At 42.1% G+C, this 240934-nt stretch overlaps 2 protein-coding genes and 1 long non-coding RNA gene across 6 annotated transcripts; 2 read left to right on the top strand and 1 right to left on the bottom strand.

Annotated features, from left to right (window-relative positions):
- Positions 1-72580: 72580 nt before the first annotated feature.
- LOC139684904 (uncharacterized) lies at positions 72581-75732 on the bottom strand. The gene is made up of 3 exons (XR_011699994.1): positions 75493-75732; positions 74203-74288; positions 72581-72648 (listed from the first exon to the last, which is right to left on the bottom strand). It is a non-coding gene; the product is annotated as an uncharacterized lncRNA (long non-coding RNA).
- Positions 75381-172232, top strand: PLCXD3 (phosphatidylinositol specific phospholipase C X domain containing 3). Its single transcript, XM_071581304.1, has 3 exons — positions 75381-75505; positions 126358-127066; positions 164949-172232. Exons 1-3 carry the CDS (start codon positions 75403-75405, stop codon positions 165103-165105), a joined length of 969 nt encoding a protein of 322 aa, XP_071437405.1. The 5' UTR covers positions 75381-75402; the 3' UTR covers positions 165106-172232.
- A 30262-nt stretch (positions 172233-202494) lies between these two features.
- Positions 202495-228606, top strand: C6 (complement C6). 4 transcript variants are annotated; one of them, XM_071581055.1, is made up of 19 exons: positions 202498-202550; positions 202819-202872; positions 204110-204267; positions 205076-205232; positions 207849-207993; positions 208624-208765; positions 209652-209790; positions 211753-211953; positions 212975-213215; positions 213897-214019; positions 214973-215139; positions 216421-216646; positions 217857-218028; positions 219216-219327; positions 219735-219867; positions 220839-221030; positions 221555-221645; positions 225671-225912; positions 227767-228606. In XM_071581055.1, exons 3-19 carry the CDS (start codon positions 204110-204112, stop codon positions 227946-227948), a joined length of 2823 nt encoding a protein of 940 aa, XP_071437156.1. In that variant the 5' UTR covers positions 202498-202550; positions 202819-202872; the 3' UTR covers positions 227949-228606. The 4 variants fall into 4 exon arrangements, with proteins under 4 accessions (XP_071437158.1, XP_071437156.1, XP_071437157.1 ...); XM_071581056.1 differs by having other exon boundaries at positions 202519-202550; positions 202766-202872; XM_071581054.1 differs by having other exon boundaries at positions 202520-202550; positions 202781-202872.
- Positions 228607-240934: the final 12328 nt, after the last annotated feature.

Genomic DNA, 240934 nt, shown 5'->3' with positions numbered 1-240934 from the left:
AGCACATTCATAAATATGAAGAAAAATGTATAGGGTTATAAAAAACCCCTGATGATTCACTCTGAAATGAAACTCTCTAGTAATTTATATATGTGGTTAAAATCCAACAGTCACTGCTTTGAACAGGGCTACATGGTAAGTGCCAAAACCACTGAGAAAATACACCAGCACTGAAATCCACTCATACAAATGTGGAAGCTTAAGTTTTCCTCTGACAAGGTGAGAAAGTTGGTTACAGGTATATCTGAGCATTTTTGTGGTATCTTGTCTAACTTCTGTTGCCTGTTGTGCTGGCTTTAGCTGGAACAGAGTTAATTTTCTTCATAGTAGCTAGTGTGGGGCTGTACTTTGCATTTGTGCTGAACAATGTTGATAAGACAGTGTTGTGTCCCTTATTGCTGAGCAAAGCTGGCACAGCCAAGGCCTTTTCTGCTCCTCACCCCACCCCACCCCACCCGCGAGGAGGCTGGAGGGACACAAGGAATCGGAAGGGAACACAGCCAGAATATTTCTTTGATGCACAGCAGTACTCTGAGCCCCTCTTCTGCCCATATCCTCTGCTGCTGTACCCCAGAGGTCAGCTCTGAATATACTTACACTACAGGATATGTGGCAGCTTTTAATGGAAGAACTTCAGGAAACACCAGGATGGGGAAGAAATTAATTTTCTGAATGTATTTATGTAATATCAGATTTTGAGGCTCTAGCAAAGGTAGAAGTAGCTATTGTGCTTGTGTTATGAAAACTTACTGGGTCTGGTTCACATGTTTATGTACATATTTGGAAGAAGTGAAAGCATGGAAGAAGTCCTTATCTTCAAGGCAAATGGGTTCTCCATCTGCCTCCTATAATACTTATGGTTTTTGTTGTATTTTATTGCTGTAATGGTTTGCAAAAGCAAGCAGAACATTATTTATTTGGAAGAGCAGTGGAGTCTAAAACTAGAATTTCTATTTCCATGTTCTTAAAGCTGTCCTGTGAGCACACAGTCCAGGTAAATTTGTGTAAAGCTGTGATAGATGATTAGACTGCAGCTGCTGCAATGCTTTTGGGCATCACCCTTGCTGCTATTGCACAGGGTGAGAAATGTTGGCTTTGGTGCAGTGCAAATCATTGTGTTATTCTCAAACCTGTACCTTTGTGAGATTCACAAGCTGTTGTCCATCCACCTGACTGCTGAAGGTTCTAAGTATGTAGGCTTCTGCTATTTTCAGCATAGATGTGGCACAGCCCCAGCTCCTTTGAAAAGTCGTGATGATGATGCATTCTCTGTGTTAACTCAGTGGGGAGCATATTTGTGAAGGTTTATTTCCCTGTCCAGGAAGATCTGAAGCACATCTTGTGTGTTCCAGGAAAATACCTAACACTGCTGGGTGAATTGGGTGAGGGAGCTGCTTGAGGGGAAACTGTCTTACTTTGTGGAAAGGACAGCACAGGCTTTCAAAAATGTGTAAGCAACTCACTTCCCTTCTCTTCTGGCTCCCCCCACATGTAGTCACCTACCTGCAGTGTCAAGTGTTCCAGGGCAAACACATAACAAAAAAGTGAACTGGCAGGTCAAGCAATGTGGTGCTCTGACACCTTATCACAGTACAGAGCGGGATTTTACCTTTTAAGTTTAGATTGCTTAAATTAATTGAATTCTCTTGTAGGTGCCTGTGTCAATTACTTTGTTTGGATAAGTTCCTAAATATTCCCTTTGACTGTATTGCTGAAAAGTACATAATACATAGGTAGAAAAAGGAACTGAAATCTGTAAATGCAGGGATGACTTATTTCAAGAAGAGCAGAGACTGCTTCCAGGAGCAGAATTAGTTTGCATAAACTGAACAAAAGCAATGTGAAAAGCAAACTTACGTGTTATGCCAAAAAAAGAAAGGCAAGCCACAAAAGTAGCACATTCATGCCACCTAAATTATACATTAATTCTAGGACAAATTCAATCTCATCTGTCTAGGCAGTGAGTGAATAAAGACTATATTGGATCTTATGCCCATATCTTGCAAAATCGTGCTTCCCCCACCCCTTTGGAAAATCTGGCTGTGTGAGCAATTAACACTTTCACTCAGATTTGTCCAAAAGTAAGGCAAGCTGTGCAAAGCTATCACAAGCAAATCTGCCTTGTCCAATACATGCCACTAAAAATACAAACCTTAAAGCTATAATCAGACACTCTCAATTGCCTGTTATTTCCATCTAGTTCCTTCTTGCATTTGTTCCAATAAGACTCATCACCTGTGCTTTCCACTTTCTGACACACTACTAATCCTAAAAGAGTAGCTACCTCTGCCCAAGGAAGACTGCTCAAATCACACCAGTTTTCCTGCTTGCCTGGGCACATGCTTGTGTGAAGGAGTGCAAGTAGAAATATGCGTCTGTTCCTCTGAGCCAGTGGGGGAAGTGGGATCAGAGGAGCAGAGCGGACAGCATGGGCAGGGGTGGTGCAGGGAAATGGCATTACAGAGCTACTGCTGAGCGTCAGCACCTCTGGTTTGCTGGCAAGTTTCCAATGTACTGCTGCTCATGCACCTCCTGACCAAAAAAAAAAAAATAGATGCATGGTATGTTCTCTCTATTTTTCATTTGATTTCATCTTGAAGGTCACGTGGAGGCACTGTCTGCGAAATTAAAATATTGAACTCCTGTGAAGTGGATGCATCTGAGCAAACAGTTCAGGATTTGTCTACTCAAGCCCTGGGTTATCCTGGCTGCAGTGCATGCTGGGACAAGAAAGAAGACATCAGGCTTGGACATGTTTCTTCTCAGGTTCTGGGTGGTCGCTGTATGGTCTGTGCTTAAACAGTATTGGGGGGCAGGGCTGTACCACCACATTTGTCTGGCTTGGCTGAGAGTGGCTCAGGAGTTGTTTGGAGCAGGAGGCAGGGCTGAGATCTGGTACTGAAATGGCACAGAACCACTTCTCTGTCCTGCATGACAGAACTGCTGCTAAGGCTCTCAGTTCCATCAGGGGATTCTTTTCAGGGTCTGGCTAATACTTCTTCAGGATTACAGGCTGATATTGCTGATTTGCTGCTGTATTTATTAACACTGACATTTTCAGACTCCTTCAGGCAACCTTCAGCCTGGAAAAGGAAAAAGAAAAAAAAAGCCTACTGCATAAATCCGCTAGCTATAAAACTGTAGGATGGTGAAATTAGTCTGCAACAGCATATCCATGTTCTCATTAAGAGCAATTCAGCATTTTTAGGACATGTTAACTGCTGCAATGAGAAGAGCTGCAGATTAATATAAAATAAACCACAACCTTGCAAAAGTCAGTTTATAATTTCCAAAGTACTTTCCCTGAGTTGTGTAGGAAAGTCATCACTGGTACACCAGTAGGGTAGTAGTTACAAAGAAAGTCTCAGACCACTTTGGCTGTGGAGTTGCAAAATTTAACCAATCTGAAAAAAAATCTGCATACTGTGATGACAAAAACCTTGAGGTAACCTCTATTGTAACAGAGAAACTGGGAAAGGGGAATGATCACCAATATCTTCACTTCAAAAGTTGAGAGGTCGCAGCTGGAAGCAACAGAGGGACCAGGGAGCAGCAACATTGTGTCATGACACTGCTGGTCCTAGGGCAGCAAATCCATCCACAGGGGTCAGGGCTCCTGGCTGTTGATTTGGATAGGACCCTCTTTGGGTCATCTCTACAAGCACATGCATTGTTTAAGCTTCTCTTCAAGTTTAATCAGATTTAAGTGTGTGCCAGGGGACCTCCAAGGACACCTTGAGGAGCTTGAGTTTAGAAGCAAAAGCCAGAGGAAGGCAGACAGGCATCCTGATCTGAGAGGGCTTTTTGGCTCCAGCAGAGCATGGCCAGCCAGAACCTGAGAGCTACTGGGGGATCTGTAGCCTGCACACACTGCACACACTACCAGGGGTGGTGGGATGAGAAAGCTGGGAAGTGCTGTGGAATGCTGATGTTCGTCTGACAGTCTCTCCCTGCTGCTAATCCCCATCTCTCAGTCTGATTGATGCTGTGCAGAGCTGTGTGACAAAGGGAGGTGCTTCAGCCCATTTTGCAGAATTTTTGCATCTTTTCCCAGAGATGCTGAGTGCTGAACCCTGGCTTGGATGGGCACATTTCAAGGCTATCATATAACAGAGCAGCTCTTCTGATGTGACAAATTTTGGCAGTACCTGACAGTTTTACCCCAAAGGGAGATCAGTTCTTAGTACCAGACAATATGCACCGCATGATGCTCTAGCTGGGGCAGGAGCACAGATAAAGCACGTGCGGAGGTTGCCCAGAGCAAATTTAGCTAGTTAAGCATTAACTACTAAACATGTATTAATTCAGTGAGATTGTGGCTTAAGGATCCCAGGATTACTGCTCCCAGGTGCGGGTTTTTATCATCAAGTACACAATAAAGGAATTAAGCACGAGGCTTTCAAATATTGTGAAGGTTTGCACTGAAGTCAAGAAATAATCTAATAATAACATAATCTGAAATAATTAATAATAACCACATAATCTCAAACCGTGTGCTGGTTTAAAGGTGAACCAGCAGGGGAAATGAACTCACCACGAGAGATTATAAGTCAGACCTAAAATTTAATAATAATATTACAATAACAACACTGACACACAAGGGAAATTGCTTTCAACTCACAAAACCCCAGCAGTATAACCCAGTGTCCTGGGGCACAAACCCAAGGGGGTTTGTTTGCCCTTGTGCTGAGACCCCTGTGGTTCCCCCAAGTCCAGAGCAAAAGGAAAAGAAAAACCTGTTGGTGCAGGCGAGGGCTGTGGTCTGGGCGAGAGCGGTGATCTCCTCCTGTCAAGGTCCTGCTGCTGCTCTGGATCCGACGAGAGGTTCCCGAGGTCTTCTTACCCACCACTTATGTACCCTCAGGGAGCACTCAGTCCCTCCCCCTGGGCGGGGACTCACACAATGGGTGATTAACTCTGGGAGCCAGGGGGTGTTGAGCTGTTGATGGCCCATTAGCAGCTCTGCCCCCCTCAGACTGGGTGTGAAGATGCTAATGGCTCCCTGGGCAGCTGCTGCTAATGGCCCATTGACCTTGGGGAATGAATAGAGGGGGTAGAATACACAGGTTTGATCACCACCACACAGGGTTAGCTGGTCCCTCCTGCTGAACTAGGACAAACCTGTATTCAATTTGAGAGGGTCTGTAAAAATCTAGTAAAGAAAGTGCAGGTAGAAAAGGGCTTTCCCATTACTTTCTTGCCACCTATCACTCCAGACTTCTCCTTGTACTTTGCAGTTTAAGAAAATTTTGGCAAATCAAACCCAGCAGCAGCAATTCATCTTTATATTTACTGGGGGCCAGAGAAGAGGTTACCTATATTACAACAGGAGGAGGTCACTGTCCTGTGCTCAAGTTCTATGCAATCACCCAGAAGAGTGATGGTGGGGCTGCAAAGACAGCTGGAAATGATGCACTCAGCACATTCTCATCCACAGAGGGGTAATATCCAAAAGTGCTGAAATGACATAAGAAAAGGTCAATTCTTAGCTGGTTTCTGCCATAAACCCCCAGGACCTCAGAGGAGGAAAGCTGTTATGTTCTCATAGGTAAATTAATATGGTGGTCTAAAATGGGCATTAATTTCTCCTCAGGGCATATTTACTGGGCCAATATCTGCCCCAGGGTTTTGTCACTGCCCTGGCCGTGAGGTTCTTGCTGACAGGGAGCCAGACAACCCCCACCAGCACCTTCTGCCAGTTTTGTTGCTGTTACTAATTTTTAAGGCATTACAAAACAATGGAGGTCTTCAAGCATGATGTGGAGCTGGGGCTGAGATATTATTCAAAGAAGAGTACTCTTACTGCTATTTGAGCGGTTCACAGTAAGATTACAGAGCTGTTTTCTAATCCCAGTAAACAAAAAAATCCCTGCAACTGAGAACCTCCAGAAATCACAGGCAGGGTTGGGTCTCCCATGTCACTCCTCTACAGTTTTCCTTTCCTCTCCATCACATACCAACACAATATTTCTCACCCTTTGCCCTGTGCGGGGAAAAGAATTATCTTTTTTTTTTAAAAAAAAGAAACATTTATATTTTTTTGCATACCTTTTCTTCTCCAGATGCTAACAGGGTCCTCAAGATGTGTGTATCTGTATGAGTACTAAGATAAAGGGTGAGAAGATGGCAGGCAGATATGTTACAGTGATATTAAAGTGGCACGGGGCTAGAAATGATGCAGTTCAAGGATAACCTAAAATCTCTTTGGCCAAGTCACTCTGTTGTTGCCAGTTCTGGAAAAGGGATATTGCATCGTATTATAAGCCACAGTGCCTGAAAATCCGGTGGCCACTTAAAATGAGGGAAAATTGAGACAGCAAGTTGGTGATAGTTCAACTTTCAGAGACTCAGAGTTTTTCAGATAACTGAAGAGCATAAAGTTTGCAAATTTCTATTTTGGACAGTGTTAAAACTGACAGAGCACATGAAGTGCTGACAGGGCAAGATCTGATCTCAGCAGTGGAGAAATGTATTACTTCCCATGGATTATTTTTCAACAGGTGAAAATGAGTATTTCTGGCTAGAAGATGGGGAATGTATGTGATGCCAGGATTGGAGGTACTGGTGTGAGCCTCAGGCCACTGCTATCATGGGGCAGAGACCTGCTGGGGGTCAGGACTTGGGGGAGGATGCTCTTGTATGCTTAGTCAGACTCTGGAATAACACCCAGAGGATCCTGGTACAATAAAAATGAAAAAAAAAAAAAGTAAGACTATCCAGAAGAACCATCTTAGTTTTAAATCTAGAAGTTTTGGGGAGGAGCAGTTCCTGTACTCCCAAGCACAGGAGAACAGTTCATTCCTTGCCCATGTCCAGGGCTGGAAAAAGTCCTGTGAAACTTGTTTTAAACAGAAACTTTTGGCCAATAGTAGTACTTTTCCTCTTACCAGAACTGACAGCATCATTAAAAGTTAATCCTTAACCTTCATTTCAGCTCTTAGTGAGTGTAAAGTAGGTTTGACCATCTGTATATTCTGCCTATTAAATGCTATTTTCATAATTAATTATACAGTAACTTCTCCGGGGACACCCCCTTGTCGTGGGGGAGAAGCTTGCATGCCCTCATGAGGTTGAGAGCTATGCTGGAGGTCGTTTGTGCCGCCGGTAGGGTCTCCCATGCCAGACAGGTCTCAGCTGAAGGGTCAGACAAAGTGTGTCTATGGGCAGGATGGGCTCGCTAGCCGTCTGGCAACCATCCTAGGAGAAGGACAACTCCAACCCCAAACCCGGGCAGATGGAGCTCGCTTAGCCCTGTAAGGCCATCCATCTAAGAGAAGGATACCCAAACCAAACCTACGTCCTGAGGTATTCACTGTCACCGTCCAAGCTCGCTAGGCCATGGCAGATGAACCTTAGGAGTAAAGGGTGGGGCCAGTTCTGCGCACGCTGTGCCTCACCTAAAAAATCCATTGCGCAGGCTCGAAGAGTTCACCCACATTGCAAAGCCCTGTAGCGCCAGGCGAGGGTTGAAAACGGCAAGTGATAGGAAGCAGCTGGAAGCCGCAGACCCAACCCTGCATGCAGGTGGTTCAGGATATTGGTTATTTGAGACTTGACCCCAGAGATGACAGTCTCTTGCGGCAGCATCCTGAACGACCAAGCAGCCTTTTCTAGGGACAGCATTGCTTGCTCCACATGGAGAGGGGCCTAGCAATGGTGGCCTAAACAAAGCTCATCTCCACACCTGGTTGGATAACTACAGCAAATCAGCATCTTATATGTGGTCAAACAAAAACAAAGAGATTACAAAGGCATACACCTGCCTGCATAGGAGTGCTCAAACTAGCACTCGCATGTTGGAATATCAGAACCATGCTTGATACTGGGGAGAGTGGACATCCTGAGCATCGTTCTGCTCTAACTGCCCACAAACTGTCACGGCTCAACATTGACATTGCTGCTCTCAGTGTTCATCTTCATGAGGAAGGCAGCCTTAAAGAACATGGTGCTGGCTACACACTCTACTGGTCAGGCAAACCCAAAACCGAAAGACACCTTTCAGGATTTGGCTTCATGATTAAAAACTCCATTGCCTCCAAACTTGAAAATCTGCCAACAGGTCATTCCAATCGCATTATGTCCTTACGTCTCCCACTACACAACAAGCAACATGTTGTTCTTTTTAGTGTATATGCCCCAAGTCTCCAAGCTGACTCAGTGGAAAAAGACAAATTCTACACCGACCTGCGCCGCCTCACCCAAAATGTTCCTGCAGATGATAAGATCATAATCCTTGGTGACTTCAACGCCAGAGTAGGTAAGAATTCTGAAGCCTGGAAAGGAGTCCTGGGCAAGCACGGCGTTGGAAACTGCAACGACAACGGACGCCTCCTGCTAGAGTTTTGTGCAGAACGGCAACTCACCATCACCAACACTATCTTTCAACAGAAAGACAGCCTAAAGACAACCTGGATGCATCCTCAATCCAAACAGTGGCGCCTCATTGATTATGTCTTAGTGCAACAGAGAAATGTTTGTGATGTCCGTCCTACTCGAGTGATACCAAGTGCAGAATGTCAAACAGACCATCGGCTTGTCCACTGCAAACTTAACCTCCACTTCAAGCCCAAACCTAAGAAAGGCGGCATTCTAAGGAGGAGGCTCCAAGTTAACAATCTTCAAAGAGCCGCAGTGAGAGACAGTTTCCAGGTAAAACTTCAAACTAGACTTAAAGATAAACCCATAGATCCCTCTCCTGAAGCACTTTGGCAACATATTAAAAATTGCATCCTGCAGTCCTCTGAAGAGTCCTTAGGGTTCTCCTCCAAGAAAAACAAAGACTGGTTTGATGAAAACAATCAAGAGATCCAGGAATTGTTGAAGAAGAGAACTGTTCATTTGTTCAGCCATCTTGCCATATAAGAAAAGTCATCTTTTGTCTTGCATGCAGTAAGCTCCAACAGAAACTTTGAGTTATCCAGAACAAATGGTGGCTCAACCTAGCAGAAAAGACCCAACTATGCAGAGATTTGGGTGACCAAAGAGGATTCTATGAGGCCCTGAAAGCAGTGTACAGACCCACACACCAGGTTCAAAGCCCTCTACTCATCGCAGATGGTCAAATGCTTCTCACAGATAAAACCTCCATCCTGAACAAATGGTCTGAGCACTTTCAGACTCTCTTCAGTGCCAACCAGGTAGTCCAAGGCTCAGCAATTCAGCACATTACACAACAACCAGTGAAACATGAATTGGATGCAGCCCCTACTATGGGAGAGATACTCAAGGCCATACAAGAGGTGAAAACTGGCAAGGCAGCTGGGGTTGATGGAATTCCACCTGAAATCCGGAAGCATGGAGGTCAAGCACTCCATGCCAAATTCCACGACCTTGTTGTGCATTGCTGGCAACAAGGGGAACTACCACCAGATCTCCGTGATGCAGTCATCATCACCCTGTACAAGAAGAAAAGAGAATAATCAGACTGCTCAAATTACCGAGGTATTACTTTGCTCTCCATTGCTGGTAAAATCCTTGCAAGAATACTTCTGAACAGATTAGTACCCACTATTGCAGAAGAACTTCTACCTGAAAGCCAGTGTGGTTTCAGAGCCAATAGGAGCACCACAGACATGGTGTTTGTTCTCAGACAACTGCAAGAGATGTGTAGGAACAGAACAAAAGTCTCTATGTAACCTTCATTGACCTCACCAAAGCTTTCGACACTGTGAGCAGATAAGGCCTGTGGCAGATCTTGGAACATTTAGGATGTCTCCCCAAGTTCCTCAAAATGATCATCCTGCTACATGAGGATCAGCATGGACAAGTCAGATATGGCCATGCACCCTCTGAGCCCTTTCCAATAACCAATGGTGTGAAACAAGGTTGTGTTCTTGCACCAACTCTATTCACAATCTTCTTCAGCATGATGCTCCCAAGAGCCACAGCAGACCTCGATGAAGAAAACGGCATCTACATCCAACATTGTACCAATGGAAGCCTATTCAACCTAAGGCAACTGAAGGCCCACACCAAGACCCTGAATCACCTTGTCCGTGAGCTGCTTTTTGCTGATGATGCCGCCCTCGTTGCTCACACAGAAGCAGCTCTGCAGCGCTTCACATCCTGCTTTGCACAGGCTGCTGAGCTTTTTGGGCTGGAAGACAGCTTGGAGAAGGCAGAAGTTCTCTACCAACCTGCACTTCCATCATCCTCACATCACCATAGGCAATTCAGAGCTTAAGTCAGTCCAGCAGTTCACTTATCTGGGAAGAATTTCCTCAGACGGTAAGATTGACAAAGAGATAGACAACAGGCTAGCAAAGGCTTACAGAGCCTTCAGAAAACTCCATAAAAGAGTCTGGTCCAATAAACACCTGAAGAAAAATACAAAGATCAGTGTCTACAGAGCCATTGTGTCTACTCTTTTATATGGGTCTGAATCCTGGGTCATCTACCGCCACCACCTGCGGCTTCTCAAACGCTTCCATCAGCGCTGCCTCCGTTCAATCCTAAACATCCACTGGTCTGATTACGTGACCAATGTGTCCGTTCTTGAACAGGCAGGGGTCACCAGTATTGAGGCCATGCTTATGAGAGTGCAGCTGTGCTGGGCAGAGCACGTCTCCAGGATGGAGGATCACCGCCTCCCGAAGATTGTGCTCTATGGTGAACTCGCCACCGGCTGCCGCAAGAGAGGAGCCCCGAAGAAGAGATACAAGGACTCCCTGAAACAACACCTCAGCCTTGGTCATATTGACTGCCACCAATGGTCCACTCTGGCCTCCAATCAGGATTCATGGAGACACACCATTCATGACGTTGCTGTTTCCTTTGAGAATGCACGGAGAGTCAGTCTTGAGGAGAGAAGACAACGCAGAAAGAACCGTTCCTTGCCAATATCACCTAGGGAGACGTTCCGTTGTGCCTTTTGTGACCGGACCTGCCTATCCCGTATCGGCCTTTTTAGCCGCAGCACGCTTGCAGCAAGTGTGGATAGTGCCCTTCTCAAATCTTCGTGAAGCCTAGCCACGACATGACATACAGTAACTCTCCCAGGGTAGTATAACAGTGTATTCCAATGCAACCATTCTTTTCATGAGGGTAAACCTGCTCCAAGACAGCAGCCACAAGGGATGGTGCAGCCACAAGTGATGGTGCAGCCTTCACCCATTTCCCTGCAGTATGCTCATTTCTCTGATGTTTATGGCAAGAGACTTATAGGATGCTGTTGTTCAAGGCAATTTCCCAGGTTGCTCACAATGGGAGTCCTCAAGTAACCCTGGAAAAAGAGGAGGATATTACATGACTATTTCTTGTGATTTATCATGCTGCATTAGAGTATTGCGGGGTCAGGGGGAAGTGCTGCATGAAACACGGGGACAGGCACACGTTTCTGAATTATCAGCAGGGCAGGTTTCCTGCATTGCCACAAAATAACACCAGAGGAAAGCGCTCTAGTCTGGCAAATGAGAGTGCTCTGAGCAGGAAATGTAAAAAAAAAAATCATGATTTTTTTCCCATAACAAAGCTGAAAGCCTTCGGCCCTGCGCAAGCTGTGCTGCCTGTTTTTGGGTAACAAACTACCTCAGCATGCCTGGAGCCCTTCCACCCTTGCATCTCATGCCACTCCAGCAGACACTACAGCAACAAAGAAATATTCCCCTTCAGGGAAACTGCAACCATGGCAAAAGCCTGAGAACAACAACTGAAGGCAAATAAGTGGGATTTCAGGCAATTTTTTTCCTTTTAGCAAGGGTCACTGGAATGGTTGAGCACCCTCCCACCAGCTTTCAGAGCAGCTGGTCCAGGACCCTCCTCCATCACCCTCTGCAGGGTTTCACCCCAGTTTACTTCTGTCGTTATGCTGCGAAGGTGCTGGTTTCATTTTTTTCTCTTGGCAGCCTTTCATGAAATTATATTATTTATAGTCCTGTGTCCATTCACATCATCATTACTCTCTAACAATAAACTTAATAATGCCTTTGCAAGCCTTTGTTATTTGCTAAATGCTGTGGGGTGCTGTGTTTTGGAGCTATCATGCACTTTACAGAGCCTATGATTTGTCTCTCGGGTATGTTATCTTGCTATTAGCTGTAAATAGGGATCTAGATAATGTTTTACATCTGTACCATTAAAAAGCAACAAATTAGACTCTTCCCTAGCTGCTTCTGCTAGCTCACTAATCTTTGTTAACTTCAGGAAAAATTTAATTAAAAAAATAATTTTTCATAAAGATACAGGCAAAACTCTGCAATTGACATGTTTGAAATTATAACAATTGAGATTTATAACCACATCTGGTTGAAATTCAGTATTTTGTTTCCTGTGAAAGCCCCCAAATGTTGCTGCTTTTTTTTTTTAATAGCACAATGAAAATGAAGTCCAAATCATCAAAGTTTCCTCTACTAAATGAGATAAATATTAACTTCAAATCCACCATTTAGAACATTTTGTTTTATGAAACAGAAAATAAAATACTTCAGAATAAAAAGCCACTTAAAATAATAATACAAAAATTATTCTTAGTGCAACAGAATCATTTACTCTCAGTGTATTTGCAAAATAAAGTAAGAAGTTTCTGGGTATTCTCTGGAAAGTTCTCACAGGCTGACCAGAAAGCAGTTTTCAAGTTGCAGACACTTGAGCAAAACATGCTGAAGTTCTCCCTCCGCAGTGCTGGGGAGGTTTTGATCAACTTTTACAAGGCAATGTTTTTTAAATTTTTCTCTCCACATTGACAAAGCTTTGGCCTTTTGGCTTTTTTAAAGTAATGATTCAGTAGCTGAGGAGCAGCTTAGTTTTGGACAGAGGGTCTTTCCAGACAGCCTGTGCTGGACAATGTGCCAAGGTGGTGGGACAGACAAACTGCTTGGGGTTCACTGCTGACCTCCCACCCTTCTGAGACACTGATGCTTTTTCTGGCCTTTCTGCATAGGGTGCATCTCGCTCAGTATAACATTTTCAGAAGTAATGTGCTCAGAGGTTTGAGGTCCTGGCTCAGCACTCTGAAATCAGGTTTAAACTCCATGGGTAGCTTTTGGACACCCAAAGGAGTCAACATCATCTCATTGCCAGAACTCCAGGAAACACTCCACAGGCAGTTTTTTTCCTTTTTCTTACACACTTGATTTTCCCTCTAAGTTTTTCCGTCCTGCAAGCACTGTCATTAGCACCTGACACTAATGGAAAAGGACTTGAGAATCCACTGTGAACCCAACTGGATGAGATCAGTAGAGTCCACTAGATACTCTGTTTGTTCACCAAATTAATATTTGTCCACCTCTTAACATATTAATCAGTGTCATGAGCCAGCCTCTCTGCTTATGGAAACAGACTGATTTATTTTGTTGGAAACAGCGACCAGCATGGACAGTGGACCTGTCCATGGCTGAGCAGACACCAGTCCTGCGAATACCTCATTTTTGGGTGGTGTCTGGAGTAAGGGGAAATCTTTTAATCACAGAACCAGTGAAATAACATGAGCATGATTGCCAGGTGAAGAAGCTTAGTGCACTTTCAGAAGATCAAGCTAGCACAACTTAAGACTTGAGGAAACCTGAAATTTGAGAGTGATGTACCCACTGATGGGCACCGCAGGGTACAAAGCTTTGCAAAACACTGTTCTCCTGGTTTCTCATGTGAAGGTGGATGGGTTTTAGTACAGCTTTTCAGCATCTCACACTGTCTTACAGTAATAGTTTCACCTGTTCCTCCTTTTGGATCCACAGCTGGGTACTGATCCTGCCCGCAGGGTACAAACTCTCAAGCACCCGGTGAAGGTAACTGGCTGCTTCTCACTGAATGCTTGCTGAGGAAGACCCACCCCCACTTCAGGGCTTTAACGCACTTGCCTGCTGCCTCTCACTGTCGTTTGCTCCAACACAAGTTTCTCTTTATTTACTTCAGCTGTGCACTATGCAAGATCAAGACCAAGTGATGTATTTTCAGTCCCTCTTCTCTAAATCCTGCCTCTTAATTTCCCTGTGGGGTATTGGGTTATTTCTGCTACTTTTGGTTCATAAAAGACTGCAGTCAGAAGAGTTACCTGTGATTTCACTCCCTTCACATACTCAGAAATGATTCTATGAGAAGCAAGCTAAAGATGTGGTGTTGCTTATCTGCAGAGTTAAGAAAAAGAATTGATATAACTTCACAGAAATATGAGCTTATATAGATTCAGAAGGTGAGTTACCGCACAGTAAGAGACTGTAGTGGCACTGGGTTTGCCAGTATGGAAGACAAAACCATGATTTTTGGATCCTAGGAGAATCCAGGCCCAGCTTTGGATGTCAGACTGTAGTTGCTGAATGTGTAAGAACTGGAGAGGCTGCACAGATGCTCCATTTATTTTAATATGTCCAAATAACCTTCTTCAAAGGGATGCCATAGAACATCTCAGGGAAAGAGGAGTCAGAAGAAGTACATCAATAACCCAAGGATCAGTTACTGCCTTGCCCATATTCAAAAACATGGACATAAATACTTTCTGTATCTTTTGTTTCTTTGTGTGTCCCATTCCCCATCCCCTCTCCTCCACCTTTGTAAAAATACTGAAGTAAAATATCCCTGGAAGATCAGGGAAGCAAATAAAACCACTGAGAAGGTGAACGCATCACCTAGACACTGAAGTGTGCTGAGGTGTAGTGATGGTGCTCTGCCTGCCCCAGCCCCAGTGGCCTTTGAAGAGGGAGGCAAACTACCCTAAATGTCACTTCTCCCCACCAGACTCTGGAACCCAGTCCCTGTTTGTCAAGCTGGAACAGCAGAAGTTGACCCAGGGAAACTGAAGCTTCTAGGTCTTGCAGGGATTCCTTGCAGAAGGCACTTGTCCTCCACGTCAGGGAGAAGGAATACTCTTCTTTAAACTTAGACGTAAACCTCAACAACTTTATTCTCCAAGTCCTAAGTTGCTCACTTATGCACATCCATGGGGTGTGGAAAGGCTGTGCTTGTGAGCAGTGAAACATTGAGGAGGCCCTGTTGACCCCTGGTGTGCACCCAGAGGGGCCCACAGGTGCACCCAGGCATTTGGTGTTATTAGTGGAACAGATGAAGACTAGAAGGGATTCCAAGCAGACCAACTGTATTAGATAATCTAACGATAGTGATGACATGGACTGGGTGCATCGGGGCTGCTGTTCTTGGAATAGCCCCAGGAAGAGGTGTAGGAAGACACCTGGGTCAGTCCCTGCTGTGCTTCTGCAAGCATGCCTGTCCCTACATGTGAAAAAGCCAAGGAAAGGAGAAAAAAAGACTAACCTAAACTTGTGGACCAAGAGTCTTGCCTTTACTTGGCATTAATCCCCTGTCAGGGTCACTCCCAGGCTCTTTACTGACATCCAGCTGCAACCTTTCCAGACTGCTCTGTCAGAGCAGCTGCTCTCAAGGGCTGGACTGACTAGTGGGGATGTGGCACAGAGGCAGTCACCTGCCAGTAACAGTGTCAGGTGCCTTTCCAGTATTTGGGGGAATGTTGCTCCAGCAAACTGTGAAATGTCTGCTAGTGTTTCCCCATGGGGCTGCTCTGAGTGGCACCAGGGATGGTAAGGTGCTGCAGGGAAGCCAATAGGTTTTAGTCCACTGCAGGCACAGATTTGTTGGGGGTGACAGGGAGGCTGCAGCCACCAAGCACACTACCAGTAAGGCAGTGGAATGGGACAGCACTTGAGTGTTCCTGCTTGCCCCCAGGGTGGAAAGGCACTGTGCATTGGGGGATAGCTGGTCCTCCCTGGCTGGTATGATGTAGAATGTTTGCAGGTGTGTCATTGTAACCTAATTCACAGAGGCATTAATATTTAAAAGGGTAAGCCTGAGCAAAAGACAAGATGTGGTGTGTATAGTCTGCTTGTGCTAATAAACCTATGAGTAGCGTCTCAGCTGGTCATGGTGATGTCTCAGGCACTTCAGGACCTGTGCAGGCAAAGGAAGCCTTTTCTGCTTTCTCTGGTGCCTGGCAAGGGAGTCAACTGCTGCTGGAAGTATTTTCATGCAAGAGGAATTATGGATTGCACACAGCCGAGACTTTGAAGTTCTTGCTATCTTTTCATCCTTGTCTCTTACAGGTGGACTCCACAAAGTGAAAGGTCTTTTCCAAGCTAAATGGCTCTCTGATTCTTGCCTTAATTTAAAGGGCAATATATTTGATTGGACACATCTCACTGACTTTTATAGCTGTGCTAAGCATGAACTGAGAGAGAGAAGCTACTTTTTAAGTTGCCGCATGTTGGAAAAGCTGAGATTGAAATACTTGTAACAGTGATACCATACCTATCAGCTCATTTCTGATGCCTTGGGGAACCCAGAGAGAGCGTGCAGTTTCCATCCCTGGCAAGGTTCAAAACTTAGCTGGGTGCTACTCTGAGAAACCTGCTCTGAGAGACTTGATTGAGCAGTGAGTATAGGCAAGATGCCCTCTGGGGATGCTTTTCCATCTCACCCAGCCTGTAATATTACAAATTATGAGTGTGGAGAAGACTTTGCATTCTTACCAGTTCTTAACCTCCTTCATATTGCCTTTGAATGAAAATGGAATGGTCTGTGAATCAGGTTTCCTTTCCCTCTAGCTGTGGTGGGCCTCCAGCCAGCAGCAACTCTCCCTTTCCATGTTTGCCAAGGGCACTAAAAGGCTTTGAACCCTATGGCTTGAGCAGCAAACTGAAAAAAAGACAGAAAACCTCAAAGTGAGACAGAATAGAAGTAAAAGTTTAAAAGAAAAAAACAGCCAAATAAAATCCCGACCAAAATCCCTTTGGTCCCTACTGCACCATGAAGTCTGGTGGCTTCCCTCATTCCATAGTGGCTTTACTGCTTTTCCGCAATTTCCAGTGCTCCTGAGTGAGCAACAGGCATACTCCCAAACGTGTTCTGCTCACACCCCCGGTGGGTTTTGGTCTACTTAACAAGCACATTTCTACTATGGAATGGGACAGGACCATCTGCAGATAACCTCAGGTTCTTGGAAGTGGGCAAAAAGGGAGCTGTATTTCTGTCTGGTGGGGTGTGTGCCTTTGCATATCGAGTGCACAGAAACTATTTCCATAAATCACTCTCTGTCTCTGACCCAGAGCTCACAGGCATATTCATGGACAGGTGATGTGGGAGGGTGCTCACGGCAGCAGAAGACCTACAGAGACAGGGGAAAGGGGCAAAAGAGACTTGCCTTCTAGAGCAGCACTAGCTGCAAAACCCAGATTACTCTAAGGGCTTATCTGATTTACAAAGAAAACAGAAATCTTAAGAAAGTGGATACATGAAAGCCTAAAATGTTAACAGTAAGGAAGATTGAGTTCTACTTCTGAAGGAAGAAATTTAACAGTTTGTCTCTGTCTTGATTTAATATTTTAAATCACTGACTTTGAAAAGAAATTCATGTATTTTAGTTTTGCCACAGTATGTGGCACTGCTGGAAAAATCCATTGCTGAAGGAAAGGATGACATTAATGTGTAGTGAGAAAAGGTTTGGTTGATTTTTTTCTAGACTGTTTTAACATGTCTAAATTACAGTGTTTTCTGGTTATATCTGTCATTTCTTAGACAATGACCATCAAATGATATTTTCAATCATTGATTTTTTTGCCTAAGCTGGATGCTCATGGAAACCCTGTTTTTCACAGGAATTGTCTTTGAATAATGTGGAGTTGTAGCAGCCTGGTTTTTATAAGTTATATATCAAAAATTTTCTTGGCACCATCACATGAGGGTGTTCCTCTGTTCTAACATCTCTCAGGTGAATCCCTGTGTGGCTGAAGAAAAGGCAGGTAATCTTTTCCCTACATTATGATATTTCCTCAGGGTTTCAGGAGCTGTATAAAATTTCAACCTCTTCTAACTGCAAGATCCTGGCTGGCCCTTCTTACTGCTATTGGTTCTTGTTCAGAGGAGGGAAAGAGAGGAAAATCAGCCTCAGCCACACAGTAAATAGCACACGTGAAACTTGCACATGTTCATGTTCTTGCATACTCAGGCTGCTCCTCCTGTGTCAGGGTGCTGGGAGGATGCACATGACCACGTTGATGACTCAGAGGGCTTTGTGATGTTCAGTGGTTGAAGCTAACTGTACTAATGAAACCCAAGTCCATGTTTAAAAACCCTGAAATGCAAATTATCACTGAGTCAACACTAAAAATGAGGCAAAAGGAAGCAAGGAGTTATTCCCTTTTAGAAAACAATTTCTTTTCTTCATTTATTAGCTTGTCTGTGACTTGCCATTTGAATTTTTTAATGCATTAATTTTGCTGTGTATATTGTTGGAGACTTCAGAAAATGTCAGTGAAATTAGATTATGAGTTGAATGGAACATAAGGGATAATTTAATTTAACATCATATCATCTTCACACTGAAGTCCCGTGTCCAGGGTATATCCTGTTACTATTTATTGCTTATAACTATTTATTGCTTATACTGACAATGTGCCTTGGAGCTCAAATCACCACTGTGTGAAGGATTTAAGGAAAAGGGTCCTCTCTGCCTCTCTCTCCCCATCTCTTCCTCCTAGGATCTGTGTTTTTCTTTGCTGATGCATGAATTATGAGCAAGATGGATATCGTATCAGCTAGAGCCAGGATTAAATTCAGAGAGGAGCTGCAGGGATGTATCCCAAAAAGTATAGGCTGGAGAAGAGAAGGCTTTGGGGAGACCTTAGAGCACCTTCCAGTATCTGTGGGGGGTAGTCTATAAGAAAGCTGGAGAGGAACTTTCTACAAGGGTGTATAGTGACAGGAGACAGGGAAATTGCTTTAAACTGAAAGGGGTAAATTTGCATTAGATATTAGGAAGAAATTCTTCACTAGGGTAGTGATGCACTGAAACAGGTTGCCCAGAGAATCTGTGAATGCCTTGTGTCTGAAGTGTTCAAACCACAGATGGGGCTCTGGGTAACCTGATCTAGTGGAAGGTTCCCTGCTCATGGCATGGGGATTGGAACTAGATGATGTTTGAGGTCCCTTCCAGACCAAAATACTCTGTGAGTCTATATGTGACCTATGCCTTGTCCTGGAGTGTTCTCCTGAGCAGCTGTAGCACAAATCGCCCCAGGAACAGTGGTGCACAACAGCTCAGGCAGTGTGCTGCTGTGAGCCACCTCAACTCATCTGCATAGCACCCCTCAGCCATGTGCTGACATTTGCATCTTCATCTGTCACTCTGTAAATTAAAATACAGGCATTTGTTTTGCTGCAACACTTGTCTTCCATTAATGTCTTGACATTTATGTACCACCAAGAGATGTTACATTATGTCAGGATTTTATTCTTGTGGCATTATCTACCCTAATTAAGGCTGTCGCTACATGGCTGAAGCAGGTAGAAAAGTAATGAAGTTGTTTGAATTTCTGACTCATTTTGAAGTTGCAACAAAGGAAGCAATTGGTGCCAAGGGGATGGGTGCCACATCCCTGCAGTCTGCCTTGAACACTGCTCACTGCTGTGCTGTACAGGAAGCTTTCCACCATGTGTCAGAGCAGACCTCTGTCCTCAGCTCTGGCTGACACCAAGGCTGTGCCCAGCAGCTTCAGCACTGGAGGAGCCAGTATTGCTTAGCACATCTGCATCTCTTTTATAGATAAGCTACTATAAATTAAAAGAACCATTCTTTCTGGAAAGTTAGAAAAGACCAGGCTTAAATCAACCTGAGCAGTGGAAAATGCACTTATCATGCAGATGAGTGCCAGTGGTGTCCATGAGTATATAAGACTTATTTTTCAGTCTCTATCTCACTTTTCTTGTGTGCAACCTGTGCAGGCATTGGGGCAGCTCTGTGGAGATGCCCTGGGCTCTTGCATGATTCAAATGTCTCAGCACCTCCTGCAGACAATACAAGCATCATCTGGGGCCATTTGTTCACCTCCAGCTTCTGCCAGGTGCTGTAGGCTGTGTCCTCTCTTCTAACCTCTCTGAGAGGTACTGGTGCTGGGCCAAATACCCATAAGGCTACTTGAAGGACTTAAACTGTGTGGTTTGCCACTGAAGAGCTGTAGTATCCCATTAGCATGCTTTTGCTCACGGATGAAAATGTAACATTTTAGGAAAAATGAACTGTAGATGAGGAAGTGAAATAATCTCCTACAGCTTTTACAAGCTTTATCAGACTGTGGGACAAGGACATTTTTCTTCCTCTATGCAAATGGAAGCAGTTTCTCTAGCATTTATAGAAGCAACTTTGTCCTGGCTTGTGCTGGGATAGTTAGTCTTCTTAGCAGCTGGCACAGTGCTGTGTTTTGGATGCAATATGAGAATTATGCTGGTGACAGTGGCTGTTTTGTTGTCTTTAGTTAGTGCTCACCCAAAGTAAAGGACTTTTCAGTGTCCCATGCCCTGCTACTGAGCAGGAGCACAAGAGACCTGTGAGGGAGCACAAGCATGAGAGCCCAATATATAAACTGGGGAGTTATCTGGAAGGAGGCCAACTGGGCTTTGGGAATGGGTTTGGTATCAATCAGTGGGTGGAGAGCAGTTTGCTGTGCACTACTTGTTTTTTTCTTGGATTTAATAATAAGAACAACAAGACAGTAATAATAGCAATAACAATCATTATTATAATAATTAATACTAAAATAATAATAATAATTATTATTATTAATTTTTCTTAACTTTCTCAATTATTAAACTAACCTACAAGTTTTACTTCTGATTCTCCTTCCCATTCCACCAGGTTGGGGCTGGGGTGTGGGGAGGTTAGTGAGTGGCTGTGTGGTGCTAAGGGTGGGCTTAAGGCACGACAATCTTTTATACAGATGCATGTCTCTAACTACAGTTCCTGAACACATAGAGATGCTGTAAGACTTATCGTGATTTAAGCACAGTGGACAGAGAAGGTAGAGGGTTCAATAGCCGATTAATCCTTCTTCCTGGAGTAGGTCTGTGTTAATGAATTGCCCCTCACCTCTGCAGAGCTCTAATTCAGACAAGGAGACAAGTGCCTCAAGGGTGCCCTCCCAGGTTCTCTCTTCCCAGGCATTGGTGAGCAGTGCCATGTCCCTGACACTTCTTGGAGAAGACTACCATTAAAACTGGAGACTTCTTTTTCTACTGTTCTTCATTCAAAATTAAGTGTTTAGCATATTGAGTACTTCTGATTTAATGACAGGGCCCTTCCTCTATGTGGGGCCATATTTCCTAGTTCATTTTTAGCTGCTCTGTAAGAACATAAGTGTCTTAAAATCACAACTTGGATAAAGAAAATAAATTGGGTATTTTTTTTCCAAAAGGTTGAAAAGAGACTTTATTGGACATGGAGCCAAGAGAGTCTGACAGTCTATGTCAGTGGAAAACAAATTCACTACTAACCTGTGAAGCAGCACTCCTCAGCACAGTCTGTCTTCTGCCTCCCACTGCAGGTAATGCACTTGTTACCTGTGATGTGGCTGGAGGGATCTCCTGAGACCCACATTGGCAAAGGCCAGAGGATGCACAAAAATCTGTTCCAGCTGGAGATTGGCTGGATACTGCACAGGTTTCATACTGTGGAGCATAAAGTGAGTTATCCTTATCTTTAGTAGGAGACTTGTCATTGCTGTGTCTCATGGGGAAATGTGTATTTGGGAAATTAATGATTGTCTCCAGCTAAACCCTTTAAGGCAGGTACCTTCCCATTTTAATTTTTACTACTGAAGTCCCCTGACTTTGTAGTCTCTCTATTTTCCCTCGTTAGCAGAGCTGGTAATTGTATTTTGAAATAATTACAGCATTTCCTCTGATGAGCTTAGCTCATTTAGCTGGGTCGAACAAAGGTTAGAGGAGATGTAATATCTTATAATATGTTGGGTGGTAAATGCTGAGGGGAGGAAAGAGCTCTTTGAGATGAAGGATAATATTAGCCCAGAATCAAATGTCTATGTATTGGATATGGATAAATTTATACTTTAAAATAGAAGACAATTTCTGGGTATCTGAAGAGGCAAGTTGTGGAGAACTTGTTTGATCAGCATAATGGCCCCACATGAGGGGCAGAACAGATAAAGGGAGGAATTTTGGAGAAAAGGGATGAAAAGGAGGTGCTTTGAGACCTTGGGTGCAACAAGTTAAATTTGAAGGGGTTTTGAAGAGATATTTGATTCCTCTGCTAACACTGCTTGTACTGTCATTACTTGTGTTTCAGCTCTCTGGGGTGCTGGGAAGTACATGACTCCTTGACTTGACCTAAGACAGTGATTGGTGAACCATGGCAGTGGTAACATGCAGACCCCCAGCTTGGCATTCCTGTATGTATGGAGTACCACTGCCCATTGCCCTGCAAATAGCTCTGAGAAGCAAGAGATGCTGCTTTGTAGGGGTTTTAGTTCAGGATGAATTTTCACAATTGCCTGTCTGCATCTATCGGCTGTGCACTTTTTTCCAGCCTTCATACATTGAATCCAAAAGTTCTATTTAAGTGAAGATTTTTTGCTCAGAATGAACTTTCTCTTCAAAAATGGTAATTCATATAAACTGGGCCTGTGATACCTTCAAATATAATATCCACTGAGAGGGAATTGCTTGCAAGAAGCTGCTTCACTGTGCAGTGTCTGTCTGACCATTAGTAGTGTGTTGTCTGTGTCTGAGACATAATTGTGGAGTTGAGACTTCTCCCACAGTAAGTCATAGGACCTGCTGGGTGCAGGAAGTGTTGCACCAACTGTTGAAGCTCTGTTCTCGGGGATGGAAAACACCACAAGTATTAGGTACCTTCTGTTATATTCAAGTGTACACAAATGCCACCAAATAAACAAATCTGGCAGTTTTGACCCCAAAAAATCTGTTAATTTCGACAGTATGGTGTGCACACTGAAACAATATCAAGGTTTTGGAGAATTAGGGGGTTTCCATGAGAATGGGAGTGATGTGACATTTTCTGAGAGTGTAGCTTTTTCCAAAAAAGTAGGTTCTTTCTTTCTGTATCCTTCTGCACTCACTGTTTGAATGTCGCCAAATCTGGCTTAGGGTGCAGCACCTACAACATCTAGGACTATGAAGGATGGTAAATCAGGCAGCATGTCCATTTTCCTACTACTCATGCTGCTGTTGCATATGCTTTGCCTGCTCTGCTCTGGAAGGCAGATACAGGATAGCTGCGAAGTCCCATGTGGCATCACCAGCAACCCTGCTTTTCTTTTTGCATTTTTCCCTCTGTGGTAGGACAATGAAAAAAATCTTGACTATGAGGAAAAATATTGTGAAAGCATTGATTCAGTATCTGCACCTCTGGTCAGTCAATAGCTCTTCAGCTTCTCACTGCAGAGCTCTTTCTTTCCCCCTCTGCTGAAGCAGGGTACAGAAGGAGTATTGAACTCTAGTGACCAGTTTTGGTTAATAGAGGACAAAAGACCAAACTAGTATGTCTGTCTGGGAGATTTGCTTTGGAATGCCAGCAGGGTCAGACAGAAAGTGAGAGCAATGGCCCAGCAAAGAGACAAGTCTGATGGAGACAGTCTCTGAGCAGTTCCAAAGCCTAGCCCCTTGTGTTTGTGTATGTGCAGGAAGGTTGATGTGGTCTGTCAGTGGCAGCAGTTGCCCTTTTTTTAGAACAGCATTTCCTACAGAAATTGTCTCTTTCAGTAGGGAAAATATTCTTGTTTGGAAAACGCAGCTTGGAAAGAATTACATTTATTTTATATTATATTTTTTATTTAAGCACTTTATATGGGCAAGCTAAGAAAATAATTATGGATATCTAAATAAAGAAATCAATTTGTTTATAACCATGGCTAATAAGTAGCTGTGATCATAGATATGCATAGGAGCATCTCTAATGGTAGCCACATTAATATGGCATATCATTTAGGGACTCTTTGCAAAGAAAGTCCACATAAAAATTGTGACCAAGGATTATTAAAACCCACCCATTTCACAATCTGCCACCTCCCTAAATGAGAACTGTGTGGGGCTGTAATGTCAGCATCCTCTGTGGAGGTGCTCTTGTGTCTTGAAACAGTAGAACTTGCTGTGCTAGGTGAGGTTTTCTGGACAGCTTTGTCATTGTCCATAAGCAAAATTATAGCAGTCTGAATTGTTAGGAATATTTTTGTCAATCTTTCCAGAATACAGAAATTCTGCATATTCACTCTCTGTTAGAGAAATAATTGTCCTGTCATGTGAGGATTACCTTTCATTATATAAGAGTGAATGTATGTATGCTTGTAATCCTTAAAATGTAATTCCCTCTTTCTTCTACAGAACATTCAGCAGTCATGCTGATGGTGAAGGAAGCACTAGCAGTGTCATCACTCAAAGACTCTGGAGTCACTAGTGTAAAATGGAGGCTTCTCTACACTGTCCAGGCAGTGCATGCACCCTGTGTGACTTGTTTACTCCTCAAAATCACCCACTATTCATGGTTGCTTAGTCTCTCATGCACAAGTCATGCACAAAGGCATTTGCTCTCTGCCATGTATGCTTATAAGCCCTAGAAACAGAGGCTGAGCAACAGCTTTCTAACTTGTTATAAAGACTTGGGTTTTGCTGGTCCCATTGAACACCCCGACTCTTTGTGAACATCGATGTAGCAAAATCCACACACTGCCCAGGCTGGGCAAAAGAGGCTGAGGAGTTGGTGCTGTAAGATGCCTGCAGGCTCTTCCAATGATGCAGCTGAAAGAATATTTCAAAAAGTGCTTGAGTCTACAAAGTTTGACTGCTATATACAAGAAACAGTGAGCTTGTAATTCATTCTCATACAATATTAATGGCATTAAACAATCTTTTCCCAGATGTTCTGAACAGAGATTGTTATTTCCTTCATCCCATTTAGAATTACAGCAGAGAATAAACTTTAGAAGGCACTAGATAAAGCAATTCACAGTGTTCCCCTGCAGAGGCTCTAATGCATAGTATTAACATCTCCTTTCTGTGTATGCATATCTAATCAGGATTGTACAGATTTTATACAGGCTTTTACAGAAGTCCCATCAGTGTAGTATAGTATCTGAAGGGTTTCCATGCTACTTCAGTCAGGCATGGGTCATTTTGTAATGACACTTTTCTTCACAGAGAAAAATGTAGGGGTAGAAGAGCAATTTATATTGTTCAGATTTGAACGGTTTTGAGTTTCGGGTTCTATTAAATTTACCTGGCCACGGCTCTGGTGGCATTAGTAAAAAAAACTGTGAAACCAAGGCTGAGACACATGTCAGGATGGAAATGAAGCTCTTGCAGAGACAGTAAAGATGAAAGCACTGTTCATTGATGCCACCTGGCATCAGCACCATGAAAAAAAAAGCAAAATTCAGGCTGAACTTTGCCTGCCTGCAGATAAGCCAGTAAGGATAGTCTCCCACTATTCTTGTCTGTCACTTCATGTTTTCCCATTCACATATTTTCAAAGCCCACTTCAGCATGTCGTCTTGCCCGCTGTTCAGGCCAAGGGTCTGCTCCAGAGACTCTGGTGGCTGCAAACTGTCCTCTGACTTCCAGCCTGACAGTATTATCGACAGTTTGTATCTTTTGCTGTAGTGCCAAACAGGTACCTCTTACCCTCTTTCTCTTAGTCAGTTTATCCATACTGTATTTCAAGAGAAAAATCCCACTGCTCCTTGCAAATGGTTTTCATGGCTAACAGCTGCAGGATATTTCATGCCCTCACAGGGACCAGCCCCCCATTTGTTGTGTGCCTGCTCTAGTCCACATTAATTCATACTGCAGAAAAATTGCTTTCATTGTAAGACATTACATTTAAAAATCAGATTATGTTAGCCATAGATTTTTATATTTTGTAACAATATTGTTTAATATTAGTCACCAAATGACGTAAGGCCACAGCCTGATAGATATGAGCTCTGACCACATTTCTTTGTATGGTCACACTCAGCCCCTCTCCATCCTCAGGACTATTTCATTATCCCTTGCAAAGTGGTGTTTCAGTAGAGACCATAGCTGGTGGTTCGGGCACTGAGGCAGGTACTGAGTGCTCACACCCCTCTAGGTGATCTTTCCTTGTGAAAATCTCTCCAAGGGGCAGGCCCTTGGAGTCCACAGTGTCTTTCCAGGTGACAGCAGAGACACAGAGTGTTGACGAATGAATATGGCAGATGAGATGGGTTTAAACTGGTGACTGGAGTGGTAAATGGGAAGTTTCAGGGCTCTAGTGATGCCTTGAGCCATTCCCCTTGCTCATGGGCACCAGTCCAGTCATGGTGGCCTGGGAATCTTCACACACCTCTTCTGCAAAATGGCAGAACACAGTTTACTCACGCTGTGACTCTGTGACATGGGTGGGGAACTCTCTGGTTGAAAGGCATGGATTTTTGTTGCACTGTCACCATCAGCAGGGGGAATATGACTGAAATAGGATGAGCAAGTGATATGATGTTACCTGCAATACTTTTGTAGAAACCATGGAAACAGCCTTCCTCAAAATTAATAGCAGCTTTGCTGTCTGGGAGATCATCCTGCATCTGCTTAAGCTGTTACTGGTGGCTAATCCCTTTCCTCTGCTAGGGCTGCCTGAGCAGGTGAAGCCAAGCACCTGAGTACTTGTTTGAGAGTTTGGTCATTCCATCACTGTGGCTTCACAGGAACAAACAATTTTGTCATTGAAGTCTCTGTGTTTGCATATGAGTGTATGTGTAATTTCCATTCAGATAATTTTAAGTTATTCATATATAAAAGCTCTTGCAGTTTGCTGTTTGTCCCGCATTGTTCTCATACATGGACAGATCACTCTTCAATGCTGTGTCAGAAGCAGCTACTTAGGGCCTGGTGAAGGTTGCATTTCTCATTATATTTTATCAGTCTGCCTGACACTAATTACAAACTGAAACTGTTTACTCCAACCACAGTGGTTCAGCAGTGTTTCTAGGTACTTTGCATGGTAATGTGAAATGCAGAGAAGAGAGTTGCTGCCTGAGTGGGCTTGTTTTCCCCATGCACAGGGCTGCCAGCATTAGGGATGCATGGAGGAACCCACACTTCACTTACTCTGCCAACTTGTGTGTATTAATGCTATTTAATATTCGCTGTTGGGAGGGTGTTTTTGAGGACTTCTAGGGATCAGTTTAGTCTCAGAGCTGTTTTATTTGATGAGGTCTGGCTTTTTTTTTTGATGGGGTTGATAATTAACCTCTTCTCAGCAGCTCTTTCAAGAGCTTCTCTTGTTGTACCCTGGGGCCGTTTTGTACCTTGTGGGAGAGCATATGATGCTGTGTGGTGCTGCTGGGGTCTGTGTGAGGGGAGCTGGGCAGTGCTGTGATGGCTCCTGTGTTTGTTACCCAGCTTGCACAGCAGGACCCAGCATGCAGGGAAGCCACTGTGTAAGAGGGTATGAGGCTTCCTCCCTACTTTGCTTCAACTTCCCAGGCAGCTGATCTGTTTTGCTGGCCTGAGAGTGAATAAGAGTCGTGATATGATATTTTTTTCCAGAGATTTCTGAACTGAACTATCACCATTAAATTGGAAAATAATTTAAGAAAGAAAAAAAATCCAAGCATTCCAGGCCTATATTTCTTGAAGATATTTTATCAACATGAATCCCTGAAAACTGTTTTTTAAAATAAAAGCCATTGTCCTAGTTGCTGCAAACAGAGCCAATGTTTTATGGTGGAAGTTCTATTAGCTGCATTTGCATAGAGCCTGATGTTCTTTATTGAGTCAGAGAGAGAAAGAATTTGAACAATACATTAGAGCAAAAGCAAAATCTTATAATTTTGTTGCTTGATATGGTAATCCATCTGTAATTCAATATCAGTCATATATCACATGGTAATAAAATCACCGTGAGACAAGATACAAATCTGATTGTTATTTTTTTAAACGAAATGGAGGTCTTCTCAGACTTTTTAAAGGGGCTCTTCTTGCTGAGAGTACAGACTTTGCTTTTACTTTATCCAATTTCACATTACTGGAAAAATAAATTTCATGCTACATTTCATTTTCAGATGTAGGGTATAAAATCATGGGATGCAAAAGAAAGTTTTATACTGTTCTTATCCTTTGTCTTATAATAAAACAAACAAACAAAAAGCATGGAGAGAAACAGACAGTTTCCTAATGAAAAAAGCCCTACCACAGAGGATTGAAATCAGCACCCTGTGCACCTTCCTATATAATGTGTTGTGGGTTTATTTATTTAAGGGGCAGTGATTTGCCCACTGGAAGGTCAGTAGTTTATGTCCCCTGCCTACCTCAGTTCCTGCCTTTGGTTCTCACTGAATGCACAGTCACTGCTATGGTCTGCTGATTAACAGTAAGAGTGGAAGAAGTCTCCAGTTATTTAGTCTGACCCATACGCCACATCCTATAAACCTTCACCCTGGCCCATTGATCTCTGTATGATTTATCCCCCAGAAAAATATCCAGTCTTGATTTAGAGAGACCAAGTGACAACTGAGCGTCAGTGTCTCTTGGTGTTTTGTTCCAGCTGTCAGCATGCTCACCTATCAGACTTTGTGTCCTCATATTTCTAAGATGGAGATGTCTGCCATCCATTTGTTTTAGTCTGTGACAGAGATGGCTTGTCTTTACCAATGGCTATATTTCAGCAGTTGAAAAAATGAGTCCTTATTCACCATCTGAGCTCTATGGTTCTGAGAAGCCCTATACCTTTTTATCCACCCAAATATATAATAATTTTTAAATTATGCAATTCATATATTAGGCTAAGACTACCTAGCTCTGATCAGAACTTTGCTCCTTATTTTTGATTGAGCATTAAACCTCCTAAGTAGATCTATCACCTAATGAAGGACATTCAGATACCTGATCTTTTATTTGAAAGTCTTGAGACAGCACATTGCAGCAAAAGCATCATCTGAGCATTTTTGAAAAAGACAGAAGAAAATTCACTATCAGAGAGATTAGCATGTTGATAGACTGATGAAATACTACAAAGTCTGACTATGTCAGAGCACATCCAGTTGCAGTTTTTAATGGCCAATATTTCTTCATTGTTTTGTGATATGTATATTAGAAGTAGGTAGAAAAAGCCATTAGAGATCAGCATCCTTGCACAAAATTCATTCTGACTTAAAGAAAACACAGCTGAAAACTCTTGATGTCTTTCTGTGTTGCCAATGCATCAGGTACATAAATAATCTCTCTTGCAGGCACAACTGTATCGGGCAAATCCTAACTATTCTAACAGCTGTGTTTGGCACACAGATGATTAGTCCTGCATGTCAGTCATGCTTTCTGGGGTTCTTTTCTTGTTTCTAAGTCAAAATTAGAATGTTTTTTGCCTAGAGATAACAAAACCCCAAAAAAGGCCTCACTGGAACTTATATCTGCCCTCTCCAACAGAAATGCAGAAGATTGTTTGAAGTCTGCTGAATCTCTGTCTGTCCACAGCAAGGAGACCTTGTGGGAGACCAAGAGTACATACACCTCTGTGGAAAGCTGTTCCTGACCCACCATCTGCCAACCTGTAATATCAAGGATAGTGTTCATAACTTTGACATCAAAGAGTGTTAAAGACCTTACATGAGGACTTGTGAATGTCCAAGCAGAGAGGTAAAACTCTGTGGATCCTGGTTAGGCTATGTAGATCCACATAATAGTGAGTCACCCAGGCTCTGTTTCTCCCACTTTGTTCCCTCCTTCCCATTGTGCATCCTCAGAAAATTTGTGAAACAAGGCTTTTTTTATACCATACTGCTGTAGAAAATACAAATGGATTTCCTTACTTTCCTTTTTGCAGGAACTTTAGATCTTGGAAAATCTAAAGTGAAAAGCAGAGAGCAATTGCTGGAGATTTACCCAGACAAGACACACATGAGCATTAATACTTTTGTATCACTATTAGGAAACACTTTAAGATCCAACTTCACCTTTTAGTCTGACCTGTATCTTGAGCACCTCAAAGCAGGCTAACAAAGTAGAGTACAATATATAGTGTTCACATTTCATGTTTTGCTCAGAAGGTTTTCAGGTAGTCCAGAAAGTTGTTTTGGTGTTTTGTTTTGTTTGTTTGTTTTATTTAATTTTGCTTTTGGTATTTTTTGGGGGGTTTTTGTCTTTTTTTTTCTCCTTCCCAAGAAAGAAAAACCTTTTCTGATCCATATTCCTGTCACATTCAGTATAGACTCTAACAACCCCTTTTTCCTCTGACTTAATAGCAACACTATGGGAAGCCTATGATTGTACATCATGCAGTTAAAATGCCTCAAAACCAAGGATGGCTAATGCGAGCATTTCACATGTGTGCGTTGGTAACTATGTTTCATCCTCCTCAGTTTTGGAACACAGTTCAAAATCCTCCTCATTATTGACAAAGTCACTGCCAAAATAATAATAAGCCCTGTGCTTTAAGGATTTCTTTATCATTCTGAAAGTTCCAAGCTTCAGTGAAGATAGCACTTCCAGGACAGGCTCGTGGTTCCTGGAGATGCACAGCGCATCTTCAGTTGAGTATCTCTGCAGACAAAAGGGGAGAGTGGGCTGAACACGAGCCTGACTCTGAATTGTATAGGACATTCTTCTTTAAGACCAGGGCTTGGTCTTAAAGACCATAGCAGATGAGTTAGAATTACATGATCTCTAAGGTCTCTTCCAACCCAAATTATTTTATGATTCTAATGCATGCTAAACCACCCCCCAAAAAAAAAATATCAAAACCCATGAAAAACAAGACACCTAAATATATCTGTATTTACACCTGCGGTAGGGCAAGGAAATGAGCTAGGCAAGCATGAAGCAGACCTTATGATTAAGGTGTTGTCCCCAGGCCTTATGTTTAGGCTCCTCTTGTCCATTTTTCAAGTATTTCTGGACCTTTCTATGTCATTTGTAAAATTATGCCTTGAAATACTGATTTGCCTTTTATCCAGATGAAATTAAATTATGTCAATGGATGATTGTTAGGAACCAAGATGACAGGATGATGAGAAAAATACTATTTGCTGTTGAAGCTATGGTCCCACTCAGATAAAAATCAAACTCAATGCATGAATATAAGATTGTTTTCTAAAATTACCAATGGTGGATAAATAAAGAATTCAAGGTATGTTTAATTAAAGGTCTTGGAGCACTTCAGGTGAAAGTCACCATAAAATTGTTCATTCTCATATTTTTAGACGTGATTAGAGCGTAGCAGCTTTCCACTTTTCTTCCACTCCAGCTGCCTTTCTCTGGAAGACATGTTCCATGCTTTGATACTGTTTCTTGCTTAAATGATAACACGGTTGTTTCTACAAAACACCTGAAGTCCAGACCACATGTTGCACTTGTGCTTGTCCGAAAAGTTACCACCATGGTGAGACAGTGCACTTAGAAATGTTACCAGGCCATGCCTTGGTGAAACCTCTAGTAGGAACGGATGCTGAAAGCAGAAGAAACCACACACTACAGCTGCTTGTCACAAAACAAAAGCCAATAGATCTAGTTTGATGCATAGTAGAACTAGCAATACATCTGAAGTCTGGGGATAAGTTTAGCTCCTTTATTATGTTTGGCTCCTTTATTTTGTCTTGGTAAACTATGCTTGTAAGAAATTACATTGTCCAGCCAAGATTTAACAAAGCAGTTCTATTGCACTTTATGTTGTGGGAAATTATGTTGATGGAAGAACATATTCAGCAGGAAAGAGGCTGTGGTCTTTCCTAATGGTTGTCTCCCTCAGGAAAGAGGCTGTTGCCTGCAAGGACTTGCTATTCCACAGCTCTCCAGGAACTTTGGGATCATGGTTCTCATGGCTGTTAATTAACAGGAGACACTCCTCTCTATGAATGTGAGCCTGCTGGCAGCAGGAAAAAAATCAACTCATTCCTTTCTTTCCCTTCCTTTCTTCAAACTGTGTGTAATTTTGGGAATGATTGTCATTACTATTTTGAAATCACTAAGCACCCAAGCTTTCAGATTTCATGTATATCACTGCTATTATTAAAAAACAAACAAATAAAACCCCTACCACCACTACCATCACCACCAGCACTCCCCTAAAAAGCAAACAAAAAAACACCAACCAAAAAACCCCACTAAGCTGTGGCAATACGAGATCTTTGGTTCTGGTGGTAAGTACAGTGGTGTGAAATTAAATCGGTCACATTATTGCTGAAAAATCTGTTGTGATTACCAAGCAACTACAATATTCGGGGACTATTCCCAATTAATATGACATGCACAACATTCATTTGCTTTGCTGTACACACAGCTATTTCTACAGTAGCCAGTAAAATTAAACTGTCCATACACCTTCAGACTGTGTTCTTGTATTCAGTTTAATATCCCAATAAGAATAATGTAATTTCCTGAGGATGAATAACTACCGGGTTGCTAGGTCAAGGTGTGCACAGACACAATCACACCCTTCTGGTCATTAATCCCTGGGATCAGCATGTTCTGATCATTACTGTGTAATTAGTTAATAAAGCCTCTTTCAAAGTGGAAGAGAACTGCTTTCTCTGAGCACAATGTGCACTGCATCCATCACGGGTTTATTCATTCCAGATGCATCTGATTCCAATTTAAGAAAATGTATTCTGGGAACTTAACATCTCTATTGTAATGTTTCTGTTGTTTCCAAAACTAGGAAAATAAAAGATGGTGACAATTATTAATCATTTCAATCTGAAGCAAATTTTAAAGAAGCAACTTACCTTGGGCCCAGTGTTTTGGCTCGACTATTAAAAAACAGAGATGAAGGAGGAAACTGATATTTCAGAGTGAGTGATTTACATGTTGGACTTGGACAAGATGATATACATTCTGAAAAACAAGTATTTTCACTTTCTGGCATCCAGAAATGGAGTTATATTTGATTTACTATCTACTATTAAATTTCTATTCCTACTATTGAAAGTACTTTTGAAATAACCACTTGGAAGAGTAGCTAGACTTCAAAAACCATTATCTTGAGTTGCTTTAATTTAATGCATATGTTGCATGGCCTTTAAGTGTAGTTGCCAGGACAAAAGTTTATGAACTCAAGCAACCTAACATTACTGCTTTCCATGTCAGATCTTAGAGTAAACTAATTGAACAGAAAATTCACAGAAACAAATACAAAGAGGCCCCTGTCACATGAAACGAAGTGGCAGAAATGCAAAGATGTCTTGTCCTACCTGTATTAATACAAAGTTATTAGCTATGAGTGTCCTCAGAAAAATCAAAGCTTTATGAACCCAGCACTGCCTGCCTGACACTGGGCAGCACATAGGCTGGTAGAGTCCTCAACACTCTGCTGTGAGGATCACACTTAATACCAAGAAAGGAACTTTCTCTATAGTAGCTCCCGAAATAATTTTTATTAATAAAAGTATGTGACAGTTATTGTGAGGTTCGTGTTGCTGGTGATAATGTTTAGCTGCAGGATTGTATTTAATTGATGATAAAAAAAACCAAAAGAAACCAGCACAAAACACATTCTACAGACAAGCACACTAAATTTAAGTTTCAGTAGTTATCACCCATGACAGACAGAGCAACAAAATGACCTGCACCCCACCTTCTCTGTAACACAAAGCAAAAGGAAAAAATATAGTTGTTTCCCATTAACACACAAGTTAAAAAAGAACTATATACCTTAAAGGAACAGAACGACTAACCTAAAGTAAGATATATACCTTATAAATTATGAGGTGTAAGGTAAGTTATAATTATTAATATTAAAGTAGCAAAACACAGTTAGTAAATAAGGTGCCTTTTGAGTAAAGATATAGCCCAGTGAAATTAGCATCAAAGTAGCTGTGAGGTAAAAGTGAAGGCATATTATAAGGGTAAGGTACTATATAAGGTATAACATAACAGGCATAGTAGGCAATATAAGATAGAATGTATAAAGTAATAGGTGTTGTAAGAGAGTAAAGTATAAGATACAAAATATAGAGAGCACATGGTTTCTCACCACTACATTGTCTGAAGAGGTGGAAGGAGACAAGGCAGCTGCTCTCAGCTATACCCGCAGAGATGATGGCATTTCTCCCCAATTTTTTCTCATGACCAATCACTTTTATAATTTTTTCTTTCTTTAGGTGGTTTGAGTGGTTTTAGTCAATAACTGGTTTTGGGGTGATAGACAGCATAGGCCTGAAGGACTCCCTGTGTTCCTAGATGTCACAAAGGAGGGCCATGTCATCTCCACAACATTCCATCCTTTGTTAATCTTATCAGTCTGACTTTATCACTTTTGGAAAGCCACTGGGATGTCTTTGTCCTCTGACAATGGTTCTGGGAGCACCCCTCCAGGAGGCTGAGGCATTACCCTCAGCTCATCAAGAGTTTATCAGGACTATCATCCCACAGCCCCATTGTGATCAGGTTAAATTATTGTACCATCTTAAATGAATATTCACAGTAGGGTGGGGGTTTGTTGCTGTTGTTGTTGATTAGTTTTAATTCTGTTTGGGTTTTGTTGGGTTTTTTTTCTCCCCAGCAGTATTTGGCCCAGCTTAACTCATCAAATTCCCAAATTTGAAAACAAATCCTACTCACTCCTCTGTGAAAATCTGACGAATTTAGGTCCTGCTCCAGAGGATGTAGTGAGAATCAAATCCAGCCAAAATTGTCACAATCTGCAATTACTAGTAGCCTGACCTTTTTCATTACTAGAAGGGTCTTTTTCAAGATACTAAGACCAATCATTGCAAGCATGCCAAAATGGGAATGCCGACCTCCTTAATGATCATCATCATCATGGCTAGGCTTCACGAATGAAGATTTGGGAAGGGCACTACCCACTGCTTGCTGCAAGCGTGCTGGTGGCTAAAAAGGCCAATGGGGGATAGGCAAGCCCGGGCACAAAAGGCACAGCGGGAAGTCTTCTTTGGTGATATTGGCGAGGAACAGTTTTTTCTGCATTGTCTTTTCTCCTCGAGACTGACTCTCCGTGCATTCTCAAAGGAAGCAGCAGCTTTGTGAATGGTGTGTCTCCATGAATCCCGATTGGAGGCCAGAGTGGTCCATTGATGGCAGTCAATATGGCCAAGGCTGAGGTGTTGTTTCAGAGAGTCCTTGTATTTCTTCTTCGGGGCTCCTATCTTGCGGCAGCGAGTTCACCATAGAGTGCAATCTCAGGCGGTGATCCACCATCCTGGAGATGTGCCCTGCCCAGCGCAGCTGCGTTCTCATAAGCATGGCCTCGATACTGGTGACCCCTGCCTGTTCAAGGAAATGCACATTAGTCACGTAATCAGACCAGTGGATGTTTAGGATTGAATGGAGGCAGCACTGATGGAAGCATTGGAGAAGCTGCAGGTAGTGGCGGTAGATGACTCATGATTCAGACCCATATAAAAGAGTAGAGACAATACAATGGCTCTGTAGACACTAATCTTTGTACTTTTCTTCAGGTATTTATTGGACCAGACTCTTTTATGGAGTTTTCTGAAGGCTCTGTATGCCTTTGCTAGCCTGTTGTCTATCTCTTTGTCAATCTTACCATCTGAGAAAATGATGTTTCCCTGATAGGTGATCTGCTGGATCTGAGGATGATGAAAGACTTCCTGAGGTGCAGGTTGGTAGAGAACTTCTGTCTTCAAGCTGACTTGCAGCTGAAAAAGCTCAGCAGCCTCTACAAAGCAGGACGATAAGCAATGCAGAGCTGCTTCTGTGTGAGCAATGAGGGTGGCATCATCAGCAAAAAGCAGCTCACGGACAAGGTGATTCAGGGTCTTGGTGTAGGCCTTCAGTTGCCTTAGGTTGAATAGGCTTCCATCGGTACGATGTTGGATGTAGATGCCGTTTTCTTCATCGAGGTCTGCTGTGGCTCTTGGGAGCATCATGCTGAAGAAGATTGTGAATAGAGTTGGTGCAAGAACACAACCTCGTTTCACACCATTGGTTATTGGAAAGGGCTCAGAGAGTGCATGGCCATATCTGACTTGTCCATGCTAATCCTCATGAAGCAAGATGATCATTTTGAGGAACATGGGGGGATATCCTAAATGTTCCAAGATCTGCCACAGGCCTTTTCTGCTCACAGTGTCAAAAGCTTTGGTGAGGTCAACGAAGGTTACATAGAGACCTTTGTTCTGTTCCCTACACTTCTTTTGCAGTTGTCTGAGAACAAATACCATGTCTGTGGTGCTCCTATTGGCTCTGAAACCACACTGGCTTTCATGTAGAAGATCTTCTGCAATAGTGAGTACTAATTTGTTCAGAAGTATTCTTGCAAGGATTTTACCAGCAATGGAGAGCAAGGTAATACCTCGGTAATTTTCTTCTTGTACAGGGTGATGATGACTGCATCACGGAGATCTGGTGGTAGTTCCCCTTGTTGCCAGCAACGCACAAGGTTGTGAAATTGAGTATGGAGTGCTTGACCTCCATGCTTCCAGATTTCAGGTGGAATTCCATCAACCCCAGCTGCCTTGCCAGTTTTCACTTGCTGTAAGGCCTTAAGTGTCTCTCCCATAGTAGGGGCTATATCCAATTTATGTTTCACTGGTTGTTGTGTAATGTGCTGAATTGCTGAGCCTTGGACTACCTGGTTGGCACTGAAGAGAGTCTGAAAATGTTCAGATCATTGGTTCAGGATGGAGGTTTTATCTGTGAGAAGCAGTTGACCATCTGCTATGAGTAGCGGGCTTTGAACCTGGTGTGTGGGTCCGTACACTGCTTTCAGGGCCTTATAGAATCCTCTTTGGTCACCCAAATCTCTGCATAGTTGGGTCTTTTCTGCTAGGTTGAGCCACCATTTGTTCTGGATATCTCAAAGTTTCTGTTGAAGCTTACTGCATGCAAGACGAAAGGCGACTTTTCTTATATGGCAAGATGGCTGAACAAATGAACAGTTCTCTTCTTCTTCAACAATTCCTGGATCTCTTGATTGTTTTCATCAAACTAGTCTTTGTTTTTCTTGGAGGAGAACCCTAAGGACTCTTCAGAGGACTGCAGGATGCAATTTTTAATATGTTGCCAAAGTGCTTCAGGAGAGGGATCTATGGGTTTATCTTTAAGTCTAGTTTGAAGGTTTAGCTGGAAACTGTCTCTCATTGTGGCTGTTTGAAGATTGTTAACTTGGAGCCTCCTCCTTAGAATGCTGCCTTTCTTAGGTTTGGGCTTAAAGGGGACGTTAAGTTTGCAGTGGACAAGCCGATGGTCTGTTTGACATTCTGCACTTGGTATCACTCGAGTAGGACGGACATCACAAACATTCCTCTGTTGCACTAAGACATAATCAATGAGGCGCCACTGTTTGGATTGAGGATGCATCCAGGTTGTCTTCAGGCTGTCTTTCTGTTGAAAGATAGTGTTGGTGATGGTGAGTTGCTGTTCTGCACAAAACTCTAGCAGGAGGCGTCCGTTGTCGTTGCAATTTCCAGCACCATGCTTGCCCAGGACTCCTTTCCAGGCTTCAGAGCTCTTATCTACTCTGGCATTGAAGTCACCATGGATTATGATCTTATCATCTGCAGGAACCTTTCGGGAGAGGTGGCACAGGTCGGTGTAGAATTTGTCTTTTTCCACAGGGCCAGCTTGGAGACATGGGGCATATATGCTAAAAAGAACATGTTGCTTGTTGTGTAGTGGGAGGCATAAGGACATAATGTGATTGGAATGACCTGTTTAGAGGCAATGGAGATTTTAATGCTGAAGCCAACTCCTGAAAGGTGTCTTTTGGATTTGGGTTTGCCTGACCAGTAGAGTGTGTAGCTGGCACCATATTCTTTAAGACTGCCTTCTTCATGAAGACGAACTTCACAGAGAGGAGAAGTGTTGATGTTGAGTTGTGACAGTTCGTGGGCAATTAGAGCAGAACAATGTTCAGGACGTCCACTAGCCGCAGTATCAAGCATGGTTCTGATGTTCCAACATGCGAGTCCTAATTTGAACACACCTTTGGAGGCAAGTGCATTCCTTTGAATTCTCTTTGTTTTTATTTCACTGCATCGGAAGATGCCGGTTGGCCACGCTTATCCAACCGGATGTGGAGGTGAGTTTTGTTTAGGCCACCTTTTCTAGGCCCCTCTCCGTGTGGAGCAAGCAGTACTGCCCTTAGAAAAGGCTGCTTGGTCATTCAGGATGTTGCCGAACCAGACTGTCATCTCTGAGGTCAGTCTCAAATGATCAATATTCTGAACTGCCTGCATGCAGGGTTGGGTCTGCAGCTTCCAGCGCTTCCTATCACCTGCAATTTCGACCCTTGCCTGTCTCTACAGGGCTTTGCAGTGTGGATGAACCCTTCAAGCCTGTGCAATGGTTTTTGTAGGTGAGGCACAGTGTGCGTAGAACTGGCCCCACCCTTCACTGCTAAAGTTCATCTGCCAGGGCTGAGTGAGTTTGGACGGTGACAGCGAATACCTCAGGACGTAGGTTTGGTTTGGGTATCCTTCTCTTAGATGGATGGCCTTACAGGGCTAAGTGAGCTCCATCTGCCCGGGTTTGGAGTTGGAGTTGTCCTTCTCCTGGGATGGTTGCGAGATGGCTAGCGAGCCCATCCTGCCCGTGGACACACTGACCCTTCAGCTGAGACCTGTCTGGCATGGGAGACCCTACCGGAGGCACAAACCACCACCAGCATAGCACACAACCTCATGAGAGCATGCAAGCTTCTCCCCCGCGACAAGGGGGTGTCCGTGGAGAAGTGCTGTTGCAGGTTCATACAAACAATGAACAAAATGTCTCTTTCCTAATAGCCTCAGATCAACGGTTGTCTATTTTACATTACAATACTCTGCTTGGAAATTAGTGAGAGCACCTTTGTTTCTTTTATGAAAAAACAAAACCTGAAAAAGAGGTTGATGAAGTGAGCCCGGCAGAGGGCCAGCAGGATGCTCAGTAGCTGGAGCACTTGTCCTGCAAGGGGAGCCTGACAGGAAGGACTGCTTCTGCCTGGAGAAGGGAAGGCACCTCAGAGCAGTCTTCAGTCCATGAGCAGGTCACTGAGAAGACGAAGCCACGCTTTGCACAATACAAGGGAGCAGGATGATAGAGTGTGAGTCTAAGCTGAAACAACAGAAGCCTACATTATATATAAAGGGAAACTTTGTATTTGCCCTGTCTAATCAAGTCCAGCATGGAGCAAATTGCCAAGAGAGGTAGTGGAGCCTGAGTTCTTGCAACTTTTCAGGATAGGGCTGGAGAAAGCCCAGAGCCACATGACCTGACCATCTTCCTTATGCTTTTTTGAGCAGGTGGTTCCACTGGGTATCTGCAGCCATCCCCTCCAGGCATTACCAAAGCCTTTTGGAAAGGAGTCCAGGGACATCTCTGTGCCATGACTATTTGGTTGAATTGTGGTATGTTGAATTTGATAATCCATGCAGTCTTTTCCAGTCCTACCCATGCAAGACTTTTTTCTATTTATTCATTCTGTTTTTTAAGCCAAGTTTATATTTTGAAACCCTTGCTAGCCCATTTTCCACTCAATGTCTGACTCATGCTGTGACACATTCATGTCATACTTTTTTGTATCTCAAAAATTCCCATGTTAAGAAACAGTTCTCTCTCACAAGCTAAAGTAATTCAAGATGTTTTACCAAGCACTGCAAACAGTAATTCTTTTTACATATGTGTGTGTGTATATATATATACACACATGCACACACACAACTTCCTCTAACTATTCAACATGCTGTCCCTTCTTTATGTGCATCAGTGTAGTCAGTCTTTAAAGGTCAGTGGGATCCCTAGATGCAACAGAACTCACACTGCATGGGCAAGGTTGGTACACTCTGTATTTTTTATGTCAAATGAATGTTTCTTCTATGATTGAATTTTCAAAACTTGGGGATTACCTCAGCAACCATTCTGCTGTGCATGTCTGCTCTCTGCTGATTTCTCAAATGCACTGGACTTTGTTTACAGTCTTCTGCTGCTACTATGCAAAATTTTTGTGTAATTCATGTTCAGTTTGGTTTATGTTTTAGTTCAGTGCTTAGTTAATGAGCAAGCCACTGAGTACTGGAGTGTAATGGGGTGGGTTCTAAGAGATGCCAGAAAGCGAAATAAATGCACTGTTGAGAGGTTAACAAACAGTATCTTTATCACCAGAGGCTGCTAAGTGACAGGAGTTTTAAGAGGATAAAGGACTAGGGAGAGAAAAGGAAAACCAAAAGTAGTAAGTCCAAACGTGTAAGCACCCCCACTCACCAAGGGGAATTGCTCATGCTAAGTTGTTTTACTGACCCAAACATCTAAATTCTCCAGAGAAAGAGGCAGAGATCGAAGTCCCTAGGCACTGGCTGGCTCACTGCATTAACAGATATCCTTGTTATTTGAAATACAAAGTTTTCTCGTGTGGCAAGCAAGCAACCAGAGCACAAGCCATCTGCCCCTAAAATACAGCCTGCTAGTGATGTCTGACTGGGCAGGTGTGGCCAGTACCTCCCAGTCCAAGGTCTCCAGCTCCACCTTCTTGTTATATAATGGTCTTCACTCTGCACATGTGGGCAGGTACTGGAATTTCCCCTGAGCATGCGCATAATCACCCAGGGGTCTCCAATAAAATGGGTCTGGGGGCAGCCTTCCTCTCCTTCCTCTTCACTTTCTCCTCCAAATGACCTCTAAATGCAACTAGCGAATCAGAGGAGACTAATTATCTTTAGTTTACAGGGAGCTCTGTCTTCAAGGGCAAAGTTTCTCTATTATCAATGCTTGTTACCAGTAGCCAGGTAGGAAAAGCATAAACCTTGATCAGATGGCCTGCCAAAAAATCTCAACACTTCAATCCATGGAGCTCTAGAAACTATAGCTGCTGATGGTTTTTCAGATTTCAGGCAATATTTTTCCCTACTATCTTATAACAGACATTCCAATACATTAGCCTGCTCATGCACTTTGAAGGATTTTTAGAGCGCTCGTCTTTCAATTGTGACTCTAAAAAACAGCCAAGCACATTTTTCTACTACCGTTCAAGACTTCAGGACAGTTACCTTTACCTTCTGTAACTCAACAATCAAATCCACTGTCTGGCAAAACTTGTTTTCCAAATTCAATGGATAAACTTTTTCTGCAGCTACAACTGAAGAGCATCAGCTCTGGAAAAAGGAGTGCAAGGAGCACAGAGAATATGGAAAGCTTGGGGTAAGGCCACAAAGACTTTAACCTTTGAGATTAACTGTACTTCTTCTTGTCTGCAGAGAAAAAAATCCTTCACTAAACATTTGGACAAAATAAAGAGCAACAGTGGCAGATGTGTTGCCATGGTAGATGCAAGATGGCTCATTTTCTGTCGGCTGAATCTTCTACAATTGATTATTTGATTTTTCCAGTATTTTGCCTGAGATTGCTATCAAATTAAGCCACCATCTGTCATTCTGTTTACTCCTGCTGAAGTGTGGATAATGTTGCAGCTTTTTCAGGCATCAGATATTTTCTCTGGCCTCTCCTACAATTTATTTTATATGTAAAATGAACTGTCCAGAACGTTCTTCTGAAAGTTTGCTACATGACTTGGGACAAAGTTACCTGGCCCTGTTGTCTCAAGTGTTTATTCAATATAAACCTGGCGTGCTTCTTTGGTTACTGCTGGCCTGGGAATCATTTAATTGTTGTCAGAAAATACTTCAAGTACTTCATCTTGCCTTTTTCTAGATACAAAGCAGTCAATCATTATATTAATGACTGTTACTAATGAGGTAGAAAGAGGTGTTCACTAAACAGGTGCCAGTCTTGATTTCTTTATTTTTTTTCTGAAAATACTTAAATGGAAGTTGTTTTGATATTTTTCCCAGCCTGCCATGGATCTTTATGTAACATATTAACTTCTCTTATTACACCTTCCCATACTCAGAGCTAGACAACACACTAATTTTACCTGTTCCTCCTTATTTCTTTATTGTCTAGCTAGCTTCTATCTGGTCTGTACTTATTCAACAGGAACATTTGCCTGAAAAAACTTCCTTGCCTTGATTGTAGCCTTTTGACCATCTAAAACCTTTCTTAAAGAATTAGTTCTTGTTTCTTCCCTTTTGCCTGGTCCTTCTTTCAGAAGTTGCCTAAATTATCCTTATATACAATAGAAGAACTGTCTCTTTTTCATCAGTACGGTCATTAATGCATGAATTTTACCTGTCAGGATTCAGAAAAAACTGGAACAGGTTAGACTTTGAAAGGCTTCCAAGTGGGAAGGTATACAATAAAACTTTATGGAGAAAAAAATCAAATTTTTTTCCAATTACCTTTTAACATGAAATTAAAATGTATGAACATTTACAGAAAGCTTAAAAAAAACCCAGTGCCCCCCCCCTCACTTCCCCCACCAAACTCTTCCAAAAACAAATGGAGAAACGCCAGATAGCAGTTTGAAGAAATGAACAGGTAGGATAGGAACAGAATAGATAGGATCAAGCAGCATCAGGTGCCATCTAAGTCAAAGACACAAACGTCAGAAAAACCTGACTAAGAACAGACTTATCATCTACCCATATACTCCTCTCATAGGTTTACAACGTTCAATCTACTTGTATGTATCAAATGTGTAAAAGAAGAGCTAGAAAAGGAAAGCCAAACCAATTCACAAGTGATATTTTCAATCCTTCTTTTTTTTTTTTTTTTGTGTGTGTGTGTGTGTGTGTGTGTGTGTGTGTGTCCTGAGCTGTAGTTTAAAGTCCCTAACGTGAGCAATGGTCCCTATAGCACATGCTGGAATTCTTCCACTTACGTTATACCTGTTCTATTCCTCTTAGCCAGGTTAAAAGCAATGCTTTTAACATTTTAGACATGCAATTCCTCCCACTAGATGTCTGTAATGCCAATTATATTAAGTGATTTCTTTAAAATGAGAAATTTCCAATAGTTTTTGCTTCTTGCTGCAATTTCTGGGAATTGGAATGCTCTTTCTTTTCACATTTTCTGTCACTGTAGTCCAATTTGTTTATGATTTGCTGAGTTAATGTCTGTGTTGCATTTGCCTCATTTGCATGCTCCCTTCTATTTTTGAACTACTACCTTCCTTAGTGCTCTGCATCCCTCTATTCCCAATAATTAATTACTGCTCCAACACCGGAGATACTGGTCACCCAGTTTCTAAAAAAACTCTTCTGTTTAAGGTTCTGTGAAAATAAAACTCATTTCACTATATTAATATTACTAATGATGTGTCTCCATTATTTGTATCCTCTTCCTATCTCACTCTTGGGGACAGAAAACATGGAGCCACATTTTTTCTTATCTTACCTGTCTAGTTTGGTTTGATATCATATGGGTTCCAGAGTGTACCATCATCAACCGTGATTTTCCAGATGTCTTCATACTAGTGTTTAATTCCTTCAGTTCAAGTAAAAGAATCGGGATTTGTGCTTGTCTCCTCCAAAGAGACTGCATGTACTATTCTGTTCTTGAGCCACCAAGAGGAATGAATGCCTATCACGTAATATCCTGTTTTACTTCTTCATGGACAAGTTTTTTGGCAGTTGACATGCTCTCAGGCTGGTAACCACCTGATATCTCCAGCCATGTTGAAAACTATTTCTGCTTCTCATCTTTTACTAGGAGTCTCCAGTCTGGACTGCATATGAGAACCGGTACTGGGGTATGTCAGAGAAGAGTGGTTTTCATCCAGTGTTGTGGAAATTCCTGAAGAATACCAGGAACTAGAAGAGACTTTATTTTGACATTTCAATTAGTTGCTTTTTGAAAAGGTGATGTTATCTGGACCCACATCAGTATCTGCCTAGCTTTGTAGAGTAAAGGATTCTTTAGACTGAGCAAGAGCTCAGCTGAAGTTTCCTCAGTGATATGGCTGAGGACAAGAAGGTCACAATTTTTTCCCACAGCTTGAGAAACATAAGGTCCCAGTGGGGTTCCTCATGCAAAACTGCAGAGCACATCTTTGTTATTTATGCATAAGCTAACACAGAGATGCTAGCAGAGCTAAAAATCAAACCATATGATATTATAGATATATTTTGTTCATATTTTGCTCTTGACAGTGGATAAACCAGTGCAATCACAGGGATCAGAAGTGTTGGAAGCTCCTATATTTTGACAATGACTGCTAAGTAAACTTCAGAGGAAAAACTTCCTTCAGATGAAGCGACTTCAATAACTGCTTTTAAGGTACATGCAGAGCAATTTTGATTTTCATCAACCTGATACCACCTTATTGAACTCTGAGCTGCACCTGGGTTTATGAGAAATGGTTGGAACCATGATTATTTTGTAAGCAAATGGTGATACTGCAGCGCTGTTTGTAAGGTGTGGTTTTGAGCAGCACAGAAGTGAAAGGGCCCAAAATTACACAGCAAAAACAAAGTTCTGTTTCAACTAGGCAATTCAGGGCTACATATTTTGAGTGATAGGCTGTGTCCCCTTTCACACAGGGAAAGGGAGTATGTACTCCTGATGCTGTAACGCCTCCAAACTCAGCATCTTCTTGAGCCATGCTGCTGTTCTGTAAGCTTCAGACAAAGCTCTCAAGAGGTTTTGGGGGAGGAGGGGAGGAGTTGGGGTTCCTGTTCACCAGGAACAATCTGTTCAGCTCATTGTATCCCATAATAAATAATTTTTAATGTAGAATTTGGTATGTATGATTTGATAAGCTATTCTTTTTTCCTTTGTGTCCAGCAAATTCAAGGAATTTTATCAAATAAGACTAATCTTAGATTCTGCTACATGTATTTTATCTGACTTTCAATTTCCATTTGAATGTTGCTTTGACATAACACAAATAAGAAGTTTCTTAGAGACAGGGCACACAGTGTTTACATTTATGTAGGCAGTTATTGAATTGTAAATGGGTATTTGGCTTAACATAGACATGTGGCCTTATCTTGTGAAGACATTGTTTGCATCCTGGTGTTAACAAAAATTATAAAATCTAGCAGAAGAACTAGAGATGTGAAAGACTTATAGCAGATGAAAATTCACATATAATTATAGCTTCACAACATGAATCAACTGTTCTTTGGTAAAACAAAAATGAGAACAGGAATGAAATGCATGCCAACATGAATGAACAACTTTTCTGTGGTGTTGATGTGGTATTTTACATCAATTCATTCTGTAGATCAGGCTTTTAACTCAGTCTGATGTAATCTGAGCATTATGAAATGTTATATACAGTAAAACTGTCACAGTGGAGGTGTGCCTTTGCCTTTGCTAAGTAGCAGTGAGACGCACCTAACACTGCTAAGCAGCCAGTACGCAGCAGGAGAAACAAATGTTAGAAGTTGGAGGAAGAAAAGTACTAATGGAACTTGAGTGCCTGCCCATTTTCACCAGCACATCCCACATCAGGAAGTTGCCTCTCCTAGCCTGTGGCACAGCAAGTGTAGGGCCTGCAGCTGTGCAGGCCCATCCCAATGTGCACAGCCCCTGAGCAGTGCTGGGTTAGTGGCTGGAAACCACTGCAGGTTCAAGTTCACTATGATATCAAATTGCTTGAAACAAGCAGTTCTAAAACTGAAGAAGCTTTAACCTTCACCTCTGATTAAACCTGTTCTGAGAAAGTATGGTTATAAAAGTAGCCCTCTAATGCTGCATGTGGCCAGAGTTCTTGCAGCTCCCAGCAGTGACACAGGGGATGAGCCAGCAGCAGCAATGCCCTTGCTTCTCCTTGAGCTTTAACAGGGTTGACTCGGGCCAGGGAGTAGCACTGGGTATGCTTTAACACATTCTGCTAGTAATTATTCCAACAGAGAGTGTGCTCTGACTGGTCCCCTGGTCTCTGGGGTCTCTGGCCTTAAAATTGTCTTTTATTCCAAGGAAAACTACTTCCACCAGGGTTGCTTTCTGGCCTTTTCTGACATTAAAGCACTGCTACATCTGTAATGGGATTAACCTGATTCTGATTAGGAGCCTATAGTAATATCAGCAGTCATGAAAAACTGAATACAATGTAGGGAAGAAAAGGAAAAGTTAGGAAACCCACCAGAATTGCTACCATATATTTTTCCTAGCTTTTTTCATTTAAAGCACTATGGCTTCCCAGCAAGGTTATCAGGTGAAAGCAGGAGTCTGGCACTCGGTTTGGTTTCCAGCACTGAACACTGGCCCATGCATGGGAGCAGTTCAGTTCCATGCTGTGATCCAGGGACCTCAAGGAACTGCAGAGGGTCACAGGCCGCATGTTGGTGGGATGGTGAATGCACTCACTCAGCCTCTTCATGTCCATGGCTGGAAATAATCACAGGTATAAGGTCAGCACCTGGGTATCTTCAACGAAATGTTGTAGAACTAAAGCATGAAAATACTGCACTTAAGGCTTAATTCTTCTTTATTGAATTGCCAGTAAATCTGTTCAGACTTAAGCAGAAATATCCAGTAAAGAGTGTTTTAAATTGTTACTTTTAAAATGTACTTGCACGCATCTTCTGTCTTGCTTTTCATGCATTCTCAGTTCCAACCTCAGAGTGAAAAGAACATTTTCCCCATATTGTGAAAGCACAACAACTCTATGCTGCAAAACAAATAGTGCTCAGACCCTATTTATTATAATTATTTTAGAGATGCTCTTTGCCTGCTTTTGGGACTGATGTTTTGAGGTGGGGATCAGTGCCCATGTTTGGACCAGATGTGAAGGTTGTAGAGAGGAAACAAGGACAATGCAGAGAGGAACATCTTCACATAAGCAGTGCAGAGAACAAAGTGCCTCTCATCCTTTTACTTTCCATGAAAGAAGCACAAAAAGAAGATTCTTACTTCATCATATGAGTAGGGGTGCACATGCCTGTATGCATGTACACATATAAGTCTTGAAACATTCTTAAAAACTCTTCTTAGGGAAGAAAGACTTAAAAAAACCCCAAGCATCTGGAAATCAAGAGGAAGGAAAGTTACTAAGGCTGTTTAAAATCATAATCTCATTTACAACCTCTTTTAAAACAGGCCAATTGAATACACGAATGTTCCTCATAATAAATAGATGTATTTTGTTGTGCTGTCGGATTAGCTCATGGGAAAGATACCAGAATCTTAAAAGCAATCATAATTTGGTTATCAGTTGCAAACTTTATTGATTGATTTTTAAATGAAAATGTAACTGAAAAAGCACAATATTTGCTTTTAAAAGATGAAAATTTTACTAACTTGTGTGGGTTGAGAATACAGGAGGTAGCTGATTGAAAGTCTGCAGATCTGATTGAAGAGTCAAACAGAAAATTATTCCTGCATGAGCTGAAGCATAGACAAATAGTCCACTTTGCTGTGTTTATGATGGCTGTTAGTTGATCTGGGACTAGAGAGGGGGCAGGGATTAATAATGTTTTATTGCTGTTTAGGGAAATTTTAAATGCAGCCACTGTGATCCTTTACTGGTTAAAGCTTCATTGGGGAATGAGAAATGACTCTTCTAGACAGTGAGTAAAGAAGCAACAACTACTTGGAGATGGGTTTTGCATGTCAAGTGGGAATAGCTACCTCTAGGCCTAACGTGTGTTTATGATGCTGGGTACAGGCACAGAAGACTACTTCATTAGGCACTTTTTCACATCACATAGACTGGAGAAAAATTTTCAGGAAAGAACATTCATGTCATTGAGAGAAATTTGCAAATCTACAGCACAGTTCAATGGAAGTCAAAGAAAAAGAAGAGGGAAAACAATCAAAAAAGTACAAACTTCCAGATACATACTTTAGTGCTGCTGGAAGAGCTGGAAACTCATCTCAGAAATGTCAAGCACAGACATTTTACTGATGCTTTTTCATTTCTGTGACAATAAGAAGGGAAGAAAAAGCAGAAAGTGCAGATTCTGGGCCATAAAGAGTCCAATGCTAAGCTGCTTCAAAGGGTTCAGAAGCAGAGCCTGTTCATTGTTTCTTTCCTGAGGTGTAGAGAGTCACTCCAGGAGGGAGAGCTTTTGTCTGCCTTCATCCCATCTGACCTTTTTGGTCCCATGAAGAGGGGGGACATAGGTGTGCTCGCCTTCTGATCTCTCCCTTCATGACTGTGTGGATTTATGGGGAGAAAAGGCAGTTTGGTAGACCTTATGTTTGTTTCAGGAGTTTTGAGGAAAGGAGGGGAATGGACATGGAGAACATGTACTTTTAGAGTGGGGATTCACCAACCTGCAGTCACTGGCTGGTGCCCAGGCCTCCAGTGGTGCTATGGGCCACAATTTTCCATACAAACCGGGTGGCTGCATCTAAATTACTTTGAACGCTTTTTCCGCCTGGTCTTCTCAGATGGTGGATTTAGTCGTTACTGTTTTACATCAACTTGGTCCTAGAACTGGGGTAGTATTGCAGTGATTTGATGGAAAAGACTACCTCCAACTCTTCCAAGGGAACTGTGACATCCAGATTTGCTGACAGCCCGTTTCACCTCTAATTAGTTCTACTAGGACTGGTGTAAGGCAGTGTTGAAATCAGTCTTTTATTACCTCATAGTCTGACTGCTCTCTCTGCAGCGCTAGACATAGACTGAAAAGCCATAGCGTTCTCACTAGGACACTGAAGAAAGCGATATTTATGAACAAGCTAAAGGGTAAAATATTAAGACAAAAACTTAGCTCTAACAATTGCTTGGTGCTTATTTCAATTAAAATAATGAACAAAAACAAAGGCATGCCATTCAAAATGAGCTTTCTAGAAGCAAACAAGTGCACATGAGGTATAATGGCTAATGAAAAGGATAGTCTGCTGACGAATAACAAAACTTTTGACACTTCTGGCTCATCCTTTAAATGTTCCTGCAGGAGGGATTATCAAAGTAAACAAAAAATAAAAATGGTGTGCCTTGAAGCAGTTTTTATTCTTTCAAGTGTAAGAAGCTGCAATCCAGGGAAGGCATAAAAGAGAGTTTTATTTCCAATGTGATAATTTCAAACTTCATATTAAAAGTATATAAATTTTTTTAAAAATACAGGTACAAATAACGAGCATGTGAATATTAAAACAACTGAAATGTATTTTAATTTTCCACAGGTCTAGTTCTCCTCTAGCAGAGGATTTATATCAGAAATCCCTATTACATCTATGTATGTGACAAGAGGGACATTCAGATATTTCATTTTTCTAGAAGTATCCAGAACATTGGGGTCTCTGGGACATTCAGGTAGTCTTTTCCTATGTTTCATGGAGAATCAGCTTCTCAATTTTAGCATCTTGTGCCACCTTACAGGGGGAAGCAGCGTAGGAGTAGAAGACAGGTGCATGCCATAAAACTGAATCAGAATTTGCATCCTAAATTAAAGGAAAAGGTATTTGAGCTTGCTGATAGAACCAGACAAGCAGGTAGTCCCAGAGATGTGGTGATACTATTCACAGGATTAAAGTTCTTTTGCAGCTTATAAAAGAAACTAGGCTCATGTTTAACTATTTTGTAGCTATACGTCTAGTTAGAGTTTCTTGAAATTCTGAGGGAATGCTTTTTGATATAAAATTGTGTGTTTGATTATGTTAGGAAAAAAAATTGTGTGTTTGATTACGTTAGGTTAAGAAAAAAAAAGAATAGAAGAACCAGCCTGATTTTGGTACTGCATCGGATCTCAAATATTTAGTATATTTCATTTTTAAATACTGAAAATTGCCATGAGACCTGATCTACAGAAGCAGTGTCAATGGGAGTTTATATGTGTAATTAGGTAGTAAATCCTAAAGGGTTTTTTGTTCCAATATTGGGCATAAATCCAGGCTTATACTACTGCAGAAATTTATCATTTCAGGTCAATATGTTATTAATAAAATCAGCATTATGTATTACAGTTTAAGGCTCTTTATAAATTAAGGAAGAGCTGCCAGCTGATGAGAATTTTGGTAGAGTATCATAAAAAGACTTCAGTAAGAGCTCTCCTAGAGAAGGTCTTGATAGAAACATGACTTTTAAATTCAGTACTAATATATGAGGTAAAGGGGGATGGCCTAGTAAGTAGAATATGTTGTGCACGAGGACTCTGATGTGATTTTCCCAAAAGGATGAGGCACCAAACCAGTGGAAAACAAACAAAAAAACAAAAATGGAGGAAATCATTTAGCACAAACATACACAAGTGGAAAAAAACCACAAAACCAAGCAGTTTTAACGAGACAAGGAGGTTATTGTTTCAGGCAGATTGGCTTCAGAATGTTCCTGCCTAGGTGGAAACCAAGGAATTGAAATCCTGAAAGCTTGAAGGATGGTGTTAGATTGATTTCTTCCTGGAAAAAGTCGGAACTGTGGTTAACTGTGAGTATCAGGCTGGGATAAACCCTGACCAATGCAGCTAGAAGTAGTAACACAAACCTGGTCCCAGCGACCCAGCTCTCAAAAGACCTTGATGCAGCCACATCACTGCTGCAATATTGAAGCTGATCCCTAAAAATGAGTGCTGGTCCAGTGGCCTTTATGAAGGTTCTTCTCTGCTTACTGATAATGGAAGCTGTTGATGCTGGTGTTGCACTCAAGCCACTTGAGTGGGAGGCCCTGGCCTGTGGGTGTTTTCCATTTCACAAAGACTGAAGGAAAACATGCCAAGTTCATGCTGATGCTGACATGGTAGGGAAGCACCAGGGTGAGGTGGTGCTCTCTGCCTGCTCTGCATGAGGGCACAGGCAGTGTGTGCTCAGTGGTGTGAAATAATGGTGCAGCGGTTCCAGCACCAGTGAGTGGTGACCACTGGGGGGACTCCAGCATTTCAGAGGTTTTATGGATTTCTTAGCAAGACTAAGATAGCAGGGGGGATGAAATGTTGACACAGGTGACTGCTTGCTTGCTTTCTTGCTTTCATCCATAGGTCTTAGCTCTGCACCTGAAAAGCACCTAAAAAGCACTGGCTCGGGGAGGCTGACGAATAAAAAGCAACTTTCGCTTGTAAAATCTCAGCTTCCAAAGCAAATTTCACCTTAGTGAAAACCGTAACGTTTTTCAGGAAAATAATGTTGTCATGACTGAATTTGGCAAGCCTCACTAGCTTTACAGTTGTTATTTAGAAACACAGTGTTTGCCAACATGATACAATCATAGATGCAAGACTCTCTACTTCAAAGAGAAAACAGCTTTGAAATGGCAAATTAAGTTCAGCAAATTTTCTCAACTATTTTAACAGTGAATTATTACTGATTTTTTTTCCCTATGCAATTACTCCATTTTCTACAAGAACTCCCACTGAGTAAAGACTTTGAGCAGTCTTCTCTGAGCTCAGAGACAGCAGGCGGAGTGGCACCACTTTAATAAGCTAAGGCAAAGCCTTGGTAAAGTGTTAAGACACATCTACAGCTGTCTTCTAAACTGACTGATTTAAAGCAGATTATTCTTTGCATACTGAGGATTTGGCAGGCTGAACTGATATGTTTAGATTATTTATTTATTTCTATGAAAACCCTGTTCAGTCTTGCTTCCTGTTTGATGCCAGGGATAGGTATTTAGGCTCCAAAGTTTTCCCTCAACCCCTCCCATATATTGTGCCCACAACAGTTGGCATTGCAGTTTGTTTTGTTGCTTGGAGACAGTTGCAGGAACACACAGTGGCATAAATCACACCTGACTCTGTTGCTAAGGAAATAAGATCATCTCCTGCTTTTCCTTCAGACCTTATAGTAAGAGAGGCAAACAAAATTTATATTCAGGATATTTAAAATACTGTTTTAATTTAACAGAAGAAAAAAAGGAAACTATGTAATGCATATCTGTAGCAGCTTTCCTGGGGAAGAAATACTGAAGTTTCATTCTTCTGGAGGTGATTACTGATAGCATAGAGTTTGAACACATTGTGTGAAAGAAGGCACTAATTACACACACCCTGGATTTGGGGCAAAAAAACTCTATAAACTTCTTGGCAGGCTTTTAAACTTGCAGAGCAGTGCCTCCTGCACACCCTAAAGTTTGCAAAATTTCAAAGAAAATTTAAAAAAAAAGTAATTTTTGCTACTAAAAAGCTTGACTTTGGTGAATATGGAACCTAAGGCAGTTGTAACATGTGGGGTTCATTGACTTGCCCCAGACAACCCCTCAGACAGATCTTCATCTTCACTGTCATTTGTCTGGTTCTCAGGTTCCAGAGTTTCATACCTATTGTTTAAGGGCACCTGGGGAAGGCAAAGGAGGCCAGTAGGGATTTTCCTGTCACCACAGCTAGAGACTTATTTCTATTTCCTCCAGGACCACAATCCACCCTGTGACTAAAGTTGACCTCTCTTGCTCCAGAGAGGTGGTCTGGTCATCTCTTGCCTCTGTACTTTTAAACAGAAATGTATTATGATCTAACTATAAACTAAGGGAAATTTTTGATCAGGTTAACTGATTTTTTTTTTTTCAGACTTTGTGGAGTGGGATGGAACAACAGTGTAACAGTGCTAATAGGCAAGCTCCAACAGACAGAACAACATTCAACAATAAGCAAAACATGACAAAAATTGGCAAAATGGATTAGGTTTATTATTTCCGTTGCTGTTGGTGACCACTTAAACACAATGTCCCATTGGTTATGTTATCCACATTTACTCATTCTCTCCAAGACATGGTGCATCTCTTCTAAATCATGATGAATGGTGATTAGAGTTCTGTGCCCATTGTTTCTGATGTGGTCCGGCAGTCGACAAAGGTGGTTGTACTGCAGCTACTTTTTCACCAGTGCAAGGTTTATTCCAGTGGGAGTGGGCAGTAAATCTTGGCAGGATGTATAGATAGATTGTAGCAATTCATGGATTGTGAAAGAAACCCCTAATTTTGGTAAAATTATAAATGCAGATGTTTGCTTATTTCTAAAGTGATGTTGTCTTTAAGCACAGAATAACAAATAGTTCTCATACACCCTTTTCGAAGACTTATAAGCACAATTTCATCAGGATATATTTCAAACTGACAAACATTTTGTTCACTCTAATGGTGTTACTTACACAAATAAATCCCTGTTGTTCCCATGGAACACATGCATCAACATTGCTATTTATTCCCATTTTGTTGAATCTGTAACTCTGTGTCACATAGGATAGAGTATAATTCTATGGTGATTTAACCCCAGTGCAATGAGGGGGTATGTGATCTACACCAAAGGATCACATATTGATAAAACAAAAGCTTTACTGGTTGGTTGGGTCACAAGTGAAGATGCCACCAAGACTGAAATTCTCTTTCAAATTTATTTGCATTATCCCAGATTACTTTATGAATTTCAGTGGGCAAGAAACCCCCATTGCCTTCCCTTACAATTGCTGCTGCAGCAAGTTGTACTCACAATTGAGCTTGGATACAACTATAGAGGTATTGCTATGGGCTGCTCCTAGAGTACTCACTATTAATAGATGACCCTTTTCATCAATCCTTTCCCACTGAGGTAAGACATCTGATAAGACCAATTGGTTAGTTTGTGTGTTCCCGTTGGTATAAATCACTTGGCACTGAGTTTATTTTGTTTGCTAGAACTTCAGAATTCATAATCTTTAATACTCCTAATGCTGTCCCCAGGATATGAGTCACATCACTCCTTGATTGTTTTGGAAAAGTGAGGGTCAGTCCATGCAACTTTGCTAACCATCCTGTGTAGAATGTACTCAAGAATGGTGAATAAGCAGGTTTAATTGCAGAGATCTTAATCTGCATTGACAGTTCCACTTATTTGAGGGACTATGAAAGATTAAACAGCATGTTTGGTTGGCCTTTGTACTTCATGGCACAGGGTCCAATTTTGAAACATGTGGAAACAGCGTTTCAACAGTCTTAATAGCAGTCCTGCAAACTGTTACTTTCAAGACTGGTATGAAAAGAAGTTTCATCAAAAGACAGGGGTAATCAAAAAAATTAATTAACTGTTCCAAGACATATTGTGTGCAGTTCTTGCATTCAACTACAGTCATCCTCTACTTTGCATACTTCTTGTGTCAGTCCATGACAAGGACCACCACAGAGTGGAATATTAGGATGCTGCCACCAAGAAATTCGGATCAGGATCAAGCTGTCCACTTGCTCACTCAAAGCAGTGACATGCAACAAGTTGCATCAGTTGTAAACTGTGACTCAGTGAGCAACTGGGGAAAGTACGGTCACAACACATGCTATGAAAGCATAACCAACACCTTTAGGGAGATGTTTAACTCCACACAGTCCTCATGCTTATGTTTTGCTTGTTGGTTTTCTGTGCAATTGTTGTAGTTTGGGATTATTATGTAAATTCTCTCCCCTGCCACTTAACTGCCCAGGCCAGCGGTTAACAAAAGAAGCAGTTAACTGTGATCGCTGGGGTGGGGGCAGGTTTGTCTCTTTTGGTTTTTTTTGGATATTCTCCTCAGTCTTGGCTCGGCGGAACGGGGGAGTGGGGGCTCCAAGGAGGCAGGCTGCCCTGCTGGTTACTGCTGGGGTTTTCCCTGGCTGTCTTGCCGCTGCCTACTTCGGACCACTTTTTGCTGCCGTGCTGCTGCCTGCCTTGGATTTGCTGCTGGTTGCTCGTACCTTTCTGCTTCTTGGACGGGGAACACAGGGGGAAGAGACTGAGTCCATCTGAAAGCCCACTGCTCGTCTGTTTCGCTGGAGAGGGACTGAAACTCACTCTGCAGCCAGCCGGGCTGTGACAAAGACACTTAAGTATAACCTTTTCTCCCGGAGAAAAAACCTGCTGGGTTTTGTTGTTTTTTTTTTCTCTTATGGTGTTGGGGAAGTGGGTTGCACTAGTCTGTTTACACACACACATATATATATATATATATATATATATATAGCAGTTATCCTTCTTGTATTAAAATTCCTTTTCTTAAATTTGATAAAGAGTGGTGTGATTATTGTGGAGGAGGCCCCTCCCCTGCTTGTGGGTAAAACATTTTAGTTTTTCCCCTCAAACCGAGACAGCAATCACTAATAAAGCCTCCAGAGGTAAAAAGAGATGCAGCAATTTCATGGATGATCAACTTTCACGAGTCAAACCTGACTCTTCATGGACACATAGAAACATTCAAATCTTCCCATGTCAGGCAACATAGACATGCTTTCTTAACTTGCAAAAGTGTGCTTTGAGTCACAGAATCATTGAATGCATAAGGTGCAGAGGCTATATGGTTCAAGCAGAACCACTGAGAGATGGTGCCTGAGGACCCCAGTCACACAGCTTTTGGGTATCTCCAAGGAGGAAAATCCCACAAGCACCCTGGGCAACCTCTGCCAGTGCTCAGTCATCCTCACAGCAAAAAAATGTTTCCTGATGTTCAGAGGGAAGCTTTTTGCTTTGTTGTGTTTTCCTTTGTGCCCATTTTCACTGAGCATGCCTGGCAAGAACCTGACTCAGTCTCTGCTCCACCCTCCCCTTCAGGTATTGATATGCCTTGAAAAGCAATCACCCTCCAAGTCTTCTTCAGGCAGAACAGCCTGGAGGCAGCACTTTCAGCCTCCCCTAATAGGAGAATCATAGAATCATAGAATCGATTGGGTTGGAAAAGACCTCCAAGATCATCAAGTCCAACCTTTGGTCCAACTCCAGTCCCTTTACCAGATCTGAGTGCCAAGTCCAATCTCAGTTTAAAAATATCCAGGGATGGTGAATCCACCACCTCTGGGCAGCCCATTCCAATGCCTGATTACTCTCTCTGGAAAGAATTTTTTTCTGATCAAATTTCCCCTGGCAGAGCTTGAGCCCATGCCCCTTGTCCTATTCTTGACTGGCTGGGAGAAGAGACCAACCCCCACCTGGCTACAACTTCCCTTCAGGTAGTTCTAGACAGTGATGAGGTCACCTCTAAGCCACCTCCAGGCTAAACAGCCCCAGCTCCCTCAGCCTCTCCCCATAGGGCTTGTGCTCCAGTCCCTTCACCAGCCTTGTTGCTATTCTCTGGACCCACTCCAGCACCTCAATATCTTTCCTGAACTAAAGGGCCCAGAACTGAACACAGTACTTAAGGTGTGGCCTCACCAAAGCAGAGTACAGGGAAAGGATCACTTCCCTGATCCTGCTGGCCATGCTATTTTTGATACAGGCCAGGATCCCATTGGCCTTCTTGGTCACCTGGGCACACAGTTGGCTCATGTTGAGCTTCCTGTCAATTAGTACCCCGAGGTCCTTTTCTGCCTGGCTACTTTCCAGCTAATATGTGCCCAGTCTGTAGCGCTGCATGGGGCTGTTGTGGCCAAAGTGCAGGACTCGGCACTTGGCCCTATTGAACTTCATCCCATTGGAATCAGCCCATCTCTCAAGTCTATCCAGATCCCTCTGCAGAGAACTCCTGCCTTTCAGCAGGTCGACACTCCCTCCCAACTTGGTGTCATCAGCAAATTTGCTAATGATGGACTCAATCCCCTCATCTAAACCATCAATAAAGATGTTAAACAGGACTGGACCCAACACAGACCCCTGGGGAACACCACTGGTGACTGGCCGCCAGCTGGATGCAGCTCCGTTCACCAGCACTCTCTGGGCCCGGCCCTCCAGCCAGCTCCTAACCCAGCACAGGGTACACTTGTCCAAGCCATGGACTACCAGCTTTTCCAGGAGTATATTATGGGAGACAGTGTCAAAGGCCTTGCTGAAGTCTAGATAGACACAACCACAGCCTTCCCCTCATCCACCAGGAGGGTCACCTGATCGTAAAAAGAGATCAAGTTGGTGAGACAGGACCTGCCCCTCCTAAACCCATGCTGGCTGGATCTAATTCCTTGCCCATCCTGCAGGTGCTGTGTGATTGCACTCAGGATGATCTGCTCCATAACCCTGCCAGGCATGGAGGTCAGGCTGACAGGCCTGTAGTTGCCAGGGTCCTGCTTGCAGCCCTTTTTGTGGATTGGGGTGACATTGGCCAACCTCCAATCATCTGGGACCTCCCCAGAGAGCCAGGACTGTTGGAAGATGATGGAGAGTGGTTTGGCAAGCTCTTCTGCCAGCTCCCTCATCACCCTGGGATGGATCCCATCTGGTCCCATAGACTTGTGAGGATCCAGCTGGCTCAGTAAGTCAGTAACTATATCCTCCTGGAATACAGGAGGGCTATTCAGCTCCCTCTCTCTGTCTACCAGCTCCAGAGGCCAGTTGTCTTGAGGGCCACCTGTTGTACTGGTAAAAACTGAGGCAAAGTAGGTGTTAAGTACCTCAGCCTTCTCCTCATCTTTGTTAACTATATTTCCCTCCAAGTCCAACAAAGAATAGAGGTTTTCCTTGCCCCTCCTTTTGTTATTAATATATTTATAGAAGGACTTTTTGTTATCCCTAACAGAATTAGCCAAATTAACTTTAAATTGCACTTTTCTTTCCCTGATTTTTTTTTCTGTATGACCTAGCTATCTTCGTAAATTTTTAATAAGTAGCCAGCCCTTTTTTCCACAATCTGTAAACTTTCTTTTTATCCCTGATTTCCTTCAGAATCTCCCTCTTGAACCAAGCTGCTCGTCTTCCCCTCTGGCTGGCCTTTTGGCACACTGGTATAGCCTGTTGCTGTGCACTCAAAATTTCCTGCTTGAAACATGTCCATCCCTCCTGGACCCCCCTGTTTTAAGGGTTGTTTCCCAGGGTATGCTCTGAATTAGTCTTTTGAATAGGCCAAAATCTGCCCTCTAGAAGTCCAGTGTAGAGGTTTTAATGATGGCTCTCCTTGCATCTCTGACTATTGAAAAGTCTATTATTTCATGGTCACTATGTCCCAGGAGACCTCCAGCCACAACATCTCCCACCAGCCCCTCTCTCTTTGTAAACAGTAGGTCTAGCAGGGCCTTACCCCTGGTAGGCTCATTTACCAGTTGATGAAGGAAATTATCCTCAGTACACTCCAGGAACCTCCTAGACTGACTCTTCTCTGCAGTATTAAGCTCCCAGCAGATATCTGCTCTAGTCCCTTCATCACCCTTGTGGAGCTTTGCTGGATGCCCTCCAGTGTGTCCATCTCTTGTACTGGTGAGCCCAAGACTGGACAGAGTACTTGAGATGTGGCCTCCCCAGTGCTGAGCAGAGGGACTTGGATCAGAACTGAAAAGCTGGCAGAATAAGAAATGCCTTGAGATGACTTATTTCCACCAAAACACAGTGCTGGGCATGAATAGTGAGGCCTTGATGTTATATGAAAAATAAAGCTAGGAAATTCTTCTTGACAGCTAGTCAGTCAAGTGAAACAAGCTATCTGAGAAGTTTTTGTTCCCTGCTTTTGTTCTATAGGTAGTCCCTGAACACCCTGTGATGTCACCAGAGATTCATTGTGACACATGTGACAATCTGTTTTCTCGTGTAGGGCAGCTCTGAAGGATCAGAGTGCCAGCCCTCCTCCAGTGGGAACAGACGTTTGCCGTTGAGCAGAGCATGGACCTCCATGCTTTTGGCTGCCTTCTAAGGGATTAAAGGATTTTCGACGCAGCAATAGTAGCAGGACCTGGGGAGCTGGTCCCAAATTGCTGCACACACAGGTTCCGACTGCTGTCGCTGAGAGACCAGGAACTGTTTTCCCACTTTCTCAATTCCTGCTCACACATGCTGGAGAGGTCAGTCACCTCCTCTTCCAGAGAACTGTCCCATGCAAACACACTCTGGTGTCACTTGTCTGCTCCAGGATAGTCCCTGGCACTTCCAGCAGCCCAAATCAGGCCCTAGGCAGAGCAGGCATATTTTTAGTACTGAGTTTGGGCAGCTTGGCTGCCTTCTGCAAACTGCATCTCCAGGTTGAATCTCCAGGGCAGGTCAGGATCTTTGTGTCTCTTTGGTTTGCAGTGCCAGATGGTGGAGAAGGGCTCGACAGAAGGCAACACCTGTTCCCCTTCTGCCAGCACCAGCCAGATGCCCCAGGCTGCACCTCCAAATGACCCAGAGAACCCAATGTGCCCAATTTGCACGGATGCCTTTAAGGACCAAGTCTCCGTAACCTGGTGCAGCCATGCCTTCTGCTTTCCCTGCATACTGCAATGGTCCCGAAGCACAGCTGTGTGCCTGATCTGCCAGGAGCCTTTCCAATACCTCCTCCGCAAGGTGGGAGACAATAATTACGAGGTGTACTCCATAGGGCACTACATCAGCATTGCCAGGCCCAGACGAGAAAGGAGAGCTCGTCAATGCCCTGCAGAGAGGCTGCACTATTCCAGAGGCTGCCAGCAGCGCAGCTCTTCCAGCAGAGACCGTGACACTGGCCGTGCCAGTGCCCGAGACAGGGAATGAATCAGGTCCCCGAGGTGGCACCACAGTGGCCACAGCAGGGGTCAGCAGGCCCAGGGCTATGACTGCTCAAGCAGCAGCAGTCAGCAGTAGAGTTGGGCTCAAGACACATCTAGTGACACTTCTAGTGATGAGGACCAAGCTGCAAGGTCTGAACAGGATGCCCCAGTTTGCTTGTGGAACAGCGAGCGGTATCAGCAGAGATGACATGTTTCCTCCAGAGAGCCCCGGGCAACACGGACCCGATCCCAGAGGAGGTTGCACAGTTCTGATGGTCACAGAGGCAGGTAGCACACCCTACTAAGAAGGGTACTACTCTATGCCCTGCTACTACTGCCGCAAATTACACTACTTCACACCAAAAAACTGCTCCTGCTAGCAATTTCAAAAATAGTCAAATCCAACCACCAAGTTGTGGGCCAAGCATCTGAAACAGCATCTGAAAACCTAGAGAGACCCTTTCAAGGCTGCTGAAGGTTATGAGACTAACAGTCTAGAAGCTAAAGTGCCGCTTTTCTCATCCTGTTGCACCTCCACACTATGATCAACTGAAGATGAAAGGAGCAAAAATCATTTCTGTCCTGGTACCAACAACACCAATGGGTTATTAGATAACATCTTTTCCTCCCATATCACGCATTTTTTCACTTTTTACTCCAAATGTCCCCCAGAATAACTTCTCATCTTACCACTCATCTCACAAGGTGGCAGTGATAAATGGAGTTGGTTTACAATTACTCTGATGAATCACAAAAAGACTGCTTATGATGCCAAGCCAAAACTAACATTGGTAGCAAGCCTTCAAAAAGTACATTTTCTTCTTCTTCCTCCTTACAGACTTTTAAAGCAATCCCCAAACCCTTTATAGAGAAATTTGCCCCTGTGGTATGTTTTGTAAAGAGCCTCACCTTTAATGGCTGCAGTGGGAGTACATGCTACAGGCTCAGACCCCATCCAAACCCCATCCCCAACCCCAACCCCATCCCCAACTAAAGTCATTGAAAAATAATGTGAACCAAGGACACTGCTACTTTCAAGTAAGACTGGTGTGAAGAGGAGCTTCTCAAAAGAGAGAGGTGATTTGAAAAATTAATTACTGGACCAAGACAAACTGTACTCAGTTTCTGTACTGAACTGCAGTCGTCCTCTACTCTGTACACTACCTGTGTCACTCTGTGACTAGGACTGTCACAAGAGTGCAAAAATTAGAAATTCAGATCAGGATCAAGCTGCCCACTTGCTCACTCTCAGCACTAAAATGCATCAAATTGCACTGATTGTGAATTGTTGGCCATTGCAGTCACTCCATGATTGAAGGTCATCACAGTGGTCAGGCATGATAAGCCCTTTGTAAAGCCATGATGTCTGTCTTGGATCACCTCCTTGTCATGCATATGATTTAACATTGCTTCCATGAGTATCTGCAGCATTATCAACCCAGGCACAGAGGTCAGACTAACTGGTCTGTAGTTCCTCAGGTCTTCCTTACTTCCCTTTGTAAAAATAGGAGTAATGTTTCCCTTTTTCTAGTCACCAGAGACTTGGCCTCACTGCCATGACTTTTCAAATACGATAAGAGCAACTTGGCAACAACTCTGGGATACATGTTGGCAGGCCCCAGAGACTTGTGGTTGTTCTGCTTTATCAAGTGGTCCAGAACCAGCTCTTTGTTTAGAGTGGCAGGGACTTCACTCCTCCGATTCCCACCTAAAGGTTCATGAACTTGAGAGATGTAAGAAGCCTGACTACCAGCCAGCTGAAAACTGAGTTGAAGTCATTGAGTACCTCAGCCTTCTCTGTATCTGTTGTTACCAGTTCTCCTTTCTCATTTATATGGGGCCTTTATCTCCTTGGCCCTTCTCTTCTGACCTATGTCTTTACAGAATCCCTTCTTGTTATTCTTTGCATCCCTTGCCAAGTCCACTTCCCTCTGCTTTGGCTTTCTTTACCCTGTCGCTACACATCTTTACTGTATCCTAGCACTCTTCCCAGGTCATTTGTTTCTGTTTCCACTGGCTGTGCATTTCCTTCTTTCTTCTCATTTTGAGGATCAGATCTTTACTCAGCCATGCTGGCTTCTGGCTGCCTTGTATATTTCCTTCGCATTGTGATAGAGAGGTCTCTAAGAAAAGTGGCCTTTAAGACCTGCCAGCTCTGGTCAGTCCCTCTGTCCTTAAGGACAGTTTCCCAAGGGATCTAACTTACCCACTCCTTAAACATGTTACAGTTCACTCTTCCAATCATGAGGATCCTGATTTTTCTCCTTGCTCCTTGAGGTCACAAACTTCACCAGAGCATGGTCATTACAGCCTAGGCTGCCTCCAGACTTAACTCCTCTAATGAGCTCTTCTGCACTACTGAGCACCAGGCCCAGTAATGCTTCTCCTCAGTTGGTCTGTCCCATACCTGGACTGGACAGCTGCTCTTTACACACTCCAGGAGTGTCCTGGATTGCTTAAAGCCAGCTGCATTGCTTTCCTAGCAGATGTCCAGGTAGTTATAGGGATAGGAACTTGTTTGTAAGATTTGTCCTGTAGATGAATCAAGAAGGATTCCACTGATTAGGTGGCCTATAGTAACCTCCACCACCAGGTATCCTTTGTGGATCCTGTCCTTGACTTACCCACAGGCTCTCAACCAGTCTGTGGCTGTTTCTTAAATATAGCTCTTCAAAATCTATCTTTTTCTTAACATAGAGCACAACACCGCTCCCCTCTTTTCTAACCTATTTTTTCTGAAAAGCTTGTAACCCTCAGCGGTAGTGTTCCAGTTGTGTAACTTGTCCCATCATGTTTCCATGACAGCAATTAGGTCATAGTTTTCCAGTTGCACCATGGTTTCCAACTCCTCTTGATTATTACCCTTGCTGCATGCATTGGTGTAGAGGCACTTCAGTGGGGCTGTCAAGCTCTTCATGTTATGGTAGAAAGCCTCTCTGAATCCTCTGAGATGACCTATGCTGCTTCCTAAAGTGGTGGTGTTTCCTGGTTTCAATCTGACACTCAGGACATTCCCTTCCTCTGCCAAACTCAGATAATAATAAGTTCTGTCAGTCCCAGAACACTCTTAATTCACTTGGTCAGGGGCACCGCATCTGGTGTCAAACATGGCCAGACCCTGTGAGGTCCAGTAGAACCCAAAACCATGGCACCAGTTATGCAGGCAGTCATTCAAATGATGCATTGTCTCTTCCTTCCTGGGTCCCAGTCTCCAAATGGGAAGGCAGAGGACAATATTACTTGTGCTCTTGGCCCCTTCAACTTCTTTCCAAAAGACATGAGGTCTCTGATATTTCTCAGTCTCCTTGTTGCCAACCTCATTTCACCCTGTGTGAAACAGCAGTAATGCATGAGAGTCCTCTGTTTTAATGAGGCTTGGTAGCCTCTTTGTGATATGAATGCAGGCCCCCAGTAGACAGCAAGCCTCTCTACAGAGGTTATCCAGACAGCAAATAACTGGTTCTGTGACCCTCAGTGAGAAGTCTCCAAGAACTAACACCCTTTGTGCTTTTTTTTGGTGGCACTCCTTCTAATATGGGTGGCTGATTGTTCCTACTTTGTAGCATTGTCCTCTTCTTGGTCTCCTTCCAGTCCCAGAGCATCATCCTTGGAACACAGGGGCACATCGGTACCAAGTGGGTGACTTTTCCTTCTCCATACAGAGGCTAGAAAGCCCAGTTTCACTTGTCATGCCAGTTGGTCAAGCCTGCCAGCTCAGGCTTGAATGGAAACTTAGTGTCCGCTTCCAAGGACTTAAGGCAGGCCTATCCCTCAGCCCATGAGCACATAAACCTACGTATTTCCCAGTCAGATTCCCAGATAGAACTCTGCCTGCTGAGCTCCTAATGCAACACGGCAATCTGCTACAATCGCTTATCCACCTGGGCACACTTCCATGCACGGCACCCCCCTCTGCCTTCAGGGAGACTTCCAGATCCTGGAGCTGCCTGCAGGCGGGGGTTTCAGCCATTTTAGTTACATCATTTTTGTTACAGAAGGATGCCTCTCCTGTTTCCTCCCCAATAAGGATTCAGTGTCCCACCCTGCCGCCCTAGTCATATCCCGTCTGCCCCCGCGCTCCTGGTGCCAATTACACTTCCCGCGCTTCCCGCTGGCAACGCCCTCGCCGCGTGTCGCGGGAGATGCTGGTTCCTGGCTCTCAGCTGCGGGAGCCACCTGCCCAGAGCGTTCTCCCTCTCACTTCCCAGAACTCACCGTAGCCAGCAGCGCTGTCGCCGTTATCACCGCTCCCTTCGCCGGACGAAAATTCGGCGTGACTGGAATCTCCCGCGGGTGTCCCTGGCAACGCCCCAGGCTTGTCTGTCGTGCTGCGAGAGCTCTGCCGAATCCTGCGGGTCTCTCAGCACCTCACTGAATCAAAGAATCATCAGAGTATCTTCTGAGTTGGAAAGGATCCTCACGCAGGACATCCCCAAGAGCCACACCATGTGTCTGAGGGTATTGTCCAAACTTCTTGAACTCTGTCAGCCTTGATGCCATGACCACTTCCCTGGGGAGCATGACCCAGTGCTCAGAGGAAGAACCTTTTCCTAATATCCAATGTAAACCTCCCCTAACTCAGCTTCATGCCATTCTCTCAGGTTCTGTCACTGCTCACCAGAGACAAGAGATCAGTGCCTACTGCTCTGCTGCTCCTCATGGAGAAGCTGCAGACAGCTGTGAGGTCTCCTCCAGGCTGAACAAGTCAAGAGGCCTCAGCCATTCCTTGTATGACTTCTCCTCTAGACCCTTGTTTGGGTGTCCCTGAATTCAGGAACCCCCTACCTAGCTTGTTCTCATGCTCAGCCCCCAGAAATTAGCCAACTCCGCTGTCCCCACTGTGGTTATGAACCCCACTGGCTGTCCTTAAGTCTTCCTCATAACTTTTGAGATGTATTTTACACTTCTCAAGCTTTATCAGACCTAGAACAGGCAACATTTATTATCTTTTAAGTATAAGTTAAAGACTGTAACTTAAATGCCCATTGTTTATACTCAGGAGATGTTTGATCTTAAAATTCAGGAAACTGAGCTTCATAGGCTCGACCAGAATATCTTTCTTTAGGTGAAACAAAAATATGAAACAATACAAATCTTTCACAGTAATTCCTCTTCCTCTGGTGACATAGAATGGCTGGTCCTGGTGATGGCCAGTAGAAGATTGGGTGAGTGGTGGGTCCTGCAGCTTTCCCCACCACAGGGGACTTTCTAGCCTGGCAGCCACTGTGGTGAGCTGTAGAAATTCTAGACAGAAAGCCCACCGAGGATTTTATGTGCACATGTTTAACTGCGTGAATACTAGTATTCTAATCATTCCTTTGTGTTATTAATTTCTATTGCATTGATGAATAGAGGTCCCCATTATCATGGCACTGTGAACAACACCTGAACTGAAGAATTCACTACGTTAATAAAGAAAGTGAATTGCAAGGAAATGGAAAAGTGAGGAAACAGTGAGGGTATGTAGTTCTGCCAGAGAATCTACCCAGCCATTGCAAGGTGTTTTGTAGGGGCTGTGCTGCAAGAAAATGAATTACAAGAATAATTTAAAAGCAATTACTGTTCTTTCTCCTTCCTCCTGCCCTCTTATCTCTCACAGACACAGACAATTTTAGCAGAAAGATTCATTGCCTTTTCAAAGTAATGTTTTCAAATATTATTTAATGTGTGGACATGAAATGCCAGAAGTTCCTTCTGTATCTCGCAATACTTCCTTTTTTTCAGGCACTAGGTGCACAGTAAAAGGACATTGGGATTATACCAATGTACTTTTCAGAGAATTTTTTTTGTCATGCCTCAGTCAGCAAACCATTTATCCACTGCTGGTACATACACAACTTCTGAAATCCTTTGCTCTCATATTTTTCTTAATTATCCTTCTTCATTGTCCTAAGACTTCTCTTTGTGCAGCAAAAAGAGGTTGGTACTTCAAACCAACCACAGCTGAACTTCTCTAATTTACTAGAAGTTGCTCAAAGAGCTTCTCCAAATAAGGGCAATTTCTAGACTATTTTATAGTAAGAATTTTTGAAAAGGAGAGTTGTGGTAATGTCTAATAGGTGTTATTCTCTCAGTGTTGAAATCTCTCTAGAGTGAATGGTAAACCATGTCCCTGCCAGACTTCTAACTGCAAATGTGTGTGCATGAAGCATATTTCTCAAATGCTCTTCCTGGCTCTGCTCTTCCTAGAGGCATTTTGGTTTCAAAGTTTGCCTTTAGGTTTTCATGGATTAAGGACATCTGTCTCCACAAGTCAAGAAAGTTTTCCACCTGAGATCCAAAGTTTTGTTCCAGGGAGGAATAGTGATGCAGGAGATGAGTGAGCATTTCTGACTGTCATTTGCAATGGGAAAAGTAGCTCCTGCTTTTACTTCTCCTTCCACAACACTCTCTTTGTTTTGCCTACTGAACGATTTGTAAAACTCTTGCAACATTGCAGGGAGAGCCACAACAGCAGTTGTGGAGGCTGGCTCTCTCGCATTCGGCTGCTGAGTCTCCAGTCAGCTTCAAAGGGGTGAGGATTTTAACCACTGACTCCTCAGTCTGTGTATGATTTGAGTTGTTTATCATCTAGACCATTCACAAACCTCCCACTGCTACTTCCCTTTCAGCAGTGGAAAATTATCCCAAAAACCGAATTCTAAAAATGGGACAGTTTTGCCGTCTCTTTTGCTTCATATGGCTTGTGGAACAGGACATCAATGCTTCTAGTTCTCAGATGGCATAAGCTTACCATAACAGTGAGGAGACTTTTAGCATTCTACCTTTACAATTTAGCAGCTGCTGAATCATTTCCACACAGAGATTTCAAACAAAATACTTATGTCTAGAATCCATGTACATTTTCTGCTATTCATAAATATGTATTTTTTGATTTCGACATTCTTACATATGTATGCTTGTAAAAATCTGACTTACACAGAACTGCACCACTCTTCAACCCAGGAAAAATCCTGTCTTCAAATTGAAACAGGTACTTAAAATTATACTAATGAAGTATAATAGTAATAATAAGTATTTTGTCATGTTTTGCCAATGTGCTGTGCCCAGAAGGTTTTTTCATTTGTCTGTTCAGTGATGAAACCAAACACTGGGCTTTTCTCTCCAGCTTATTCCTCTTTTCCAAGTCTACCTGAGCCCTCTTTGCTTCACAGTGCCTTTGCAGGCACTGAGGGGTTGTGAAGCTGTTAATTACCATGAGGAAAATAACTTGGATCTCCCCCTAGGTGAAAAAAAACAGCATGCGCTCTGGCTGAATTAAGTTTCTGTTTTCCACACAGAAATGTGTTGCTTTGTACACACAAGAAAAGGTATTTTAGTGAAGTCTGTATGTCTGTGTGCACATTCCTGCAAAAGTCTTTTGCTTTTCATTGCCTTGTTTGTCTGAGGCCTCACTGACCTCACAGGGCCTGGAGACAACATGAAGAAGAGCAGACAGTACACATTATAGCACAGCCATGCTCTGACCTGTCCAGCCCTTGCAAATACACATTTTGAAAGCAACAGATTTGTGGAAAGGACAGGGAATATTTATTTCTGTAAAGGATTGCTTTTACCTATTGCTGAAGAAAATTGTAACTAGAAGACTGAGTACCTGAAACTAGCCCAGAACAACTGAAAGATTGTATGTATAGTAAGGCAAAGCAATGGTACACCGAGTTCAGTCAGATCAAGGAAAGGAGCTGCCCAGCAGCATTATGGGAAGCACTGGGGCTTTGTTTTGTCATGCACTGGATGTGTAAGTGAGACTTGGAATTTAAACTCCACTTTTGGGGGGAAACCCTTCTTCTCTTAAAAAATAGAACAAATGAACTCTAGTGCAGAATTTAAATGGTCATGAAGGCCAAGGGTGAGGAAGAAATTCAAAGCAGAGAGACGCAGAGATCAGTCCAGAGGAACTAGAAGCTAGATGGCAGCAGAACAGATGCTTTCTGAAGCAAAAGCAAGACCAGTTCCTTCACTCCATTAACTCAGAGGACAGACATCCAGGGGCAGAGATAAACTCCAGAACTTGGTCTCTAAGCTCTTGGTGATATCCCCACCTTTGGGCATCAACTTTCTCCTTGCTTTTGGGGGATTCTTTTCCTTTCTTCGCTATGATGCCGAAAGGGGTTTTTTAATTTTTCAATTTTCATATTTTGTAGATTTTAAGAACACAGTAGATGTAATGCTGTAGATTTTAGTGAATTAATATTCAGCAGCTAGTAGCATAAAGTCCTTCTATCTCTACCCCTGCTCCAGAACAGGCAGCTAAGATCTGCCAGCTATTTAGTCTTATTCTCAAGGTACCAGATTAAAGCATATCAGAAGAGAACATAAAGAAGGAGCAGTGTGACCCGAAGCCCTGGAGAGCATCCAAAGAACCTTTGTGTGCTGAAGAAGAGGAGGTGGATGAAGACAGAGGGTCCCAACGACTCCAGCCCAAATTCAACAGGGGTGGGAAATGGGAGGGGACAGAGGTGGAACTGGACATGTGGACAGTAGTGATTGGATAGGTTATATTATAAAAGCTATAGAACTTAGAGCTTGCATGCGCGCGCGTCGATGTATTCCTGGATGAGCGAGGTTGCTCATTAAAGTGCCTGCCCATTATCTTATCTCCTACAAAACTTGGCTTGGAGTCTTTTTTACAGACTTTTACGGCAACAGCTACCACCCACTTTTTCCCTTCTCTTGTTACAACCTTTGTTGACTCTCACCTTATTTTCTTTGTCTAGAAGAATGAAAATCCCTGGTTTCAAGAGCAAAGTTTTATGTTTTTGCACAGGATATTACGTTTGACTAATGATCACCTAGTGTTCCTTCACATCACAAGGTGAGGTGGGGAAACGCTGACCATGGAAACACTGACTTCTCACACACAATTGACTTCAGTGTCCATGCCAACCTCTTCCTGCCTCTTCCCTTTGAGAAGCCAGATGGACCACACTTTTCTTTGGGTTTTAGACACCCTTGCACCTAGAACTACCCAACCTGCAAATGCCAACCTGGAAAAACTGCACTGCTCACACGGGTCATGGGGTGTGTGTAATTTAAAAGCAACATGACCTCTCATCTCTGCAGCAGGCACTGACTGCAGCCTGTGAAATGTGTCTGCCATAATGATTTGTGTGCTAAAATCTCATTAGTCCTGCTGACTGTTTTCAACACCTTATGGGAGTGCTTCATTACCATGCAAACAGCAAGAGCTTGTTTGGAAAGCCTCATCCAGGATGCAGAAATGCATCTTTCATGAAACATGACTCCAGTTGCCAAGAGTAGAACTGACCACTGTTAATACCCTGCAGCTCCTGTTGGAAAGTCTCTGTGTCATCCATCATATTTTCTAAGCTGTCATTATACATTTATTTGCTTTCACTATTCTTTCATTTAATGCAGTTCCCATTTATTTTAGCTTCTTTTAAATAACATTTACTACAGAACATGAATGGTTTGACTGATGTGTACTGTTTTAAAAATAATTATACAGCAAAGAAACGGGAACTACATAATAGTGCATATGTGCACCAAGTCATAGCCAAGATCAATTACAAATTGTCATTCTAAATATCTTGATGGCAAAGAAACAGTTGTAAAATCTGAGCATTTCTTTCTTATTGCAATTAGTTTCCATGCTTTGACAAATTAAAAAGTACTTTAATATCTATCTAGAAATACTGTTTTCCTCTTCTCCCTCAGTTTCTAAATACTGTGCATGGCAGGTCTAAACTGCATCCTAAATGGCTTATACATACAAGCCAATTAAAATCTTCTGTTTCTGCTGGTCCACTGTAAAATCCTGTTAGCACTATCCACTTCTGATTGTCTCATCCATTTCATTCCTTCTTTCACTGTTTTTGATGTATATGACCTTGTATATTCTTACTACTATGTGAAAACATAACATATAGTCAATGAAAAGAGCTTTTTTATTCTGCTTGGTTCTGTCCTGCATTTTTGACAGTTTTGACCCTGTCTTGAACAGTCCTAATTTATTTGTAGTAGTTACAAACCCAAAAATAAGATCTCAGCTTCCAGACAATCTTCTGAAATGTGATGTCAATTATTACTTTTTAAAGAAGATTTTAGTTAGACTGGTCAAAATCTTTTATTCATACAAAGGGCTGTGTTTTCTGACAAAATTAGAGTCATGGGAATATCTGACTACCTTGAAAACTTAGCGAGAATACATTTCTGGCCCAAGTCGTGCAAATTTTAACCACATCTGGGATGTGCACTGGACACCATCTGGACTTTTAGGGAATCTCTCATCCTCTGAAAAGATTATCTCCAGTACGGCTAATTCCCTTAAGCACCGGATACCTTGTTCCATCGTGTTCCATTGTCCTTGCTGTACGTGGAGGTCCTCCTTACAAAGATATCTCTCCCTCACGCTTGACAACAGTCGCCACCAGAGGCTGAGAGTTTCCTGTCTCTTTCCAATGCCCTGATCAATGACAACATCTCGAGAAAGGGATCCCAGCTGCCTTGCCTCACTCCCATCTAGAATTGTATCATTGGCTGCAGCATCCCAGATCCGAAGTAGCCAGGTCAAGATGGACTCATTTGCCTGTCGTGTGAACTCTCTCCGGAGCTCACGCAGCTCTCCCAGGGATAGGGACCGGGTGATTATTTCTGGCTCCATTTCTTCTGCTTGAGATGAAGGTCCTGACTCTTCCTCGTCATGCGCTATACGAACTGATTTGGTCTTTGATTTTCTTTTCTGGACAGGGGCAACTGCTATCGGTTTCTGTTGTCCTTCTGGCTCCTCCATGGTTTGTGTGGACATGGTGCTGGTTGATTTGTTTCCCTTTCTCTCTGGCTCAGCTGTGGTTTGTGTGGGCATGGTGCTGGTTGATGTGTCTCTTCTCTCTGACTCAGCCATGGTTTGGGTGGACATGCTGCTGGTTGATGTATCTCTCTTCCTCTCTGGCTCAGCCATGGTTTGGGTGGACATGCTGCTGGTTGATGTATCTCTCTTCCTCTCTGGCTCAGTCATGGTCTGGGTGGACATGCTGCTGGTTGATGTATCTCTCTTCCTCTCTGGCTCAGCCGTGGTTTGGGTGGACATGGTGCCTGTGGATTTGCTCCTTTTCTCCTCCTCCTGATGATGCTGTACCACACCAAGCAGTGTGCGGTAGGCAGTGGCCAGGGCCCAGCAGGTTGCTGTGAGCTGCACATCTCTGGGACTACCAGAGCATCTTCCTTTCACATAGCTTAGCATTTTGGCAGGGTCCTGCAGTTGTTCTGGGGTGAATTTCCAGATCATTTGAGGAGAGAAGGTCTCCAAATACTGGCCCATATCTTCCCACTTCCCGTGCCACTCAACATCATCCGCTCCCAGGGCAGGCCTCCAGCAAGTCTCCTTAGAGAGCCCAGTTCTGACCCTAAACATGGTGTATACAGTACAGAGGAGACAAAGCAACACTAACAGCACTAACAGTAGGATTATGCTGTCCCTAACATCAAAAGGAAGCTCAATATTTTCAATGATTGTTGTAGCAGAGGTGAAAAGGTGGAAGTAACCATCTCTGCCTGTTTTCCCCACAGTCTGGGTGCTATTTTTAATGAGACCCCAGAGGTAACAACCCAATCCAGGACAGGCAGACCAGACTGAATATACATTCACAATGAAATTCATTGCTTCTGATGTTATGACAACATAAACATAGTATATTAATAAAGCAATTTTGATCCTTCTCCCTGGTATTAAAGAGAGCATCAAAACAGGCACATGGTTCCCCATGTGTCGAAATATGAACAGGCCCAGATACACCATCCACATGAATACATCGAGCAACATGGTAGTCAGGGAGTTTCTGTATCCAAATACACAAAATGAAATTGTAATTCTGACTTCTCTCTCGTTGCCCCACGTTGGGCGCCAAAAGATGTGCTGGTTTAAAGGTGAACCAGCAGGGGAAATGAACTCACCACAAGAGAGATTATAAGTCAGACCTAAAATTTAATAATAATATTACAATAACAACACTGACACACAAGGGAGATTGCTTTCAACTCACAAAACCCCAGCAGTATAACCCAGTGTCCTGGGGCACAAACCCAAGGGGGTTTGTTTGCCCTTGTGCTGAGACCCCTGTGGTTCCCCCAAGTCCAGAGCAAAAGGAAAAGAAAAACCTGTTGGTGCAGGCGAGGGCTGTGGTCTGGGCGAGAGCGGGGATCTCCTCCTGTCAAGGTCCTGCTGCTGCTCTGGATCCAACGAGAGGTTCCTGAGGTCTTCTTACCCACCCCTTATGTACCCTCAGGGAGCTCTCAGTCCCTCCCCCTGGGCAGGGACTCACACAATGGGTGATTAACTCTGGGAGCCAGGGGGTGTTGAGCTGTTGATGGCCCATTGGCAGCTCCGCCCCCCTCAGGCTGGGTGTGAAGTGATAACGGCTCTCTGGGCAGCTGCTGCTAATGGCCCATTGACCTTGGGGAATGAATAGAGGGGGTAGAATACACAGCTTTGATCACCCCCACACAGTGTTAGCTGGTCCCTCCTGCTGAACTAGGACACACCTGAGGAACTAGATAAAAGACTTACATTTTGTTTTTTATCCTCCTTATTTCAGGTTTTCAGAATATGGTTAACTACAACAAACTGTCTTGCTATACATTTTAATTTTTTATTCTTTGCATCTTTTTCTAAAGTCTCTGCTTTGGTTATAAAGAAAACATACATTGGATCTTTATATTAACCCATGATATTCACAGTCTCTGTAATTTTCCTCAAGAGAGTGGGGTTAACATTAACATCATCCTGATATTTGCCAGCTGCTCAGAACAAATATTGTTTCTCCTCAGATTCATCATTGGCACCATGAAGGATGCTCAGATTTTCTTAGTAGAGAATAACAAATCAGAGTACAGAATAAACCATATTTTATTTTGCTTGAAAAACAAAGCCAAACATATTCTTTCTCATAAAAGGAAGAAAATACTATTTCCCTGTTTCTACAAGGGAATTTTATCACTACTGAGAAATTTTGTAAGCTGTTTTGACAGGACAAATTCTGCTAAATAGAGATTGCTTAATAAATGCAAGGTGAGATTGTCAAAGTAGCCAGATGAAGTATGAAATGACATAAAAATATTTGTCACCACTTTTATTCACCCACATGATCATTTAAAACAATTATCTCATTCAATCAATCTAGTTACTTTGACTCTTTAAGAGTTTATGTGCTTAAATAAAGATTATTTTTTATACGTCTTAGCTATGAAAAAATAATAAAATTGAGAATAACATGGATCCAGTGTGTTCTCAAGTAACAAGGATATAATTGGGAACTCAGCTGCAAACTGGAATGGCTTTACAGCCCAAATGTTACTGATGGAGTCATTTAAAGCCATGGGAGCTGCAAACATAGGATGGCAGCCAGGATTTGTTCTGAAAAACTTCTATTAATAGAAATGGGTAGTAAGAAGATGAAGAAACCAAACCTCAGAAGCAGAATCCACTGAAAAAGTTAAAATATTTAAATAATAGTAATTCTTCTGTTGAAAGCCTCATTTTGAATTAATTAACAATAGATTTAGAGTAAATAAATCAGATATAATAGGAAAATTACAGAAAGACAATACCCCATTAAGAGTGGAATGTACTTTATGTAATTTACAGGAAAAGATCCTGTTACTCCTTTGTTATTCACATGACTAAAATAGATGGCAAGGACTTATGGAAAGGCCAAGTATCTGCCTCTTTAAATGATAAATTGTAACAGTGAATGTTTACCATTAAAATGCTATTTTTTTAGGAGAATATAAACAATGGAAAGTCTTTTTTAACAGTGTATTTAATTTTGATTGCTGAAGCAACATTTCTGCTAAATTACTCTGTTTTGCTGTTCCATGGAAGCAGAGGTGTCTCTCTATTCATCCATACTGTTATAGCTGCAGACTGGAGAGAACACAATACATGACAAACAGATAGCACAACTTCAATTTTCCTTCTCTTCGTGGCATCTTCAGTGAGCTCACCATAGCTGTGAATAAAAGAGCAAAGATGATATTTTTCTTATCTTGGCACTGCCTTTCATTTTCTTTATACCTAGTACCTCTTAAGCTTTTAAAGTATTTAGTTCCTGGAATCTACTTTATTGACAGATCAGACTTGTTATGTGTAAGAATTTCAGTAATTTGATAAAAAATGTGGGGTTTAATTTTCTTTAAATAGAAACAAAGTTTGTATGAGTACTCTGATATTGATTTACAAGCTGCCATTGTTTATAAATCAGTTAAAATTAGAAAAATGACAGGTTCAAGCTAAACTATGATAAGCAGCTCTCCTATCATGATAAATGAAGAGTTGGTGCTTTTTTTAAAATTAAACTCTTCCCAAGCAGATATACAGACAAATGCAGAAGTCTCAAAACACTGAAAAACTGCAAAGACTATGTTTTAAGTTAAAGCTTTCATGTTTCTTAGGTTGCTGTATAAATGTTACTGATTTCTTGTCCCATTAAAGCCTACTTTCCTATGCCAATTCTCTCCCCATTAAGGCCTGTGTTTCCCCAAGTTCATAGAGGCTCAATGACAGATTTTAAGCTGGCTATCTTAGCAGTTACATTGCATTGGAAACAAGAGGCAAACCTCTTCGAACATGATTAGTGTGAGACATGTTAAAGTGGATTGGGTTTCACAAAGAATGTCCGCGCTTTGAAAATCCAGACTATGAAGCATCTTGCTTTGGGAATAGAAAAAAAACAGAAGATACAAAAGCTCTAATTACTTGTGGAAGCAAATGCCAGCACGTTTCTAGTCAGCAAAGAGAGGGATATATACAGTTCTCCAGTAAAGCAGAAAGTATAATTGAGAGGTAGTTTGAGGCATTATTATACATATTAATACATTTGAAAATTACATGGGTTTGCAGATATTTGTTTTATTTTGCTCTGAGCTACACACAAAGCTTTAGAGACCAGAAGAGAACAATGACAGTATTAACAACATATGTAATTCAAAAATATATAAACTTTAGTTTTCTCTCAGAAAAGGTAGATCACATAGTGGAATGGATGAAAATTCAGCAGCAGTTTTCCAGGCAACCAGTGCAACCCATGAATAACTTTACCTCTTGAACTGATTTGATTCAATCATGTTGATAAAAACATTCATTGCTCCTTACTGGAATGCTCTTTAGAAATCTTGACATTTTTTTACTCTCATTTCTTCCTATTCTTTGAAGATTATGTAAAGAAATTATCTTCCACCTTTAGGTCATTAGTGGGATTTATATCCTCATGTCTGAAGTGTGGATTTGTCTTTTTTTTCCTTTTTTTTTTTTTTTGCCATGTTTGTTAATACCTGTGGTTTTGGAAGGGGCAAATTAGCATCTTAACACGTAGGATGCAATACTGCAAAAACTTTAATTACAACGGCCTCGGTGACTGTTTTCTCCTTTCCCTTTTGCATGTATTCCTCAGCTCAGATTCAACATCTCACCCAAGGTCATGTCTGATCACACTTTCGCAGTCAAACCCCACCTTAAGAGCTCTATTTCAAAAAGTGAGTCAGCAAAATTTTCTTTATTTAAATACCTCAGAAATAGTCGGTTACTCTCCAAGAAATTGTTCCTTTATTTTGTGGTTGAAGGAACTGCTTCTCATTATACTGGCTCTGGAAACTTAGACAGAAGGAGAAAGAAGGGTTGTTATTAGTTGTTCCCTGAAATTTTATTACCAAAGCCAGTTGTTACAGAAGCTGTTAAGTGAGAACATGAAGACCAGAGGATACAGGACCAGAGCTGGCCCTCCAAGGAATTGTTGACCTCAGGGTGAACTGATAAACTGAATCTGTCTCCGTCAGAACTCTTTCCAGGAACTGTTTTTGACACATCTATCTACCAGATAAACTTCTACACACATATCAACAACTTTGATGAAAAACGGTCATGCTGAAGTCAAAAAGATCAGGTTTCTTGTAACAGTTCAAAATGGCTCACAGAGCTTTATCGGGCTTATTCATTCACCGATCTGGAAGCAGCCACGTAAATACTTTGCCACTGCTAACTTTAAGATGCTTCTCCAAAGACAGGTTGGACATGAGAATAGAAGATACGGCTTTGGATCATTCTCAAAGGGAGAATAAAAAATTATTGCCAAAAAAATTAGATCTCCAGGGAGTGTTCAACTAAGGCGCACTGGTTTGTTGATTTTGTTTTTCCTCTTTTTTTTTTTTTTTTCCACGTGAATAACCCGCTGCAAAAGGAGACGTTCGGAGCACCGGTAGACGAGGCTGCGGGGCACTCGGTCGCCCCACCGCCAAGGTCAGGGAGGTGGCACAGCCACCCGGGGCAGCCTTGCCGGCCTGGGCCCGAGCGCCACCCCGGTTACCCACGCCCGGCCGGAGCCAGTCCCGCGCTCCCGGGCGGGCTCTGCCGCCGACCCCCGGCCCGGAGCGGGGACGATGGGGCCGGAGCGCTGCGCGCCGGCGGGAGCCCGGGGCCCGGTGCGGACCCACTGGGGCTGGGCCGTGACAACCCTTTCCCCCGCGCAGCCACCCGGGGTACTTGGGGCGGGTTCGCCCGCCGAGCCCCGGCAGTGCCCTCCGGCCGCTCAGCTCTCGCCGCCGTGGCCGTGCCGCGGGAAGGCGGGAGGGGCTCGGCGGGGGCTCGGCGGGGCGGGGGGAGGCGGTGCCGGGCGGGCGGAGCCCGGGCTCGGCGGGGCTGGGGCCGGGACCTGAGCTGGGCGAGTTGGAACGAGCGCCGGCGGCTGCACGGCAGTGGAGGTGGCGGCGGCATGGCTTCGTCGCAAGGGAAGAACGAGCTGGTCTTCGCTGACTGGATGGCAGCGCTGCCCGGCAGCCTCCACAGCACCCCGCTCACCAACCTGGCCATCCCCGGTAGGTGCTCCGGGCTCCCCTTCCCACGGCCGCCGTGCGCCGGGAGGGCGAAGCGTTCGGCTCTGTTCAGTGCTCCGCACACAACGCTGGGGACGCGGCGCGCCCCGGCCACGCTGCCGTGGGGCTCCGTGAGTGTCCCCTTGCCCCGGTGCTCCGTGGCCGTCCCTTGCTGCGCTGCCGTGCGGAGCAGGTGCGGGAGAGGCGGCGGCGGGACGCGGCTCCGGCGGCCCCGCGGGCGCGGAGTGCGCGGCTGTACCTGCTGCCGCCGGGGTGGGAAGGGAGCCTTTTCCTGCACCTCCGGGCTGGCGTAGCAGCCCCATTGGTAAACCTCGCTCAGCTCCCAGGTGCCACATACCGCCTGTTTCCTCGTAAACTTGTGCGGCGAGATGTGTCGAAGCGGGGCCGAGCGCAGGGCTGCGGCTGCCAGGAGCGGAGCCGGGCTGCGGCACTGTGCGTGTTCGTGCCTTGTTGCCGTCAGGAAACGTTCGATTTCAACACAAATTCAAGTAAGATGAGAAATGGCAGGTGTTGGGGCTGGGGCTCTGAACTCTTTCTTTCCTGCTCTCTCAGCTTTTTTTTTTTTTTGGTAAGGTATTAACAGTTGTGGACTTATGCAAAATACATGGTCAGAATGCACAACAGTGATTGATTCAGATGATCTCTGGTTTGAGGGACCACCTCGTTTTGCAAGACCTCTTTCCCAGCATCCCGTCTTGTCTGAGGTGTCCAAGAAGAATGAGGTTTCAGAGATGCTGAAGCTCTAATATCTTCTAAGCTTATCATGAGAAATGTTCACTTCTTGCAAGTTTTGTGTATTAGCTGCTCATGTTATATGGATTTTTATAGCGTTAAAGATATTAATACAATATATTTGTAGCTGCTATTTGCTGGAATATATTTTCTGTAGTTTCATTTAAACACAGGTGTGCCCTTCTAAAATTATACGTCTCTTAGTTTCTTAGAGTTCAGACAAGGCTGTGTCTAGCATTTTACTTGCTACACTGTTTTTTGCTGTTGGTTGAATATATCTCATATAAAATTGTGTCCCTCCAAGGCGTAGGAATCCAGCGTCTACAGTTGTTGCATCAAATTATGTTGGATCAGTAAAAATCTTTTGGTGTTAATAACTTTTTATTTACCTACAACTGTGGAATGTTCTTACTCTATACTAGCTATGGTGAGAAATGAGTCTGTTTCTGATTCACGGTGGCTTTTCAGGTTAAATGTATTATAGTTTTGGAGACTTTTTCCCGGTTTGAGGGCGTCATGATCAAACTTCCTTGCTTTCAGATGCGAAAAAATGCCTTTGATGTGCATCACCATTAAGTGATTTCCTTGGCTAAAGGAAGCATTATGAGGCAGGCACATCTATCTCACCAAGATCTCTTTGTTACTTTCTCACAGCCTCTTTGTAAAAACTGTCCACAGTTTTTCACAGTGGACGTTTCTCAGGACTTTGGCAGTAATAATGCAAGCTTTCACACCTTGTTAATATGTTTAAATTGAAAACAAACACACAAACCAAAACGAACTTGCAGTGAGCTAGCTATAAATGCCAGTTAATCCCGATACAGCATTAAGCCGTGAACAAGTTCTGTGGGCTGTAAGTGCAGAGATTGATCCCTCACACTGGCAGAAGGATTTTGTTCACATAACAACCATGAACACAGGCTTGCTGTTTGTGAAGTTAGCAGCAAAACTTACATATAACTTGAGTGGCATTGTGTTGAGGCCTTTGATGTTTGTCCTGTTAGTGTAAATTAACACAAACCTCTTAACTGGCTGTCACTTTTTGAATGCCAGCTTTGGCAAATAGAGTCGTATGGGGAGGGGGACAATATATTTCTTATGAAATTATCAGTCAGTGAAATTATCAGTGTAATCTAAATATTATCTTCTAGCATTTGGATTTATTATTATATTCAACATATAGTCTGGAAGTACACAATATGAAGTACAAAGGCTTACATGGGATTGGTTTTGTCCTTTGAAGAGAAATAACCTTTCACTCATTCCTAATATTTGAAAGTTTTCTCCCATATGACTACAACTGAACATTAATGATAAGTGTGCATAGTAGTTATTAGCATATAACTAGTGTTCAGGTAGATAATGCAAGAAATGTGTCAAATCCAAACACTCATATGTCAAATTGGAAATTAACGTGTAAGTACTAACGTATTTATAGAAGTACTGCCATGTCATATGAATAGCATTTTATTTGCATTAGTTTTTTTTCTCCTTTCCAGAGGAAGTTATCTTCCTTTTTTTTTTGTCCCCTCCAGCAGGATTTAAACATCCCTTGCACAGTATTAACATTGTTTTTGACCTTAATTCAGATGGATGAAATTCAGTTATGGAGCCAGAGTCCAACAGTCAGTCCAGTGCAAATGTTGAAGAAAACAATTAGCTTGAAAATGTTAGATTGACTTTTTCAATAGAGTGTTCAACTGTATTAGGGGAGAAATATTGTTTTATTAGAAATCATCAGTACATTTTTCACCATTTAGTAGGAGTGCTTGAAACAGTTGATACTCTGTGTTGTCTTTGCACAAATATGCTTGTATGATTTAACTATTGTAAAGAGAAGCACAAAACCCATCACATTGTGTCATGACTGTATGTAAGCAATATTGTTGAAGGAATGTTCTGTTCATAGTATGTTTAAAAACATTGATGACAGTATTTTATTGGTCAGTGTGTAAGCTTATGCAGGCACAAATTTATACGATTTAGCACCACTTATGCTTTCATAGTCAGCGCTGGATTTTGATAGCATTTCAATAAGTTCTTTTACTAATTTCTTTCTCCACAGTTCAAGCCAGGTACTTTGATTTTCCGGACTCCAGAAACCTAGTAAATGAAGCAGAGATCTCTAATATAATGTGTGCCAGCTTTGTCCATCAGAAATGTTTCCGTTTGAGTTTCTTCCAAGTATGAGGATGATGCGTTATACCATTATACCATGAGATTTAGTTCTTTCATTGTGCTGCCTCTGTCTGTGTTCTCCTACAAGTGGCAGATTTTCCATGAGTGATAATAGTAGCAAATAATAATACACATTTTTTGGGAAATAAAATAATCCCTTAGTTTCCAGAAAATGCCACATGTATGTATTCTTCTATTGCTGTGACAATTAGAAAGGGTATTTTCTTAGGACTTTAGGCCACGGTGTATGTCTTCTAGTGGTTGTAAACTTCCTCTTGTGTTAAAGAATCATCTATCTGGCTAAACTTGCAACAATTTGACTAAGGAAAAGGTGGAGGATTTTGGATTTTGGTGTTTGGGGAAAGGATATTGGCAAAATGTACAGGCTTTTGCAGTGCCTGTTCCTCTTTGACCAGGATAAGAAATAGGTTTTTAAGTAACCTGTAAATTTTCATGCCCCTAAGCTAAGGCTGAAAGATGAGGTATGAAGGGCCTATATATTCTGCTGTGTCGATGTGCTCTTATCTGGGTTGAACATACGAGTTATGTGTAGTGCAGTAAGTAGACATGAGTAGGCAGCATTTCTTCATGAACTGATCCACTCACTTGATCAATAAACTTTCTTATTGAAATCTGTAAATATGTATCTAATTTTATATGTCTGAGTTTTAAGTCTATATAAGTTTATATAAGTCTAATTTTGTATTAATATGTGTAAGACATGTTGCCTTTTCCCCTGGTGCTAATATTCCAAGCTTCCAAGAAGTTTAAAAGAATAATTTAAGATGAAAAAGAGTATTTTCCTTCTCAAGTAACTAATCCCTACACCAAAACTGGTGCTAGCCTAAGATCTGTCATAAGCCGTCCCTATGTGTGCTAGGGACATGCCTGTCTTTCATATACTGTAGATAAAATCTTCTGAATTAATTTAACACCCAGAATATCCCTTGAGTGCATGATTTTGAGAGTTTGGATTCTTCAGGCTTGTGTTTCATGGAAGAGTTCTCTGCTTTCTTTGAACAGATGAAACTTCTGACTTCAGCATGTGCTCCTATTGCTCGAGAATGCACTGTGAGTGATACAATTCTCAGTGCCAGTTATTTTCACAATGATGTCAAGTTGGTTGATATGTGTGGTTAATGTGGTTCCTTAAAAGAAATACCCAGGACCTAAGTGCTTCTGTTGTTTTCCAGATGAAACTGGGGGGTTTGTATTTTGACAGACAAAGTTCCTTGCCCATCAGCTGGAAAGCAACTGTTAGACACAGCAGAGCAAACTTGGCTCATCTTAAATAAGCTGTTATCAGATGGATTTTTTTAGCAGTATCCGCCTTTAGGAAGAGGCTCTCTGACTTGAATTTTGTTTTCCACTATCATGCTTTGAAGAGAAAGAGCAAGACCTCATACAGAGTTATTTTCCAAAGAGGAAGAATGTATGTTTGTGTCAAAGATGTATCAGGAGATGGAAGATGGTATGGGGAGACTTGGGAAAAGCATGTGTGTTACTGTAGCTGGAATATTTTAGTAATTTTTTTGTGAATGGCAGCACTACTGAGTTAACAGCTCTGTTTCAAATACTTCAACTTCCATTGTAATACTTGCAAATTTTCAAGTGACTATTTTGTTTCTTGGACAGATGCTTCTCAGCCCTGTGAGAAAATTATTTAATGTTAAAAAAGGACAAAAGTTCTTCCTTTTTGGTTACACAGGCACACAACATTTTCGTTTGAGTTTCATTTAATTTAAATGTTATTAGGAAGCTATTTATTTTTGAGCTTGATCATCTGATAATTTGGATTAAAAGTGAAGAGTGATTGTCTTTGAGAAGGTCTTGGGACCTGTTTCACCCTTCTCTGTCCTCTAGCAGTCAACAGAGTATCTCTGCTTCACACATACAGAATCACATGCAGAATATTCTGAGTTGGAAGGGACCCACAAGGATCATTGAGTCCAACTCTTAAGTCAATAACCCACACAGGGGATTAAACCCATGACCTTGGCATTATTACAACAAAGTTTTAACCAACTGAGCTAATCTCATCTGCCAGTGTCTGTTTCTGTAAAAAATTAGCTCTGTCTAGAATTGTAGGTTGATGATGCAGGTAAATTTATAAATAAGCCTATAATGCAAGTCACCCTTTAGCTTTTGACATGCATATAAGTGTCTAGAAGAGCTGTTTCTTCTTCCAGTGTGCCGTGCACTAGATTTTCAGTGTTCTTCTATCAGAAATAAGTACTTTATGCATTATTCTGACCAGAAAATGAGCAAAGATCCTTATAACTGATCTTCGTAACTTCTTTTAGGATCGCTCTTTTCCTCCTTGTTGATGGTCTTCTTTCATCTATGGCTTTTATCCATAAAATGGTCTCGCACTGGCTAATGTGTCATTTCCAACCCTTTTGAAAGTATTCCTGTGTGAAACAGTTTCTGGTGACATTTGCTGTTAATTTCTCCTGCTGTGACATGTTTCTAGCACACACAAAATGAAGTTGTTTGGTTCTTCGCGCTGCCAAAAAATCAAACATTTCAAGCTCTTTGGTTACTTGCCCATCTGCTACTAGAGGTAATTCGAAGCTGCCTTTGCTTGGTTTCCCTGCAGGGACTGTTTATTAATCCAGCAATCTCTGCCCACTCTGTCTCCCGTGGCTCAGTTCCAGCAGAACAGCCTTCTCTGACCTGCCTTGCATCCCATCACTGTGGCAGGTGCAGCAGAGGGAACAGCTTTGTTGCCATCTGGAATTATACCTGTCTCCAACTCATTGAACTCCTGTTGTGTTTTATCTCTTCTCTGAAAATTTCTTGTTTGTTATGTGTATCTAGACTGTCCTTACCTTCTGACAGTTCTTAACTTCATGTTTGGTATGTGTGTTATGGTTGGTAACTTTCTGCACCTTTTACTATAGCGCAGCTTGAACTGTGTCTTTTACACAAATGTACCTGACTTTGAAGATCCTCAGATACACACACTCAACTGTGCCAGTAGTTTAAAGTGCAGGTGCAAAGTAGACAAAGTTATGAAGACTGTAACTCTAAGCCCCCTAAGAGGGTTATGCAATCTCTTCTATTGCTCTGCATGGAGATAATAATTACAATTTTAGCTACTTATTTAGAAATTATTTATATATAACTTACAAATAGTATTCACATTTAGTAGACAGATTTGTGTTTAACAGTGCTACTCTTCAAAGAGCAGCCAGTTTCAGGGAAAATAGCTTTCCTACCCATCCTGTGCCTTCTTCAAAGTAGGGACAAATTATAGGTGCTTAATTTGTGAACAGATCTCCTTGGGCAGTCCCTACAGTATAGCCTATGGGACACTGCAAACAATATAATTTGAAAGAAAGATGGATCAAAATCTGGAGGTTTAGATTTTAATCTAAAGTTTTACAAAGTTGAATGGTTTTTCATTTGACCTACTGTAGAAAACCTTGGTTTAATATTTACCATTATTTTGAACAGCTGTATAGTAGCAGTTAATAACTACAGAAAGGCTAAAATATATGATTTCCTTTCGAAAGTACAGATTTCTATTTTTCTGTCTGTTTTAAAACCATCTCACAGTTTTCACCATGATCTAATTTAAAACAAATTGCTAAAACTGTTTTCAGATGCTTTGCCACCTTTTAAACCATCTCTGTTCATATCAAATAAAGTTAATCTTTGCTTCACCTGATCTCTTATCTGGTTAGCTCACATACCTCATGCTAAAATACTTGGTGTTTCAACTGTGAAATAAAGTACTGTAGAACAGCTATAAAAAGAGAAAGGATGGGAAGAAAAATGGATTTACTTTGTTGTGGTTGCAGGATTTGCTCCCCTCTGTGTATGTCACTTAGGATGTTTCAGATGATTGGAGATATATGACACATGCTGCTGCTGTGAAGGCAAAAAATTATCCATGAAGTTTACTGGATTATAAATTTTACTTGCAATTTTCAAAAACCAAGATAAAGGGCACTGAACTAATGTAGCCTTTAAATAAATCCTGTAATATTTTCTTTTTTATTTTTAACTAAACAAAACCCATTGGGTTGAATATTGTACTTTATGCTTTACCTTGCTGTCATACTGTTGTCCATAATGTATTTGTGTTGTAATAGATTGTTTAAAAGTATTGAAAAAAAAATTTGGCATGTATTTATATTTTGGCAGCCATGCAACTTGGTTTTACAATTATGAAAGCTTGCTAAACTGAGACTTAAGTAAGAGAAGGAAAGATGTAGAATAGATAAGTTATGCGTAATGCTGTGCAATCAAACTGATGTCTTAGAGCTTCCAAGTTTATTAGCTTGTTTGTTTTGCTAAATCCTGCTAGAACTTTAACCTTCAACATACATGCTTCAAGCTAGTCTGGGTGTTAACACTAAAACCAAATGGCATGTTTGTACATCTTCTGAACCTGCATGTGAATGGAATTGTCTTCTGGTGTTTCACTGAGATGCCTGCCATTGAAAAGTAGGAGAGAAATGAAAAAGTTTGACGCATTTTCACTAACTGTGAAACTGCTTAAAAAAGGTGTGAGAAATCTCTGCTGTGTGTTCTTCTGTGTAGACTGGGCTTGTTAATCTCAAGAAGACTGCTGATACTGAGGCTGCCCTTACTCTCAAGAGAGGAGCTCTTGGTTAGAAAGTCTGCTCCGTGGGTTGTGGAACATTTCATTGATCCCTAGGCTGTGCTTTGGGATAAAGGATGCTTGTTTTACGCTGCAAAGCTCATAAGTTTTGGTGGAGTGCTACTTTCCAGCCATGTGAATGGTACCTAAAAGTTGCTTTCAGCAGAAAAGTCTGAGCAGGTACTGATTCCAGTTGCTACCATAGGAATCCCAACACATTTCCTATTTTGGATCAGTCTGTCTTTCTCTTGAAGCCCTCAAATTTTAAAACGCTGTTCTAATTGTATAGGTCATGTTCACAGACACTATCTCAGAAGTCATGCAAGCTGGGCAGGTGGTACCCCTTATATCCCTTGTGTGAGGATGCATGTTTCCATCATGTGATCCAAAAACATGAGTATTTTGTTTTGGTTCCCTCAGACTTCAAGTGCCTTACCCTCAAAAGTGGATCGTATGTATATGATGAGTAGATCAGGAGATCACTGTGAAGCTGCTGCAGGAGATACCTGACAGTTGCTTTTTCCATTCCTGGAGAGAAGTAAGGACTACATTGGCACCCTGTGTGGCACTGTAGTAGAAGTGAGTCATTCGTTGGTGCACTGGGGTAAGCAGAGGCTGGACGAAGCTGGTTTTGAAGAGAAATTCCCCAGTTATCCTCAACCACAAAAAATGGGAATAGGGTGTTGATTACAAGTTCTCCAGAGACAAAGATCTAACTTGAGCATAGCTGATGCCATGTTTGTCTGCATTCATCTGCATCTTCACTGCACTAAAGAAGCACTTGTAGGGTATTGCTTCATTGGATCCTCAGAACCTATTCTCAGCAGGTACAGCTGAAATTGTGTTTGCTGCTTGTGAGAATACCTCATGCAAGGCATCAGTGTATGTTTTTGGTCAACAAACTGCGTGTTTGAATTCTGGACTACTTAGGCCATGTAAGTGTGTGAATCCAACACTGCAATTGTCTGGTTTTGACCATTTTTACATATTGGTTTGTTGTTTGAGTTGTGTTTTTTTTTTAGTGCTTCCAACTTTCTCCCATCTGGTACAGTTCTCTCACCATTTCCCGGGTTGAAGTGCAGCTTTTCCAGTGACATGAAAGTACTCAGTTTTGATGAACTGTAATCTGCAGAGCATTGCTTAACTGGAGTGCTGGCTTACTGTGCTTCTGGTGTAACATTGGCAGCTGTTACGCTTTCAAGTCAGAGAGAGTGCCTCAAAAAAGTCCAGGACAGCAACGAGGAGCACATGTCTAGACATGCCTCAAGGCTTATCTGGTAGTGCAGGCTCTTCCAGTGAGAGGGAGCTGGACTCGTGCCGTTAGCCAAGTGTTATTTAGTGTGTGTGCCTAATCAGTGTTTTGAGAAACACTTTATAAGTTGACAATACATAAGGAGAAAACAAGCCAGCTTCAGTAATTCTTGAATGTAGCTGTATTATAGGGGAAACAAGCCAAGGGACACTGTGAGGGACATGAACAGCACATGTACAAATGAATACTGTTACTTCTAGTGTGCAAGAGGCAGGAATCCGTTTAGAAGCCACAGTGTAGAATATGGAAGAAACTGGGATTTTTAAGACTAGTTTTAATGAACTGGCTGAAAATGCTTTAGGCTCTTTTGGCTGTAAACAGTGTGAGTGTGAACCAGTAAAACTAACACTGACTGCTTTGAGAGTTTGGGATTACGCAGTGGTGGTACTGCAGAGAAATTATTGGCTTTTGTGACATTATGTGTCTGGCTTTGTCACATCCTCCTGCTCTGCTGGGGTCAGAATAAGTTTCTGGAAGGTTGGCTGGTCTGGTCCATGTTAAATTTCAGTTCCTAGCTGCTTGTTAATCTACTTTGCCCTTCACAGAATTCTTACAGTTTCCCTTGGGGCTACATCCTTTACAAAACCAGGCATAACGTCATTGGAAAGTGACTTCAGTTTTGCAGGAGACCGCTGTTCCTATTTTCACTAAAAAACGCAAGGAGGACCAAACTGAGCCAGGGTTACACTGTTTGGGTGATGCAGATGTGGAGATGCATGGCCAGAAGATGTGCTGTGCTGAAAGAAATGATGCGGTTCAGTGCCACAGCTCTAGTGTCATCCCTGACTTGTGCCATGGAAAAGGCTTAAGGACAACATGAGAATAAAGAAATATTCCCCCTATACATATCCCTTTGCGCTTCTGCCCTGTGGACTTTTTAAGCCTATAAGTTGCATCCAAATTATGTTGAATAGCTTGATGGCCTGTTTTGTTAGCAGGCTTTAAGGTGGAACTCTTGCATTCTTACAGAATATGTCCCTTAGTCTGTAAAGGAGGCTGGAGAAAGGACTTTCCCTGTTCCCCTTGACTGCTGGAGAATACAAGGTTTGTACAGCTGAGGGGAGAGGGCACAAGAGGGTTTGTGACATAGACTTGATGGGAGAACATGGCTCAGATGAGAGCGGACTGAGACAAGTTGGGGTCCCTGCTTCTGGAGCTACTTAGGGTTTTGACACCAACTAGATACTGGATAGAGCAATATTATCTATGCTGGGGGCAGCAGATGCAACCTGAATGCCACCACTGCAGAGAAGTAAGGGCATGGCTGGACATCCTCTTCATTCTCTCAATGCTTAGTAATTTCTGGCTACTTAACATCCATATAATTAAACATTTCTCTGAACTAGAGGAAACCTGTCTTTCTGAATCGCATCCTTTGTGCTCTGCTGCCTTAGAAGGACTAACATTTATGGTGGCCTCTTTAAGCCCAGCCTGCTTCTGGAGTAAGTGACTAAGCCACCAATGTAATTTTCAGAATTGGATTTTGGCTTTCTTTGGCATTGCTTTCCCAGATGTGCTAAGAGAGACAAGGTTTCCTAATCTTTAAACCACCTATATTAGGCTGTGTATTAGCTCTAATTTTATCAGGGAGAAGGAAGATGCTGGTGTCATTATTTTAAGAGTTTAATAATTAAGTGTTTTCATGTTTCAAAAAGTTATTCATAAGCACTGATAAACAAACTTAATTCCTTGAAAGCAGCTTCACCAATTCAAGTGGAACATAATGCCTTTTCATTTTGAAGTTGTTATTTTCTTAAGAGCATGCTGTTTCTGGACCATAGAAGCCAAGAAGCGAAATGCAATCCCTTTTACATCACAATTCCCATCAGGGGTTTCTTGAACTATGTCTTAAGTGTGGCATACAGGCCAGAAATACTTACAGAATATATAAAGCCAGTAGAGATGTGGACAAGTAGTATTCCATGTGGAAATGGCATTTGAAAGTAAGTGGGGTATAGGCTAACAGTCCTGTTTCCCTGCCTATTGGATTAAAACAGTGCTTATAAATCATCTAAGACAAAGTAATGTGTTTTAAAAGTTTGCACCAACTTACAGGCAAACTAGGAAAGATCCAGAAGGAAAGAAGGGAGCTATGTTTGGTGTGAACTTTTGCTGAAGTTCAACTAATTTTTTGGTTTGGGTGGGTTCTTTCTTTGGTTTGGTTTTCAGCAGTTTATTCACTGACTGACAGGAGAAATTTTTGCTTTAGTCTGACTGGGTCTGGTTTTCCACTGCTTTATACCATGTGTAAATGCATGTCTGTATGAAGTGTCATTAAATCAGAGCAGTAACTGTTTTTTTTTTACTTTGTAAACTATGCAGAGTGTAACTGAGTCCACCTCACTTAGCTCTTGATGAATAAATTGCTGTGAGCAGCTGAAGAAGGCAATGCTGATTAGACGATGAGCTTAAATATGGCCCTCTAAACTACACAATGCAACACATTTGTCAGAAAGAAGATGCTTATGTTGCTTACAGTCTGTAAGTGAACCATTATTACATACCTACATGCCAGAAAAAATAATCTATCTTAAGAGTGAAAAAATCACAAGATTTGCAATTCAGCTTCATCCAAAAATTCTATTGTCTTTGCTTATGACCTAAATAAAAATTGGGAGAAACAAGCAAAAATCAGGTTTTGGAATTTCATGTATTGCATTTCAGTCAACTGACAGACACACTGTGATGACTAATAGTGCTAGATCAGGCTCTTACACAGAGAAGAGGAAGAAAAAGCATATAGTGTAATCGAATATTTTAAGGCAATGCCCTACCAAAATACCACTAAGTAATATTTTGCGTTTGATCTCTATTATTAATGGTATTTGAGCTAGCAGACTTTTCACAGACTGTTCCTTTTTACTGTGGAAAATATGATGTATTAAGATCTATTTGCAATAGTATCTTCTAATGTTTAGACTGCAATATTTCAAAAACAAGCTGGCTTATTTTCAAAGTCTTAACTTATCTTTTGAGATGTTTATATAATTGAAGTCTGGAGAACTCTTGGGACAACCGAAGGTTGAAATTTCTGGGTTTTGTCTCCCAGGTCAGATGTAGTGATCTTTTTGTGGAATTACTGTGGAATTGAGCTAGACACTGAAACAAAAGTACTCTTCAAGAAAGGGCTTTAAAATGTGGTGGTGTATTTGAGAACTTGCATGGTTGTTCCATAACAGTAGTATTGGTCAGTTTTCTGAAGCCCTGGAACACCAAGGCTCATCATATCTTTTTTGAATAGCTTCTTACAAAAGAATAATCCTCTTGCTTTGGTCTCTGATCTTGGCTGGATTTTCATGTTGTATTGCTAACCATGTGATAGTCAGGTAGTTCAAATATTGCTGGGAAGAACAGAAGAGCAGACATCAGAAACACTGCATGGATACCTGTATTACATTGAAGGTAAGGATTTATAGAGTTTTTGATGTCTGGACTGAACTGAGAAGAGTGGTAGAGCTGAAGGTCCTTGAGACATCACAGTGCAAATGACCAGACTGGGAGACTCTGATGTTAGGCCATCCGAAGTGTGAAGCAGACACAGTTCTCTGCCAACGTGTGAAAGCTCTGATGGTTGGTTGTGTGACTAGTCTAGTACAAGGCTTCCGACTTCAGGCTTTTGCTGATGCTTCCAGGGAGATGTGTGAGAATCTGTGTAGTGGACTCAGAGCCAAAATTCCATGCCTAAATCTTGTCTAAAAGAAATGGTCAGAGCATAGAAAGTGGCTGCATCATTTAACTGTCTCCATAGCCTCCATACTAAACACAATTTGCTTCCTGTATTATGTCAGGACAAATTCCGTGTTTTATTGACCAGAAAACTAAATTACTTGATTCAAATGGCAGGTGCTGAGGCAGGAATATAAAATGAACCTGAGTTTTGCAGATCTTAATTTAGTGACTTGGCCCTGAACTGTGCATTTTCCTAAGCACAGAGAGCAAAGATGGTACTCAAAGCTTTTTGTGGCAGTGAACACATTAGGTTTTTGTGCCTTGTGTATGAGACTTTTGTGATTTGCTCTATGTCATATCAGCAAAGAAAGGAACAGGAAAGCAACCTATGTTCATTAGTCATCAGATATGATGGCATAGGGAGCACTGCATTGCATTGCCCAACTGCCTGGTTATTGATGGATGGTGAATGCTCCTAAAATAGGAGCGCAGGTCTTCTGCTTCGAGAGGCATGGTGGCCATAGGTTCTCTTTTTAGGCCGCCTCTTGAAGCCTGGGATGGCTCCCCTGCACCCAGCCCGGCACAGCCTCCGCAAAGGACCACACTTGAGGCCAGGTGGCAACAGAAGAAGCAAGCTTTATTAGGGTGTCTGGCTTATAAAGGGTTTGAGGGATGGTTCCAGAAAATGAGAGGAGAAAGGGGAAGGGCCAAGCATCCTATTGGTCAAAGCATGAGCAGAGGGCATGTACAGAGAAAGGACCAATAGGGAATAAGGATCCAAACATAGCCATAAAAGGATAACTACTGCAATGCAGCAAACTGGGGCCAATCAGGGTAGGGTTGATGGGAAAAACCTAGGGGGGTTCTGGGAAGAAGAACTTGGATAGGGACTCCTATAGGGAAACATTATGGGTAGACCTGATGGCCCATGCCATTAACAGGGGAGAAATCAATATATGAAATGCTCGGGACCACAGCCTCAGGCTCTCTTCTGTCTTTGTCGACCCACCACTTGTAATAGTTCTGCCACTTAATAAAGTCCGGGTCTATCCTGACACCTGGTGGTCTCTAAAAAGAAGGACCAGTTAGAGGTGAGACCAAACCTTAAGTGGTTTGGTAGATCTCCACAGGTTAAGGGGTGAGCTGGAGAAGATGAGACTTCTGGCCTGATTTCAAAAGCAAATAAGATGTTACAGCTCCAGGTAAATGGGAGGTTTGCAAGAGCTGCAGAGGAAGGGCAGGCTAGTTAGCAACACATTTTGAGTGACATTAAGAGTTGCATGTGCTGTCTGTTGGAGTTATATGCAAACACTGACTCGACATTATGCTGGATGTTCCCTGGCACCATCCAGCTGCACTTCTTCCACTTTTTGTTTGTGAACCACAGCCAGCTAGTTGTGTGTCCTTCAGTCATCCCTGCAAAGAACCAGAGTGTGAGATTGTTTCTTCATGTGAAGATTATTGACCAAGTTGTGTATCACTGTAGTATTCAGTGTATTCTGGAGGGAGAGGAACAAAATGTGAGGACTTGGAAATCTTCTAAGTATTGCCTGAAAGCATGAAGGCATCAGTAGTTTCATCCATGCACCCAAAATCATGTGAGAGAGAATAAAGTTAAAAGAATAAGAAACAATACTGAAGGCTAGAGGGATGTGAACAAGCCATTTAGTTTACTACCCTAAATCCCTGCCTGGAGATGAGGGGGTGAGCACTGACAGATTTAGTTAGTGAGAAGTAAATAGTGCTTTAATTGTTTGCTGCAGTCAAAGCACATTCTATCTGAGAAGAAAATGTAAAGCAGAGATGTGTTAAATGCAACATTACTTTTCAAGATACAGTGACACTTTGACATTAGCTGTCCCTGGGCTGCGGAACACACCTGACAAGATGCTGTACCAGTGCAGTTCCCATCAGACTTGTTCTAGGAAGGCTGAAATATTGTTTTTGGGTACTGCCTACACTCTTCTTGCTTCTTTTCATCCTTGACCTCTGCAATATGCAGACAGGAAATCTGACCTCCATGTGTGGTTCTGGGGTGCAAGTGAGGTCTTTTGTTATAGAAATACTTCCATAAAATGAAGGCAAACAAAGGGTTTGGTGATGTGGAAAAAAAGAATAGTGTCTCCCTCTCTGAAGCATGTTTTGTAAAAATACATACTTAAAAAGAATCCCTGTTAATTCCAAGTTGCACAGTTTCTGAATGTGTGTGTTAAAATGGTATGGTGCCTACTGGGGAGCCTATGTGATACCAAATAGCTATTTTCTCCTTTAGATGGTTATGCTGACTTTCTGATCTGTCCCTGTATCTGCAATGGAAAGAAAGCCAAGTCAAAACCCCACAATCACCATAGTATTTGTTACTTTATTCATTCTACTTGAACAGCCCTTCCATCCCTAATAAAATTTTTTTTTTACCCTCATAAAGACATTACACCTTTCAGAGAGTGTTCGACATTCTGATATGTGGCATTGTCATTCTGCATGAAAGTGTAGTTTTGACTGTGCTGCGCTCCATAATCACAGCTCTCTTATTCCCTAGGAAGAGGGTATTGGTGTTTAGTATGTCAAAGTAGGGTTTTGAAGCACAAAGAAGAGCAAGTGATGAGCAATTACTTACCCCAGCCAAAGGGTGGAAGAGGAAGCTGGTGATAGCAGAAGTAGCTGACATCTTTACTCTGCCTGTGAATTTCAGTGTCAGTATCCTTGGGTGTCAGGTGAAGGCAATGTCCCATAAGTTATTCCATGAGCTCTGCTTTTAAAGCTTTTAATGACACATTTTATTCTGATACTAGAAATTATGAAATGCTGAGGAGACCATTTGCTACATCAAGCCCAGGAAGAAGGCTGGTGTTAGAGACCCTACGAGAGTCATATTTTTGATGAAACTGTCTCTTCCTACAGGGTATGAAAATGTTTCTGAGTCTGATTAAAGAATATGAGCAATGATTTTTCGGAATGGTTCTCTGGTAAGAACATAACTATCACAGCATACTCAGGGGATAGTCAAGAATGAAATAAAAATGTCATTTTTGCTCCATATATATTCAGCTTGAAATTAAACTACATGTTTTTACCAATGAGACTGCTAGAACGACTGATAGATTGAGAAGTGAAATCTCTTAAAAGTGAGAGTTCTTTCCAGAAAAAACATTCCATGTTAATATGAGGTTTCAGAGTTGCTGTAGAGTCTATTGAAAGGAATTACTCCATGGCTTAAACTGATTTCTGTGCTATGCAACTGTCCAGCATCAGTAGCCATTGCCTATTGTGACCTTAGAGGTCTGTAAAGAAATCTTGTTCGAAAATCCCCTTGCTGTTCTCTGTTTTACAGTAAATGCCTTATTATGAGGAAAAGAACTTGGAAAGTAACATATGCTTTTCTTCATTAGCAGTTGAAGAAAGGCAACAAGAAAGGAATACTCCATTTGGGATGGAAAAGTAGGCATTTCCTAGTCAAAAGTTAAAAGTTTTGCTTCAGTCATAAGCCAGTTTAAATGTATTACTTTGGTAATGGCCAAATATATCAAACCCAAAGCATTTATTTCAAAGCCAGGTGTTTAAAGTGCCATATAAAGACCAGTACTCCCACCTCCTCATTGTTCAGAAGTAACTCTGCAGAGTCGTATGGAAGAGCAAGAAGAGGGGCATGCAGTTCTGCTAGTTGTTTTGTATCCTCTTGCAGTTTCCAGCTGCTGAAACTGACATAAACTTTGCTTTTTCTTCACTGAAATACTTCTAAGTCTTTTGGTGATGCTGGATGGAGTGATGCATACTTTTTCAGGACCATGAAAAATGTTCATCTGCTTCTGTTCTGAAAAATTCTGTGGTAAAAGTTGTTTTGTGTTCTGTTTTTCCAGATCTTGAGGGTCTTCTAACTTGTGTCTGGGTCATTTTATGAATACGACATTTCTTGTAAAGGATTTGTTTGCAGGGAGCTGAATGTCCCTGTACAGAATACTCTACTTCTCCAAAACTGCAGATATCAAGCTTCTATTTTAAAAGTGTTCTAAAAATTAACAGATTTCTTGTTGAAAGTTTCCCTTTCTGTGACATCTGGAATACAGATTTTTTTAAAAATGTTTTATCAGTTTTATTCTTTAAAACTGCTTATGTTACGTATTTCAGTTTTTGGTGAGTATGAACTTAGATCAGAAGTAGGACCTGTGGGATGGAAACTCTTGTCAAAGAGCCAAGATGAGCTGGAAATACCCAAGAATTAAGTACGTTTATGCTTCCTGTGTTTTAAATCCACTTCTCTTGTGGAGCTGGCTGTTGGAGGGTACATTTGTTGAACAGTTCTAATATCATTTTGTTGTGAATCTGTAGATATGTCTGTTAATTCCCTTGGGGTTTTCTGTTCTGTAAACCAATCATATAAAATTACTTTGCTCTAAAATACTACCTTTCAGGCATTCTATAACAAAAGAATGTGTAAGCATGGATTTATGGGTGAACACACATAAAAAATTAATCTTATCCCTTAATGACTTAAGTAATAGGAAATATTTTATGAAATAGACATGTCCTTATGAAATGACATGTCTTTTAACAAAAATAAGCCTTCTATTACCTGCATGAACTGGAAAGTATGGTAGTATCACCACTTTGCAGAGGCTTCTGAGATCTCTGTCAGAAACCAAACCATTATCACTTCTTTTTATTAAACAAATAAAGTTTTAAAAAAATTCCATGAGGCAGAGGCTACTCCTGGTGAGGTGATGAAAGAATATTTCACTGCAATGCCAATTTTGCTGTCTGCTTCAGGAAGAGTTTCAGCTGGATGACTAAATAAGTGCTTTACTTATTCTTGCCCTGTAACACTGACTCCTTTTTAGGCTTTTAGGAGCAGAACTTTGGGGTTTAGGAGTCAGAAGCAGGCAGTTATATCTGAAAATATTCACTCAGACATTATACAGAGAATATGTGGGCGCGCAATATTGTTCTCCAGACTGAACCAGGAGTGATAGTTGTGGCACAGTTAATCAGAGGCATTTAATCATGGCTTCAATAATTTCTTATAACTACATTTTTTCTCACTTTATTTCTTCCCTCATAGTCATTAGACTTATTTGACTTACACAATAGGTTGTTCAATCCTACTTACTTGTGGTATTTTTCCTTTCCTTACTCTTACATTCTTTTCACATTGTGAAATTTTTCATCTTCAATCTTTTAAAAATCAAACTGTTGTTTTGTAGCATTGGAATTAGGTATTTTCATCCTTCTTTGGAAGAAAAAGTAATGTTTGGTAAGGGATTTTCATTGGATGTTTGGTTTTTTCTGTGGCAGAGTAAGATCTCAAATAATGACAGTCTAGAATGAATTTATGAACATAGACTGTAATGGGGTGGATTAGGTTAGATAGAACAGGGAATAGCAATGAAAACTATATGGTTTTCAGCGGAAATTTTTATTCATTTTTTCTGTCAAAAGTATAATCCTTCCAGCATCAGAGTTGCTTAGGTAGAGCTTTTTTCCCAGGATGTTTTATAGAAGATAGAAGCTTGTCTAAGTTTGAGGGGCAAAAACCAAAATGTTTACCCACAAGCGGAGGAGAGGGTTTCCACCACAATAATCATGTCACTCTTCATCAAATTTAAGAAAAGGAACTTTAATCAGACAATGGATACAAGAAGGATAACTGTTCTTAACTGATATATATACACATACATATATATATATGTGTGTGTGTATATATATATACATATATATATATGTAGGTATAGATATAACTGTAAACAGACCAGACCAAACTAATTCCCCCAACACCACAAGAAAAAACAACAACCAAACCAGTAAGTTTCTTCCTGGAAGAAAAGTTATAGGCAGTGTCTGTGTCACAACCCGGCTGGCTGCAGGGTGAGTTCTCAGTTAAATTCTGTCTCTCCCTCTGTGTCTCTTGTCCCAAATGAAGAAGGAAAACTGGAAGTGGGGAACCGCCGCGTGTCCTGGAAAAGCAGCTGTGACTTCTCTCTCCCAGGTCGCTGCCCGAGCCGGGGCGGGCTGGCCGTGACGCTGCAGGTGGTGGTGAGACTGGAGCAGAGACTGGGACCCCCAAATGCAGAAACCAGAACAATCGTGGCGAGGAGAAAAGAAGCGGCTCAGCAAGAAGCAGCAGCAGCAGTAGCAACGAGGAGCAGGAGAAAACAGCTTCCCTTCTCAGCCGCACACACCCCCCCGCTCCTGCGTTCAGCCGAGCTAAGAATGGAAAAATGTCCCCAAAACCAAAAGAGACAACCTGCCCCCACCCAAGCGATCAAGAAGAAGACGATAGCAGTTGCAGTTAACTACCTCTTTTTGTTAACTAATGGCATGGGCAGTTAGTGGCAGGGGAGAGAATTTACATAATATTTCCAAACTACAACAAAGCTCAAATTCTAAAAGCTTACTCATACGCTCAAAAAAGGAAAAGTCAGAATGTAAATAGGGTGCAATGTGGCTTTGATCCTGGTTCAGTAGCTTACAAACATTTGGGATGTAGTAAATGAAAATTATGAAAAGGCCCTTCTTGAATGCAGTGACGCAGTGGACTTCCCCAAACGCTTGCATAAGCTGTCTTACGAGAAGCAATTATGTGTGGGAAAATAATTTGAGATAGCTTACTCACCACTACTCAGAGGAGAATAAAATTGTGAATCTGATTGATAATAGGTTGCAAAATTCAGACATACTGTGAGTCCCAGCCAAATTGACTGTTTCAGAGCAAACCGTGGACTAAGTTATGTAATGTAACAAGTCTGCCAGCTCCTGACGTGGGTCGGGCAATGCAGGGGCTGGGGCCAAACCTCTTCTACACCCCACCCCAACATTTCTACATGATCTGTCTGATTTAGCTGGAGAAATCTACTGGAAGGAAGAAGACTTGATATGGCAATTGTGTTCTGCTATGAGGTGCCATGTGTGAGAGCTTCAACCCACCTTCAGCCTGCAAGTGGGTACCACATGCGTGTAGCAGCCCCCTGATTTGAACTTGTATATTTGCAAGATTATGCTTAAGCTCAATAACTCTTTATCAGAGATCTGTTCCCTTGAATGACTTGGTGTTGATAGTTTGTCTTAGGAGATGAAACTCTAAGATTTAAGGCCACAGGTCAAATGCCATCTCTCTGCCTCCAAGCCTCCTTAGTAGCTAAAGCATGCCTTTGGCAGAGCACTATCTGTGCATGGTCACCAGTGTAGGATGAGCTCCTCCAGGGCTTCTTACCAGCTTGAGAGAGAACTGTCCCTAAAATGCATGAATTTTGTCTTCAGTCTAAATAGTGTTGTCTGAAGCAAAATAGCTTTTAGCAGTGAAATGGGCCCTGGTTTTGGAAGCTTCAGACAAATTCTGTGCCCTTTTCATTTCTTCAGTTAAATGCTCGTCATCCTCCCCAGCTTTGCTGGGATTGGACATGTGCTAAGGTCATTCTCTACCAAATGGAAGGTAATAGGGCATTGAAATATTGATGAATAAAAGGTTAATTTTTAATTCTTCATCAGTCTGAACTAATGGGAATCCAGTGTGCTTTCTGACATTATAAGGTTTAATGTATCCACCCATTAAATAAGCATGGAGCTAAAGGATTTTACTTTGCCAAAGGCTGAGGTTCGTTGTTTAATAGAGGAAAATCATAGAATCATTTAAGTTGGAAAATACCTCTGTGGTCATCAAGCCCAACAGTAGACCTAACTACCATGCCGACCACTAAGCCATGTCCCTAAATGCCACATCTACACATCTTTAAATACCTCCAGGAATGGTGACCCCCTTGCTTTCCTGGACGCCTGTTCCAATTGTTACAAACTTTTCAGTGAAAAATTTTTCATAGTACTCAATCTCAATCTCATTTGGCACAAGTTGAGGCCATTTCCTACTTCCTATCATTTGCTACTTGGAAGGAGAGGCCAACCCCTACCTGGCTACAACCTCATTTCAGGCAGTTACATATAGAGTGATGAAGTCACCCCTGAGCCTCCTTTTCTCCTGGATAAACCCACCTGCTACCTCAGCCACTCCTCATGAGACTTGTGCTGCAGGCCCTTAACCATCTTCTTTGCTGTTCTCTGGATGTGCTCCAACAGCTTGAAGTCTTTCTTAATATGTGCTACTATTTCTACTTATGCCAGTGTCGCAAGGTCTGCTCTTACATGCTCTTTTATGGCCACCACGTAATGCTGCATCCATTCAGCTAAACCAGCCATAAGGTCTTCACAAGCTCATGCCACAGATCATGTATTAATAAATAATTTTGAGCAGTTCTGAACAATAATATCACATAAACACAGATATGAAACTTGAGGGTATGTAGTTACATGTTCTTTGTTCTGGATCACTGGCCTGCAGTCTTGAATGTTGGCATGTGTGTTTATGACTTGGAAGACCTGAGCTAGCTGGTGTTGATTGTCTCACTTCTATCCTGAGTTGTGTTTTGATTTTCTGATGGTTTTACCTAACTAAAATGCATACATTTCTATTATGTCTCCATTTTGAAATGGCCACAAATCCTGATTTTTATTATTGAGATAGAACTGAGCAAAAAATAATGGAAAAGAAATGTTAATCTCCGCTTTTCATAGTCAAGTGTTGTTTCATTGAAGTGGATGAAATACAACTAACATATTGGAGCATCTTCATGCTCTGGGATAAAGGAGTTAGTAACACTACAAGAAACAAGGGCAAAGAACTTCAGAAGATAGGGAAATGTTTCCTTGTGCCTCAGGAAAATATGTTATTCAGTGACCTCCACTGTGCCTGACTAAGCCAAAACCCATCAGAGTCTGTGCTCAGGTTGCATTTCTGTTTGGGTGAGTGTGGACTGTGTTTGCATAAGCAACAGACCCTTGCTAGGTATGGCCACAAGGAGAAACTGCTAATGGTAGGTGACCAAAATATCTTCTTCACTGTTGGTTTTCCAAAATAGCAGTTTCATTTATGTACTTGCCATTGAAGAATTTATGTGAGGCCATCTCTGGCATTAGAAGTTTAGCCACTCCACTGCCAGAAAGACAAACTTGGAGTCTTTTGCTCTTGCTCCCTTCATGGTTTTTTTCCTGCAAAACTGGGAAGGTGATTGCAGGTATATGCATGGTAATAAAGCTTGTCAGACACAGACAGTCAGAATTCTTCTGAATTCAGATTTAACTTATTCACAGCACAGCATGCAGCAGAGCTGATGGCAAGCTAATGTGCTGCACTTTAATGAGATAATGGTTTGCCTCCCAGGTTTTGAGGTTTATGCTAGTTTTATTTGTCAACCTGGCCAAAGCCATAAGGCAATACAGATCTACACTAAAATATTTTATTTACTTAGCTGATGCTTTTGCCAGAGGAGAAGTTGGTGAAGTAATTAAATAGTCTGCTTTTCTTTTATTTTAGAACAGGAATGAGGTTTTTTGAGTTTACAATATGTCCTTAGTATTGTGGCTCACAAATACTACCTAGATAAAAATACTCTATTCACAATTTCCCAGTTTTGGTGGAATTATATTTCCACCTGTCTTTGAAAATTGACCCTCTATTCTCATTTCCTTTAGAGGTGTATATTTCTCAGGTGAAGGAGGAGGGGGAAAGGTGGAGGAACTCTGTAGTATGAAACACAAATGCAGAAATTTCAGTGTAACCTAGAGCTGCAGTCTCCCATTAAACAACAGGTGATACAGCTCCACGCAGGTTTTGAAATCTAGTTCATGCCAATTGCGTTCTTGTGTTACAACTTAGTCTTTTAACAATGGCAGTCCCTTCTTCTTAACTAATTGCTGCATCTATAATGAAAAGAAGATGAACCTTAGTCAAGAAAAATGAGGTTGTGGTGTATCACTAATGAAACCATTTCTGTCACAGGATGGGAACATACAGGGTCGGATGGCACCAGGAGCATCATCCTGCAGATGGCTGTGAAATGCCAGCCCTCATGGGTCTGCTGCCCAAGCCAGCCCCTCCCAGGGTGGGGGGAGAAGGATCACAGTGTGTGGACATGGTATCATACAGCAGCCTTATAGTCTGAACTGTGTGTATCAATGTAGGTTTCCTCTGAGAAGCTTGCATTCATTTAGCTGAAGCCAGTTAACATGCCATTTTAAGTCTTGCTTGTTCTCATGCCACTCTTTGGTGGATTTGGAGTCCAACAATGTTGAATGTTGGATTTGATGGTCTTAAAGGTCTTTTTCAACCTAAATTATTCTGTGATTCTATGTAGAAGCATTGCTTCTGTACACAATAGAGTGCCTGGAAAAGGGTCTTTGAGACGGAGCTAACATCTTTTGTGTGTATTAACCTTTAATGTCTAAAACCTGTCAAAGTGAAGGTCAGATTGACCTTTCAATTCACTGTTGTACCTTTGCATTATGTTTTCTGTAAAGCTAAGGCCACACTTTGCAGTGTTAATGCAACCAGGTTAAGAAACCCTATAGTTATTTGTCAGTTTTTTGTACCCTTTGTGATGTAAGTTATTGTCTGACTGTAAATGCATAAATAATTATTAAGAAATGACATAGATTTTTGGGAAAATGCTGTTAACAAGCTTTGGTTGATATGTGCCTAATATTGGTTATAATATTTTTCTGTTTCTTTGCTGCTTACAGAAGGTTGAGAAAGTGGAGAGGGATGGGGAAGGAGTGTATAGGGGGGGATATGCCACTGAGCATAATCAGCTTTTGAACAAGGACAGTCAAATTTTGTCCAGCCCTTTACTGAGAGACTTCAGGAAAATACAGGCAAGCTCTATATTTGGAAATACCAAACTGTGTTTGGTATTCGAGTCAGGTAATGTAATCCATAGAAATCACAAGCTTCAGCCGACCTTCTGTGTGTTTCTTCAAGCAAATGAAGAAAATGTTAATTTCCAATGTGCAGGTGGAAAGATGCACATAGACAAAATATCAGCTCATTTGCCTATGGGTAATGCTTTTTATTTATAGACGTTCTTCTTTTCTGTTGGACTGTGAGCTGCCTGTTAAGCTGTGTGTCTCCCCTCAGATGCCATTGGCATATCAGAAGGAAGAGTCGTGGTGAGCAGGGATAGTGGGTGGAGGCAACTGAGGGAGAGGGCCTCTGCCTTCCAGCAAGTGCCACATCTGTATCAAGACGGTTCAGTGGAGCCTTTAATATCAGAGTAGTCTTGAGTTCAGTAGTTATTTACTTGGCAGATGAAGAGCCAAACATATTGATTGCTACCTATATTGTTAAAAGCTGACAGTTGAGTTTGATCATCAAGAATTAATGAGATTTGCTTAATGAAGAAACTTACTGTTCACAAAAAAATATTAAAAGTTTAAGAGGTTTGTGTTTTTATTAGCAACCTTCTGTTCAAGAAATCTTTTTAAAGACTTAACTCCAAATTTGAGTCCTAGAGTGTCCAATCAAACATTATTGATATTTTTCTTGAGGCAGTAGGGTTTCAGGGTTAATTTGTTGCAACCAGAGGGTGTTTTCATCATATTAATGAGGTTTTTTTTCCCCCTTGTTGTGACCCGATTACTTTGTCAGCATTTTAGGGTTTGCTGTGTAGAGTTGGTTCTGTTGCATTGATGGGTTTTTAAGTGTTTTGGTGTACTTTTCTTGTTTCAGTTATTTCCTGTGGAATTGAGTTAGGTGAGTGAAACAGATTACTGCTCAGTGTTTTAAATTCTCTACCTAGTTGCATATGGTAGTTTAAAATGAGTAATATTTAGAGGTTAAGAGTATAGTCTTCTGGGTATAGTGTGTACATTTTAGAACTGAATGGTAATGTGGGTTCATTTTTCTTCATTTTGGGCTATCTCCATTCAGGCACCAAATTCAGTATCTTACCATATTGCAGTAGTTACCTTATGACTGCGATAGGCCCAGACACATAATAAAAGTAATAACTTTTGACAAGCACTGGCTATAATTGGAAAAAATTGTATAAACTTTTGGATATAGAAACCTTTTTCCAGACCTGAAATGGAAGCGGCAGACTTCAAGCTAAGTACAAAAATACATCCTGTCACTAATACTAGTGCCACCTAAGAATCTATGCAGTCCAAGTAACTCAGTCTGTGAAACCTGAAAATGTTGCTGTTTGGATAACAAGTGGATTCCAGTCTGGGTTGTGCTGAGCATGTTCCAGAAAATGCTTTCCTCAGCACACCAAAGACTGGACACTATTCTCGTGTAGTGGTGAGGGAAATACCAAGACGGCAATTTTAGTTTGTCTGAAAGAAAGTGTTACATGATATACTTTTGAGATATGCCTTGTCCCAGTAGGATGTAGCTTACAGAGGGCATTCAGGTGGGATTTGTGGTGGTTCTCTCTGGGGTGTGTAAGGCCATGTATGTTCTTTCCTCACTACACACTCATGTGCAGCGAGCATGCAGAGTAATGGTGCATTTCCCTGTTCCTGCAGGATCTGTAGCAGCAACTCTGGTCTTGCAGGCTCTCCCTCATTTTGTCCTTGCCCACAACACCAAACACAGGGTGTTCACATCTGTTTTCGTCACCCAACTTGCCTCAGCCCAACCTGTGAGTCCTGTTAGCCGTGGGGGGCTGGTTCTTGCCTGCATCTCTGCAGCAATGACCCCCAGCTCTTGAATCTGAGTCATCGCTTCCCACAAAGCACCATTACCTTTTCTCTTGTACTTTTCTTCTGTTATTACTGTGGGGGAGAAACTGTTTCAGAATGGGAGTTTTTTTCTAATATGTCATGGTTTAACCCCAGGCATCTACTAAGCTCCACTCAGCCACTCACTGACTCCCCCACAAGTGGGGTCCTGGAAAGAATTGGAAGAGTAAAAACTGGAAAACCATGGGCTGAGATAAAACCAGGTTAATAGAGAAGGTAAAAGCCACACACACAAACAAAGCAACAAGGAATTCATCCACCACTTCCCATGGCAAGCAGGTGTTCAGCCAACTCCAGGAAGACAGGACTCCATCACACATGGTCGTTACTTGGGAAGACAAAGGCCATCACTCCAAACACACACACCCCCACACCCTTTCTCCTTCTTCCCTCTTACCATATATACAGACCATGGTGTCATATGGTGTGGAATGTCCCTTTGGTCAGTTGGGTTCATGTGTCCTGGCTAGGTCTCCTCCAGTTTCCCATGCATCCCCAACTCTCCACACCGGCATGTAAGCCCTGCTCAGCAATAACAAAAACATCCTTGTATTGTGACTCTATAGAAGTTACTCTGCTTCCTATCTTGAGCAAGGCAGACATCCTTTTTGTTGAGGACTTTTTCAAGCTATCCCATACAGGGATAATTGCTATAATTATACCTCAGTGAGACCGAAAGTACGTAAAGACTCTCTATTCATTACCTGTCTCCCACAGAGGGGTTGTCAGGGTCACTGTTTTAGATTTTAAACTTCTAAACTCAGTGTAGATGGACTCTAAATTCTTTCAACACTAATTTGCCCATTAGTAACACTGGGATAATATTTTCCTCCCTTTAAAGATGTGTTCATTAATGACAGAGATATGTATGCTGGGATTCATATCTCCTAATTTTAGCTGACTGAGCTGCTTTTTCTCATTTAAAGAGTGGAGAAAAAGAATCACCTTCACCAATGAAGTATCCTAACTTGGATTAGTCACAGATGTGTGTACAGGCTAAACACACACCAGAGGTCCCTGTTTTTCATCTCAGAAGGAATTTAGATGATCAGTGTCAGTTGTCTTCATTAGGCTAGGTGGGGCTTAATTTTAAGTGTTTTCAACTGAATGAGGTAGTTGCTGTGATAAACCTGGGCCAGCTAAGTGGATGATCTGTGTGATAAAATTAAATACCGAATGAATTGCTGCTCCTGCAAACAGAACCTGTTCAGCCGAGGGAAGTTTCAGTGCTAGTATTTTGTCATGATTTCCCAGTTTCTGATTTTTAATGATGAGGATTCAAATCAATCTTGAATATCTCTAGGTCTAAATATCACCATACAGTTCCAAGGGCAGTCATAAAAGTACATATTTCCTTTGGCTTGATTTGAAATGGGGTGACATAATTTTTATCAAACTGGCTCTATTGATTCTTTAATTCAGCAAACAGAGATTGCTAAGTAAGGTTCCTTTTCCAACCAAAATGTCAATCAAAACTGTATGCTCCACAGAGTACTGTAAAAATTGGCATTTAAACATCACTATTGTAGTAATTATTTTGAGCATCTTCTTTTTATGACAGAAGAAAAGGGATGCCTTGTCGTTCAGTTTCCAAATTCTAATTTTCTCCCTACATAAGCATGCTCTGCTGAGGTCTCTTTCTCCTCCGGCTGTGCTGTGTTTCTCTGCTGCTCATACCCAGCTGGGATCTCCCTCTCTTAGTTATTGAGCTGCCACAATAGAGGCAGGAAGAATCCAAACAGCCTTTGTATATGTGGTTTGAATGTTCAGGGAATCTGATGAATAGAGAAACATATGATTTGACTGCTAGGGGGATGATTTGATGGCAAACAAAAGGTCACATACTAGCAAAACTGTTAAATGGTGGCACGAGGGTGGGACTGCTGTTCTGCTCACTATTCATTTTCTTCCTACACTGGAGACCAGATTCTGCCTCCACTGCAGCTGCGCTTGCTGCATGGGATTAGGGAGTTTTCTGGGTGATGTTCTTGTGTGCAGCCACTAAATGGAGTAGTATGCAGCAAAGAAGGTGGTTTTCAGCACACATCCTATCTCTCAGTATGGGCTGTTGATGTGTGGCATCACATGCAAACCCATGCCCATGCCTGCCTTCACATTTGCCTCATTATCCTTGAACATGTCATTAACTGTCCAGAGTGCAGTGCCCTTTTGTGCCTCTGCTCCTGCTTGACTTGTGAAAATCAGTCAGTGCCATGAAATCTGGCTCTTCATATGCAAATAATTGAACCGTGTTTCTGGAGTTCTTGTAAGGATGCTGACTTGTGGAAGAAGAAAACAATTAGTGTTTCTTGTGGATTTGTACCTCTTCACAGATGGGTATGCAAGTGAAATAAGTCAAAAGGTGGGATTTATCTTCTGCTTTTCTCAATAGCTAAGCATCTGAAGCAAGAAGTTCCTGTGCTTCAAGTGCATTTCAAGCAAATAAAGAAAGCATTGTATTACCAGTCTCTTCTCAGACAAAGTAGCTTGCAATTCAAAAGCTTTTCTTCTCAGGGTTTTGTGCTGATTATTCCTTTGGCTTTCACTTGCCTGCACCAAGTTTGTTTTTTGTTATTGTTTTTTGTTATTTGCTTAGGGAAGATTACAGTTCTCCTAGAAGATCCTGCAAATTCATAAAACTCTGCACTTGATAACTGAGCTCCAATAAACCTGCCCAGAACAATGCTCGTAAATCAACTGTGAATGCTGAAGAATTGTATAGTAATGCCACCTGAACTTTAGTAATACCAACAGCTATGCAACTATTATAAAGGGTAGAAATCTTCAATTTCAAATCTAAAATTGTGTTTCTTCAATAGCAGGAGTACTGCATGTTGTAGTTAATCACCACCAGGTTTAAAACTGTCTTGTCTCACTTGGAACAGCCTAGGTGTCATAGACTCACAGCAGTAGACAGACTCCCACAGAAAGATAGAAGGATACACATTAAGGGTTTTTTAAAAAGGGTTGAAGATTAGTTTATATGTTCTGTTGAAATGTATTTGAGAAAAATGCTATATTCCTATAGCAAAAGAATGCTTTTTTCCTTTTTTTCTTCATTGTGTTCACTTGAACAGAGATTTTAAGACTTTTTGCTAGTAGTTTGCAAGTGACTTCCAGGAAACCAGAGTACTTGAAGTAGAAGACAGGTATGTCATAATTCATTATTTGAAGAGATATCTTTTCTTTTGCCTTAATGAATTCTGTAAGATTAAAGTGACTGTATTTTGATAAAGATGCACATGTGCTTCAGAACAAGAGCATTACAATTTTTTAGGCAGTGATTTGAATTTGTGAATTAGAGCTAATTAAAGTATGTCAGTAACATAATGTACAAAATGGCTGATTGCCAGTTGCAGGAAAGATTTTGGAGCTCCCTGCAAATTTAATTTTGATGAGTGTATTTAGATTTAAAAATGTGCCCTCTGATAAGAGGTATTCATTGTTTATATGTCACTGATGTTGTTAATAACAGAAGATTACAGGCTAGATGTTTTTCATAGGTGCGAAATAATTTGCCATGCAATTATTTTGATACTTTCTTTTTAAAATATTGAACATTTTAACCACATGCAAAGGTGAATGGTTTTATAGTCATGAACACAACACAAAAACTGAACTTCTGCAGAAAGGCCTCTTCTGTTGTATGTGTGGGGTCTGTGTGATTGCTGATGATGCTACCAGGGCAGAAGAGGAGAGCAGTGTCCTCCCAGCACCATCTGGAGCACCGTGTGCCTTCAAGGATGGAGGACAGGCTCTGCACCTGCCATCGTGGCTATTTCCAGCTAGATGAACTATCAGCAGGAGTGCCTGGCTGCCCATGGTGGGCACTTTTGCAGAATGAAGGGCAGCAGTGAGTGAGGTGGCTGCTGTGAGAGTGAGGGATATTCTTATGGTCAATGATAGGCATTAACAACAATACTGCTAAGGCATTGACTGAGAGTGTATTTGCGCCAAGCACTGCCCCAACTAAAAATCCAGCAATACCTAGTTATTATGTGGCGCTTACTAGGAGACTTTTAATGGGAGAGACTGTATTAATACTTCAGTATTGCAGAAATGATTGGTGAGCCATGAAGAGATTTCCACCAAAGCTACACTCTGAATTTGTCTTCCACACCACACTGCAGATTTTAGCCATGTGTTGGAGGGATGGAGCATCCTGGGAGTTTTGGCTTCACATGCTCCACAGCTTCAGTGATGCCCCAGCAGGGAGGGCAGTTCTGTGTCCAACAGAGAAGTTAGGATTGTGGAAAAACTTTTTAAACAAAGTTAAATATGGAGATTTTGGTCTCTTGCCAACTTGGTCCTCTTTTAGGTAACTCCAAGTGACTTGGGTTTTTCCTGGTACAGCTGCTCCTAAAAATAGTAACCAGGACTTTATTTTTCAAAATATCTCAATTGCTCAAAATTTACTGAAATCATGACTGGAGGAAAGGCAGAGAGGAAGAAAAATTACCACTGGCAGTGCTGCAGCTTTGATAGAAAAATTCTCCTTGAAAAACAGCAGTAGCAACAGTGTGGAAGAGTTGCCATTTTGTTTGGCGATGCAGTGGGTCTGTCACATGGATGTGCTTTCTGCCAGTGCCATTTCATTAAAGAATTATTTAATAATTTAAAACAAAGGGTCTTCTTTCACACAAGCCACTTACATGCTCTCACAACTGGGTCAGAAATAGACTCTCTTGAGCAAGTCCTTGCAAGTGTCTTGAAAATATTCAGGATGGCATAGAGCTAGAGAGTGGAAAGGAAGGGTATGTTAAGTCATATTAACATGTAATATTCCTGACTGAGTAGTAAGGGCAATCTCCATCCAGAGGAGGGTGACACATAAGTTTTTAGAGAATTCAAAAGAAGCACTAAAGGATGTGTGTTGGCATCATTATGGCACCGTAAATGTCAGCTTTAATAATACCATCAGGTTTACTAGTATCACCAGCCATGAAATTACTGCAGATAATAATATTTTGACTTCTAAGCTGTGGAAGTGTCACAGTGAAGCCAAACCACTGTCAGTCTAAGTGGACTGCAGTCACTGCCATGATGTTCAGAGAAAACATGGCTTTTTTGAGAGCACTTCCAAGACTGAAAACACTTCATGTTTGATTGTTTTGAAAAGTCTTTAAAATGCATTTACCAATTTGCAAGTTTTATTTCTTTAAAGTTAACTCTTGAAGCAGGGGGATGAAAATAGGTGAAATCAGAAGATGACAGTAGCATCCAGTTACATGTTAAGAAAGTACCATGAAATGTTATATTGATATAGTGTTAGTATGAAACAGCTAAACTAATAATTGCTTTTAAAGACACAAGCATACCCAGTGTAAATTAAATGTATCCTGAGTCTAGACAAAGTACTGATCATCTGTCTGTTCTTTCAGTTAATCAATAGTACCACCTGTGCTTTTTTGTTGACTTCTTAATGCTAAATGGTAAACACTAACAGCCAGATCTGCAGTCATCTAAATTGGCCTAATGGGTCATTACAGCTATACTGATGAATGCCAACTGGGAATCTGGTGTGGACTTACGCTGAAAATTTAGCAAATGCAGTAGCATAAACATTATAACTGGTTTTATTCATTGTTTGTAGTCTTCTGTGTTGTGTAGTGGTTTATTTGACTGCTGCATTGAATCAAGCAGGGATAATCTTAGCAGCAAATAATGCAAGAAGAACTGGATTGAAATTGATTAGTAGGTGTTACAAAGTGTTTGATGGGGCTCTAGGTTGATTGATCATGTGGGCCTTTAAATTGCCTTTTCAGTGGTCTTAGAAGAGATATGTATAAGACAGGTACTGACAGTTTGAGTTCTACCTATTCTGTCTGTTTTTATTTGTCCTCATTTGTTTGCAGAATGAAATTAATAGTGGCTTTATGTTCCTGTACTGGAGAGGATGTGCACCAGGAGATGTGGCAGATAGATATATTTTGCTATCCTAGCTAAGACTCTTCCAACAGTGGCACTTGTAATGCTTACCTGTATTACAGTGTGGTGGTTTCTTTTGTTGGTTTACGTGTTTTTATTTGATTTATAAGCTTCAATAGTGTGTCATCAAAACAGCAAAATAGCAAAAGCTTTTGCCCTGCCTGTTGATTGAGATGGATACCTCTGGTGTTTTCCAGTGTTTTATTTTCTCTCCTTTTGTGATACATCTTGGTTTTCGTGGCCAAAAATGAAATGAGACACTTGTGTAGATAGGAAGATCACTCAGAGTTACAATTGAAAGCATAAAACCTTGGAAATGATATTATTAAATCTTATATTTTTGGACTTAAGCTTATTCAGAAGTCACATTGTAAACCTGAGGGACAGAGCAGGTAGCAGATTATCCCATACCTCTGTCTGCAGGGCTCTTAAACCTCTGCTGAGGTGTAGGCTCTCACAGAAAGGGGACAGTGTCTCATCACAGTGTGGCTGGTCTCACAGTGCTTACATGAGCTACACTGAACTTGGACAGGATTTATCTCCTGCTTGGTTGCAGAGAGATGATCTGTCTATCCATGCCTCACAGTCAAGGGGTAAAAGCAGAGCTCACTTTTACTTGCATTTCCATTTAGCAGTGACCAAATAAATAATTTTGTGTTCTCTGGGTTCTCCTTTTCCAACTGGGTGCATTTCTCTCCTCTTTCCCCCTATAAGCGTCTTCGCTCATTGTCTTCCAGTCCTGGTGCCACCTCACAGCAAGAGGTTATTTTTTTGGCATCGATCTTTTAAGCATGTTGTAGTTGCTTTTCTTCATTCAGTGTGCAGGAAATGACATTTTTATCTTTGTACCTTTATTTTTATATCTTTATTTGCTAGAAAGGATAGTTTACAGTGTCTGTATGTGACTGGAGATCTTCCATGAGAACCTGAGCAGCAAAGCAGGTTCAAGAAGGGAGTGAAAGACATGAGGGCAGTACTGGCTGAGGGGTATGTGCTCTGACACCTGCCGTGGACTCTGGGTGAGAGAAAGCTCAGAATATGTCATCACCTGATGGTTCATAATGCCTTGCTGCTGATGTCTTATGAAAGCCACAACTGTTTTGAACTCTCACATACAAAAATCTTTAAATAAGACTATTTTCCTTGTTCTGCAATTGGATGTAGAAGTCAAATACTGTTTATGTGGAAGAGACAGTGAGGCCTCCTAGAAAGGTTTATTCTATAGTTACTTTCTGAAGCAGTCGTCTTGTAAAGCAGTGATTTACACAAAAAAACCAGAAGCCATGCTGTTATTTGCAGACCTCTGGGCTTGAGAAGGCCAGTGGCATCATGGTGTGGTAACTTGCTGGAGGGGTTATGTTTGTGGCCAGCTGAGTGAGCCTGTGTGCACCGTCATGGTGATGCTGCTCCACTTGCCCATTCTCTTGCCCATTCTGTTGATCTATAGCAAAGCAAAATGACTGTGGGGAGACCCCTGGGCTGGAGGGGTACTCCATTTGTATGTGCATAGCTGGTGAATTCCTAAAGTTCAGGCTTTAACTGCTTAGGGGTGTTTTTCTCAGCTTTGGCAGGAAAAAAATGCTTTGGCAAGGATGATGCAGTGTTTTCTGTTTGCGTCTCAGGATCTGAGAGATATTACTTAACTGTTTTCCTCTAGTGCACATGAAGTCAAACTTTACAGTGTCTTTGTTTATAGTTGAGGAAACCTTGCATGAGAGAGACTTTTTTAGAGGACATGGTCTTGGGAGACATGTCTTATATTCAGCAGAGTGGCTGAGAGAGTTATTTTGTTTGTAGCACTTTGTCAAATCTGCCAGGTAATTCACAAAATTAGAACAATGTCTAATGTGAGGGTTTAAGGCAACAAATGGATAAGGAAAGGTACATAGCAAAGAGAATGGTCAAAATACAAAACACCTGACATGCTTCCCTCTTCCTCCCCTTCCTTTGCAGTATTTTACATCCTTTTTTTTCCTTTCAGACATGATGTGGTCAGTTGGGTAAGTCTATATGGATATCTTATTAAAAGTTATATTTTAAGAGGTTTTCTATGTGAAAGCTTTTGCAAACTGACTCAAAAAAGAGTATAGTATTTCCCCATCTGCTTTTCCAGCTGTCCCCCCAAGAACCAGGTAAATTACTCAGATTCGTCTCAGCTTTTCGAACTCAGTGACTGAGAAAATGAGAAGGAAGCTAGCCTGGATTTTTTTATGGTAATAAGAACTCTTATCAATATTGTCTCTAGGACATCCCATTCTACAGTGCTGGTAAACTGAATGCCAGTGCATTCATTACAATGCAGGCAGAGTCCATATTCTCTGCATTGCAGGTGTTCTTGCAGCAGAGCTTGATACTTGCACAATTGAAAAATCTTCCCTTTTAAATTGCTTGTGATGATCCACCTCAGATGGCAGTGGTTTTCATGTAGGGATCTTACAAGTAACAGCCTGATTTAAGGGATCATTCTTTCATTGACTTTGCAATGCAGTTTCATTTTATCCAGACAGACCTCTTGGTGTTTTCCTTTTCTTAGGCTTCATATTATGGGTAAAGATGCAGAAACTATGTATGCTTTGCAAGTAATTTCTGTCAGCTACAAGATCACTAGAACTGTTAAGTAGTGATGCTCAGATTTAGTAGAAAAATACGGTGCTATTTTTTTGTTTGAGGTGTGTTTGTTGTTTTGTTTGGTGGGGTTTTAATTATTACTCCTTTCTAAATAGAAAGGAGAGCACAATGAAATAAGACCTATACTGAGGCTAAAAGACATGTCAATGTAGTCATGAGTTAGGAAAGCATTATAATGTATATGCCAGAGAAAATATAGATCAAAGAAGGGATAAACAAGAGATGAGGGAAAGGCAAAATCAGGTTTCCAAAAACTTCTGTGTTGCTGAAAACATACAATAAATGGCAAAAGAGATATCTGTGTAATCAGAAGCAATTATTTTAAGGAAATTTTTTCTTGTTATGAAGAGTGTTAAAGGATGTTTTCCATGAAAGGAAATAAAATAAAACACAAGAAACAGAGATTTTCTGATTTAATGCTTTTAAAGTGTGGACATTGAATTACTTGTGCTCTATGTGTGCATGGAGAGGAAGAGATATGAACACTGTTTTTTAGAAACGTTCTCAGGTGCAGGCTGTCCTGTCAATGAGTCCTGTCACTAGGGTTATAAACAAGAATTATGGTCAGAAAGTGCTCACTGGGCAGAAATGCCATTTCTCATGCTCAGCTGAGCTGTCTGGGATCATCACAGGCTCTCCCTAGTCCCAAAGCTACTGGCTCACAATTCTTGTACTGCTGATTGCCCCAGGAGATATGACTTGGATGCTGATGACATACTCAACCAGACTGAGGTGGTGCTAGAACAAAATACGCTCCAAACTATTCCTGGCACATTAATTTTATGCTTAGAATCAGATATACCTCATGCTATTTTTTCCTCTCTTTTTCCTTGTTTCACATTGTTGTCTGCTAGTCCCTAAATTAAGAAGTAAAATAGCTATTATGGTACTTCTGAGACTAGTGTATAACCAAAATGTGAGATCTGATAGAGATCTCTCATGCATCTGAACATGCAGAAATAAGCTTGCAGAGCAAGAAGAAAAGATAGAATAGTAGGTTTGTTTGCAGTGTTCTCAAAAAAGCAGACTTGAAAGAACTGTCATGTGTGGAGTTTGGGTAATTGACAGTAGCTACAGTGCTGCCCTATGTATTTAATTTCCAAGTGATTAGATATTTTGGCTTCAAATTATAGTTATCCATTCAAAATCAGGTTTTATGTCATACTTATTAATATGATATAGAATATTCTATTCAATCTTCATAAATGCAGTCAAATACATAAACAAGGCCATGGCAGTCTGTGTGCTACAGCACTTGGGCTGCACCATGCATGTTTCTGGTCTGCTGCTAAAGTTAAAAATTCTGATCACCTTAAACCATATGTTTTAGGTGTTTGATCAATCCTGATGTAAAGATTTTTTTAAAAAAAATTACTAGTTACTTGTGATAGTTTTGGTCCAGGCCTTCCTTAGTAACCAGTTGTAACCAAGGAAATGCCCACTTCCCAGGTATTCCACACTGTTTTTTTATGTAACAAGAGAGTATACATAAGAGAGAGAGAGGAAGTTTTTTCCTTCTTCTTCTGGAAAGGTTTGGGAGCAGTTGGTCTCTGTATTGTTCTCACTCATCAGAGCCTGAGGCCTGTTGCAGTGACTGCCATCATCATCTGCGACGGGGGAGAGCAGAGAGTCCTGGCTTGCTTTTTGAGGGAAGATGGTGAGATTGTATTTTGCTTGTTCTTGGGTTTTTAATTATACTTGTCTGTTCTGGTTTTTGTCCCTTCTTTGTCCGTGTTTCTCCCTCCTTTTTTCCCTTTTTCCCTTGGGAGTTCCCTACTGTATGCACAAATTGTATTATATACTTGTAAATATCTGAAAAATATATATATTCTGATATAATTCAGGCTTCTTTCAGGCTTTTCATTGGTTTGGGGTTTTTTCCCCTCGCTTAAGAGAGAGAGAAAAAAGGATAGGGGGGCAGCTTGGCCTTGGCCAGGGACTCTGGCCAAACCAATACATTACTCTTCCTGTGTCAAAAATTAAGAGACAGTTTACTACTTTCTGTGAATTTGTATTGAAGTTCTTCCATGAATCCTGCTGAGTTTTAGCCTGACAGATGATAGGAACCTTCGTCTATCATAGAATGTGTCTCCACGCAAACCATTGTGAAATCATGTTTAGAGTTTCATAGAATCATAGAATCATAGAATCGATTGGGTTGGAAAAGACGTGCAAGATCATCGAGTCCAACCCTTGGTCCAACTCTAGTCCATTTAATAGATCATGGCACTCAGCGTCATGTCCAATCTCAGTTTCAAAATCTCTAGGGATGGTGAATCCACCACCCCTCTGGGCAGCCCATTCCAATGCCTGATTACTCTCTCTGTAAAGAATTTTTTTCTGATACCCAACTTAAATTTCCCCTGGCAGAGCTTGAGCCCGTGCCCCCTTGTCCTATTGCTGAGTGCCTGAAAGAAGAGACCAGCCCCCACCTGGCTAGAACTTCCCTTCAGGTAGTTATAGACAGTGATGAGGTCACCTCTGAGCCTCCTCTTCTCCAGGCTAAACAACCCCAGCTCCCTCAGCCTCTCCCCATAGGGCTTGTGCTCCAGTCCCTTCACGAGCCTTGCTGCTCTTCTCTGGACCCGCTCCAGCATCTCAATATCCTTTCTGAACTGAGGGACCCAGAACTGAACACAGTACTCAAGGTGTGGCCTCACCAACGCAGAGTACAGGGGAAGGATCACTTCCCTGGTCCTGCTGGCCACGCTATTTTTGATACAGGCCAGGATCCCGTTGGCCTTCTTGGCCACCTGGGCACACTGTTGGGCTCATGTTGAGCTTCCTGTCAATTAGTACTCCAAGGTCCCTTTCTGCCTGGCTGCTCTCCAGCCACTCTGTGCCCAGCCTGTAGCGCTGCAGGGGGTTGTTGTGGCCAAAGTGCAGGACCCGGCACTTGGCCTTATTGAACTTCATCCCATTGGAATCAGCCCACCTCTCAAGTCTATCCAGATCCCTCTGCAGAGCCCTCCTGCCTTCCAGCAGATTGACACTCCCTCCCAACTTGGTGTCATCAGCAAATTTGCTGATGATGGACTCAATCCCCTCATCTAAATCATCAATAAAGATGTTAAACAGGACTGGATCCAACACAGACCCCTGGGGAACACCACTGGTGACCGGCCGCCAGCTGGATGCAGCTCCATTCACCAGCACTCTCTGGGCCCGACCCTTCAGCAAGCTCTTAATCCAGGAGAGGGTACACTTGTCCAAGCCATGGACTACCAGCTTTTCCAGGAGTATATTATGGGAGACAGTGTCAAAGGCCTTGCTGAAGTCTAGATAGACCACATCTACAGCCTTCCCCTCATCCACCAGGTGGGTCACCTGATCGTAAAAGGAGATCAGGTTGGTCAGACAGGACCTGCCCCTCCTAAACCCATGCTGGCTGGGTCTAATCCCTTGTCCACCCTGAAGGTGCTGTGTGATTGCACTCAGGATGAACTGCTCCATAACTCTGCCAGGCATGGAGGTCAGGCTGACAGGCCTGTAGTTGCCAGGGTCCTGCTTGCAGACCTTTTTATGGATTGGGGTGACATTGGCCAACCTCCAATCATCTGGGACCTCCCCAGAGAGCCAGGACTGTTGAAAGATGATGGAGAGTGGTTTGGCAAGCTCTTCTGCCAGCTCCCTCATCACTCTGGGATGGATCCCATCTGGTCCCATAGACTTGTTAGGATCCAGCTGGCTCAGTAAGTCAGTAACTATTTCCTCCTGGAATACAGGAAGGCTATTCAGCTCCCTCTCCCTGTCTACCAGCTCCAGAGGCCAGTTGTCTTGAGGGCCACCTGTCTTACTGGTGAAAACTGAGGCAAAGTAGGTGTTAAGTACCTCAGCCTTCTCCTCATCTTTGTTAACTATATTTCCCTCCAAGTCCAACAAAGAATGGAGGTTTTCCTTGCCCCTCCTTTTATTATTAATGTATTTATAAAAGGACTTTTTGTTATCCCTAACTGAAATAGCCAAATTAACTTTAAATTGCACTTTTCTTTCCCTAATTTTTTTCCTGCATGACCTAGCTCTATCTGTAAATTCTTCGTAAGTAGCCAGCCCTTTTTTCCATAGTCTGTAAACTTTCTTTTTATCCCTGATTTCTTTCAGAATCTCCCTATTTAACCAAGCTGGCCGTCTTCCCCTCCGGCTGGCCTTTCGACACACTGGTATAGCCTGTTGCTGTGCACTCAAAATTTCCTTCTTAAAACATGTCCATCCCTCCTGGACCCCCTTGTCTTTAAGGGTTGTTTCCCAGGGTATGCTCTGAATCAGTTTTTTGAATAGGCCAAAATCTGCCCTCTGGAAGTCCAGAGGAGAGGTTTTAATGGTGGCTCTCCTTACATCCCTGAGGACTGAAAGTTCTATTATTTCATGGTCACTATGCCCCAGGCGGCCTCCAACCACTACATCATCTACCAGCCCCTCTCTGTTTGTAAACAGTAGGTCTAGCGGGGCCTTACCCCTGCTAGGCTCATTTACCAGTTGATGAAGGAAATTGTCCTCTATACACTCCGGGAACCTCCCTGACTGCCTCTTCTCTGCAGTATGAAGCTCCCAGCAGATATCTGGCACGTTAAAGTCACCCACAAGAACAAGGGCTGGAGATTTTGAGACATCCGCCAGCTGCTTGTAGAATAATTCATCTCCTTCATCATCCTGGTTGGGCGGTCTGTAACAGACACCCACAAGGGTGTCAGCCTTGTTGGCCTTTCCCCTGATTCTGGTCCACAGGCACTCAACCTTGTCACTGCTGACCTCAAGTTCAACAGAGTCAAGAGACTCTCTAACATATAAAGTCACCCCTCCACCTCTCCTTCCCTGCCTGTCCTTTCTGAAGAGCTTCTAGCCCCCCATAGCAGCACTCCAGTCATGTGAGTCATCCCACCACGTTTCTGTGACAGCAACTATGTCATAGTTTTACTTCTGCACTATGGCTTCCAGCTCCTCTTGTTTGTTTCCCATACTGCATGCATTGGTGTACATGCACTTCAGCTGGGCCATTGATTTCATTCTCAACTTGGGCTCTATGCCCTTAGGCTTATCTCTGGAGAGCCCAGTTGCCGTCCCTTCCCCCTTAAAACCTAGTTTAAAGCCCTCCTAACCAACCCTGCCAACTTATGGGCTACAGTTCTTTTGCCCTTCCTAGATAAATGAAGCCCATCTGGTTTGACAACACTGGGCAACATGGAGTTTGCCCCATGATCAAAAAACCCAAAATTTTGACGATAGCACCATCCCCTAAGCCACCTATTGCTAAGCTGGGCTTTCCTAAACCTCTCCTCATTCATCCCAGCTAGCACAGGAACTGAAGCAATTACTACCTGTGCTCCTGTCCCATGAAGAGATTGGGTCAGTGCCTTGAAATCTTTTTTAATTACTCTGGTACTCCTTTTATTAATGTCATCACTTCCAACCTGGACAACCAACAGCGGGTAAGAGTCTGAGGGTTGGATAAGCTTAGGAAGTCTTTTGGTAATATCCCTCACCCTGGCCCCAGGAAGGCAGCAAACTTCCCTGTGGGATGGGTCTGGCCGACATATAGGGCCCTCAGTTTCCCTCAAAAGGGAGTCACCGATTACAACAACCCTTCTCTTTTTCCTCTTACCTGTAGTTGTAACCCATCTGGTAGACTGAGGGTAACCAGAAGACCTTGTAGACAGAGCCTCCTCCTGACTGTCCTTCAACAGACTGTCCGAGTCCAGGGCCATATACCTGTTTTTTAAGGGCACCCTGGCAGGTGAAAGGGGTCGAGAGGGGGTGTTTTTGCCTCTACGACCAGGCACGTGTTCTATCTGCCTGATGACAGGAGGGGCTGGGCTTCACCACCTCCTGCTGGGCTTCCTTAGAAGTCGAAAGGGTGTGACTCCACCAGTCAATTTCCCTTTCACTCTCCCTTATGTTTCTGAGCCTGTCCACCTCTTCCTTTAGCTCTGCCACCAGGCACAGCAAATCGTTCACCTGCTCACATCATATGCAGGTGCTTCTCACAATGTCCTCTGGTAGTAGGTCCAGGCTCAAACAGTCTATGCAGCCAGAGGCCTGAGTGGCTGCATCCTTTTTAGAGGGTTCTGTCTGTATTGACACCCCTCTACTGGTAACAGGAGCAAGAGCTTTCATTTTTTTGGGAGGCATGACTGCCTTGAGCTGTGGGGAAAGGTGGAAAAGAGAAACAAACAGGAAAAAAAAAAAGGGGCTGCAGAAATACCCAGGCTTGTGCCCTGCCTGTTCGCCCTGCCTGTGTGAACTGCCATGCCCTCACTGCCGTGCCATGCCCCTGTTTGCCCGCTCCTGTTCGCCACGCTCCAGGTCGCTTGCGCTCCCTAGAGATGTTTTTAAAGCCTTCTCACTCTCCTGCTAATGAGCAAGCCACGCTTCCAAGTCCCCTCTGAGTCACCTGCTGATAGCTGAAGGAGCAGCAAACAAAGCCTGCCAGATGTTTGTTTCATGTCACTGAACAAACAAAAAGAACTTTTTTAATGGCTTATTGTGGGCAGGTTTTAAAAGTTTTAAGGTTTTTGCACCTTTAAAAATTTTCAGTGCAGTGTACAAATATTCAACAGGGTTTTTTTGCATGGGGTATATGCACAAGCAGTATCACTGCCTTCCTCTTTTACGTATAGATGAGAGGTTTTGATAACCTTTGGAAAAAATAGGAGAGAAGGCACACCAACTCATTCACTCAGTTGTCAGCTTGATCATTTCCACTGTTACAACTATAAGACAAAAATGTTCCTTACACTGTTTGCCTTTTGGTGTCTGCAGAGGTTCTGGTGGCCTGGATTGGGCTTGGAGAGAAGTGGGATGTGGCTCTAGGGCACTGGGAATGGGAAGAGGTGGTAAGAAGTGCTGCTATCCTGAGCTTGCCCCACTGCAGCATTGGGCAAGGACTCTGGTGAGCTGAGCAATCATGAGAGTGAGCCTCCTCTGCCCTTCGCTGTGTCCTAACCTTGTCACACCTTTTCTGGTTTCCAGCAGTGTTAATCTTACATTTATCTGTGAAAATCTGTCTTGTTCAGAGCTTACATTTGGTTGACTAGTAATTCACTTAATGGTGAGCTTTTAGAATACAGTGATCTGTGGCTCTTGGAAAGCCTCTGCCATCCACGTGCGTGGATGGGAGACCTCCTGGCAATACCAGAGACTGTAGGTTCTAGACTCAAGGACTTCACTATCACCATCCAAGCTTGCTCGGCTGTGGCAGATGAACCTTAGGAGTTAAAGGGTGGGGCCAGTTTCCCGCATGCTGTGCCACACCTGAAACATCCACTGCGCAGCCTCGAAGGACGCACACAGATGGGTAGAGCCCTTCCCAAAATCTTCGTTTGCAAAACTGAGCCATCCTAATACTGGCCATCCATGTGCCACTGTACCATACTGCCTTCGGAGTGCTGCCTGCATGAAGTCTGCAAAGAAATCTGTCTGGAGGTGGTTAGACTAGGAAGAGGTGGGAGGCTGTCTACACTTAGCAGCATCTCAGAAAAAATCACTTCTCCTCCTCCTACACAATTACAGGACAATAAGGAAGTTACTAAGTGAGAGGGGAAACATGCTCTCAAGGGGGCAGCATGTGCTAAACTTCTGTTTTAAAGAGCAGTCTCTTCAGCAAAATTGACCTTGTGATGTCCATAGTTTTGAATGTGCTTGCACTGTTTGGAGAGTTAGAAATATAATTACAGTTTGCTTTTTCATATTTCTTTACTTTTCAGCAGCATATTGAGAATTGGAAATGTGGAGTTAACTGGTGTAATGTTGTCTTGGTTTGAGGGGAAAAACCAAAATGTTTACCCACAAGTGGGGGAGGGGGCCTTCTCCACAATAATCATGCCACTCTATCAAATTTAAGAAAAGGAACTTTAAAACAAGAAGGATAACTATTCCTAACTGATATGTATGTGTGTGTATATATATATACGACATCATTCTCCAGAGGAGTAAAAGCCTGGGTAGGAGTGACTTAAGCAGTCGCTTCTCAGCCTTCCATATATATATATATGTAGGTATAGGTATAACTATAAACCAGAGCGAACCACTTCCCCAACACCACAGAGAAAAAAAAAACAAAACAAAACAACAACCCCCACAACAAGTTTCCTTCGGGAGAAGAGTTATACTTATGGCAGCATCAGTGTCACAGCCTGGCTGGCAGCAGGGTGAGTTCCCAGATGAACTCTGTGTCTCTTGTCCCAAATGAAGAAAAAGAAAGCTGAAAGTGGGGAGCCGCCGCGTGTCCTGGAAAGCAGCAGCAAACTTCTCTCTCCCGGGTCACTGCCCCAGCCGGGGCGGGCAGGCCATGACGCTGCAGGCGGTGGTGAGACTGGAGCAGAGGCCGGGACCCCAGATGCAGGAACCAGAAGAACAACCGTGGCGAGGAGAAAAGCAGCAGCTCAGCAAGAAGCCCCAGCAGTGGCCAGCAGCAGGAGCAGGAGAAAAAAAGAACACCTTCCCTCCTCGGCAGCACACACTCTGCTCCTGAGTTCCGCTGAGCTAAGAATGGAAAAATGTCCCCAAAACCAAAAGAGACAACCTGCCCCCACCTAAGAGATCAGCAGTTAACTACTTCTTTTTGTTAACTGCTGGCATGGGCAGTTAGTGGCAGGGGAGAGAATTTACATAATAATTCCAAACTACAACAAATGTTCTGAAAGGAACAGGAGCTGGCCTTTGTGTTTGCAGGAAGAAACTGTAAGAAACTGTATGTGGGTACTATTCTATACAACAATTCCTATTAGTAGGAATTGAATAATGAGTAACATAATGAGATTTATATCCAAGCTTGCCTGTCATACTGTTATAATTACCAACTACCTTGGGCTTTAATACCAAGTAGATCTTTCCCCACATTCCAAGCCATTTTATTTTTTAGAAGTGAGTTCTTCATGGAAAAGTAGCAGTGCTTAGGCAAGCCACTGATATGGCCTCAATCCAGTGATCAGAAACAGTTCCCAGTGCAGGCACTGCCATATTCCACAAGCAGTTTTTTGAAGAGCAACCTAAATGGTAACAGCTTTGGCGTGAGTCAAGTGTGGTTCTTCAGGTTACTGGCACTGCCAACAGTCATAGGCTCCCCTTGGAGGCCATTACAGGCTGCTCAAAAGTACAAAACAAAGTAATCCTCAAGAGTATTTGATAGGTGATAAGGAGAACTAAGAGGAGCAAGAGTAAGTAATCGCTTCAAATCTTTTCTTGTTGCATGAAGTTTTTATGTGTTTATATGGAAGACAAAAATGTGGAATTATTCCAGGTGTGAAAACTGGTCACTAGAAATGGAATGCCATCTCCAGACTGATGGACTGCCAGTTTTTCTTTCTTCGTAGCTGAGAAGCTGATTCAGAGAGGTGGTTTTGAGCAGTCTTCAATGATTTGTCATAATCTGTGCATATATTTTCATTTTTCTTTCTCTTACTCAGGAGAAGGGGGGGGGGGGGGGGTTGGACCAGATGGCCTCCAGAGGTCTCTTCTGAATTTAGCTAGTCTGTGAATCTCTGAAGTTATGATAAGATCTCTGTTCTGTATTACATTGTTCAAAGTGCAGTTGCTCTGTGTTGGGTTTTGAGTGTTTTGTTCTTTGCCGTGCACTGCTCTAGGCTGTGTCCATTGATCCAGTAACTGGTAAGTCTGTTGTAGTTGTGCTGTTTAATTTGATGTGGATTAAGGGGCTCGAGCTTGGATGTTTTGACTGGGAAATGCGGAGTTCCACCCATGGCAGAAGTAGCATTAGAAACCCTGGCAGAGGTTGACAAAATACAACTTTCAAGTGATTGTTAATACAAGGTATTTCTGCTCACCCTTGCAAGTAAACCATGTTAAAATGTTTACATTTAATTACTTTTGCATTAGTGTTGTCTTGGTTTGAGCTAGCAAACTGCCAACCCCCCAAAGTACAGAGAGAAAAGCCTCTTTCTGCCCACCAAAGAAAGGAAGTAGGAGGAGAGAGAAAAAAACCTGAAACCTTCAAACTACGTTTATGCTACCACCGCATGTATTTTTACAGAAAGAAAAAGAAAATTAAAAGAAGATGACAATCACATGCACACAAGTTAGAAACAACAAGAAACAATTCCCCACTTCCTAACGAACACATGAATTCTTCTATCTTAACTAATTACTTTAAAAGACTTAGTCCCCAGGGAGACAAACCCAAGCAGAAAGGAGAGAACACATTTTACTTTTCTGAGATAACTGGTGAGCCCGTGGTGGGCCTGGCCCTCCCCATCCCCCCTGGGACAGCATCGTGCATCCTCCCGAGAGGAAGGCTGAGAAGCGACTGCTTAAGTCACTCCTACCCAGGCTTTTACTCCTCTGGAGAATGATGTCGTAATATGGTATAGAATACAATATTATTGGCTAGAAACTGTCAGCTGTTAGCTCAGCCTAGCCCAAGTCAGCTGACAGCTCCAGGCCTACCCCTAGATTTAAGGCCTAAATTTAGGCTCACTTAGGTAACCCTATAACAGTGTGCACCTGTCTGGTTTGTGAGATTGTCCCTTTAGCACACAACTTTGCCAGCAATAACAGTGCCTACAGGGCAGCACAGTGCAGACTCCTGGGCTGTGTTCCAAGGCACAGCACCAAGGTCCAGGGTATGGTTATGTGCAGTTGCAGTGGCAGGTCCAGAACTCACCTGGGGGTGGAGAGAAAATGCAGCTTTATCTCCTGCAGATGGAGGGTGTCAGCTCTGGGAAGTAATGGTGTGGGAAGGAAGCAAATGTCTCTTTTCCCTTTCTTTTTCCAAATTGTAACCAAGGTCTTCCAGGCAGAATGGCTAACAAGTTGAAGAAGAGTGGAGTTTTTGGAGCATATCAGTATATATGTAATGTATACATGTGTATATATTGATTTTGTAAGGTCACGCCAGTATTCCTGTGCTCAGAACTTGCTCATTATTTGGATTTTTGCAATGTCTGAGGTAGCATTTACCTCTCTTACTATGCCTTTTAGCTTGTGAACTGCTGAGTGTGAATAGGTGGCTAAGCCCTGTGACCTTCAGTTGGGCTCAGGGGCACACAACTGATGAGGAACACTGGAAGAACAACTGGAAAATTAGGCAGTTTCCTGTGGGGATACAGAGACACTGGGCAATTTATAGTCTTTTTTTTCCCCTGTTTTGGTTTTGCTCTCCTGGATAATATTTTCTATAAAACAAAGCTTGTATTGCCCATGTAGTTGGCCTGCTAAATGCCTGTGAAGTCTGAATTGCATTGCTCTTGGCAGCACCATTTGACTTCCTGAGATGTGCTGTGGCTTCCATGAAGGGAACAGTGCTCAGCCATTGTAAAAGGAAGTTGAAACACAATACTGAGGTGCACTGATTCTAATGTTCATGATTAGGCTTTGCTATTCCTTGAAATGGCAGTGTGAGTCACTGAAGATTCATGGGGCTTTTTCCATGTGCGATTGATTTTTAAGGCCAAAAAATACAGTGAGAACAGACCAAACGAGATTACAAGAACATCTGCATTGTTCTGTGTACAGGAAGTCATGGGCTTTGTCAGTCCTTACTACAGAGCCTTCAGTGATAAATATGTCTTTGAAGAAGTTAGGTGGCACTGCATGTGACATTTCAGCAATAGCAACCAAGGTGTGACATCTCCTAAATAAAGAAGGACAACAGCAGCAAAAGCTTTTAGTGACACCCAAATCAGTAGTAAAAGATGCTACTTCCAACAGCTATTATGTAACTCCCAGCAGAGAGTCAGGAGGAGCTTGAGATCCATAGGAGAAGGGGAAGAGAGTAACACATGCTAAAAATTGTGACATTTTGCTTCTGTCTGTATTTTTTCTGATACTTGGGGATGTCAGGGTGTGATTGCTGCTGTCAGGAGCCTATTGGTCAGTGACGTTCCAGTTTAGGTGCTATTTACCAGTCCGTGTTTACAAGGGATGGCCAGAGCCAATAAGAAGAAAGGGTAGGCCACAACAAAGTGCAGCTGCACTTGCTGGCTTTGTCAGTGATATATTTAAGCCTAGCCACTAAAAGTAATAGTTTTGCCATGCCTCTGTGTAAATCTCCAAAGGAATGAAGAAACATTTCTGGACTAAAATGCATTGTCCTAAGGGACTCTTTTCAGCACTGAGCCCAGTTATTATTTAAATGTGGGGTTTAGACCTACAGGGAGGCCATAAGTATGTCCATAGTTGAGCTGTAATGGGTTAAATAATCCCAATTGTCCTGTTACAGGAATTCAGTAAAGAAAACAAGAGACAGTTCTACCTAGTAAAAGTACTAGCAGCTGTTTTCTAGCACTCTAAGTGATACTACATCACTGACTCTTGAATATCTAAATAGTCTTTGGCCACATCTCAGTTTGTGAAAATTTAATGACTTGGAGGTTGAAACTGGCCACTTCAGTTTTTTGAATCATGACTGGCATGGTCATTTCAAGTGTCTCTTGGTGATTACTTACAGAATGATAGAAAGGTTTGGGTTTGAAGGGGTCATCTTGAAGATCATCTGGTTCCAACACCCCCTGTCATGGGCAGGGACACCTTCAACTGCACCAGGTTACAAAGCCCTATCCAACATGTCCTTGAATGCTTCAGGGATGGGACATAAACAATTTCCTTGGGCAGCCTGTGCCGGTGGCTCACGTCCTCTGAGTAAAGAATTTCTTCCTGGCTCCAGTCTAAATCTCTCCCTGTTTAGTTTGAAACTGTTCTTCTTGTCCTATGACTGTCCATGTGAAAAGTTGCTCTCCCTCTTATTTATATGTCTTCTTTAGGTACTGGAAGGCTGCTGTTCAGCAGCCTTCTCTACTCCAAGCTTAGCAAGCCCAGCTATCTCAGCCTGTCCTCAGAGGAGAGGTTCGCCAGCCCTCTGATCATCTTCATGGCCCTCCTCTGGACTCTATCCAGCTGGTCGATGTCCTTCCTGTGCTGGGGATCCCAGAAATGGATGCAGCACTGCAGGTTGGGGTCTCACCAGAGTGGAGTGCAGGGGCAGAATCACCTCCTTTGACCTGCTGGATGTGCTGCTTTGTGTGCAGCCCAGGACACATTTGACTTTCTGGACTGCAAGTGCACATGGCCAGTTCATGTCCAGCCTCTCATCCACCTGCAGGCCCAAGTCCTTCTCAGCAGGGCTGCTCTTAATCTGTTCATTCACCAGCTGATGTTGATACCACGGTTTGCCCTGACCTAGGTGCAGCAGCTTGCACTTGGGCCCACTCTTTGAGTTTGTCTGTGTCCCTCTGGATGGCATTCCATCTTTCAGGAGGTCTCTTGCGCTGTTTGGTAGTGGACTAGAATTTTCCTTGCTCCCTTTTGCTGCAGACATTTCTGCAGAACCAATCTGTTGCCCTTCCTATCCCTTGCAGGTTTCCCTTCCCAGCAGTGCCCTTCATAACTCCCTTCCTGCCTTCCTCCTCTCTTTCTCCCAGGCAGCCTGTCACTACCTACACCTTCTGTAGTTGTTTTCCAAGGTTTGATGTCACTTGGGAATTATCCATTCAGCCAAACTTGCCTCCTGCTTTACCTCCTTGTTTCCTCACACTCTTCTCATATACTTTGGAGAGGCTGCCTTTTAAGTTCAGCCCTATCTCCTGAGTCTCTTGGCATTTAAGGTAATTCAGCTTTCACAGGCTACCACTTACCAATTTCCTGAACAAGCCCAGACTGGTTATCTGGAATCCAGGATCTTTATTCTGCTTTTTGTCTTCATTGCTTTCCTGAGTATTTTAAATTCTTATTGCACCTCATAGTCACTCAGTCTAAGGCTGTCATGAGCTGTCATGTCCCTAGCCATTCATACAACATTCATCAGAGCACCTTCACTACTTAAAGGAGTACCTGCAGAAAAATAAAGTCTTTGATGATCTCCAGATTGCCTGTGTTCTCCTGTTCTGCTTTTCCAGCAAATGCCTCAAAGTTTCCCAGTGAAAACATGTAATTTTGAAGCTTATTTCAATTGTTAAAGGCTTTGTCAACTTTCTCTTCTTGGCTGGGCAACCTGTAGCATATGCACATACACATGTGCAAACTGAGTTCCTGATCCATGAGCCTCCAGCCTTGACTCCTTGGATTTCTGATATGTTGGGTTGTTGAAATAGAGGGAGAACAGTGTACAATATTTTAAGAAAATGCTAGGCACTGAGTAAAATGGTGAGAAAATATGTTTGCACACCAGAGAAATATAATCTTTTGCTCCCTGCATGACTTGGGTGAGTCATTTCTCCTCTTTGCTTCTCGAGGTCTCACTCTGTGTAATAGAGAGGTACCATAATAAAGATAGGTGATATTCAAGCACTGCTACCTTACAAAGATTGCAGGCATGATTGCATTAATATTCCTAAGTGTAACTTGAATCCTCTCTTCATAGAAACTGAGATTTAGTGATACAGTGAACCTGCCAGATGACTTCACAGTGAAAAAGTAGAACAGGAATGTCACCATGCACAAAAACAAAGTTTGGAAGGAAAATGGTTGCTAAAAACATATGTATATTTGTACAGGAGTCTCTCATTACTAGGAATATAATAATTTTTCACACAACAGTAAAACACATCATACTCAAATTTACCCCTTGTAAGGATTTTGAATTCCTGTGAGTTACATGAATAAGCTATCTAAACCTACAGGGTAAGATTAAGGAAAAAGGTGAGTGTATGGTGGAAATAAATATTTAAACAACATGTTCATATTACTTGTACATGTAGAAAGGCAAAACATGTTTTATATTTTTCAGTCAGGAGGAATCTTTACTCCTGAACAGCTGACATTTTCTTCATTCAGTGTTAACCAAGTTGAGTCAAGTCTTGTTGCCTTTTTGTGTTATGCTATGGGGTTTCCTTGTTTGGGTTACAAAACATGATGATTCTCAGTGCACTGTGCACTTTTCTCTATATAACAATACAGAAAGACCCTCCACATAGAAATACCCATTTTAAGACTCAAGGGTGTGCACGAAGACCTTAATTAAGAAAATACATTTTTCCAAACTAACCTGCATGTTCAGGTGTTCAGGTGTTTCTAACTGTAGTGTTTCCCCAAGCACACTTTCTTCTCTGTGTCTGGCATTACCAGTAGCTACCTGCTGACAAATTTTTCACCTTAGTTTTTTGCTGTGAGAATTACACTGCATCTCCTGTATTAAGTAGTTTTAACTAGTAGTTTAAGCCAATATGTGCATACTGGCAGTGCTGGTCAAGTTTTATCTCCTACCTCTTCTGCAACTTCAAGTTGCCAGTGTCAGTACCTCAGAAAATAAAGGGTAAGTGGTTCAATTAATACCATTTTGAGCCTACTGGTCTAATCAGTTGACCATGTTTACACCAGTACTTAGTCTAACAGAAAACCTTACAAAAATACGGGGACTTCAATGAACAAAGTGAGGATTTGCCAAATCCATCCCTTGCTGTATCAGTAGCTATGCCTTGTTTTAAACAAGACTGGATTTACTTTGATTGCCACATTAGTGCAGGTTACATTGAGCAGAACATTTAATGTATCTCATTGGTTTTCCCTGTAATGCTGTTGATACACAAGTCACTGCTCTAATCATTTGTTTTACCATTAGAATTCTGTATGCAGATCTAGTCCCTGAGGATATCAGTGTGCAACCAGATACTGCATGATCTAATCAGGTCCTGCAAGAAATCTGTTATCACTTCAGCACTTAGCAGTAGAAAGCTTCATCAAAATGGAAAATTTATCTAATATTTAAGGCAAAATGCAGTTCAAAAAGACAACCAAGAAAAGCAGGGGTATATGAAATTTAAAGATGTTTCTCAGATTAAACACAGCCAAATCCAAGCCACAGTCTAAGATGGTTTGTCGTGACTCCATTTATTGTTCAAGAAGAAAATGTTACAGCTGTCGCTTCAGTTTATAGGATTTATTCCTGTACAGGTAAAATAGCATTGCTGTCAGAAATGACTGACTGATAGGATTTTATTAATGTGATACTTATTTGCTACAGCATGCATGCTTTGGAAAGTAATTTTGGAAAGCACCTGCAAAAGGATTGGTAAGAAGCAAGACTAGTGCTTTGAACTCATTTTCATGTAGGATTTCAATCTCAGATGGCCTAGTGCTCCAGTCCATTTCAGGAATACAAGTCCTGCTGACCTTGAAGGAGCTTTGCAAGCAGTGTGTCTGAGGCTGAGGTGCAGACCTACTTGCTACTGCAAGTCTGACCAGAAGCATCTTCTTTGTCTGGAGTAGCAGGACTGTGGCTCTGCCAGCAGCCAAATGGTGTTTCTGTGTAAAATGCCAGATCTCACTGACAGGTGTTCAGGAGGCTAATGATAGACAAAGGTGAAATACATCTCCTCTGGTCAGCTGGTCTCCATAAAATCCCTCAGAGAGGAATGATCATACCGATCATTTGCAGATGTCCTTGACTTTATGAGCTTGCTTTCATGTACATGTCTAAATGCTGACCAAAAATAATTACTGCTTTTGTTTTGAGGTTGGCTTTTTTTAATGGATGTACCTTCAGATAGGGAGTTTTGTATAGTGAGGTGCCATACATACTTGTACTCAACTTTATGTTGTAGAAAATAACTTCTGTACATAGGCATGTTAAGGAGCATGTCCCATTCTTGTCAAGAGTATGCAGCAGAGTTTCAGAATTTTATCAATGAAATGCAGTGCTATCCTTAGCTCTATCTGTTGTACTTATTTAGCAAAGAAAAGGAAAGGAAAGAATTTTAGAGGTTAATTTGAGAAGGAAAACAGCATTCAGTAACCTTGCGGATAAGTAGATAAGATCTGAAATAAAGATCAGAAAGGTTACATGTCCTTGGCATTGTTTCAACTTCTATTTTAGCTGGCTATAAAGGTGTGTGTGGAATGATGTTGCTTTGTTGGGTTTACTTCCTTTGATTCTGCAAACTACACAGTGTACGATTCAGTGTGCAGGGCCAGAGTCTCCTTCTTGGCTTTAGGGGTTTATTATGTGACCAGCTTTGCTACCAGAACTACTTCAATGTTCAGAGGCCAGTGGCTTCACTGAGCTTAAAGGCATAAGTTAGAGCTGAAAGAGAGTGACTGAGCATCAGGCAAGCAGGAAAACAGGCACTACCTTTCCTTCAAGTTCCCACAAGATGCTGGGGGGGGCAAATTCTGCCAGACAAATGTACTGTTACTGAGGGGAAAGGGCGGGAGACATGGTTGGTGAATGTTGGTGCAGGTCAGAAAGTTATGTTTATTAAGAAAAAATATCACTAATTACTTTTAATATATGAATATAATGCTGATCCTTTTCCTCTGTTGTGTTTTTAGGGTCTCATGACTCTTTTAGCTTCTACATCGATGAAGCCTCTCCAGTTGGGCCTGAACAGCCGGAGACAGTCCAGAATTTTGTGTCAGTTTTTGGAACTGTGGCTAAAAAGCTGATGAGGAAGTGGTTGGCTACACAGACCATGAACTTCACCAGCCAGCTGGGGGCAGGTATACGGTATTTTGATCTTAGAATTTCCACCAAGCCCAGAGACCCAGACAATGAGCTCTACTTTGCTCATGGTTTATTCAGTGCCAAAGTCAAGGAGGGTCTGGAGGAGATCAATGCATTTCTCAGTGAGCACCCAAAAGAAGTGGTCTTCTTGGACTTCAATCACTTCTACGGGATGCAGAAATGCCATCATGAAAAGCTTGTCCAGATGCTCAAAGACACATATGGAAACAAAATGTGTCCTGCTATATTTGCCCATGAAGTCACCCTCCAATACCTGTGGGAAAAGGAACACCAAGTGCTGGTGTTCTACCACAGTCCAGTGGCTGTCGAGGTAGCGTTTCTTTGGCCAGGCCAGATGATGCCAGCTCCTTGGGCAAACACAACAGATCCAGAAAAACTGATTCAATTCCTCCAGGCATCAATCACCGAAAGAAGAAAGAAGGGCTCCTTTTTTATATCTCAAGTAGTGCTGACACCAAAGGCTAGTACGGTGGTGAAGGGGGTTGCTAGTGGTCTCAGAGAAACGATCACAGAAAGGTAAGTTCATGGCTGGTAAGGTGTGCTGACTGTGCCAAGTATGTTGGTAGTGCTGTTTTTCTAATTCCTTTTAAAGAAACTCCAGCAGATGTGTTTCATGCTACAGTGGGCTAGTCAGAACTTGGGCATAATCCTAAAATCCTAAAAAGAAACACATTAAAGGACATGCTTTTGTAGCTTGAAAGTAATTCTGCAACTTCAGTGAGATATTACGGCACTGGCTTAACTTTTTTTCTTCTGAAATTTAGGTTTTGCTAGTTTGTTTTGTTTTTCAAATGTGGTTTCTTACCATGACTATCTTGCCTGGGATTTCCTTACTGAATGTGGACAAATATGTCTTCATAATGTAGATAATTTAAAGTTTTATTTATGCTTCAGTCTTCAGGTATTGGATAAATACCTGAAAAAGCCTGATGATGCAGAGCCTGATGCTGCAGAATTTGCATCTTTGACTGCATTTACTCACCTGAAAGATGCATGGCTTCTCTGTCTCAATACCATCACATTATATCAAGGATAGCAGGGCACCATTAAAGTGAATTTGGCTCCTAACAGGCTTTCATTTATCATACAGGAAAGACTGCAGGCCATTGTATAGCTTCTGTACACAGAATACTGTGTTGATAGGCTATTAGTTGTTACATTGCATAAAAAGTTGTCTGTGCAAGACATGCATTAGTTGTACCATTCTGACTTGGTTAAATCACAGCCAATTTTCAGCCTAAAGGCATATATGTGTTACTATGTTCTTGACAACTTCATAGGAAACCTGAAATTTAATGTGAAGACAGAAGAGCTGGTTTGTTTGGGTTTTTTTTTCCCTCCTTAAAAATAAAGGGTTACAGAGTGTGAAAAAAAAATTGCAATGTGGCTCACTGGCCTGCTAATGTTTTGCTCTCTGCATGGATGTGCTTGTGCTAGGAAGGTCTGTTGGAAACGTTTTCCCCTTCTATGAGATGAATGACACAGTGCCTGCAAAGAAACATGCCTCATTTTTGAGACATGTTGAGCCATTTTTATGGCAGCTTTCCAACCAACTATTAGCTTGAAAAAATAGGTAAAAACCTTACCTGAAATGGTAAAACACTGACATAGAAGGTTTTGTGAGCAGTGAAATGTGATTCAGAATTGCTTGTGTGACCGCATTGGCAGCTGCTGGTACATCCTTCATCTATGTTTTATAGACTCTGTTGGACTGGAGAATCTCCCTTTCTGCTGAGTCTGAAGTGCACTTCTCTGTATTGAAATACTACTTTGTTGATGGGTTTTACCGGTAAACACCTTGTTGAGGGATTTGTTTTCTCTGCTAGACATCTTTCTCACTGTTGTTTAGAACATGAAGTAGCACGGTTGGGAAACTAACAGGTTGTTCTTAAAGCTTGCTGCCTCAGTAAAATAGCCATTAAACCTCATCTTCTTTTTTCTGGCTCATAACGTACTTTCTTGAAGCTGTTTGGAAAAATAAAGGTTTCTAAAAGATGCTGAATAGGTTTGACAGAGCACTGAATGTGCTGAGCCTTTGAAGTCTTAACGTGTCTTTTTCTGCAGCAAATTTTTAGATTGTAACTAACTTGAAATGTCAATAAATAACTGGGCTGAAAAACATGGAAATGTTGTTTTTCCAAATTTTAGCTGATTTCTCACGTGAGCCACAAACTCACATCTGCTACATGGATACTTCTTCCTTTCTTTTTGTAACTCTTAGCAATTATGAAAGAAATGGACCTTGAAAATTGTCTCTAAAGCTAACATTTAATTTTCGAAGTGTGGTAACTCCTTTTTGAGTTTTTATTTTTAATACAAAAATACACTGTAGGAATACACAGGCTTGGAAGATGTGGTAATGTAGATAGAGTTTTTATGTTGAGTTAGCTGCTCTGGAAGTTAACATTAAGTATTTTCAGAACTGCTCCTCATTTTATGATGATCTTGTTAAAATTATTAGTTGAGCAATTAAAAGATGAAGTGAAATTAGTAGAACTTGAACAGTTCTTTTCAATCTCACTACCTTAATGTTTTGGTAACTTAAAAGTGTGTAATCCATACTAAAAGAGCCAAGACATATGTTCCAGCTGTGCAGTGTTTGCTGCTTTTACCCATCTCTTAATTAGTTTTGAAAAGATCATTCTGTCCTTTCCAGGATAAATATAGAGGTAAATCTCATCATTGTGTCCAGGTAGGTAACATATGTATTTTTGTTGCCAGTTATTGAATAGGTTTATACATATACTGTGTTCTCCTTACTAAGAAATACAGGTGAAGAGCTTTACATTAAGAATGCAGTATGTCGCTTTTAGTAACAGTTTTGTAACCAGTTTTGTACCTGTCTTTTGGGGGTTTTTCCCTCACGTTGCATTTTAACAGATCTGAATGCAAATGTGGGGTAAGGTTGAATTTTTCAAATAATTCCAGCGTGGGGTTTTGTTTATTTGTTTGGTTTTTATTTTATTTTCCATAAACTTGATATTACAGTTAAGAAATATTTCTTTGGCATTTTTGAATGAAATCTATAGTAATTTCTTTTTTTTTACCCCTCCATATGTATAGTGGCCTTTTACCTATTGACTTAATTTTTAAAATAAAGCGAAGTTTAGATATTTTCAGATGCAATAAAACATACTGGGTTTTGATCTCTGGAGTTGTTAGTCATGAGATTATTTATAATTTGAAGAGCAGTGGCTACCTTTAAGGAAGAACCTGGTTTCCCTTGGTGACAGAATCTGTTGGACTAGGAAAACTTTGAGCAGGCACCATGCAGCAATCCATGCTCATTTCTGCTGTTTTGTAGCTTATGTTGTGAAAGAACAGAGTGAAATACTGCTCTGTAGCCCAGATGATTGGTTTAATGTCTTTTTGTCATGACTGCCTGTGGTGGTGGAGGTCCACATGTTCACACTGGAGAAGAGCAGTCTCCTGAGGCAATACATTTCAGAAGGAGAAGGGTGTTATTCCTTAACCTGTTCCCTACAGCACAGATACCCAGGATGGGAGGCCCATAGTAACCTTGATTAAAAAAAAAGCCAGCAAAACAACAAAACATTTTCATGCTCCTAATAACGAATTCAGTGAAGAAATACCAGGACTGTTTTTTGCTGATGAGGTTTGCTCGTGGGCTTTGTCGTCATTACAGGTAGTGTTCTGTGGTACAGTAATTAGAAAGAAGGAGCAATCATAAAGTCATGAAGTTTCTGTCTAGCACAAATATGACAGGGAAAAAGCCATTTCTTTTAAGGTCTTCCTAGGACCACAGTTCAGTGTAACAAAAACTGATAACACAGGTTTCATTTTCATTATTTGAATGAGAACAATTACTTGCATGTGTGCACATTATGTTTCTTGCATTTGACAAAAAACTTTGAGAACTATCAGTATGTTTTCAGGCTTAACATTCTGTCACACACACAGTTTAGATGCTGGGAAATACTCTTTGATCGACAAACAGTATGTACCAAATGAATTACATTCCCTCTGCTCATTGAATTAACTTCACAGTAAGGCAGCTGCCTTTAGGACATCTGAAAGGTGGTTGCAAAACACCCTTTTGATTAGTGTAGAGCTGTTCTTCCTAATAATCTATTTTGTTTTCTGATTTGCAGTAAAAATACTAATTTATCTCTGACACTTGAGACAAGCATGATATTCTCTTTGTTGTCTCTGAGGTTTAGTAATATAGAAGAAGAATGGATCTCATTCAGAGGATACAAAAATCCTGTGGTTCTTTTAAAGCTTTCAAAAAATAGAAAATAAACACATACCCCGCCAATTGTCACTTGATTTCCAAATTAATCTCAAAGGATAATGTACCCTGTGGCTCACATATGACCTTGTCTACCATGCTAAAGCTTCCTCCTTAGCAACCAAACCAAATTAAAAATAAAAAATATATATGTCCTCCACATGAGAATGAACCTTTTGAAGTGGAGACAAAGCATCCAGTCCACACTATTAACAGCAGGAGTGATAAATAGGCCACAGAATTTGTCAGGAGAAAAGGCATCTCTGGATACAGTCAGGAGACAAGCAGAGTCAGATTTAGCTAGAAATAGGTGGATATTGTATGAAAAATGGTCCCTGAAGTTGCAAGAAGTGGGATTTTTTGAGCCATTTAATCATGGTGCTATATCTCTGCCAGCTGAATTTTTGAGTTTCTGTGTAGCAGAAAGAGTGGGAATTGATCACATTTTGATCCACACTTGGTACTGACTGATAGCATTCTTAAACTATTTTGTGAAAAAGCAAAACAACAGGAATGACAACTGTGGCAACTGTATTTTCCTAATTGTCTATGTGTCCTTCCTGATTGTAACCCTGATGTCTGTCTCTGTTATAGGCTGCAGAAGAGCAGAACGCTCCAATATGCCGGTTTAGATTTGAGGACTCAGTAATCTGATGTGTCAGCTCTTTAACTGCTGAGAGGTGAGCAGGGGCCTGGTCCCTTGCTAATGTGTGCAGTACAACATACTTGTTTGACTGCAACATGCCTTGCCTTCGGAGACATGGTCTTTTTTTTTTTTTTTCCCTGACCCCAGAAGGCAAAAATGTCATTATGGTATATTAGTAGGGCAATACAGATGCATCCTTAATACTTCTATTCTTCCTCAGACTATTCTTAATTACTTTTCTAGTCTTTCCACACAAGAAGCAGTCTCCATGTTTGCATGCAGAACAGCACTTGGAGACCTTGACTTCATTTGAAAAATCTATGTACCACATTAACATGCCTGCATAGTAAAATCCCAGAGTGGCTGTATATGTGTAGTGGTATTTCATCATTGCACATCTGTCTGTACAAGAATTTTAATACAGCATTCCCATAGGAATGGCTGGGTAGTTGTGTCTGATGTTCATGAACTTGGAGTAGGATTAAATTGCACAAAATACAGGAGCACAGGTTTTTAATACATTTGTTGGAGTATTTATCTACATACCTACTAGTAGCCTGTGGGACTTTGTCCAGAGAGGAGATTGGCATGGTGACCACCAGCTCTGTGCCATTACCAGTGGCTTGGTTTTGAGGTGTTTCTTTTGCATAGTTGTCATGATGGGTTTTTATGGTAGGTGGGGGTGTCTCACAGTCTTCCCCTCTATTTAGTCTGCTTGTGAGTTTTAACATGTTAGGCATGGAAACACCAGCTTGCAGTTACAGTATATGCTGTGTGACTACTTGTAAATATATTTTATGTGATCCTGTCATCACACTCTGAGCACAGTGTGACCCTGTGTATACAGAAAGCAGCGGTTTTCATCACAAAAAGGAAATGTTCATTCCCTCAGCTCTACTGCTATAAGCTGTCACTAACTTCTCCTTGTCTCAAAGATTTCATGCTTCAATTTTTACAGCTGCTGTAGTGAAATTGCAAATGTCTCATTAAGTTAGTTGTGTTTTCTTTGATCTTTCTGCATTACTCAGATCACTAAGGAAACTCAATAGCTAATAGATGCTAACAAGTGCTGACCCCAGGGAAAAATGCATTTGCTGAAGCTGGGTTATGTAGCTGCTTTTACCTCACTGTAAAGGGAATGGTTCCTCGATGGGTTGATCCTTCTGCTCTTCATTTGTAGGGTACAAAATGAGCACTGAAATTTACACAAACAAGCTTTTCCAGATATATTCACAAGGTGGCTTTCAAGCTGATAATAAATTTCAGTATTGCAACAATATTTAATACAAACTCAAGCAAACACAAACTCAGTAGGTATGGCAACATCCATGCCTGTATGTTGCGTTAGCACTTGCAAGCTGCAAACCTTTACCTTCAGGACTATACAAGTAATTAGATCTAGAAAATCCTTGCAAGAAAATCCTTGTCAAATTTTAAGCAGAGAACTGGACAGTTCTGGACTATATGTTTGGAAGCTTGAAAGTTTAATCTTCTATAGCTGCTCTGTGGTCTTGGAGTGGTAGGATGTGATCAGAAATTGTCACAAAAAATTTTGTCAGCTCTTAAAAGCATATTGAACATGCTGTATCATTCCTAATGGATTTGAGCAATTCTCAGCATCCTCTAAAACCTTAGAGGGATTCCAAAGGCAATCTAGAGAGAATGAATCTGCACTGTCCCTAGAGAAGTCACCTGCGTATCCCTGACTTCTGCAATAGCTATCTCCATTTAGAGGGTAGGAAAGGTGTAAAACAGGAAAGGGTGTTAAGGAAGTCTTAGTTACAGAACCCTCTTAGATCCATTATCAGAAGGTACACCAAACCTGGAACTGATTTCTTTAAATGCTTTCCCATGCTTACAAACAAGTAGCCTTTGTGGACTGAATGAGCAGTTGGGCATGCAGGCTAAAGCCAGAGCTGTGTTGGAGTAAAGCATGCAGAAGAATCAGCAATTCTGGCACTCTGGTGCCACATTGGTAATAAAGAGATTACTGACAGGGAGCAGCAGAAAATTACTTGAAAATAGGGAAGGCAGCAAGGCCAAAGATCTCGGTCACTTCCATATGATGCGGAACTTGAATAGGGTGTGAAATTACCTATGCTTTTCTTCTGTTAAAACAGAAGAAAACAGTTTGTTTTCTGGGAATTCAGTGGGACACAATGCACTTCTTTCCTAAGGAGCCACTGTCATTGTGAAAGATCCTGGTTTCTTGCACTATAAAGCCTGGAAATATTTAGCCTTCTTTTATTGATCTTTTCTTTACAACTTTCCTTCTAGGCAAATGTTTCATAGTTCTGTTTTCCTCCAGGATTGACTTTTTTTCTTTTTTTTTGGAGGGTAGAGGAAGAGCTAAGATATAAACTTGATGTAGTCAAAGATTATAGTAACAGTCTGTCTATAATTACACTTATATAATTACATGTGTTGTCCCTGGCTGTACAGTTGCTACAACAGAGAACAGGTTGTTATATTAAAATGTCTTTTAGTATTTATTTCATACACTAAAAAAAATAATAAAAGACATGTCTTTAAGATGCCGAATGACTGTACAGTGGAATTTGACCTTTGGCAATATTTTAATACTGTAGCTGTTGATCTGAGGGCTTTTGTAACTAAGCAACTGTCATCCATAATGTATTATATCATAAAAGAGTATTAAAATATGAAGGAGACTAAGTGGTTATAGTGGAGAAGGAGCTGTGGTGAAATGCAGGCACTTCTCTATTGAACATTTCTGTTTTCTGAGCTATAGCAAAAAGGATGAACCTTGCCACCATTTGTTTCATGGTATAGTATTGAAACCTGCTTAATTTTATCTTTCAAAGAGCACCCTGGCACTCTCAGTTCTGCCAGCAGTCACTGTTGTGCAGTAAATCAAGTATAAAATCAGATCTAGGGTAATGGAGACCTTAATATTGCTGCTGGACAGCAAACAGAGACAGCCATGGTTCTTTATTCCCTTTCTACCTGGATGTTGAATCATGTAATCATTAACGTTGAAAGAGATCTCCAAGATCATTGAGTCCAATCCTTGACTGAACATCATCACGCCAACAAGACCGTAGCATTAAGTGTCATATCCAGTAGTTTCTTGAATGCTTCCAGGAATGGTGATTCCACTACTTTCTTGAATAGCCCATTTCAATGCCTAACCACACATTCAGTGAAGAAATTCTTCCTGATGTCCAACCTGAATCTCCCCTTGTGCAGCTTGAAGCATTTCTTCATGTCCTGGGAGAGGAGGACAACCTTGTTACAACCTGGACAGCCTTGTAGAGAGCAATAAGGTGTCCCCCGAGCCTCTTTTTCTGCAGGCGAAACAACCTCAGCTCCCTCAGCTGCTCCTATATGACCTAGTCTATAGACCCTTCCTTAGCATTGTTGCCCTTCTAATGACACTCTCCAGCATGTCAATATCTTTCTTGTAGTGAGCGGCCCAGGTTGGACAGAGCACTTGAGATGTGGCCTCACTTGTGCTGAGTGCAGGACAGTCCTGGTCCTGCTGGCCACACTATTGCTGATAAAAGACAGGATACCATTGGCCTTCTTGGCCACCTGGGAACATGCTGGCTTATGTTCAGCCTCTGTTGACCAGCACCCCCAGGTCCTTTTCCGCTGGGCAGCTTTCCAACCACTCTTCTCCCAGCCTGTAGTTCTCCCTGGGGTTGTTGTAACCTGCATACAGGACCCAACACTTCACCTTGTTGAACCTCATGCCACTGGCCTTAGCCCATTGATCCTGCCTGTCCAGATCCCTCTGCAGAGCCTTCTTATCTCCCAGCAGATCAACACTCCCACTCACCTTATTTGCATACTTCGGTGTCTGAAACTTGTTACTCTCCTTTTTCAGTGAGGCCTGTTTTAATTACAGCTTGGAGGCAAGGATATAATACAAGTGGTTCCTACAGGTGTGGTAGTGTACTGTGTGGCTTGAATAATGGGGAAGGGGTCATTTTGTCCAATGTGTTTGCTGCTTTGTTTCCCAAGGTCTGAGAGGATATTGCAGAGAAACTTGCCTCCTTGTGTCCAGACTTTTTTTCTTGGAACCAAGTTCATTCCATTTTGCCTTGGTTTTGCTGCTTACCAGAGAAAAGCAGCTACAGGGATACCCTCTGTTCCCTTCTTTTGGTTTAGGAAAATTCTCACTCTGGAGCAGTGAGAACTTGGCTCCTCACAGCTTTTCCTGCTATCTCAAACTGAGCTGTCAGCTGTGTGGGGCTCCCTTGCCTTAGAAGGAGGATCTACCTCTGCGGAAGGAGCACTGTTGTTACCTCCATTCCTTAGCCACCTTTCTCCATCTGACTCTTCCCATACATACTCTTTTCACTTTGTTTTGCTTGCTTTGCTCTAAGCTACTGCAATCAGTCAGCCCAGCAAGTTTCATTTCTACTTCATCTGCGTGTGAGGTGGTGGTTAGGGTTCAGGCAATTAAGGTGTAAATGTAAATCTGAAACGATACTGTTACCATTAGCCTTTAAGGAGGCTAAAGATTTAGGAAAAGATGTTTCATACCCAGGGATGCTGTGTCAAGCTGTTCTCAGATGCGAGTTGGGTAGTCCTGAAGGTCATTGCTGAAATCATCAAGGTACTTACGTGTTGTGCAAAACTAGCACTGGTTTCTATGAAGAGTAAGGGCACGTGGCATGGCAAGTGTCTGTGCCCAGTTTGGTCCATCTGTTAAGTGTCCTTCTGCCGATGGTAGAGGACAGGGCTCAGCTGAGAGGGTCATCACTGCAGCACTGGAAGTGGGACCTGTGCTCTTACCCTATTTTCACACCAGACACAGTGAGTTCTTCTGAGCCTGTTGCTAATCTCAGCTCAGAACATTTGGCTGATACTGATCTGTCTGGTGGTGTTTGCTGCTGGCTCCCTCTCTCCATTAGACATCATTTCACTGCTGTTATGTCTGGCTCTGCTAGAACAGGAGAGACATAAATCCATCTGAATGGTTTTCTCTTGATGGAAAGCTCCCTCCTCTGAGCTCTGTAGTCTAAGGAACATGTGTGTAGGTATTAATCCATATGGTAAACATCTGTGATTATTTTCTTTTCTTCTGAGCTATTTCTTATAAGAGAGATAGGTAGGCTGTTGCTTGGAAAATATTTTCCAGATCAGGAAGGACATTGCTTTGTTCTCTAGTAACTGGAAACATAAACATCCAAAGGAGAGCTACAAAGATGTTGAAGTGTCTAGAGGAGATACCATATGGAGAGCGTCTGAGGTCACTTTGCTTGTTCAGCCTGGAGAAGAGGAGATGGAGGGGAGACTTCATAAGCCATCTGCAGCTTCCCCACAAGAAGTGAGGAGGAAGGTGCTGATCTCTTCTTTATGGTGACCAGTGAGAGGACCCACGGGAATGGCATGAAGCTGTGTCAGGGAGGTTTAGGTTGAATATTAGGAAAAGGTTCTTCACCCAGAGGGTTGTTGGGTTCTGGAATAGGTTCACTTGGGGAAGTGGTCAAAGCACCAAGCCTGCCAGATTTCAAGAAGCGTTTGGACAACGCCCTCAGGTACATGGTGCAGTTCTTGGGGTTGCCCTGTAGAGGGCTAGGAGTTACATTTCAATGACTTTACAGGTCCCTTTCAACTCAGGATATTCTATGATTCTGTGAAATAATGCACTGGATGGATGATGACAAGGACCAGTTTCTTTAACTTCATCTCAGTAACCTTCCAGGCTCCTATTCCGCTAGCAGGCAGCATTGACTCTACCATCTGTGCAGCTTTTATCGGGGTATATCTTTTCTGAGATACAGACTCACATCTGCTTGTTGAGATTTTGGTGTTTTGTATTTTCTCCAGGCCAGTGTTTCTGAGTTCCTGTCATCTCTTAAATAACATCTCCATTAACACACAATATACCAGTGCATTGGGTCACACTGTTAGAGGCTGTACTATCTAGCAAATCTCCACCCAAGTGTATGCTAAGGTGAAGGGGTGCAAGGTCTCTCTGCCTGGCCTTTGACACTTTTGTGCAAGACAGAGGCTTAGCTGAGGCTGACCACCATCAGCATCTAATGTGAGAGGTTTGTAGGAGGAAGGGAACTCCAGCAGCTCTGTGGTGAATGTGAAGCTTCATTTGCATGCCACAAGGGGATCTTGAGCCACTGCAGGGACTCTCACTCACTGTGCATGTCTGACGTGACAGCTCTGCTTTTCATTGTGCCAATGAAGCAAAGTGGTCCAGCATGACTCAGTGGCATGGTGATGGAGGACAGAATGACTTGTCTTGGCAACCTTTCTTCGGAGACATCTTGAGTGAATGGACCTTAAGGCAGGGACTAGGAGATTAAAATCACCCTAAGAGAGAGATTAAATTCATGATCATTTGAGGAAGCTAGTAGTATGTAAATCCATGAGACTTGATGAGATACATCACAAAGTTCTGAGGGAATTGGCTAATGGAGTTGCCAAGCTGCTCTCATGGTATCTGAAAAGTCACAGCAACTGGGTGAAATCCCAGGTGACTGGGAAAAGGGAAACATTGCACCTTTTCTTTAGGAAGGCTAGAAAAGAGAACCCTGGAAACTACTGACCTGTCAGCCTTACCTTTGTGCCTGGGAAGATGATGAAACAGATCCTTGCAAAAGTTATGCTGAGACATATGGAGAACAGGGAGGTGGTTTGGGACAGCCAGCATGGCTTCACCAAGGTCAAATCCTACCTGACCAACCCAGTGGCCTCCTGTGATGGGGTGACTGCATCAGTGGACAGGCGATGTCATCTGTGTGGTCTTGTGTAAAGCCTTTGACATGGTCTCCCACAAGATCCTTCTCTCTAAATTGCAAATATGGCCCTGATGAATTGACTGGTGAATAAGGATTTGCCTGGATAGTCACATCCAGAGGGTAGTGGTCAACAGCTCAGAGTCCCCATGAATATCAGTGACCAATGGTGTCCCTCAGATGACCTTTGAAAGTCTGTTTCAACCCAAACTATTCAGTTATTTCATTACCTTTTTATTACAGTATTTCTCAACCAAGTACCTATCCTGGCTTCTCTCCAGGGGAATTTTAGTTTATTGTTGATGCATCCTCTGCAGTCCCCTAATAAATTTTTACAAGGTATATAATGTACTTTTTAGTCTTCCTTTCCCCTGATGTTTAGCAACCATGGTTCTTTGATGTGCAGTTCTCATTAAATAAAATATGAGATCAATTCAGAAGTTACCAATATTACTGGAAACATGAGACTTCTCAAAATGTATGCCTATATTTAGTCCTGGTCAGAACTAGTAAGAGCACCCCAAATTGCCAGACACATTTTTTGTTTTAAGGTTAATTTGAGATCTCAGTGATATATTGGTTAATATTTTATTTCGTTTGTTAAGAGTTTGGTCTACAGTTGTTAGTTTTGTTAGATGGCACTAAGTGCATCTTTATGTAAATTGTTTTAATCCTTTTGTTCTTTTTCCTATTGATGCAGCTTCAGCTTTTTATTGAAAATTGCAGGTATCTTAAAGCCTGCTCTTTTTCCAGGAATGCTACTTTTGGTGTTTTTTTCCCAGGGAGAGGTCTATTTTAGCAAAATATTTTATGTCAAACATTTCAGTTTTCACTTGCATTAATTCTGTCTTGTCTTTAGAGTCATGTTACAGTGTTAATTGTGATATTTAGTGCTGTTTCTATATTCACAGCTTTTAATTTTTGTATTCAGAAATAGGTCTTAAACTTTACTTGATGGGAAAGGCCAACATTTTGCTTTTTCTTTCTAATTTGAAACAAAATCACATTTTGAAATGCTGGAGTTTTAACACAACAGCAGTTCTTTGTTTCAGTATATTTATTTCAGATCTATTTAGTACCATAACAGATGTCTAGCACTGAAGTATTGAAACTTTGCTTGTCCTTTGATATTAATAGTCTGCAGATAGTATACTTCTTCTATCATTCCTAATACCCATTTTAATTTTGCCTAAGACTGTTAGAACCTACAGTTTTATCTACTGTCTATAGGGTGAATACCACCAACCAAGCAAAGGAGAATTATTATTAACAGTATTAATTAACCTGGAGTGCATGATAATAAATACTGCAGAAGGACAGAGTTTCTCAGGGAGACTCTACTGTCCAAGTAGCACTGTGGTGCATTTTAGGTTCTTTTACTTTTTTGCAAGAGAAATAAATCAGAATCTGCCCTTAATTTTTCTCTGAGAAAGTTCAACCTCATTATTTTCACTAAAAGTTGAATGGCCCAACGGCCTTCTCTAAAATTTAAAGTTATTTGAAGTCAAGGCAGACAGCGTGCTGGCAGGTGTAGTCTAGAGGTAGTGATTTGAGTGGAAGAGTCCGATTCAGCTTTTTGACCAATCTGAATTTTGCTGTCAGTTGTGTTATGCTGCTGTTGATGGTACATCTAGTCTTCTCAAGCCTGTTTGCTATAGGCTTGAATTAAAAGAAAAGATTACTATTTGTATTTTATTTCAGAATCTCCCAGTGATGAGTTAAAAAGAATAGCTTAGAAGTCAACAGAAATGTCTACCATGGTGAAAGAAACAGATTTTAATTCCTTTTTTTCCTACTTTGTAAAGTGCAGTAAGTGAACTGTACCACTGCTACCTTAGTGGTAGGCCCTTGTGTGTTGGTTGAAATAACTGTAATTAATCCCACATATCTTCATATCCAGTTTGGCTGTATTCAGGGGGCAGTTTGGAAGTTAGTTTATCAACTAATATTTGAATTGTCAGGATTCCTATTGAAGCCTTCCTTTGCCACTCTTGGTATCACTGGGGAAGATGTTTCATAATAGCTGTAAGAAGTTAATATATTCATGCAGAGACCAGAATGATCTGTCGAATCTCTGTAGCAGAAAAGCTGAAAGACTAGCATGAGCATTGTGCACATTAAAGCAGACCTCTGAAAACCGTGTTTTAGAGTGGAAACTAGAAAATATTAATACCCTAATCTAAAAATGGCAGAGGAATGGTCTGAACAGTCCCCAGTTTACATGACACTGAAGAGCTTAGTTGGAAAAAAGTGGTAATTGAGTATACAGAGGTTAATGGAAAGTAGGATAAATGTTGATGAGGTGGATAATGTCATTATTGATTTGGTTTTGTAATCTATTAAATGGAAATTTTACAGAAAAATCTGGGGATTTCAGTAATCAAAGAATCATAGAATAGTTTGATTTGCAAGGGACCTTAAAGATCAGTTAGTTGCAACCCTCCCACTATGGCCAGGGACACCTTCCACTAGATCAGTTTGCTCAAAGCCCCATCCAGCCTGGCCTTGCCAGGGCTGGGGCATCCGCAGCTTCTCTGGACAACCTTTTCCAGTGCCACACAACCCTTACAGTGAATAATTCCCTCCTAACATCTAATCTAAATCCATCCTCGTTTACTCTAAAACTGTTCCCCCTTGTTCTGTCACTATCTGATCTTGTATAAAGTTACTCCCTCATTTATTTATAAACCTCTTCAAGTGCTGGAAGGGTCCTATAAGGTCTCCCTGAAGCCTTTTCTTCAGGATGAACAACCCCGGCTCTCTCATCTTGTATTCATAGGAGAGATGCATTGGCTGTTTGATCATCTCTGTGGCCTGCTCTAAATGTACTCCAACAGGTCCATGTCTTTCCTGTTCTGAGGACCCCAGAGCTGAATGCAGTACTACAGGTGGGGTCTCACTAGGGCAGAGGGGCAGAATCACCTCCCTCGACTTGTTGATCACACTTATTATGGCCAAGTGCAGCTGATAAACATTGCATAATGCAGCTGGTAAAGTGTTAAGTAGGTTGTTACAAACTGAAATGGATTTTGGATATTGGAAATTAAGTTGGGCTTGTTAGAGGTTCCAGATTGTAGAGAGGAGAATTGTCGCATTCCTCAAAGAGCCTACCCATCTTTAGTTTTTCCATGAAAGACCTTGAATTCAGCTGTTGGAGACTGCTAGTGGAGTTGCTGGTAACACAAAGTAAGAGGCTACCATTTTAAGAGAGAAAAGATGAGGGGAAATATACAGCAAGACCTGTGTCAGTACTTAAAAATTAGTTGGAGTTCAGTGGTATAAAATGCAAGGTCATAGTGAAGGGAACATGCTCTGGTAAGGTGGAATCTCATCAGCTGGGAATACCAGGCATTGCAGATGCTGGAGTGTCACCCATGGTTGGCTAAAGCTGAGCCTTCATGGGGAAAAATCTGGAAAAAAGGGTGATATCCTCTTGATACAGACCTAGACATTTCCAGCATGTGCAGAAAGGTGGTAATGCTACTGTCCAAACTGTGGGTAAGATATCTTTTTGGGTGTTCAGTGCAATTCTGATCATCCATTTTTCTGGGTAGTAGATAAAATTGTCACAGATGCAGAGAGAGACTACTAACTAGGATAAATAGGGAGTGAATTGCTGAAGGCATTGAGAGAACTTGTCTTGTTTATCCTAGCACAGTGAAACCTGAGAGGATGTGTGATTGACTATGGTCTGTAAATATCACAGGGGAATAAATACCAGGGAGGGAGAAGAACAGTTTAGGCTAAAGGCCAGTGTTCTCAACAAGAGCAACAGGTGTGCACTGAATAAATAAATTTAGGCTGGAAGTGAGAGAAGGGGTCCCCGCAGTGAAGTTTTTCAGCAGTCTTACAGGTGGAAAAGTGGGAGTAAGAAAGCTGACTGCTTTTAAGATGAGCTTTGTCAGCTTTTGAAAGAGGAACAGAGATCATTATTTAGCGGGCTCCTCCCAGGCCCCCTTCTAGAGAAGAATGTCATGGCTGGTAATCTGCCTTTCCAAAGGCACCTATGCACAATCTTGTCTGGCGCTTGCCTTATTATTGGAGATGGCAGGACAGGACCTCACATTGTTCTGCTTCCTGCTAGTCTGCTTGCAGGAACCCCAGGAGCACTCTGGTCTTGCAACATGTTGGGATGGGGATCCCCATCTATGGGTGGTGAAACGGATGTTCTTGCAGTATCCATTCATGGCCCCACTGGTTTTTGAGGAGTCAGAGAAGTCTGTGATAGGCGGACGGTTCCTCCTGACATGGGACCAGTTTGGCAGGGAGATAACTTGGTGAGCCTGTCTGCCCCAGCTGTATCCAGAACAAACACTTCTCACTGTAAAAGAGCAGTGACGATTTTGTGTTATCTCCTGGGTACTGTATTTGGAATAATTATAATTGGTGTAGTACAGGGTTTATCATATGAATGCTCTGGGCTTGTTAATTCTGGGTTGTGAGGAAAATAAGTATAAGGAAAGAGAAATAGCTCAGGGAAGGCTGCTCCTGGTAAACGATTCACAGCAATGCCCAGGATGCTATTTAGAAGGATAGTGCCTCTGGGATCCAGCTGATTAACAAAGCTGGTTTAGCTGTGGGAGGCCAGAGCCGGAAGCCAGAAAATGTATAAATTATAATAAACAGCCTAGTACTCCTCTGTGGGGGAGATGAAGCAGTTTTTGTGGAGGAGCTAGTAGCTGTGTGACATGCCTAGACTCATGCAGCCTGTGGTCTGGGCACTGGCCTGAGGTACTGGGGGCCAAAATTTTGAGTGGGCATGACAGCAGTGCAATTAGGGATCCTCAGCACTGTGTATCCCTTTGGTACACACCTTGCAAGGGAAATTATAAAACTAGCTTTGCAGGTGAAGGCTTGGTGAAGAAAAGAATAGACATCAAGAAGCATTAAGAAGTGGTGCTTCAGACAGAGAGAGGTACAGCAGGGAGGAATTTTGATGCTGAACAGAAATGTGCTGGGAAAACAGAATTGTGAATAATGTTAATTCAATTTGTGAAATGGAGTCAAACTTGAAGATTAGTTGTATTTGAGGAAAATATGTGAGAAAATGGTTAAACATGTTATTTTCTGCCTTAATGTTTTAGAAATATTGAAGTGTTTTGACAGTTTCAAAATAGCTTTTTTTTAAAGACATCTAATTTAAAATTTAAACTTTTAAGACACCAAAGAATGAGAAAAAAAGTGTTTAATTGGCTACATTGAGGAGCAACTAAACATTTAATATTTTTTAATTAACTGAAAAACTGTGTATTCTCATATAATTTTTTCTCAATCGTTGTCTAATTTTCTGACTTGTTTTAATCACATCATTCAAATGAGAGCTGTAATTATACCCAATTTCTGTTACTTGGATATGCTGCCTGAAGCCCTGACTATAGCCTTTACTTCTTGCTGTCCAGATAACAGCAAGGAGGAAAACCTGCTATTTTCCTGTAGCTTTTTTTCCAAAGGTAATTATTTCTGTCATAATTTGCCATTTAAACTTTGTTAGGTGCATTGCTTCATAGTAATGTGTTTGCTGATGTTTTATGAATGAAGCAAATTTCCATCTTTAAAAAATAAAAAAGTAGTAAACTCCTGGGAATGCTGCAAGATGGATCTCTTTACTGCAACTTTTTCTTATTTAAATATGGTTGTTTTCCTTGCACTTTTCAACGTTGACTTCTGTCTCCATTTAAAAGAAAACTAAGATGCCTGTCTGGAGTAGGAAGGGGACCTCTTCCCAAAAACTACCACAACCTTTGAAATTAAGGGACTTTAATCAGAAAATATATAGGAAAGGATAACAGTTCTTTACTACAAATGTGTGTATATATATATACATATATATATATATATATATATATATATATATATATATATATCTGTATAACCAAAACCAGAACAGAACAAACAGCAACAGCATAACAAAAACTTTCAAACACATCAAGTCCTATCTCTACCCCTTTGGCGCAGTTATGTTTACGGACAGCAGGAGGTGATGCCTCACCTTGGGAGGCAGTGGCCATGAAAGTTACTCTAAGGACTCCAGGGTGTCCTGGGTTGAGCTGGTAAAAACGTCAGCTGTCCAGGACAGAGTGAAAGGGTTCCTCCTCCCCCCAACCAGCTAAGGGGAAAAGAAGAGGGAGAGGAAAGAAAAACCCTCAAAACCAGGTTTATGCTGAAACTAACTACATGTATTTATACAGAAAAGAGAAAATTAAGCGGAAACTACAATATAACACACGCTTACACAAGTTATGCATATATAACAAGGAATAACTTCTCACTTCCCAATTAATACAAAGCAAAGTCTATCACACTAGATCTGTAAGTACTCTAAGAAACACATAGCAAGAAACAGAAAGAGTAACAACAAAAATTTTTCTACTTCCCTGAATGCAAACAAAATGCAAGCAGAGGCAGCAGGGGCAGAGCAAGGCCTGCTTCAAGACAAAAGCTGGGTCACGTCCAGCTTGTACCTCGGCCATAGCAGAACTGACCAAGCCACTCCTACACACTGGATTTTACACCCTTTGAGATGATGTAGTATGGTATGGAATACAATATAATTGGCTGGAAGAAGTCAGCTGTTAGCTAGCTCAGCCCAGCTCAAGTCAGCTGACAATTTCAGGCCTAATCTGAACTTTAAAGCCTAACTTCTTGGCCTACTTGGCTAAACCCATAACACAGGGTAAGATGGAAGATAGGGAGAGGTGCTGAGTCTGAAAGCCCATGTGAGAATGGCAGCCACAGGGATGGGCTGAAACCTTTCCTGTGGGCAGTGCAAAGACCCTCTCTTATCATCCTCTGAAAAAAAAGTGGTGTGGGGGCGGGGAAGGAAAGGAGCAGCAACATCTTCTGCAGATAGTGTTGGCTGCTTGGGGAGTCCACAGGGAATCCAGGAAGTGGTGACTTTTCTCTCCAGAGAATGGGACAGGGTGCAAGGAGTGAGAGGGCTGAGCCAGGGGAGCTTCCTCCAAGTGCTTCCACCAGCCCAGCAAATGGTGGCTGGCACACACAGCAGCCGGAGGAGAGAAGTATGTCAAAAAACTGGAAAAACCTCTCTCACTGCCGACCCACCTCCCCCAGTCCTCTCCCCAGCCATTAAGTTGGAATGCAAAGCTATCAGCCATCCCTTTGTTAACCGGTTCTGGGAGCCCGTAATGGGCGGCTGGGTTTCAACTCCCAACCTCTGTGTTGATAAGGGAGAGAAAAAATTCCATGAGTGATTTTGAAACTATAACAACTTCCATATGAATTATTCTGCATATGTCTGTCTGAATAACATATTTTTAAATTATACTGAACAAGGTACTGTAGCAAACAGCTGCCTGCAGTTTCATACCTTTTGCTTGTCTCTGTATTCAATAGTGAAGAATTCCAATATTGGTGAGATTCAGTTTCATGTCAATGTACCTGTAGGAAGAAAACAGTTTTGCAGGCTACACTATTAATATGAAAAAATCTATATTTTATCTATTTACTTTAGTGATTTAGATTTATTGTAGTAACAATTTCAGTGGAAACTGCAATGATGTGTGAAATTCTAAGTCATATAGCAGAGCGATAGTGCTGGCAGCCAGATGTTTTTTAACTCTGCCTTCCACCTAGCTGCTCTGCTTTCTCTGATTGTGTTACATGCATGACTTTTGCTATTACTCAAAAGCGGGACTTTCATAATTCCTCAGCTAATTCATCTCTGTTCCAAGGTTCTGGGCAGGGCTAAATGTTGGTAAAAAACACGTCCTCTCCTGTGCTGTGCTAGGTTCTCTTTCACTATTCTCCACATTAAATTTCAGCATATTTTCTCCATGCACTACTTTTTTCCTTTTTTTCCTCTTAATCTCTGTCTTCTTTCTTGCACCATTCAAATTTGATGTGTTCAAGAATGTGGGTTTTTAACAAGGGTCTGAGCCAGAAGTGAAATTGTGAACTGAGTAGTAGCTGGGCATCTCCATATCTTGAGTCCCCAGCAAGGTCCTCAGCAGGACAGGTCTTTGAAAGATGCCAGGTAAGGCATGGTGGCAACTCTTGGGGAAAATAAAGCCCTTGGCTGAGTCTGGTGGAGAAAACCTTGGCTGTGCATGGTCTTGTACTGACTAAAACATACATCTGTGACAAAGCAGTTCCTGCTCTGCAGTCAGACTTTAGCCCCTGATTTGAATGCTTTTATACAGGGATTCAAGTGTAATGGGTGTATGAATAAATCATAGCTTTATTTTTAAAAAACTAGAAGATGGGGATGGTAAAAAGCCCCAAACCTGTAGCTATTCCCTTGGTCAGTGACAGATATTTTCTTCTGTAAAGCAGAGATTTTCTGTTTCACAGGCGGTGGAATAAGTTCCACTTCCTATTTATGTATTCCATGCATATTGTCACTTACTTCTTGGCATTTTTTGAACAGTTGTGTTTCTGTGTGGGACTGAGACCAGGATCAACTGTCTCAAGCAGGTAAAATATGCCTTATCCAGGTACCTGTGTAAATGAGTGTTCAGGCTTTGTGTTCAGATCAGAAAAGTTTGAAAAGAATGATGACTGAACAGCACTTTGATCTCCCCGAGATAACTGATTAACATAGAACCCTAGGCTTGAGTTGTAAAGGACCTTTTAAAGGTCATTTTGTTCCAGCCCCTCTGCCATGGGCAGAGACATCTTCCACTAGACCAGGTTGCTCTAAACCCCATCCAGCTGGGCCTTGGACACTTCCAGGCATGGGGCATTCAAAACTTCTCCAGGCAACCTGTGTCATTGTCTCACCACCTTCACAGTAAAGAATTTCTTCCTGATAAAACCTGCCCTCTTTCAGTTTAAAGCCATTCCTCCATGTCCTGTCACTACATGGCTTTGTAAAAAGACTCTCTCCAGTTTTCCTGTAGGCCCCTTCTAGCTACTGGAAGGTGCTACATGGTCTCCCTGAAGCCTTCTCAATACTGAATAATCCCAATTCCCCAGCCTGTCTTCATATGACAGGCTACAGCTTTCTGCTTCAGCCCATCATCTTCATGGCCTTCTCTGGACTCATTCTAACAGATCAATGTCCTTCCCATGCTGAGGACCACAGAGCTGGATGCAGAGCTTCAGGTGGGGTCTCACCAGGACAGAGTTAAGAGGCACAATCCCATCCGTTGATCTGCTGGACATGCTGCTTTGGATGCAGCCCAGGACACGTTTGGTTTTCTGGGCTGTGAGTGCGCACTGCCGGTTCATGTCCAGTCTCTCATCCACCAGTACCCTCAAGTCTGTCTCAGGACTTCTCTCAATTGCATCAGCCCCTGTATATGCTGATACCAGGTGTTGCCCTGACCCAGGGGCAGGACCTTGCATTTGGACTTGCTGAACTTCATGAGGTTTGGACAGGCCCAGCTTTTCAGCCTGTCCAGATGCCTCTGGATGGCATCCCTTCCCTTCAGTGTGTCAACTGCACCACACAGTTTGGTGTCATCAGCGAACTTGCTGAGGGTGCACTTGATCCCACTGTCCATGTCACCATCATCATCATGGCTAGGCTTCGCGAATGAAGATTTGGGAAGGGCACTACCCGCGCTTGCTGCAAGCGTGCTGGTGGCTAAAAAGGGCCGATACGGGATAGGCAGGTCTGGTCACAAAAGGCAGAGTGGAAAGTATCCTTAGGCGATATTGGTGAGGAACAGTTCTTTCTGCGTTGTCTTTTTTTCTCAAGGCTGACTCCGCGTGCATTCTAAAAGGAAGCAGCAGCGTTGTGAATGGTATGTCTCCATGAATCCCAATTGGAGGCCAGAGTGGACCATTGATGGCAGTCAATATGGCCAAGGCTGAGGTGTTGTTTCAGGGAGTCCTTGTATCTCTTCTTCAGGGCTCCTCTCTTGCGGCAGCAGGTGGTGAGTTCATCATAGATCACAATCTTTGGGAGGCGGTGATTCTCCATCTTGTAGATGTGCCCTGCCCAGCACAGCTGTGTTCTCATCAGCATGGCCTCGATACTGCTGACCCCTGCCTGTTCAAGAATGGACATATTGGTCATGTAATCAGACCAGTGGATGTTTAGGATTGAACAGAGGCATCGCTGAGGGAAACGTTCGAGAAGCCGCAGGTGGTGGCAATAGATGACCCATGATTCAGACCCATATAAAAGAGTAGAGACAGTACAATGGCTCTGTAGACACTGATCTTTGTATTTTTCTTCAGGTATTTATTGGACCAGACTCTTTTATGGAGTTTCTGAAGGCTCTGTATGCCTTTGCTAGCCTGTTGTCTATCTCTTTGTCAATCTTACCATCTGAGAAAATGATGTTTCCTTGATAGGTGATCTGCTGGATCTGAGGATGATGAAAGACTTCCTGAGGTGCAGGTTGGTAGAGAACTTCTGTCTTCAAGCTGACTTGCAGCTGAAAAAGCTCAGCAGCCTCTACAAAGCAGGACGATAAGCAATGCAGAGCTGCTTCTGTGTGAGCAATGAGGGTGGCATCATCAGCAAAAAGCAGCTCACGGACAAGGTGATTCAGGGTCTTAGTGTGGGCCTTCAGTTGCCTTAGATTGAATAGGCTTCCATCGGTACGATGTTGGATGTAGATGCCGTTTTCTTCATCAAGGTCTGCTGTGGCTCTTGGGAGCATCATGCTGAAGAAGATTGTGAATAGAATTGGTGCAAGAACACAACCTTGTTTCACACCATTGGTTATTGGAAAGGGCTCAGAGAGTGCATTGCCATATCTGACTTGTCCATGGATCCTCGTGAAGCAAGATGATCATTTTGAGGAACTTGGGGGGGCATCCTAAATGTTCTGAGATCTGCCACAGGCCTTTTCTGCTCACAGTGTCAAAGCTTTGGTGAGGTCAACAAAGGTTCCATAGAAATCTTTGTTCTGTTCCCTACACTTCTCTTGCAGTTGTCTGAGAACAAACACCCTGTGTGTGGTGCTCCTATTGGCTCTGAAACCACACTGGCTTTCATGTAGAAGTTCTTCTGCAATAGTGGGTACTAATCTGTTCAGAAGTATTCTTGCAAGGATTTTACCAGCAATGGAGAGCAAAGTGATACCTCGGTAATTTGAGCAGTCTGATTTTTCTCCTTTCTTCTTGTACAGGGTGATGATGACTGTGTCACAGAGACCTGGTGGAGCTGTTTGAAGATTAACTTGGAGTCTCCTCCTTGGAATGCCGCCTCTCTTAGGTTTGGGCTTAAAGTGGACATTAAGTTTACAATGCACAAGGCCATGGTCTGTTTGATATTCTGCACTCGGCATCACTCGGGTATGACGGACATTGCTGACATTTCTCTGTTGCACTAAGATATAGCCAATGAGGTGCCAGTGCTTGGATCAAGGATGCATTCAGGTTGTCTTCAGACTGTCTTTCTGTTGAAAGATAGTGCTGGTGATGGTGAGCTGCTGTTCTGCACAAAACTCTAGCAGGAGGCATCTGTTGTCACTGCAGTTTCCAACACCGTGCTTGCCCAGGACTCCTTTCCAGGCTTCAGAATTTTTACCTACTCTGGCACTGAAGTCACCAAGGATTATGATCTTATCATCTGCAGGGACCTTTTGGGTGAGGTGGCATAAGTCGGTGTAGAATTTGTCTTTTTTTTGCTGGGTCAGCTTGTAGGGGCATACACACTAAAAAGAACAACATGTTGCTTGTTGTGTAGTGGGAGGCATAAGGACATAATGCGATCGGAATGACCTGTCAGCAAATTTTCAAGTTTGGAGGCAATGGAGTTTTTAATCATGAAGCCAGCTCCTGAAAGGTGACTTTTGGTTTTGGGTTTGCCTGACCAGTAGAGTGTGTAGCTGTCACCATGTTCTTTAAGGCTACCTTCCTTGTGAAGAGGAACTTGACTGAAAGCAGCAGTGTCAATGCTGAGTCGTGACAGTTCGTGGGCAATTAGAGCAGAACGATGCTCAGGATGCCCACTATCCATAGTATCAAGCATGGTTCTGATGTTCCAACATGCGAGTGTTAGTTTGAGCACACCTTTGCAGGCAGGTGTATGCCTTTGTAATCTCTTTGTTCTTGTTTGACCACATGGAAGATGCCAGTTGGCCATGGTTATCCAACCAGATGTGGAGATGAGCTTTGTTTAGGCCACCTTTGTTAGGCCCCTCTCCGTGTGGAGGAAGCAGTGCTGTTCTTTTAAAAGGCTGCTTGGTCATTCAGGATGCAACCCCTGAATGTCATCACCGGGGTCAGTCTCGAATGACCAATATTCTGAACTGCCTGCATGCAGGATTGGGTCTGCGGCTTCCAGCTGCTTCCTATCGCCTGCCGTTTTCAACCCTTGCCTGTCGCTACAGGGCTTTGCAATGTGGGTAAACCCTTCAAGCCTGTGCAATGGATTTTTTAGGTGAGGCACAGCGTGCGCAGAACTGGCCCCACCCTTCATTCCTAAGGTTCATCTGTCACATCCTAGTGAGCTTGGATGGTGACAGTGAATATCTCAGGACATAGGTTTCGTTACAGTATTCTTCTCTTATATGGGTGGCTTCACAGGGCTAAGTGAGCTCCATCTGCCCGGGTTTGGGGTTGGAGTTGTCCTTCTCCTAGGATGGTTGCCAGAGGGCTTGTGAGTCCATCCTGCCCATGAGCACACTTTGACCCTTCAGCTGAGACCTTTCTGGCATGGAAGACCCTACCGGAGGCACAAACCACCACCAGCATAGCTCTCAACCTCATGGGGGCATGCAAGCTTCTCCCTCACGACAAGGGGGTGTCCCCAGAGGAGCTGTGTCACCAGCAAAGGTGTTAAAAAGCATTAATCCCAATACTAACACTTGAGAAATGCAACTTATCACAGCTTTCCACCTGGATAGTGAGCCAGTGACCACAGCTCTTGGAGCGTGGCCATCAAGCCAATTCTTTAACCACTGTGTGGTCCATCCACCAATGTGATGTCTCCTCAGTTTAGAGACAAGGATGTCATGACTGTGTCAAGTGCTTTGCACAGGTCCAGGTTAGAGGAGCTGTTGATGAGCTTGTCTAGCTTTACCTGCTGGATCACTGAGAAAAAACAGGCTTTGAACAGAGGCATCCTCACAGCAGGTAATACTTTTCCTGTTTATCCATGGACTATCATGTATTTTTCATACTGGCATAACTCTTGTTTCGCAAGGCCTTTTTCAGTTATGATGAAAAAGCTAAATGCCATATGTTGAGCTCTGGTATTGCCACTTCAGTTCCCTACATTAAGCAAGAGAGTAACCAAAATACTATGGTTGTCTCCTTAGCGAGATAGTTTGTACTAGAGGGTCCACTGAATCCTTTTCCTGCTGTCTGCATTCCTAATACTGTTAGTTAGTGCTCTAGGTGAAGTGGCTAAAAACATGGAATCAGGATAAAATAGGCTGTTGAATATAAACCACCATTTGCTGCTATTAAATACCCCATTACATTATGGTATAAGGATAGAGATATATGTTCAATAAATTCAGCTGAAATGTTCTTTGAAGGGAGGGTAGGAATGGCGTCTTTGAGCTCATTTCTTTAAAAATGAAAGCCAGAAAGTCAACAACAACTCAGTCAGAGAGGGAAGACATCTGGCCCCTGGTGACTCTGCAGAGTTTGCTGCTAAGTTCAGTTACATTAAAAGATTCACTGACCCCAGCACAGCTGTTTGTGCCATCTGATTAGATGTGTTTCCAAACTTTATAAAGCAGTTGGAGATGACTGAATTACAGACAAGTTTTTCAGAAGAATAAATCCAGTGTTCTTAGAGGTTATGTAGGTAGTTCTTGCAACATGTCAGCTCTTGGGCAGTGTAAGACTGAGGGAAAGAAATTCCCACCCAGTGTTATCCATATTCTCTGGTTCTGTTCAGTCTGCCCTTGGTAGTGCCAATTTTATGACAACACTACTGCTGCTTAGAGAGGAAATGAGGGGTACAGAAGTGCATCTGAGAAGTTCCTTCCCAGCCATGTAAATCTCTGTGCTTCAGTTGTTTTTTTTTCTTGTTTGTCTCAATTCAACTGCTTGGGAGGACCTGTTATAAAGCAAATCTTGTCAGTGAATTAGGGACAGAGAAGGAGCAAAAATACTTGTTTTGTTTCTGTTAATCCAGACCATTTCCTTGTGCTGTTTTTATTTTGCCTCTACAGGTCTGTTAGCACAACTGAGAGAATTGTGAATTTTGATCTGAGAGCAGAAATAAACAGCTGGCATATAAATGAGAACCTTTTAAACTAGTTTTACCACAGAGAAAATTATGGTAGAATAATGTAGTGTGGAATGGCACTTAAGGTTCATCCTCTGCAGGGAAGCTTATTTACTGATGAAAAGTAGGTTTTAGCAGGACCAGAGTGAGGATATAGTGAATACTCTTGAGCAGCATGCCTTAGTGCCATCATTTTCGGTGGCATCTTCTTGTGGTTACTCCAGTTGGAGGTAATGAGGATGTATAAGGTTATTTATAGGGATGCTTTGAATGCAGAGGAAGGTTGTGACATCTCTGTCACTGTGGGCTTGTAAGTACTGATTAAATTGAACATTTTCCAGGAGTGGTTTGTATCATTGATCTTTGTTTCGCTGATCCTGCTCAAGGTGGGCTGAATGAACTTGAATGACTTTTCAAAATTCTTTCCAGTCGTGATTTTTATGATTCAGTGACACATGAGACATCCACTGCTCCCACTGGAGCGATGAATTTCAGTATCCTTGAAAAGCCAAAGTCAGCATGTGGTGAGTTACAGCTCTGGGATTCAGTGTTCTCAAAAACATTGGTTAAATCAGATATATAGGGATAGGGATTCCTATTCAAGCTCATGTGATTATGTCCTCCTACAGAGGGGTGCTTTTTTTTGTTAAACAATAACATCAATTTGCAAAAGGCTGAAGGGCTGGAGGGTGTGTGCTTCGCTGAAGAGGGAAGAAATGCCACATGTCACTTTGCCCTGAGCAGACTGACCTGTTGCAGTTCTCACTGGTGTTATTGTTAACAGTGACTTCATGTCAGACAACATCACACCCTGTGAATGAGACCAATTTCTCTTACTGGCTCCTTGCACTCCAAAACAAAACCTGTTCTCTGCCTTTACTGATAAAACTCTGATTACACAGAGAACAGACCTTTTGTTTAGTGTTTGGGAACTTGCTTTTCCGCCTCCTTTCCCATGAAATCTCTGCAGAGAAGAATGGCTGTTTCATCATGGGAGGTCCTGTCTTAAAGTGCTGCTGTCATTAGTCTTCTGTCACGTTGTCAGGCTTTGATGACTCAGGCATTAAAAGAAATAAACGACCAACCCTCTTTCTGAACTAAAATAACCTATGAACAGTTTTCTTAAAACAGATTTTAATGCAATTAATTAGGTTTTATTTTCTTTCTGAAAGCTTTTAATGGGACTCATGGTTTTCTGCTTGAACTGAAGCTACTTGAATGTTAATTATTATTTTTTGAAAAAAAACATCAATGCCACTGAAGTCCACTTGAGAGCTTTGATAGATTAAAAAAAAAAAAAAAGAAGTCTTGAGTATTCAATAGCTTTGAAAAGGGCTATACCCGTTTTGTAATTTAGGCCAGTATTTCTTGGCTGAGGTTCTCCAATGCATGAGAAAGTGGTTGCTGAATGAAGTGAAAAATATGAAAATAAATCAGTACACATTTCTGGAAGCAAGCAAGAACAAGGAAAACAGGTAATAAAAAAGTGTAAAAGCTGAGCCTATATTTTACTGCCTTGTAAATGAAAATTGCTATAGCAATGCTATATGAGAAAGTACATGACTGCTAAACAGAAAAAAAGGCTGGAAACAGTGATGTAAGGCATGTCTGTGGTCATGATGTGAGCCATCCTGATACTCGGGTCATGCCCAAGTTATGAGTACCTTCATTTGACCTATTGAGGTGCCACCTAGAGATAAAACTTTCATCTCAGAAGAAACACAGACACATTAAGTATCTCTGCATGACATTGCCTTGTCCAGCATAAGTAGGTCCCTACCACCCAGATCACCACTGTCCCCCTTCTCATGCAATCTTTTTGGAAGGTGGAAAGGCCTCTCCAGAAGGCTGTTGGGCAGCATGGGCAGTGGGATGGATCCGGCTGCTGATGCCAAGGTGCAGTGGTGGTGGATGAGGCTGGACTGCAGCCCTTCCTGTGAGGTTCTTACACATCAGATCAGTCATCACTTTCCTTCCACTATCCTGGGAGTGAGGGGCAGCAGTTTGGTACCTCCTAGTTTCCAATCAATGCAAAGAAATGAGATATTCTACATATTCCTACAGGACAGAAAATTTGTCACTATGATTCCTGATCTCAATCCATTGTCAAACCCAGGTAACATACCTTTCCCCTCCTCCCCTGCCACTGCTAAAACCTGCCAGTCCTGTGTCTTTCCCTTCCCTACACTACCACTGCCACTAGCCTGGTAGGGTCAGATCTGGCCAACCTCAACCCATGAAAGTGGACCTGCAACAGGATGAAAACAGTCCTCCAGGTAGTGGGGTGAGAGGAGAAGACTCCTCTCTTCCTCCTGGTGCATGTCCTGCTAAGGAGCACAGCTACTACTTCCTCCCTGGCTCTAGGCAAAAACAAGCAGTACCCTTCTGTGCATGTGGTTCAGAGTTACATGGTGACTTTGAAATCCTTAGGGATTAGAAATTATTCTGACTGAGAACTGGGATTGTGGCCATAAGGGCTGGACTGTAATCCTTAGGGATTAGAAATTATTCTGACTGAGCACTGGGATTGTGGCCATAAGGTCTGGACTGTACCACTTGTGGAAGGCAGCAGACTCAGTCATCTTAGAAGACTGCAGGCATTCTGCGTCCATAAATTTTTCCAGCTGCCTGGCTCTTAGTTTGTAGTATGTTAAGGTACACCTTCAAAGCATTTACTCAAGGTGCTGAAACCCCACAACACATCTCTGAGGCCAGCAGGACTCCTGATCAACTCATCCAGCTTTCACTGTGTCATTTACCATAGAGGCAGTTGAGGCACTGCAGGACTGAAAGGCTTGAGGTTGCCCTCAGGAGAGCTAGAGCCCATCCTGCATACAACTTCAATGGTGACATTGCTGTCATTATTATAAGCATGGCATTGGTTTGTTAGGAAAAATCATTATGCTAAAACAATGGAGCTTTGGATGTAGTTCCAGTATGACCACACCTCTGTGGCTGGTTGGGTAACAGCAGAGATTACAAACTGTGAGCAACTACAAGTGTAGTTTGTGCTCACATGGCTGGGCTGTCCTCAGTCCTTGCAGAGTGGTATCTGAACCTGGACTGGTGCCACACTGGTGCCAGAGCTTTGGTGAGATTCTAAAGCATGGATATCTGCCATAGGAGGTCCAGGATCTGCCTAACACAGAGGCAGTGATGCTGCCAGGGTTGGCAGGCTGAGGCTTGCATGCATATGCTCATGTGTAAAATAATTTCTGTGCTGGTTTAAAGGTGAACCAGCAGGGGAAATGAACTCACCACGAGAGAGATTATAAGTCAGACCTAAAATTTAATAATAATATTACAATAACAACACTGACACACAAGGGAAATTGCTTTCAACTCACAAAACCCCAGCAGTATAACCCAGTGTCCTGGGGCACAAACCCAAGGGGGTTTGTTTGCCCTTGTGCTGAGACCCCTGTGGTTCCTCCAAGTCCAGAGCAAAAGGAAAAGAAAAACCTGTTGGTGCAGGCGAGGGCTGCGGTCTGGGTGAGAGCGGGGATCTCCTCCTGTCAAGGTCCTGCTGCTGCTCTGGATCCGACGAGAGGGTTCCCGAGGTCTTCTTACCCACCACTTATATACCCTCAGGGAGCACTCAGTCCCTCCCCCTGGGTGGGGACTCACACAATGGGTGATTAACTCTGGGAGCCAGGGGGTGTTGAGCTGTTGATGGCCCATTAGCAGCTCCGCCCCCCTCAGGCTGGGTGTGAAGGTGATAGTGGCTCCCTGGGCAGCTGCTGCTAATGGCCCATTGACCTTGGGGAATGAATAGAGGGGTAGAATACACAGCTTTGATCACCCCCACACAGGGTTAGCTGGTCCCCCCTGCTGAACTAGGACATTATCCACCCCTTATTCTACTCCATCTAGTCATTCCCAAATTAATCCCCTTTTTACCTATACACATATATACACATATATACAATGAAACATTACAAACTCTTCTCGCTCAAAATTAGGTCCCCTTGTGGTACATGTGTTTCTCCATCTTTTTGCATTACCCACCAAGTGCAACCAGGTCCTTGAGCAAAGACAATCCCTCGGACGGGTTTGCCTTTGTTTGAAGTGGGACTCACCCAAACAGTCTTTCCTAACATACCTCTCATATGGACCACAGGGACTTTATCTCCATCTACAGTATTCAAGAGTTCTGATTGGGCAGGGCCAGCTCGATTGATGGAGCCCCGGGTGTTGACCAACCAGGTGGCCTTTGCCAAATGCAGCTCCCAGTGTTTGAAAGTTCCCCCACCCAACGCCTTCAAGGTTGTTTTCAGCAGTCCATTACATCGCTCAACTTTCCTGGCAGCTGGAGCATGGTAGGGGATATGATACACCCACTCAATGCCGTGCTCTCTGGCCCAGGTGTCTATGAGGCTGTTCGTGAAGTGGGTGCCGTTGTCAGACTCTATTCTCTCTGGGGTGCTGTGTCTCCACAGGACTTGTTTCTCAAGGCCCAGGATGGTATTCCGGGCAGTGGCGTGAGATACGGGGTATGTCTCCAGCCATCCAGTGGTTGCCTCTACCATGGTCAGCACGTAGTGCTTGCCTTGGCATGTTTGGGGAAGTGTGATGTAGTCAACTTGCCAGGCTTCCCCATACCTGTATTTCGACCACCGTCCACCATACCATAGAGGCTTCACCCGCTTGGCCTGCTTGATGGCAGCACATGTGTCACAGTCACAGATAACCTGTGAGACACTGTCCATGGTTAGATCCACCCCTCGGTCACGAGCCCATCTGTATGTCGCATCTCTGCCCTGATGACCAGAGGCATCATGGGCCCATCGGGCTAGAAACAATTCACCTTTATGCTGCCAATCCAGATCTACCTGAGAGACTTCAATCCTGGCAGCTCGATCCACCTGCTCGTTGTTACGATGCTCCTCATTAGCCCAGCTCTTGGGTACATGAGCATCTACGTGACGGACCTTCACACTCAGCTTCTCTACCCGGGCAGCGATGTCCTGCCACATCTCAGCCGCCCAGATGGGTTTCCCTTTGCGCTGCCAGCCGGCCTTTCTCCAACGCTCCAGCCATCCCCACAGAGCATTGGCCACCATCCACGAGTCAGTGTAAAGGTAGAGTCTTGGCCACTTCTCTCGTTCAGCGATATCCAAAGCCAGCTGAACAGCTTTCAGCTCTGCAACCTGACTTGATCCACCTTGTCCTTCAGTCGCTTCTGCAACTCGATGTGTAGGACTCCATACAGCTGCTTTCCATTTCCGGCTTGTCCCTACAATGCGGCAGGAGCCATCTGTGAAGAGAGCATATCGCTTCTCCTCTTCTGGTAGCTGGTTATATGGTGGGGCCTTCTCAGCTCGTGTCACCTGCTCCTCTTCTTCTTCAGAGGACAATCCGAAACTCTCACCTTCTGGCCAGTTGGTGATGATTTCCAAAATCCCAGGGCGATTAGGATTCCCTATCCGGGTTCGCTGCGTGATCAGAGCGATCCACTTACTCCATGTGGCGTCAGTGGCATGATGGGTAGAAGGAGCCTTTCCTTTGAACATCCAGCCCAACACTGGTAGTCGGGGTGCCAGGATGAGCTGTGCCTCAGTGCCAATCACTTCTGAGGCAGCTCGAACTCCTTCATAAGCTGCCAGGATCTCTTTCTCAGTTGGGGTGTAGCTGGCCTCAGATCCTTTGTATCCCCGACTCCAGAATCCCAGCGGTCGTCCTCAAGTCTCCTCAGGTACTTTCTGCCAGAGGCTCCAGGATGGGCCATTCTCCCCGGCTGCAGTGTAGAGCACATTCTTCACATCCTGTCCTGTCCTGACTGGCCCAAGGGCTACTGCATGGGTAATCTCCTGTTTAATCTGCTCAAAGGCTTGTTGTTGTTCAGGGCCCCACTGGAAATCATTTTTCTTCCGTGTCACAAGGTAGAGAGGGCTTACAATCTGACTGTACTCAGGGATATGCATCCTCCAAAAGCCCACGGCACCTAGGAAAGCCTGAGTTTCCTTCTTGCTGGTCGGTGGGGACATAGCTGCTATTTTGTTGATCACCTCTGTTGGAATCTGGCGACGCCCATCTTGCCACTTCACTCCTAGGAACTGAATTTCCTGAGCAGGTCCCTTGACCTTACTTCGTTTAATGGCAAAACCAGCTCTTAGGAGAATCTGGATTATCTTCTTTCCTTTCTCAAAAACCTCCCCTGCTGTGTTCCCCCATACAATGATGTCATCGATGTACTGTAGATGTTCTGGAGCCTCACCCTTTTCCAATGCAGTCTGGATCAGTCCATGACAAATGGTGGGACTGTGTTTCCACCCCTGGGGCAGTCGATTCCAGGTGTACTGCACCCCCTTCCAGGTGAAAGCAAACTGCGGCCTGCACTCTGCTGCCAACGGAATGGAGAAAAAGGCATTGGCAATGTCGATGGTGGCATACCACTTGGCTGCCTTGGACTCCAGCTCATACTGAAGCTTCAGCATGTCCGGCACAGCGGCACTCAGGGGGGATGTGACCTCATTGAGACCACGGTAATCCACCGTCAGCCTCCACTCTCCACTGGACTTTCGTACTGGCCATATGGGGCTATTAAAGGGTGAGTGAGTCTTGCTGACCACCCCTTGGCTCTCCAGCTCACGAATCATCTTGTGTATGGGGGTCACAGAGTCTCGGTCAGTGCGGTATTGCCGACGGTGCACTGTGGCTGTGGCCAGCGGTACCAATTGTTCTTCAACTTTCAGCAGTCCCACAGCAGAAGGGTCCTCTGAGAGGCCAGGCAAGGTGCTCAGCTGTCTGATTTCCTCTGTCTCCACAGCAGCTATGCCAAAGGCCCAACGCAGTCCCTTTGGGTCTTTGAAATACCCATTCCTCAGGTAGTCTATGCCAAGGATACACGGGGCTTCTGGAGCAGTCACAATGGGGTGTCTATGCCATTCCTTCCCAGTCAAGCTGACTTCAGCTTCCAGTACAGTCAGCTGTTGGGATCCCCCTGTCACCCCAGAAATAGAGATGGATTCTGCCCCGACGTATCCTGATGGCATCAATGTGCATTGTGCACCAGTGTCCACTAAAGCTTTGTATTTCTGTGGGTCTGATGAGCCAGGCCACCGAATCCACACAGTCCAATAAACCCGGTTGTCCCTCTCCTCTACCTGGCTAGAGGCAGGACCCCCCTAGTTCTGGTCATGGTATTCACTGCGCTCTCCCTGTGAATATGACCGGGAGGTTCCTTCAAGAGGATCGGGCATAACATCATCATTCCTATACTGTCTGGAGCCTTGCCCACAAGAGACCGGAGCAGCCTTCAACCTTGAAGAATTCCCTGTGTTAGTTGTGCCTCTTTGCAATTCACGTACCCGAGCTGCTAAGGAAGAGGTGGGTTTCCCATCCCACTTCCTCATATCTTCTCCATGCTCATGGAGGTAAAACCACAGATTGCCGCGTGGAGTGTACCCTTTCTCCTTAGCTGGAAGACGCCTGCTTTTGATGGCAGAGACTCTCGTTTGTTCTGGAGAGATATGGAAGAGTCCTTCCTTAATCTTCTCTTCCAGTTCAGGCAGTTTTGTTTCCACAGCTGAGATGTGGGCTCGTAATGAAGCAGTGACGGTGTCTTCATAAATCCTGAGTTTGCTGACCAGTGCACCCACCTTGTCTTCTCCCTCTCTCCACTGCAATGTTGCAAGGTAGCGAGAATACATTTCTGGCCCAAGTCGTGCAAATTTTAACCACATCTGGGATGTGCACTGGACACCATCTGGACTTTTAGGGAATCTCTCATCCTCTGAAAAGATTATCTCCAGTACGGCTAATGCCCTTAAGCACCGGATACCTTGTTCCATCGTGTTCCATTGTCCTTGCTGTACGTGGAGGTCCTCCTTACAAAGATATCTCTCCCTCACGCTTGACAACAGTCGCCGCCAGAGGCTGAGAGTTTCCTGTCTCTTTCCAATGCCCTGATCAATGACAACATCTCGAGAAAGGGATCCCAGCTGCCTCGCCTCACTCCCATCTAGAATTGTATCATTGGCTGCAGCATCCCAGATTCGAAGTAGCCAGGTCAAGATGGACTCATTTGCCTGTCATGTGAACTCCCTCCGGAGCTCACGCAGCTCTCCCAGGGATAGGGACTGGGTGATTATTTCTGTCTCCATTTCTTCTGCTTGAGATGAAGGTCCTGACTCTTCCTCGTCATGCGCTATACGAACTGATTTGGTCTTTGATTTTCTTTTCTGGACAGGGGCAACTGCTATCGGTTTCTGTTGTCCTTCTGGCTCCTCCATGGTTTGTGTGGACATGGTGCTGGTTGATTTGTTTCCCTTTCTCTCTGGCTCAGCTGTGGTTTGTGTGGGCATGGTGCTGGTTGATGTGTCTCTTCTCTCTGACTCAGCCGTGGTTTGGGTGGACATGGTGCCTGTGGATTTGCTCCTTTTCTCCTCCTCCTGATGATGCTGTACCACACCAAGCAGTGTGCGGTAGGCAGTGGCCAGGGCCCAGCAGGTTGCTGTGAGCTGCACATCTCTGGGACTACCAGAGCATCTTCCTTTCACATAGCTTAGCATTTTGGCAGGGTCCTGCAGTTGTTCTGGGGTGAATTTCCAGATCATTTGAGGAGAGAAGGTCTCCAAATACTGGCCCATATCTTCCCACTTCCCGTGCCACTCAACATCATCCGCTCCCAGGGCAGGCCTCCAGCAAGTCTCCTTAGAAAGCCCAGTTCTGACCCTAAACATGGTGTATACGGTACAGAGGAGACAAAGCAACACTAACAGCACTAACAGTAGGATTATGCTGTCCCTAACATCAAAAGGAAGCTCAATATTTTCAATGATTGTTGTAGCAGAGGTGGAAAGGTGGAAGTAACCATCTCTGCCTGTTTTCCCCACAGTCTGGGTGCTATTTTTAATGAGACCCCAGAGGTAACAACCCAATCCAGGACAGGCACACCGGACTGAATATACATTCACAATGAAATTCATTGCTTCTGATGTTATGACAACATAAACATAGTATATTAATAAAGCAATTTTGATCCTTCTTCCTGGTATTAAAGAGAGCATCAAAATAGGCACATGGTTCCCCATGTGTCTAAATATGAACAGGACCAGATACACCATCCACATGAATACATCGAGCAACATGGTAGTCAGGGAGTTTCTGTATCCAAATACACAAAATGAAATTGTAATTCTGTCTTCTCTCTCGTGCCCCACGTTGGGCGCCAAAAGATGTGCTGGTTTAAAGGTGAACCAGCAGGGGAAATGAACTCACCACGAGAGAGATTATAAGTCAGACCTAAAATTTAATAATAATATTACAATAACAACACTGACACACAAGGGAAATTGCTTTCAACTCACAAAACCCCAGCAGTATAACCCAGTGTCCTGGGGCACAAACCCAAGGGGGTTTGTTTGCCCTTGTGCTGAGACCCCTGTGGTTCCCCCAAGTCCAGAGCAAAAGGAAAAGAAAAACCTGTTGGTGCAGGCGAGGGCTGCGGTCTGGGTGAGAGCAGGGATCTCCTCCTGTCAAGGTCCTGCTGCTGCTCTGGATCCGACGAGAGGTTCCCGAGGTCTTCTTACCCACCACTTATATACCCTCAGGGAGCACTCAGTCCCTCCCCCTGGGCGGGGACTCACACAATGGGTGATTAACTCTGGGAGCCAGGGGGTGTTGAGCTGTTGATGGCCCATTAGCAGCTCCGCCCCCCTCAGGCTGGGTGTGAAGGTGATAATGGCTCCCTGGGCAGCTGCTGCTAATGGCCCATTGACCTTGGGGAATGAATAGAGGGGTAGAATACACAGCTTTGATCACCCCCACACAGGGTTAGCTGGTCCTTCCTGCTGAACTAGGACAATTTCTTATCAACATTGCAAGATGGATTGGGTGTTGGTAGCAGGGGGTGCTGCAGGGGTGGCTTCTGTGTAAAGTTTCTAGAAGTTTCCACCATGTCTGACAGAGCATTGCACAAGAACATCCATGAAGACCGTGGCACATACTGTGTTTCTGTGAGCATAGTCATGTAGATGGTTTGTTCACCTGACTAAAACCCTTAGTGAGAACAGTCACTAGTTTGAGGCTCAGTTTGGGAATTACAAATAAGGGTGAACAGCATTTGTACTGCTTCTACAAAGGCACCCTGAGGAATGTTAAATCAGGCTTATTCTAATAATATGGTGAGCATGTGAGATATTTGTACTGAAACTGAACAACATGTGGCTTCTTAACAGTGATTGGTGTAATCCACTTTCAATATGGCATTATGGGAGGAAGATGATCTGTATGGTCTTTTGTATTAATTTCTGTAATAAACAGAGTCACATAGCCTAGATCCAGTCTTTAAGGTCAGTGGAATCTTTTATTTAGCAGTCTTTTTTTACAGGATTTTGTTACTTAGCTTTGTTATGCAAATATGCTTTTTGTTTGATAATGTGATTCCTTTCTGACTGCCTTTAAATGCTCTCTAGTCTCATGAACAAAGGATTTTCCTGACTTTATCTAACAATATGCTTATTAGCAAAGGGTCTTGCAACTGTGTCCTGTGTGAAATATCAGTAAAACAAAAATAACCTGTTCAACTATCAAGCCTAACTGCGGATGAAATGGCAGGGCAGGCTGAGTTTAAGATAAAGCTCTAATCAAAAGGAGGCATGACTGTTTGTTAAAGGCTGGCTTAATAAGAACACACTAGGAAAGAAAAAACAGCATTTTGATCAATATGGGTAAGTGTACAGAGAGCAAACTCTATGGTCTGAGGACAGAATTATGTCAGAACCACAAGAACAAATGAAGGACACCAAAAGAAGTTAATTATGCCTCAAGGGGGAGTAAAGTATCAAGGTTATCAACTTATGCAGAAGGAAGGAAGAAAAAATCTGAGCCTGCCTACAATCAATCAGTTCACTTCTAAACCCAAAACTCTTTGGACTTAAATAGGATGATATCAAATACAAAGGCAACATACTGCCATCTTTTAAGTTCAACCTTATGTCTTTGTCCAAAGTTCAGCAGTACACCTCCCATGTGAAGATGCAGTGAACTTTACAGCTCCTCTGAGCTGTCTTTTATCACTTTGGTAGTCCATGCTGTTCTGCTGAGATCTGTCCTGGCTTTCATTGCTTGCAGATCTTTTCAAGCAGTCCAGACTTTGCTCAGCATTTAACACCTGACCTGTGCCTGTTACAGGTCCATGGAGTGCAGCTTCCCAGGATTACATAAACTTAAATCTGAAGGTGCTGACTGGGTTCATAAACAGCAGAGTGCTTAAGTTCCATTTTATGAGCTATTGTGCGTACATACTTGTGCTTCAGTCATGCTGAATCAATGAGTGAAATAAAATGTGTTTCTGGCCTTAGATGTGGATCTTACAGTGGATTCAAGCACATCTTGGTGAAGCAAAACATTAGTGTTCTGCATCCTCCTGTAAATCATAGAAGGGGATAATTGTAAGTGCTTAGGGTTTTTTTTCTTTACTAAATTGTTTTAAAAACTGAGTGATTTTAGTGGCCACTGACAAGTAGAATCTGTCTGCTAATAGTTATCTTTTATTTAGATCTGTTTTCCTAAAGCTTTGAGAGCAGATTTAGGTTCAGCATGTTTGCTTTGACTGAAATTACTGTCAGACCAAAATTTTGCATGTACCTGTGAAAAAGACTGCACAAGATGCTAGCTGAGGGACAATCACATACTTACAGATCTTAGAGCAAAGGGAGAACATGATGTCCATCTAAATGACTGCAACCCTGCCCAGCCCTTAGGTTCTTTTATTTAACTCGGCAGCTTGAAGTTGGCCATGAGTATAATTTTGGCATGATATCCAGGCTTGATTTAAAGACTCAAAGTGCTGCAGAGTTTGTCACAATCATTGGGATTTTGTTCCAGTGGTCAATTACCCGTTCTCTGAAAAATACCCTTTCTCTGAAAAATCTGTACCTTATTTTTTTTTGAATTCTATTCACTTCTTTCTTAGAAAAACTGGATTTTGCTGCTTGACTTCCTCAGCAGGACTAAGGAGCCTTTTATCTTCTCATAGATATTTCTTGTGATCAGTTTGTATTTTCACAGATCAGAAACATGTCAGAAAAATTTCTTTACACTCACAAATCCATTTAGGCAGACATCTTCTACACTCATATATTCCTGGGCTAAGGGTCTGACTTGATAAAAATATGCCAACTTAGAAAGAAGTTGATAGGATTAAATATAATTTATGGCTGGAATATCAAAACTGGGGAAGAAAAGGTATGTGGTATATGCTGTACTTTTACTATAGACATCTTGGTTGCTCCTGTATCTCTCAAAATATTATTTTCACCATTTCCTTCAATGTGTCAAACCTGCTTTGAAATGGCTTGAATACTCTGTTTCTTCTTTATCCATAAACAGTTCCCATGGACTCATATCGCCAGATGATAACAAAAAAGTGTGAGGTCCATGCCCTTGTCCCTAGGCAAAATCAATAATTACTCTGAGCCTGTATGATCTTCCTTCCATTCCCTTGTACTGAGAGGTTGAAGTATAATGAACATATTACTTCCACAGAGAGTGAAAATTATTTAAAAAAAAAAGTTTTCAAAAAGCATGGGTGGTAAACTGTGTCCTTTCTCACACTGTTCCCTTAGATACCAAGTACAATCAGTGGGAGTCACTGTTGGTAAATCTGCCTTGATGCATTTGCCTCACTGATTTATGAGTAATTATTGTTCCTCTTTTCTCCTTAGGGCTCTTCCTGCAATGATGGAGTGGGTCCGAACTCAGAAGGCGGGAGAAAGTGGTGTGAATGTCATCACTGCAGATTTTGTAGAACTTGGTGACTTTATCAGCACAGTCATAAAGCTCAACTATGCCCTGGATGAAGGTGAAGATGACACTACTTGATAGTACTGTGATATATGTGTTGTTGTGTTACTTAGACTTTAAAAAATAACAAGATTGTATTCTAAAAGGCATATTGTAAATCCTCATCTTGTAACACACTGAAGTGTTTAGGGCTTTAGGTGGTGGCCATAAGAAAAATGTTTTCATCATTTATGATCATTTTTCACATCTGTGTTTCATGTGAAGAGCAAAACTAAACATGTTTACAGTGTTTGATAAAAGAAGGCCATTTACAGGTTCTCCATGAGGTACCAAATGTGATTCATGTGTCTTCTGTGGTTGTGAACAGTGCCAAGAAACTTGCTGCAAGGGGATGTGTATTGTCCTCTTCCTGCTCACAGCAGGATTTCCAATGATGTGAGTGTCACACCAGGAGACTGAGGGCAGTATATTTGGCACGAAAATTTTAAGCTGCTACATTTCATCTCTTAAGTGGTTTAACTGATCATATTTATCAATGAGCTACAGATTTAAATGCCTTTGTGATGTGAATCCAAGGTCATGCTTCTAAAACACATAAAATCAGTGGACAGTAAACATGATGTGTTATGTACCATAATAAGTGGACAGTAAACATGATGTACTGTGTAGCTTATGCAGAGCACAGACTAAATCCTGCTTGCTTTTGTTCTCCAAATGAGATTTTCCAATGTCTCTGCCTCAGGTCAAGCCAGCAGATAATGTGATACTGGCCTAACTCTGTAATCACAGAATCGGAGAATGGCTTGGGTTGGAATCAACCTTAAAGATCATCTTGTTCCATCCCCCTTACCATGGGCAGGACACTTTTCACTAGACCAGGCTGCTTAGAGCTCCATCCAGCATAGCTTTAAACACTTCAAGGGATGGGGCATCCACAGCTTCTCTCAGCAACATGTTCCGGTGTCTCATCACCCTCACAGTAAAGAATTTCTTCCTAATATCTAATGTAAACTTACTCTCAATTTGAAACCCCCTTGTCCTGTCATTGCCTGCCCTTGCAAAAAGTCCCTCTCCATCTTTCATGTAGGCTCCTTTCAGGTACTGAAAGGCTGCAATTAGGTCACCCTTAATCCTTCTCTTCTCCAGTCTGAACAAACCGAGCTCTCTCAGCCTTTTGTTAATAGGAGAGATGCTCTATCCCTCCGATCAGCTTGGTGGCCTCTGGCCTTGCTCCAACAGATGGATGTCCTTCCTGTCTTGGGGACCCCAGAATTGGATGCAGTGCTCCAAGTGGAGTCTCACCAGTGCTGAATAGAGGATCAGAATCTCCTCCTTCAATCTTCTGCCCACTCTGCTTCGGATGCAGACCAAGATACAATTACCTTTCTGGGCTGTGAGTGCACATTGCCAGTTCATGTCCAGCCTCTCATCCACCAGCACCCTCAAGTCCTTCATGTCAGGACTGCTCTCGATCTGTTCATCCCCCAGCCTGTGTTGTCACTGGGGTTTGCCCCAACCCAGGTACAGCACTTTGCACTTGGTCTTGTTAAACCTCATGTGATTCCCATGGACCCACTTCTTGAGCTTATCCAGGTCCCTCTGGATGGCATCCCATTCTTTGAGCTGTACCACTCAGCTTGGTGTCATCTGCAAACTTGTTGAGTGTGTACTGAATCCCTTCATCTGTGTCATTAATGAGAATATTACATAGTACTAGTCCTAATATGAACCCCTGAGGGACAGCTGTTGGTGCATATTTTCCCTGGTTCTACCAGGAACCCGGTTAGGCCATCTTGGAGCACCACTTCTTTCCAGGATTAATCTTACATAAGAGCCTGATCCAGTATCCACTGAATTTAATTGAAAAATGTCCTGTGTTTAGTATGGGTTGAGCATAAGTTCAGTGGGTTGGGTGCACTGTGAGATGGCAGTATTGTCCCATCATGGAAACCTGATTTCTGTGGGACTGAAACTACATTTTTAAAAAAAGATAGGTACAGTCTAAGCTTCTCTTTAAGGCAGCTATGAACAGAGCACTTCTCCACTGATTACAAAAAAATCAGTGCCAGTTTCATCAGTGAAAAATTTCTGTGGTAGAGAGTGTAGTAGTTCAATTCTAGCTAATAGCAGTACTTTATAGTCCTTAAATTATCTGTTAGATATAATACTGCATAACACAAGATTGAAAGTCTATTGAATGACACTGTTCTAGCAACAGAATCACTTATCATTCTACTTTTAATGAAACACATATAAAAAAAATACATGGAAAAACTTAGTGATTTATAAACTGAGAGCATTGCAACTGTATGACACCTAACTGGATAAAATGCAATCTGTCGTATCTCCTGGACTTATCAATACACAGGTACACAACATTGGAAATAAAAACATTTCATGTTTTCTAAAAAATACATGCTGTAACATCTTACAGGGAAAACTCTCTGAAATATTGCAGGCATTTATGGGATAGAACTAAGGTCAAGTTTCCATTGATAATACTAGAACTTTTGGTTGAGTGAAAAGAAGGGCATCTTACAGTCCTTTGCTATTTTCTGTCAGATGATAATGACTACCACCTCCCATCAGAGTTTAGAAAATCCAAAATGGTCTTACTGAACAGTTGGGCTACAGGGGTACTGTAGGATTTTTGTTTATTTTAATTTAGAAAGTGGAATAAAAGGAACACTTCCTGCTATTTTGTGGTGACAGGGTGCCCTGCAAAAAATGTGTGTACATGTATACTATAAAGAAAAATTTAAGTGTGTAGTATAATGATACATTTAAATGTGTATGTGTGATGCAAAGACATCTATGCACACTTTCATAATGGTATTTATGACTCTGGACAGGAGTATTATAAATTTTTTGGAAAAAAAAAAAGGTGCAACTGTTACGAAGTCATGCCTCCTTCGGTAGCATTTTCTTCTGTGTAGGTTAGGACCGTAAGAGTCATCCCCAGTGAAAGCTGTGATCTAAGCCAGTTAGGTTTTTTACAGTGTTTATCCAGACTGCCTCAAAAATTTACCTGAGCTTCCCAGCTGATCTTTTTATTGGAACAAGGGATAGGACTTTATTGCTTTCATGCACAACTAAGCAAGATATGGAGCGGCTTGATACACTTTGTTTCTGGTTTCTACAGGCTCTCCAAGTAAAATTTACACAACAGACGCATCAAATGAAACATGAAAATAGATTTTTTTGGACCCACACCTATTTGTGTGTCCTACATAGAAATGTGTAAACCTTTGCTTATTTATTGGCAGTGTGGTCTGAAATGCTCTTTTCATTTTTCTGTTTAGTTGGAGTTGGTTGCTTCCAGACTCTTCCTGTGATCCTTTGACTGCTTAAGTATAGTCAAAAGAGTTAATCTTTCCTTATATAGTAAAGTGAACTGAATCCTTGGGTGGAGTAAAAATTAGGTTTCTTTTTTTGGATTCTGGTTGAAATTCTGTTGCATCTCAGAGCATCAACACCAGGTTCCTATTGGTACCCCCTGCTTAAACACACCAGACACACTGGGCTTTTCTCTTGGGCAAATGCTATGCTGTATTTTAAACAAGTGCGTATGTGTGTGTGCCTGTATATATGAATAAATATAAAGCTATCTAGAGTTTGTTAGCATTGTTATGAAATGTTTGCTAAGTGTCAATTTTATTCTAATTGTCATTTGGATATAAATGAAAAAGCAAAGCAAAGCAAAAAAAATCCTCTAACAAAACAATAATAGACAAATCATATAGTTTCTTCATTAATGGGGAAAAGTACTAGCAAAGTGTTAAATTCTCGTCAGAAAAACTATGTTTCTGTTTAGCTGTCAATCTTTCTATTGGAGAAGCACAGCACTTTATGGTAGGAACAGGTAAACAAACTTGCCTTAATTATTAAAAGAAAAAAGTGCATGTGGGGATATACTATCCATGCTCTTCTGGAGATCTCATCTGTGAGGGCCCAAAACTGTAAGTCCTGATAGAGATGTATCACTCCCTGTTGATACTGTTTGGGGATCTTGCCAATAAAGAACAAGTCAGAAAGTACTATGCAGCACAACTGGACCCTTCAAGAGCCCAGTTTTGCCACCCATATGCAGCTAAAGCTCTCTTTGATTTCAACCAGAAATGGGCTTACAGGATTGGGTCAGATGTGTTATTCTGACCTTGTCAATTTGGAAGGTTTCTTCATATGTTTTATGAGGAATCTTGCATGGGACATGAGATGACTGTAATCAGCCCATCAAGGAAAAATACCTGTCTACGCTATCGATCTGCGTAAGCATCTATTTACTCAAACTGTCACATCATTGACTGCTAAAACATTTTTTTTGCTTCCTATGCTCATCTCACCCCAGCTATGTTCTTGATATATACATCAAGTACTGTTGTTTTCTGACATTTTCTTGTGATTACTTGATCCTTTCTTTTCAGCCATACTTGAAAAATGGTGACAGTGCTGCACATAATTTTTCAGTTTACACATGTTGAGATATCTTTGTTCAGTACCGATCTAACCTGCAACAATCTGGACAAACAGTAGTTGCTTCCTGGAGCCCAGTTTCTGCCTAGTTTGTTGAGGGGTGAATCAGAATCAGAACACAGGAGCCTCGTTTTAAAATTAGTGGGTTATTTGCATTTTGCTGTTGGATACTTTCCTGGTTTTGTAGGTTTCAAACCTACAAAGCATTATTTTAAACATACACATGTATGTATATATAAATATACATGCATACATGTATGAGAGGGAACATATGATCCTGTATGCTGGGCTGAGTCTTTCTGTCATACTAATACAAATCTAGACCATTTGTGCTAATTTCAAAGTAGTTGTTAAGCCTTTACCATGAGATGAGAGGGAGCAGATAGTCAGTGTGTAGTAAGTATATGCTGTGTTGCAAAGGAAATTTAAAATTGTGGAGCTTAATTCCACAAAACAAAGAAGGCAGAGTGCCCAGAGTTCCAGTGCTGTATATCCTGAATTTAGTATATGAAGCACTACTTATTAGCAACTGATTAGGCTATTTGGTGATTTCAAGAGTTCAGGTAAAACCATTTTGAAATTCCAAACTCTTTTTCAGTGAAGTAAAAGCTAATATTGTATGATGTATTTGCCATATCTCCGTAGTAGCTTCTGTGTTACATACAGTCAATGTTGTTCTGAATTGTATATGTTTACCCATTGATGAGATTAAAATAAGATGTATAGTATGTGCAATGTATTGATTACAAGTATGTTGGAGTTCAGTGGTCTATTTAGTTTTTACTGTGCTGCTGTTTTGTAGGTAAATGTGTGTATGGGATTATGGATTGTCTGCAGTGTTCAAGGAAATAATAATTAATCCTAAAGGAAAAGGGCAGTTATGTAACCTGCCTTAATACATTAGTATAATATTGTTAAATCTCATAATTATCAGTTCTGTTTCAGATGTTACCAAGGGTTGTCCATAGAGATGACTCCCTCACTTTTTGGCATTAAGGAATTAAACTTGAAATTGCTTGGAGCTCACTTACATATTTGTAAATAAAGAATAGGATGTTTGCCTGATCAACTACCTTGATTGTACAAGGTGGCAAAGACATGATTTCCAGTGTGTTGCAGATCAAATCACTTCTGTGCACACACAACTCCTGCTGATGTCAGTGGGAATTGTGATCATGTAATTGAGTGGCCTAAAATTCATCTTCTGGAACACAGTCGTGATAGGAGGATGGGGATATCCTGGCTTTAAGGAAGTGCCTGGATGCTATGCAATACTGCTCATGTCCTGTGTTGGAACATAGCTTTAAATTTGCAGGAAGAGCTTTGAACACTGCTCCAGTGTAGGTTGGACTGTAAAATTCCTTACGTGACAATTACAAATGAGATAGCCTGATTGGCCTGGCTTGCCCACGTACAGCATTCAGCTTTGAGGAGTCACGGCAGCTTTAAATAAAAAACTATAATAATTTCCCTGTGGCTGGCAGAACCTACGTAGGAATCTCTACATTGCCTACAGGAATGACTCCTCTACCATTCCCACAGCCAGGTCTAGCTGTCCCTTCATAGTTTCTGACTAAGATGTCTCTGCATGATGCCAAGGGTAATTATGAAAGGTGTTCTAACTAACCAGAGAGGAATCCGTATCGTGCCTGGCTGACTGGAGTAGACAGAGGTTGCTTGCCCTACAGCAGAACATTTGGTGAGAGGTCAGCTTCAGTCAGACCAACGTGAACAGTGATTGAGGAAGGCAGCAGTCTGATTTCAGACCCTCTTCTGTTATCGTTGTCTAGTTAAAATGGAGCATCTTGTCACTTCTCTCCTTTGCCTCTGCTCCATGGACCTTATCTGAATTTCTGCCTACACATCTAACTGCCGGCTGTGAATTTTCGAAGGTTGTCATCATCAGTACCCCATAGCAGTCCACAGAGTCTTATAAGATGTTAAGTATGGGGCTAACAGATGTCAGAGTGCTTCATCTGATGTCCCAGGATGGTTTATCTCCACTGTATAAGTTTGGCACACACATCCTTTTAGATGGGCCTCACCTTGGCCAATGCTATCTCCTAAGATGGGGTTTTTTTCTGCCATGAGAGGGCTTATACTAGTCTCTTCCTTCAGCCCTGAGTCCTACAAAGGTCAGTTTGATGAAGAGAGACTCCTTGAGTAGTTGCAATTAGTTTTGCTGTGAAGCTGAGATCCTTAAAGCAGAATCCCTGGGTTATGTGTAATTACTATGACTGAAAATAAAAAATATGTGGTTAAAAACAGTTGAAAAAAAGAAAAAGAAAAATTATCTGGGCTTGCCAAGGCAGTTGTTAAATCTTTAACTGCCTCAGTCATCAGTAGCTGTAGCATCATCTGGGTGATGGTTATTTGGATATTATTGCCACACTGCCTCTTGACACTGTTCAGGGTCTCTGTACAGAAGCCTTATTTCTGATAAGCATTAATGCATCTGAATGACTTTTCTCCGTTTGGTGGGAAGGACGATTGAGTAATGCTGAGGACATGGAGCTCCCTGTGTGTTGTGCCCACAAAGGTTCACAGAGCTGCACCTTCTCGTTTTAGGATCTGTTCAATGGTACTTTAATAAATGTTGTGTAAAAAATGCCTGCAGTTCTGTATAGCAACTGTGAATTTTTATGACAAGAATGTGTATTTAGAGTAAAAAAGAAAGTAATATAAAATCCTGTTTCTTTGTACACAGTGAAACATCTAATAAAGCTCTGGTATCTGTATTCTTGGTTTATGGCTTCATTACTTGATTTAAGACTTTGCATGCAGGAGACTTTTGAAGCACAGTTTGGGGTTATTAGGTGGAGTCATATGTTAGACCCAAGCAGTGCTATTTTATAAGGGGCATAAATGGACTGCCCCATGAGAGCATTTCAGCAGGAGTGTCATTTCTCTTTGGTTTGTGTGGGGTCCTTCAATACCACAGAATTGTGATGGGTTGTTCATGCTGCCCGGGACACAGCAGGCTCTTGGCTGCCCTTTTCCCCAGTGGGGGTCTCCAGCCCCAGTTTGCCTCAATAACCAAAGGGCAAGACCCAGCTGTGTAGCCTGCTCAAGCTAGTGCTGCTGACTCCTGCTATTGGTGACATCTTGAGAGAAGAAGGGAGATGGAACACAGGCACCACATCGCTGAAATGCCAGTTCACTTTGTTGTTCCCCTGGGCCCTCCCAGCATTGCTGCCTGCAGCCGAGGTAGACACAATAAGCGCTGACCTTCACTGAAAAAAACCAAACCCTACTGGCCTGCAGGTGCCGGTGAAGAAACCTGGCTGCTGCTCCAAGTCTGGCTCCAGGACACGCCAGTGAGGAATTGAGTCCCTCCATGTCTCCCTGGTGTCTCCTATGGGTTTCAGGGACCCCTCAGAGGGGGACACAGGCAACTACCCACTAAGAGTGCTCTGCATCCAGAAGGGTGACCAGCAAGGCTGAGCCTTGCAGTGTCCTGCAAAAGTGGAGTGTGGTGTGTAAGAAGCTAAAAGCCTTTCTGCATGGCAACAGCTTGAAGTTTAAGGTTTGTATTGGTTTATCTTCCTAGCAAGGCCGGAAATGTTGTTTTCTAGGACAGACCTCTTTTGCCCACCTCTCCTACTGTGTCACAGGCAAACCTAGCCCAGGTGCACTGCCCTCCTACTCTCTTTGGCCTCTCACTTGGCCCAGGTGAAGCCAAGGAGCCAGGTGCAGGCTGCCAGCATTGCAGAAGAAGATGCCATGAAGCAAGCAAGTCCCTGAGTGACTCTCTGCAGAAACCCATTAATTAAATTTGTCATCTGCTTAAAATGTCTCCCCACTTCTTCCTACCCCACAGCTACTTACCAAGAGGAGTATGTCAGTTGCTCAGTATATAGATGAATTTTCATAATTGCTAGAGTGGTTACTGAACAATAAATGTAATCTTTAGTTTGCATCAATGTCAATGAACAAAGCTTCATCTCTCCTTTGAAATGTTAGAAGTGGTACCAAATCTGGAATAAAATCTACAACTCTCATGAGAATTTAACTCCAGGGCTGGTGGAATGGAGGATGTTCGGGGTTGCAGAAATTGCAGCAGGAGCTGATCATCTGGAAGGCACCCAAACACAGGGCTGAATTTAGCAGGATGGCTCTTAAGCATTTTACTCATGCATCCAAAAGTGACTGTTCAGGCTGGATGGACTCTTCCCCTGCCAGGAAGAGGCTGGAAGGGGTAGGGGGATGGTCAGCAGCAGTATATGCACAGAGAAGCTTCGTACAGTCTTGGGAGGTCCACTTGTTCCAGTCTTCATCATTATTTCATACCATTTTCTAGGCCAATGTGCAGCAGAATCAATGAAAACATCTCAAGTCCCCTATCTCTGGAATACATTAATTGTGTAATCAACCAGACAGTTCCTCCTACAATATTCACCTGGTGTTCCTGTCTTAGACAAAACAGGTTGAACATCAGAGATGTTGGGAAGGGAGAGGGAGTATGTTGGGGGAGGGGAGGATACACTTGAAGACCTGTCTATCTTTTGTCTCTACCACAATTACGTAGATTCAGCCCAGCCTGAAAGTATGGCCTGAAACACATACCTGAGCACCTTCACCTCCAAATAAGAGTATTTAAGTCAGATGATACCATGGAAATTGGAAAACTTAAAGACTGAACTATGATGTGCAGGCAGATAGGAGTTTGCAAGTTTTCTGGAGAGGCATTGTTCCCTCACAGCATTCTAATTAAAAGGAAGAGAGCTTTAAAAAATTCCTGCTTGACTTACATGGTGCACGTGGTCCTTTTTGTTGTATTGATGTTTGTATTGGTGAGGAAGTATCATCTTCGTTAGCAAAACTATCGTCTGAGTAAACCACTTCCTTTCCCTGAATAATCATCACATTTCTGAAACTTGTGACGTTTTCAAGGAAGAATTGGAGGGCATGAGCTGGGATGTGGCTTATTTGTATCAGGTACCACATGTATGAAACAGCCAGAATAGATCTTACCTTGGAGTACAAAAGCCTATTATTGGTCAATGGTCTAAGTCCTCTGACTTTGCTTTTCTAGCAACTCATGAACATGGAACACATCTCTTACCTTGCATTCCAAGCCAGGAGGACAGTGTTGCTGATACCTGAATGAATTGCTTATTCCCAAGCATCTAAACCTTGCCTGCCCTATGCAGATCTGACCTGCTATGGCCAAGAGCACTGACACCAGGCAGGGTTTAGCACTTTCTCTTGTGCTGCACTCATCACCCTGGCAGTCTTCTGACCAGAGTCATCAAAGATCCTGCAAAAGGTTTTAGAGATTTGATAACAGATTAGCACACTGTTTCCCTGCAGTAATGGGAAGATATGCCCAAGTTCATTAAACACATAGCCAAAAATCTGAGCAAACTCCTTTTTCACTGTGTTGTGTACCTGCAAACACCATAAAATTCACCTCTGCTTTTCCTCTAATTACATCATTGAAAAATAGAAAGGGTGGGAAATTTTCAGAAATAAAACATGCTGGATGTACTTTTACATGCTTTAAGCCTTGTAGCTCATATAGAGTAACTGCAAGTTCCCGAAGTGTCCAATATGTTTTAATAATCCCATTGGGATTGCTTCAAGAATAAATGTCTGGTCTTACATTTTACCTGCAATTAAATATGCAATTAATGGTGAATACAGACAGTGAACATCTGTAGTCTATTTTTCAGGCTATTAAGAAATGTGTATTTATCATTTGTCTACCTTTCGATCCTCTGTTTACTGTTACCATCAGCACTGAAACAAACTGTAAATAAAGCAGCAATAAAATTCATTTGCTTTGGTGGTCAAAAAAGGGGTCATCAGTGAAAAAAAGGGATAAACCAGAGCACATGATTATGTGCTCATTTAGGCTTCATCTGCATCTCAATACTGAGTGCAATTTGATTAGGCAGTATTACATAGCATGTGGCAGACCTGAAAAAGACTTGGTAAGGGCAACAAGAATGAGCAATGTTCCACCAAACTTTGACCTCAGGAAAGATGAGGCCAGGATTCTTTGGACTAGAGAAGAGGCTAACACGAGGGAATTTGATAGCTGGCTATGAAACCATGAGTATCATGGCTGTAAGTGGTGGACCCCAAGCAGTGGGAGGAGGTATCAGCTGAATCTTCCCAAAGGCATGGGATGCTGAGATGGGTGTGGAATGTTTTCATTAGCCCAAACGAAGATCAGGTAAAATAATGAAAAATAAGTTTATTAAAGGTAACTAACTACACAGACAGTGTATTCATCTAAGGGAGTTCCTAAGCTGTGAATAGTTTGGTGCTGAGAGAGTGCTTAGGAGCAGTTGTTCCATAACAGAGAGAGAGAAAAAAATACTTCTGATGGTAAATGAAGGGTAATCTTTCACACAAATCAAAATCTGATAACACTTGTATAATGGTGAATAGGAAAAAGTTGGTTCATGTTATATGGATGTGCAGGTAAGCTCTGCTTGGATAGCTCCCTGTTGAGCACCCTGCTGATTTGTCATCATAGGGTCACAGAATAATTTGGATTCATTTATTTCCATGTTTAATCCTTCTTAATACCTTTGGCTAGAGAGGGCTATCAGGTGAACATTTTCTTGGAGGAGAAGATTGTGCTGCGTTCATTAACCTATTTGATATACTGATTTTCATAAGACTTCCTGGATTCTCACCCAGTCCACATTTGTGTAACAGTATTTTTGTGGGCTAATGATTTGTGCATATAATTTGGAGCAGAATGGGGAGCCACAGGTACTTTAGTAGCTGTAGTCACAGCTTATCACAGGGCCTGGTATCAAACTGACCTGCATACCTTGTCTCCACAGTCCAATCTGACAAGCTATTGTGTCTTCATGCTCTATGTTCAATGAAATAAGGACCACAATACCCTTTTCCAGATGAAAAGCAAACTTCCACATTAAATGCTTTAGGATAATTAACTATGTAGTTATACAAACAGGTAATCATATCCACGATTCATGGACTTGTACAAAATAACAGCGCTGCAATTAATCAAAACTTTTAGAGATGAATTTGTCATCTATTTGAATTACTGCATTGCTAAAGCTCTAATAGGGTCACATCAGGTGCTTTTTTGTAATATGAGGATTATTACTCTGAACATCTGTTTGTGCATATAACGTGGTCTGCAAGAAAATCAGGTAATCTGTATTCTTACTACAACAGTTAAACGTGCAAGCTAAACTTGGCTGAACCTTTTTGTATATCTGCATAATTAGTCTGTGTGTAGAAGGAAAGGGAGGAAGAATGTCTTTCAAACAGCTTCTTGCAAAATCTGACAGCAACCACATAGTCTGAACACTGGGATTTTATCTTGCAAACTCAAAGTTGAAAGGCAGGTAAGGGTTAGGGCCATTAGCAGTCCCCTCTTTGAAAAGCCACAAAGCCAAGCTTGTGTGTGTCAAGGCTAGTGAAAATTAGTGGGTCTATTATATCACATGTTGCCAGCAAGTGTTGAACTACACTTGATGTTTCAACAAGGACTAAGGCTTGTTGCATTTGCAGAAGAGGAGCTTGAACCACCCATCCAGCCATTACAGAGTACTTAAGATTAAAAAAAATTAGGCTTTTGGGTTTTATTGGCAATAATTTTTTAAATGCTGGTGCCCAGGACTACCCCATCTCTGTCCAGAGGAAAGCACATCAGGTAGGTCTCAGATTTCTAAAGGTTCAACTAAATGATTCTGGTTTTATAAAATTTGTCTGAAGTTTAGCGTGATTAGGACAAATTGATGACTTAAAACCAGAAATAGGAGCAGTTTAAAGCAAATGCAACCCCACCATTGCTGGGTTGTTTGCTGGAGAAGGGAGTAAATATGACTGCTGCTGCTCTCAAATGTCTGTTGTTTTCCTTCTGCCTTTTTTTTTTTGTTAATTATTTTTAATAAAGGCTGAGTCCTAAATTAGAGCTTGCTAAAAGGACTCGACAAAGAGAAATGTAAATCAACAATTTATTGTGAGACTGCTTTTCAGCTTTTGGGGCTGCTCTTTCTGTACATTGAAAGCATCAGTTATTCAAAGGCTGCAGTTAACAAATATGTGTAAAGTGTGTTAATTTGTCTGCAATCATAAAGCTTGACAAAGTAGAGCTCTGAGGAGCTTTTCCTCTGTGTCATGTTAAAGAGAGGAGGGAGAAAGAAATGCAAAGGTTTCTAGTCTTAACTGTATTAATATAAAGTTAATAGCTGTAAGCACCCTCGGGATAATCAAAGCTTTATGAACCCAGCACTGTCTGTCAACTAACGGACAGCACACTGACTGGATAGATTTTTGACTCCCCATGAGGATCTCACTTAAGCCAGGGAGAAATTATTAGCAATAAGCGCCTCCAGAAAAATTAGAGCCTTATGAACCCAGCACTGCCTGCCGAACTGCTGGACAGAACACAGGCTGGAAGGTTTTCTAACCTCTGATATGAGGACCACACTTAATAGCTAGAAAAGGACTTTTCCTTACAACAGCTCCCGAAATAACATTTATTAATACAAATATATGACAGTTATTGTGGGTTTCGCTTTGCTGGTGATAATGTTCAGCTGCAAGATTGCTTTTAATTGATAATAAAAGACCCAAAAGAAACCAGCACAAAACACATTTTACAAACACACTAAACTCAAGTTACAATGCAGCAATGTATCCCATTTTCACGACAGACAGGAACTAGCAACAAAGAACTAGTAACTAAAAACACATCCACCTAAAACATTTATCTAGACACTCTCTCAATAACATAGGACAATAAAACATCTTCCACACCACTCTGTAACACAAAACAAAAGGAAAGAGCAGAGCTGCTTTTTATCAACACACATGTTGAAAGAGAAACTGCACATTGAAAGTAAAGCAAGTTACTGTAGCTGCAAAACAGAGCCTGTCTTATAAAGTAAGAACAGCAAAAAGCAATAACCAATATTAAGTAGCAAAGTGTAAAGCAAGTTACTATTATTAGTATTAATGTAGCAAAACACAGTTAGTAAAGGAGATGCTTATATAAAGGAATAAACTTTGCCAGAAGGTAAAGTTAAGCAAGTAAAGTATAGAATAATAGAAAGCACATGGTCTTCTCACCCCTACATTGTTCCAGGAGGTAGGAGACAGAACATGCTTCTACCTTCACAGAGTTGTGGCATTTCCCCCTTTCTGCTGGAGTTTAAACTCCACTCTTTTTATACCTTTTTTCTTTCATATGGTTTTGTGTGGCTAAAAGTCAATCTTTTGGTGGGGTGATGCAGATGCCTGAAAGGGGTAGCTCCTTTGAGTGGTCATAGACAATATTGCAAAGGGAGGCCGTGTCATTTTTTAACGCTCCACCCTTTGTTAATCTCATCAGTTTGAAAGCTTTTGTTCTCTGCTGGAGCACCCCTCCAGGGGTCTGAGGCATCTCCCTCAACCCATCCAGGCTTATCAGGGGCCATCACCCCACACCTCTGACATCCTCTTGCTGCAATCAAGATCTGATTTTATTATTTGATTAAATAAATGCAATTTCTAGAGAAAAAAAGAAGCTTAACTGAAAAGTTATTGATACTGAAAACTTGTATATACATTATTAATTATTCAGTGAAATGCCTGCTACTTTTTTTTTAATTGCCCCTTTTCCCAGATGTTCAGAAAAAAAATCTCATGACCTTTGAGAAGAATATTTGAGAAGAATAGCTTGGAGAATTACACCAACAATTTTTGTAGTAACTTTCAGTCCCATAACATGGAGTAGAATCATAAAGAATGGGATCAGAATGTCTCACTTTTCATATCAAACCAAACACTTGAGGTGCTACTATTACAAGATGTTCTTTTTTTCTCCTTCTTGGGCAAAATGGATTAAACAGGACAAAAGTCTTATGCTGTTAACCAGTAGTATTTAATGGCAATATCCAGTAGCTCCTGTTACAGCCTGTGAGGATTGGTTGGATCAGGTGAATGGAAAGAAGTTGTTTAGTGGATTTTCATAGTAGCAAATTACCAGTAGTAACTTTAGTTCTCCTGTGTCTGGTGGGACCCAGTGCATGCTCAAAAATAGTTTGTTAATAAATATAAACAACAGTCATTTACAGGTTTGCAGAAGTTCTCTCTTACTTGAAAGCAAGTGGTAAATACTGGAACATTTATGATCTGACTACTGTTTTGATGCATTGAGAATTTATCATAAGTTGCAAGAACTTTGTCAATTTTTTTGAAGAGCCATGTAAAGGAGCTGAACCACACTACGTTTACAAAGATTTTTCAGTAAACCTATGCATTTTTATTTTTTATATATTTTTATTCTCCAAGAAAAAAGAAACTATGATTCTGCTCTGTAAACATAGTGCAAGAATAAATGTGAGCATTTTCATATGAGTATGCACTCAAAGGAGAGAGATGACCTCTTCAAAGAGGAATTGTCTTGTGTTTTTATAACTTACAAACTTACCTATTCATTTGGGGTTGGGTTTTTTCCTTTTTGAAGTTTGTTTTCAGAAACATACTTTTTCAACACAAAGTTGCTATTCTATGTCATGTTAGATAAATATTTTTGTGGTGCAAGATCACTGGGCTTTACCTCCAGGCATCTTCCCTGGAGCTGTTGTATGTGCCAGTTGCTCTGAAGCTCCTCTGTTCTCTCCTCCTGAGGCTTATGTTGTATAGAGCACTTAAATACCAATAGATGTGGAAACTAGAATATGATGATTCAAGTCCATACTCTTCTAATAACTGGACAAGGTGGAAGGGAACAAAATTGTTTAGGAACGCTTCTGTTGCTATTTTTGTGGTTATGAAGGGTTTAAGTAGCTTCAGAAGAATAAAGACAAAACATATTCCACTGCTGTTTCTTCCCATGCATCTTTCCTTGAAATGCTATCCAAAACCTGTGTGGCAGATAGTTCAGAGCACCTTGACCTTCCAAACAGAAAATGCTCTTTCTGAGTAAAAGCAGATGTGGATTCTGTCTGTGTTATATGTAGTTGCATATGTATGGCCATTTAGAGGGTTAGGTACCATCTTTTTGCATGTAATTGTCTTGTTCTTGCCTCTTACAGTATTTCTGGTGTAGGGATGTGCCCCAGTTTTGCTCTCTTTTGCCTGTTCTCACTTTATTTGCTCCTCTACCTCAGAGCTTGCCTGATATTTATATCTCTATAAAATACACAGGTAAGATGGGTGCTCTAATTTGCATGTTCTTCATGTTCCCATGGCAAAGGGTAAAGCCTTGGCAATGGGAGCTTCTCTGGGGATTTTTTAGGGAGCTGGGGATAGCAGTGGTGGAGTTTTGGGGTCTGGCACATGCCCAGCTGCCCAAGGGTGAGGAGGAACAGCCTTCCCATGTGCTGAGAAAGGCAACGACTGCTACATTATGTTGCAAATGACATTTACAATATGACTGCCAGTTTCTATACCTTCAAGCTGTCCTCAAACAACAACATTGTCTTTGTCTGACTGTTGTATCTAAGCTGTGTTATTTGAGATCCTATTAATTACATTTTTATGCTAGATGGAGATAGCTCTTCAATTTCTTTGCTGTATCTCAGTTTGTCTTCAAAGGTGCAGCTGGCTCTCCTGTCTGGATAGCACCTTCCTGATAGTTCCTTGGCATATCAGGGTGTAACTATGGCTCCATAACAAGTCCAGGTGTCTCTGTGTTGCAGCTGTGTCCAGATGGCAGATAGAATACTTTCTTTAAAACACTGTCTCTAAACTACACTAATCCTCTTGCTTTGAAGGTGATAAACAGTGCAATTCTGATCCTATTTGCAACTTGTTGAAAGAAAGAAGAATTTTCAGGAGATTCAGGAGAGATATCTGACTCTGAAATGAGCTTTATCTCCAGAATAGACCTGGAGCTTGGGTAAGTGTCAGCCTTTAAGGACCCAGTTTTTAGTTTTTATAAATCCATGTGTTTTGTTGCGGTTCCTAAAGCAGAATATGCACTGGCTTATTGCATTGGTCTCATCTATGGTTATGTCTCGCTTATGCTTAATCATACTAAATCCATGCTCCTGAGAATCAAAACAGTTCCAGTCAGACTCACCTGCACATCCCATGGAAAGATTGTTGCATTGGTATTAAGTGTTTTATGGGAATTTTGCAGTGGCTAATTATGAACTAAGCTTAAGCTATCCTCCAGGCACTTCTACCAGTTCTTGTTTTCAACCAAAAGTCTAGCATGGACTTTTTTTAATGGGGGGAGGGAAAACATCTACTTTCAGAACAATGTCCTCTCCTTCTCCAACCCCTCCCTGCCCAAAAATGTGCTTGTGAAACCTAAATGCACCAAATTTTGATAGGATTTAGAGGATCTGGGTTGCATCAGTCCTTTCACAGTGTTGCTCAAGGATTAAATCAGGTGAAAAAGGGCTTTTGAAAAACAAACAAAGAATGTGCTGTGTGGGCAGCTGTGAGGCTGTGGGCACAATATACCTTAGTGCCACCAGCCAAACACTGAAATGTGTTTGCATGGTACTTTGAACAAATCAAGATAAGTAGCTGTTTTATATCAGTGTAGCAACCTATAATATCCTATACTAAGGAGCCAAACACAAGATGAGCTTGTTTTGTCGTGAAGTTCATAAGTATTGCTCTGCAAGTGCTCACTTTATTATTTCCAGTGCCAACCACCATTAAGGATGGCATGACTTGTCTTGGAAGTCTTTGCTGCTTGATTCAGCAGAGTTGTGACCTCAAGGCACAGTAATTCTTACATTGATCCATACAGTCTGATCGTATGTCAGGCGTGGACTTAGCACTGAATACCAGAGCACTAAAAATCAGTGTTTTTTCCCCTCACAGGGAAAGGTGTTGGGATTGCAAATCACACTCTTGAATGCAGGTAACAAGGTTCTGCTGTGACTTATAACAGATCTGGTTTTCATGGTTATCCCTGAGAACTTGAAAAAGATTGGTTGTTGCTCATATTTGTGAATTCTTAAGTGAAGTAAGACTTCAAGTGATATTTAAAAAATTAAATCAATATTATAGTAGCACCTCTTCAGTATTCTTGTCTTGTGTTAGGCAGAAAACAGTAAGCCTGACTATAATAAACATGCATGCATGCTCAAGGCAATATTTGTATTAAATAAGTTGTGATTTCTCTTACGAGAACATTCAGCACAAACTCCCTCTTGTACAGTGCTGTACTGAATGTGTCCTACAAATTCAGCATATTTAGTTTTGGTACTATTTTGCTTTATTTAATTTAATAGTCCTAAAACTCTTTCTGGCTCACATCATCTTTCATTTTAGGCGGATTGTGAGGATGCCAGAAATAGGCAGTCTATACACACAGTTGCTATGAAGTATTAGCTGGTTCATGTTTAATTAGATGATGCACACTCTGAGTAATTAATTTTCTTTTTTTTTTGGCAATGGATTCTTCCTTTGCTCAACCATTCTATTTTTTCCATCAGGCTTTTATAGTTATAAGAACAATAAAATCAAATTCCTGTCAATAAAGCTGAATCTCACCTTTTCATTGATAATAAAAATGAAACTGAGTTAATGTGACAATGCAAAACCTCTTTATTCAGGTATCTTGTTCAAAAATAATTAAAATTCCTTCAAGAGCTTTGTCATACAGAACATGGTCCTCTTTGCTATCATGTCCTCCAAACTTCCAGCTCTACTTGGTCTACTAATCCCTCTTCTGCATACTCACTCATTGAGTCTGGCTGGCAGAGAAGCTTCTAGCCTGCTTTCTTCTTAATTTTTTTAATAATTAAAGAAATCCAGCCACTATGAGTACAAAATCTCTAAATCAGTTCAAAGTGAAGAGTCCCTTATTGTTCTTCCTAGTGTTGTTTTATGACCTTTTTTTTAAGTGTGACCTTTCCTAATCTGGGTCTGAAGTAACAGCCTGTTTATAGCTAGAGAAGGAGATAACTGTGGCTATAGCATCACAATTGCATTGTTTCTACGCAAAATTCAAATCACTGGACAATTTCTTACCTCTGTAGAGCAGGTTTAACACCATAGCATCAGCTGGACATTAATGACTTAAAATTGCCTTTAATGAAATGAAAGATATTTTTCATGACCTTCTTCATTGGGGTGACTGGCAGAAAAAAGAAGGCAAATGTTTGATATATATTGACTCATTTGTTTCTGCAGGTTCCCTTGGACTAAATTACTGCAGTGATGCAGTGAGCTTTCTTCATCATGATTAGCAGTGCTGAAAAACCTCTTATTATGACTATCTTTACAGGGCAAAGGTGGTGTTGAGCCAGTGTTTGTATAAAGTACCTTGAGCCTGGCAATTGCGATATGCTGATGCTGCAGTAAGTGTTCAGCTTATTCAAAGTTCTTTTACTAAGACTGACTTCAAACATTGAAATGGGAACTTGTGTAGCCAAAACCATGATCTTGGAAGATTCCTTTTATAGTCACCATGAAGCCTACATGCACCTTGTGGTGCCTCAATGGAAAGGGATATGATGGCAGTCTGGAGCAGCCTCTGGAGGAGAATCCATAACCCGGGCAGTCTAGAGTGCTGCAAAGCCTCTGTGCAAACAGGATGGGTGAGTGGATATAGAGATGGATGGATGGATGGATGGATGGATGGATGGATGGATGGATGGATGGATGGATGGATGGATGGATGGATCTCGTGGGAGATGTAGTCAGAGGCTGTCTGGGGCACAGTGACCATGAAATAATAGAGTTTTCAGTACTCAGGGATGCAAGAAGGGCCATCAATAAAACTTCTACACTGGACTTCTGGAGGGCAGATTTTGGCCTATTCAGAAGACTGGTTCAGAGCATACCCTGGGAAAAAACCCTTGAAAACAAGGGCAGGAGGGATGGATGTACTTCAAGAAGGAAGTCTTGAGTGCACAGGAACAGGCTGTCCCAGTGTGCTGAAAGCCAAGCCAGTGGGGAAGATGACCATCTTGGCTGAACAGGGTGATTCTGAAGGAAATCAAGGAAAAAAGGAGAGCTTACCCACTGCTGAAGAAAGGGCTGGTTACTCATGAAGAGTTTAGGGACTTAGTTAGGTCTTGTAGGAAGAAAATTAGAGACAAAACTGCAAGTTGAAATCAATTTGGCTACTTCTGTTAGGGACAACAAAAAGTGCTTCTATAAATACATCAATAACAAAAGGAGGGGCAAGGAAAACCTCCATTCTTTGCTGGACTCCAGGGGGAACAGTAGTTAATCGGGATGAGGAGAAGGCTGAGGTACTTAGCACCTACTTTGCCTCAGTTTTCACCAGCAAGACAGGTAGCCCTCAGGACAACTGGCCTTTGGAGCTGATAGACAATGACAGGAAGCTGAATAGCCCCCTAAATTTCAGGAGGATACAGTCAGTGATTTACTAAAACACTTGGATCCTCAAAGTCTATGGGACCAGATGGGATCCATCCCAGGGTGATGAGGGAACTGGCAGAAGAGCTTACCAAGTGTGCTGGTTTAAAGGTGAACCAGCAGGGGAAATGAACTCACCACGAGAGAGATTATAAGTCAGACTTAAAATTTAATAATAATATTACAATAGCAACACTGACACACAAGGGAAATTGCTTTCAACTCACAAAACCCCAGCAGTATAACCCAGTGTCCTGGGGCACAAACCCAAGGGGGTTTGTTTGCCCTTGTGCTGAGACCCCTGTGGTTCCCCCAAGTTCAGAGCAAAAGGAAAAGAAAAAACCTGTTGGTGCAGGCGAGGGCTGTGGTCTGGGCGAGAGCAGGGATCTCCTCCTGTCAAGGTCCTGCTGCTGCTCTGGATCCGACGAGAAGTTCCCGAGGTCTTCTTACCCACCCCTTATGTACCCTCAGGGAGCTCTCAGTCCCTCCCCCTGGGCAGGGACTCACACAATGGGTGATTAACTCTGGGAGCCAGGGGGTGTTGAGCTGTTGATGGCCCATTAGCAGCTCCGCCCCCCTCAGGCTGGGTGTGAAGGTGATAATGGCTCCCTGGGCAGCTGCTGCTAATGGCCCATTGACCTTGGGGAATGAATAGAGGGGGTAGAATACACAGCTTTGATCACCCCCACACAGGGTTAGCTGGTCCCTCCTGCTGAACTAGGACACCAAGCCACTTTCCATCATATACCAACAGTCCTGGCTCTCTGGGGAGGTCCCAGATGATTGGAGGTTGGCCAATGTCACTCCAATCCACACAAAGGGCTGCAAGCAGAACCCTGGCAACTTACAGGCCTGTCAGCCTGACCTCAGTGCCTGGCAGGGTTATGGAGCAGTTCATCCTGAGTGCAATCACACAGCACCTACAGAATGGGCAAGGGCTCAGACCCCAACAGCATGGATTTAGGAAGGGCAGATCCTGTCTGACCAACCTGATCTCCTTTTATGATCAGGTGACCCACCTGGTGGATGAGGGGAAGGCTGTGGATGTGGTCTATCTGGACCTCAGCAAAGCCTTTGACACTGTCTCCCATAGCATACTGCTGGAAAAGCTGATAGCCCACGGTTTGGACAGGGACACTCTGTGCTAAGTGCTGGCTGGACAGCTGGGCCTAGAGAGTGCTGGTGAATGGGGCTGTGTCCAGCTGGCGGCCGGTCACTAGTGGTGTCCCCCAGGGATCAGTGTTGGGCCCAGCTTTGTTTAACATCTTTATTGATGGTTTAGATGAGGGGCTTAAGTCCATCATTAGGAAGTTTGCAGATGGCACCAAGTTGACCTACTGGAAGGAAGGAGGGCTCTGTAGAGGGACCTTGATAGGCTAGACAGATGGGCTGATTCCAGTGGGATGAGGTTTAACAAGGCCAAGTGCCGGGTCCTGCACTTTGGCCACAACAACCCCATGCAGTGCTACAGGCTGGGCACAGAGTGGCTGGAGAGCAGCCAGGCAGAAAGGGACCTGGGGGTTTGGACTGACAGGAGGCTGAACATGAGCCAGCAGTGTGCCCAGGTGGCCAAGAAGGCCAATGGGATCCTGGCCTGTATCAAGAACAGTGTGGCCAGCAGGACCAGGGAAGCGATCCTTCCCCTGTACTCTGTGTTGGTGAGGCCACACCTTGAGTACTGTGTTCAGTTCTGGGCCCCTCAGTTCGGGAAAGATATTGAGGTGCTGGAGTGGGTCCAGAGAAGAGCAACGAGGCTGGTGAAAGGATCTGAGCACAAATCCTATGTGGAGAGGCTGAGGGAGCTGGGGTTGTTTAACCTGGAGAAGAGGAAGCTCACGGGAGACCTTATCACTCTCAACAACTACTTGAAAGGATGTTGTAGCCAGGTGGGGATTGGTCTCTTTTCTCAGGCAACCAACAGTAGGACAAGAGGGCATGGGCTTAAGCTCTGCCAGGGGAGGTTTAGGTTGGACATCAGGAAGAAGTTCTATATAGAGAGAGTGATCAGGCATTGGAATGGCCTGCCCAGGGAGGTGGTGGATTCTCCGACTCTGGAGGTTTTTAAGGTGAGATTGGACGCAGCACTTAGTGCCATGATCTAGTAATAATAGTGGGGTTGGATTAAGGTTTGGACTTTATGATCTCGGAGGTCTCTTCCAACCCAACTGATTCTATGGATGGATGGATGGATGGATGGATGGATGGATGGATGGATGGATGGATGGATGGATAGAAGGGGAGCCATGGAGGACAATGGCAGACAGAGGCTGCATTATAAACATTGATAAGGGAAGATGAGTGTCTGTGGCAGCTGTGTACCAGGAACGTATACAGAAGCTGGGAACAGGGCTGTCCATGTCCAAGAACTGGGAATAGGCAGTTTTAGTGGAGGAAGTGTGGGTGGGAAAGCAAGCTTCAAAATGCCTGCAGTTAGCAATGTTGATGCACCAGGGGCCTGAGTGTGCTGTGTTAGTCATGAGACCTTCTTCCTGTGCAGCTAAATCCTGGAGTATACTGTGGGTTTGCATCTTCACCAGCTTCCTCCATCTGCAGCCTTCTCACATTCTGCACCCCTGGAACTCAGAAGTACAGAACAAAATCCCTCCTGGTATATTCTCAGCTTCTGCACAGCACTGTCTTCTCTCTCTAGTGTGAGTTCATACAGCTGCAGGGAGCAAAGAGAGGAGTCTAGGCTGTTCCACAATGTGTGATGAGAAGCAGACCTGGCTGTCAGTGATGTCTTTATCGAAGAAAATTAATAACCTGAAGATTGTGTAGGGGATATAGAGATGAACAATAGGGGATATAAAGGTGAACAAATGTTTTTTTAAGTAGGTGAAAAAGAATCCTGAATCTGAAAATAGATGAGGAAAAGGGCAAGAAAAGTGAGTGACTTGGCACAATCCATAGAAAAGGAGGTATGGGACTGGGTATTGTAATTTTGAGTTCCTAAACTTGTGTTTTATTGTCTGGAGAATGCTTCCCTCTGCTGCCTTATCCTGAATTTCATTAATTTAATTACTTCAACGGGAATAAGAGCAAGACCTTAGGCTGGGACTTTCAAGGACAGTTGAGGGAGACAGATAGTTATAGCTGGTTTCCAAAGTGATTTTGTTGGTTTTGAAATCTATTGGAAGGCCAAGATTTCAGTTACGTGTAAGTGGTGGCTTAGGGGATTTGAAATTCCTTTACTGACCTCCTGCTTGCTAAATAGGAAGTCAGCAGAATTATGTGGACTCTGCTCAGGCTGTCAGTTGATTGTTTTGTTTGTTGTCCATTGCACTTAATCACCGAGTTCCTTCACAGGTATGTGCATATACTTTCTACAATACATTTTAAAAACAATTTTAAAAAATGCAAAACTAGGAATTGTATGACAGGTAGACTTAAAACAAAATCACAGTATGACCACTGGATCCACTTCTTGAACACCTCAAAATGCGTCAATACAGGTAAGGCTGAAGATAATAAACTCAAAAATTACTCACTGAGGACCTACTGACACCTCAGTCAGGGGAAAGAGCAGCCTGTGACTGCATGGGATGTAAACAAGGAGTTGGTTTACCTTCTTCATCAGTCTAACTGTGTGGGTTTCCACCCATCCTCTGTTACAGAGGAATTAGCGTGAATAAATCATATAGGCATAATGTAGATCCTCCTTTATTTTCCTGGATATGCAATGATGTATCATGCAGCTCAGCAAATTAAGGCTGCCAGATGTAGCCAGCCCGGGAGCTGAGTGAGCCTGGAGTCTCATCACACATTCTGAAGGAAACTCAGTGGGAAGAGTGAGAAGGAAGGTGTCTGAGAATGAGTGCCTGAGCCATACAGCATAGGATACAATTTTTTCTCCCATCTTTATACAGGTGTTTGGGGACTCATGCATGCAGTTATCCTTGGATACTGAGGCATTCACATTAAATTTACACAGCCAAGTGCACTCTGCATAGAGGTCATGTGCAGATAAATGCACATGCAAAACATTCAGAATGCAACTCTCCTTCAGACATGCCATGTCAGTGTAAAGCATGAGAATTGGGGGCACACAGCTGAAATCCTAGACATCAGCCTGCAAAGGAGTTCCAGTATCACCAGAGTTCTCTGTGCTTTGTCTTACTATAAATGGATCATGAATAAAACATTCTGATGCATGGCGAAGAACTCCTGTAATTGCAGGTGAACAATGTAAAGATGCCATGGTAACACCATCAGTTCCACCCCACTGTAGGACACAGGGAGTGACAGAGAAACAGTCACATTGGCTCCATCAGCAGAGCCATTCTGCCTGTCCTGAGGCACATGTGCACCTGCAACCATCCTGGCTCTCTCTGGATATTGGACCAGGAGTTTCAGTCCATCCCAAGACTTGAATGGAGTGCTGAGAAAATACCTTTCTAATGCAATTCCCCACTGACTTTTGGATTTCATCAGGAAATTCCATCCAGCATTGAACAGAATTGCCTCACTGCAGAAATACATACATGTAAACATAGTTTCATGTTTTCAGAACTGCAGCCGAAAAGGGGACAGAGCTGACTTTGAGGAAAAAAAGTCCTTTCAGGATTTGCAGAAAGCTGTGGTAACTTACAACTCACATGTTCTCCATGGCAAAGAAGTTTCTGTCCAGCAGGAACTGGGGTGAAACTTGTCATGTCCAAAGCTTTTCTGTAAGATTAGGGTTACTAAATGGCAGAAGAAAAAGGTCATGTTTAGTATCAGGAAAGGGAAAGAAAAGTATCATTTCCAGATTTGGCCTTTGTATAGGGTTTACTCTAAGAAGAAAAATCTGCTGCTTGCTCCTCTACTGCTGTGGATGACCTGTAAAACAAGCACACAAATACACATGCACATCTGTCACTCCAACTGCAGCTCTGATTAGAAAGATCTAACCCCTTACTTGTTGAAGTTACTTTCTAAACCCCTTGTGACTGCTATTGTGTCATGTTTCTTGGAAGCAGCTTGCTTCAGGTCACAGAGTGTAATTAAAGGCAATTAATGCAATTACTCACAACTGTGCTACTGATAATGCTCCAGATGCAATTACAACACTATGCCTCCTGCTGCTGGTGCCTCACAGCCTGGCCTTCATGTTCTCCTAGTGTTGTCGTTGTGGTTAAACGATGGGGCTGAAAATGGGAGTCCAGTTTATTGCTCCTAACTCCCATCTTTCTGAAAATTTCAAGTGTGCTAGGCAGATCCTAAACACATTTGTTTGCACAGACTGATGAAGAGTATGAAAGATTGCCATGGAAAATGGTTACACTTGAAAGGTTATAAAGCAAATATATAAAAAAATATGCTTCACAGTAGTCTGTTCTACAATTAAACATGTACCAAATATGTTGATTTCTACTAATGAGTTTTACGATTATGGAGTAACTTTTCAAAGGGACTATAACTTTAGACAGTAAAATCTGAAAGACTTGAATTAGCTGTGAACTTCAAACTTTTCATTTGCAATCCATCCCTGCCTTTCCCTTTTGTCTCAGCCACTGCCAAGTAATTTAAAGTTCAAGAAAGGCTAATGGAGCTATAAACAAAGCACAGATGCCTCTCACATTTACTTTATTGGACTGAGGTACAAAAAGAGCCACTGCTTCCCACGAAGGGGAAGTACCTCAAGTCTCCTGCTTATATCCAGGTACATCATAAATCATCTTTCATCTTTTGGGCCTTACTTAAGGGACTGAAGCCTACCTGAATTCACTCCTTGTCCTCTGAGTTCATTTTGGTAGAGTGTTGGTCTACTGGGATGATCATTAAACTCATTAAGTCTCTAAAGAAAGGTTGACTACTGTAAGATCAGTTTTAAAAGCTGTCTCAGATGATAATGGGATATTTCTAAAGCCCCTTGTGATCCTGTCAATCACTGCAAGCACATTAAAGTTCAACATTTCCCACTTGCAGCAGCATGAAGCAAAAATATCTCAGCTGAGCTGATGATTTTGAATCAGTTTTATAGTGATGCAGTTATGACGAAGTTCATTAGCACCAGGTCAGGGCTGCCTCCTGTTCTCCTGGGCCTTTCCCAAAACACAGGTTCAGCAGTGCTGGAGCCTGGGCAAACAGCACTGCCTGTTGCAGCTGATATCTCCAAGTATAGCCTGCTTTCAGAGCCAGCTCCTGCTGCTGCTGGGACAAGGACATGGGGTGGTCCAGGCAAGCCAAAAGCTTTGGCAGGGAGGGCTTAGCCCATCTTTCTCCTTTCCATGGGTACAGTTGCAGTAAAGAGGAGTCTGTGTCCTTGGAAAAATGGAGTAGGATCCATACAACACTTCCTTAGAGAAGACTGACTATGAGCTGGTGCTGGTAGGTGATGGTCACTGTAAACAGGTGTCAGTGCATACTTGGGTATTTGAGGACATGAGTGCACATGAGCACAGATCACCTGGTCTGCATGTGCACTTTGCAGTTCACTCTCCATTTGCTGAAGTTGTGTTTACTGCCTCCGGGACCTCGCAGGGCAGGCACTCCTGTCAGACACAGACATGCTCTCTGCAAAGCTAAAGTTGATCTTCAGCACTTTAGTAGCCAGCATTGCCCTGCAATGAGTAGGTAAAGAGACTATGTCATGTATTTACCAGGCAGAGGAAAAGCTTTCCAGACTGTGAGCGCTGATGCTAAGCATTTGCATCTCAGTTGACAAAAGCTGTGATTTGAATTTTTTAGTCTGCTCAGAAATACCACAGGTCAAAGCATGGCAGAGTTGAAACAGACCTTGGGACTCCTCAGTTTGGGATTATTTTCACACACCCCTGCCTGACACCAAACTTTGTCTATTGCACTGAGTGGTTCACAAGCACTTGGGAGAGCAGGTATTCAGATGGGTGAGATGGATATAAAGGAAGGTTAGAAACCAGGTCCTTAAGATAGGATTTAGTAGTTCTAATACTAAAAAGGAAGCACCTTCTACCAACATAGGGTGTTATTTCATTGCTGCATTGTACAGCCCATACGATACTCAGCAAGTCTCAACACTTTCACCCTCTGTGTGGTTTCTCTTACCCAGCTTTGCAGAGCACATCAAGCAAAAATCAGGGATGTACCTACTGTTCTCAGTTCAATTTCATCTCAGCAGCCCCACTTCAGCTCCCATCCCCACTGCCCTCAAACACACAAAGTCTGGGTGGACAAAGGACTCTTGGGCTGGGCATTGGCAACCCTGGCCAGCACAGCAGCACCACAGCGAAGGAGCTCCTTAAGTGTCATTGCAATGTACAAGTGAGCAGAAGCTTTCCTACTAAAATCAACTACATGTTTTCTTGATATTTAGAGCATGTTGACTACAGTGATATGACTGCTGGAAGGAACAAGATAAGGAATAACATGCCATTGGTAAGGGGGAGAACTAAATCCAACTGAAAATGGGCTACTATGGCAGGCTAGATGAATGCAGTTTAGATTCCATATAACAACCAAAATAGCTTTCAGAGGAGTGCTCAGTGTGCCAATATCCACATCTGTAGAGCTTCACACCATGCAACTTTTGACACCTATGGCACAAATATGCTTGTTTGGAGAATGTGCTTGCAGTCATTCCTCAAACATGAAGGGGATACCCTGCGAGCAGTGGCTGTAGACTAGCCTTCATTTGAACCATCTCTGTTTTGTGGAAATTAGTGTGAGATATGCCAGGGCTTCTTTCCAAGTAGAGGGCGTGAATTCACTGACATGAATGCACATCCTGGTTGTTGGGAAAAATGAAGATTAGGAAGACCTGCAAGTTGAGTTGTTCCTGAGCCACTGAGTAATCAAGTCTAATCCCATCTTCTAGTGTTAGAAAAAGAAGATAGGATGTGAAATATTACATTAGCCATCACTTTATTATACAATTTTATCTCTATCCACAAAGCCATCATTTGACTTGAGTCTTGCTTTCATTCAATTTTTCTGAGGCTCCTGAATACACTAGTGGAACCTGGCTGATGGAGCATGTAGCTAGAACCAGAACAGCCAGAGCAGTCTGACACCATCCTATGCTGGTTTAAGTGTAAACCAGGAAGAGAAATGAACCCCACTCAAGAGAGATTACAAGACTGAATTATAATTTACTAAAAGGATCACAATAAATACAATCATACAGAGAAAAAATGGTTTTAACCCACAAAAGAACAGCGGTATAACCCAGCACCCTGGGGCACAAACAGAATGGTGTTCAACAACCTCTGTGATGAGCGCCACATGGTCCCTCTGAGTACAAAGTAAAAGGAAAGGAAAACCTGTTGGTAAGGATGATGGTCGCAGTCTGGTCAAGAGTGGCAGTCACAGTCCTGTTGAGGTTCTGGTCTTCCTCTGAGTCCAACAAGTGTTACAAAAACCCAAGGATTATATATGCTCAAGTTCAGATAGGAATGCCCTGTACCTCACCCAGAGTGAGGAGTTTCACAATGGATGATTTAACTCTGAGTCCTGGGATTTTTTTTGAAACTTTGATGGCCCATTAGCAGACGTGACCCCTCAGGCTGAGTGTGAAGGTACTAATACTTCCCTGGAGGGGAGTTGTCACAGCTGAGTCATTGGTGTGAAGACAGGAACACCCTACTATCTCATAGGATTCTCTAACACTGAGCTTGTGGCCTGAGGAGCCAGGTGTGCCCTGGGCAGCTGCTGCAAATGGTCCATTATTAGCAGTTCATGAGAAATGACACAGAGAGTGTAGAATGCACAGCTTTGGTCATACCCTCACAGCAATAACCTGACCCCAGCCACTGTAACTTGGACACATCCTTAATGTCACCCCGCCTTGCACAGCTGTGCACAGCAATGCTGATGTTCTGTGTCCAACTCAGAGAGAAAGGGAGGATAAGGAAAACCTGTAATTCTAGTCCTAGCAAGAGAAAGAGGAACTGAAGTTGAACCGAGTGAGCTGTTAGCAACCATCTCTGGTCAGTCAGTTCTGCTGTGCAGACTGGGATTCAAGCTACAACTCTGAATTTTCTTTGCCTCTGAGTCACTGCTGAACATTGAGAGGAACCTCAGATCTTGATTTGCCACAGTAAAAAACAAGCTGTTTGTTCTCTTGGCTCTGTAATGTACTTCAGATTTGACCTAGAAAGTTCATATCTGGTAGAGAAAGACTGCTTCTGTGACTGGTATTTTTATTTTTTTTATCATAATAAAGTTACCAGTCATACGGAAACTTGCAAGAAAATGTCCATGAGTTGCAGAGATGAATCAGCAGCACTTTTGATTGGTATCAATTTACAGGCCTTGACTAGTGATCAAATAAATTAAAATCTCTTGCCCCATTACTTCTGATTCATCTAGTTTCTCAGTGGGTAGTTATGGAAAAATCACAATTTATAATATTTAATTTGTCATTGTTAAATGCATTCTGTATTTTAAGTTTGTAGTTTGAGTTCAACACAGGAAAGCTCTAAAAAACTTTTGTCTGTTGGTGCTCCCTAGTGGTGAAGTTTGCCTTCAGTGAAGGAATTTTGCTACTGATTGTCCAATTCGGTATCTTAATTTCTTTATGTCACTCAAAAAGCCTTTTTGAGCTTATAAACTCATTCACATGTTGCAGGCTTGCAAGATTGCACTTTCATATAGCACAGAGCCTTTATAATGTGAAAAATTGTGCTGGTTTGAAAGTAAACCAGCAGGAGAAATGAACAAAACACAAAAGAGATTGTAAGTCAGAGTTACAATTTTGTAAAAAATATTACAATAAATGCAATGATACAAAGAGAAATTAGTTTTAACCCACAAAACCCAGAAGTATAACCCAGCCCTCTGGGGCACAAACACAATAGTGTGTTAGCCCCTGTGCTGAACCCCATGTGGTTCCCCCTGAGTCCAAAATAAAAAGAAGTGAGAAACCTGTTGGTGCAGATGATGGTTGCAGTCTGGTCGAGAGTGGTGGTTGCAGTCCTGTCGAGGTTCTGGTCCTGCTCTGGATCCAACAAGTCCCAAACACCCCAAGATTATATCCCCTCAGGTTCAGGAGGGGGATATAATCCCAGTACCTCCCCCAGGGCGGGGAATTACACAATAGGTGATCTCATTCTGTGAGTCATAGGTTATTTTGGAATCATTGATGGCCAATTAGCATACATGATCCCTCAGGCTGTGTGTGGAGGTGCTAACGACTTCCTGGAAGGGAGTTATCTCACAGGCGTCTTTCACACCCAGCCCACATCCTGAGGGGTTGCGTGTGCCCTGGGCAGCTACTGCAAATGGTCAGTTGTTAATAGCTCATGGAAAATGAATAGAGAGTGCAGAATACATAGCTTTGGTCACACCCACAAAGCGATAAACTGGTCTAACCTGCTGAACTAGGACAAAAATAGACACTGGAGCAAAGAAAATATTTTTTCCTTCCAGTGTTCATCACTGTCTTTAACATTAATGTGCTTACAAGAACTGTCCTGTATAAGATGAGATATGCCATTCTTGTTCTTTTCCTCATTCTGTGTCTGACAGAAAGCCAGGCCAAATGCAGTATGCCTGGCTCCAGGGCTCCCTTCCCATAAATGTGCCATACTGGGAACAAAGCATTTGTAGAAAGGACTTTGATAAATGCCAAACTGGCTTCACTCCTGGTCTGAACTTTATGAACCTGACAAATATCTAGAGAGGGGGAAATCCCACATCACAGGTCTGTCTGTGAAACAGCTGCAGCCATGTGTCACAACTCCCCTGTCCCAGGGAAACTGCTACTCATTCTGGTCCATGACAAGACTGACTTGTTTAGACTCTGCAGAGAAAGGTATATTGTCCCAGGACTTTTTGGTTGGGAGTGCACCCAGTTCCCTTCACCTCTTCCAGGTGGGGTGGTTTTCAGATGCTGTTTTAATCAAGCAAGGTCACTTACCTGATACTTTGATAGAAAATGATCAAACTTGTTTGATAGTAATTATCATTGTTTATAAGGGATACTTTTTGATTCACAATGTTTCTTTTGAAGCCTTCTCAATCCTTGTTTTTAATGTCAGGCAGGATCTTCCTACCTTCAGGGTTTTCAGCACCATGTTACGTCTTTCAGGAAGTTGATATCTACCAGTAAAATAGCTGGAAGCAAATTGAAATAGGTCTGTGGAACCTGAAAAGGAAAATTTGCCTTTCTAGTAGTCACCTTATGTACACACATTACTAGACCATCCTCCTCCATGCAAGAAAGCCAAGTATAACAGATGGCTTTTGCATTGCCAAGAGTGTTTCCAGTGGCCTGGTAGGGAGCCTTTTCCCCAGGTACTTTCCATAATCTGGGTCAGCTTTTGGGAGATGCTTTCTGGGGAGCATCCAAAGTCTGAAGCCAGGGAATACACACCCTGTCTCTTTCACTGCAGACAGAGAACAGTTGCTTGCAATAGTGGGAAAATCAGCTGTGGTACAAGATGCTGTCTCCTGAACTGTAGGTTTGCTTGCAGGTAGGCATGATGCCACCATCTGAATTAAGCAGTGATACAGCTGCAGTTATTGTTGCATGAAATGACAGGTGTTGCATGAAATGACAGGTGTTTTCTCCTGTCTTTTATCTAGAATACCTGCTCAGCTATGGGGTAGAAGTACCTCACAGCTCTGTTGTCCTTCTTGCTTGCTAGCATTCCAGAAGTACCATTTCACAGCTTCCATCATGTGTGCTGGTTGATATTTCAGGAATTCCAAATCTCGAGTCCTATTCAGTGTCTCAGACCCCAGCAACCATCTCTCACTCCAGTGCTTCAGTCCCTATGGGTACCAAGAGTTAATTTGCACAAAATAGTTAAGTGAATCACTTTTTCATATAGAAGACATGCTTTAGATGCAAATTCCCCAAACCACAAGAGGTCTGAATAGATGTCTTACTACTTAATGATGTCTTTTGTTTATTCTGAAAATACTATAAAGTAGGGTAATGTTCACCTGGGCTAATATAAGGAGTGGATCAAGCAGCCCAACTCATGCATTCTCCTTCTAGCTGTGTTCCCGAGTCCTCAGCTATAGTCAAGTACTTTCTGGCTCTCCTTCCTTTCCCCCTAAGCCTTGCAGTGATAGCTGCTGCAGGCTCTTTGCTATGGTGCTCTGTATTGCAGCCTGTGCAATGGAGGACTTTCTACTGGGACAGACCAGCTCAGACTCTCCTTATTCAGATGTTGCTTCCTCCTCGCATGGTGGATGGTTTGGAAAGCAGGGTTCTGTGCAAAGGATGGCTGACATTCTGTCCTGGGTTGAGCTGGCAAATCGCCAACTGTCCAGGACAGAGTGAAAAGGGTTCCTCCTCCCCCCAATCAGCTAAGGGGAAAAGAAGAGGGAGAGAGGGAAAAAAAAACCCTCAAAGCAGGTTTATGCTGAAACTAACTATATGTATTCATATAGAAAAGAGAAAATTAAGAGAAAACTACAATATAACGCACACTTACACAAGTTATGTATAACAAGAAATAATTTCCCACTTCCCAGTAAGTCTACCATTTTGACTACAAATCATTCTAGAGAAGTCAGTTCTTCAGAGACTGACTTAAGCAGAGAGAAAAGCTAAGAACAAACATTTTACTTCCCTAAGATAACATGATGGTAAGCTGGCGCTCCAGGCTTGGGCCTCCCCATCCCTCCTGGGACGGCAGAGTGCCTTGCTGGGACCACAGCTGTGAAGAAACTGCCCAAGCCACACCCACACACCAGCTCTTACCCCTTCTGAGATGATGCAATATGGTATGGAATACAATATTATTGGCCAGAAGAAGTCAGCTGTTAGCTAGCTCAGTCCAGCTCAAGTCAGCTGACAATTCCCAGGCCTAGCTGAACTTTTAAAACCTAAATTTAGGCCCATCTGGCCAAACCCATAACACATTCCATCCACCCTCTGGTGACTGGGAACTGAGTGAAGAATGTCTATTGTGTATTGTTGGTTCCCTGTCCTCTCCTCCGCTGGTAAGATGCCTTACAAGCATGAAACCTGGGATTTCGTTTCTCCATAATTTCATTTTTCCACTGTGTGGTAGATAAAACCCTCTGTTTAAGCATTTCAGACTCTGGCAGAAGGGGTGTTTTTAGGTTTAGGGGAATGTGCTGGTGCAGTCCTGTGGTCATGAATCAGTGCTGAGTCTTCGGCGACTACTGTTGCACCACATACTTCCAGGTAACCAATTAAACTCAATGAAAAGGAAAATTTTTAACAAGAGAAAGAATGCCTTCATTCAACAAAGCAGCCAGACAGGGAAGCTCATTCCAAATTCTGCCTCATAAAATCTGAATCTGGTTGTCTGGTCTTCAGACAGAAGGTTTTTTTCTCCACAGGTGCTGCTGCTTCTCGGAATCCTCTGTGCTGATGCAACCCCTCTGCTCAAAGCCTTTGTCTCTGCTCTTCAATCTCACACCTCCTTCAGATCTGCAGTGGCAGCCAGAGAAGAGGCAGCAGCACGGTTTCCCGGTGAGGCTGAGCACAAATCACAGGTGCCTGGCTGGAAGCAGGGCTGCCTGCCAGTGCCATGCCATGCCAGCGGCAGTGCCACCCCTGTCCTCAGACAGCGCAGTGATGGAGAGGGGATATAAGATATTTTATGGCTCACTTTTCTTTTTGCCACAAGGTGTGTCAAACCATTTCAGTATTGAAGTCATTCAGATGGTCTTTTGCACTTAAATGTGTCTTTTTTGTGTTATTTTGTTGTTTGTTTTTTTTTGTTTCAATATCCCCTCTCACCGTGACCATATAGGGAGGGAAAACAACTCATGGAATTAATACATTTAAGTGCAAGGTGTATTTTCTTTCCACTCCACCCTGACAGTAAATTTTGAGCTGCCATGTGAGGAGGAGATATTTCTCTCATGCTTTGTTTTGAGAAAGATTTTGAGGGGGAAACACTGTCTGTGAATAGTATCACTTTATGCTTTTAAAACTCCACTTTTTGTCAGAAAGCAGACACCTGAAGCCATATCTGTAATATCTGTGTGATGTGAGGGTTGTAGTGCAGCAAACTCTTGCTATTCCTCATCTAAAGGACAGGGAGTAGGTGGCAACAATCCACGGATGTGAATTTTATGGGACAGGATAAACAGCTTTCCCATCTCTACACATAGGGGATACATAAAACACCAGAGGTTGTCACTTAAATTGAAGAGCTGTTTGACTTCTGTTTTGCTTACCTCTCAGAAAATGCTGTGGTGTTTGCCCCCTTCCTTCTGTTCTGGGGTTTCTCTCTTGAGCAAGGGTTTGTGGTAAGAACATGGGCTACTCTAAGAGGGGAGTTAGAGGTTGACTTTGGAAGATAACACATTTTTTCTGAGAATGAGGAATTAGACATAGGATGAAATAGATGAGACATAAACTTGTGAAGGCCAGCTAGAAATGCTATAGTGTCAAGCAGAATACTCACTGGATTTCTCTGCTCCCTTTGAGATAACATTTCTACGTCCTTTGAAAAATGATCTTTTATAAACACATTGCAGCAGAGATAAAGGGACACTATGTTTGTTTTCCTGAATAAATATTTCCTATAGAAGTAATGAAATCGAGGTGTAGATATCTCCAAAGTCTAAGTGCTGTAAAATAGCATGTATCTGTACACTGACCTCTTTGGGCTGCTGCCAGTTTAATTTCAGTGGTACTGCTTTAGTCTTTGCAGAATACAGCAACAGAGCTTGAGACCAGAGACTCGGTAAGGTTCAATATCACATGGGTGTGAAAGCCTGCAGGACTACAGTCCAGAGGAGAAATATGTTTTGGTGCTGACACTTTTCCACATGAACATCAGCCCTACAATGCAACCCTGTTTGCATGAGCCATGAATTGCCATAATGCTGACTGAATTTCTAAGTCCTTTTATCTCCAAGCAGACTTATTTGATTTTTCATACTTTTAAAAGGTCAGGAGCAAACCTTGTGAGTAGCTGACTGTAAGAACAGAAAATGAACACGGACAATGGGGTACTACCTGCTGTTCAAGATGCCTTAACACATCCTGTGGTGTAAAGGAAAGATGCACATATGCAAATGCTGACCTCCAGCCAGTGCAGGAAGAGTGAGATTGCTTTGAGGATATTCTGTAGGCAAAACCTGTGAGAAGTGAATAAAAATTCTTCATAACATGAAGTGCACTACTGCAGTGACAGGCAGCAAGCTGCCATGCTTGAGAAAAACTCCTAACTTTCATCACTTTGGTTACAGGAGTGCCCACTCTGTTGTTCTGGTCCAGACCCTTCATTCCTCTCATCACCTTGCCAGCTTGCAGATGAGCTGATGGCCTCCTGGGGCACAGCAGCAGCTACATGCAGTTTTGCGAATATGTGAGTTAGCCCAAGCAGTGCTCTTTGCTGCTGTGATTCATCAGTTTCAGGCTACTGAGTTAAGTTCACATGAACTCCTGCATAAGGATTCAGTATGGGTGTACTCACGTAGTCCTCAAGCCCTGGCTTTGGTGTGAAGTCTACCAGTGCCTCTCTCCACCCAACACTTCTGCTACTTTTAACTGTGGTGCTTGTCTGCTAGCTTGTTCTCTAATTACAAACAGCATGTACTGTTTATATACTGTGTGACATGTCTTTACTTTGTAATCCTTTTAAAATCTAAGAACTCTTTAGTGACTCCTTGTTTTCCTGAGAAGAAAAAGTGTAAAAGTAGTTTCTCAGCTAGAAGCTTTTAGCTGTCTGTATTATACTACTGTGAACAGTGACTCGCAGCTCATAGCTATGGTTTCTTTCTACAAGGCTGGGAGAAATCAGGCATCTCCTCTTTGGTGTCCCACTGGGGCTGGAAGAGCTACCCTCAGTGAGCTGGAAGTGCTGAGGTTTAGAAGATGCTCTGTGAAGGGTAAAACAAAGTATTTTTCTTATAACTAAAAATCTCACCCAGCAGCAATGATGGACCCAGTGATGACTATTTTGATTCCTATGACAGGTTTGCACAATGTAGTAAGGATCTGGCAGAACATCCATTTGCTAATTGTATGCTCAAGTTGTGCAACAACACTTCTTGGCCAAACCCAGAATTAAAAAAACCCCTGCAAACACAACTGGAAAATTAAGCTATGCAGGAAGCTCTGAGTTGTTTTTGTTTTTCAAGGACATATATGACCTTGGATCTCACAAATTGGGAAATATGTTTTGACAGCAATGAAGTCCTGACCTTCCTACCAGTCTAACAGAGTGAAGAGGGTTTCGATGCAGCATTGCCCTCTGGATGGAATGCACAGTGGCTGTCTGGGAGGTTTTGGGTTCTGTTCCATATTTTGATTATTTTTTAGGGAAAACTACTACTTTTTCGGTGCTTGCCATTGCTGTTTCTGTTCTGCATGGGTGTATTCTCTAGTTTTCCATTTTAATTCCTATCCTGGCACCTCAGTCATAGGGTAGGGCCCATGTTGCAGGACAGAGGCTCTAAGCTCTGCAGAGGGATCTGGATAGACTTGAGAGATGGGCTGATTCCAATGGGATGACATTCAATAAGGCCAAGTGCCGGGTCCTGCACTTTGGCCACAACAACCCCATGCAGCACTACAGGCTGGGCACAGAGTGGCTGGAGAGCAGCCAGGCAGAAAGGGACCTGGGGGTACTAATTGACAGTACCCCAAGGTACTGATTGACAGGAAGCTCAACATGAGCCAACAGTGCACCCAGGTGGCCAAGAAGGCCAATGGCATCCTGTCCTGTATCAAAAATAGCGTGGCCAGCAGGACCAGGGAAGCGATCCTTCCCCTGTACTCTGCTTTGGTGAGGCCACACCTGAGTACTGTATTCAGTTCTGGGCCCCTCAGTTCAGAAAGGATATTGAGGTGCTGGAGCGAGTCCAGAGAAGAGCAACAAGGCTGGTGAAGGGACTGGAGCACAAACCCTATGGGGAGAGGCTGAGGGAGCTAGGGTTGTTTAGCTTGGAGAAGAGGAGGCTTAGAGGTGACCTCATCACTGTCTAGAACTACCTGAAGGGAAGTTCTAGCCAGGTGGGTGCTGGTCTCTTCTCCCAGGCACTCAGCAATAGGACAAGGGGGCACGGGCTCAAGCTCTGCCAGAGGAAAGTTAAGTTGGATTGCAGAAAAAAATTCTTTACAGAGAAAGTAATCAGGCCTTGGAATGGCCTGCCCGGAGAGGTGGTGGATTCACCATCCCTGGAGATTTTTAAATGCAGATTGGACGTGGCACTGAGTGCCACGATCTGGTAAAGGCCCTAGAGTTGGACCAAGGGTTGGACTCGATGATCTCAGAGGTCTTCTCCAACCCAATCAATTCAATAATTCTATGATTCTATGATTCTATTCTAAGCAGTCCTTGCCTGCTGGCAGCACTTCCCCAGTGTCAGGGCTCAGAGCTTACCACTGAGGGCAAAAGGCAAAGAGCTATAAATAACCCCAAATGTATTTGGATTTTTGTTTTATCTGGGAGCCCCACTTTTGCAGAGATCATGCAGCAGCAGACAGATATTTTGCCTCGGCCTGAATTCCTTGTCCTAGTGAAAGCAGCAATGAATTGTGTGCATGAGCTTTTTTATTAAATTCTCACTCTGTTGCCTTCAGACTTAGAGCATAGAGGTTGTGCAGCTCTATCAGGCAGGCATAAGGAGACCTGCAGTGCATTGAGCCACTACAATCTAATGCAAATATATTTTGATTCCTCTTGCCTCATGTTGGGCAGCTGCACTTGTACAAAGACTGTTCCTCCACAATTCTTTAGAACACTTCTCTCCTGGAGAGCATTTGGAGAGCATGCTTTTTCCTGACCATTTCTGCCACCAGATCGATCTGCTTTCATTAATGAATAACCAAAATAAACAAAATCTCCAGCCTTTCACGTGAAATATTGCAGAAAACGACACGGAGGTCACACCAGTCTGTAAAGTAGACTGATTTTGCAGCTAAAAGTCTTGCAGTAAGTTAATAACTAAGGGATTTTTTTTCGGGGGGGGAGGAGGGGGGATTTGTTGGCTTCAATGCACACAGTCTACAAGACATATGGAGAAGTCTTCTGTGTTCTGTTTTTTTTTTTAATTTAAGATGCTGACTTTCTCATATACTTACATGGCTGTTGATAGGCTTCTGATGCACTGATTAGTTGGTGTTTTGCTCATTAACGAGAATAAACAGTGTTTTTCCATGTAGAGCTCAGTGAAGGAATGAAGAAAATAATTTTTCTGTAGGGCTTCATCTCTTTTGTAAGCTGGCATTGTTGGTGCAAGAAGCCAGGAACTCAGGTAAGGAAAAAGATGAGATACCTGTTCTCTTCTTGGGCCACTGGCAAGACTTCACTTTTCTCTATCTTCAGTTTAACAATATTTTGGATTTGATTATATTTAATCTCTCTGAAAGGCTTAGTCATTGATGAACTTTTTTGTGGAAAAAGTGATTCTCACTACGGCAGCTGTGTGAAGACTTATTGCCTTTCTTTACTAGGGGAGGAAGCAATGTTTTGACTTGAGGCAATTTCATTTTTCTCAGGAAGGTGTAAATTATAATAACATTTGTGGCTAAAAACTTAGAGAACAATTTCACAATTAAATTCAAACTTTTTGAAATTAAATATTTTAAAATATTGTTTTAAAATAAATACTTGGGGTTTGAAACTTCCTATTGGAGTTTTGGGATGGGGGGGGAGAGGTTGAAGTAAACCAAATTTTTGATGTTCTACTGTAACAACCTATGAAATTTAGTGTTGATTCAATATCATGATGAGAGGAAAAATATTTTGTATTTTTCAATGAATAAATATTTTGTCTGCAACATTCGTTTTGAAGTTTAGTTGGCATTATTCCTTCCTAACTACTGCCTACAACCTTCTGTCTCATCAAATAAAATTTGATTAACCAGTGGAGTGAGAAATGGGCTAGTTGTTCTGTTTCTATTGCTGGTAGAAAATTCAGATGAGTTCTGAATAGCGATGGTTTGCAGTGTCAAACGGCTAGTCAAAACTTTGAGAAGGGAGAATTCACCGCAGTAAAACACTTATGCAAAGGGGGCTTATGGGCATGAGAAAATGAATTGGTTACAGTCTAGTAGAAAGGGCTGCTTACTCTTAAGGTCTTGTTTGTTGTTTTACATGCTTTATGGGAAGAACTCTTTCAAACATTTATTTCTAGAAAATATTTTTGAAAATACTTCTAAGCAATTAAGAACAATAGCACATCTTTATCTGTCACATTCAAAATAATTTATAAGCAACTTCTAAAACAGAAATAATGCATGATCATGGTTAGTGCTCCTGATAAATAAGTGGCCAGAAAAGCCATTGTGACTTCTGGTTCTCAAAGTATGAGCTAAATTATTGCCAAATGTCTATCATGTATGATTGCCCTTTTCTAGGCGCACTGCTTAGCACCTTTGTATTGTGAACCAGATTTACAGACGGCATACTAGAAGCGATATCTTGGTAAGTAGGTACCACCATAACTGTGATACTTTCTTAAGCTTTTGTTGCCTGTCCCTGTGCTGTAGATGGACACCTTCACCATGAACAAGACTATGCTAATCCACCTGGTCCTACTGAGCCTGGTGTTTGGGAGCAGCCAGGGGTGCTACTGTGAACATTACCCATGGGGCTCATGGTCTGCCTGTTCACAAACCTGCAATTATGGCACACAGACCAGGCACAGGTAGGGCCAAGTTATTTCACTACTTCTGTGTTTCTATTTATTCTCTGTGAAAATACCATTTCCGGGGAGAGGAACCTGTGTATAAAGCTCTAAAGCTTCCTTAATATACTGAGAAATATTGTAATGTTCAATTGTTTACCAGATAACTAGATTAACTTTTAAATTGCAAGACTTTAAAATTACAAAATTATATATGTATAGAACATTACTGCCCATGGTGAGGGGTTGAAACTAGATAATTTTTAAGATCCCTTTCAACCCAGGTCATCTATGATTCTGTGGTACAGTGTCTCCAAACAAACCAATATCTCCCAATACATGTAGTGAGAACAGCCAGTTCCTTGAATTCAGCCCCCGTGAGCATAAAAGGCTGGGGTTCAGTGCCCCAGGCTGGGAGCTCTGCCCAGCCCAGAGCAATGCCATGGGAGGGTTGAATTTCAGCATGGCAAGACTACAGAAACTTCCTCCCTGCATCATTACTTTTATGACAACAGTTAAAATCAATTAAATATTCAGCAGCATCAAATTGGATGCAGCTCTGATAAGTCTCCTCTGATAAGTCTCCTCTTCCTCCTGGCTCTGTCTTCACCTATCCTCTGGGATGTCTGAAGTGACAGGAATCAAAAAGAATTGCTCTTTAAATTTCAGGTATATTTGGATTTTTCTTGTAATCAACATTTTGCAACTACTTATCATATCTCAACGTTTTTAGTCGGACTCAAATAACTTTGTCAGCCTTCACCCACAGTCAGAGAACACCTGCGATCTGTCTATTCTTTCCTAGCATAATTTGTTACACTTTTTTTAGGCAAATAATAAAGGATGAATATTATAGCCAAAACTTCTGTGACCAGCTGTGCACAAAGCAGGAATCCCGTGCATGTAACCAGCAAACATGTCCCATCAACTGTCAGCTTGGAGACTTTGGCCCTTGGTCAGAATGTGACCCGTGCATTAAGAAACAAGTAGGTTGAAAAGGTTTCATATGGGTTAAATGCAAGGAATTATGCTTGAGATCTCCTTGCTTCAACTTTATGACAATTGATGTGCAAAATGTCAGTTTCAGTTAACAAGGGAAATTGGTTATGAATTATACAGTAGAAGATGGAGAAAACAAGTTAAAATAAGCAGGCCAAAGCAGAAAGGGTTGATTGAGTGAATTAATTTATGAGAACCTGCTTCAGAGTTTCCACTGTCATAATTAAAGGTGGGTTTTTCACATAAAGAGTAAACGAAGCTTTAAGTTTTAATGTTTCTTTAAGCAGGAGAAAGTCATGGAATCTTAGCTTATCCAAACCATTCTGTATGTTCTAAACACAACAAAAGTTGGATCGAAGCATCTGTTCAAAAGCTAGCTTACAAATCCTAAGTGTCACTGGCTAGAAATGCTCAGGCTACATCTTACACTGATAGCCAGGATCATTTTGAGATTCCTTTTTAGAAGTATAGACCACCATTGCCCCAACCTTCATAGCATACATCAAAAACCCCCAAATGCATGCATTTAATCATCAACATGGCTAGGCGTCACGCATGAAGATTTGGGAAGGGCTCTACCCACATGGGTGTGTCCTTCGAGCCTGAGCAGTTGATTTTTTAGGTGAGGCACAGCGTGCGCAGAACTGGCCCCACCCTTTAACTCCTCAGGTTCGTCTGCCACGGCCAAGCAAGCTTGGACAGTGACAGTGAAGTCCTCAGGACTAGAACCTGCAGCCCCCGGTATTGCCAGGAGGTCTCCCATCCAAGTACTAACCGAGGCTGATCCTGCTGAGCTTCTGAGATCTGATGGGATTGGGTGTCAGTGTGGCATTTAACTGCCTATCTATGTGTTGAATATTTGTGGGATAAAGCCCCAGGATGATGTTTTTCCCTCTTGAGCCTTTGTTTGCTGACTGATGGTAGACTTGGAGATGAAACAGTGTAGAGCGAAGAAGTGAAAAGTCATGTTCAAGTGAATTTTATCCAAAGAAACCAAGCCCTGTCAAATGTAAGGTTGTAGAAGATAGAGCGGAGCAGAGTGCAGATTTTTTGGGGTAGTTATATGGCTGGTGGCTCTGAGCTTTGAAGCTGCCTATGACAGCAGCTCTGAGGGTCTGTGCAGACATGCAGCTCTCTGAATCTATCCTTCAGATTCAGAAACCAATGCTTCAAAAGCAATCTTGAAAAAGCTGTCATATATTGGAAGTGTATATTTACATACATATATGTAGTTTTCTGATGCCCATAGAGGATCACAAAGGCATGAAAAGCTTTCTAGATATGAGATGTGAACCACCCACACGAGTTGCCATCTTGCAACTGGGATGGACAGCATGAGAGAAGAGCAGGAGAAACAGTTAGAAACTGGGAGACAGGAAGATTCAAGAGCTGGAAGGAGTGTTCCTCTCAATTGAACTGACTTCAATATCCTTTTAAACCTCTGAGTTTCTTACCTTACATTCATATATAAAAGTATTAATTTGTACTGATTTTAAATATTAATGCAACATATACATTTCTTTAAGCAAAAAGGTGCTTTTGTAGACTATGACCCATTTGCCCCACCAAACTATAAAGGTCACTGCCCATGATCTTTATAAATGGAACAACAAACTGAACAGAGGACTTGATTTACGAAGTAAGAGTGAAGTCTAGTGCAAGCAAGTTCCCAGTGAGGGGGAAGGATGAAGAAATGGAAGCTCACACAAAAATTATAGTGAGTGTTATGGATCTAAAATGAACTATAAAGAGGTGTTCTCTTGAGCTTGAGAGTTTTCTGGTGTTGCTCCTCACACTCTGCCTTTTTAGTTACTTGGTTACTGATTTTTGCTAGAATCTTCATGCATTTTTTTTTCTTCAGGGTCTGTTTACAGGGAGGGAAGTAACAGAAGTCTGCAAGGAACCATGCTTTTCCAATAGGAAAAATTCTTAGAGGAGGAACTGTTCAGTCACACGCAGACAAGTCTCACCCAGAAGTCCCTTGAAGTTGAGTGGAAAATATATCTGAAATGCTATGTCTAGAACCCTTCAGCTTTATTGTTCTTCTTGGAGGGTACTGACTTGGCAAAAGAAAACTCAGTGAGCTCCAGGTTTTGCTCCCAGGTCTTTTTAGTAACAGAAATTTTCAGGAAAAGCATTTTTATCCTCCCCAGTCATCCAGTGCTCCTCAGACAAGAGGACCCACATGTGGGAGCCAAGCCATCTGGTTTAGGGATACATGACATTGTTCAGACTATTTCTATTTCAATAGAGATGATAAAGAATAGGAAAAATACCTGTAAGCCTGTCCATACGCACTTTCCTACTACAGAAATTGAAGATACGGGGAATGAACTTTTGATTCCTTTAGTAATGAAGACCAGGTTGTCTTCTGTTTATTCAGGTATGCTCTATCAGGGCCATTGATGCTCTTGGATATTGGTTCCCTTCCTGCCTTACCTGGGATGATGGCACAGTAGAATTTAAGGGCAAGAATAACCAATTATTTCCTTCAGGATTCTGGTTTTAATAAATCTTCAGCAGCTCTTAGGCTTGCGGCTCTGTCTGGAGCTACATAACCAGCCCACACAAACAACCCTGGGTTTATTTCTTTTGCCTTTCAGTTTCGTACACGGACACTCCTGCGACCATCCCAGTTTGGGGGTGAGGCTTGTACTGAGCCACTGGTGGATTCCCGTCCATGCTTCCCAGCTAAGTTCTGCAACATAGTGGAAGCTGATTGCAAGAATAAATTTCAGTGTGAAAGTGGTAACGATAATTTTCATTTTGTAACTGGTGCATTACTAGTCAGCCAAAAGATTAGTCACTGAGATGAAAAAGATCCAAATGATCCAGATCTTGTACATTCCATGCATAAATTCCAGGGAAAGGGGACCAGGGAGAAAAGTCTGTAAGGATTTTTAATGGATTAGTAGCAGCTTGTGCTTTCAGTTTCTTCTCTAAGTAATTAAAATGCAGTATCTAGCCTGGGGTGTCAATATGATCATGATAACTAGACAGTAGCACTGTTATAATAATATTTTTTGCATAAATTTTTCATGTATAAACATACCCTGAGAGTTTGTCTGAACAAAAGCTCTTGGTATTTTTATTAGGCTTCTGGAGATTCCTTGTTTGTTTCAATTTAAATATACCTGAATACCCTCAAAGAAACTTTATCCACATATCCTTAAAATTAAGCCTTTGCAGCTTCAAAACAAGGCAAAACTGGCAGAATTGAAACAACCATTTCTTAATTGCTATAATCCAAGCATTATACTGCCTCACTGCTGACATCTATGGCAAGTTCACACCTTTACTAGGGAAAAAGACAAGACTGCCCTTTTCTGCATTCAGACATGATGAATCTTTGCTGCTGCTGCTGTTTCTCTGGTGCAGGTCGCTGCATTTCAAAAACATTGGAATGTAATGGAGAAAATGACTGTGGAGACAACTCTGATGAAAGAAACTGTGGAAGGAAAAAGACTGTGTGCAACCGAAAGTATGAGAGCATCCCCGGTGTGCAGTTAATAGGCAGTGGGTAAGCCAACTTTGCTTATATTTTCATAAACTTGATATTTTTATCTCACTAATTTACATAAAGAAGATAATTCCCAGCTGGCATGTGAGAATATTCACTAAAACATATAATCTCTCAAATTAAAATTAGCAAGAAATTATAAAAATACAACAAAACCAACAGGCTAAGACATGCTTACTGTGTCTTCCAGTCCTGCTCTGGCACTGCTGGTACAGCAGATGGATAGTTGTCAGGGAGCACTGCCTCTGACCAACCTGTCCTGTCTCACAGCAACCAGAACATCATGCATGGGTAACTTTAAGCTCATGGAATTGCTTGCCAAGTGCTTCAGAAATTTTGAGGGTGTTCCTCTGTAGATGTTCTTGGTCTGTGTTACATTCCACACAATATCAACCTTTTCCAAGCTACTAATTCAAGCAGTATAAAGCCTAAACATGTCCTGTCCCAGGTAGTCTTGTGGGGTTTTGGGGATTTTTTTGGGTGGGTTTTTTTTGTTGTTGTTTTTTGGGGGGGTTTTTTTGTTGTTGTTGTTGAATGCTGATCTCAGTGTGCTACAGTAACATCACCTATGGTAGAAATGGACAATACTTGTTCTTTTTCCTTGACCATTTTTAGGTCTTTCTCTGCTTAAGACTGACTGTCACATGCTGCATTAGGCAGTTCTGGGAAATAGGAAATTGCGTTGATGCTACTGCATTTTTCAGGTGAATTGAATGTGAAAGAGAAGTTCTTGTAGAGGAGTTCCTTTCAAAGCAGGAACATAACCCAGATGCTCATACTCTGATTCAAAACCATGAAAGCTTCAATGCAGCTATATATTATGAAATGTTTCAAGTCCATATGTCTTTCTGGGATTGTTTAATCTCTGGAAAAAATTTTTTGTTAGGTTTCACCTTCTGGCAGGAGAGAGTCGAGGGGAAGTCCTTGGCAACTCCTTCAATGGAGGCAAGTGCACAACAGTGAAGCGCAATGAAACAAGGAAATTGTATCGTGTCCCTGTGAATATGAAGGCTGTCAGCTTTCAGGTACTCTCAAGCAGCACCTCCTAGCTAAGAAAACCTTGCTGTAATCACAATCCAAGTTACATGCTTAAGTCTTAGGTAGTACTGTGTGTTTTAGGACAAGATTTCTCAGCCTGGTGAGGCTTGAACATGCCTCAGTTGATGTGTGGAAGTGGAATAAATTTTGTGGCTCTACTCTCTTCTTTCAGATCTGTGTTAATTCACTGCATAACATATCAGAGGCAACATGGTTGATTTGAGTTTCTCCTACTTCCTTGTGGGGTGTGTCTTTGCTTTGACTTGATACCAACTGCACCATCTAGCCAGAGGCTTGTTGAAGTCCAAAGCTTATTCCAGCATCACTACTGTATCCTTGAAGTACCAATGGCTGCAGCTCCTAACTCCAACTTTCAGCTTCCTTCCTGTAACCTGCAGACTTGAAACACAGTTCCTCCCTTAGCCATTTCAACCCTTTAGTCTTTCGTGTTCCCTGTCCAGTCCCTCCACAGAGCAGGAGGAAAAGGAGGCAGACACCAAGTCTGTGAGGCAGGAGAAGAAACCAAACATAGTCTGGAGAGGAGACTTACACAACAGGCCAAGGACAAAATGAACCTGGCTTTTATATTTAAAAAAATCTAGGAACCACTGATTTTTTTTTTAGACACTGATATTTAGAAAATACTTTGCATACCATGTTTGGTACAAAACATCTGGCTGTGTACATATGGGCAGGTCCTGTCTGAAGACAATAGATACTGAACTGGGAAGGAAAGAATGCAGGATGACAAAAAAAGCCCAACTAATGCATGAAAACTGAACTGCTGATTTTTGTCACAATTGTTGTGATATTTTAGAATAACAGGAGTAACTGAGCAAAGGACACCCTAATGTGTTCCATGGAACCTGCAAATAGAATAGGCCATGACATCTAGGTTTTCTCAATAATGGTGGAAAATTACTGTGTCCAGAAATACTCGGAGGGGAAAACCAACCCTTGATTTGCCCAGGTCTCTTTAGAGCTGTGAGGGTCATGAAGTTGCTGATGTTCATCTGCAGAACTCTCAAGTGCTTGTGAATCTTGCCTTTGAGAGTGCATCTACATCTCTTGCCACTTAGAACAGCTTTTGGTGTAGAAGGGTCCTTATAGAAGGATCAGACCGTCTTCTCAGAACTCAAGTGTATTTTCATGTAAAATCATATGACTTCTTGTAAAATAGAAGTGTACTGAGGGGTGGACCATCTCACTACCAAGGTCCTTAGCAGCCCTATTAATTAAACAAGTATAGAAGAAGGGGGAAAAAATCATGTATTTCAAAAATCCACAGGGATTTGCCAGAATTTTGGAAAATAATTTCTGATCTGATGCTAAGGTTCTCTTGGCGTTCTGCCCAACACTACCACTGAGGTTCACCAACATGATCAGGCAGGTTTGATCACAGTTCTTGCCACCTGCCCTTGGTTCATCATGCAGCATTGGTGAAACACTCCAAATATACTCTAAGACTCACCTCTGAAAACCTGTTCATTCTTCTAGCTGAGAATTAAGAAGAAAGGTCAGAAAACATCAAGATCTATCTTGTACAATATAGAAGCCACAGGGCTGAGAAGTATCCATAGTGTGAACATACCATGAATGTCTGAAATTCTTTTAAAAGTATCTTGAAATTCTTGTTGGAAATTATTCCTAAGTTTTGGGGTATGGAAGTGCGCAATTTATGAAGAAAGCGTTACACACTTTGTTGTTGTGGTTGTATAAATGCCTATTAGTAAGTCTACTTCTTATTATTCTATTCATCTTGCCTAATAACCTTTCTCAACCACATCTTTTGTGTTAAGAACAGTTTTATAGTTTACTTCCATGTCTTAAATAATCAGGCATGTTTTATCCATTAAAAAACCATAAAGAAATCAAGAATTCATTGCATACCAGGTTTCTGTTTCAGATTATTATTTTGGCAAATGCATTTTGCTTTACTAAATTTCCAGATAATAGATGAAGAGGATGATGTCACATCAGATTTCTACAAGGACTTAACTCCCCTGAGTGATTTTGCTTCTGGAAGTAGTTCATCCACTCACAGTGGTCAAAGGTCTTCTGGTATCCCACTTTTATTCTCAAAAAAGACACGGGTTAAAGTTACATCGACTTCCTCCTTCAAGAAAGCAATTAAAGCCTCATATGAAAAGGTTGCCTTTAGTTTCTTTCTTTCAACTGATTTCTGTCTGCTCATTTCAGAACTGAGTTACCAAAGGCTATTTTCTTTATCAAGGCATTGGGCCATTAGAGCTATGCATTAAAAAGTTCCTCCTCTGATACTACAAGATGGTTTTGGTTGTAACATACCTTCTGTAGTGCAACATGGTTTTCTGGGTTTAGTCCACTTTAAAAAACATAGATTTTACATTATCAGATTGGGTAAACCATGCCTTTCCTTATCCTAATTATAGATTAAGAGGGCACAATACCCAACAGTAGCAGAGAACTGTAAAAATAAAAGAAGTGCAATCAGGAAAGTTACACATATGCATATATCGGGTATTAATAAACATTAGCTTTTTATTTGATAACTAACTTGCATATTGGAGTCTTGTGTCTGCCAAGACACATTTAGACATAAAGACAATTTCAGAAATAACACATCCACAGAAAAGTTCTTCACATCAGAAAATATTTTTCCCCTAAGATTCCATATATTTAGTGTATAAAATTATGTACTTTTATCGTTTAATGGCAGTAAAGGATGGGTTACTTTTTGCACTTTTTGGCCTTGGGAAAGGCCATAGGACTGAACAAAGCCAAGGCCTGTTGAAACCCAGGAGTTCTAATGCAACTAGAATGACTCTTTTACAACAATATTAGTCTTAATATTAAGATTTCATATGATGAAAATTTACTGCCGGCCTTGCTCACTTGTCCTAATGGTTAAGCAACTTGATTGCTTAAATAGTCCATTACTTCAAACTGAATGTAGCAGTTCACTTGCATTCCAGTGTAGATACCTTACACTGATTAGACTGTTCTTTTGGGCTACTGGCAAGTTTATTCTGGTGAAACAGTGGCTTCTTCTTGGCCTAAACCCAGAACAAAGCTAATCGTGGAAATGTTAGTTTAAATGAAACTTCCAACAGAAAGGTTATTTTGTGTGTACGTTGGTTTTCAGCCTTGTTGTCACAGAAGGTGCTAAGACTCCCCTTTTCTTATTTCTAGAATTCGAACTTTATTAGGGTCCATAAAGTAATTTCTGTTGCAAACTTCACAATGAAAGAGACAGATCTGCATCTCTCAGATGTTTTTCTAAAGGCACTCAACCACCTGCCCCTGGAGTACAACTACGCTTTATACAGCAGAATATTTGATGACTTTGGCACTCATTACTACACCTCTGGGAAGATGGGTGGTTCCTATGACATTCTTTACCAGTACAGTTCTGAGGAACTGCAGAACTCAGGTATGTAATTATTAACAAGAAAATATCTGTATTTGTTTACCAGTTTTTCTTGTCACTGTTTTTAGGTCTTACACTAGATAGTAAGTTCTTCAACAGCAAGAAATTATTTAGACTCTCACAGATGCCGGAATTACTCATCCTGCCTATATGGAGAGCAAAAAAAAATTGCTCTACACTGCCTTAATTTAAAAAGTTCAAGAGATTCTTTATTTGGTAAATGTCACTGTATTCAGACAAACCACTTAAGACCTTCAGATCAAGACTAGATGCCAAGAGGACAATGTGTTCCAGCACAAAGTAGTGTGGGACTAAGAGGTCTAAGTGGTACTTTCTGGGATGAAGTTATTAAAGTTTATGGTATGCATTAGAAATGACTCTAAAATTTTCCCATGTCTGCCAGACTGTCAAAATGAAAAGAAATGCCACAAAAATGGAAATCTGTAGTTAAAAGCTGTGAACTTTAATGCCACTACTGTGACTTGCATGGGCATGGGAGGGTAAGCATGACTCAGTCCAACACTTTGTGCCTGGGAAAGCAGTTGCCTGCAGTAGTGAGGTCTCCAGTGGTGGGTGAGGGACAGGGAAACCTGTTGGGTCCCCTCAGTGTGGGAGCCTGGGGGTATGGTGCCGGCTATGTATCATGGTGGCAGTGATAAAGCTGCTGCTCTGTGCTATTTCTAGGCCTGTCAACTGATGAATCAACAGAGTGTGTCCGAACAGAAACAACAAGGCGTGTGTTCTTCAAGAAGAAAAAGAAAGTCAGCACCACGTGCACCACAAACAGGATGACCGTGACACATGAAGGTGACCATGATGAGAATAGGGCCCATGTACTGCTTCTTACTCAGAGATACCATTTCCCTCAGCGGCTCCACATGACCTCCCATTTTTGATGCTCTTCCACCACTATCAGAGGAGCCAGTGTTTCACTGTTTGCATTGGATGCAAGCACTGAAATCAACACCTCACTTGTAAAAGAAATTACACCACAGAAATGTTCCTCCTCTGTTTTGGAGCACCATCACAGAGGAACTGGGAGCACTGGTTCTCCAGTCAGACACAGATTTGACAAACATTTCCCATGGCCTTGAATCCAGGGCCAGACACAGAAGATTAACACAAGTAGAACTGTTTGTTCATGACTGGCTCCCTGATCTTCTTTAAGAGTTGCTCAGGGCTCATTTAGATAGTTGGGCAGCAATTACATAAGCCCTGACCTTCCCCTCCCATCTTTCTTATGCCAAGCAGATGTCTGGGTACAGGAGTGCCAGAAATGTGTCTCAGAAACGTGTCTCAGAAACTGCAGAAAGCTGGTGCACTTTCCACAGAAATGACAGGAGTCATGTTCTGCATCACCAGAAATAGGGATTTCATCACCTCCATGTTGTCGTCCTCATCAGTTCATCAGTTTCTGTTACTTGAGTGTTTACAGCTGGGACTAAAGATCCTGCCTTGCAGTGTGTTCTAGAGGAGGCTGCTGCATCCTCTGCGTTTTTCACAGCTGTCTTATGCAGTTCTGAATATCTCCATGGCTCATGTCTCAAACAAATTTGAAATAATATGACAGGCTGCTGTCATAGTGTCATAGTAGAGATTGTTTTTCTGAGCTTAGACTTCTTTTTCCCAGGGTAGCTTCAAAAAATAAATCTCAGTATATTCTTTTATATCCTCTTCCCCTTTTTCTTAGAACCCTGTTGTTACATCCATTGTCTTTGGAGGCCTTTGTCTTAAAATACTGTCATGAAATTCCTTTTCAGGTTCCATTTTGGAGTCATCGGAACGTTCAGTCTCCCTGGTAAAAGGTGGAAGGTCAGAGTATGCAGCAGCTCTGGCCTGGGAGAAAAAGGGGGCTTTTCCAGGACACACAGTCTTCACAAACTGGCTGGAGTCAATGAAGGACAATCCTGTGGTTGTTGACTTTGAGGTAAGAGAAAAACAAGAAAAATATTGAGATAGCAATGACTTACAAGTTAGCAGCTCTTCGAAGAACTCGGCAGGTGTTTTTTCTGGTAAATAAGGATGATGATGTGTGTGATATGAATGCACATACACATGGGATTAACACAAATACACAAAGCATTTACTAGGACTACTTGTTCAGGTTTATAAGCCACACCAGGTTTGCATGGCCCATGGACAGCGGCAATAAGTGTAAGGAGTATGAATTAATTGCTCCGGCAGGAGCAGGAGTTCAGGTATGAGCAGGGTTAGTTACTGTGCAGAAAAACCGGGCATGGTGCTGAAAACACTTTTTTCCCCATGATCATTCCCTTGTCTGGCCTATGTTGCAAAGTATTTCACATAGGTGAATTGAAAGAAACCAGCAAATCCCTGTATCTCTGTCCTGCTTAACCAATGCAGTGTGCCGGTGCTGCTGTAAGTGCACTGAGCTTTCTCACTCCCCAGCGGGCACAGTAGCCCCTCAGCAGCAGTGGCAAAGCATTTGAGACAAAAAGCAAAACCTGCCCGAATATAGCATGCCATGAGGTTTCTTTCACTGCAGCTGCTGAGCTCCTGAAAGCAGCATAGGAATGTCTGACATGGCAGGGACTGGATGTAAACATCACCTATAGTGTTCTGAATTTTATGACGTTATATCAGAGAATTACAGAAATATGCTGAGTTGGAAGGGACCTAGAAGGAATAGGTCATGCACAAGACCATCCCCGAGTGACAAAATCTGCCCGGAGAGTATCATTCAAGAGCTTCTTGAACTCTGTCAGCCTTGGTGCTGTAAGCACTTCCCTGGGGAGCCTATTCCAGTGCACAACCATCCTCTCGGGGAAGAGCCTTTTTCTAATAACCAGCCTAAACCTCCCCTGACGCAACTTCAGACCATTCCCTCAGGTTCTGTCACTGTTCACCACATAGCAGAAATCAGTGTCTGCCCCTCCTTTTCCCCCCAGGAGGAAGTTGTAGACTGCAAAGTCTCACCTCAGTTTTCTCCAGGCTGAACAGACCAAGTGATCTCAGCCACAATCCACTTGGTTGATTTCTTGCTGGCTAAATTGAGGAAATAAAAGCAGTATTCCTGGACTAATACAGCACTTTCATGCTCCTTTAAAGTATCCATAACTTGCAATGTGTCTGACTCTTGTGTGATACAGCTTCATATATAGGCTCTAGCACCTTTAAAATCCTTCTGCTACACCCAGAAGGACCCTGCTGTGTTAAGGTAGCTACTTACTGAATGTCTGTCTATCAGGTGTCGCCCATTGTGGATCTGGTGAAGAACATGCCATGTGCCATCACCAAACGCCGCAACCTGAGAAGAGCCCTGAGGGAATATGTGGGAAGGTTTGACCCTTGCCAGTGTGCCCCATGCCCCAACAATGGTAGGCCTGTGCTTTCTGGGACAGAATGCCTCTGCCTGTGCCAGGCTGGCACCTTCGGCAAAAACTGTGAGACACGAGCTCCAGGTTACAAATCAGGTATTTAGGATGACAATGTCATAGTGTAAACATGGTCAGTGATTAATCTGACATAACGTTCCCTTACTAAATCCATAGCACTTCTTACCACATGCTGATGTCCAGAAAGTATAGCAATAAAGGTAGGATTAAAGAGAAAATAATCAAACTGAATAAGCAGAACTAAAAAAAAAATGTAAGACACGGTAAAAGATTCCTTAACTACACAATTAAGATACTAGGCAATGAGCTGTTCAGAAATAGGGTGAAGCTGACATCAAAGATAATTGATGCAAAAATTAAGAAACCCATTCTTTAATTTTCCCTATAGCCTATTATGCTTAACACTAAATGGCTAATGCAGATAAAAATTGTTCATTACAGTATAGAGGGGAAACCCAGTTGTCATAAGGAGAGGGAACATCATCATAATTCGGGAGAATTTAAAGAACAATTTAATGCAAAAAATGTTTTTGAATGAAACTGGCACTACTGCCATACCCATGGGAAGCAGAAAAGACATTACACATGTTTATATTCCAGAACCAAAAGGGGCCAAAAAGGAAAGTCACTTAGGCAGCTACAGATTTCATTATCTGACTCTGATAAAGAAATATTTTAAAAGAAATAAACAACTGAAGATACACAGATAGAGATGGATGTAGAAAGTGTATTGCATGCAGAAAAGAAAGGGTGTATAAATATAACTTTTTATATGTGTTTCATGGCGGTACAGATAAAATATGCCAGGGGTTAAGAGAAGACAGTAGTAATAGTAGTGTTTTAATTTAACTGGCATAGGATGTAGATTTGGGGTTTAGAGATGGTGTTAGGGCTCAGATTTATTTAAAAGCTCATTAAATACTGACCTATCTAAGAATGTTGTCAGCACCATGAAAACTCATCCATCCATGTGTGCAATAAAAGTAGAAAAATGTGCAATAAAAGTAGAAAATAAGCTGCTGCTGGATTTGAATGTTATTTGCAATCAGTCAAAACTAGAAAGATAGATATATTTTAGATTTTCATGAAGCAATTTGGAATTTGGCTGGCCACCTTTTGGAAAACATCACACTCTAGATACAATCTCCTCCCTCAACACTAACAATTTTTAATCCTTTGAAAATGGCTATTATGACTTTACCATCATCCCTCTCATATGTGGCCTTAAAAGAAATAGTGTGTATGGTACAGATCTGCGAAAAGATGGTGTTTCTTTTACGTCTTGCAGTTGCTGTAGATGGCCGATGGGGTTGCTGGTCTGAATGGACTCCATGTGATGCTTCCTTCAAAACAAGAAGGACCCGGGAATGTAATAACCCCTCCCCAATGAATGGTGGGAAGCCGTGTGAAGGGGACCAGGAAGAAGTGGAGGACTGTTATGTCTCTGTGTTTACCGACAAGTAAGAAGATAGTAGATCAAAACACCTTCATAGTCATGGGACAGTTAGGGAGCCTTCCAGAGTGGCTCTGTGACTACCAAGGAGAAATAACAGACAGTGTTCCTCTCTGAGCTCTTGTGATGGAGCACAGAGAAGGAAAAGTCTGAAAATCTCTGCAACTTGCAGCAAGTTTGAATTTATTAATTTTTTTATTTCTAGAAAATTGCAGATGAATTGCTTACTAAAGTATGCCTGTAGGTCTTGCATGCTGCTATGTATGGCTTTTTGTCCAAAGCCATGAAGAACTCATCTGCTTCCATTCATGGGATTTCATGGTTTCCAGGTTTTTACTATCACATTATATTCTCTTGGTGGTTTAGATCCCAACTCAGCCTCAGAGAGAATTCTGATGAAGCTACCAAGCTTTTCATAGTATTCCTGATGTACTGGTTTTGTATGGTTTCAACTTCAAATCCTAGCACCAAACTGTTATTCATCTCAGTTAGACACCATGGGCTTCATGCTCACAGAGACCAGCTACCTTTAACTACTACATCATGGCAACAGAATTACAAGGACTGTTTAGAGACTTAGGGTTATGCTGTTCTTTGCCACTTTTTCTTACTCTATAAAAATATTTAATTAATTCTGTTGATAGGTGTATTTAGCACTTTTTTAGTGCTCTCGTCGGGCAGTTAAATGCCTCCCTGACATCCGATCCCGTCAGATCTCGGAAGCTAAACAAGGTCAACCCCGGATTAGTACTTGGATGGGAGACCTCCTGGGAAATGCCGGGTGCTGTAGGTTCTAGTCCTGAGGACTTCACTGGCACCATCCAAGCTCGCTCGGCCATGGCAGATGAACCTCAGGACTTAACGGTGGGGCCAGTTCTGTGCACGCTGAGCCTCACCTAAAATCCACTGCGCAGGCTGGAAGGGCACACCCACGTGGGGACAGCCCTTCCCAAATCTTCGTTCGCGAAGTTTGGCCATACATACATACAGTGCTCTCGCATTCTCCCTCCTATCAACACCTGCAGTTGTTGTCCACCATCTTTTATCTAACAGAATAGAGTTTTTTTCACTGTGGGGGAAAGAGGACAGGACACATTTGCTGCATACTTGACCACAGTTCCTGACATTTTGCCATAGTCATTTGGTGACACCAATGCTTAAGATACATCCTTACAGCAAATTTTCCCTTTTCAGAGGTGCTCCCTGTATAAATGATGATGAAGCCAGAAGAGAAGAGAACGTTTTGATTGGTGAACCCAAGTCTGGATGCTTTATGCCAGGCCCACCAGAATATGGCTTTATCAGGGTGAGCATGAAAAATGATACAGAAGCAAATTGTAGTAGTTGCAGAGATGGGAAATTTTACAGCATCTTTGCAGTATACTACTGATATCCAAGCTAGCTACTCTGTGAGCTGCTGCTGTGCATACAGCATTCTATGGGACTCTGGTCCACCACAGTACACCAGCAATGGAAGAAAAGTCAAGGTAAATGCCATTTCAAGTGATTCTTGAATTCTTGTTTTGTAACCATAACATCGGTTAGTGCAACTGGACAAACATCATTATATTCGTGAGAAGATGACTCATATTTCACATGAATTCATTACATATTGTCAGGGTTTCGCCATTGTTTCTTTTGACAATCTCCAGTCTCATTACCATAGATTTTTGAGGGGCTCTTTTTTTTTTTTTTTTTTTTTTTTTTTTGTAGAAGGAAAAGAACTGGTATGCTGTGGGGGAAGAAGTTGAAATTGCCTGTGTGAGTGGTTATAGCCTCATTGGATATCCATACCTTCGGTGTCTGCCAGATCAAACCTGGACACAGAATCATGTTGAATGCCAATGTAAGAAAGGAAACTAAGTTAGCCCAGCAACAAAATAGAAGTGAAAATAAAAGATGTGGAAAAGATTTTAATACAGGTTTTAACAAAATAATCTGTAATGGTATCTGAAAAGATAGTATTTTAAGAAGATATTTCATGTAGCGATGGCAAAAACATACTGAGCCACTACATCCTTCCTCTTTCAAATCAGAAGTGTTAATATTATATGCTTTGTAAGGATATTGTAATATCCAGTGCACTAGAGAGCTCTCAGACAGATGCTGTGAGGTCCTTCTCTTGCGTAGTTTTAAATACCTTTAACAAAAGGACTCATCTTTTGTTTTCACACTTCAGATATCTTTAAGATGATGAAGTTAGGAAGAAGAAACTATTCACATAGATATTTGTCTGCTATTTTTAATATTAAATGGATGATATGTCTTTAACCATGACCTCCTAGGGTGCCTTGAGAATTTACACCATAAATCAATGTCTTGAAGTATTTATAGTCCAGTTAAGATTTAGGGATCAGAATTGGCCTGTTGGCTATCAGGAGAGATTTCAGTAGTTTTCTAGAACTTGGAGTGGTTTCACTGACTGAGTGTTCACTTAAATAGAAAAAATATCCGAATATACTTATGAAATTTCTATTGCCATTTTGTTTAATTTACAAAAGAAAAATTAAAATGTGCTGTCAATGCCACTCTTACTATTTTTGAACTGCAAAATTAAATTACTCATATTGGCATACATTAGAAACATATTGTAATTATTTAGTTATTACTTTAAAAATATTTTCAAGACTATGACCATGCACTGAAAATTTCAAGACTTAATTATGTTAATTTTTTATTAGTTTTGAACAGCAGTCAAATGTTCAGTGTTGTTGGATGTCTTGATATGGCTCTTCAGATAAAGCATTATGACTTGCTGTACATATCCACACACCATAAACCCATGAAAACTTATGCTTTTTTTATTGTTTATTACAGTCTCAGTATGCCTCAGGCCACCAATATCTGACAGTGTCACAATTGCCCCATTTAAGCAACAGTACAACGTTGGTGAAACCATGAAGCTGAGCTGCAAAGCTGGGTTTATAGTCACTGGTGACACAAAGTACACCTGTGGGAAAGACCTGTCCTGGGTACCTCCTATTTTGAGGTCTATTACATGTGAAAAAGGTCAGTATGCCTGCAGATACTTTACTGTTTCTGTATTGGTGGTAATAACAGCAATGTTTATTTTAGCTAGCTAGAACGAGAAGGCGCTTAAGACACGTAGCAGCTGTTCATTAATTTTGGTTTTACTTGGTGCCTACCATGGTGATGTGCAAGTTCAGGCCCAAACTTCTGCATTAAGTTTAGAATTTGTGGGTGCAATGTATTGTAAACTTTAATAATGAAATTGAGACACTGCAACTGTTTTCTTAAAAACCAAACCAAACCCTAGCTGTATTAAGAAGGTTTTATGAAAGCAGAGTAGGAAAATGCATTCTATTAAAACTTCAGCTTCTCTTCTTGAACAGAATTTTCCAGTGACTTTTGCAAAAAACTGATGAACATACCCATAGCATCCCAACCGCAGCAACTTTTGAAGAGAGAAATGTGGATTGAATAGAAATAAATCCAGTTTGGCTTTTATGGCAGGAGTGTAAGATATTTCTGTTCACTTTTACTGGGTACAATAATTCTCACTCTTGTTTCAGATATGCAAACTAAAATTAGAGGTGTTTGCAACCCAGGACAAAAACAGATTGGCTCTCAGTGTGTTTGTATGTCTCCAGAAGAAGACTGTGGGTAAGTTAAGCACTCAAATTAGAAGACAAATTGAAGTTTCTTTTATAACAGACAGAAAGGCCATTGTGACACCAAACAGAAAAAGCAGTCAAGGACAACAGCAAATCAAGATACTCTCTGTTCAGATATTAGCTAGCTATTCCTCTGTATTCAAATTACAGCCCCATTTATAGCCTATGAAATTAATTAACAATCACAGAATCACCGAATGGGCAAGACTGGAAGGGGGACCACAGTGGATCATCAGGTCCAAGCTTGCTGTTCAAGAGGGGCCAACTCAGAGCACATTGCACAGGATTGTGTCCAGATCATTCTTGAATATCTCCAGTGAGGGACACTCCACAACCTCACTGGGGAACCTGTTCCAGTGCATGATTACCCACACAGTACAGAAGTTCCTCCTCATATTCAGGTGGAATTTCCTGTGCCTCAGTTTCTGCCCATTGCCACTTGTCCCATTGCTCAGCAGCACTGAGAAGAGCCTGATCCATCCTCTTGGCACTCCCTTTTAGATACTGACAGATATTGATGATGTCCCCTCAAGATTGTCTCTTCTCAAGGCTGAACAGCTCCCTCATATGAGAGCCTACTTTAAAACAGCCTCAATAATCATTGCAATTCCAACAGGTATTTATGTCTTTAGCTGACTAACCACCTTACAGGGAGGAACTACTAAATGAGAATGTCCTATGCTCTGAGCCCTAGGCTTTATTTTCTTATTCGCTATCGGAGGCCTAACAAGAATTGTATTAGACATTCCCTTATACAATACTTACTATGTAGTAGCCCACTTCCATTAAATCCTATCCATGAGAGCACTATTTGCAGTTCTAGCAGGCTTCACATGTTGATGTCCGCTATTCACCAGATACACCCTCCAACCTACACATGAGCCAAAGCCCACTTTGGAGTCCTGCTCACCAAAGTAAACCTCACCTTCTTCCCACAACACTTCCTAGGCCTAGCTGGCATGCCAGGACCATACTCTGACTATCCAGATGCCTACATTCTATGAAATACTCTATCTTCTATTGGCTCACTCATCTCTGTAACTGCAGAAATCATGCTAATATTTATTACTTGAGAAACCTTGGCATCCGAACATAAAGTACTACAACCAAAACTAACTAATACTAATATTGAATGAATTCATGGCTGCCCACCTCCCTACCACACCTTTGAAGAACCAGCCTTTGTCTAAGTCCACGAACGGAAGGAATCAAACCCTCATAAGCTGATTTCAAGCCAACGACATCAAACCACTCATGCTTTTCCTTATGGGTTGTTAGTAAAACTATTACATAGTCTTGTCAAGACTAAATCACAGGTGAAAACCCAGTACATCCCATCATCCCACATGGCTAATCACTCACAATTTGGTTTCCAAGATGCTTCATCACCATCACAGGAGAACTAGTAGAATCCCACGACCACACCCTCATAGTTGCATTGGCTATCTGCAGCCTAGTCATTTTTCTCCTAATAATGTTTTTTAGAAAAACTATAATCCAACACTGCTGATGCCCAAGAACTAGAACTCATCTGAACAATCCTACCCACCATCGCCCTAATCCTACTTGCTTTCCCATCTCTTCAAATCTTTTATACAACAGATGAAATTGATGAACCTGACCTGACCCTAAAAGCCATCAGCCACCAATGGTACTGAATATATGAGTACACTGACTTCAAAGACCTATTATTTGACTCTTACATACTGCCAACAACAAAACTTCCATTTGGCAACTTCTGCCTACTAGAAGTCGCTCACCATATTGTTGTTCCAATAGAATCCCCTATCCAAGTAACCATCACTGCCGACATCCTCCACTCCTGAGCTATCCCCAGCCTTGGCATAAAAACAGATGTAATCCCAGGATGACTAAACCAAACCTCATTCATTACCACCCAACCTGGCACCTTCTACGGTCAATGCTCAGAAATCTGTAATGCTAACCACAGTTTCATGCCTATTGTTCTAGAATCTCCTCCCCTAAGCCACTTTGAAAGCTGATCTTCACTTCTATCATCCTAATCATTAAGAAGATATGTACCAGCACTAGCCTTTTAAGCTAGAGGGCTACTCACCCTCCTTAATGGTATGCCACAACTAAACCCAAATTCAAGGTTTTTTTATCATATTAACCTCTTGACTCACCTTCTCACTTACTCTACAACTAAAACTTTATTATTTACTTCCACTGACTCCCCCTCTAATAAAACCATTACCACCACAAAAACCACTTCCTGAAACTGATCATGAGCCTAAGCTTCTTTGACCAGTTTCTAAGCCCATCACTCACTATTAGGAATCCCATTAATCCTTATCTCAACATTACTCCCTATACTTCTATTCCCTTCTCCTAACAACCTATGAATCTTGAACCATTTTTCAACTTTCCAACTCTGATTTTTTCTCCTAAACAGCTAATGTTCACAAAAAACCCATTAACCCCATTAAAAAAAATGGGACAAAATCAGCCCTAATCCTTACATCCTTCATAACTTTTCTTCTAACAACTAACCTATTAGGCCTTCTGCCCTATACCTTTACCTCCACCACCCAACTCATACGAGAGATGACCCAGCACCTTAATCACCTTTGTTGCCCTCCACTGGACCAAGTCCTGGAGCTCCATGTCTCTCTTACACTGAGGAGCCTGGAGCTGGACACAGCACGCCCAGCGTGGCCTCATGTGGTAGTTTTGGCCTTAGTTTTAGTAGGCCAGATAGTGTTACATAGATTAGAGAGGACAAGCATCACCTGACTTAAGCAACCAAAGAGATTTTTCGTACCATCAGATGCCAAAACAGGTATAAAACCAACTGAGGGAGGTGCCTCTGCCTCTTTCTTCATGGCTGTTGTGCAAAGAGGACATGCTGCTGCTGTTCTGCTGAGTTAGGCCCAGCATCACCTCACCACTATGTTATCTTAGGAAAGTAAAATATTTATTCTTAGTTTTCTCTCTGCTTGGGTCCCTCCTTTAGGAGGTTGAGGGGATTTTGTGATTGCAGTGGTGAGATCTGTTTTCGGTGGGAGTGGGGAGTTATTATTGTTTGGTTTTACCTTTGTATATGTGTGTTACATTGTAGGTTTTCTTTTAATTTTCTGTTTTTTGTGAAAATATATACCCCAGTTTCTGTTTCAAGTTTAAGTTTCCAGGGTAATTTTCCCCTTTCTCGGCACAGGGAGGAAGCTTTATTGCTTTGGTTTATACTTGGCAAAATGCAAATGCTTTTCAAACGAAAACTCCTCAGCAGGGCTCAGTAGAAGGGCAGGACCACCTCCCATGATCTACTGGCATTGTTCTTCCAAAAGCACCCTAAGGCACCCAATCACATTAAGAAAACACTATAGCTCATCCTTCTAATCTACATTGCCATCTGCTACTGGAGATTCCAATGTATTTTCTTCTCTTTATTTCTCCAATTTCTGTATTTTCACTGTCATCCTCTTGCAGAAGAGGCATGCAAGGATGGAACTTGATGATCTCTAAGGTCCCTCCTAATCCAAGCCATTCTATGATTTTATGATTCTCTCTTTGGGAAGTGACTAAGCTCCACAAAATGATGATGCTTGGAAATGCCTGTACTTTCCAGCCATGAATCCACTGAGTAACCAAGAACAATGGAAAGAAAGAAACTACAAGCAGCTTGGCTGTTCTTGCCTGCTTTATGTTCCAAGATGACTGTGCATCAGAGGCAGACTTGCATATACAGTTGCAGGGATGCATTAACTCAGAAAAGCCACTCCAGGGCCCTTTGGTGATAACAGCATCTCCTTCTTCTTGTACAGGCACATGTCCATTGTCTCCTGCCTGTTGGACAGGATCAAAGCTTTCTCACCTCACAGCACTTGTATCAGGTCCAGGTCCTGTAGCAGCTGGGACAGCCTTAGGTCTTTGGATGGATATCCAGCCTGGTCATGGCTTTCCTGTGTTTCACCTAATGCTGTTGGAGCATTCAGAAGCATGGACTTGTTCCACAACCTGCTAAAATAATTTTTCTTTACTTCCTTTGGGCAGCCACTACTCAGAAGACATCTGTGTGCTACATGCTGTTTCTGAACGGAATGTGACCAAGACCAGCTGTCAGTACTCAGCTGAAAAGTGCCTTGAAGAGCAGTCATTTCACTTCTTGCATACCGGCCCTTGCCATGGTGATTCTAACTTAGACTGGGCTATTAAAAGGGCTAAGCTCTCTATGAATAGCTTGAAGAAACTGCCCTGTGGCTACGACACCTGCTATGACTGGGAGGATTGCCCAGGTAGGACTTCTGAATGGTGAGATTTATCCAGCCCCCTGAATTTAAAAGTAAAATGAGCTGATTTTTTCACTGCTCCAAGAATGGGATTTATAGACATTGTGGTCCATCTAGGCATGAGGAGTGTGGAAGCATGGTCAACCCTGTGTCCTTGTTACCAAGTGTTACACTTAAACATGTGTCTTTTCCCTTTACCCACAAATAGTGTATCATTACCTCCCATGAGAAAGGGACAAGAGGAATGTGGACATTAAGGGAACTGTTCCTGAAGAATTAACAGTGGAACCTTTAATCCCAAAAATGTTGGTGATATTATCACCCATTCCCTGTGAAGCACTAACCCTTGAGGATTTAATTTGGGGCACACCCTCTAGAGCATATAGTTAAAATTGTGAAAATAAATCATGATGCTACCTCAAAAGCAAGACCAGGGCCATCAGGCTAAATGGATTTTAATAGTAAAATTTGCAAATACCCATATATGAGAATCTTGTTTAAGAGTTTTAATGAACTAGATAAGCTGGCCAAATCCCTAAGAGGATTATTTTATAAACACTGTTGTATAATTTGGCTATTTACCATGTAACCAGGTGATAAGAGCAGTAGTTTTTTCTCCAAATGTCTGAGGCTGGCTGGCTCCATGCACATCCAGTGCTTGCCAGGAAAAGGCTGAGTGGCAGCCATGCTCACTCCTGGACTTTTTTCCAAAGACAGCCATGATCCTTAATGCATCTGGTCTCCTTAATGATAAACAAAGTAATAGCAGTGTGCAGTAATCCTAAAACACTGTTTTGTAGATGCAAGATTCCTGCAGCATAGGATTTAAAGTAGGTTGGCTGTAAAATGACTGTGTGAGATGTTGTTCCTTGTGGGCTCAAGCAGAGGGCATGACCAGGTGTGTCCCTGAGGAACTGGTTATAGTGTAAAAAAAATATTTGGCTTATTTATTTTGGAGCTTATAGGAAGCCTAGCTCTGCTCCCACTGTGCAAGTGTCTTAAAGCTGGATCCTCTGCCAGCACTTCAAGTGGGTTTTTTTCTCAAAAGGCCACAGAGAAGTGCTGTTCAGAAAAAAAAAAAAAAGAGAGAGAGAGAAGAAAAAATATACTTAATAAAATTAGTTTTCATTGTGGTACTCAAGAAATTTGAATTGGATTCTTCACCACCTCCACAGAGGCCCACTTTACATGAGTATGCACAAACATATAGGAAATATAAGTTTTGGTTTTCCTGATAATGAGTAGTTGGTATCAACACAGAGGCAGAAGATACTGCAGTACCAGGAAAGCAGCCAAATGGAGGAAATCACACATTTCTCATGTTTTAAGAAAGTGCAAGCAGAAACTTAGTTTTCTGCCTGGGGAATTTCTGGGAAAGAATAGACAGTCAATACCTGATTAGATCAGAAACGGGTAATGAAATAACTGCCAGGACTGTGCTTTACCACAGACCAGCAGCAGGTAGCTTAGCATTCATAAAGGGAGCTTTAATGAAATTGGAGCTGACACAATATGGACCTTACAACTCCATTTCATAGCAAGATTGTGTTCAAGGATAATTGGGAACAGAAAGTCAACTTAATATCTTTTTGTTTAGAAGAAAGGTCAGGGAAAGCCAGTGGATAAAAATAGTTAGATCAATTCTGTTTCTGTATGGGCAACTGCTGCAAAAACTGCTATATAAAGCTGATTATTCTTAATGCCCTACCATAGAGTATACACTCTACAGGATTTTTGTAACTAATATATCACAGACATTCAATGGTGTTTTTCCTTGTTGGACTTTGAAATTCCATCAAACTATAAAATTTGGGTTTAGTCATCATAGTTGATGTTAAATTTCCTCACATTCATTCCCAGAGACACAGACCCAGTGCTCCTGCCTCCTGCCTTACCAGTGTCCCAAAGAAGACAGCCGCTCTCACTGCATCCAAATGGAGTCAACAGGGAGGAGAAGGACAGTCAGTCATTGCATGCTGGCTGCCATGGAGTGTGCTGGCGTCAAACTAAAGGTGCTGGAACAGGGCAACTGCCTGGCATGACCTGTTGGCTCTCTGCAAACACTATGATCACCACATCAAGTACAGGTTGAGCCATCCAGGGAAAAGGTTAAATATGAACCAACAAGTAGATAAAAATGAAAATGACCTGGTGTGTTGGGTACAGAGACTGCTGTCACTGCTGGTAACTCTGGATTTGCAGAGGGAGGGAGGGGAAGCAGATAGGAAGGGAGAAAAAGAAACATTGCCTCTGGTCTCCCCAAATGCTATATTAGAGTTTTCCTTTCCTCAGCCATTTGTTGCTTTGTCCCTGTGCTTGTGATTGCTGTGGATTCTTGTTGTGTCATGGCTGAGTACCTGCTGTACTACCCAGGCAGGCAGACTAGGCACTTCAGCACCATTACATGTTCCTGCTGACACCAAACTGGGAGGGAGTTGCAGAGGCTACCCGCACAGGCACTCATGGTACAAACTCAAGAAGCAATACAAAACACTGAAAAAACACAGTTATGCAATGACTGAGTGGTCTTCAAAACCATGTGATTTTTAGTTGGAGTAACTGAAGAGAGGAGGTGTTTGCTTTTTTTGTTTGTTTGCTGGGTTTGAGCTTTAGACAGTGTTGGGCAATTTTTATGATAATCTTTGAGATGAAGTAGGAACATATTTGTACTTAAAAATAAAAGAAACATTTAATTAACAATGCAGTGTGCAGAGTCCTACTGCAATACTGGGTTCTGCTTGGAGTAATTCTACATGGAGTCTGCAAAGATGCATCACAAGCAGATTCCTTTTACACACTTGCACCAGCACAAATCCTGAGAGCAATTCCATGGAGCACCTCAGCCCAGCTGTAGGTCCACCCCCCTATCATTCCTGGGTCTCAGGTCATTACTGCTGAGCAGTTACAATTAGAATTTTCCCTTCAACATTCAGAATTTTATAAAACTGATGACTATCAACTTGCCTTTCAAGAAAGGAAAACAGGAAGTCACTTTTTTTTTTACCATCAGTCATCAAAACAGTGAAAATCAGGCAAAAAAAATCATAGAATCATAGAATTGAATCAGAGAATCACAAAATCTCCTGATTTGGAAGGGACCTAGAGGGATCACTGAGTCCAGCTCTTGGCCCTCCAAAGGACACCCCAAGACTCACATCATGTGCCTGAGGGTATTATCCAAATGCTTCTTGAACTCTGTCACACTTGGTGCTGTGACCACTCCCTGGGGAGCCTGTTTCAGTGCCCAGCCTCCCTCTGGGTGAAGAACCTTTTCCTAGTAACCAACCTAACCCTCCCCTGACACAGCTTCATGCTGCTGCCATGCATCCTGTCACTGGTTACTTCAGAGACAAAAAGTGTCTGCCCCTCTGCTTCCCATTTAAAGGAAGTTGTGGAACCACAACCAAGTCTCCTTTCAGTCTCCTCTTCTCCAGGCTGAACAGATCAAGTGCCCTCAGCCACTCCACATACAGTTTGCCTTCAAGGACCTTCATCACCTTTGTTGGCCTCCTTTGGATGTTTTCTAGGAGTTTAATGTTGTCTTATATTATGCTGCCCCAAACAGCACATAATATTCAAGGTGAGGACGACTCAGTGCAGAGAAGAGGGGGACAGTCCCCTCCCTCGACCAGCTAGTGATGCTGTGCCTGATGTCCCCCAGGACACAGTTGGCCCTCCTGGCTGCCAGGGCACTGCTGACTTATATTCAACTTGCCATCTATCAGGACCTCCAGATCCCTTTTTACAGTGCTGCTCTCCAGTATCTCATGCCCTAATCCTTACAAACACCCAGTGATGCCTCATGTCCAGTGCAGAATCTAGCACTTGTCTTTGTAAATCTTCATTTGGTTGGTGATTGTCCAGCTCTTTAATTTTTTCAAGGTCTCTCTGCAAGGCCTCTCTGCCTTTGAAGGGAGTCTCCAGTTACTCCCAGTTTTGTATGGTCTGCAAATTTACTTAGTATCCCTTTGAGTCCTGTGTCCAAGTCATTTATGAAGGTGTTGAAGAGCACAGAGACTGAAATGAAGCCCTGCAGAACCCCACTAATGACAGGTCACCAGCCTGATGTGACCCCATTCACTGTAACTCTTTTTACCTGACCCATCAACCAGTTGCTCATCCATCTTACAACTCATGAGAAATGTCCACTGGTGAACAACCTGCCCTGTGTGTGCCACCTTTCCAGAGGCTGGGCAGATTCATCTGGGAGCTGATAGTGAGCTGGATGTGAAATGGTTATTTTTTCCCTCCAAAGAAACATACTTGGGATGTTACCAAGCTCCCTAGAACTGCAGCTAGTCTCAACTGGATGGAGCTCAAGAAAAAGAAGAAATTAATCCTGCTGCTAAATACAACAAAGCACTATGCTTTCTTGTTTAAAATATATCGTAAAAATTATTACAAAAACCTGGATAGGTTTTCCTTTGTAGTTCTATAGCTTTCCTTCAGCTGAAGATCTATAATATCCTAGTGGTGGTCTAGGAGGGAGCTGCAAATTCGATTTTCTTCAGATTTGTTTTTAGTGCCCTTACTTCTTCTCAATGGCTACATTGTGCGTAGGAAGAATCAGTCAGAATGGTTGTGTATGCTTTCTGCACTGGAAACAAACAATGAAGATCTCACCCTCTAACCTTCATACTAGCTTTATTCCAGATTCTGATTCCAGTGTGACTGTCTAACAATGTTTCCTATAAAAGGAATTTTTTCTCTGACAATTCTCACCATGATAAATTGCCATATGAAATTATTTCCTGGTAAACAGAAGGCATCTGAGTGCTCCCTGACTGTTCCCATTTCTGCAGCACCTCTGGTTTCAGTGTGGTTGTGTGCTGTGCAAGCACTTGCATTAAGACTTGCATTGTTCTCTCTTGCTGAAGTGGGTAACTCCTGTAGGTTCTGTTTTACAGTGGGCGTTATGACACAGAGTAGAGACATCATCTGCCACTCACTAACAAGATGGTGATTCTGCCATAAACTGAATCCAGATGAAATCTTCAACTTGCTGAAATTAGGGACAGTTTTACTGTTGGCTTTGGTAGGGTCTGGACTGCCCTTGCAAGGACTGTGGGTTTGCTCCTGTGCTCTGTCACAGAGGTCCACAACCCTCACATCAAAGCCTGCAGTTCTTTAATGTTTTCTGCAACATCTATCTTTTTCTTAGATGTGTTAACTTATATAAGTTTTCTTGTGGGTAAGAAATACCATCCTCCTTTGCCATGGTAAGCCCCAAATAATGTACCTTGCTAGATGGATCATTGCCTTGGGTCATAATTTGCAATTGGGGAAGATAGAGCAAATCTGAAGTAAATCTGTGAGGATAACCAAGGTCACAGAGACCTTACCAGTTCTCAAAGGACAGCTTTCTTGGTAATGCAGCTTCTTTACTACACAGAAAAAAACCCCCATCTATTTGCTGTTAACATTAGAGACAAGGCATTATCTGAAATAAATATAATGAGCCTTTCCACTGACGCAAATGTCCATACAACTGTCCAGCATATCTAATTTTTCACTAGCATAAGAATATGTGAAATGTATATAGAATACATTTGCCACACTGAGACAGCTGAGGCATGATTCAATGGCTGGACAATTAGCAGATGCTATTGTGGGCCTCTCAGCATGGCCTCTGTATAAATAATTATTGTAATGTAGAATTCAAAATTTGAATAAAAATATAGAGAGAACTGAATATATATAGTGTCTGTTACATTGATTATCCTTATGCAACCTCAGAAAGGGTTTTCTTCATGGATTTGAAGTAAAGTCAGATATATAGGTTTAAATATCAACTGCCAAACTTTTGCTGATGAGCCACTGCTTAGTTTTAGCAATTACTGTTTCTTGTTACAGCTCTGAAAACATCTTGTATTCAATGTTTGAGTCCTAATGTCTTTATTTCAGATGTTATGTGAGGTGCAATTGTTGATTTAAGATTTCTGTGCAAAATAAGATTATGACTATTAAACGCAAAATTGCTAGATGCAGCAAGCACAGTAGAAGACACGTACCAGTGCATTTGCTAGTAACAGTTTCCCAGTGAATGATAAAAGGGACCACCTTAGACAGGTTTTTCCCACCTAGTGCAGAGCTCACTGCTGTCTGTTGCACTCCTGTGTTTGCACTCAAGGGAGGGCAGGGATGCATCTCCAGCAGCAGTATAAATTGTGGCATTCCTGATAGCTGTGGCTAAATGCATTCCATTATGTATTCAGAGGAAGAAGTCCATCATGCTTTTTCTCACTCAGAGGTCCTTGAGCAGTAGGCTTTTGACTATTTTATTCAGAAAAGGAACGCTTTGACTGTATCTGTAACAGAAGCAACTCAACCTTGCTGATGGAGGGTTATGGGATAAAGATGTCACAAATAACATTGTTTATATAAATCAAAACTTAACTAAATTAATAATCCTCCTGCTCAGAGATGTCAGTTTTACTATAAGTCTTTCAACTGTCTCTGAAGACTGCATATTCATATGGAGGTAGCTGTGAAGATTTCCAGCAGAGAGGGATTTTGACAAGCTGATCTTCCTTGAATATTGGGAGTGAGATGTCCTTAAAGGTGTATGGCTGTCCCCAAGATCATAATCTTTTCCTGTCCTTATAATCAATTGAAGGGAGAAACAGTCTCTTGGAGGACAGAATTTCTGTCTTAGGCAGATATCTCAAAACAGTTTGGGTGAGTCATGCCCTTAGGGTGGCTGTCTTCCTCTGTTGACTGTGAAGGAAGCTGGGAGGTGACTTGGACAAATACACGTGCTTATGCTATAGATATCTAAAATGGATTACATTAATCCTACTTTTTCTATTTTAAAAAATGAATATGCATATATTTGAAATATGTGATTATATATACTCCTAACATTTAATTTCCAGCACCATCTTCCAGGTCAGCATCATTTCTATTGCCACTTTTTTCAGGAATATTTGGCTCCATCCACAAAGAAACAAAGCTGCTGTGGGGCTCAGCACTGTGGTAACTCAAGGTTAGAGGCTAGCTCCCAAAGGGGCACTAAGGACCAAGTAAGATGCCTGTGCCTTCTTCCTGTTGCATGCTCTGTCAGCCAGCAACCACACAGTTATCCACATGTGGGTGGAAGAGACAAGGGTGTCTGTATGAGACATAGCCAGACATCAGCAAAACAGGTATGAATGGTTGTCCTGCATTTTGCCCTGTCCATTACCCAGCGAGTCCAGTTGTTCCAAGACATGTAATAACCAAACCCAGACCAGACACAACTTGATTTTAACTGAACTGATTGTTGCTTTTTAGATTGAGCCTGATTGCTAAAACTCCCATTTTGTCTTTGAAAGCTGGTACTTCCATAACTTGCAGGGTAGCAGAGTATTTCATCCAGTATCATTCTCATCTGGAAAAATCACGTACCTGGAGCACATATGGTATGTCAGGCATCAGGGCAGGAAGAGCACATGCACATTTATGGCCTAGACCATCTTCCCATGGGAATTCTCCACCCTATCATGGCCCAGGAAACTGTTTCAGCCCCTCCAGGCCATCAGGCCAATGGACCTCATTGGTTGGGATTCCTAGTCATGAAACAATATCCCATGCTGGCCTTGGCCTCTCCTCATCGACAGGAAGGTGCAGAGGGCTAGGGCTGCCTGCTTTCTGTGTGTAGAAAGGGAAATGGACCTGTTGGAATGAGTCCAGAGGAGTGCCACAAATATGACCAGGGGGCTGGAACACCCTCTCCTCTGGAAAGACAGAGAGTTGGGGTTGCTGAGCCTGGAGTAGAGAAGGCTCCTGGGAGACCTTATGACCTAAATACCTAAAATGGACCAACAGGAAAGCTGGAGAAGGACTTTTTACAAGAACATGCAGTGATAGGACAAGGGGCTTCAAAACCAAAAAGGGTAGATTTAGCTTAAATATTAGGAAGAAATGCTTTGCTGTGAGGGTGATGAGGCACTGAATATTTTGTCCAGAGAAGTTGTGGAAAGTCTACTTTGGATGGGACTTTGAGCAATCTGGTATAGTGGAAAGTGTTTCTGCCCATGGCACAGGGGTTGGATTAGGAGATCTTTAAAGACTCTTCCAACCTGAAGCATTCTATGATTCCATGATAGGTTTGAACTGCCAGATGCTGCCTCCTGCTCTGGGGATCCATAAGGAGACCCTGGGCCATGTGACATCCTGATGGGAAGGTGAAGAAGTGCACATTTATCCAGAAATTAAAAACATGTCAGTAAGTGCAAACTTCTTAATGATATTTTCTTTACTGGGCATTAAACCTGGTTACCAGGGACTTTCTCCCTCTACTGCTGCTGAGACCTTGCTAAATAATAAAATCAATCTTCCTCTTTTATTAGATTCTTCTGTGAGCATAGTGGAATCATGCAGCTGATAGAAGAGCATTAGCTTTCATGTGATGATATCTTACTTTTCAGACAAATCAACTGCAAAATCTGTCACACTTGAGTGATTGCAGATAACTGCATGACACGGGAACTTCAGGCCCCTGCTGAACAAGCAGGTTCTGTCAAATGTTGTCTCAGACACTTCAGGGTCTGGTCAATGTGACCCATGTGTTAAAACCCACTCAGGGAGAAAATAAAGCTGATTATCTGCTATTTCCTCAGCTCACTGGCTCTTCATCTGTATCTCAGGAAGGCTTTTCTGACACAGCACTGTAAAGCAGCCTGTCTATAGCTTCACATTACCAGTCCTGAGAGAGAACTGCAATAAACAGAAGAGAAGATACTAGATCTGTTCTTGGAAATCAGCTCGGCTAGAGACAATTGAAACTTACAGCAGAATAAACCATGACTCACTTAAAGCACTTAATTTTTTGCTTTTCTCAAATTCCACAACTGATGTTTTTAATGCACATCTAACCAGGATGATGTGGATTATAACAAGGAGGTGGCATAGGTGCCACTGCCACAGACTTCCCAGAAATGAGTCATTGAACATGCCACCAGTCCCTCTTAGAGGGTGCAGGACTGAGCAAGGCTCTGACTGCATTGAGGCCCATCAATGCTTCCTGATAGCGAAAAATGCTGTAAAAAACCTGCTAAGAGAAAGGTTTGTATTCTAATAGCAGCAAGATATTAATTGACAACGTTGGAGGCAAGCCAGTTCATACTGGGCAAAAACTTGCCTCACTTGTTTGTTCATTTATAGTCTTAAATTCATAGTTAACACCTTCTAATTTCCATAGTAATGACTGGGCAAAATCTTAGGCAAAGCTTTCCTTTTGGCTTCGAATTTGGGTAGTGGTCTCTTGATTTCATCCCTCAGGGTGGTCTTGAAGCATCTTCATCACTGTTGTATTTCTGCCTTTTCTTTGTTCAGTGACATGACCTGTCAAACTTGTAAAACCTTGACTCTAACTCTACAAAATCTTGGATGTTTACCATTTTATCCTATTGAAATGTCTAGCTTAGTTTAATGTATGACTCCTAATCTATGGTATGCTGATTTCTATAATTGCTAGATGGTCTGTACCAGAACAAGGCAACTCAGCACTTCATGCTGTTCAGCAGCCTTGCTGTGCAAACAACATTTTGCAAAGCAGTATTAGAAATTTCACAAAACTAGCGGGTTTTTTTGGTCTCTTTTCTCTTTCACTTCCCCAGCACAGCTAGATTACATTAAAAAAAAATGGTCATCTGGGTTTACCAAGAAAAATATCTATGAAAAAAAAACTTGTCCAAGGACTGCAGTGATGGAGAACCATGACACAACAGCCAAGCTGACAGACTCAACAATCATGCTTTAGATTTCAGAAGGCAAAAGTAAACTGGCATTTTATCAAGTTTGAGGAGTAAGGATCTTTTCCATTTAAGTTTTTTGTCCTTGGATAGTGACAGCTCTGGTGACATTTGTGCCCTTGTCAAAGCTGCAGAATAGTAGAGAATGAAGACACATTCCCAGTACTTCATTGAAAGTGTCTCGATGACCAGTAACATCATTTTCTGTACCTTGGTCCCTGTAATTGTGACATTGACATGAATTGGGCAATTGAAAAGGTAAAGTCTTAGTGAGGATTTGAAGGAGACCTGCTACCACTGGGAAGTATTCTGTATAACATTCAAATACTTTGATTTAGGTCTCACATTGTCAATATTATATTTGATGGTCAGTCCTTGGATTCACATAAGTTCTGTGACTGCTGGTTACAAAGCTTTATACTGCGTCTAATGATGTGCTGATTTCATTTGCAAAGGTTTAGAAAGGTAGAAATGAGCCTGCAAATAAAAACCTCTTAAGAAATAATTTTGGGAGCTACTATTAGTACCAGTGATCATTCAAGAAAAAAAACATTGCAAATAAATAGCACTTCAGAGTTGGACTTAAACAAAGGGCTAATTTTCTGGAATTGTTTCAGAACCGCTCCTTTACAAAGCAGTGGCATTTAAGATTTCCTTGCTTGTATAAGTTCAGGATACTTTTTGAGAGGCGTGATTTTCATTCAGAGCCCCCAGAAGAAGCAGAGTGGTTTCACCATAAACCTGCAGTAATTTCTGGATTTCTATGCTCTGTCAAGCAGACTAATGGTATCTGTGTTGCTAAATGAAAGAGGACCAAGTCATGAGCTTCAGAAAGGGGCACATGGTTACCTTCCCTGTTGAATTATTTAATGTGGTTTTGGTCTGTGCTAGGTAGGTCTCCCCCAAAAGAGCATTTGGACCCAACTGAACCACTCCTATGGGCCATGGACTCTTTCAAGCAGACAATTGTTTTTGCAGGGCATGCTGGAAGTGAACTGACCTATATCCCTTTGCCTCTGCAACTGTAAAATGAGGCCCATGCAGTTTTATTTACTGCTATAACCACTGGTTATTTACTCTTTCCCAGGAATTCTTAGACTTGATTTACTTTATTCACATGGCCATATCTATTTTGAAATTCTCTAGCATGCATTAGGGACAGACAACCGTCCAAAGGGTCAGCATTCAGGGCCAGAGAAATGTTCCAATTTTTGAAGTATAAATGAAATTTGGCCACTGCGTTTCAGTCATCTGAGAACTCTAAATTGGGCTGGGAAATTTTAAGAAACCAAGATCTTTTCAGTATCGACCAAAACCTCAAGGAATTCTCTGTATGTTCCTTCAAGCTATTTTAAGCTAAACCTACATGGTACAATACATAATCATATTAGATAATATATGTTAATAATCTCATATCCTTAGCTTCATTCCCTAGGGAATAATTTCTTAATAAATGCATGTGAAATCCCAGGTTATTCCATTCTCCTCTGTGAATACATGGTTGTTTTGCCTGTGAAATTCCTCTGAGAGTTCCTGTGTCAACATTTGTTGTGCAATGCTTTTATTTGCTGTGTAACAGGGTGAGAACAGCAGTGAGTTTTCCTGTAAATGTGATTTTTTTCTTGGCTGACACAATGTGCAGAGCCCTGCCAAGAAACAAGTGGCTGCATTCCTTACTGGCTTGATTGGTGTGCCTGGGAGTGTGTACAAGTATGTTTCTGCACACATATGCAAAAGTACACATCCACTGGAGGGACGGAAAATGCTTTAGCATTAGCACCAGCACATGCTCCCACTGCTGATACAGCCATGGGTGTTTCAGACTCTCATTTAGGCTGCAGCTGACTTGAATATCTAAGCACGTACAGAGAAAGTACACCAAAAGTTTAGTTATTCTTGTCCCTGTAAGTACACACTGAGTGTCAGGACTTTAGCTTAGTTTTTAGCCTTATATGTCCTATTTTTCTAAAATCAACAGGATTTGTAAATAGTGAGAAAAGCCTTGACTGCAGCAGCAAAACAGCATGATCAATGAGTCCTTGCTAGATGCAGTTGTGGCTGGCACTGCTGGCCCCAAGTCCGTATTTGTGCCACCTTTTCACAGCCTTCAAACTGGCTGAAGCCCCAAAGCACTGACCTTTGCTCACACTAATCCAGCCAAATCTCCCCAGGGTTTAGTAACTCAGCCAATGTATTTCCTTAGTGCAGCTACATGATGTCCAGATCAGGCTATCTTGTGTCTAGACAGTTCAAAGAGCAGGAAGAGTAGATACACATAGCCTAAGGCCATCTTTGGGATGCACAGGGATTTAGCTGTCTCAGAATGAGACTTTACTGGTAATCTTCCATAAAATGTGGTAGAGAAAACAATGGAGAGAAAAAATGAATAAACCTCCAACAATTCTGTAGATAATGTCCCCAGATTTTCCCTCTGAGAGATGCAATACCTCTTCCTCTTGTTTCAACCAGTATTTGAAGGATGAGGAGCAATTTGATTGCATCTTGGTGGGAGTTTCATGCTCTCAGTCAGATAATACCCAGTATTTGTGTTTTAGGAGCAGTGGCAAGTATTGAAACAAAGATTACAATTCTGTTTTCAGGGAGATGTCAACATGTATGTGTCCTGGGAGATGACGCAAATAAATTCCGTCTCACTCAAGAAATGCCAGCCTTGGCATCTTTTTCTCTTTGAAGACCATTGGCAGCAGTGTTTGCTGCTACACGGTCCTGGACTAATTGTGCAAGTAGAATGCTATAACCTTCTTTATGCACGTCCCAGTACTTACATAGCTCTCTTCATCATAGATTTGATAACCTGAGTAACAGTTCCCAAAATAAAAGAACACTGCCTGTGTTTATTGGTTTCCTGTTGGGATCAATAAGGCCTGCAGTATAAGCAAGTTCAGTTATCATCATACATTGTCTAATTATTCAGGAAGTGAACTCTACAATCAGTATAAAACTCTGAGTGTAATTGCTGTCAATAGTAAAATATAGAACCTTTACCAGAAGCTAGTGATCTAGTCTGGTAAAACTAACACTCTGCCCAAGCGATGTTTATCACTGCTTTACTTTGTATATTCACACTTAATTCAATCTTTAGAGGCTTGGATATAATAAAAATCCAGTTAGAGAAGTGCTAAGGTGAGTTAATAGTTTTCTCTTTCCTGCTGTGTAGGATTCTGCCCCTTGGCCCCTGACCACAAGAAATTAAAACAGCTGCCTGAGGAACACATGCAGGAGAGCAGGTTACAGAGGCTGAGCTCTCGGCAACCAGTGTGTCTCCTGAGTTAAACCTAAAGATCTTGTGTGCCAGCACCATCCCTCTGCTGGTCAGAGACAACTCCTCTGTGTTTTGCAGTGGAGAGAGAAGAAATCAATAGCAGTTTATAATGCTGTGACCTCTGTCATGCACAGTAATGTATGCCTCTGCTGTTACTTAAAGTGGCAGCTCATACCAGTGAGCAATGTGGCAGAGCCACAGTGTAGTGGAAATGGAGCTGATTTGTTACAGCCTTACAGACATGGTGATGCAATGGTTTTAGGTTGGGGCAAGACCAGGGCAGGAGGTTATTGAGTAAGATTCTATTGAGGATGGAGAGAGATGAACAAAGAAGTGATGCAACATCTCTCAGACTGGAAGCAATTGGCGAAATCATCAGGTGTAAAGATCTATCCCCAAAGAAATTTCAAGCATGTTTTATCAGGTTATGACTGGCAAGGAAAGGAAAACAGCAAGTTAAGCCCTATGATAAAAGAGATGGAATAGTGGAAGTGTACTAGACAAAGAAGTCATTAATACAACAGGGGGCAAAAGAGACTTTTCAGTGGAGGGGGAAAATATACTTTGTAAATGTTATTTTTCACAGGTTTTTAATGTTTCCAAGTTACGTTCCACTTAAAAATATTTTTCTTTCAGATAATGGTGTTATGCTTTTGGTAGGGCACCAAACTGCTGATCATTGTCTCCTGGGAGGTTCCTGCCTAAGGCTGCAAACCAGAGTGTGGTTTGGGAACCATGTGACAAATCCTGGAAGGCATAGGATGCCTATGGATGTCAGGGGATGAGCTCAAGGAGCCATGAGAAGCACACTAGGGTATAGAGTCTCCTGTTCTTGAACCTGTTGCTCTGAATCAGGCAAGCTTTTTTACTGAGCAGTTTGTGATATCTTCCAAGTTACTGGCCTCAGATGATCCTGTCAGGAGGAATAATAAGTTTACTGTACATAGATCTGTCTACTTTACCTCATTTTGACTTACATTTAGTCTGCAACAGCTGTCCAAAGCTCAGGTCATCTAGTATAAAATTCGTCTCAAGTACCCTGACACATGGTGATTGTGCAAATGCTTATGCAAAGGAAGCATGTGTTCGATTAATTTAGGTAAAACAAAGGGGTTTACTACTCTCTGCCAGGCAATTTTGATTCCATGGAACCATGGTCACCTCATTGTTACTCCTATGTGGCTTTCTCACCAAGAAAAAACATCCTGCAGTTCCTTGTTAGTTCAATATCAGTATGGTGGGCCACAGTGACTCGAGATGCTTCTGTACTGAAATGTCCACAGCGTGGCCAGTAGCTGTGCATTCCATAGGGATGGATGTGTAACTGGGCAGGCTGCTGTCATAGACACTGGTCCTATACAAACCTGGTTTTCCTTCAATAAATAGTCATATCTCTTTGTAGAAAACTTCTACCTATTCACCTTACCTTTCCTCCCAAGCAGCATTAGACTATCAGCTGGTTGGTTAAAAATGAAAAAAAAAAAGGCATCACTTTATTCTAAAATGCTGTAAGATATCCTCATATTTTCAGGAGGGGTGATGGGACTGACGAGGCCCTGATATGTCAGGGAAGTCAGAAAGCAAACAGGAAAAGGGCTGTGGAGTCACAGCATGAAGGGGAGCAGAGTCTTCCTGAACACCCACATTCAGGCAGCTAAGGAGAGAAAGTGTGAGGTGTCTACAGAGTTGGCTGACAAGTAGGAGGGGAAAAGATGAAGGGGATAATTAGAAAGAAAAAGGAGAGTAAAAGGATCCCTGCAAAAATTTAGGTGGGTCAGATAAACAGTGATATGTCAGGGACTGAATGAAGCACCTGAAACACAGCCTTCATTAATATTTTGTCTGTCTTATCTCAGACTAATTTATTTCATGGACATGGAGAACTGTTTCTGTTGATGTATTGAGATGATTATCATGCAACCTTATTGTTTTTTGGAAAAGGAATTCTCAACATGTCTTGAGGTTCTGTGCTGGTTTTCTACATTTCCCTATGTTTGAGGACAGGAATCAC

Source organism: Pithys albifrons, chromosome Z, assembly GCF_047495875.1.
Source record: "Pithys albifrons albifrons isolate INPA30051 chromosome Z, PitAlb_v1, whole genome shotgun sequence".
Classification (NCBI taxonomy): Eukaryota; Metazoa; Chordata; class Aves; order Passeriformes; family Thamnophilidae; genus Pithys; species Pithys albifrons.
This window is presented reverse-complemented; position numbering and strand designations above follow the sequence as displayed.

Coding starts and splice junctions, on each gene's coding strand:
- PLCXD3 (XM_071581304.1), top strand. CDS start 75,403: ATGGCTTCGTCGCAAGGGAAGAACGAGCTGGTCTTCGCTGACTGGATG. Junction 75,506..126,357: donor CACCAACCTGGCCATCCCCG/GTAGGTGCTCCG, acceptor TTGTGTTTTTAG/GGTCTCATGACTCTTTTAGC. Junction 127,067..164,948: donor AGAGAAACGATCACAGAAAG/GTAAGTTCATGG, acceptor TTTTCTCCTTAG/GGCTCTTCCTGCAATGATGG.
- C6 (XM_071581057.1), top strand. CDS start 204,110: ATGGACACCTTCACCATGAACAAGACTATGCTAATCCACCTGGTCCTA. Junction 213,216..213,896: donor TGAGGAACTGCAGAACTCAG/GTATGTAATTAT, acceptor TGCTATTTCTAG/GCCTGTCAACTGATGAATCA. Junction 219,328..219,734: donor CAGAATATGGCTTTATCAGG/GTGAGCATGAAA, acceptor TTTTTTTTGTAG/AAGGAAAAGAACTGGTATGC.